Source organism: Cyrtonyx montezumae, unplaced genomic scaffold, assembly GCF_038088225.1.
Source record: "Cyrtonyx montezumae isolate F1298 unplaced genomic scaffold, pur_monq_1.0 scaffold_48, whole genome shotgun sequence".
Classification (NCBI taxonomy): domain Eukaryota; kingdom Metazoa; phylum Chordata; class Aves; order Galliformes; family Odontophoridae; genus Cyrtonyx; species Cyrtonyx montezumae.
The window spans coordinates 1,375,363-1,580,918 of NW_027072054.1; the positions used below are offsets into that span (position 1 = coordinate 1,375,363).

At 55.8% G+C, this 205,556-nt stretch overlaps 19 protein-coding genes across 32 annotated transcripts; 10 read left to right on the forward strand and 9 right to left on the reverse strand.

The window, feature by feature from the left end:
* Positions 1–2,358: 2,358 nt before the first annotated feature.
* On the forward strand, positions 2,359–17,705 carry MEIOC (meiosis specific with coiled-coil domain). The gene is made up of 8 exons (XM_065747698.1): positions 2,359–2,364; positions 4,132–4,245; positions 5,744–5,901; positions 6,016–6,120; positions 7,547–9,335; positions 10,556–10,690; positions 14,208–14,388; positions 17,554–17,705. Exons 1-8 carry the CDS (start codon positions 2,359–2,361, stop codon positions 17,703–17,705), a joined length of 2,640 nt encoding a protein of 879 aa, XP_065603770.1.
* Positions 17,706–19,937: 2,232 nt separating this feature from the next.
* On the reverse strand, positions 19,938–27,422 carry CCDC43 (coiled-coil domain containing 43). The gene is made up of 5 exons (XM_065747627.1): positions 27,240–27,422; positions 23,528–23,615; positions 22,254–22,389; positions 21,877–21,935; positions 19,938–21,213 (listed from the first exon to the last, which is right to left on the reverse strand). The coding sequence occupies exons 1-5, from the start codon at positions 27,420–27,422 to the stop codon at positions 21,026–21,028; spliced, it is 654 nt and encodes a 217-aa protein (XP_065603699.1). The 3' UTR covers positions 19,938–21,025.
* Positions 27,423–27,532: 110 nt separating this feature from the next.
* On the forward strand, positions 27,533–37,211 carry DBF4B (DBF4B-CDC7 kinase regulatory subunit). Its single transcript, XM_065747699.1, has 12 exons — positions 27,533–27,571; positions 27,629–27,802; positions 30,601–30,792; positions 31,546–31,596; positions 32,161–32,230; positions 32,999–33,063; positions 33,391–33,427; positions 34,642–34,684; positions 35,204–35,320; positions 35,516–35,636; positions 36,258–36,367; positions 36,530–37,211. Exons 1-12 carry the CDS (start codon positions 27,533–27,535, stop codon positions 37,080–37,082), a joined length of 1,572 nt encoding a protein of 523 aa, XP_065603771.1. The 3' UTR covers positions 37,083–37,211.
* A 972-nt stretch (positions 37,212–38,183) lies between these two features.
* On the forward strand, positions 38,184–47,646 carry ADAM11 (ADAM metallopeptidase domain 11). The gene is made up of 26 exons (XM_065747607.1): positions 38,184–38,247; positions 39,526–39,701; positions 39,901–39,977; positions 40,119–40,182; positions 41,332–41,417; positions 41,501–41,567; positions 41,651–41,699; positions 41,780–41,850; positions 42,104–42,178; positions 42,239–42,310; positions 42,699–42,856; positions 42,926–43,010; positions 43,113–43,203; positions 43,281–43,332; positions 43,751–43,850; positions 44,057–44,128; positions 44,200–44,292; positions 44,365–44,445; positions 44,918–44,968; positions 45,633–45,696; positions 45,764–45,863; positions 45,931–46,050; positions 46,575–46,743; positions 46,823–46,937; positions 47,029–47,119; positions 47,601–47,646. The coding sequence occupies exons 1-26, from the start codon at positions 38,184–38,186 to the stop codon at positions 47,644–47,646; spliced, it is 2,289 nt and encodes a 762-aa protein (XP_065603679.1).
* An 8,365-nt stretch (positions 47,647–56,011) lies between these two features.
* GJC1 (gap junction protein gamma 1) lies at positions 56,012–67,477 on the reverse strand. 4 transcript variants are annotated; one of them, XM_065747648.1, is made up of 4 exons: positions 67,189–67,477; positions 59,361–59,474; positions 57,973–58,047; positions 56,012–57,847 (listed from the first exon to the last, which is right to left on the reverse strand). In XM_065747648.1, exon 4 carries the CDS (start codon positions 57,826–57,828, stop codon positions 56,644–56,646), a length of 1,185 nt encoding a protein of 394 aa, XP_065603720.1. In that variant the 5' UTR covers positions 57,829–57,847; positions 57,973–58,047; positions 59,361–59,474; positions 67,189–67,477; the 3' UTR covers positions 56,012–56,643. The 4 variants fall into 4 exon arrangements, with proteins under 4 accessions (XP_065603720.1, XP_065603717.1, XP_065603718.1 ...); XM_065747645.1 differs by lacking the exon at positions 67,189–67,477 and adding an exon at positions 66,833–66,946; XM_065747646.1 differs by lacking the exon at positions 67,189–67,477 and adding an exon at positions 64,911–64,923.
* Positions 67,478–69,787: 2,310 nt separating this feature from the next.
* On the reverse strand, positions 69,788–85,184 carry EFTUD2 (elongation factor Tu GTP binding domain containing 2). 2 transcript variants are annotated; one of them, XM_065747730.1, is made up of 28 exons: positions 85,127–85,184; positions 84,655–84,760; positions 84,256–84,421; positions 84,030–84,108; positions 82,783–82,858; positions 82,448–82,513; positions 82,200–82,235; positions 81,183–81,273; positions 80,808–80,890; positions 80,208–80,374; positions 79,573–79,697; positions 77,795–77,858; positions 77,339–77,429; positions 76,828–76,963; positions 76,413–76,540; positions 75,714–75,907; positions 75,252–75,363; positions 74,902–75,042; positions 74,594–74,695; positions 74,284–74,366; positions 73,215–73,301; positions 72,822–72,948; positions 72,336–72,423; positions 72,036–72,154; positions 71,476–71,570; positions 71,087–71,240; positions 70,441–70,548; positions 69,788–70,342 (listed from the first exon to the last, which is right to left on the reverse strand). In XM_065747730.1, exons 2-28 carry the CDS (start codon positions 84,757–84,759, stop codon positions 70,247–70,249), a joined length of 2,919 nt encoding a protein of 972 aa, XP_065603802.1. In that variant the 5' UTR covers position 84,760; positions 85,127–85,184; the 3' UTR covers positions 69,788–70,246. The 2 variants fall into 2 exon arrangements, with proteins under 2 accessions (XP_065603802.1, XP_065603803.1); XM_065747731.1 differs by having other exon boundaries at positions 85,151–85,169.
* Positions 85,185–85,612: 428 nt separating this feature from the next.
* Positions 85,613–89,383, forward strand: CCDC103 (coiled-coil domain containing 103). Its single transcript, XM_065747658.1, has 3 exons — positions 85,613–85,804; positions 87,020–87,152; positions 88,902–89,383. Exons 1-3 carry the CDS (start codon positions 85,662–85,664, stop codon positions 89,349–89,351), a joined length of 726 nt encoding a protein of 241 aa, XP_065603730.1. The 5' UTR covers positions 85,613–85,661; the 3' UTR covers positions 89,352–89,383.
* Positions 89,384–90,566: 1,183 nt separating this feature from the next.
* FAM187A (family with sequence similarity 187 member A) lies at positions 90,567–91,802 on the forward strand. The gene has a single exon (XM_065747618.1). The coding sequence runs from the start codon at positions 90,567–90,569 to the stop codon at positions 91,800–91,802; it is 1,236 nt and encodes a 411-aa protein (XP_065603690.1).
* A 903-nt stretch (positions 91,803–92,705) lies between these two features.
* On the reverse strand, positions 92,706–97,042 carry GFAP (glial fibrillary acidic protein). Its single transcript, XM_065747712.1, has 9 exons — positions 96,621–97,042; positions 95,913–95,973; positions 95,709–95,804; positions 95,478–95,639; positions 95,236–95,361; positions 94,902–95,122; positions 94,717–94,760; positions 93,959–94,044; positions 92,706–93,800 (listed from the first exon to the last, which is right to left on the reverse strand). Exons 1-9 carry the CDS (start codon positions 97,040–97,042, stop codon positions 93,759–93,761), a joined length of 1,260 nt encoding a protein of 419 aa, XP_065603784.1. The 3' UTR covers positions 92,706–93,758.
* Positions 97,043–98,375: 1,333 nt separating this feature from the next.
* KIF18B (kinesin family member 18B) lies at positions 98,376–105,281 on the reverse strand. Its single transcript, XM_065747711.1, has 15 exons — positions 104,940–105,281; positions 103,768–103,925; positions 103,243–103,347; positions 102,950–103,060; positions 102,072–102,269; positions 101,820–101,996; positions 101,409–101,483; positions 101,171–101,259; positions 100,897–101,011; positions 100,588–100,703; positions 100,284–100,477; positions 99,383–99,884; positions 99,191–99,277; positions 98,985–99,070; positions 98,376–98,729 (listed from the first exon to the last, which is right to left on the reverse strand). The coding sequence occupies exons 1-15, from the start codon at positions 105,253–105,255 to the stop codon at positions 98,626–98,628; spliced, it is 2,433 nt and encodes an 810-aa protein (XP_065603783.1). The 5' UTR covers positions 105,256–105,281; the 3' UTR covers positions 98,376–98,625.
* A 1,168-nt stretch (positions 105,282–106,449) lies between these two features.
* On the reverse strand, positions 106,450–111,117 carry C1QL1 (complement C1q like 1). The gene is made up of 2 exons (XM_065747631.1): positions 110,273–111,117; positions 106,450–106,908 (listed from the first exon to the last, which is right to left on the reverse strand). Exons 1-2 carry the CDS (start codon positions 110,828–110,830, stop codon positions 106,729–106,731), a joined length of 738 nt encoding a protein of 245 aa, XP_065603703.1. The 5' UTR covers positions 110,831–111,117; the 3' UTR covers positions 106,450–106,728.
* A 5,203-nt stretch (positions 111,118–116,320) lies between these two features.
* On the reverse strand, positions 116,321–124,812 carry DCAKD (dephospho-CoA kinase domain containing). Of its 4 annotated transcripts, none has more exons than XM_065747719.1 (5): positions 124,798–124,812; positions 120,634–120,751; positions 118,982–119,185; positions 117,411–117,498; positions 116,321–117,342 (listed from the first exon to the last, which is right to left on the reverse strand). In XM_065747719.1, exons 2-5 carry the CDS (start codon positions 120,743–120,745, stop codon positions 117,057–117,059), a joined length of 690 nt encoding a protein of 229 aa, XP_065603791.1. In that variant the 5' UTR covers positions 120,746–120,751; positions 124,798–124,812; the 3' UTR covers positions 116,321–117,056. The 4 variants fall into 4 exon arrangements, with proteins under 4 accessions (XP_065603791.1, XP_065603790.1, XP_065603789.1 ...); XM_065747718.1 differs by lacking the exon at positions 124,798–124,812 and adding an exon at positions 123,318–123,348; XM_065747717.1 differs by lacking the exon at positions 124,798–124,812 and adding an exon at positions 122,761–122,836.
* On the forward strand, positions 123,580–134,103 carry NMT1 (N-myristoyltransferase 1). Its single transcript, XM_065747716.1, has 12 exons — positions 123,580–123,738; positions 126,912–127,023; positions 127,526–127,670; positions 128,536–128,654; positions 128,841–128,932; positions 129,350–129,466; positions 129,890–130,060; positions 130,429–130,537; positions 131,129–131,299; positions 131,852–132,019; positions 132,162–132,299; positions 133,046–134,103. The coding sequence occupies exons 1-12, from the start codon at positions 123,611–123,613 to the stop codon at positions 133,064–133,066; spliced, it is 1,491 nt and encodes a 496-aa protein (XP_065603788.1). The 5' UTR covers positions 123,580–123,610; the 3' UTR covers positions 133,067–134,103.
* Positions 134,104–134,249: 146 nt separating this feature from the next.
* PLCD3 (phospholipase C delta 3) lies at positions 134,250–142,187 on the reverse strand. 2 transcript variants are annotated; one of them, XM_065747713.1, is made up of 15 exons: positions 142,110–142,187; positions 140,178–140,336; positions 139,229–139,457; positions 138,817–138,946; positions 138,161–138,386; positions 137,408–137,609; positions 137,120–137,261; positions 136,887–137,039; positions 136,694–136,819; positions 136,289–136,448; positions 135,800–135,916; positions 135,577–135,728; positions 135,297–135,432; positions 134,682–134,831; positions 134,250–134,610 (listed from the first exon to the last, which is right to left on the reverse strand). In XM_065747713.1, exons 1-15 carry the CDS (start codon positions 142,171–142,173, stop codon positions 134,522–134,524), a joined length of 2,235 nt encoding a protein of 744 aa, XP_065603785.1. In that variant the 5' UTR covers positions 142,174–142,187; the 3' UTR covers positions 134,250–134,521. The 2 variants fall into 2 exon arrangements, with proteins under 2 accessions (XP_065603785.1, XP_065603786.1); XM_065747714.1 differs by having other exon boundaries at positions 136,661–136,819.
* Positions 142,188–143,238: 1,051 nt separating this feature from the next.
* On the forward strand, positions 143,239–148,179 carry ACBD4 (acyl-CoA binding domain containing 4). Of its 3 annotated transcripts, XM_065747653.1 has the most exons (10): positions 143,239–143,340; positions 143,420–143,540; positions 143,631–143,715; positions 143,792–143,912; positions 145,003–145,107; positions 145,841–145,947; positions 146,194–146,335; positions 147,063–147,241; positions 147,486–147,527; positions 147,831–148,179. In XM_065747653.1, the coding sequence occupies exons 1-10, from the start codon at positions 143,271–143,273 to the stop codon at positions 147,939–147,941; spliced, it is 1,083 nt and encodes a 360-aa protein (XP_065603725.1). In that variant the 5' UTR covers positions 143,239–143,270; the 3' UTR covers positions 147,942–148,179. The 3 variants fall into 3 exon arrangements, with proteins under 3 accessions (XP_065603725.1, XP_065603727.1, XP_065603726.1); XM_065747654.1 differs by lacking the exon at positions 143,239–143,340 and having other exon boundaries at positions 143,467–143,540; positions 143,614–143,715; XM_065747655.1 differs by lacking the exons at positions 145,841–145,947; positions 146,194–146,335.
* Positions 148,180–149,181: 1,002 nt separating this feature from the next.
* Positions 149,182–150,419, forward strand: HEXIM1 (HEXIM P-TEFb complex subunit 1). The gene has a single exon (XM_065747612.1). The coding sequence runs from the start codon at positions 149,341–149,343 to the stop codon at positions 150,190–150,192; it is 852 nt and encodes a 283-aa protein (XP_065603684.1). The 5' UTR covers positions 149,182–149,340; the 3' UTR covers positions 150,193–150,419.
* A 5,938-nt stretch (positions 150,420–156,357) lies between these two features.
* Positions 156,358–160,526, forward strand: LOC136055741 (myosin light chain kinase, smooth muscle-like). 2 transcript variants are annotated; one of them, XM_065747610.1, is made up of 11 exons: positions 156,358–156,406; positions 157,207–157,348; positions 157,772–157,898; positions 158,026–158,113; positions 158,225–158,428; positions 158,540–158,757; positions 158,913–159,036; positions 159,113–159,265; positions 159,492–159,612; positions 159,715–159,805; positions 160,149–160,526. In XM_065747610.1, the coding sequence occupies exons 3-11, from the start codon at positions 157,883–157,885 to the stop codon at positions 160,277–160,279; spliced, it is 1,146 nt and encodes a 381-aa protein (XP_065603682.1). In that variant the 5' UTR covers positions 156,358–156,406; positions 157,207–157,348; positions 157,772–157,882; the 3' UTR covers positions 160,280–160,526. The 2 variants fall into 2 exon arrangements, with proteins under 2 accessions (XP_065603682.1, XP_065603683.1); XM_065747611.1 differs by having other exon boundaries at positions 156,368–156,406; positions 157,248–157,348.
* A 5,804-nt stretch (positions 160,527–166,330) lies between these two features.
* On the forward strand, positions 166,331–183,754 carry FMNL1 (formin like 1). The gene is made up of 26 exons (XM_065747726.1): positions 166,331–166,580; positions 173,492–173,575; positions 173,869–173,952; positions 174,044–174,117; positions 174,711–174,794; positions 175,012–175,152; positions 176,619–176,727; positions 176,999–177,075; positions 177,165–177,258; positions 177,592–177,666; positions 178,034–178,144; positions 178,259–178,408; positions 178,504–178,605; positions 178,707–178,926; positions 179,165–179,479; positions 179,572–179,693; positions 180,226–180,428; positions 180,530–180,764; positions 180,863–180,931; positions 181,035–181,115; positions 181,572–181,701; positions 181,796–181,959; positions 182,092–182,193; positions 182,432–182,530; positions 182,744–182,867; positions 183,515–183,754. The coding sequence occupies exons 1-26, from the start codon at positions 166,413–166,415 to the stop codon at positions 183,616–183,618; spliced, it is 3,321 nt and encodes a 1,106-aa protein (XP_065603798.1). The 5' UTR covers positions 166,331–166,412; the 3' UTR covers positions 183,619–183,754.
* Positions 183,755–186,044: 2,290 nt separating this feature from the next.
* MAP3K14 (mitogen-activated protein kinase kinase kinase 14) lies at positions 186,045–198,712 on the reverse strand. 3 transcript variants are annotated; one of them, XM_065747708.1, is made up of 16 exons: positions 198,694–198,712; positions 195,510–195,780; positions 194,966–195,035; positions 193,874–194,084; positions 193,147–193,755; positions 192,605–192,742; positions 192,000–192,129; positions 191,265–191,396; positions 190,803–190,907; positions 190,026–190,189; positions 189,524–189,674; positions 188,687–189,031; positions 188,341–188,447; positions 187,494–187,638; positions 186,875–186,975; positions 186,045–186,548 (listed from the first exon to the last, which is right to left on the reverse strand). In XM_065747708.1, the coding sequence occupies exons 2-16, from the start codon at positions 195,760–195,762 to the stop codon at positions 186,384–186,386; spliced, it is 2,826 nt and encodes a 941-aa protein (XP_065603780.1). In that variant the 5' UTR covers positions 195,763–195,780; positions 198,694–198,712; the 3' UTR covers positions 186,045–186,383. The 3 variants fall into 3 exon arrangements, with proteins under 3 accessions (XP_065603780.1, XP_065603782.1, XP_065603781.1); XM_065747710.1 differs by lacking the exon at positions 198,694–198,712 and adding an exon at positions 198,418–198,551; XM_065747709.1 differs by lacking the exon at positions 198,694–198,712 and adding an exon at positions 198,284–198,354.
* Positions 198,713–205,556: the final 6,844 nt, after the last annotated feature.

A 205,556-nucleotide genomic window follows, 5' to 3' on the forward strand; every position in this document is an offset into this window, starting at 1 on the left:
CATGCTCTTGTGCTCAAGAAAGCAAAGGGAACCGTGGAGTGCACTGCATAGAGCGCGGCCAGCAGGATGAGAGGTGATCCTCCCCCTTTGCTCTGCACTGGAGAGGCCATACCTGGAGTACTGCATTCTGGGCTCCTCAGTTCAAAACAGAAAGGAGACTTCTAGAAAAGAGTCCAGCAGAGGGCCACAAAGACAATAAGGGGCCTGGAGCATCTCCAGTAAGAGGAAAGGCTGAGAGACCTGGGACTGTTCTAGTCTTAGAGAAGGCTGAGAGGAGATCTCATCACTGTTCATAAAAATCAAAAGTGTGGGAGCCAAGTTGATGAGGACAGACTCTTCTCGGTGGCACACAGCAACAGAACAGGGGGCAACAGGAAGAAAATGGAACACACTAACGTAAGAAAGAAATTCTTTACTCAGAGAGGGCGACAGCACTGGAACAGTGAAACACTATGGAGTATCCTCCTCTAGAGATAATCAAGACATGACTGGATGCCCTCCTGTGTGACCCACCGTAGGCAACTTGCTTCAGCACAGGGCGTGGACTCAATGATCTCTATAGGTCCCTTCCAACGCCTGCAATTCTGCAGTTCTCTTCAGATTGAGAACCCAAGAGAAGCATGCAACACCTGGTCCTGTGCCCCAGCAACATGCTGTCTCCCTGCTTAACAGGGCCTCATAGAGCTCTAGACAGGATACCAGAAATCTGTAACAATTCAGTCTTCAAAGGATAGACCCCTTGATGCTCCAGACAGGTGAGAATAGATACCTTAGTGCAGACACCACAGGGAAGCATCAATGAGCATCTGAGAATCACAGTCACAGAACAGCCTGGGTTGGAAAGGACCTTAAGGATCATGAATCCCCAAACCTCTGCCAAAGGCAGGGCCACCAACCTCCCCATTTCATACCAGACCAGGTCACCCAGGGCCCCATCCAATCTGGCCTTGAACACCTGCAGGGACAGGGAATTAACAACCTCTCTGGGCAGCCTGTTCCCACCCCTTACTGCTCTCAGAGTAAAGAACTTCCCCCTGACATCCAAGCTAAAACATCCCTCCTTCAACTTAAAAACATTTCCCCTCGTCCTGCTGTTCTTTCTGCCCTTTCAAAGAGCTGACAAAGTGATGTTTACAGGCTCCTTTAGGTACTGAAAGGCTGCAACAAAATCACCCCTCAGCCTTCTTTTCCCCAGGCTGAACAAGCCCAGAAAAGCAGAGAACAACATTACATTTAACGCGCACAGATAGGTGGGAACTTTGTGGCGTTGCATGACTGACCCTTGATGCCGGGAAATCCGACAAAGTAACTTGACACACCAATGAAATATGTCAAGCAGGTATTCCCTTTATTACAATGCTGGGTGCATGGGGACCTCTCCACCAAACATGCACACCAAAGAGAGAAACAAATGCATATTTAAAGGTATAGCACATGCATATTCATCACATTCCAAACTCTGGTTATCAAGGGAATTAAACCTAAGGGTCGATTTTGCTGTAAATTTTCAAACCTTGAAGGGAGAGAGCTTCTCATTACTCCTGAAGAGAGACATCTGTTTGGTTATCTTGTCGGGACAATAGGATGTCCATCCTGCTTTCTTATCGACAAGCTTATTAGTTCGATTTATGCCCATCCAACTCATCTGGCTCAACAGATAAACCAAGAGGGAGTAGCACCTTTGTACCGTAGAGAAGCTGTTCTCATGATTCACCCTACTTTAACCATATGTAACGAGGGTGCTTTAGCTCTGCTTTGCAGAGATCCCCACGCACACAGCACTGCACTAACCTGGCGTGGCTTTCTAAACTACCGTTTACCCCACAGCCAGCACAGCTCAGCACGGCCCCCTTGCTCCCTGTGAGGAGCTGCGGCTGCCTCAGCTCCGGGCCCAACTCACCGTGGGGCCTCAGCACTCCTCACGGCCCTCAGCCCTTCGGAAGGCACCGAGGGGTTCGACGGCGCGGCGTTATCTCCGGGCGAAAAACGGCGATACACTCGCTGATTGGCCGCCCGATAGCTGATGGGGCGGGCCGAATGCCAGCGTGAATTTTCATTGGCTATATCTTTACGAGCCAAGACCAATAGAAATAAAGTGCCGTTACCCTGGGATTAGTGACCGTGCCTCTTGAGCCGCGTGGAAAAGAAAGGTGGTCATGTGGCGCGGGGAGGTGTGAGGCGTACGCCTGCTTCTCATTGGTCGGTTCTCTGAGGAGCCGGCCAATCCCGTCGTGCGCGCGGGGTGAGGCGGGCGGTTGCCCCACTCTGAGGTAAAGTCGCCTCAGAACCGTTGGGGTGGTGCGGAAGGGAGGCGGGAGTCTGCGGTAATCGCCGTGATAGCCGTGGTCTGCGGGCGGCATGGAGGTGAGGGGCTGCGCACCCTGCTGGGGAGCGGCTGAGGTGCGCGGTGGAGAGGTTGGGCTGTGGAGAGGTTGGGCTGTGAAAACGTTGGTCTGTGAAAACGTTGGTGTCAGAGCGTCATGAAGCGGTTGAGGCTGCCGGTCGCTGAGTGCAGCTGGGCCCTGTGCTCTGCCCTCGCGCGGTGCCTTCCCTCGGCTGCAGGGTGCTGGCGGTGCGAGGAGTGGGTCTGTGTGAGGCTGAGCTCAAAAGCATCAGGAGAGTGTCTCCCGAACTAATATTTGGGAAAATGGGCTTTGTATGTGGAGGGACTGTGTCACCAGTGCGCTGAGGTTCGTTGTGCTGATATGTCTGCTCGTCTTTGAGATCAAAAGATTAATTGCACAACAAGTGGTGTGTTCTTTACTAAACAGAGGAGAAAATGTGGCATAATTAGCAAAAGAAACAGCTATTTTTCACCTTAGATTTCTGTGTGCTCTTGTAATGTGTGTCTGAAGAAACCAGTGTAACTGTTGTGTAACCTAAAGGGAAGGTTGTGCTGTAGGCCCCGTTTTCCTCTTGTGGAGCTATGGATGAACGACTGTTAGAGAGCAGTGCTTGTTCAGTGTGATTTCAGAAAGTTAGTGCTGCGAAAGTTGATCTCTTTGTGAATTTAATAAGGATTTTGAATGAGAAGAGTGATGAAGGCAGTGAAGGGTTTAGTTGAACGAGGACAATGAGGAGCTGAGGGAGCTGGGCTGTTTGGTCTGAAGAATAGGAGGCTGAGTCTGTTGCTCTCTACTGAGAGGCTGCAGCTGCAGTGTGGTGGGTGTCAGCCTCTTGAGTTGAATCATAGAATAGAATTATAGGATTATTTGAGTTGGAAGGGGGCACTTAGAGGCTGTCTGGTCCAACTCTCCAGCAGTGAGCAGAGACACACAGAGCCCTGTCTAGCCTGACCATGGGTGTCTCCAGGGACAAGGTGTCCACTGCTTCTCTGGACAACCTGTGCCACCACCATTATCATAAAAAACCTTTTTCCAATCTAAACTTCCCCTCTTTTAGTTTGGAACCATTTCCCCTTTTCCTGTCACAGCAGACCCTGCTAAAGAGTGTGTCCCCTGCTTTCCTATAGCCCCCATGGAGCATTCTCTTCTCCAGGCTGCACAACCCCAGATCCCTGCCTGTCCCCATCCCTTGGTCTGGATGGGGTGGGATACACTGGGACGGTGCCTGGAGACATTTAGCTTGGGTGTTAGGTTAGGTTGAGCGTTAAGAAGGATTTCTTCATGGAGTGGGTGGTCCTGCACTGAAGGGGCTGCCCAGGGAGGTGGTGGAGACCCCCAGCCCTGGTGCTGTGTGGGATGTGGTGCAGTGATTGGGTTGGTGGGTCAGGTGGGTGGTTAGACTCAGTGAAGCTGAAAATTCTTTCCTCCTTAAGTGACTGTAGGTGCTACAGTTATGTTTTAAGTATTACACAAATAACTTCACTGCTTTATTTCTCAGCTGTGTTTTTTTTAGCTAGTTGGTTTTACTTCAATTCTGTTATGTGCCGCAACATTTTGAAACAGGGAAGAAAAAACTAAGTTCTTGCTTTGTTTTCATTGCCTTTTCCCACTGGGCAACTGTTTCTGAATACGTCCAGGTTGACAGTGAGGAGAAGGGTGTTTCTTAGGGGGAGGAATCCATAGGTAAGTTAGCGTTAAATAAGTTACTCTTGGTATCAGATCTACAATTCTCAGGTCTATGTATAATTATGTCCTTCTACCACTTCTTCCACATCATCTTTTGCAGCCTAAAGTTGTGCACAGAGGAGGTGGCTGCTGCTGGAGCAGTGCAGAAGCTGGTGGTGGGCTGGTGGACGCGTTCAGCAGCATAATAGCAGACGCTGGCTACTATGAACTACAGGTTCAGTTGGTTATAAATGAAATTTGTATATCTTTGTAAGTGTTTGTAACCAAAATGGTCAAAGATATTTCTAATATTGTTGCTTACGATGGATAGCATAAGTTGCATATTTGATTTATAAGTGTAATGTTCATCAGAAAAAACAGAAACAGTGAAGGCTGTTCACCTGTTGTGTATTTCACCCTTTTGTCTCACTTCTCTTGTAATCTTTTGCCCAATACCATCCGCTGCGTTGCGGCTGATTTTGAAGTTTTCTCTGTCACTGCTTTCCTCAAAATTTCCAGAGAACTAACCCATGAGAGAGATTTTGATTTGAGGAGTGCTGCAGAATAACACAGATTCTTTCCAATCTTTCCCTCTCTTTGTTCATTTTGTGCTTTCTCTCAGTCCAGTGACTGTGAATGTCATTGCAGCAAAGGGCTGACGGTAGCGGAAAGAAGGAAGGAGTAGATGAGTCCAGTTTGAGATTCTCATATTTAGATGAGGAAGAGTGACAGAAGACAGATGTTTGTGTAGAAAGCTGACAAATAGGCGAGAGGTAGCATGAGCAAACATGGGGGGAGGAGAAATTAATACTTTAGCTGTTGATGTGCTAAATTTAGCTGAATGCATCATGAAAGAGTTAACTGTTGGCATCCTGAAACATGGAATTAATTAGGGCCAGCAGAGGGAAATGGGTTTAGAGTAAAGGGAGGTGTGTAGGTTAAGTGTAGTCATTGAAGTTGTATGTACTGAGCTGACTTGGGAAAAGAGTAAGGTGAAGAACATAATGGTTGGAGGTGCCTATGGGAAGAGTAAGAACAGTGAAAAATCTGGGAAAATAAAATGACATAGCAGCAAAATCAAGAGGTTGTGAATGAGAGTTGAGTTTAAAAATAAGAAACAAGCAAGAAAAAAACAAAAGAGAAAGGGAGGGGATTCGAATTTAGAAGTATTTAAAGAAAAACTCAGTGTGGAGTGCTACATATTGGGGAGATGTAGGAATACGTGGTGATTAGGAAGATGGTGTTTCACTGTGTTTTGTTCCTTTGTTAGTATAAACTTTTTTTATAAAAGTGAGAAAGAAATCATTATTTTTAGGAAAACTGGAGGAGCTTTGGTCTCCCAGCAGTGTTTTTGGGGCACAGCACAGAGGTAGAGCCCAAATGTTCCTGTAAAGCAGCCTGTTATGCAGGAGCTTCTGACAGTAGTAAACACTGTGATAGTAAAACACATTACATCTTTTTCACTTTGTATTTCATAGTCCTAGCTTTTTGGAGAGGTAAAGGTCTCAAATGAAAATCCTTTCCCAGAGCCTTCAGGAATAGACCCTGGAGACAGTAGTCAACAGGAAAAGTTCCCTGTGCCACTGTGGTTTGCTTGTTTCTCATGTGCTGCTTACTCCACGGGTAAAGTCATTTATAACCTTGCAGAATGATGAAATGACAATTTAATTTAGTAACTACAATTTATATTATTTCATATTAATATCAATGTTTTTATTGTGTGTAAAATGCAGAATGAAGAAAACATAGACACGCCTCAGACCTACAGTTCTTCCCTTTCAACACCAGGATATTCTGCACCTGTGGACACCTCCTTTTTGTATACACTGTGGTCTGTGTGTGGAGATGACAATAAGCAACCTGCTCCTTCTCAGATTTATATGAAGTCCAGGTAGTCAGTTTTGACCGAAGGATTGTTTTTGTTTAAGTATTAGGTGACTTTTTTCATTTGTTTAACTTAATGAACTGTTTTAAATGAAGTAACTAATATGCAATTTGTTTTCAGAATTCAAACTGACAGGAATGATTATGGCAGTGAGGCAGATTTATATGAGCTTGTGTCTAACATCTTGGAAGAACAAGATAAATCGCAGCCATTTTGTGCTGTGGGGTGAGTATGTTGTCATGCAAACACTACTGGTATTCTTATTACTGACAAAAACTGCCCTCACTTAACTCGGTATTCTCTCATTCATCTTCATATCTCCTGCTAGCAAGCCCTTCTCCTCTGCAGTTTCCTTTCCTCCCTTTTAATCTGATAATGTTTTACTTGTGACAGTACCGTGGTAGCTTTTGGCTTACTGGTATTTACAGAACTTTTTTATTAGAAGTTTTAAAATAAATCTCTAAGCAGGCTGGAAGGGCTGTATTCAAAGAATCTCCTTCAAAATAGGCCTTGGCCTAACTTCTTAAGATCATGATTAGGTTCAGACTTCAGGTTTCTTTCTTAATTTTAATTCACAGAGAGAATACACAGAAATAGTGGAAAGAGAGGAAATAGTGTTCTTCTGCACTCTTTTGAATTGGCAGGAGAGGGTTCTATGAAGAATGAGTATTCCCTGATGTTTGTGCTACCTAAGCAGTATTTGCAGATCAAAATGTTGGATTTATTATGCCTATATTCTAGTGCTCAAATAAACCATTAGATAATCGTATTTAGTGGACACAGAGTGACTCAGAACCAGCATCCCCAGGGCAGCTCACTGCCTTTTGCCTGAATCTGAGTATTAGGGTTCTCAGAGATAAGAAAGGGAGCCCAGTTCTTGTGGTTCACTAGCCAGGCACTGCTCGCCTTTTGTCTACCCCAGACAGTTCTGTTTCTGTATGTGTGCTGGCTAACGTGGCCAAAGTGAAGCAAGGCTCTAAAGAGAGTCAATTCTGATCAGAAGATGTACTTATTAATTCCTTTGCTTTAGATAGTTTAGATTTGACAGTGCTGAAAACAGAAATACAAAATGGATTCCAGCTACAGCTACTTTCTCACTTGGTCTGTGTATGTATTGACTGTTATATTGTTAATCCATGCTAACTAGTGGAAGGAAGGGACATGCCCATTTTTAGTGAGTTGATTTAAATGCAGAAAGCAGTGTAAGCCAGTGTAAAATGTGGGTGATTCTGAAGCAATAAGCAATGTGATGCATAGAAGTGTTTTGTGTAGATAATTTGGACATGGCTTTGAAGGGTTATAGAGAGTTTAAAATGCGATGGTCTGAACCTGCTTCTCTGTCATAAATGTGGAGATGATGGTAAATCCTTTGATAGGACTTACTGAACACCATTTGGTGCATATTCATCACTTGCAGCTTTAAGGCATTATATGTATATCAGTTGGTTTAGGCAAACCAGAATCAGCTTTCTCATAAAGTTATGGGAACATGTGACAATAGTAGTAATGTTTAGAGTAAGAGATCCCTTTCTCAGTGATGAGAAAAGGTTGAGGGTGAGCTGGATTTTAAAACCTCTCCCAATTTGGGAATGGAAGAAGAGCACTGCAGACAGAATCTAACTGTGTATTTCTTGCTGTTTTTTTTTTCAAGGAGTTGCTCTTCCAACTTCAAGTCGACGTGGCCTGTGAATGCTACAAGAATCACAGACCACCACGGACTGCTGTCAGAAACTAAAAGACCAGCTGCTGCAGCTGTCTCCCAGCAGAGTTTTTATAGTAGTGAATTAATATCTGCTGCTGAAAGACAGTACTTGCAAAGTAGTAATCTTGCACCACAGCAAAAAGTAGAGGAATGTTATCATGGATTTCCTGCTATGGACCTTGAAGAGCATTTTTTGTGCACTCCTAGGAATGATCATGCCAACTGTTGCAACATGCAGGCTTATGAGAGCATTAAGACAACACCCATGTATCAGAACTATCCATACTTTAAAAACACCTTTATACCTCAAGCTGGTTATTTAGAAGTAATCAAAGACTCAGGAGCTGATGCTTACTCCTACACAAGAAAAGGAGCAGATGCACAGTTTTACCAAAAGCAGGCAGAAACACACTCAGAGTTTCACAGATATAATGAAAGTGCTGATTGCAGAAGATATGCTGAATATTCTTATTTTACCAAAGCAAAGCCTACCAAGAGCATCAATTGTAGCTTCCAAGAAAGTAAAAAATTAGTAAGTGAAATGATTGAGGCATCATCTCTTAATTTAGAACCCTGTAGTAAATTATTTCAATTCAAATCAAGTGCTCAGAGAAAAATAGATACAATTCCAGATCAGCAAAACTTGACATTTACCAAGGCTGCAGGACTCGTATCAGAAAAGCAATTTGCTAATGAGCCTCTATTCTGCAGTGATCTGGGGCAAAAATTTGAACATGGACTGAATTATCTTACAGCCTGTGCAGGGAATAGTGACTGTGCAAATGGTGTGGAGAAGCTGCAGTTGTCCAGGTCTGATCTTCAGAATCCTGAATACTGTGAACCACTCCCATTGTTACCAAACTCAGCAAACTCATCAGCTGGTGCTAATGTAATGCAGCCTTGGGTGAACTTTCAAGCTAAATCCACTGTCCCGCCTCAGATTCCAAGTGTGGTGAAACTGAAAAATCATTTATCTACTTCAGCAAAAAGTTCCAGTCATCCTAATGATTTTTTACAGTTACCATCTTCAAATGTCCCTTTAAATAGTAATCTATCTCTCAAGAACTGTCAAGATCATTCTTCATTTTTTTCAAGTCTTGATTTTTGTCATAATGCTTCAGAACAAGCTCAGTTGGCTGCTCTTGTGGAAGCACTAGCTAACTCTGGAGAAGAAAATCTCCAGACTTATTTAAGTGATGAGAATTTAAAGCAGCCAGATAGAGGCTGCTTTGCTCAGCAGTTTGGGATCGTTGAGAATATGAACAAACCCTGTTTTCAGTTGAAGCCACAGAATGGACATTATGATCTAGGAGTACAAAAACACACTGAGTTGTTGCAGAACACATACCAAGATTCGGAGGAGTCTCAGGGTCAGCTCCATCTCAGGCAGGGAAATGGAAGCAGCAATGCTGTCAATCACACGGCTCATGCACAGGCATCAAGCTTTGCTAACAATTGTGTGATGGGTGACTGGAAGCATAACCATCAGCCTGGTGCAAGTGCGGGCTCCTCAAGATCAGCTCATCCGCTTGGCCATCTGGTCCCTCGGATGGAGGGACTGTTCTCCAGTGATTACTTCAATGGCTTCTGTCCTTATGTTAATGATACAGTGTGTGATGTACCAGCGCTGAGATCTGAAAAGCAAGTTAAAATGCATAGTGGGTCTGCCAGGGAGCTCCATGCTAGAATTGAAGAGTGTTATGAACAGTGCAGAGCTTTGGAGAAAGAAAGAAAAGAGGTAAAATAGTATATATAAATATGCCATGTCACAGATCTGATTGATCTCACCTTTGAGCGTGAGAGAACATGGGTAATTCTCACTAGTATGAGTTGAAATAATGGGACTTGAGAGAGAAGAGTGTGCTTCCCCATGTGTTTGAGACTGAAAACAGAAGTTTTGTAGGCTAATAGCCTGATTTGGAGCATACTAAATGTTGAATGTTGTGCTTACACCAAAATTCAGTGATGTTTTCAGCCTCTGTATTGGGGCCTGGGTATGTTGTGTGGCTGAAAATAATAATTACATTGCAGCACAAGAACCAATGCATTTGGAAACTTGCAAAACAAATCCATTAATCATATTTCAAATGAGGACTAAACTTGAGTCCCTAAATGCTTAAATATTTAAAATTCCCTCTTTTCTTAGTTCTTTCAGTGGGTTCCTCTTCTCACCTCCTATTTAGCTGAAGTTTAAAGCCAAATACATATTAGAAGAGGCTCTTTTTTTTTTTCCCCAGAAACAAGCTGAGGAACTAATAGTAAAATGTAAACTGAAAAGCTTCAGACAACTGTATGAAGCAGTTTCTATGTTTAAAGCAATTTCTTTTTTTCTTAATTAGCATAAATGCCTCAGGTTTCTATTGTTAAGTGTAGAAACTGTCTTAATTTTACCAGTTTAGGAGGTATGGAGATTCAGCAATGATCTGGAACCATCATTTCATGTGAAGGAATCTTGACCAAACATTACCAGGGAATAGTGGCAGCTGGCCCTTTGCTTGTCTTCTCTGTGGAAGTGGTTATGGCAGTCCAATGGAAAGAATTTAATAGAGATGTAACATAAATTTTTGCCAGAGCATTTCCTGACAGAAGCCAGTTGTTGCTTTGGATAGAGTGGTTAGGAGGGGGGGCTGAGCTTGACTTGAGATGGGGAGATTGATGTTTGTTCTTGAATGTAAAGGGCGAAAGAGGAGGAGTTGAGATGTACGTGGGAGCTAAAGAAAATCATGTTATCTTGCAATAATTACTCTATTTGAAGTGCTTTGAGTAAGTTGGTTGTTCATTTGAAACAGGTGATTTTCATACCGAATAGTTAAACCCCAAGTAGATTAATCTGCATTATCTACTTAAAATCTAAAAGCCTAAGGGGGAAAAACTGTGTATCTGATGCTTCTTGTTCCTGTAATAAAGCATGCCTCACAACTTATATTTTGAAGGAGTTGTTCTTTTGTTTTCCTGCAGACTGAATCAGCTCTTGCTAAGAATTACCCAGGGAAAAGGATTTCCAGTAATAGAAGTGCTCCAGTTCCAAGGCTGACATTAAAGTCATCAAGGGTTGATCGCTTAATTGTGGATCAGCTACGTGAACAAGCCAGAGTGAGTTGCAAAAAGATTGTAAACATCTGTTGAATAGAGTAAGTATGTAGAGTACATCCATAGAGTACAGTAGAAGATGGGTAAGTTTGTCAGAGCAGCTTTTCACCTGATAGCTTCGTTCTTCAAGGCTATTTAGGAAATCTTTCAGCAGTCCCTGCTGGAATCTTTACAGCTCCAGGTTCACTCCAGCTCTTAGCAGGGAACCCTGAGCATCTGAAGCTCACGTTTACATATATATGTTCCAGAACAATGTGTATTCTGGTACAGAAGTATGTATGCAATGCCAGAAACCAACCATCTTGACAAAATGTTTGCTTGGGAAGGAAAACAAAATGTATTAATGTTTTTTAGGATGTTATGATACAGATTTGGATAAGAAGCTGTATTTTTTGGTAAATTTTGTGCAACTTCAGCCTGAATGTCTGCATTGTTAATTTGATTTTTAAGACAAACAGCCACAACCTGTAAGATTTGTGCCTTTTGAGCTGCGTGTGCTTCTGTGACCAAACGGTGGTGCCAGTGTGCAGTATCTTGCTGCCTTGTGAGGCAGAATCCTGCAAGGGAGACCAGAGGGAGGAGGTGAACACCAGCAGAGCGGATCTGTGCTGATGCAAATAGCAGTGGGCTTACTTCTGGGGCTGGGAGGCCAGAGCCAGGCTGCCTGAGCTTCAGAAGAGAAATTTGGGCTGAACAACTGAGGTGCTGGAGCCCATCCCTTCAGGAGGGTGAAACACAGTGGCTGCTGTTCTGAAAGATGGTGGTTCTTGCAGGAACCGATGCTGCAGCCAAAGCTCAGCTGTTCCCAGGTGCTAAGGCACGATCTTTCCTAGCAGTCTCATGCAGGTGAAGTAAGCCATGGAGCCATGCTGGCTTACTGCCTGCTGAAATCAGTCTTCTGCAAGTATCTGTTTTTATTACAAAATAATAAGTAGAGAGTCGTGAATGTAGTGAAAATGTGTCGATAGACTGAAGTGTTGGTGTACCATTTTCAAATTACTGTTTCATGAACTTCAGAAGAGCAGTGTAAGGGAATTAACTCTTTAATTTGAGGTGGCAGCATGCCTGTCCTCATCTTTAAGACTGTGCTTAAACGAGGACTTAATCTTGTCTAGCTATTTGAGGAACCAAACTTCAGAACAAAGAACCTCAACTGCCTATTAGACAGCAACTGAAAAGTAGTTTCAAGGATGCTCAAAAGCACAGTAGGCAGTTGAACCTGTATTGTAGCATCAAAAAGCTCAGTGGCAGCCAAGGAGGAAAACTAGTACAAAGGCTCAAGTGAAAGCTGAACTAGCTGGATGTGGGATTAATTCTTGGTAGTGCAGAGCGTCTAGTCAAAACCCTCTTGGTGCTCACAGACATTTTTTCATTTCTCATTTGAGACTCCCATTTACAGTTGCTCTTATTTCCAGAACAAAATGTAGCTGAAGAAAAGACAATAGCTTCCCTCACTGTGCCAGTCAGTAGCAATTAAAAACGCTTAAAACTAAGATCTACCCTGTGCAGAATCTCATCTCCTTTGTGTCTGATAAATCTCCAGCTCCTTTGTAACTGGAGAATGTCACTGCAGAATGTGCTGGGGCTGGATGTTCAGTCTCACCTGTTAAAGTTTTTGTAAGAAACAATGGACACACTTCCTTTTATGATAAACAGTCATCAAGGCTGGATGTGAAACTTCAGCCCTTATTTACTGGCATGTTCTCCCCCTGGAGGGGAAGCTGCTGGCTTTCTGCTGTTCCCACTGAGGGGTCTGAGTGAGCAAGCCCTGTTGCAGTCAAAAGGGTGGAGATGGGGAAGTGAATGTTTGAGCCTTTAGTGGCTTTCCTGGGGTTCCAGGGCAGCCCAGCTTTGATGAATCTTATGGATTTTGATTTTACGTATGTGGTGGTTCTCACAGGTTTACTGTAAAGAATGCAGGCGTTTGACTTGCTGCTGTGGGACCCATTAGATGTGGTCATGGTACCTGAAAACCAGATCTTGGAGAACCTAACTCCTTCTGTGGGTCTGGATGTCACTGTAGCACCTAAATTAATACAAAAATGGCCTTCAGTGATTATCAAATCCAACCATCAACAAATCTAAGATGAGAAATGACCGTCAGGATCATCTTACTTAATTTTACTTGTTTCCATAGTTCTGCTATGCTACTCCTTAATTTTTTTTCTTTTTCCTGGAAGCCATGCTAGTGATTTCCAAACAAAGTTAGCAGTTTTTGTTTCCTCTCCTAGTGACTGATGCGTCAGTTGTTTATGTGAAGTTCACCCTTCTCCTTTCAATTTTTTTTTAATTACTTTTTACTTTATAAATGTGGATTGTTATGTTTTGAGTTTACTGCTTGCTGCTGCTGCCACAGGAACTTGCATTATTTATTAATGCCTGCAGGTTTTGTTTGTTTCTCAGGCTTCCACAGATGTAAGAGGGGGCAGGGCTGTCCTGTCAGTGGGAGCTTGCTCTCCCTGAGTGCTCTGCCAAGCCCAGTGTCAGGGAGCAGGCTGCCCTGTCCTGCTGCTGTGTGTGCTGCTGCCAAAACAACTGTCTGGGCCAGCAAACTGCTCTGGGGATACTTGGGGCAGGTTGAGCAAATTGTCCTGGTTCACATGCTTCTGTTTCTCAGACTGATGTTTTATAAACTGAGCATTTCTCCTTTACTTGGGAAACCCTCCAGTCCTTTTGTTGTAAGGAAACATCAGGAACTTGGCTTTGTGCTGTGTTCACAGCCCCTTTGTTCATTTGCTTTTTGACTTATTAATCACCACCAGGTTTCATTATAGATCATCAAGTGTAGCCATTGTCCAGTAAACATTCCCATTTTGGATTTCATTGTTCTGTATCTGAGGACCAGGAGCCAGGTCCTCCAGAGGCCTGAGAACCATAGCTGAGGAATCACTCACCAGAGGGAAATTCTTAGTAACGTAACTGTTGTAAGATAAACAAGACAGTAAAAGTGCAGATTTTCATTTGTCTGAAGACAGTGAGGTTTTTTTGAGTGCTTGTGCTTAATGTCTATTCTGAAAGTCAGGCTGTGGGTGTGGTTACAGCAGCTTTGCCAATCTAAGCTGATCTCCCATGTTGATGGTGGCTTTGCACTGGCATGAGGAAACGATCTGGGTGAAAACTGGGCAGTCTCTGAGGGATTTGTATTCACCCACGTAATTGCAGCAGTGCTGATGGAAGGTAAGCCACAGGGATCTTGATTTAGAATGTTGTCAAGGAAACTACCTCCAGTTACAGAGTTGTCTTAAAGTTGTAGTATCCATCCTTAACAGGTAAGCTGGGTGTCCTGGTGTTGTTATTGTGCATTTTGCTATTCCATACGTACCCAGGTATTTAACAGCTTTGTTTTTGGAGAAGAAAGAATTCCAGGTAACAATTTTAACTACTTCACCTAGAACTTCATGAGCATTTCTCAAAACAAAATAATGGTTACAGTTGATCTTTTCTTCCTAATCTGCTTGTTTTTCATGTGTGTCTAGATGAGTACAGCTGGTACTCTTGTAACGAGTAAAATGTTCATTAGGTTGTGACTTTGCTGGGAAAAATGGAGCGCCTTCGCAGTTCTCCCCTACACATCAGTGTTTCTGCTGCTCTTGAAAAACATCTGGAGGTAATTCGTGCCGTGCAGACTTGTAGAAAAAATGAGATCATGAAAGCTTCCAGTCGACAGAAGCAAGGAGCTCCCAGGTGCCAAGATGACAGAGGTATTACTGTGCTGACATACTTCAATGAAGTAGCTGAAATTCTACACGTATTGCAAGTCTGTATTAAAATGTCTGAGGATTTTTATGCTATAGTTCTATTTTGTTTTAAAAGAAATTATACTCTTAAATTATTTTTCAGCTCTGAGGGAAGCAGATCATCTTTTCTAAATGATGGTTTTGATAGGATACTGTAAAACACTGAATTTTAGGGATGAGTTAAATCAGTTTTGATTGCGTTTATTCAATTAATTATGTATTGCAGGAGATGATTTCAAGTTGTTGCCTCATTTTCTCTGTCCCTTGTAATTCACCCCTGTAATCCTGTCTGTATTTCTGCATTTAACTTCTATAGTGTCTTAATGCTGAATGTGTGAAGGGAGACCCTGGATGTGTCTTTGAGTTATGAATGCATTTCTTCTTTAAGCATTTCTGTTGAAGACTGATGAAAAACAAGTAATGTTTTAGATGGATATGCAAAGATGTAATGTTAAGAATGGTTTTATTCTTAATGGTATCCAAAATGTATGGAATATTCAGCTTTATCTCTCACTAGTGCACAGGCAGCATGGCAGGTTCTTTCCTCTCTTTGTTCCCCACATGTGAGTCAGAGTAAAGCCCTGCCACCTGTGATGCTCTGCTCTATTGCTTTGTGTTGGAAGCTTTGTTACAGTTCTGACACTGCTCTGTTCATTTCCTGCCTCTCTTCCCAAAACTGAGCAAGATGGATTATTTTATGCCTTTTGTGTTTCCCATCATGCAGCACTCAATTCTCCAGATTACTTCAAAAGATACGTTCTAGCAAATTTCCTTTTCACTTCTTCAGTCATTTTTATTTCTCTTTATCTCGAAGCTCATGTGACATTTTTGGTCTTTAAGCCCATGAAAATAATTGGCATTGGCTTTAGTGCTACAGCTTAACCAGGTCAGTGAGCTCTGTGGAGCTGAGCAGACAAGAAAACAACTAGCTGTCTTTGAGACCTGTTCCCTAGCCTGGCTCCATTAGGTAGAGAAGTAAAGGAAGTGGCCTTGCACAGCGGGATCTGGTGATGGAACCAGACAGCTTGTGCTTTAGACAGCTGCCTCTCCTCTGCCATGCTGGCTGGCTGTGAGACGTGTCAGCGTGTTGCAGCAAATGATGGGACATTCAAATGTTAGAGCACTCAGCCTAGTAGCTATCTTTGCTGTGTGTTTGGGAGAGCTGTGAGGAAAATGCCTCAAACTGTGCATCTCCTCTCTTTGCCAGAGCTCTCTTGTTAGTGTGTGAGTTTTGTTCTGTGTGCAGAGGGCTCTCCTTCAGCTCTACCTTGTCCCCTTCTCCCAGCTGCCCCTCTTTTGCTTGGACACAGTTTTGCTTTGTTGGGTAGCAGGTGGATATGGGCTGCCCCATATGTGCTGTTCTGATGCACAATGTGAGTCTGAAAAGTCCTGCTGTTACATGTAAGAGTTGCAGAAGTGTACACAAAATCTGGCGGTTGCTGTAAATGATCTTGACCAGCTGATGAATGAAGTTCTGGGAGCAATCACGAGGATGAGAAAAAGGCTTTTTCCTGAGTGCCATCTAGAACAACCATCAAGCCTTTCAGTGCATCATTCAGAGCCATCTGTGCCCATACCTCTGTTGTGAGATTGCCTTAGATTCGATGCTCAAGATCTTTCAGAGGAATCTAGATGTTACAGATGATCTTTTGAGGACAGAAAAGACCTTTTTAATGTCTGTAGCTCTTGGGTACTGCATCCAAAAACTTGAAAGCAACTCTTCCTTATTCTGGTGGGATTTTCCCTTCTTGCCTGGTAGTGACCCAAATACCAACTGTATCTTTCTGCTTTGAGATGTGTTTCTGTGAGTGTCTCTTGATTCTTAGCTTTGAGACAGTTGAGGTGATACCATTTCTGTGGCATATTTCACGCAGCTTGATGTGAAAAGTGCAATATTGAACGCTCAGAAGATGGTAATTGTATCCTCCCATTCTGCATTCTGTCCTTGATTTCTCCATAATTATCCTTACAAATACTACCTTGAATTCTTTGGGTGGTTGACATTTGTGTTGAACAAATGGACTTGCTTCCTGATTCTTCACTGTTACCTATATCAGCTTTCTCTGTCACTCCTTCCAGCTGCTTAGCAGTGGTAACTGTAAGAAGAATCAGTGCTCACTGTTTCTGCAGAAGGAATGAGGCCTCAGAAAGGATTTCACAGAAATCAGCCATAGAGTGAGAGCCAGACAAACTGGTGAAGAGGGAAATGAGGGGATTAAATTAGACCTTTCAGCTCTGTCCTTCCCTGAGGTATCCTTCCCATCTCTGGGAGCAGTATGCTTTCACATAGAACAGTGAACCCAAGACTGCTGGTGGAAGGTAGATGCCAACATTGTGCAGTGAGAGGAAACTGCTGTCGTGCATACTGAGCCTGAGAGCTTGGGGAGGAAGTCTTAAGTCAGGGTCTTCCACTCTTTCTAGGCCTCCTGGAGGTGTCTGGCAGGGGAGGCACACACGTGCTTTCTGTGTGGTCCAACACACAATGTGGTGGTAACCCAGAACAAAAAAAAAAATAGTTCAACTGAAAATTCTGGTGCCTACAGGAGAATATTTATGAAGTGTTTCCTCACAGAGGCTGGAATTGAAGTCCAGTAATTATCTACACATCAAGTGATTGCTGTAAGCACTGAGCTGCTGAATCAACATACCACTGCAGTACTTCTGCACGCTTACAGAACGTGGTCTGTGTACTCTTAATAAGTGCCATCAATGAGCTGCTCCTTCACCTGTTTTGCCAAAATAATTTCTTAGGCAAAATGGGCAGAGGATCCAATCTGTAGATCTGAAGGACTCACTGTGAACATCCAGCAGTGAGCTCAGGGAGGGAGGACTGAGATGCCCGCGGAACATACCTGCACTCAGGTACCTGTGAGGCTTCAGTTGCTCCTGGCATGAAAGCTAAGTAGGAGTTTTAACAAAACAAGTACCTACATCCACACATCCACCTTGTGTTAGGGCCTAGAAACTCTGCTCTCTCAGGCTGAACTTCTACAGCTTTCTCAAAGACAAAATCAGACCGAAACGGGTCCAAAAGCAGCTGCCTTTTATCCGCAGCACAGTGGCGCGCTCCCGTGTGCCGCTCGCTGACCAACAGCGGCATAATGATGGAAGCACCTTTCTCCCTTGCAGATGTTGCGGCTCTGGCACTGGCGATTAATGAGATGAGCGCAGCGACGCACAACGTGCGCGTGAGCCTGTGGTGTGCCCTGCAGATGGTGGTGCCAAAACCTGCAGCTGGAAAGCTGGCCCCAGGGGAGGGAAAGCTGAAGGAAAGCGTTTGAAGATCTGAACAGCGGTGGCATCCTGGATCAGGTGGCAGAAACCGCTGCAGAAGTAAATGCTGCTCTGTGTATGAAGAAGTAACTGTTGATTCCAATTACTTGTGAAGGTCAAACTGCTGATACTCGTATTTAAAGCTGTGCCTGACGATAAGTTTTCTTAAAGGGCTCTCCGTTTCTATTTGAAAGCCTAACTGATGAATGTTAGCTTCCGTAATCACACTAACTAAACAGCTGACACATTGTTTAACATCTCCAGGTGAGCCTTGGTGTAAAATTCTTCTGTTAAGTTTGTTTAGTTTTAGTTTTGCTTTAGCAAATGGGTTTTAAAATAAGGAGTCTTAAAGACTGTAGTCTGCTATAGTGTCCAGACAGTATCAGACAAGATTGTGATGTAGAAGTGTTTTCTTTATCAAACCAATACCTGCAAACAGGAGGAAGAATGCTAAAAATACTCAATATTCATGTAAAATTAAATATTTAAAATATTAGTATTTATGAATTTGAGATTTTGGAACCACATTTGTGAAAGGAAATGCACCACTTTACTAAATTAAATGATGACAAAATTGCTCTTGCAATTTAGTAAATGTATTAAAACCACTTGGGCATGCCCTCAGGAAAAGAACCTGTTTTAAAGTACTTAAACAATCAAAATGTGACGTGCACGCAGTATTAACCTCTAAAAAAGCTGTGCAGCAGCTGAAATAATGAGTACTGTTTTTAATGCTTTCACTTCAGATAGAGAGCAGGCATCACAATGTTCTGAAATCTGTTTTTTTTAGAGTTACTCTTTCACAAGTTTGGTTTGTGATTTGATTGTCCTATTTTAGATATATTAGTTTTCATCTGTATTTTTGACAGCTCTTAATGCTTGGTGCTTATCTGCACATCTTATCTCAGTCTCTGTACTAAGTATAAATAATACCAACAGGTGCTGTCAATGAATATATTATGTGACTTAGGAGATGAGGGGTTTTAACACTTCCAGCATCGCGTTTATAATGTGTGAATTAAGTCTATTAGTTATCCTTGTCTGGATGCAGATATTTGAAATACAGTCTGTGTCCTTCCTACTTGTGGAAATCCTGCTCTGTGCGAGGTGTAGTCACACTGCAGAAATTGTCATTAAGGATTATGAGAGAAACACTGAAGGAGAATGCAGGAGGAAGTAACCACTTTGATCACAGCTCTGGCCAGAAGCACTGCCGGGTGAATTTTAGGGGCAGGAGGACGAAGCATGTTTCACACAAGTCACTGCATTAACATCTGTTAACTAGGACATAGTGGTGTTAAAAACAAATGGAATTTAGTCTGTCTGGTAAGAAATAAACTAGCTTTTGTTGAAGAAAATTTGTTCTGCGTTTTTCTTCACTGTCTCAGTTCCTTAAGCATTGTCCAGTAATGACAGTTGTCATTTTCAGTTGGTTGCTGAAATAAAGAGGTACAAAGCAGTGCTAACACTGATGTTACTCTCTTGATATTAATACAGGAAATGACTGTATGAAATGCAGAATTGGCAAAATGGAATCAGTACAGCAAAACCAAAGTGTATCTTTTTAGTTAAAATCTCTGCACTGCCACAGAAAGCTCGTGCTGTGATTTCAGAATCCGCAGTAGAAATCTTAGGAGCGTGCCTGGTCTCGATGCCAGGACAAGGAGAGTGGAGCAACTTTGGCTATCAGGCACTTCCTACCAGAGACCCATGGGTCTGCACTCCTGACAGTTCATCTGGCATCAGTGTTCAGCTCTCTGCATCAACAGATCAATTTATTAACCGACAGACCTGTAACAGAAGCATTAACGGGGCTGAAATGGCAGAGCCAGGGGAGGGCTTACATTCAATAGTGTTGATTCACGTGCACAACACTTCACCACACTTTGTGTTTCTGGCCCCAAAATCCTGGGGCAGCACCATTCCATTCCTGCCCTACAGGGCCAGGGGAAGAGGTGTGAATGAGAGGAACAGCAGTGGTTCAGCCCTCTGAAATACTGCTGCTGGGCAAAAGAAAGTGTGGGTGTGGGCCACGGCACGAGGGCAGGCCCTGTGGCTGTCACTGCCACCACACACACAGAGAGGAGCCCAGCTTCTTGGCCAGCCAGCTTTATTGTTCAAGTCCAAAGATAAAGCAGATACTCACACTTGCAAAAATAGTTAAATAGGATGCATTACCCCTAAATCAGACTGGTGCTGAAGGTGGGCAATAGGGGCAGTTACCACTGCCAGGCCAGGAGCTGCCTGCTGCCAGGAGCCAGCACTTGAACACAGTGGCCAGAACACAAAGCAGCACAGGGATGAGGAGCAGCAGTTCCCCCGTGCTCCTGGAAGCACCACAGGTCCTTCCTCCACACACACAGGAGTTCAGGCAACGCTGCCACGAAGGCTGGAAATGGCAGCTAATGAGCCCTTGTGGGGAGAGAGAAACCTTCAGCCCCTCCATACAGCTCCTGAGTGGGGCTGGGCCAGATGGGAGTGACTGCTCATAAAGGCCAGAGCATCCAAAGCGGTCACAGCCTGCATTAAAGCATTTGCTCTGGCAGCTACTGTAGAAATAACAGTCGATGTTCACCCACACAGAACATCACGGAGCACCATTTTCCAGCTACCAGCATCAAGTTTCAGAACAGCACGAGGGCCTGACCAATTTGCTCCTGCTCTAGCTGACTCAAATCACTGCGCATTTCCCTTATCAAGAGTCTGTGGGTGAAGCAGTCTCATAGCTGGAGCTCATATATATTTCATGTGATTTCCTTTCTCTTGCTGCAGAACAGCACTTGCCCTTGCTGAGGGCAGAGTCAAACCCTGCTCTTTCAGCCAGAATGGAAACGTAGCGTTGTTCCTGGCAGCACAAATGAATGTATTTGCAAATACATTTTTCAAGGCTAGTGTAAGTTGACATTCATCCTGTAGCAGCACGTCCTTAACTGCGTGTCACAAAGGGGCTTTGCTCTGTTCTCCAATCACAACACACTGCTGCTGCAGCCCCTGGACGCAGCCCATTCAGAAGCCCTTTTCTACCCCTTGCTTTGCTTTAAGTAGTTAGAAGTAAAACTGATCAATTTGAAACACAAACATCATCACTTCACTGTTTCTTTGGTACAACAGTGGCCACAAGAATGACTGGGACATTTGACACCACAAGCACATGGCAAAATCTGAGTTTAAGAGGTGCTTGAAATTCTTTTTTTGCTACGTAAAATAAAGGGAACGCCCCCAAAGGACCGGTCACCAGCCACGTGCCCAGAATTCTGCTGCTTTTTAAACACACCATATTTATAACTGACAGTATCCCCTTAAGAGTCCAACGAGCAAACCCAGCTAGCTATCGCTTCCGCTCTCCTTTCTGTGTCCTTTTCTTCTCCTTCTCCTTCCTCTCCTGCTTGGCTAACTTGTCCTTCTCTCGCTGCAGTTTGTCTTGCTCCTTCTTCTTCTGGAACTCATCTCGCAGCAGCTCCCGCTCCAGCTTCCTGGCGTTCAGCACATCCTCCACGTTGGTGTTTCGGAACAGCGCTGGCAGCGAGCTAAGGGCAGACAACGTGCTCTGAACACACGGCTTCCTCTTGGTGTTCTGGGGCTGTACACTGACTCTATAGGATCAGCCACGATCCACCTACAGAGCTCAGCTGCTCATTTCTCACCCGAGAGATCTGCAGGGGGAGAAATCCCGCAGCCACCAGCTCTACAAAAGGTGCTGCACAAAGAAAAGGAGTGTTTCTGACTCCCCTTTCTGCTTTCTCACCAAGCAGGTGAGGAATCTGGAAGTAAAATGAGGAAGGGAGAAAGGAAAAAGAATCTCTTGCTCCTGCTGTGATAAAACCTGCTTCCACCTGAAACCTGCCATCTGGAAAGCAGCAGGAACGTCCCCGATAACACCAACAAAAACATGGGGTCTTTGGTTCGGGCAGCCACGCCCATAGGTGCACCCCAGCAGTCTTGTTTCTATTTCACTTAGAACAATTCCTGACACGATTTACCTCTCTGGACACCACTCAGAATCAAACTGATGTTTGGGAGAATTATCTGCATTGGTAACATTATGTGGAGCTTCAGAGAGGACAGGAGAGGAAAGGAGGGAGTAAAGGAGGGAAATGACAGGATCAGTCTCAGAAAGAATGGGAGATTCACAGCACATGCTGCCACCCTCCCCCAAGTCACTGAGAATTCAAAGGATACATTTCTCTGATCCAATATTCACTGCTGGCGCAGTGGAGCCGTCCTGTTCATCGTCGCCAGTGGGAGAATTAAGGAACAGTGAACACTGCTCATGGATTTGGGCCTCTGTAGTCACAGTTGGATAAAACGCATCAGACCACAGTTCAAGCAGGCCAGGAGCAAGAAGCTAAAAACTAACACTGATGATTGAGCACAAAATAAGCAAAAAACCCAATGTTTAACTCCCACCTGCACTCAGCACTCCCTAAGCTGGGACCTTCCATGCTTTCCTCCACGGAAGCTGCTTTGTTGGGAAAAAGACAGACAAGCTTCTCCAATTCCTCCCCTAGACACTGTTTAAAATTGCCTTCCTAGCTTTTCAAACAGGAAAAGGATATTCCTCCTCATCCGTCACGTTGGCATACTGGGCCAGGAGGGCTGCTTTCCTCTGCTTCTCCTCCTGTGAGATCTCCTTTGGCTTCACGATGATCCTGGCCTGCTTCTCCATCATGCTGGTGATCGCCTGGACCTCATCTGCCAAAAAAAAAGATGTGGAGCAGCAGTCAGCACCCCAGCACTGAGGGCCCTGCTGGCAGCTGCCATGCCACGTTCACACACAGTTTTGCTTTTCTGCTCCATTTAAAAGCTGGACAATTCAGGTTTGGGGTTTCAAACATTTCACTTTTCTACCAAAAGTGAACACCCTGTTATGTGTTTTCTAGAAATTACAAGTGGGTACTGACACAGAAGCACAGAATGCCTTAGGTTGGAAAGAAATGTTAGAGATCAAGCTCCAACACTGCTGCTGTGGGACCTCAATTGGGACGTATCCTTCCGTGGAGTCACCTTTCTAACAACCGAGCTAGAAGGACATACTGCTCCCATCTTTCTGGGACAAATAAGAAAAATCCCTCATTTGCTGTGCCTCATCTACTGCGTCCAGCAGCATCTCCAGCAATTCCTGTCTCTTGGCTACAAAAAGGGGGTACTTTTTTAATGCACAGACTAGCATATCTTCCTGTCCTCAGCCAAAGGCAAAGCCAGGCCAAGGACAGACTGCTTCCATGAACTTTTAGGCAAAGACACTCAGCAGCTGTGTGCTGTCACTCTGAGATTTGGTCAAGAGAAGTGCCACATAAATGCGGGGCTCATCATAAGGGCCCAATGGGGACAACAGTTTGCAGCACAGCATCGGGCAGTGACAGCATTCTGCTTGCACCACAGCCAGCAAAAAAATGCAAAGCAAACAAAAAAGGGCTCCAGCCAAAAGGGACACTGCATCGTGACACACAGCCCTGCAGCTGGAAGATTACTGAGCCATATGCTACACTTAAAACCTGCACATCTCTCAGTGTGGGATTTCGTTGTGATCCAGAGGAGAAAAAAATAAACAAACACTTTTTTCCCTCTGCAGGGTTATAAGCCCGAAGAGCAGCACAACACTAGTGGCACAGTGGGAGCCCCAAGATAAACTACTCAGCCTCGGTTCGTACTTCAAGACAAGGCAGTACAGAAGCCACAGCAACGAGAAATAAGTCAGCTCTGTCAGCTCTGCAAACAACGAGCAGCACTGAGCTTAACTCCTAACAGAGCAAACGCACAGCTCTCATCTGTGCACAGCCCCGTGCAGTACTCATACCACACGGAAAGGTGCAGCGAGCAGTGACACTACCTTCTTTTTCCTCTTTGGCGTCGACAATCTGAGATTCAGACCACTTCTCGACTACTTCCCTGCAAACATCATTTAAGACATCTTCTTCCTAGTGGGGGGAAAAGAGACTTCTCAGTCTTAGAACAGAGCTGGTCTGCTATAAAGAAGCACAAATCAGATACAAGTACCAGCTGCCAAGGCTCAGAGCACCCACCAGCAGGCCCAGGTGATACAGCTCGCACGTGAAATCTGCCATTAAATGCACAGTGCAACTTTTGTTAACCTGGGGGCAGCAGCACAATGCGCGCCACGAGACACACCTGTTGGCTCAGCTCAGGACGAGAGGCAGCCCTGATCCCTACTCAGACAGCACAGCCTTCCTGCTTTCCTTCAGCAGCAGCACTACTAAGCGTAGGGGTCAAATTAGGCAGCAAAGCAATGATGACCCAATGAGACCTGTTCTACTGCCCATGACCTCTGCCTGCCCTGTCTGTGCCTATGGCAAGCTCTGAAGACTGCAGGTAGCTCCATACCCTCTGCCCACAAGAAAATTTCCAGTGAAGGCATGCCGTAGCTAGGCCTCAGCTGTCTGTCTTTCCCCACCTTACCCAGCTTGACACGCACTGGGCATCTCAAAGACAGCACACCAAACCCTGCACAGACCTCCCATAGCTAAGCACAAAGTAACAGCGAGGTGACAGCAGAACCAACACAGTGATACCATCACACAAAGCACCAAGAATTAAGACCAGGAGCACAGCACAGGGAAGGGGGTCCCTGGGTGAGGGGGAGACACTGTTAGGACAGACGTGTGGGATGCTCGAGCATTGGGAGAGCAGGCGATGTGCAAAACAGCAAAAGGATGAAGGGTTTGTGACTCACATCAGGGCCGCACACCACGTTAAGACAACAATTTGCCTTTAAGCAGAGTAAACCCAGAGGGCAGGATGATGCCCAGCCTGCTAAGATTGAGCATGCAAGCACAGACCTAATGATCTCCAGAGGTCCCTCGCAATCCCTGCGATTCCATTTCCACTTGGTGGATGGGCTGCCCTAAGCACTGGGAGCACGAGCCCACTGGAATCAGGTCTGGGAAAGTGGTCAGCAGCTTTATGTTCAGCCAGGAAAGACACACTCCCCACAGGCCTGGTTTCAGTATCCAGGAGGATGAAAACTGGGTAAAGAATGACAAAGGAACAGCAGTAGGCAGGAAGGAAAGTGAACTGCAAGGAATCTGAAAACGATGGCAGATACCTGTACCCATTAATGAGAATGTGAGCAGTATCAAATCATTTGTGTACCAGTGTAGCATATCAAGAGAGAAGAACACAAAAATAAGACATTCCTGTTGTTCCTGAAACATGATGCCTCAGGGAGTTCATCTTCTGAAAGGAATAAGTAAAGACCAAGATGACAGCATGCAAATGGATGTGAACGACACGACAGAAAAGAAATACAACGCAACGGTCGACATGGAAAGAAGAAAAGAGGCACCACCACAGCACGCAGAGCATTCACTGAATAACACTCCTATCTCACCACTGCCTGGATAAGGACTCTAACAGCCTAAGGGACACTCACTTTCCGTGTACAGAGCCAAAGAATAAATGCTCCAAACACTGCTGCAGATCAGGTAGCTGTGGACAGGTAACTGAATTTCCAAAAGATTGAGGAACTTTGTCATTTTAGAGGTTAGTAACACAAGAAAAAATAACTGGAAAATACACAAGGACAAAGTGATCCAGAGACTGAGACTGAAAAGCGGAACAGAAACGAAACTTGATTTGAAATGTGTAAGTTTGAATAAACTCAGAGATAATGCCTGATAGGGTCAGTGCTGAGGAACTGGGACGCGAGCACACAGGCTGCATGAAATTTCTTTTAGTGAAGATGGCAAAGGCAAACAAAAAGAAAACCTGGAATCTGTACATAGATCAAAGAGAGAAGAGTTGGAAAGAAGCGCCCCAAATTAACCACGTGAAAACTGTTTCAGAATCAGTACAGAAATAAGCACAGCAGCTACACATACAGTGAAAACGCACCAAGAAAAAGAAAGTCAGAGGGTCCAAGGGGCAAAAACCATTTTAGAAAAACTGTAGATAATCAAACTGAGTGAGAACTTGTGAGTGAAGCTCAGCCCTGCCAGAATAAAACAGATGGAAGACATGGGACTGCCAGGAACACACACTGCATGAAAGGCAGATGCATGTGAAACCTGCACAGGTGACAGCACAGACAGCACCTCAGCACTCAAGAGAAAACAGGAGATCAGAATGTAACACAGCCAATGGCAGCACCAGGATTTAGTGATTGCTCCTCCTGGTAGTCCAGGCACACTTCTTTTAGGAACAACTGCACTGCTGGTGCTGCAGAGAGGGGAAGTGATGAGAGGTAGTGAAGAGGTGCTCTGTTTTAGGAAAAATGGTTTTAAAATGGTGAGCAGCCACTTAAAGAATTACAGTTACCCACAAGAACAAAAGTCTGATTCCAGTGACCACGTCCCGTTGGGTTTTATGCTCCAGCACGGATCATTTGGAGAAAACCAGTGGCAGCAGCTGAGCAGACTGCTGCTAAGCATCAGCAAGCAGTGCCTACTCAGCACTTCATACTTCTGGATATTAATTCAGAACCAAAGAATCATTAAAGATGGAAAAGACCTTTCAGATCATCAAGCCCAACCCACCCCCACCGTGCCCATGGACTGCATCCCTCAGTGCCACACCTCCAGTTCTTGACCACCTCCAGAGGTGACTCCCCCACCCCCTGGGCAGCTGTGTCAATGCATCACCACACTTTCTGAGAATAACTTTTCCACATATCCAGTCTGAACCTCCCCTGACACATCTTGAGGCCATCTCCTCTCATCCTATCGCTGTTCTCTACAGTAGAGAGTCCACACGTCCTGAATATCTCCAGAGAAAGGGACTCCACCACCTCACTGTTACCAAGCTCCCTCACTCTGAGTAAAGAATTTCTTCCTTGTGTTAGTGTGGAAATTCCTGCGTTCCAGTTTCTGCCCACTGCCCCTTGTTCTATTGCTGCACACCACCAAAAAATAGTCCACCACCATCAACTCCTGTGCTTCAGGTATTTGGAAGCAGTGAAGAGATTCCCCTCTCAGCCTTCTTTTCTCCTTCTCCAGACTGAACAGTCTCAGTCCTTCCTCACGTAGAAGATGGCCCAGACCCCCAGTCACCTTTGGGGGTTTTCTAGGAAGATCCTTGTGGAGCTTGAACTGAGGAACCTCATCGTGTTCCTCTCAGTCCAACCCTCAGCCTGTGCAGGTCCTGCTGAATGGCAGTGCTGCCTTCTGGCGCGTCAGCCCCAGCCTCCACTTGCTGAAGGAGGACTCTATCCCTTCGTCCACAGCACTGATGAAGACACTGAACAAGATCAGGCCCAGGGCTGACCCGTGGGCTGCAGCGCTCGGTAAAGGCCTCCACGCAGACTCTGCACCTTTGATCCCAGCACTGAGCTCTGCGGCTCTGTCACTTCTCATTCCACTCCCGCCCTCACCCATCCCGCCCTCCCTGCGCTTCGTGACAGTGACGCTGCAGCACACAGCGCCTCACATCCCGCTGAGCAGGGACGCAGCTCTCCCCTCATCGACCCCACCATCGTGACGCCCCAGGGGAGCACCAGTTTGGTCGAGCACCTCCGCACCGCTCCTCCCGACGCCCCGCGGTTATTTCCCCCCTCCCGCACAGCAGCGGAACGCGGCGCAGCCCCTCACCAGGCAGGCCGCCAGCACCCCGCGCAGCGCCTCCAGTCGCTCCTCCTCGCTCTCCTCCTCCCGCAGCAGCCCCGCGATGTACGCCCCGTACACGGCGCGGTCCAAGCCCAGCGCCTCGAGCCGCGCCGCCAGCCAGGCTCCGAACCCGCGCGGCCCCGCCGCCTCCACGCAGGGCGCCGCCATCTTGCAGCGCTTCCGCCCCTTCCGGTGGCGCAGGAGCACAGAGCAACTTCCGGTGATGGGCGCGGGAAAAAAACAAAAACAAAAAAACCCCACCACTTCTCCGGTGGCGCATGCGCAAAAAAAAAGACAAGCTACGGTGGCCGGGGAGGGTGAAACTTTGTGGCTGGACGCGCGGCCCTCACGGCCACCGTAGTGACCGCCGGTAGGAGCGGGGCGGAGGGGGGGGGAAATTTAAACGGCGGCGGCGGAGCGGCGTGCGGTATCTTTCCTCCGGTATGGCGGCTCCTGCGGGGCCTCTCCGCGGGAGGACCTTCTTCCTGGACGTACCCAGCGGGTGGGCGGCGACGGAGCTGGCGGCGGTCATCCGGCACCTGGGGGGGGTGAGTGGGCCGCGGGCATTGACTGCCCGGTGCTGAGGGGCGGCACGGGGGTCCCCCTCCATGGCTGTGGGGGGACGGGACGGAGCAGACCTGGAGCGCTGCTCAGCGCGGGGGGGTCACGTTGGCGTCTGGGAGAGATTCCCGCTCGGAAGCAGCGGTGGTGCACTGGTACGGACCGCGCGGTTGCGGTGGTGGGGTCGTTGTCCCTGGACGTGGTCAGGAAACGTGGAGATGTGGCACCTGGAGGCTCTTAGGGAAGGGAGGAAGGAAGACTTGAGGAGCCGCAGACCGGTGCGTGTCAGCTCTGTGCCTGGGGAGGCCGTGGAGCAGATTGTGCTGGAAGGCGCCTTAAGGCACTTGTGAGATGAGGTGACCTGAGACAGTACAGCGTCACCGAGGGCAGACTGTGCCTCACCCATCTGGAGGCCTTCTGTGGTGGAGTGATGGCATCGGTGGACAAAGGGCACCTGATGTCACCCACCTGGACTTGTGCAAGGCCTCTGGCATGGTCCTGCACAACGTCCTTACCTCTGAGTTGGACAGAGATGGGTTTGAAGGCTGAACTATGCATTGCATAAAGAGTGGGATGGATGGCCACAGCCACAGGGCTGTTGTCAATGAATTCCTCCAAGTGGAGGAACTGAGGAGTGTCTTTCAGAGGTCCATCTGAGACCTCTTCAGCATCTTTATCAATGACAAGGACAACAGGATTGAGTGTACACTCAGCAGTTTGTAGACAACCCCAAGCTGAGTGGTGCAGCTGACACCACAGAGGGATGTGAACACACTCAAACACTGGGCACATGAGAACCCCATGAGGTTCAATAAGGCCAAGTTCAGGGTGTTGGGATGGGGCAATCCCAGATATAAGTACAGACTGGAAGAAGAGCTTGAGAGCAGCCCTACAGGGAAGGACCTGGAGGTAGTAGATGAAAAGCTGCACGTGAGCCATCAGTATGTGCTCACAAACCCAGAAGGCCAATGCTATTCTGGGCTGCATCAACAGAGGGGTGGCAGCAGGGAGAGCAGCTGACTGCTCCCCTCTGCTCTTGTGAAGTCCCAGCTGGAGCACTGTGTCCAAGTCTGAGGCCCCCATTACAGGAAGAATGTGGAGCCATGGCAGAAGGTCCAGAGGGTTGTGAAGACGATCAAAGGGCTGAAGTACCTCTGCTACAAAGAAAGGTTGAGGGAAATTCCTTTGTTTAGCTTAGAGGAGACTCCAGGGAGACCTCACTGCAACATTCCAGTACTTGAAGGGAATCGATTTTTTTTACACATCCTAATGATAGATAGGAGAAGGAGGAATGACTTTAAGCTAGATAAGCTATTGGGAAGAAATTTTTTATTCAGCAGGTGGTGAGGTGCTGGAACAGCCTGCCCAGAGAAGCCATAACTGGAAGCATTCATGGCCGGGCTGGGTGGGCCCTGGGCAGCTCATGGCAGGGGGTTGTGACTGGATGATCTTAGAGGTCCCTTTGAACCTAAGCTGCTCAATGGAGACGTCCCCTAACCCACATGGTGGGGATGGGTTGAAGTTGGACTTGGTGATCCTACTGCTTTTTTTCCAACCTTGATGAATGTATGATTTACAGTGCTGGTGACTGAACCCTTCTACAGGGACCAGGGAAGTGTGGGGGCTCCTCCATGGAGGTCTCCAGGCCCACCTGGACGTGGCCCTGCTGGTAGCAGAGGGACCCTGAGGTGCCCACAGCTGTGCTGTGGTTGAGCTGTTGCTGTCTGTTTTCTATTATTTCCTTTCTGGCACTGAAGCATCTGTTTAAGTCCATCGCTGCTTCATGGAATTGTTTGAGTTGGAAAGGATCCTTTAAGGCCATCTGTCCCACTGCCAGGGACACCCACAGCTCCATCCGTGCTCAGAGCCCCATCCAGCTTGACCTTGATCATCTCCAGAGCATCCGTCACCTCTCTGGACAACCTGTGCTGGAGCCTCACCTGCGCAATTGTAAAGAACTTCATCCTTATTTCCACTCTAAATCTCCCTTCTTTTAATTGGAAACCTTGTCCTACACATGCAGGTGTGAGATCTTTGCTCTTACAGTTTCATTTTGTAGTCGTTGCCCTAGGGTTGTGCTTTGGCTGTCTAGGTTCTTGGCCAGGCTCACTTGCGCTTTTTTCGCCCTTTTCTTCAACCATACATTCATTGTTAATGTGATGGTTTCCTCCTGCCTTCACCTGGTCATGCTGCCAGCCCTCTGAGGAATGCTCTTCACTTTGTGTCTTCCAGTCTGAGAAACACTCTCTCCCAATGGTTGGATATTTCTCTGTTCCACTTTCACAGTCATTGGAAATAACTTAATCCTTTTGACTGTCCCTCTGGCTTCTTAGCAGACATCTCCTCGTGTCTCCCCCCCCTGAAATGCAGTCCTCTTCTAGCAGAGTTCCCATTCCTCCCACCTTTGTGGAGGTGCTGTATTTGGGTGCACCATCCACCAGCAGTCATTGCCCAAACCTCTGTGCTGGGAGATTTTGGGGCACTCTTCCTCCAGCATAAGTCACTGCTGTGGGGCAGCCAGTGATGCTTCTGTGGCACTGCACTGTGTGGGGCAGCAGGATGTCCTTGTTCAGCAGCTGTGACTTCAGGCTGCACAGATTTGTATCCTCCTGTGAACTTCATACCCTATATCTGTTTCCTCTGAGCTTCTGCTGAGCCTGTTGTTAGTGCCGTAAATGAGGCCTTTTGGTTTCTAGCATCTTTCTTCATCTTCTGCCTTCTGTGCAAAGGTCTGTGTGTGTTGCTGGAGTACTTCAGAGCTGTTCTGTTTTGTCTTTTGCTACAGGTGACTGAAAGCTTCCTAAGCAAAGAAGTCAGCTATGTGGTGTCCAGCAACAAAGAAGCCAAACGAAGCAGAGCCAGTCCTCGGACTGAGAAGAGGAGCAGTGTGACCTCAGAGGATACAAAAGCCCAGAGCTCGATGTCTTCCTCCTCCAAAGAGAACCACACCAGACCTCAGAAAAAGCCACCAGACACTGTAAGAGCTATTTATATTAAGGCCACCCCAAAGGTTATCCCAAGGGATTTATAGAGTACAACCATTGTCAGAAAGTGTCTGTTGCTGCTCTGAGCAAAAATACTGGTGTGTTTTTTTTCCCCCATTGCGACCGTTCTCATTTTTACCAGTGTTCCTGGTGTCTGTGCTTCGTTGCTCCCTCATGTGCACGTCAGAGCTTTGAGCTGGCAAGCAATGGATAGCTACTGAAATGGCAGAGGAACCTGACAGATCCCTCTATTTCCCAGCAGAACAGGCGATCCATCCTAATGCAGAAGGGTGTCTAGGGAAAAAAGGAAACAAAACAAATAAAAACAGGAATGTAAGCAAAATAAATCTGCATCAGAACCATTGCAGGCTGTGGTTGTGTGCTGACAGGTGCAGGGCACAGCAGCTGGCTCCCCAGGAAGGGCTAGCAAGGACACCCTAGCCCCCGCCAGCCTCCTGGCACAGGGGGTTTTGGAGCTAAGCTGCTGCTTCCTCTTGGCTCGCTCTGAAGCTGTTCAGTAAAAGCCAAGCCTTGGCTGACTGGCTGCTGTGGATGTGAAGGATGTCTGCGGTTTGTGTTCCCTGGAAATGCAAGTCCTGCTGTCTTTGAGATGCAGCCTTGGCCAGATTCCTCAGCAGAGCAAGCATCTCTAGAAATCATTGTTGCTGGGCAGCCTGGTTGTCCTCAGCTTGCTGCTGCCTGGGAGCTGTTTGCTGGAACATAATGCTTGGCTGCTTTCTCTGCAGGCCCTGACCAGCAGAGGAAGGGAGCTGCTGCAGAAGGCCATGAAGAATCAGGTGAGCAGCACGTGGCCTGGCTCCTTGAGCTGAGTGTTCAAAGAACTGCTGATCAGTGCAGAACCAGTGCCAGGTGCTTTCAGAGCCCCTCCCTGCTGAGGGGAGCAGATTGGGGCTGGTAAAGGTATGATTCTGTCCAGTGATTCTTTGAAGCTGGTGGCTCTGCAGAATGCTGTGCAGTGCTTCTTCACAGAGCCACGCCATCCTTCCCTCATTGCTCCTACGGTCTGTCCCAGTGATCCGGTTGCTCCACGCAGGAGAATTATTAACACAGGACCATAATTAGATGAACTTTTAGCCTAGAAATAACTGAAGCCACATTGCTGGGGCAGTGGAGTCAGTCAGTGACCACTTGGGAACCTCACACAGTAGCAAGAATTAAAATCTGAGCTACGTTCTACTGTGATTTGTGGTAGGTAGAGATGAGTTTGAACCTTTCCTTCTGTGCCCACATGTTAACAACCCCTACACGTTGGCTCTTCAACTGGGCAATGAGAAAAGCCCACTGAGCTGGGTTTATTGCTGCTTATAGCTGTTCCTTGACAAAGCTCTCTGTTTGCACAGGACACCTGCAGTGGCAGCAGCATCCTCGCCAATGCTCGCTTGTGGGGAGTCCAGATTGTGCATGTGGATGGTATCCTTCTCTGTTATGCTGGAATTCAGTTTCTGGGAATCAGTAAATTGATTTTATTTTAGAGAGAGGCTGTGCAGAAAGGGTGCAGTGAATGTGGGATGGGGGACAGGAGGAGGTCTGAGGGACACATGGTATTTAGTTGCTCTTTGCACACACAGAGCGTGCTATTGTCATGTTCACTGTAGCAAATGTTCACCATAGTATGTTGTAAGATACCGACTGCTGGAAATGTTAATAGCTCAGTGCCTGAATTCATTCCAAAGAGAGACTTTTTAAAGTGAGCTGGAAGTACAGGTGGTAATAACAGCAGGACTTGGTGGGTTTTAATTCAGAGGTGCTGCTGGTTGAGGACCTGCACTGGAGGTGCTTCCTGCCTCAGTGATGGATGGGGAAGGGGTGATGGGGCAGACAGATGATGAAACTGTGCTTCTAATAATAGGTCTGGAGTAAAAGGTTCCTGAGTGTCCTGTGACAGTGACATACTGCCGTGGCTGCGCTTGTCTGGATGTGCAGCAGAGGCTGTGAGCACCCATTCCTGAGCAGTCAGCTCTGAGCTGCAGCACTGTTGCAAATCTGTTGGGGCTTTCCAATGTCCACGTGCTGAACAGTGCCTGGTAGTTTCTCACTGCTGCAGAGGCTTTAAGCCAAGGAACGAGATGGGGTTCCTTCCTCAAAGCGCCCACTCTTCCTCGGCTTGCTCTCGGGCGTATTAACTGTGTAGTAGTGATGCTGTGCCTTGCTGAGCTCCTTGACAGCCCTCCCCCACAGAAATGTTGTTGTATGCTCAGCAGATGCTGCGTGCTGTATCGGGAGCACAGAAGTGGAGTGCAGAGGTGAGTGGCCAAAATGCAGCCCAGTTGGAAGTGCTCAGACCCCTCAACACCTCTGTAGAGTCCTTCTTGCTCCTCTAGTGGAGGGGTCAATGTGAAAGTAGGGCAGAAGATGAGATCAGCAGCCTGGATTTCATTTTTAAGTACATCTAGGCAACTTGACAGCCAAAATACTGTGAGGGAGGGAGTGGGTGGGAGCAGGGGATGCAGTCTGCAGTGCAGAGGTGGTGAAGTGGTGGTGAGTGCTGTAAATCACTGCTGCTCTGGGATCAGGAATTGCTGCTCTGCCTGCATTGGCTCCCATAGTGAACTTGTTGCTCTCTCCTCCAGGCAAAATGCCCCGTGCTCGGATCAAGAGCTCACAGAGGTAGGCCTGGAAGTGGTTTCCCTGCGTGTTCACACTCAGAGCTGCTTGGAAAAGCCTCAGAATTTGAATACCTGTCTGAAACTTCAAGAGGCAAAAAATATGGTGACGGATCAAGGCAGCTTCTCTTGGACAGTTTTTGCAGCTCCTTGTCTGCCTGCGGCCTGGTGCAGCTGAGGGCGTTCTGCCTTCATTTCAGGCAGTGTTCTTAAAACCCCGTGCACAGTTTGCAGCTTAACTCCCAGCATCCCAAGGCACTTAGCAACTGTGCTGCTGGCGCTGCTCAGCCAGCAGAGTTCTGAAGTACAACACATCCTCCAGCGGAGAGCACGTTCCTCACAGCCCACTCACTTCTGTTAGGCTGAAATGTGCAGCTGAGACACCAACCTGGAGCTAATGCTTCCAGGGAGGGGGCTGGGAAATGCAGGTTCTCATCTGCAGGAGTGAGGTGTGGTGCTGGAAGCTGGTTTAGGACTTGTTAACTTTGCTCACAGGAGAGCATCGTAGAGCAGAATCCAACCTGGATTCTTCCTGTCCTGGGGGAAAGGTGGTGTTGGGGGGTTGGGGGAAGGGTATGAGAAGTTGTCAGGTAAGGCAGATTGCCTGCTGAGCTCAGAGCTCGTGGTCATGGCACACTTTGAGCTCTTCTGGGGACTTGTGGTGACAGCTTGTCAGCACTCAGCCCTCTGCCACGAGCACTTCTGCACAAACATTGATCCTGGGCGTAAATAGCGGCTTCGGTGACGTAAGGACGCGTCTGATCTGAGCTCAGGGCTGAGAGCTGAGGAGCGCAGCGCTGAGGACAGCTGGGTTCTGCCTTCAGGGACAACGAGGCTGAAACTCCTTTGCAGAGAATATGGCTGAGCTGCAGGATGATGAGGAAACAAAACCTCTCCCTTTAGGGGCATGGGAGAGCTGGTTTGAGGGCCAGGCAGGTGCTGGCAGGAATACCTTGGTGTTTGTTTCTTTAGCAGCTCTGGACTGAGATTTTCAGGCATGGTGTTCACAGGGTGAGGCGTGCTGATGAGTCCAGCTCTGTTGGGGAATGAATAAATGGGGAGGGAAGGTTGGGCTGGAGGGGCTCTGAGCCCCTAATGGGACTGTGGGTGTCCTGCTTGCTGCAGGGAGTTGGAATAGAGGACTTTATCAGGTCCTTCCAGCTCAAACCATCCCATGACTGTGAATCTGGCAATCCTAATCAGCTGTCTTTCCAGCAGAAAAACTGAAGCCCCCTTTTTTGAAGGTTGAAGACCAGAGCAGGTAAGCGAGACCTTTCCAAATATCACAACCAAACTACATGAGAACTCCTGGGGGAGGAACCTGTTACTGCTCCTCCATGGGTGGGATGGTGGATATTCTGTCCCCAGGGCAGAGTGTGCCTACTTTGAAGGCAGCTGATGCTCTCCATGGCATTCCCCAGGAGGAGACAAGTAGGGTTTAGAAAAATAATCCTTATGGTTTGTGTGATGGAGGAAAAAGGTGCTCGGTGAGACCTGGCAGGAGTTACTTCCTTGCTCAGATTCCACACGTGACCTTCTCAGGTCACTTAATCTGCTTTGAAATAGGGAAAGAGATTGAAGCACGGGAGGTCAAAGCTTGTAACTTGATTACAGCACCCAGCCCAGGGGGATCAGATCTCTGCGGTGTTTCTGACAGTGTTCAGAGCACTAATTAATTGCTCTGAAGACAACATTAAAGGTGGCTGCAGGGTCAGATACCCCTCTGACAGAGGGACAGCTCTGACTGTGCCACCACTGCTTCCTCATCTGCTTCTTCCAGGCAGTTCCGCCCCTTCCACCACCAGTTCAAGAGCTTTCCTGGCCTCAACCTCCTGGCACCCAAGGGCTCCAGCCCCTTTGAGCCTCCAAAAAGCCTCTCCAATCCCTGCAGGGCCAGGTAGGTTGTAGGCACTTTGGTGCAAGCTTTGAATCGTGATGGCTAACAGAGCTTGCAGAAGCACTTGTGCAGTGAGAGGAGCCCTGCTCTGAGCTCAACAGCTGTAGCTCTAAGGCAGTGCTGTGTCCGTGGCCCTAAATCCAGCAGCTGGGTGCATGCTGGAGGGCAGGGAAGAGCTCTGCTGTCACCTTGTAGGGCTGTGGAGGGCTGCCTGGTGCACAGCAATGGGGAGAAGAGCCTCCGGTCCACAGCAGTGCTGAAGAAGAAGAGAGGATTTTGTGAGTGCTGCCAGGAGACGTTCGAAGAGCTGCAGAAGGTAAAGGCTCTGCTGGGCCGTGGCTCATCCCAGCAGCTATGGGGGCTGCGTGTTGCTGTAGGTGATCGTGATGTGGCTGTTGTTGGTGCATTCCCTTTGGAAGGAGGGTGGGTTCGTGTGGCCTTGATGTGGGTGGATCTGCCCTGCAGGCAGAAGCCACAGAGCTGCTCAGATTTCCTGGTCTTGGGCCAGTGGTGGTTCTGGAGATCATGAGATGCTCATCCATGGGTCTTGGAGTGCCTCCAAGGTGTAACCCATATGTGGTGTGTAAGGTGAGAGGAGCTGCTCCGTGGCAGCTGGGGGGCATGGGCTGATCAGAGAGATAAGGACAGGGTTTTATCTCCTGCAGGACGCCAGCATGGCTTCTAGAGCCCAACCTGCAGTGTCAGCACGTATTTTACTGGCTGCTGGGAGGGCTGTGGGCTGCTGTTAGGTACACACACAGCTCCTCATTGTTCTGTTCCCATATACACCTGGCTGTGGGCAGCTGGGGTAACAGTGCTGCTTCCAAGCAGTGGGTCTGTCTGGTGAGTGGGCTGTGTGCCCCATGTGCCCCACGGGCTGCACACATCCCCCTTGTGAAAGGATGAGTGTCCCTGAAGGACCTTTTCCTCCTTCCAGCACCTGCAGAGCCCGCAGCACAGACGCTTTGCCCTGGATGACTCTCATTATACCTTGGTGGATCGTGTCATCGTGCAGCTCGCCAGCAGCTTCACAGAGCAGCTGCCCAGGTAACCCTGTGTGTCTGTACCATCAGGCACTGAGCCCCACCAGTTGGAAATTCCCCAGGGAAGGGTTCCCAGCCTCCTGCACTCTGGGGATAAGCTCCATCTCACCGTGGGGAGGGTGTTGCTGGGCCTTGGGAAGGAGCATTAACAGATGGTTCTTTTCAGGGCGCCGCTGTCCTGCCTGACAGATGAGCACTTAATGCCTCGAGCACAACGTGCTGCAGGAGCTGAGGTGCTGACAGAGCTGGGGGAGGAGAGGCAGCGGCGTGAGCAGGGGGCTGTGGGGCTGCTGAGCGCCGGTCCCCTCCCCAACACTGAGGAGTGCTCATCCTGCCTGCCCAGGGATGGGATCAGTGATCCCACAGAAGCAGAGGGGCTGACTGGGAGCTGCCCTTCAGGGTTTTCTGCTGGAGCCAGGGCAGTAACTGCTGCTCCATCTGAACTGCACAGACCTCTGCACGCCCCTCCTGTCTGCAGGAAGCGCCCGCTGCCATCCCCTCGGCCCACCCCGCTGGGGAAGAAGCCCCGGGTGGAGCTGGGGTACATCCCTGCTCCATGCCCTGGGCTCCCACAGACCCCTCCGTGCAGCACAGCAGCTCCCTGTGACTTTGAGATGAGTTCTGAGTCAGGCTGGGATGTGGTCCCACCATTCTCCGCACTGCTCCAGGACAGCAGGATCTGCTCTGTGGATGGGGATCTGCTCTGCCCAGTGCTGTAGCAGCACTCTGAGTTGGGCAGGGGCTGCAGGACCTGCTGTGCAGGGCACAGGGACACCTTTCCCCCAATTTCAGACTTTTTTAGGCAGCTGGACTATGACCACCTCCTGGGCCCTCGGGGCGGAGCTGAGCAGTGCCCCACACCTCCCGGGGGCGATGCATCTTCATCCAGAGCCCACTGTCAGGGGCTCTGATGGTGAGTGAGCAATATGGGCAGCATCCTGCCCCAGGCCCTGAGGGGGGGCACACAGCAGTGCTCTGAGCTCACTCCCATCACCCCACGTCACCAGGAGGGTGACACTGCAGAGTCCTCAGAGCTGTGGGGGGGGCTGTAGTGCCCCTCTCCTGTTGGGATGGTTGGGGAGGGAGGAGGGAGGCCGTGACCTCACTGCCCTCAGCATCTTCCCCCACCTGCCCTCACACCACGGTTGTGGTTGGGGTGGGTGTACGCACAGATGTGTTTAGTGGGCACTGAGCTGTTTTGTTTTTAAGTGAACTTTTAATAAAATGAAAGAATGGAGATCACTGTGAAATGTGTCAAACTGAATAGCGTGAATTTGTGGGGGGTTGAGAGGGATGGGGGTGGGGAAGGAGCTGCAGGAGATTGCAGAGTGGGGGTGCCTCCTGTCCTGGGTTAGGGGGGCAGTGGGGTTGCTCAGGTGTATGGGGTTGGGGGGAGCTAGGGTGGATGGATTGTGCAGAAGGGGACCACAGCCCCCACTGAACAGCTTTCAATATGGGTTTACGTTTGGATTTCATTGCACGGGCTCAGGACCCATCAGGTCTCCATCCCCTCTTTGTCCCGTAGGGCCCCGCACTGCTCCGGGAATCCGTCGTTAACCCCAAACCGCCCCAAAATGGTGCGTTTCCCCGCAGCATCCCCTAAAAGTGGGGCACCCCATTACCGCCGGGGGCGGCTCCGCTGCACCGCCGCATCCGCAGCCGCCGGGGGAGGGGAGGGGGGGGGGGAGGGGCGGTGCTGCGGACGGGGACGGTGCGGTGCAGCGCTGTGCGGGTGGTGGGGGCGGCCCCTCCGCACCGCTCCGCTCCGCACCGCTCCATCCCCGGCCCCGGGGGGCGGAGGGGCGGATGATGCGGGAGCGATGAGCGCGCTGCGGGGCTGGGGGTGGCTGCTGGCCGCGCTGCTGTCGCTGACCCCGAGAGCAGGTAGGTTCCCCCGGTCCCCTGCGGTCCGTCCCCGTCTCCTCTGGATTTCCAACCCCACCCCCCCTCTACCCCCCCCCGGACCCTCCGGCCCCACCGCTGCGGTGTTTGGATGCGGCGGTACCGCACCGCACCGCCCCCGTGTGTGTTCTCCGGGCGTCCCCTGGGTGTCCCCTGGGACGCAGTGCCACGATGCTGAGTGCCCCCACCCCGGGACACGGCCCCACCGCAGCCCCTCCGCGGCCCCACGGCCTCGGGACCCCCATAGGACGCGTCCTCACTGGGGTCCCTCCGCATCCCCCGGTCCCCAGGTGTCCCTTTTGTGATGCAGCATGGCCTTGGGTTCCCCCTGGGACACGTCTCCATCACAGCCCCTCCACATCCCCGTGACCTCAGGACCCCCAGGATGTGTGCACGTTTCAGCCCCTCCATGTACCCCCGGTCCCCAGGTGCCCCCTTTGGCACATAGCAGGCCTTAGGTCCCCATTGCAGCCCCTCTGTGTCCCCTGAGTCCTCATCTGTCCCTCTGTGAATGCAGTCTGGCCTTGGGTACCCCAGGACAGATCCCCATGGCAGTGTCCCAGGCCCCCATGGCCTCAGCTTCCCTCCAGGACACGTCCCCATTGTGTCCCCTCCATGGCCACCAGATCCCCAGGTTCCTGTGGCTTTTGGGTCCCCATAGAAAAGTCCACATCACATCCCCTCCACGTCCCCCCAGTCCCCAGCTGTCCCTTTGGCATGCAGCATGGCCTTGGGTCCCACAGGACATGTCCCTATTGCAGCCCCCTCACACTCCCCAGGTCCCCATGGCGTCAGGTCTACCCAGGACATGTCCCCACCACAATCCCTCTGTGTCCCCTGGGTTCCCAGGTGTCCCTTCAGAGATGCAGCGTGGCCTTGAGTCCCCCCAGAAACATCCCCACTGAAGCCCTTCCATGTCCCCATGGACTCAGGTTTCCCCTAGAAATGTCCCCATTGGGTCCCCTGCATGTCCACCAGGCCCCCCCCATCCTCAGCTGCCCCCAGATGCATCCCTATTGCTGCTTCTCCACGTCCCATCGATCCCCCCAGGATGTGTCCCCATCACAGTCCCTCTATGTCCATTGGGGCCCTATGGCCTTAACCATGGGGCACCCAACCCATGCCTATGGGGCACCCTTTCTTTAACCATGGGGCACCCAGGCCAGCTCCAGAGGACACACAGCTCTTGACCATGGAGGACCCAACCTTGGGGCACCCGACCCACGTCTCCCAGCACCAACCACCATTCCTGGCCCGCAGGTCCCGCAGGTGCCACCCCACAGTGGAGGCTGCCGTGGGCCGGCTGGCCCGAGGGACGGGCGCTGTCCGAGGTCACCCACCCCAGCAGGTTGGTGAGGCACAGCGCGGGAGGAGAGGTCCTGAAGCATCAGCTGGACACCAAGATCCGGAATGAGTCCGGAGCGGGAGGCGGCCCCGTAAGTGCCGCGTTCCCATCGCCCTAATGGGTTCCCATTAAAGCTCAGCTCCGGAGGTGCACGTGCGAGTCCACGGCTCATGCATAATGAATGCCATCACTCAGCACGGGGGAGGTGGATCCGGTGCTGGGACACGTGCCAGAGAGCCGTGCTTTGGGGGTGGCCCCACACGTCCAGTGCCGACCCCGCTCTCTTGCAGGGGGTGCACCTGGCGCGGGTCAGCTTCGTGGTGCGCGCCTTCGGGTCAGCCTTCGTCCTTGACCTGGAGCTCAACCAGTGAGTGTCCACGGGAGCCCACCGTGGGGTGACCCCTATCACGGGGTGGGACGGGTGGGAGCCCCCCTCAATGTGGATGGGGTCTCGGTGTCCCCTTGGGTTGGGACCCTCACCGTCCTCACCCCACTGCTGTCCCCGCAGCCACCTCCTCGCCTCGCACTATGTGGAGCGGCACCTCGGTGTTGGACAGAACGGCAGCAGCACGGTGAGGCCTGTGCTGTGCCATACCGTGCCATGCTGTGCCATGCTGTGCCATACCATGCCATGCTGTGCCATACCGTGCCATGCTGTGCCATGCTGTGCCATACCATGCCATGCTGTGCCATACTGTGCCATACCATGCCATACTGTGCCATGCTGTGCCATACTGTGCCATACCGTGCCATGCTGTACCATACCGTGCCATGCTGTGCCATGCTGTGCCATGCCGTGCCATGCTGTGCCATACCGTGCCATGCTGTGCCATGCTGTGCCATGCTGTGCCACACCATGCCATGCTGTGCCATACCGTGCCATGCTGTGCCATACCATGCCATGCTGTGCCATGCTGTGCCACACCATGCCATGCTGTGCCATGCTGTGCCATACCGTGCCATGCCATGCCATGCTGTGCCATACCGTGCCATGCTGTGCCATACTGTGCCATGCTGTGCCATACCATGTCATGCTGTGCCATACTGTGCCATGCTGTGCCATACCATGCCATGCTGTGCCATGCTTAGCCATGCTGTGCCATACCGTGCCATGCTGTGCCATACTGTGCCACACCATGCCATGTTGTGCCATACCGTGCCATGCTGTGCCATACCGTGCCATATTGTGCCATGCTGTGCCACACCATGCCATATTGTGCCATACCGTGCCATGCTGTGCCATACCGTGCCATATTGTGCCATGCTGTGCCACACCATGCCATATTGTGCCATACCGTGCCATGCTGTGCCATACCGCGCTGTGTTGTGCCATGCCAGGCTGTGCCATATTGTGCCATGTTGTGCTGTGTTGTGCCATGTTATGCCATGTTGTGCCATGCTGTGCCATGGAGTGCCATGTTGTTGTGCCATGCTGTGACATATTGTGCCATGCCATGCTGTGCCATGCTGTGTTGTGCCACGTTGTGCTGTACCATGCCGTGTTGTGCAGTGTTGTTGTGCCACACTGTGCCATACTGTGGCGTGTTGCACTGTGTCGTGCCATTCCATGCCATGCTGTGTTGTGTTGTGCCATACAGTGTCATGTTACCATGCCATGTTATGCCATGTTATGCCATGTTATGCCATGTTATGCCATGTTGCTGTGCCGTGTTGTGCCATGCAGCAGTGCCCCGTGGGCTCAGCTCTGTGCCGTCCCCCAGGGCGCGGGTGAGCACTGCTACTACCAGGGCCGGGTTCGCGGGTGGCCCCGCTCCTTCGCGGCGCTCTCCAGCTGCCGGGGGCTGCAGTGAGTACCGACCCCAACCCCGGGTGAGCGCTGCACCCACAGAGCTGAGCTGTGGGCAGAACATCTCGGGGTTTCCTTTGCAGCGGGGTCTTCTCGGACGGACGGGATATGTTCCTGATTGAGCCCCAGGCGGGCGCCGAGCACGGGGAGGTGAGTGCAGACCCTCCCCCTGCCTCAGTTTCCCCACTATAGGGGTTGTGGCCCTGGCGACACGGAGACTCTTCCCACTATAGGGTCTGCAGCCACACCTCATCCAGCGCACCCCGAGCTGTGCCCAGCCAGGTGAGCACCGCACTCCAACGCTGTGTCCGTGTCCCCGGTGTGCCCAGTGACCCCGCTCCCACCGTCCCCGTTCCCTGCAGGCTGCACGCTGGGTGCTGTCGGGCAATCCACCTCAGGCAGCTCGACCAGGCTGCGGCGGCGGCGGCGGCAGGTGAGCGGTGGGGACATGGGTAGGACATGGGCATGGGGCCGGGGACAAGGGTATGGGGTTGGAGACAAAGGATACGGAGCTGGGGACAGAGGAACGGGGATGGCAGTGGCCACATGGAGTTGGATATGTGGGGCTGGGAACAGGGGCACACTTTGGGGGCTCAAAGGCATGAAGTGGGGCCAGAAACCCTCAAACCTCACTGCTTGCCCCATACGTCCTCATGGGCACTGCCCACCTCCTTCCACACCCCCAGGTGCGTCGGTCACAGCACACAGTGCACAGTGAGACCAAGTACATCGAGCTGGCCGTGGTGAACGACCATCAGCTGGTAGGGACGTGGGGCAGGGGGACAGCAATGGGGCAGCTGCCCACCCCCTGCTCCCCAAAGTTCCTACAGCTCCGCAGATCTGTGGTGCTCACCAGCAACTTCGCCAAGTCCGTGGTCAACCTGGCTGACATGGTGAGCGTGGGTCCACCCATGGGGTGGGGACTGTGGGTCCACCCATGGGGCGGGGACTGCGGGTCCATCTATGGGGTGCTGAGAGTGGTGCTGTCCGTGGTGCTGCTCCCATAGCATTTTGTGCCCCATTGCACCCCATGGCCATCCCCATTGTGCACTTTGACCCATTGTGCCCCATGGCACGTTGAGCTCATTGTCATTCCCACTGTGCTCCATTGCCATCCCCACTCTGTGCTGTGCCCCACTGTACCCCATCGTACCCCACTGCCATCCATATGTTGTGGGGTACCCCACTGCCATCCGCACTGCTCACTGTGCCCTACTGCCATCCCCATGGCACGTTGTGCCCCACTGTGCCCCATAGCACCCCATGGCCACCCTATTGCAGATCTACAAGGAGCAGCTCAACACCCGCATCGTGCTGGTGGCCATGGAGACGTGGGCCGCGGGGGACCGCATCCGCATGGAGGAGGACTCAATGGGGACACTCAATGAGTTCATGCGGCACCGGCGTGAGGAGCACAGCGACGCCGTCCACCTCTTCTCGTGAGCGTGGGGCCGGGAGCCCACCCCACGGCCGCATGCCCACGTCCCCATCTGCCCCATCCCTTGTAGGGGACGCACCTTCCAGAGCAGCCGCAGTGGTACCGCCTTCGTTGGGGGTATCTGCTCAGCCGGGCGCGCTGGCGGGGTCAACGAGGTGGGTGATTTGAGTGTAGGGTGGGTGGTGGGCATGAGACCCCATGGTGACAACGTTGTCCCCATTGGGGACCCCGTAATGCCCACGCTGTCCCCACTGCAGTATGGCAGCATGGCGGCCATGGCGGTGACGCTGGCGCAGACCTTGGGGCAGAACGTGGGCATGATGTGGAACAAGCACCGCACATCGGCAGGTAGCAATGGGGACAGGGGTGGCACCCACGGGGACAATGTCCCCTCCCTGGCACCGCAGTGCTCTGCCATCCCATAGGGGACTGCCGCTGCCCCGATGTGTGGCTGGGCTGCATCATGGAGGACACGGGGTGAGCGCTGTCCCCACGTGGCACACGGCCACCCCAGGAGGTGCCACCCATGGGGTGCTCCCACAGTGGGGTGGTGGAGGGCACTGGGGGGTCACTGAGGGCACTGGGGGGGGGGGCATGTGGGCATAGAGGGGTCATTGGGAACACAGTGGGGTCAATGGGGGTACAGTGGGGCCACTGGGGCACAGCTGGACGGTGAGGGGCACAGCGGGGTCAGTGGGGCACAGTGAGGCCGTGGTGGCACAGTGGGGTTGTAGGGCACAGTGGGATCACTGGGGAACGCAGGGCTGTGGGAACACAGTGGGGTTATGGAGGGCACAGGGGGGTCACTGGGATACGGGGTGAGTGTTGCCCCCACGTGGCACAGAGCCCTCCCCCCCCCGGAGGTGCCACCCGGTGTCACTGTCCCCCCCCATAGGTATTACCTCCCACGGAAGTTCTCCCGCTGCAGCATTGATGAGTACAACCAATTCCTGCAGGACGGCGGTGGCAGCTGCCTCTTCAACAAACCCCTCAAGGTAATGGGGCATCAGTGGGGCCAACAGGCACCCGTGGGGTGTGGGGTCCCCAGGGAATCAGTGGGGAGGGGAGTCCACACGGCATCAATGGGCCAGTAGGATTCATGGGACAGGGAGTCCCCAGGGAACCAATGGGCATCAGTGGGGTGGGGAATCCCTTGGGGTCATGGTTGGGTTGGAAGGGACCCCACAGTCCTTCCCCACAGCTCCTGGACCCACCGGAGTGCGGCAATGGGTTCGTGGAGGCGGGAGAGGAGTGCGACTGTGGATCGCAGACGGTGAGCGGGGTCGGGGCCGTCGGGGGCAGCTGTGGGGCCGGGGTGGGGCTGAGCACTGTGCTGCCCCACAGGAGTGCGCCAGGAGCGGAGGGAACTGCTGCAAGAAGTGCACGCTGACACACGACGCCATGTGCAGTGACGGGCTGTGCTGTAGGGGATGCAAGGTACTATGGGGCGCGGTGTGGGGCGCTGGGAGGTCTGTGGGGTCGGGTCCTGACGTGGGATTCATACCCCAGTATGAACCGCGTGGTGTGTCCTGCCGGGAGGCGGTGAATGAGTGTGACATCCCCGAGACGTGCACCGGGGACTCGAGCCAGGTGAGAGGGGTCATCGGGGCACTGAGGGGTCAGGAGGGCACAGAGGGGCCAAGGGGGCACAGTGGGGCTGTGGGAGTCACAGCAGAGTCATGACAGGGGACAGTGGGGTCACTGGGGGCACAGTGGGGCTTTGGGAGTCACAATGGGGTCACTGGAGCACAGTGGGGTTGTAGGGGGCACAGTGGGGTCATTTAGGGGCACAATGGGGCTATGGGGGAACAGTGAGGCTATAAGGGCACAGTGGGGTCACTGGGGACACTCTGGGGTCATTTAGGCGCACAGTGGGGTGGTGGGGGCACAGTGGAGCCATAGGGTCAGTAAGTACACAGCGGGGTCATGGGGGCACAGTAGGATTGGTGGGGCACTTTGGGGTCACGGGGGCACAGTAGGGTCACAGTAGGACTATGGGGGCACAGAAGGATCACTGGTGTACAGTGGGATCCCACGTGTCCTCTCCTGCCCCCCCCCCCAGTGTCCCCCCAACCTCCACAAATTGGACGGGTACTTCTGTGATAATGATCAGGTGAGCGGCACCGGGGCACAGCACACCCATGGGATTGCGGAGCTCGTGGGTGCCATGCTCCCATGGGTGCCACCATGACCCTATAACCACTCCCACGGGTGCCACCATGACCCTATAACCACTCCCATGGGTGCCAGCGTGACCATATCACCATCCCTATTGGTAAAAACCATGACCCTATAACTCCTACCACTGGCGCCAACTATGACCCTATCACCACTCCCATGGGTGCCACCGTGACCCTATAACTTCCCAGGGGTACCAGCATGACCCTATAACCACTCCCATTGGTGCCACCGTGACCCTTTCCCCCATGGGTACCACCATGACCCTGTAACTCCTTCTGCTAGTGACAACCATGACCCTATCACCACTCCCACGTGTACCAACCACGACCCTATCACCACCATGACCCTATAACCACTCCCATTGCTGCCACCATGACCCTATCACCCATGGGTGCCACCACGACTCTCGATCTGCTCCCATGGGTACTACCATGACCCTACAACCGCTCCCATGGGTGCCACTACGACCCTATAACCACTCCCATTGCCACCACCATGACCCTTTCCCCCACGTGTGCCACCACGACCCTATAACCACGTGTGCCACCACGACCCTATAACCACGTGTGCCACCACGACCCTATCCCCACTCCCAGGGCCGCTGCTACGGTGGGCGCTGTAAAACCCGGGACCGGCAGTGCAACGCGCTCTGGGGCCGCGGTGAGTGCGCAGAGCCCAAACCCGCGTCCCCGCGTGGGGGAGCGGCGCGTGACAGCGCTCCCCGCAGGCTCTGCCGAGCGCTTCTGCTACGAGAAGCTCAACGTGGAGGGCACCGAGAGGGGCAACTGCGGGCGCGACGGCGCGGGGTGGACGCAGTGCAACAAGCAGTGAGTGGCACCGACCGCCCCGCGCCCCATCCCGCGTCACCCGGCGTCACCGTCCCGCCGCGCGCAGGGACGTGCTGTGCGGGTTCCTGCTGTGCGCCAACGTCTCGGGGCCACCGCGGCTGGGCGAGCTGAGCGGGGAGGTGGCCACCACCACCTTCTTCCACCAGAACCGCTACGTGGACTGCAGGTGGGTGTCACCGCCTCGGGGACGGGGACACGGCGTCTCTGCTGCGGGGACGCGGGCGCTGTAGGGCCCCTGGGGACATGGACACAGTGGGGTCCTCGCGTCACCCTGTGGGGATATGGACACGGGTGGGGCTTCGTGTCACCTTCTTGGTGTGTCAGTCCCTGGGGAATGGGGACAAGGACGTGGCGGGGTCCCTGCAGGACGGGGACGATGCGGTCCCTGTGCCACCCCCTGGGGACACAGACACAGTAGGTTTGGGAATAGTGGGGTCTGCGCATCACCACTTGGGGATGGGGACAGTGGGGTCCCTCTGTCACCCCGTGGGTGTGTCACCACCTTGGGGATAGGGACGTGGACCTGAGGGTCCCTACGTCACCCCACTGGATATGGGGGCACAGACACAGCACTGTCCCCTTGTCACCTCTTCGGAGATGGGGACACAGACCGGGTGGTGCCCCCATGTCACCCCACTGGATATGAGGACACGGACCTGGTGGCAGTGTCACCCCACTGTCACCACGCAGGGGCGGCCACGTGCAGCTGGCGGATGGCTCCGAGCTGAGCTACGTGGAGGACGGCACGCCGTGCGGCCCTGCCATGCTGTGCCTCGACCACAAATGCCTTCCGGTCACCGCCTTCAACTTCAGCTCCTGCCCCGGCAGCGGGGACGAGAAGATCTGTTTCGGGCACGGGGTGAGGAGCAGGAACGGGGCTGGGTGGTGTGGGGTGACAGTGTGGGGTGACAGCACGGGGTGATGCTGTCCCCTCATAGGTGTGCAGCAACGAAGGGAAGTGCATCTGTCAGCCCGAGTGGACGGGGAAGGACTGCAGCGTCTACGACCCCATCCCTGAACCCAAACCCACGGGGGAGACGGAGCGCTACAAGGGTCTGCTGGGGGCACGTGGCACTGTCCCTGGTCCCCATGGTGTCCCATGGCTGTGTCACCTCTGACGCACGTTCCTGTCCCTCTGTCCCAGGTCCCAGTGGCACCAACATCATCATCGGGTCCATCGCCGGGGCCGTACTGGTGGCTGCCATCGTCCTTGGTGGCACGGGATGGGGATTCAAGTAAGTGGGGTCATGGGGATGCTCACGCCCCTTGTCCCATCTCTCCCCTTGTCTCCGTGTCCCCTTGTCCCGTGGGGTCACTGGGATACTCATTCCCCTGGTTCCATCTGTCCCCGCTCATCGCCTGTCTCCTCCCCCCCTGGGGTCACTGGGACATTATTGCCCTGGTCCCATTTGTCCCCACTGTCCCCTTTTCCCTTGTCCCCTGGGGTCATGGAGACGTCATTCCCTTGCTCCCACTTGTCCCCCTTGACCCTGTGTCCCCATGTCCCTTGTCCCCTGGGGTCACTGAGATGCTCATTCCCCAGTCCCCTTTGTCCTTACTCCCATATCCCCTTGTCCCAAGAGGTCATGGCGATCCTCACTGCCTCAGTCCTACTTGTCCTCCTTGTCCCCTGGTCCCCAGGGGTTCAGAGGGATGCCAGGGTCACTGGGGACACTGGGGACACTGACGCTGCTGTCCTCTCCCCGCTGTCCCCAGGAACATCCGCCGCGGAAGGTACGACCCGGCGCAGCAGGGAGTGTAACCCCCCACCCCGTCGTCTCCTCGTCACCATCACCGTCCGGCGGCAGCGGTGACCCCCCCGGGCCGGAACCGCCGCCCGTCTGTCCGTGTCACTGTCTGTCCGGCTGCCCCCATGCTGTCTCCATCTCTGTGCCTATCCCAAAGAGCCCAGAGGGGCGGGGGAGGGGGCTCTTTGGGGCTCGGTGTCCCCTGTGTCCCCCCCATCCCATACCTTGTGTCACCCCCTTCTCTAAAGCGCTCCTCACTTCTGTGTTGCAGGTCTGGGGGGACCTGAGCGGGTCCACCCGAGGAGGGAGGAGAGCACGGGGGGATCCCCCCGACCCCACTGCACCGCCACGAATGTCCGGACCCCCTGGGCCCTCTGGGGTTGGGGTCACTGCACCGCCATGAATGTACCCGGGGGGGCCACACCAGGACCCCCAACCCCACATGGGCCTGGGGGGTGGGGGGTCAGGACCCCCCTCACTCCATGTCAGCATCTTCCAGCTCTGGGGGCTGCACCCCCCCGTACCAGGCCAGTATGCCCCAGTATCCCCCAGTACCCGGCCAGTTGTCCTCCTTGTGCCTCCAGAGCAGGGCCTGGGGGCCATCCCCATCCCCCTCATCTCATGTCCCCACCAGTGGGGTCCCACGCCCACGGGTGCCAGGCTCTGGGACAAGAACATCCATCATCCATCATTTCCCCCATCCCAAAACGATGCACCCCAACGGGGTCACCAACGGCATCAGGGCCACCTCATGGGTGGGGGGCAGGGTGAGCCTAGGGGAGCGTCACCCCACATCCCCTTGTTCCTTGGTCCCCTGTCCCCTGGGGCCATTGGGATGTTCATTCCCCTGGTCCCACTTGTCCCCCTTGTCTCCACGTCCCCTGGTCTCATGTCCCATGGGGTCATTAGGCTCATTCCCCCCAGTCCCACTTGTCCCCCCATCCCCACATCCTTTGGGGGGGTCTCACGGTTGCTCATTCCCCCGGCCCCCGGTCCCCATGGCACTTCGCATGTCCTACGTGTCACTCTCAGGACAAAGGGGTGGCACGCGTCACCCCTGTTCCCACAGCCCCACATCACCCCGAGGCATCCACCCCACAGCACCATGGAGCACTTAGGGCTCGTGGGGCCCAGCACAGCCCCACGGTGACACGCAGCACAGCGGGGACCCCAGAGCACAGCGGGGACCCCATGCCCGTGGTGGGGCGGCAGTGTCCCCTCCACGTCCTCATGCAGTGTCCCCTGCTATGGGGTCAGCAGTGGACAGGAGGTGTCACCGGGGCTGCGTGCGTGGGACAGAGTGACCATGAGCAGCACTGTTCCAGGACCATAGGGTGGAAGGGGCAGCAGGACGGGATGTTCCCAAATTCAGCTGTGGTCGCGTCCCCATGTGACCCGGGGACTCTGTGGCCACGGCGATGGCTGTGGGGGGCTGGGCACCACGGAGTGGTGTCTCGGGGTCCCTCGATCTGTCACCACAATGTCCCCACAGCTGCAGTGCCTGCGCGAGGACACCGCTGTCCCCATGCCCCGTGAGGTGTGGGAGCCCCGTGTCCCCATCCCAACACTCATCACCGGTTTTGGGGACGTGAACGTATATATAAATATATATATATATAAATATAAATATAACTCTTCTTTTTTCTTAATGATTTTAACGCTGTACACGGCCCAGGGATGGGGTGAGCTGAGCCCACGGCCCCGGCCCCGCTGCCCCACAGCGCACCCCACGTCCTGCTCGCGTGCCTGCTTCACCCGCACCGGGAGCCGCGCGGAGGGGTCCGCCCCGACCCTGCCACGCCTCCTGCACTGTCAGATTTATTTACAATAAAGAACTGGAAAATCAGTGGGGTTCTGCCTTTGTGTGGGGCTGGACAAGCAGCACGAGGCCGGGCAGCGCTGCAGCTCGCTCCCGGAATTTCCTCGGGCATCCAGGTCGACTCATTCGCCGGTCCCATTTGCCCCCTGGGCCCCGTGTCCCCCTTGTCCTCTGATGTCTTGTCCCATAGGGTCGCTGGGATGCTCGCTCCCCTGGTCCCACTTGCCCCCCCCATCCCCTAGTATCATTGGGATGCTCGTTGCACTGGTCCTTATTTGTTCCCTGTGTTCCCTGGTACTGTCCTATGGGGTCGATGCTTGTTCCCCTTGTCCCCCTGTCCTCATGTCCCCTGTCCCATGGGGTCACTGAGATACTCATTTCGCTGGTCCCACTTTTCCCCTCTCATCCTTGCCTCCCACTTGTCCCCTTGTCCTCTGTCCCTTGGGGCCACCACTGGGATGCTTGTTCCCCAGTGCCATTTATCTCTCTTGTCCTCTTGTCTCCTGTTCCCCTGTCCCTTGGGGTCACGTGGATGCTTATTCCCCTGATCCCATTTATCTCCCTTGTCCTACGTCCCACTTGTCCCCTGATCCCCCGTCCCACGGGAGCAGTGGGACGCCCATTTCCGACTTCCCAGCCGTACTCCCAAGCCCAGATGGAGCACCTCGGCCCGGTTCAACCCCCCCACCCCTCCGCTCTCCCCCTCCCGACGGTCTCCTCACCGCATCAGCCACGAGAGGGCTCTCTCAGACCGCTCCTCGCACCGACGGACGGCACAGGAGATGCTCCGACCACGCGGGTTTCTCGGACCCCAACCCCGGGTCCGAGGGGCCGCAGCTCTGGGGTCCTCCACCCGCTCAGCTCCCAGACACAGCGGAGGTGCAGCTCAGAGGGGCTATTTCGGGCTGGTGCCCACATGCCACAGTGCTGAGCACATCAGAAATGACGCAGGAGCACCATCAGTGAACACCGAGCCCTTCTGGGGCCTTTGGGGTCAGGAGGGCACGGAGATGGCACTGGGTTCCCAGCCCCGAGGTCCTTCCCAGTGCGACGCGTCCTCCTGTAACACAGCACAAAAAGCAGTTATTTATTTTCCATCTTCTTCCCCAAGGAGCGGCTGCTGCTCATCACAATCAGGAGGAAAAAAACCCACTCCTCATCAGCAGAGCCAACTGAACAGGACTCCTGCAGCCTCTGTGCCATTACATAACGGGGAACTGTCCGAACCTGCAGTCCCTCGGCTCCTTCGGCTGCGGGAGCTGACAGTGGACCATCTGGCTGTGATTTCTCAGCAATAATCTAATGAGGCAGACCTCGCTTTTAGGGTGCACACGAGGAAGAATGGCCCCACGGACTCCCCGGGAGCACGGGGTGCCACGTGAGCAGCAGCTTGCAGGAGCAGAGGGAGGCGATGGCTTTTCAGCTCTCATATCTGTAAGAGAGCAGAGAAGTTTGGGTCAGAGGGAGACATCAGATGGTCAGGAGCCAACGCTGCCATGTGGAGCAGAATGGGAGGATCCGTCCTGCACGGAGCTGTCCTTGGGGAATGAAGGTAAAGCAGAGAGAGAGCCAGGAGCCCCCAGACCCTCAGCTTCTGGTGAGAGACAGCTCTGCGTTGAGGACAGCACACAGGGGCTTGGGGCCTGGTCCATCATCCACGTCCCACACTGTTCCCTCTCTGAGTTGAGGAATGGGACCTGGTGTTTGGCACCTGGACATTTCAGGCAAAAACTCAGTGTGACCTCAGCCTGAAAACATCTGAGAAAAGAGAAAAAGGAGCAGGCAGGATTTGAGCAAAAGCAGCTCGCAGCTCTGCTGCCAAGGTTCTGCAACCGAGGCCCCATCTGGAAGCACAGAACACGGACAGGAGCGGCTCAGGGGGAGCAGTGAGCGCCTCCAAGCAGCCGTGGGAAGGAGCAGCTCCGCCAGCAGGCAGCGGCCGGGCCCTGACCCACTGCTGGCCTTGCTGGGAAATGGGACACGCACCCGCTGCAGGCGATGGGGCATCGCGTGTGGGAGCGCTGCTGCAGCAGCAACCGCTCAGACAAGGAGAAAGGAAGGGACACTGCCAGCCCGGGAGGGCTGGAAACGTGAGCGAAGGCTCCAGCACTCCTCCCAGCTGCACTGGGGGTGCAAACGCCCTGGGGGCAATGGGGGAAACCCAACTCCCCAAGTGTGCGACACAAGGAATTTCCCACTGCCCCTTGAGAAGCATTCCTTGACAGACGCAGCCTTGTAGGTGTTTTCCAGCTCAGAGCTCCTGTCACCCCACGGGCCAGCCTTGCACTGCTCCTTCCACGCAGCCCTCAGAACGCTCGAGTTCACATGGCTGCTGGTGAGCTTTAACCCACGTGGAGCCAAAGCAGTGCATGTGGGGAGAAGCACGGCCACTTCACAGCTCAGCATCCAGATCCAGGTTGGCACGAGATGAAGGCCAACACCCGCTGGCCCATGACACCGTGTCAGCGCTGTCAGAGGGACGCACGGCAGCTCCCAGCCCAGCCCATCACCCACACACGGGACCAGAGTGACTCCAAGCGGGGTGTTAAACCCCCATCAGCTCCCACTGAGCCACAGGAGCCGGGGATCAGAGTCCGGCAAAGGAAGGGCTCCGCTCCCTGAGCACGTCCTCCAAATTTCTCTTGAAGAATTTCAATGTGATGACAAAAGGGCAATTTGTTAAATCGGCTCTGAAGGCTCTCGAGCTCCTGAAGATCTCCTGGAACGTCTGCAGTGCCGTGGCACTCCGGGTCAGAGCTGTTTATGTAACTCTCACCCCCTCGTGCTGCCACCGGGGTCTCCTTTCAGAGCAAAGCTTTTCTCTCTCCGCATCGGGTATGAGGACGACGCGTGCAGATAGGAAACACAAAGAAGTCCCAACGTTACCGAGGATCACAACTTCTCTTATTAAAAAAAAGAAAAAAATTAATCAAACCCATCTGTTATATAACCCCACTGCAGCTCGGCAGCAAGAGCAGAGAGGAGGTGATGGGAAAGCAGTGAACCACACTCGGCCCCGCGCTGCTCGCCACGACGGCCCCGCGGCGCACGCTCTCCTTCCCCTGGGTGTGCTCCCCCAGGGGAAACACTCATGCAGCGCAGTGCGTTATAACGGATGAAGGAAACTCGATGGCATTTTGCAGCTTCTTGCAAACATCACGTTCTGGGTGAGCGCTGTGCAAAGCTGCCCCGCTCGCCCCCTGCTCCGAACCCCATTTATGGGGGGGGGCTGTCTGCATGCCTGCCCCGCGGCACTGGGACCTCCCCGAGTGGAGCACATCAGCTGAGCTGCAGCGGGTGAATGGCGTTCATGCTCTGTGCACAACATCCCTCCGAACCTCGCTCCCCGCGTTTCCTTGAATAAACTCTTTTCCTGTTTGATACGATCACATGTCTGCTCTTATTTTAGACATTTCTTACCTCCTGGACACACATCTCCCGACGCGTGCCCCCGGCACAACAGCTCTGCAGCTGCTCTGGTGGGTTCGGAGCTGCTTCTCCTCTCTGCAGCTGCACTGCAAAGTCCTCACAATTTCTCTCTGGTTTTCAGCAGAAAACGTTTCTGGCCACCGCTGCTTGATGATACTGGGAATGTGCTGAGCTTCCCTTCCACTGGCTCCAAGGCGAGAGGGCTGAAAAGAGACACTGAACGCAGAGCTCTCATTTCCACAGTGAGCAGCGGGTTTGCTCTGAGAGGCTGAATGCTGTGCATCCAGCAGATAGCATAAGCTCCCCTCTCCCAAACCTCTGTATGGACAATACCCCCAACACGTGCCAACCCCACATGCTGACCCTGCCCCAGCTCTGAGCCCAGCAAGGTTCAGAGCACAGCTGATGTCATCCAACTGACTTTTCAGCAGCTCCTCTGAAGAGCTGTGGAGACGTGAACAAGTTTGCTACCAAATATGGACCACGGCCTCTGATTCACGCTCTGCACACGAGACAAAGGGCTCAGTGCTGGGGGGTGACTCGCAGCTCAGCACAGAGGGATGGATGTCCCAACTGAGGCTCTTTGTGCAGTCGGTAGGGCACCCCACATTGCTGGCAGCAGCTCACTGACCACAGGGCCCTCAATTAGCGCTGGAGCTGATTAACGACACACTGCCTTGCTGAGCAGGCTGAAGGTTTGGCACCATCCCTCTGCCGGTCCCTGCTGATTTCCCTTACCCTCCAGGGTGGCACTCTGCAGCGCTGCCCTGAGCTGTGGCCGTGGGGCTTTGTGGCCTCGCCCTGGACAAAAGAAATGCTCAGACAAAAAGGAACTCATCAGCCAGCACACGGCTCCAAATGAGGGTGAGATGAGAGCGTGGAAGTCGGCACACTGCACGACCTGTGTGTACGCAAGGCTGAAGTACATCACTGCCCACTGCTGACATGAGAGCTCGTTCGTTGCAGGAGACGTGGGCCGTGGTTTCTCCCTACAGACCTGGAGCAGCACAGCACAGCACAGCACAGCACAGCAGGAGCACAGCTCCAACAGCTTCACCCCACAGAAAGCAAAGCGCTGCTCTCCGAGCAGAGAGCAGCCCGTACGTTGGGGCTCCTCTGACAGAGGAAATGAATGGCAAGCCCTGAGGATCCACATCCCCACAGCAAAACAACACCGCAGCACTCAGCCCACGCTCACAAAGAGATCCTTTGTGACAGCAAAACAGACGGGCATTCAGCTGCAACGTGCAAAGGGAGCGGGCAGCAGCTCCGTCTGCTCCTCGGCCGCCGAACCGCACGCTTGGCCGCACAGCGCCAGCGCTCATTCACGCGCATCCCTGCAGATTCCGGGTGGTCAGGAGGAGCCCTTTCGAGGGCTGACTCTCCAAGTTCCCTTCTGACACCGTTAGAAAGCAGCTCTTTATTAGACAGATTGAAATCCCAACCTCTGCGACACCCCTCTGTCCTCAGCACCGTAGCCGTGGCCGTCCCACTGCCGAAGAACGCCGCCTCAGCCCGGTTTTCTGCAACCCACTGCATTTAATTGTTCCAAAACCAGAGGTTAACACAGACTCAAGCTACGTTCATTTGCTTTGCTTTGCTTTGTTTTGGTTTTTGGTCCGTTGTGAGCGTTTATTTCAGGACGGCCTGCATCAAGCCACAATTTTCAAGTAATGCATTATCACTTCTTCAGAAGGAAAAAGAAAACCCAAAGCCAAAGCCTCGAAACCGACCACAGCCACAGACATCAACATCGAGGGCTTTGATGGACATCCCCTGCGAGGAACGCTCCGTCTCAGAGAAAAGCTGCTCTTATACACTACTGAAACTGCCACGGAAACGGAGGAAACAAAGTCCCGAACGCATTACACAGAGTAACAAAACATAACAAACAGACATTGCTCAGATGGGAATGCTCATCCTTGCCAAAAAGACACTGCCAGGGGCAGCAAATACCGCATTCCCCTTTTTTTTTTTTCTTTTTTCTAATTATAAATTCAAGTTGAATGCCAAAGCCACAGAATGGCACGGATCTGAGCGGCCTCCCGAGCAGAAATCACATCGTACATATACTGCTCCGTCTGAACTCGGCTCCTCGGACGTGACAGGAGGGACAGGGTCGGGGGTAAGGCATCAGTGTTTATGCTCAGAAGGGCTTTGTTAAGACCTGTACAGACAGTGCGTGTGTGCAGGGCCGGGGGGAGCAGGGCGACTGCCGGGACGCGATGCACAGAGAGCACAGTGCCCACGACTCCATCCAACCACATTACTGAGGAAACAGAAATCTGCCCCAAAAGGTACTGCAACAACTCAGTGCCCCAGGGAGCGGGGTGTTACACAACGGGAGAGCTCAGAAACATCTCCAATATGTAAATATGTGGAGTTAGGAGTCGTTTTTCATAGGGTGAAAAAACACAGTGAGGGACCAGGGGACAACAGGGGCATGGGGAACGAGCATCCCCATCACACCATGGGACAAGGGACCAGGGGACAAATGGTGCAAAGGAATGAGAATAACCATGACCTATGGGACAGGAAATGAGGGGACAGCGGGACACAGAGACAAGGAAGACAAATGGGATCAGGGGAATGAGTACCCCAACAGCCCCATGGGACAAGGAATCAGAGGACATGAAGGACAATTGGGATAAGGGGAATGAGTAACCCCACGACCTCATGGGACAGCAAATCAGGGAGAAAAAATATGTCCCCGAGACTTCATGAAACAGGGGACAAGGGGGACATAGGGCAAAGAAGACTAAATGAAACAGAGGAATGAACATCCCAGTAACCCCAGGGGACAAACAGCACCAGGGGGCAAGGGAACATGGAGACAAGGTGGACAAATGGGACCAGGAGAATGATCTCATCAGACACGGACCAGGTGACAAGGGAACATGGGGTAAGGAGAACAAACAGGACCAGGGGAACAAGGATCCCAATGACCTCGAGGAGCAAGAGATCAGAGGACATGGGGGACAAATGGGACCAGGGGGATGAGCATCCCAGTGATCCCAGGGGACAAGGGACATGGGGACCTCTGTGTGCGACAGGCTGGCGGTGGCCCCCACACAGGCAGCTATGGGACATCTGGAGCAGGGTGTTACACAACGAGAGACCTCAGAAACCTCTTAAATATGTAAATATGTGGAATTATGAATCATTTCAGGATGAAGAAATGTAGCACATGACAGCTATAGCGTGACACTCCCATCTGTAAGTAGCACATCATTTTTATGGAAGGTACAGTCGAGAGCACCATCAGCAGTCGTTTCCCAAACCTTTCCCTCTCTAAGGGAGGATAACCGGACTCCTCGGTGCTGTGTGTTCAAGGCACTTCTCAAATGCAGCATACAAAGTTCTGACATTGGAAACAAACAGAAAACGGTGACGAACCACAGTAATAAAACCAGCAGAATGCTAACAGCTACCTATGGTTTTCTCCTCGTTCGTATAAAAAGAAGGGTTACCTCGGAGATCCAGTGTACAAATACAAAAAATTGTGCATAATAAATGTACGATAATACTGTACATACAGCGTAAACCGTTCAATGAGAATGATTTAAATATACCTATTTGTCTCCTGGCTTGGAAGGCAGAAGAATTAAGTCCTACAGTATGCGTATAAACACTTTCTCAGAGCTGCAATCACTAGCCAACGGTATCCCTGAAAATAAGCAGAACCAAATATTTACTTAATGGAAGCCATTACTCAACGGGTTGCTGGTTATGAGAAAAAGACAACATATCAACTCAGCCAGCATTAAATCCAGACAGAGTTCTTCCCGTCCCCCGATTTGCTGCTGGCGCTGCTTTTGTTGGAGCCTGCTTTGGCCTTCTTCTCTCTGGAGCTGCTGCTGGGGTTGTTTTGGTTGTTGTACGCCTGGATCGCCATGTCCAGGCGCTCCTGAGCCACTTTGATTTCCCTCTGCAGGTTTTCCAGGTCGGCGGGGATGTTCTCCTCGTTGCTGCCGTACTGCTGTTCCTGAGCGATGTTGGCTTTGTTCTGCTTGTAGGCCATTTTGGCGTTGGACAGTTCGGTGTACTGCATCTGATCGGGTTTGACCGCGATGTTATAGCCAGGGGGAGCAGAGGGCGTGTTCCAGGTGAAGGGGTAGCTGTAGGGACCAGAGTCCTCCAGCTCTTTCCTCTTGTTGTTTAACGTGTCCCGGATTGTGCCAAACCCTAAATGGAGCATCTCCCACACATTCAAAAGCAAACACATACAGCTCACCCCGTACATGATCAGCAGGAAAATGGTCTTTTCGGTCGGCCTTGAAATGAAGCAATCTATCTTATGGGGGCAGGGCTTCCTGCTGCACACAAACACGGGGCTGACCTCAAAACCATACAGAAGGTACTGACCGATCAGAAAGCCGACCTCGAACGTCGCCCTCACCAGCAGCTGCAGCACGTAGATCCTCATCAGCCCGTCCTCACGGATCCGCCGCCGCCCATCGTGCTTGGCTTTGGCAGGGGGCTGCTGCTCCTTGTTCTCCCGTTCACTTTCCAGCTCTATTTCTGGGTACATCATCGGGTCTTCCTCGTGGTCATCCTCGGCCTCCTCTAGGCCACGGTGCTGTTTCCAGCGCGTCGAAAAGCTTTTGCTTCTGAACCTTCTGTCAACATCACTGTGCTCCACCATCCGGGCAATCTTATGGATTGCATAGCCCAAATACATCACGGACGGAGTGGCGACGAGAATGATCTGGAACACCCAAAACCTCACGTGAGAAAGAGGAGCAAACGCGTCGTAACAAACGTTCTCACAGCCGGGCTGCTCCGTGTTGCACACAAACTTGCTTTGCTCATCGTAATAAATGGATTCTCCTCCCACAGCAGTCAGCACAATCCGAAACACGATCAGCACCGACAGCCAGATTTTGCCAACGAAGGTGGAGTGGTTGTGGATCTCCTCTAAGAGACGGGTCAGAAAGCTCCAACTCATGGTGCTCCAATTACTTTATCTAGAAAACAGACAAAAGCCCCACAGAGTTGAGTTGACCAGGTCAAGCCTGCATGTCGCAAACCCTCACTCTGGAGAGAAAGGTTCAAATTTTACAGCCAACACAAAACTCTTCCATGGCATCACCTGCTGTCGGGAAGCTCCAGCTGCCAGGACTTGCTTGAAGATCTACGCCTCCCTTGCAGGCTTTTGGGAAGTCCCCTATCGAGAAATAAAGTAGCAGCTCTCTGCCACCGCACAAACACATCTTGCTTCCAAAGCTAATTCCATGCAGGAAAGAAAGGCATGGCTGCTCCGTACTCCTAATGTTTACACTTTGGACTGAAATCTCCTTAATACAGTGGATCAGAAGCTCAGCTCCTCAGAAATTTTATGGGCACTGCTGGCTACGCTGACACTCGGACTTGCCTTCAGTGCTGAAATCTGAGCTAGCAATCACCACCACCCACAGCCAACAGAGAGAAGCACTTCTAGTTTAATGCATACCTCAGTGCCCTGGAAAAGAGAAGGACCCTACAGAGCAATGCCAGTTGTCTTAAGACAGCAATGACAGGCAACTGCTGCTGACTTTGCTTTAGGACAGGATAACCCAACACAAACCATGAGCTGAGTAGTGCTGCCCTGCAGATCTACAATTCACAGCTATTCAAGTCATTCCATGCAATGAAGGGGTGTCCCCAGGCAGCATACTGAGATTTGAGGTGATGCCATTAATGCAGCATCAGTGCATCACCATCACAACATCAGTGCATCATCCATGCAGCCAATGCATCTCCCATGCATCATCTGTGCAATCATTTATGCAGCATCAGTGCAATCTGTGCATCATCCATGCAGCCAACACATCGCCCATGCATCATTCATGCAGCCACTGCATCCTCGGTGCAACCATCAACACCATCAATTAATTAAACGATACACGTTCACCTTTTTGGTGAAATTAAATGTTTCATTGAAAATACATCAGCACAGCACAACATGGCTGGGCTGGGCGGGTCATTTGATTCATCACTTGATGACACGACGAGAAAAAAAAAAGCATGATATAGCATTAAAAGCAGCACATATTATAGGGATTAAAGTTAACGACCTTGAAAAATGATTCCCACATTAGAACAAAGATCAGTTGCTCCTAATTAAAGCAAGTTCCACCAAGACCAGAAACAGGTCTGCACCCAGTCTGCCTCTCCACAGCAATCCAGGCCTGACAAAAGCCACATGTGGCACAGAAGCTTGCAGACTGATAAATGGAAACAGAGCACAACTGATGCAGAAAAATACACTGCTTTGGAAGCTAAGTCCACTGAAACACAATGCTTAGGCCAAGCTCAGTGCAAGGACGTATTTCAGAAAGAGAACGAGTCATTGGGTAAGAGTAGTTAGTCTGGTTTGCACTTAATAGGAAGTCATTAGGTAAGAGTAGTTACTGTGGTTCGTAGTTCATAGGAAAAGGAGTTAGAATCCCAACGGTGAGCTACAATACAACGAAAGCAATTAATGCATAAGGATCTCACCTCCTTGTTAGCAAGAGAGCACGCAGTGCCGGTGTGTGCATCCTTCACAAACTGCAGGAACGTCAGAGCGCGACCGTATCAGCCTCAAATCCATCTGAAGAAAGCAGAAGATGCCTGAAAGAGATCAGAGAGTTCCATTTGTTTCGCTGGGAGAAACAGACCGGGGGCACACGCGGAGCTGTAAGCCCCTCCTTGAACTCACTTCAGGACAATGTTCGTTTCCCATCCCGACTTCCAGCGATTATACAAATGAGCAGCATCACAGCTCACCTACAGACACTGACAGGGCAGACTTGACATTCAGATTAACCACAGCCTTCTCATGTGCAAGGCTTATCAGCTGTGCCTTAACGGCATGCGTTGATTAGGGAGCTCTCACTGCTCAGACTTGAAGCTGCTGAGCAGTTCTGCTTCACTCTGACAAGAAAACGTCATTTATTCTATATTTAGCTCCAGTCCAGAGGAAAGCTGTGGATACAAATATGGGAAAACACACCAGCAGCACCTTCTGTCTGTAAGGAAACCTATAGGCTCAGTGAAACGACCTCTCATTAACCCATTGTCCCACTGGAAACGTTCATCTCAATCTAATTAGAAAGAAAGCAGAAAGTCATAAGCAGAATTATGGCATTTCACGTGGTAGCACCCTTCAGTTTCACGAGCTAGAGAGCAGTTCTGCCTTCACACATGTGCGGCAGGACCAGATCCACAGCAGCAACCTTCACCCAGCGTCCATTGAGCGCCTCCCAGATCTGTCGTTCTGGCAATATTTAACTCAATAATCTTCCACTGTTTGAAGGGGAAGTCTATGGACACTGACACACATCTGAAAAAGGCAAAATGTCAGCAATTTCAGCTCGTTTAAGTCATGGCAGAAAGCACGTCTGGGACAGACTCTCACTCTGCGTCTGTGTCATGAGCTCATTCCCACACTCAGCACAGAAACAACTGGTACAGGGAATGCATTTACAACGCTTTTCCCCTTAAAATATACCCTTCTGTGTCACCCTAATTCAATCTGATTAATTTATTAACGATATATTTGTTTTGCTTTGTTTTTAAGCAGTGTAAACAGATGCGCGCTGATCACAAAAAAAAAAGTCCAGAATAAATGCATGGCAATTCCGGTGATAATCCAAAGTGGTTTCATGCTGCATGAAAGTCAAATTAGGCCCCCGGGCTAATTAAGATAGGATTTGAATTAGGATGAATGCATAACTGGCATTATTCATTCAAATCTCATTTACATGCACTCGATTTTTACTACTCAAGAAGGAAGAAAGCATCACCAGCAAGGCACCTCGGATGATGCAACCACAGATCCTGTGCAGGGCATAACAGCACGCCACAGGAGAGGTGGAGAAATAATAAGATTCTTGTGCTGTCAAAAAAATAAAGATGTCAAACAGGCATCTTCTGGAAAACCAAGACGCATGTACCCACCCAAGCATTCAGCTTAAAGATGAGCTGGGGCTCGCGGAGAAGAGCCGAACCCCCGATAGCCTCCGAGTGCCCTCTAGGTAATGCCAGCATGGAAAGCCAAGTGACAGTTTTAGCATCGCTCCCCCGCAGTGACACAACTCAAACAGAATTGGGAGATGTGCTGTGTTGGCCACACTGGCGTTCACTTCACCTACAGCAACGGGGAGCTCCGCGGAGCAGTACTTCCAGGGCGGTGCAGGTGAGCTGTCAGTCTGTGCCATCTGATGGGGTGTGGGTGATCCTACAGACCTGAGATAACAAGGGCCTGCAGCAGCAAGCCCCAGGTGATGCCAGCACTCTGATGATGTGAAATGTAATAATGGAGAAAACAAGCTGGTCAGCAGATTTCACAAGAAGGCAGGGTGTTATCTGACAGCCCGAGCGATGAAGCAGCTGGTCCTCGGGGCAACGAGCCTCAGCATAACCCAAACCTGGGACCACAGCCTGCCACGTGAGCTGCCCCTCTGCCTCTACACGGCTTGAAAGCAAAGACTAGCAGGGAAGGGTACGAGAAGGGCAATGCCTTCGTGCAAAAAGACCTGGACCGCAGGTCCTACAAACCTGGAGGTTCGAGGCTGAGTGTGCAACCAACACCCAACTGCCAGCAAACAGCACAGCTTTACGGCACACGAAGGTCAGTGGTGTGTCCTCAAAATGACCCTTCCTGCCAACACCAACAACAAACCCACCGGGTGAGTATGGTCTCAGTACAGACTCAAGGTTGCAAAATACTCCCAACCGAGCTCTTAGTTCCCTTTATTCTGCTCAGTGTGAATTCCATGTGGTTTCTGCACGATGCCTATAGTTGGACGTGATGATCCAAGAGGTCTTCTCCAACCTTAATGATTCTGTGATCAGAAACACTCAGCACTCATCTTCCAAATGCCAAGGAATGCTCTCCAGCAGCTGCTCCCACCTGACACCTCATGACGGGGCTACGCATGCTCCTCAGCCCAGGACACAATGAGCTACCACTCTCCAAAACTCTCCTAAAATGAGCGTGCCCAGCAAGTCCCACCAAGCAAACAGAAGCATCCATTCAATTAGTTTATTTGTAAAGATGCTTAACCCCCAGCTTTTCTTGTACCAGTGTGTGTTACCCCCAGAAACATACAGTGCTTTGCCAGTTGGCAGTTGACACTACGAATTCTATCTCCCGATTTCAGCCTACTCTGACAAAGCTGCAGGGCAGGCTCCCAAGCTCTAGCTACAAAGGCAGACATACCCCACTGCTCCATTTCTGGGGTGCAGAAGAGCAGATGCAGCCAGCAAACCCGCAGGGCTGGCTGGGACCAGGCAGGCACACACAGCCCACTGCCACCAACCCACACAGGTCGGCAGGACCCTGTCCACTTGGGTCCCCTCTGAGTACACAGAACCCAAGAGCTCCCTGGGCAAACTGTTCCAACATCTGAGCATGCTCTTATTTAAGCAGGATTTTGGTGTTTCAATCTGTGCCCGCTGGGCACTGTCCTGTCACTGGGTGCCACACAGGAGGCTGGGACTCGAGCAGCACTTTTCCCATAAGAATGAATGCAACAATATGGGAGGATGTGTTACAGGGACTGGAAAAGCACAGGAGAGCACTACAGTGATCCCTTCCACCCCGCACAGGGTGAGAGCCCAGACAGGCACGCTCAAAAAGCAGACCTGAGGATGGATGGGGAATTCCACACCGAGACCCGGGGGGTAAAGCTAAGACCAGAAGGAGAAGGCACTGAGGCAGCCAGAGGGATCTCCCCGAGTGGTGCAGGTAAGCACAGTACCCCTCTAATGAGTCCTGATCCCACTGCTGCGCTCCCCCACCGTGCTCACAGTGATGAGTGTCAAAAGAAAGTGACACGCTGGAGGCAGCTGACCCAAATATCACTCTCACGGCCATTTCAGGAAAAAAGAGAGAAGCCCAAAGAGAGCAGTGCTGTCTGCTCCTGTAAGTCAGATGGTTCTCACTGAGCTGAGCTGGAGACCATGGGTGGGTACACCTCATTCACCCAGCACTGGATTATCACAGATGGTAAAAGCACACTGACTTCTACTGATAGAACCACAAAGTAACACGAAACTTCCCTCACTCTCAGTTCCTTATTTCCAGGCTTTCAGGACTTGAAGAGGGTGGGCACATCTGCACACAGACTCGTTAAGTTGAACCTGCTTTTTGCTGGCATTGTACCCCTCTCCCAGCTGGAGCTCACAAGTGGCCCAACCATGTTCTAGTGCAGAGCAAGCCTAAATCTGCTTTCCAAAATACTCTTAGCACAGAGGATGCCAAGCAGTGCACGCTGGACCACAGCTCATCCACTCAACTAAATGGGGACTGACCACAAAACAAGGCAACGCCTAGTGTGATTTTGGGGGATTCCCTTACCAAGGCATCCCTGTACCTTCACTAACACCACTGCCTCAGACACGCCATAGGAGGCTCAAGAAACGCCCAGAAAGCCCCACCAGGAACAGGCTGACTGCTTGGGGCTGCTAAAATGGAGGGCAGTGACATATGGGAAAAACAAGGCACTTCCCTGTATCTGTATCACCACGCAAGGCACAGGTGCAGCCGCACTCCTCAGGGACTCTTCAAGACAACCCTTCCAAAGCAAACCCTGGCACAGCCCAGGTGCTCAAACTCAACCACAGGACAAATGAGACCATATGAAAAGATACAGCAGGCAACACTTCTTCCAGGAGGAGAAGTCAGCCAGGCTTCTGCATGGGGACTTCCAGCCACAACAGGCAATGCAGACTGCTTTCATTTGCTGCTGTCTCTCAAAGGCTTCTTGCTGGAAAATCACAAGGCCATACTGGGACAGGGACTGTCCCACGGGGAGAAACAACTGGGCAAGTGATAATCAACAGAGAGTGGGAGTAAAGAGTCATTTCCTGCAGAGGAGAGAGGTCACAGCACAGCCTATGTCATAGAATTCCAACTGCAGAGTACAATGGGAGCAAAAACTTCAAGAGAGCCGGGGACCAGAGATGACCACTGCCACGTGGACAGTGAGCGCATGCTTCTTCCCAAACACTTCAGAGTTCCTTAAAAATACCCCAGGAACCAGTTTCCTATGTGAAAATACCTCTCCTTTTGAAAATAGCTCAACTACTTGAAAGTCAGCTAAGGAATGTCTGCTTTAACTAAAACTGAGTCATTCGGTAACCATCTAAGAAATGTTTACTGTGAAAAGCAGACTGCTTTTTTTAGTAAAATCACAAGTAGATGCTGCATAGAAGGCAGCACACCAGCAAGGTGCACAGCTTTCAGGTGTAAGAACCTCACTGTTTTATTTTTTAACTCCATTTGAAAGCACTCTAACACAGAACCAGCCCGACGCATGCCACCTACCACCCAACTGCTGAGCCCAAGTTGTCAGACCATGCATCACCACTGGCAGCTGGACACTGAGCGAGGCCTCAGCAGCTCACCAGGAGTCAGAAACACTCTTGAAGAAGGAGGAGAAACACAAGGAATCACCATTCTGGGCTCTCTGTTGGAGCTCTGAGACCTCTGCTGGAGCTCCATGGTCTTCAGTGGAGCACAACCATCTTTGTAGGAGCTCAATTTCTGTTGGAGCTCAGCCACCTTCACTGGAGCTCAGTGATCTCCTGAATGCCACCATAAGCAAAGCCCACACAGCTTTATCCCACAAGCACCGCTCATCACCACACACACCGCGTCATCCAGAAGCACTCCGCAGCCATCCCTGGGCTTAAAACCAAAACAAAGATTGTTCTCACATCATTACTGCAGCTCAATCAGAAAGGCAAAGTGGAAACAACACTGCATCTTTCAGAAGGGATTTTGTGACTTCAGACGAAGAAGCAGTGTGCACAGCTACCTGCAAGGCAAAACCCAACCATCTGGGGAAAGCAGATCAATGGCCAAGAGGAACATGGCAAAGGAAGATCACAAAGCATCACCATCACCCACCTCTGCTGCACCACCGAGCACATTTACACTTGGAAAGAGCAGCGGAAGCTGCAGATTACCCACAACAGATGTCCTCTCTCCGTATCTCAGCAATATCTTAAACAAGGTCAAGCACATGCAATAGTAATTGTCTCCTAACGAATGCCTACCTAAAAAGGTGGAACTAATATCCGTAAGAGCTGGAAGCTGGTATCGTGCCCTTATTCAGGCGGAGAGCCGGCCGACCTCAGCGATTCTCATCTAAGAAAGCTGATCAGGACAAATGCCCCCCTCCCGTGCGAAGCCATCAGTCCCAGCTCCGCGAGTCGTAGGAGCATGTGGTCCTCACCTAAAGCCTGAGAGAAACCCCGCTCGGAACCGGGGTGACCCAGAATGCCCCCCAGAACACGCACCAGCAGGGATGTGGGGGGGAATCCAGCACAGCGATGTGGTGGGGACGGCTGCTACCAGGCTGGGGCTGTGCACACACGCGCATCTGTTCAACTTTAGGCACACAAAACATTTTTCAGCCCAATGACCCCACAGGGAAATGCCTCACACATCAGCTCATCTGACTCAAATTTTCCATCACATTTCCCCCCGTACGATTTTGCCCATAAAGACGCTATTCTTTTTTTTTCTTTTTTCCAAATATAGCTTTTTATTTATAGCCCAGGAAAACAACGCACCTCGCGTTACAGAGCCCCGTGCTCCCCCATGAAATGCCACCTTTCAGAGATGATGACCAACGTTTGGGACCAAAGCATCAACGCTGGCAGGAGGAACGGGCCCCAAGGAGTGCACTCATTGACCATCCACCAACTTTCATCTTAAACCACGGCTTTATTTAACCACAAGAGACATGAGCCTTTGACAGTCCCACACCTCCCAGGTAAGCACGGGCAAGTGGCTGAGCAAAGGGAAACACAGAGAGCAGGGAACATCCACATATTTTTCACTGGAGCCATTCTTCACTGGTCTCATCTGCCTGAATGACAGCCCCAGGCACTGCCGAAGCGCTCTGGACCCCAACCTTGCTTGGGCTGGATGGGACACAGTGCTCTTTTAGGAGAGTTTGGGTGTTTCTGGACTTAGAGAAGCCGACGGCAGTCAGCCCGTCACCAAGCCAACAAGTGTGCGTGTTACAAACCCACCACCAACTTCACCCGCCACATTCCAGGCATCACAGCTAAAGATTTCTGCCCTTGAACCCCGTCCTTGCCAGACGTAAAGCTATGTAAAATCAGAAGAGCTTTCAATACTTCACCTGAGCCACGCAATTCCCAAATTAATTATCCCTTCAAACCGCAGGAAATTCCTTACAGACGCAGCTTTCCTAAAACTAGAAGCAGCAAAGCATGCGCTCAGAACCTTTACTGAATCCTTAAACCTGGGTTTAACTCAGAGCTCCGAGCCCTCCTGGTGTCTCTTCCTCATCCCAGGTGAGCCGGAGCTCCTGGCCCAGCACCCTCACCTCTCATCTGTGTGCACTCTGCATTATCTGTGATGGTTTGGACATTTTATGCCAAGAAACAAAGTCATCCCTTTGCAAAAGGCTACAAGTGGGTACAAACCAAATCCACCTAGAGAACAAATGGAAGGTGACAATTCCCTCTCTACAAACACTCATTTGGTGCACGGTGACCCAAACACACGCATTAAATGAAACCATGAAATCGCTCAGTTCTACTTTATAACGCTGTCTGTTGCCAACAACTCAAAGCATCAACAGCAAAACTTACAATTTCAGCTCTAAAAAGTCCAAAGGCAATCGCTTCGGAAGGGGTACGGATGTAATTTAAACTGAACTGAAACTTGACAGAGCCGGTTTGAAAAGCAAAAGCGACGCTGAGGGAAGCCGGGTGACAAAGAGAGGCGGGGACCAGAGCAAATCGCGAAAGAACTGAGAATAAAAGCCTGTAAACGATGTCAGAACGTGCCAAAATGCTCCCCGTGTCCCGCCCGGCCCCATCCGTGCTATCTCAGCGGCGAAACGTCGCTCGGGGCGCTGCTTTCGGGGTGGTGGGGGGAGGGAGGCTCGGCCGCAGGGCGATGCCCCCTGAGGAAGCGCTGAGCCCGACAGCCCGCTTACCTCCAGCCCTGCGGAGCACCGGGCATGGTGAGCAGCTCCAGCCGGCCTGCGCGTCGCTGCCGAGCGGCGAGAAGGGGACGGAGCAGCCGCGCATCCGTCAGATGCAGAAAATATGTCCGGGATCAGCCCACCCACCGGCACGGCGCGGCACGGCGCGGCACGGCACGGCACGGCGCGGCACGCCCCCCAGCCCGGCTCACCGAGGGGACGGCAGCGCTGCCCCTCGCTCTCACTCAGAGCTGCACGAGCGCTCAGTGCGGCCGCAAACGCTCTTCTTTCCGCCGTCCCGTGGAATGGGAAGGCACGCTCCAATAACGCTCGCGTGACGGTTTTGAAACAGAAAGCAGCACACGTACCAAGCTCTCCGCTTCGTCCATCGCAGCAGCGCTTCGCTTCTTCCCTGGGAAAGCGAGAACGCGTTCAGTGCGTTCTTGGAAAGAAGCAGCCACGGCTGAATTCACACCGCGCCCGCGCTCAGGACAGACGGAGCGCCCAACCCGATGGCCGCTCAAGAATCCATACCCATAGCACATGCCCTAATTACATCCGTGCCCACTGTCTCCTCTTTGTAATCAATCGGATAGTGGAAAAAAAAAATAAATTAGCACTTCCCTGGGAAGCGAGGGCTGAGCGGGCAGCAAGAGCCGGGATTGATTGCTCTCCGGGCAGAAAGGGATGAAAAAAAGCCCTAAAAACGTGCAAACGTCGCTGCCGTGAAACCCTACAGCGACAGCGAAAGGCCCCACGGAGGGCGGACCGTTCCTAACGGAGCCATCGCTGCTGCCCCAGGGGTCCCGTGGCTGAATACGGAGCGCCACAAACCCCAAACCCCGCGGAGCCGGAGCCCCCGAGCACAGACGGCACACAGCTTCGCTGGGCCGCAAGCTGCCGGCACCCCACGCGTCCCGGAGCCGAGCTGATTGCCCCGGGATGCCCCCGGCCGTCCCACCGACGGCTGCCGGGACCGACGCGGCTCCGGGCGCTCACCCGATGAGGCCGTGGGGCCCTGAGCCTTCTTTAAGCGCCACATCAGCGCTGAACCCGCGGCCTTCAACGCCCGAAGGGACCGCGGAGCGACGGGGTCCGCGCGTGGGCGGCCCCACGCGCACGGAGGGGCTTGGGCCGCGGGGAGGGGCGGAACCCCCACAGCTCGCCGGGCCCAGCGGGGGCCTTGCCTCGTCCCGCCAACCCCGCACCGCCCCGCACCGCCCCCTCCTCACCACTCATGGCCGCCGCCGCCCCTCAGCGCGGCCCGGGCGGGGGGCGCGGGACGGCGCATGCGCACAGCGCCCCCCAAACCCACCCCGGCGCTCCGAGGGGCGGCCGCGCTGCGCCGCTACGGCCCCCGGGGACAGCAACGGCACGGGGACACCGGGAACAGAGAACTGGGGGCAGGGACACTGGGAACGGGATGGGGACAGCGACATGGGGACGGGGAAGAGGTCATAGGAACGGGGAACAGAGATAGGGGGATGGGGACAAGGACACGGGGATTGGGATGAGGGGACAGGGACACTGGAAAATGGGGACAGAGGCTGGGGGCAGAGATACTGAGAATGGGATGGGAACGGGGACATGAGGACAGGGACATGGGGACACGGTGGGATGGGGACAAATTAGGGAGGGGGACACTAGGAACGAGATGGGGACAGAGATTTGGAGACAGGTTGGTTGCAGGGACACTGGAAATGGGGTGGGAGTGGGGGGACAAGGACACTGGAAATGAGATGAGGAGAGGGACATTGGAACAGGGACATGGGGAAAAGGAAACAGGGCCAGAGGGACAGGGACACTGGGAACAGAGGTATGAGGACAGGATGTGGGCAGGGACACTGGGAATGGGATGGGGACATGAGGACAGGGACACAGGGAATGGGGTGACTGGGAACAGGATGGGAATTGGGACATGAGGACACAGCAAGGACAGGATGAGGACGGGAATGGGAACAAAGATATGGGGATAGGGACACTTGGAATAGGATGGGGACAAGGAAACAAGGAGACTGGGAATAGTTATGGGGACACAGCAGGGACACAATGGGGAGAGACACTGGGAATTGGCTCAAAATGGGGACAGGAACACTGGGAACAGGCTGGGGGCAGGGACAGCGGGAATGAGATGAGAACAGGGAGACGAGGACACTGAGAATGGAATGAGGCTCACCCCGTGCTTAAGCACATCAGGACCCCACTGGGGCCATGAGTGGGGCAGGGGTAGGGGGCCAACGTGGGGGCAGGGACAGGGTGTCTCCCTCAGTTGATGTTCCAACTGCAGAGGGGCCCCACTGCTACTACTGTATGCCCCATGGTCCTACTGCCCCACAGCTGAGCCCTGATGAACTCACACCATGCACAGAGCCCCACTCTCAGCTCCCCACACTGCTGTGCCTCAGTTTACCACTGCACCGCCCCATGGCCAGGCAGACAGGGAGAAATTCCAGCCCCCCCATCCCACACACGTTCCCCATTCCCATGGAACCACAGGATCCATGGAAAATTCCCACCCTGCACGTGGGGCCGCCTGCTACAGGTCAGTGTTTTCCAGCTGTTGTCCCACTGGGAGCAGCCCTTGTGAGAACTGACTGCTTCCCACGCAGCCAGCCCCATCCCACACCCACTGGGACAGGCAGAGAGATGGGGCGATGCTTGGGGGTCTGCCCAGAGGGAACAACAAAGCCCCCCAGAGAAAACACCCAGCCCTGCAGAGCACAGGGCTGGGGGCAGAGCCATGCTGGAGGGATGCGCCCCTCCTGGAGCCCCTGGAAACACAGCAGCATGACAAAGCCTAGTGAGGAAGGAAGAAAAGCTTAGTGCAGGAGAGAACAGCCCTGCATGACTTGTCCTGGCTGAGGGGGGGGACAGTGACAAAGACAGAAATCAGGGCTGGGGTTGGAGCAACCAGGGCACTCTGCTGTTCTCCCTTCTGCAAAAGGGATCAGACTGAGCTCCAGGTGGAAGTTTGTATTCAATATTTACCAGGGTTCCAAAAACACATACAAAAAAAAGGGTAAAATCCCTCTTCCTGGAGAGGCTGATAGGAATGGCCCCACCCCCAGCACTCCACCTGCCCCAGACAAAGGCAGAGCAACCTCGGGCAGAATTACCAGAAGCAGGGAGCTGGCCCAGCAGCCTTACACCCCAAGAGTCCAAACATTCTACTGAAGCTGATGTGCTGCAGCCAGGACCACACCTGTGTACATGGAGAGAGTATAGCTAAAGGGAAAACCTCCTCACTGCACACTGAGCTCTGATAACACAGAGCATCACTGCCCCAGGCTGTGCTGTGTATGGGGCAGGAGCTGAGCACATGGTACACAAGTGCGCCAAGGGGTTTCTCCAGCCAAACAACAGAGCCAGGGGTGGGGAAGGACTGGGCTCAGGGGGCTCAGCCCTTGCAGCACGGCAGAGATGTGTTCACATGGGGTAGTTGAGAACGACGTCTTGCTTGGCCAGCTCCAGCAACATGGGGTCGTCGAAGAACTTGCTGATGCTCACATCCTCACTCAGGCCCTGCAGAGTAACCCATATCTGTGTTATTCCTCTGCACGCCAGTGCCCATAAAGCCATCCCAGCAGAGAAACACCGATCCCAGTGTCCTGCAGGCATACCTTCCTGCGCCGGGTCTTGATCATGAACTCCCTGGCCAGATGTGGGGCTGGCTGAGGCTCCAGGGGACGGATGACGATGCTTTTGTCCAAGGGGTCACCAGGCACAATCTGCAACAACAAGGCCAGGGCTGAGAGCAATGCTGGGAGCTCAGGAGAGGCTGAGCTGCAATGGGAAACACACCCAGGCCCCACAGACACCCCCAGGTGTCACAAAGCTCCAACGTGGCATCTGTTCTCCAGGCAGGGAGAAAATGCACATCGCCACCTCTGACCATTCCCGTGGGAAGTTGCTAATACAGTGTGGCTAAAAGCTTTCTCTGAGAGGCAAAGCCAAAGGGTGGCATTCACAGCAGACCAACCAGTCCAAGCCCTGTGCTCCTCAAACAGCAGAGCTCAGCACACCCAAACAGCGCCTGGCAGAGCACGCCTTCTCCTCAGGCACTGAAGGACCCTCACGCTCAGCGAGGAGCATTCAGTATTCCTGCTAGGGGAAATGCTGGGTCACACAGAGCAAAGCCTCCAGCTTCTGGCACTCATCTCATAGCTGGTGCACAAAGCCTCCACCGGCACTGGAGATGTTCTGAGGATGTCTGGCACGGCCTGCTGCCTGATCTGCTGTCCCCTCCTTCCCAGCACAAGGACTCACCTGCCAGTGGTGGAAGACAGACAGTGAGAACGCCTGTCCTTGCGTGTGGGTCCTCAGATCTGTCTCGAAGCCGAAGGAATCGATGGCAGGGATGAAGGCTTTGATGGTGTACAGAGGGGAGCCCGGGATCGGGGCATCTTGCGTCACGTGGCCTCTGCCAGAAAGTCAAAAGATTCATTTTCGTACATGTCCCCTTTTATTTCTCCTCTCTGACACTCCAGAAGAACCAGGCATAAAGCTGCGTGTGGTGCTGGGCATCCCCTCCTCACATAGCTCAGGGGACAGATTTCACCCTCTCCCCTCACTTCAAGATCAGCACTTGGGATGTAAGGGTCTCTACCACCCGGATCCTTTGCACTGCTCAGGTGACAGCAGCCAGAGCAGCTCACCTGCGCCGTGCCAGCACTGTGTACACCGCAGACACGCAGTCAGCTGGGGCCTGCACCTCCACGAAGTAGTAGGGCTCCATCAGGCGAGGGGTGGCCTGGGGGCAGAAAGGGACACAGCAGCTGAGCCTACAGCACAGCCAACATGCTGCAGCACACAGGAGCAGAAACTGTCAGGCTCTGCTCGAACACAGTGCCTCAGTGCTGTGCCTTGCGTGCCCAAACAAACCCCCAACAAAGAGCTCTGCGCTTTTCTCCTTCTGCCCACGTTCATGTGTTCCTTCTCTCACACTCCCACCTTCCCCAGCAAGTCTAACACTTGCACAGCAGGAGACAGAGCGGATGCAGGCAGGTTTCCAGCCAGGCTGGAATGTGACCACTTATAAAACCTGTGTGCCAGCCTGCGAGGGCACTGCAAACATCCACGAGGCAGTTTAAACCACCATCCCTGTGGCAGATACTGCAGCACACATACAACCCGCACTCAATGGAGCCTCCAACCTCCTGGGATGGAGCCAGCACTGGACTGGCTCAGTTTTTGCCATGCCCAGCATGGTGCTCACCATCAGGAAAGCTGAGTACACCACTCTCCGTGCTGTCGGGATGATCTGTCCTCCACCCCGGTGCAAGGGCTCCTGAGCAATCACTGCATCCAGGATCTTAAACTTCACATTGCGGATCACTGAGGAAGTGAAGAAACAACAGCAAGTGACCTATGATGTAGGCTCTATGATGCTGCCAAGCACCAGCCATGCATCCCATAGACCCTGAGCACAAGAGTCCCAGAGAGAGAGCCATCAGAGAAAGCTCAGCCATCCACTTATAGATGGTAGTATTTATTCATTATTAGCATTTCTACTTACATTCATCACAGAGAGGCCCTTCCCTGGTCCCCCACTGAAATCCCTGCACAATACTGTCCTTCACAGAGCCTAGCAGAGCCTTGTCCACCTACAGACAAACAGACAGATGGGAGGAGACCAGATGTTTCTCATAAGGCAGGAACAGTCAGGCCCCAGCACTGGTTATTGCACAAGCAGCCACATCTTCCAGCACCCCCTATCACAGCTCAGAATCATCATCTTCAGAGTTTGACACCTACAGTCATAAATGAAGAATTCATATTTTGGTAATCCTTAAAGGCAGAGCAGGCACTTACCAGTTCTGACCGTGTTGGCAGTTCACTACCTATGGTATGAGCACAGTGGAAGAAGCCCAATACATCTCAGATATGACAAAGCAACAAGCACTCCAATAGCCTTAGGACCTTGCTGCAAGTCCTGGAGGGAACTGCTACCTCTGGACAGCAGAGCACACACTGAAATGTAACCCCAGTGTCTTTTTCTCACCTCTGAGGGCAGCGTATCATCTACCAGGATGTTTGGGCCAGTGGCATCTGGCCCAAAGGCCCAGATGGAACGGGCAGCCAGCAAATCCCAGTCATACTTGGTCTGGAAGAATTCACCCAGCTTCTTTCTGATAGAAGAACAGAAGAAAGTTTAGGAAATCAGTGTCTGATTTGCACTCAGAACATATTTATAAACCCATTCCACGTAAAAATGGTCTCAGCTTTTTACATGGAGCAAACTTTGCTGGAGCAGGATGCCCGTGGACTCACTGACAGCAGCAGTGCACCTGGGATCCCTGCCTGGGAGCTGCTGATACACACAGAACCCAGCACTCCCTACTTTCCCAATTATTTCCCTCTAGAAGGATTCTTGCTCTCCCCAAATTGGTCATACCTGTTCCACGTTATTTGGACCACTTCATTTTCAATGTCCTCAGCAAGTCCCTTCTCCAGAGGCTCAGCAATCATGGTGATCTTGTTCCTGAAAAGAGAGACAGTTGCAATTAGTCCGCAGAATGATGGAAATGGGAGTAATTGGCAGGACCTCAGGGACTGAGCAACACAGAGAGATGAAGCCATCCTTGTCTTTCAGCATTTCTGTTGTGCTCATAAGGACAGCCCACGCTGCTAACAACTGTTCTCCAAAGTCTGCTCATCTCTAGCAGCAGATTGCTAAGGGACAGGAGTGCCCCATCCCTCTCTGCCAGATGTCCAGAGCTCACACAGGCTGCAGAAGGAAGTGTCAGACACAAGGGATGTTGCCTTGGAGAACCTCACTCACGTGGGATTGCTGGCCCTACAGCATACTGCTCCACCTGCCCTGCACCCCAAAGATGGTCCAAAGAGCAGAACCTGTCTGTTCCCAAAAACAAGACTTAAAGCCACAGTATCAGTAAAAAAAGAAGGCAAGAAGAACCAGAAACCACAGTGGAACACAGGAAAACTATCTTCATTGTATGACAGATTTCCATGAAAATTCAGGTGTTAGAATATCCTGTGCTTTCATTCTGATTATTCAGCCTATGCTCCGTGCCAGGTTTCCCTCTCTCAAACATGCACATCTCACAATACCTTGCTGGAGCACAAAGACAAAACCAGGCAGTAAGGCACCAGAAAGGAGTATATTAATTTCAAGTTTAAGAATGGATGAGGAAAGACAGAACTTTTCTAGAGTTACTAAAGGCTCTTTGGCACCTGCTCTATGGTCCCAATACAACTCCCAGTCTCAGAAACATCAGAAAAACTGCTGAGAGGGTGTGAAATTCAGTTAAAGGGAAAAGAGGGTGTGGATCTCTCTTTATTCTCTCCGTTCTGAGAGCTCATACAGAGAATGGAAACATCCATGGGACTCAGTACATTCAGCAGATGGAAGACTGCCACTTGTCTGGGATCAGCCCTCCCAGAGAGCCCCTCCACCTGCCTCTCCCCAGTGATCTCTCCCCAGGGGTGCCCTGGGCTCTTACTTCTTATTGGGAGTCTCAGCAAAGCACTTCAGGGAGGATGTTTCCACCACTGTCTCGCAGAACGTCACGACTGGATCGGCGACCTGGAATAACAGCAACAGGTTTGTAGAGGGGTTTGTATTACTGTGGCTGCCACAGAAGCCTCTCTACAATTTGCAAGCTGCCACTGGGGCAACTGCTACAACTTCACCACACTGGTTAGGAACCAGCGTGGACAGTCACCCTGTCCACTGTGCAAGGTTTATTCTCCCATCCTTCTGAGTCTGGGGAATCCTACCCCAGCTGGGAAAACCTCCACTCATTTTCTCACCTTGATATCAATCTCAGAATACATCTTCCGCAGATCGTGCATCACACAATCCAGGTAGAGCTCCCCTGTCCCCAGGATCACATGTTCTCCAGACTCTTCCACCTATAAAACAAGAGAAGGGTTCAGCTCACAGCACTATTACTCAGAGGCCCTTGTCTTGCAGGGCCCTACATAAACATTAGGATTTATCAGCATTAAAAGAAAACCCAAAACAAACAAAACATCCCCCATTCAAACTGACTTGTTTTTAAGATCAGCCTATGAGGTATCCCACAGCCGAGGGCAGTCAACACAAACACCAGAAATACCTTTGTAGTGAGCGATGGGTAGCTCTTGTTGACTTTGCGGAGACCATCCAGCATTTTGGGGAGCTCGGAGGGGTTGACTGGCTCCACAGCAATTTTGATGACAGAAGTAGTGTTGAACTTCAAAGGACGGAAGATCTGAGCCTGAAATCAGGTTTCAAAACAAACAGCTTTGAATCATTACGTGGACACTGGGGTCTGACAGAGTGTTTGAGTTGCTCTCCTTTATTGGTGGCTCTTGTGCCCTGGCCTTTGGCAGGCAAAGTTTATTTAACCTCACCACCCAAGCTTTTAAGATACATTCCAACACTTCGAGTCCCTGCAAGGCTGAGTGACGCAGCCACATGCAGTACCTCCTCATTGCCTCGTGGCTCCGTGACAGTTGCAGTCTTCACAATGGGTTGGTCCACTCCTTCTATCAGCACCCAGTTGCCAGCAGGGACACGGTTAACCTCAATGTGATACCTAAAAGGTGGGGGAGGGAGACAGATCCATAGAATGGTTTGAGTTAGAAAGAGTTTTAAAGACCATTTATTCACACAGAGGCCAACATCTCCCACCAGATCAGGCTCAACAAGGTCCCAGCAATCTGACTTTAAACGCTTCCAGGGATGGGACACCCACCTCTCTGGGCAGTCTGTTCCAGCATTTAGCCACCCTCACATTCAAGAAGTTCTTCCTTATATCTAAAATAAACCTACACTCATCACTGCAGCCTCAGGGCCCTTACAGCACCATCCTCCTCCCTGTCCCTAGCAGCAATGACTCCAAGTGACTTCTCTCAAAAACAAACTCTTTGTCAGAGCTTTCCTTACCTCGCAACTGAGATCCAGAGGCGTCCAACAGTACAGATCTGAGAATCCTCCTCATCTTCCAAGGTGTAGTTCTCTCCCAGGACCTTCACAGGCTGCCCAGCATGGATGGTACCACTCAGCACTCTGCCAAAGGCGTGGAACTGAACGCCATCATCTGTGCTGTACATTTTTGTTGTGTGACACATCAAAGGACCCTTCCCATGAAAAAGAAAGAAACCATTTTTAATAGACAGACAAAAAACTGACACAGACCCGGTTGAACCTATAGATATAAATGGATTAAAGAGATGGAACTTAGAAATACTTCTTCTGACATGCTAATATAGTTATTTTTATCAGTAACATACAGGCCAGTTTTCTCTGAGCTTGGAGAGTGAATAAAACTTCATGGAAAAGAGAGAAAAGGCAGCAAAAGGACAGAGAATCACCCTGCAGTGCCCATGTACCCTGAAGTCCTGACCCAGACTCTTGTTCTGAGCACAGTCAAACAGTTCTCTCTCCCAAGGGCTGCCCTGACAGGCACTAAAGTTTCTCAGAGTGAAGAGATTTGTTTCAGTGTCGGATGAGAGGTTTCAGAGTGCTGGAAGTCAAATCTGTGCAGATGCTTGTCTCAGAGGCAGCTGCTCGGTCAAGGCAGCGACAGGAGGGTGTATCTGCCACATTTTGGATGCTCAGAACAAAACAAGAAAACTTTCTTACATCGGGGTCACATTCACTCATGGCCTCCCCAAGATCAGAGTCGACGCCACCAGTGTAGGTGTGTTCGATTTTCGTCTTGGCTCCCACCTTCGGGGAGGGAATGTGCTGCACACACATGTCCACAAAGCCTGGAAAAGTAATACATCGTGAGAACATGATTAAGCAGGATAGAATAAAGAAATGTTCTCCAATAAACACAACATAAATCCAAATGAAGTGCAAGCACAGCAGAGGGGAAGATGCAAGCAGTGCCTCAAGCTGTTCTTTGAGGAAACAGTTTTTATTTTATACGTGGAAAAACAAAGCTGAGAGAGGAATCTCTGCAAGCTGACACTCCGTGTCTGCATTACAGCCCTTAAACTCTGTCCACATGAGGGTAAGTTATTGAGATTGCTGTGGCAGGGAAGGGATTTACCTGTGAACTCCCCGAAGAACTTCTTGCAGACAAGTCGTAGGAGTGGACGAATGTTCAATTTCAATTCTTCTTTGGTCAGGTGGATGCCGAGTTCATCCAGAGTCCGAGGCAGTGTTGTGTCCACATCCCCCACCACCTGCAAGATGACAGGCACCACTGTAAGCTCTGCTGCAGGTGCCCAGGTGCAGCTTAAGGGCACAAATTCATTGTCAGGGATCACTCTCAGCTCCTGCCTTGCTCACACAGAGCTCACGCAGAACAGGCTGGGTGGCTCATTTTATCTCTTGGCTGATATCATAGCACATTACAAAGAGCTAAAGCAGTTCTAACTGTGCAGACACGGGGCTATAACTGCAAGAAGCAGCTGTAAGGAGATGCCCATCACTTCTATGCATACTCAAACCCATAAATGTGTGAAGAGTCTCGCAGGCACCAGGCACACCACCACCTAGTGCTCAGTCCTTGCATGCTCAGTCTGGAGCTGCAGGAAGGTGAACAAACCACCACAGACCTGAGCCAAGATCTTGTACAGGGGCTCAAGAATGAACTCCACAAAGCTGCGCTGGGAGCTGCTGGTCGGGGCCTTCTTAGTGAACTTCCGCCTGTTGGGAGACAAAAAGAGAGCAGTGAGGAGCAAGCACCCCACAAGCACCTAGCACCAACCTACACACAGACACTGCTCTTCTCAAGTTATCTTCTCCTCCCAACCTCTCTGGGAAGTGCTCATGGATTAAGGAGCCACTCCTACTCCAAACAAAGGTCAGAAGAGTTCTCAGCTCCCATTTGGGATTCAGGAGAACACGGAATGACACCAAGCAGGAGGCCTGACCCAACCTATCCCCCATCACAGGATCATAGGACATCTCAGGCTGGAAGGGACCTCAGATGGTCATCTACTCCAGTTTACAGGGGAGGAAGAGGAAAATAAACAGCAATAAAGTAACTGACATCTAAACAGGCCTCTTACGTTTTTGGGTTGAAGTAGATATCGCCCCAAAGCCGCTTTGCAAACTCCTGATAATTGATATCTCCTAAAAGGAAGAAGCAAATGACAAAAGACACTCAGTATTTCCCTCATTCTTGAGATCTGTTTTTGCCCTTTAAATCAACCCTGAGGTTTTGATGCAATGCTGGTGAGTGAACACTTGGTGCTCGTTTGAAGTAACTGATTAAATCCTGACCTGGGGAGGTTGGGCAGAGAAGCGGCCAGAAAACAGCCCTGTGAGGACCACATCAGCAGCACTGTAGGTTTGCACATTTCCCTTTCAGGAACATTTCAGCTGTCCTGATCACACACGAGGTTAGAGCTGAGAGGAATCAGACTCTGCTCTGCAGGAACCCAGTTACATCTGCTTCATTTTCCAACCGGTAACACGGTGACCTGAGCGCGTGGTGCCGAGGTGCTGGGATGGCTGACACCCCGCAGGCTTATTGCAGCACTTTCTGCACTGCTGAACACCTCCAGGTTCTTGTTTCAGCTGATGCATTAAGTGCATATCCAAGTACCCAAGTGCTGAAGGAATAGTACTTGGCTGTCACGGTGGATTTACAAATAGTAAGACAGCAGTGATAATTTACAGCGGTTTCCAAACAAGGTTTTGCTGTGGGCAGATGTGCAAGCATAAGAAATTTCAGGGTGGCTGCAGTTCTGACAGTTAAACCTCTATAACTCATGTTACTGGAAGTGTGGTGGCTGTACACAAAATCCCAAGTGACCACCGCTGAATGTTACTGACTGAAGTACCATTCAGCTCATGGATGACATCTCCCACCAACTGTGCTGCATGCTTTAGCAGCCTCCAAAAGATGGGCTCCCATCCTTCATTCTGTGATGCCCAGGGAGCCCATTTATTTCTCCAAATTGATGAAGGCATTCAACAGTCCTGAAACATCGGTCTTTGACCTCCACAGCTTCGTCCTCCCTCAGGCCAACTTCTTTGCAAGAGCTGATCTACAACATCCTTCTTTCCTACAGATCACCCCAAATTCCCCAACATAAAACTTCAAAACTTGGCTGGATCGCTGCCTAATGCAAGCAAAAGGACTGCTTTTAGGAGGGGCAGACTGCCTGGAGTGGGCACCTGGGGAACAGGAAATTAAATCAAAGGCAGAAAAAGATGGTTTCTTAAAAAAGATCGAAGGGCAAAAGAGCAAAACCTTGTGGGCTGAGCTCGTGCCTGGCTGCAGCTGAACCTCAGACTCTGGATTCTTCTGGGAAAAGGGAGGCAGAGCTTAACAGCTTCACTGCTGAGCTGTCCAGATACACACAGCACAAGGCACACTTCTTCAACTGCCAAAGAACGAGCTGTTTTTTCTGATTAAGGGTATGTATAAAACATGACATTGTGTTGAGGGACATGGTTTAGTGAGAGCTATTGGTGATGGGTGAACGGTTGCACTGGACAATCTTACAGGTCTTTTCCAACCTTGGTGATTCTGTGATTCACTTCTAACTCCAGAAATATTTATCAGGAGAAACTATTTACCTAAAAACAAATTTGAACTGTATTTTTGCCTTTTACCAGCATGGAAAGACAATAATAAATAGTCTGTAGTCTATGAGACTATAATAAAGTCACTCGGGGCTCAGATCTGCAGTAGCGCTCTGTTTTCTGAAGTTCAAGAGTGTATAAACTGACTGCATAGGTATGCAGTGAAAGCTGAAGCAGAACAGCTTAGAAAGCCTCAACAAAAAGGTTAGGGAATGAGATATTAAGGCATGCAAGGTTTCTGGATAATCCTCACCATATGTGTCTGCATAAATCTTTGCAAAAGATCCCAGCGTGAAGCAGATGCTGTACTGTGAGCTGGAGAAACACACGTTCCCCAGAAGAGGAGACAGAACGAGGTTCTCATCGGTGGAATACATGCTGAGAGGAGGCAGGTTTTGGAGACAAGGGGAAAAAAACAACATAAATCAACATTATGAACCAAGAAAGACACATCTATTTCCTGTGCCAAACAGCAGTAGGTGACAGGCAAGCAGTTCGCATTGCCTGATGTGTGGGGTACAATCCATGCTTGTGGAGTGCTGGCCATGGCCCTGCTGCTGCCCCGTTACATGTCAGGAAGATTTGGGGAAAGGAGAAAGCACACAGTGGTGGGGCTCTGGGATAGGGATGGAACTGCTCTGTGCCTCAGTTTCCCCTCCACATGTGTGGAGGTGCACACCTGTGTGGGAATGCATGTGCACACGTGGATGTGTGTGGGTGCATGTGGCTGAGCTGACACGTGCACACAGGTGTGCAACGCCCATGCGCCCACCGAGGTGGGTGTGCAATCAATGGGCTGCAAAAGCTCCTGCGTGGGGCTTCCTCTGCTGCTGCCTACTGCCTGGGGGCACCTGTCCACCCACAAACCACATCCACCCCCATCCACACCTGATCAGACCATTCACTTCATCCACAATATGCCGGAGTTTGTAGTAAGCATCTGTAGGGGGCAACTTGAGCTCCAGGATCAGGCGGTCTATTTTGTTGATGCACACAGTCACCGCCAGCCGCTCCTGCACCGCGTGCTTGATCAGCCTCTCTGTGTTCAGCATCACCTGCAGGGAAATGAGCACCCCTAGCAAAAGCCCTCCACAAAATGCTATGTAGGGCATGCCAGGCAGTGACCCTCACACACATGGCTGCAGCCTGTAGCCGCAGCATCAGTGATCTTCCTGAAATGTAAAGTAGGTGCTAACCCAAGCGAACTGTTTGAATCCTACCCCTTGGACATCTCTGATATAAATAACCTGCTCAGTTTTACATATAGTGGAGATGCAAACAAGTCAGGTCATCAGCCAAAAGGTCACACACACCACGTCAGACGTGGGAACAGGAGCAGAAGGGCTGAGTCCCCGCTTTGGCTGTTTCTCAAAATGCCCTCCAAAAACCCTTCAGCGCTGCAAACTAAGCCCATCCCCTTCATGATAAAGCAGGATCAAGGCTCTGGTGTGAGCTCAATGCTACCCCCCAGGAGAAGCTGACACTCACCCCCTCAGCTGCATCAATGAAAAGCACAACACCATCCGAAATACGAAGACCAGCTGTCACCTCGTCAGAAAAATTGACATGACCTTCAGAAGACAACCAAAAATGAAGGAGGAAGTGAGAATGAAAGAAATCTTAAACCTGAGGGCAGAGGGTCTGAAGCTGCCCCTTGGCTCTGGACACTGGCACCCAGCATGGCAGGGCACAGATGCCTTCCCCCTGAAATTTGGCCTCAGTTTCCCACAACACACTGATCTGCTCAAATCAACAGCACTGCCCAGAGGACCAAAGATAAAGAACACGTGGTCATATATCTGCTTTACACATCGAGCTGCCTTCAGCTCAGTGCACCAGGAAAGAGGATTTGCAGGATTATACCTGGAGTGTCAATGATGTTGAAGAGAAAAGATTTTCCTTTGGTGTCTGGCAGAACAATGGTCACTGGTGTGCTCTTGATCCCCACTCCCCTCTGGAACACAGGAACGCAGGATTACCAGTTAAAACAAGGAAAAGAAAAATTCCCAGATAAAAGATGAATGAGGAAGAATTCATCAGAAGGACTGAAGGAAGTAAACATCCCTCCAGTCCAACCTCCTGCACTCAGGGAGGGTGGAACAGCCTCAGATCACTGCACCGTTCAGCCCAGCTCCTCCTTCCACACTGGTACAGACTGGCAACATGCCACTTTGGGGCCACAAAACCCATGTCTGATTACAACTAAAAGAACACAAATACCAGAGACAGAAGATCTGCGTTTTTCTGTGTTTTCTCTCCTCTCCTATCACGTTATGCCTCAGCACATAAGATGCAATCATACAAAGTGTAAAGCACAGCAGCGAGACGAGGAGAAAGAAAAGCTTCCCAGGACTGCTCTGCTCATGGCAGCATTCAGTGTGTAGGACTGGATAAAATCCTCATCCATGCCCAACCACGTGGAATCAGAGCACCTAGCTACAATCTTCCACCACAGAAACCCTACCAGAAAGACATGCATTTGAAACTACAGTTATTCTCCTTGTCCACCACTGCTACAAACCCCTTCCACCTCTTTCCCCTCAAAAAACACCCCCCAAAAAAGCTTGGTGCATCTGTCATACGGCTACAGATTAATGGGCTGCCTCTGTGTTGCAATAATAATGGTACAGATTTTCAACATCACATAGATAGATAATAAAGTCATACATGGAGATGAGAGTTGCACTAAATAGAAGACAGTTGGACAAGGGACCTGGCAAAACAAGAGGAGTAGATCACTTTCTTGATAAAGAAAACAATCAGAATGTGGAAGACACACAAAGATGATGAAAGAGGAAGAATAAAGTGTCCATAAGTAATTCTGAGAAAAGCATGAGGCAGCTGGGTGAAATCACCATTTGTGCTACAAGGTTCACTTACCTCCTGCTCTGTGAACAATATATCAGTATAGCAAAGCTGCAAAGACAAAACAAGAGTCAGAATACCACGGTTTTGTACTGAACACTATGTTTGAAGTATGACACGATGGCTCTTTGCACACTGCTAGCACGGCAAGTAACGTAACTGAAATTAGGACTGCACTCTGGTTTTCCAGTCCTCCATTCTAATCACAGAACCACATTTTCCCCACACATTCCAAGGCAGGAATACACCTCAAGCTCACTTACATCCTGGTCATAGCGTTTCCTGATTTCTGGGTGCGTCTGCTCTATCAGGCAGTCAACAAAACAAGTCTGAAAAACACCAGACCAGGGGGAAAAAAGATGAGACTGTGTTCAAAGAGATAAACACCAGCACAATCCCATCCCTCCCACACAGTGCAGAGAAAAGGGGGTACAGAAATACTTCCACATGACTGAAAGAAAAGCTACAAATAACCACAGAGCAACGGGAGCAGGAGAGAACGCTGCTGCAGAGCTCAGGGGGTCAAAAGAGCAGCAGTCAAAGTAAGGAAGAGAGAGATCACTGCTGCTACCCAGCACACGTGGGATATTCACACTACCTTGCCGTGGTGAAGGTGCCCACACAGAGTCACATTCCGAATCAGCTCCGAGTTGTCCATCAGATCTGCCAGGAAACTGGAGGGATGAAGCACAAAAGACTGTTGGAGGCTTCTGCTGTGTCTAAGAAAAGTAAGCGCCGCTTTCCACCCGAGAGCCCTCTGAATCCTCTCCAAACTTTCATGCCCTGCGGAGGAAGAATCCCACTCTGCAGATGGGGAGGACAAGAGAACTGGAGTCCTGGACAGATGGCAGTGGGTGGGAGAAGACGGAGCTGGTAAAACTGCAAGAAATTAAATACTCCCAACGTCTTTCTTCTGTTCTAGACAGTATTAGAGCAGCTCAGATGAGGACATGCCTCCACTCCAATGGTGGCAGGTAGTCAACTAAACTTACAGCGGTGGATAACACGCTTTTACAAGGTAGCCACAGGGTTCCACAGACTGTTAATTCTCACTTTCAGGTCTTAATTGTGATTTTCAGGTCTAAAAACACTGATGTTTTTTTGAATCAGCAATGAGCTGAGGAGTGCTGGGATGGTCACTTCTGCAGAGATCCCAGACAAAACAGAACTGAGATTCTAAATTAGCAGCTACTCTTCAAAATAACGGGAAGCTATCAAACATGAATCAATTATTATGGATTTGCAGATAGTAAGTCCTGTCAAATAATCTCCTTCTTAAAAATACTTTAATTTTCTCTTACAAAGCAGGCTTCTTAGCATACAGCATTTTGATTAAGAGCTTAAAAAGCACAAAAAAATCAATAAGAATACAAATTAAAAGCTTGCCTATTGGTCTTAAACCAAGGCTAAATGTGAAATCAATAGCAAGCTCGCAGGTTTCTGGTTAAGTCCCACTGGGACTTCTGCGTGGACCCATCTCAACCATTTACATCAAGGAAAAACACGGGTAAGAATTAATTAATGATGGAGTGAGCAGAGGACAAAGAGATCGGAAAAAATGGTAGGAAATGCACTGTGCTGCATACAAGGAAGGCAAAACAGCTGTAAAATGTTTGGCCCTGTGCTTTCTTCCTCTTCATTTTGGTTCAAGCTCTGGGAACCAGCTGCACTCGCTTATAGTGCTGCTGTTAGAAGAAGCAAACCCAGTGCCCCCTGTAAGCTCCCGCCTCCATACAGCACAGCCCTCTGCCTCCCCACCCCGCCTGTAAGCAAGGAAAAGCAAGGAAATCGCAGCACAGATGGCCTGATCCAAAGCACACACTTCAAACTCTGCATATTACTTACTCCATCTCATAGACGGTGACCGGTAACGTCTGCTCCATCAAAGAGAACTTTTTGGTTTTCACAGGTTTAATAATCGGCTCTGAAAACAAAAGAAAGAACAATGAAACACTGTCACCAGTGACCTGAACCCACCACCTCCAAATACCAAACGGGGTCAGCTTTAAACTGACAGGTTCCTTTATCTTTTTATGGAAGGATCAAATGAGATGACTTAAGCACCACTAACCAGTGAGAGGTTGTGTGTCCTCCTCCTGCACTATGGTCTCCACTTCAGGCCCGTAGACCTCCTCGGCAGTGGGGTAGTACTTCTTGTCCTCGTGCAGCACCACCTCCATCCCAGGGTGGTCCTCGTCATGGTCCCCCATATCGTCATCATCATCATCGTCCTCAAGCTGCAACCAACACTCACACTGAGCTGCTGCCAGCACCAAAGTGCTTCATAAACCTTAACTGTGGCTTCGTGTCATACATCAGGAGTGACAAGAAACTCTGACAGCAGAAAGGGCACCTTCCATCCTTCTGAGCTTTCCATGCAATGGGAAAGCTGCCAGGCACGGGGCAGGACACGCTTAATACCTGTGTGGCTGCACTGCTCAGCACTGCCCTGCTGCAGCCACACACCCACCTCATCCAGCTCCTTGGACTCCCGGCCCAGCTCATCATCCTCATCATCAGAGTCCAGCTCCGGCCCGATGTAGTTCCCAAATTCGTCGTACAGATCAGTGTCCATGCTGGGAATGAAGGGACGGGGTCAGAGCTGGGGGCAGAACCCCTGGAACCAGAACCCAGCCTCAATCCCAGCCCCACAACCTGACCAAGATCCAGAACCAGCCCCAGAGCCCAAACCGGCCCTACATCCAGATCCTACCTTAGAGTCATGCCAAGTCCCACAGACAGAACCAATCTCAGTGTCAGCACACGCCCCACAGACAGAACCCGCCCCGGCCCCAGGCCCCAGGCCCCAGATCATAAGTCATAAGCCCTAAGCGCTAAACCCCAAGGCCCAGCCCCCGGCTCCAGTCCCGACCCTTATTCCCTGTCCCTTATTCCCTGTCCCTTATTCCCTGACCCCGTGCCCGTCCCGGCGCGGCTCTCACCCTCCTCACGCTCCGTTCCCTCACACTCTCCTCCGTTGGCGCCGCCGACAGCGCAGCGGAAGGACCCGGGCCGCCCTCGGCGCCTGTTCCGTGCGGAGCGGCGGCGCTGCTGCCGGCGCGGTTCCGTCAGGCGCGGCGCGGGCAGCCCCGCTGGGTCCTGGAGGCGCCGCGCGGCGCCGTCGCTATCGCAACGGGAGGGGCGGGCGCGGCGGAGCGGCTCGGGGCGCTGTCGCGATAGGAGTGGGGGTGCTGGGTTAGCGGTACGTGCGGGCAGGGCCGATCGCGACAGGAATGAGGGTGCGCAGCTCAACGAGGGACTTAGAGGAGGCTATCGCGACACGGGGGGTGGCATGCGCCGGCCTGGTGGGATGTCGCGACATGAGGGGTTCGTGGGAGCAGCTGTGACAGCAGCAGCGATCCTCGTTGCCATTGAAGCGCTTCAGCGGGTATCATTGTCACCACAGGAGCCGTTATCTCCTCGGCCGGTCGTGTGCCGACACTTCCTGTCGTTGCTATCGTGACAGCAGGCAGAGCAATGGAGGCGGACAGAGCCCTGGACATGGGCGCGCTGCGGGAAGAGCTGCGGGCGGCTCTGGAGGCCGACGAGAGGCACGCGAGGGAGAACAGCGCCAAGCTCCGCGCCATGCAGCAGCGCGTGGGCTCCTACGAGGAGTTCAGGTGCGCGAGGGGTCCCCGGCACAGCCCCACGCACAGAGAACTGAGCACAGAGCACAGCCCCACGCACAGAGAACTGAGCACAGAGTACTGAGCACAGAGCACAGCCCCACGCACAGAGAACTGAGCACAGAGAACTGAGCACAGAGCACAGCCCCACGCACAGAGCACAGGGCACTTAGCACAGAGTGCAGCCCCGAGCACTGGGCACGGGGCACAAGGCATAGGGCACAGAGCACAGCCCCAAGCACTGAACACAGGGCACATGGCTGAACATCGGTCAACTGATGGTCCTCAGCAGAGCTCCTCCTGCAGTGCCGTTGCAGATGTCCCTCCCCAGGTGTAGAAGCCCTTGTGTGCCCTTCTTGGATGTCCCAGTGCTCCTCTCTGCCTGCCCATGTGTTGCAGGATGGCAGCACGGCCTTGCAGTGTGCCAGCACTCCTCCTCCATCCATCAGCAGATTTGTGGTCTGGGATGCCAGGGCAGCTCCTGAGGAGTGGGCAGTGTGGGACATCCCCAACCCCTGATATCTGCAGAAAGATCTGTAGGTGGATCCAGGACTTGGCCACCCCCCATAGACTTCCAACAAGGTGCTGGTGGCCTCGTTCTGCCTGAATCTGGTCATGCTATCAGATCTGCGTAAGGGAAAAACTTGAAAATGGCATTTATGGCATTGCTTTCTCCTCTGTCCCTGTAAGAGGACTCCCTGCCGCAGTTCCATCGTTTGAGAACGAGCAAAAATCACATTCCTGCTCAGTACACAACGTCTGCAGTGCAGAGTGGTTTCAGCAGCTCAGAGTCATCTGCGGGAGAGCAGAACAGATTCTCTCCATCAGTGCAGTATCTGTGCTCACGAGGGCCAGCAGAGCCCTGAACCCCTTCAAAATCTCTCCCTCCTCATTCCTGGGAGGACTAACAAACAACAGCCACAGGCGTTCATCCCACGGTGGGAGAAGAATGACATGAGCTGCTGAGTCTGGGCTGCTGCAATTAGTCACAGACGTCTGCAATGGGATGCTGAGTGAGATTGCCTATAAGAGTGGAGGATTTCTCTGGATGTCCCAGAGCTACAAAAACTCATTGACCACAGGAAAAATGCAGGAGGAACAGGTGTCCTGCCAGTCCTTGGGACCCAGCTGCAGTGGGAGCTGTAGGGTAGAAACATCAACTCCATCACCCATGTGTTTCACCTTGTGTCCTCTTCCTGTTCCCTGCAGGGACATCGTGCTGGCGTCACACCTGAGGCCTCTAGAGAAGAAGGACAAGATGGGGAACAAGAGAAATGTGCTGTGGAACCCCTGTGTGGGCAACACGAGGGGCCAGCAAGAAAGCAAGGTGGAGATAGCCCAGGTGAGGGAGATGCTTTTCTGGGGCTTTACGTGTCCCCAAATATTACTGCAGAATTGTTTGAGTATTATTTTAAAGGACAAGAGTTATTCAGAAATATTTCAACATGTGAACAAGCCCTCAGAAATCCCAGTTCTGAACAGCAGGCTTCAGTCTCAGTCCCTACTTTGTGTCTGCATCAAGAATCAAAGACCGAATGAGCAAGGTCTCGGTTCCCTGCATCTGACAGTGGCCAGAAACAGATTCTTGGGTAAGAGTGCCCTCCGTTGACAGCGCTCCTCCTGCTGGCTGCAGTCCCGGGACTGAGAGCCAGGCTGTGCATCTGTACTGCCGTGTTTAATGGCCACAGATAACACATCTTCTGTGAACGGAGCCAGTTCTTCTTCACCCCACAGTTTAATTATGCATGATATGGAGAAGTGCTGTTTTGTTTTCAGCCTGCTGCCCGATGAGTTCATTGGATCACCCTTAGTTCTGCAGTTGGGAAACAGTGAAAAAGCATTTTCTAACCCAGACTACTTGTGGGACTGACATCTGTCCTGCTCCCATCAGTGGACTTCTTCCAAGTCCTGGTTAGCTGCATGTCTCCTGGAAAGGAAGGTGCTCTGTGCCTCCAGCTGCCCTTCTGTCCCTTCCCTCTCTGGTGCTGGGTTATCTAGATGCAGGCAACATTTGAGGCACCCACCACATTTGCAGAGATAAAAACCGATCACTTTAATCTCAGTTGCTTTCTTGTTAGCCCCCAGTATTGGCTTTGCCATTGTGGCGTTTGCTTTCAGCAGAGCACCCGTGGTGACTCCCAGTAGCCCAGTGGCACGGTGACAGCGGGGCTCTGCTGGGAGCAGCGGTGGAGTCCGTTGCTGGACCGTTCCCAGCTGGAGATGCTCTGCATGGAATTGTTGACAGCGAATTTCATTTGCCTGTTTATGATGAGATCCTTTTTGCAGCTCTTCTAAGGCAGCTTTGTCTTCTCTCGGACTGAGCAGTGATCTCCCCAGAGAAAATGCTGTTCCTAATCCCATTAGTGCTCAGGCTCTGATCTCCAGGGCTTCTCCATTTCGTGTTTAGACACTGCCTGATGCTGCTGAACCTCGTTCTCAGGATCTGTATAAAAGCCCAAACATTTTAATCCTTCTCCAGTCAGCAGTATGAATTCTGCAGTTCAATTACATATTGTATAAGCAGGATTTCTTTTTATCTGGAGATGCCACATTGAGCTGGATATCTCTTTTAGTCCAAGTGCTCTACTGCAGGTGTGTATGTTACAACACATTACAAGACAGTATGTTAGGGTGTTTATATAGGGTTATGGCATATAGGTAGGATATAGAGATCAATGCATTTTCTGGATTTTTTAAGTCCTTTATCTCTTCTCATCTGTTTGGTTGGTTTGAGAGGGACCACAGATTTCTGTGGAATTATTGCAGTCTCCAGAAGATCTCTTTCAGCCGATGGTAGATCCAGAGTGGGCAGTGTGTTTGGTTCTGGTTAAGGACTGAGTTCCTGTGTTCACGTGCATTGCATTTCATCTCTCACCCACTCCTTTATTTTCCTCTGAAGTCCTTCGGTTCCTCTTGGGCTCGATGAACCTGATATCACCTCATTTCTTTGTATGTGTTGCTGTCTCACAGGCTTTATGCAGCTCTATGTACAAGAAGCATCAGTCTCACATCCACAGACTGATAAGGGGGGAATAAAAAGCTTCGTGTGGGAACAAAACAAAAGGAATTTCAGAGTTATTTTCTCCTTCAGGAGCTGGTTCAGCTGCCCAGAACCTCTGCCGAATTTTACAGAGATTGGCGCAGATGCTTAAAAAGTGGAAAAGAAAAATATCAGCTTTTGCTTCAACTGGAGGGGAAGGCCTTGGGTAGAATCTTTCAGGCTGAGTTGGGTTTTGGCCTCCTGGGTGAGTTCCTTACCGTGCTGGCAGAGAATGTCTGCCATGAAGACAGAGATGCTGTCCTTCAGATCTTACAGAGCCTTTCTGGCACCAAACACTTTGGGATAAACCTGGATCTTCTGAGCACATCAGAGAAGGAGAGCACCAGGGATCTGTTTAGGAAGCTGCAGAGCATGAGCGGGGGCTATTGGACCCCCAGCAGCAAAGCAGAGGGGGAAGCCCACCTCACAGACACTGCACTGCAGAAGGAAGCTGAGGAAAGGAGAGTGGTGGAGCTGATGAGATGTTACCAGGTCAGCTGAAGGAGCAGCAGTGGTTCTTCCAAATAAAGGTTATCAACAGACATTGTGTTCCTTGTGATCTCTGGGTCAGTGTCCTCGCAGGACAGTTCAGTGAAAATCTCTTAGGTGAGGAGAATAAATGAGAAAAAGAACATTTAATCTGGCATGTATGGAGGAGAGACCAAAAGCCAAGCAGTCCCTCCCCTTTGTCATCTCTGTCCATTGTCACTCTGGATTTAAGAAATGCAATCCAGGCCATTTCACACTTAACCACACAGCCAGGGCTGGTGAGGGTGGGAATGCTGAGCAGGGTGGTAATTCTGGGACCGATCCAACCAACCGTTTTAAGCAGGGCTTGGTGTAAACCTCTGAGCTTCTGTCACCCCATGCTCTCGGACCATGGTTTGCCTCAATTCTACATAAATTAAAATTTAGAAGGAACTGTCAGGCAGCAGTGTAACAGAGGGACTCTCCAATGCTGTGTATTGTCGTGTCTCAATTAATTAGCCATTCTGTTTAGGCTGCAGACTTCAGAAAGGCTCTCATATGGTGCAGCTCAGCACCTGCCCACCACACTCTCCTGGAGGTCTGGTGTGGGAAGATCTCCCAAGTGTGCTGAAGAGCACAGTGTGTACTGCGCTGCTCAGATTCCCTCAAATTCAGCTCAGAATCAACTACCAAGTCCGTTCTGTTCAAAAACCCAGCTAAAGGAGCAAAAGGCAGAGTCAGCCCTGCCTGGATATAACTCACCTTCTCCCACCTTTTCTGTAGAAACTCTAGGCCCCTAATTTCAGGCTTCTCTTGGCACTTGAGCCTAGGGTTTTGTGGCATGTATCTTGGGGACACACGTGTCCCTGCAGTCCGCTGTAGGTGCCGTTCTTGTTGCCTCTTACACTTGCCAGCCTGAAGGCTAACAGAAAGCCAAGAGGTAATGTCTTAAACAAATTCGGAAGGCTCCCAAAATCAGAACAGGGGTACTGACCCAACAGGGAAGTACAGAACTCTAAACACCCGTGTGAAAGCTTAGGTTCTGGGCTACAGATGAAGCTGTCAGCAGGGAGGTTCTCCTTGGTCACTGTCTACAGAAGAGTTGGTGCAATCCTGAATGTTTACAATTGATTGAGAAAACGATTCCATTGTTCCCCCCCTCTATTTTGCTTCCATGGAAACGCTATACAGTGTTCTAGAACACCTGGAAAGGTTCTAGGCCCTGTGTCTCGGACACCTAGGACGGAGATGGAGCTGCTGAGAGCTGCCCTTCTCCTCTGCATGGCAGATGTTCTCCACTCTTTTGCAATTGAGAAAGAAGATATATTCAAGCGCATGGTGTGCCCCGCTTTCCTGATGTTTGACAATGCCGCCTACTTGGCCGACATGACCTTCGAGCTGCCCTGTAACTGCAAACCCGAGGAGGTCTCCAACGTCATCTGGTATTTCCAGAAGAACATGGGAGGCCAGGAAACCACCATCCTGACAGATTTCTCTGGCAACATGGTGGTCGACTCGGGCCACATCCACGTGGGCAGTGACGTGCTGAAGCGTTTCACCATCCGGATGTTCAGCCTCATCGTTTTCCGCGCCCAGGTGTCGGACTCGGGCCACTACCTGTGCGGCACAAAGAAAGGAGACTTCTTCTATGGCTACGACGTGGACGTGCAGCCCAGCAAGGGCATCAAGGTGGCATTCTTGGACATAGGACAGCATGTCCGGGATGATTACACAGGGAAGGCCTTCAGCCTCTTCACCACCTTCTGGGACTGGACCAAATGCGACCGCTGTGGGGTGCGAGGCGAGCAGCGTCGCATCGGGCTCTGCTATGTGCAGAGCACCCGGCTGCACCCGCGCTACCGCACTGTGCTGCACAACGTCACCTCCTGCGGCTCCAAGGCTGTTCCCCCAGGACTCCAGCGCTCCATACGCCACCGGAAGCCTGAGGTGGCAATCCGGAGCTGCATGGCCACGTGCCCGCAGGAGGACAACCCGCAGGAAGGCGTGAAGGCCATCTACAACGTCATCCACAAGCTGGGCCGGAAGCCCTGGCTGCCCCAAGTCCCCACGCAGTTCTACAAGCATCCCGTTGGGGAAGATCTGGTCATCGCCTGCCCCGGGGCCCGACCCGAGCACGCTGTGGCATGGGACAAGGGCTCTGTGCGGCTCTACCGCTCCCGCTACCTCGTGGGTGTCAGCAAGACCATGCGCATCTTCATCGACCACGGAAACCACCTGCACATCCGGCGGGTCGACTTCGACGACAAAGGCACCTACTACTGCTGGAGGGAGGGCAAGCTGGTGGCCGGCCTGCAGCTCAGGGTGATCTACGTGGCCAAGCGTCGCCGCTCACTCAGTGACCCTGAGACCATCTACATCATCAAGGCCATCGGTGTGAGCTACGTCTTCATTGTGGCCATCTTCATTGGCATCCACGTGTGCCGCTGCTGCTGGCGGGTGGTGCGGTGCCCTGTGAGGATTTAGTGTCAGCTCTTCTTACACCGTTCCCTCGTGGGAAAATTGTGAAGTTTTGACCACTACAAACTCTGCCAGTGCCTTCTTATCCTCCACTTGAGGTTGTGCAGGGGAAACTGGAAAGCCCCACTGCGGTGTGGCGGGGATTTCCCACCCCCTTGTCACTTCCTGGCCGCCCTGAAGGCTCCTGGTGGGGGTTTAAGCTCAGTGTAATCCTTTCTGAATCACTAGCTGGAGTTGTCGCAGCGTTTTCTGGCTAAGCACTATGGAGTTCTTATGCCACATCATGATTTATTAGGGCTGTTTTTCTGAGAGCCCATTGTAATCCTCCAGACTGTTCTACTCCAATTAATTCTGGCTTCCTGTACCTTTTCAAAAGTGCCAATCATATCCCCGGTGCCAACCTTGCTCCCCAAGGCCAACCACATCCCAAAGCTACCCACCAGAGCATTGCCACCACTGCCAACCTCACTGACAACGACCCTCCTGTGTCCCCAGGAGCACCAACACTTCGAAACACTCAGTGTTTGTCTGAGATCCTCAGATGGAGCAATCTCATTTTTAAGAAGTTGAGTTTAAATGTTCATATTTTGCTTCCACACCGGAGGGTGGTAGGCTGGAGCTCAGGGAGCACTGGGACACTGCTCTTAGACATTAGGTTTGGGTTATGGGTTTGGGTGGTGCTGTGCAGGGCTGGGAGTTGGGCTCTGATTTACATCCCTTGTACCTGGGGATACTCTGTGATTTGTGATGACAGAACGTGTTGGCCATGCCCTAGGGCTCATGGCTGAGCCTTGGTCCCACAGCGAGGAACCTTTGGGCACCCAAAGGGCCCCTCTGCCCTGACTGACCCCAAAAACACACTGCGCTGCAGCTTGTCCCACAGCTTGCAGTCATAACCATGACACAGCATTTGTATTAGACTTTATTTCATATCTCATGCTGCCTTGGCATTAGGGTGTTAATCCAGTAGCAACGAGGGCTGCAAAGCTTCATCCAGCTCATGGGGGACAAACTGACACCCCACACTACCACCCCATAATACTTCCTGCCCTGGGAGTGGCCCCTGTGGAATTAGGAGCAGCAAAGCATGTTCAGCACTGAGCTGGGAACATGGGGACAAGTAGGTCAAGGAGGCAGTACCCGAGTGGCAGCCTGTGGGCTCACCCTATGGGGTAAGGGGAGCGCTGCTGGGTGGGTGCTGCTGTGTTAGGTGGCAGCAGGGCAGGTTTAGCTCATGGTCAGTAGCTAAAATAAAGAGGGGGTGGGTGATATGCATTGGGAGAGCACATGGGAGACAGGGCCACAGGGTGCTGAGGCACAACAGATTTCTTTCAACCCCTACAGGTTCGCCCATGCAGAGCTGGGCTCGGGCCATGAGCCGCCCTGGTCCACTTCTTTGCCTCTGGTGATGGGGGCACCGTGGTGAAGAGCACCCAACTGGGGTCAGGACAGCCCCACAGCTCCGTCCCCTGGAAAACCCAATGAGGACTCACAACCTGCTGTGCCTATAGCTGCTCCAGCCCCACAGCTACCCCACATCCCCATGCACCCTACACAGACCCCACTTCATCATCCCTTCTCCCTGTCCCAACATCCATCTTCCTTCCTCTGTGCTTCATCCTTCTCTTCCTCCTGTGGCACCTCTTGGCTAAGCCCAACTGCTACTCAGTGACAGGAAAATGTCCCTAACCACACAGGACCACGTCCCTTCCAGCCCTCCCAGGGATGCCCAGGACATGGTGGGGACATTCAGGGTGGCCTCCTGGACCAGCAAGATGCAGGGAGCAATGCTCCTATATCTCAGCCCTGGCTGGACCAACACAGGGGTCCCTGGAGCACAGGGTGGTGGGAGAGGTGAGGGTGGGCTTCTCCCGTGGCTCTGGCTCGGCCGCAGGGCTCTCTCGCAGCATCGGATGGGATCTATGGAGCTATGGCTACAAGCATGGCTGTGGCTTGCCCACCCTATGCCACTTCCTTGTGCTCCTGCTTGGACTCCTTGATCACCTGGAGGCAGAGGGAGAGGGACCATCACCATCACCCCACTCAGGTCCATCTGAACATGTCTGGGGACACAGTCCATGTGCACGTCAAGTGTTCCCTGTTGGGGACACCTTGGGGATGGAAGAGAAGGGGTGTGGGAGGCACAGATGAAGACTTCCCACCTCTCCATCTCTCGTCTCCACTGTTTTGACCACGATGCTCCTCTTCAGATGAGCTTCTGACACAGATTTGGTGTCCAGGCTGGTCTCTAGGGGACACAGACGGGACATAGGGGTGACCCAGTACCCCCAGTATGGCCCCTCCACCTATATACCTCAAAGAGGTCCAAAAGGAAGAAGTTGGGCTGCAAAATCCTGATCTGTGGGAGAGAATGCGGTTGGCAATGAGTTGTGGTTGGGGACCGGGTTGTAACCTTGGGGATGGTGGCAGTGGGGACACAGTTGGCACTAAGGATGTGTCTGGCTTCAGTACACAACTGGCTGTGGGGTCAGTTGGCACTGGGGACATGATTGGCTTCGTCAGTGGGGTTGGCCTTGGTGACATGGGTAGCACTGATATACTGTTGACCTTGGGGACAAGGTCATCCTTGGGGGAAAGCTGGGCCCTGTATTGTGGTTGACACTGGGGATGAGGGTGGCACTGGGGTTGGTGTTGGGTACACAATGGGCACTGATCAGCCCCCATCACTAGGGGTGTCCTCAGCAACAGGGCTGGCCTTGAGGGGAACAGTTGGTGCTGGGGATGTGGCCTTGGGAATGTGATTGGCTGTAGGGATGTGACCATGGCATGCCTGTCCCCAACATCCTGAGACACTTTGGGGGACCCTTTAGGCACAGAGATCTGGCAACTGATCGATACCTTGACCTCGTAGTCCCCACCCACACCCATCCTCCCCCCATCCCAGCTGTCGTGGCCTCACCTCGGATCTGCAAGTTGGAGAAGCTCTGAACAGGGACGGTGATCCTATAGGAGCAATGGGAACGTCAGGGAGAGCACGAGGTCCCCACTGCCCCACAGGTGAGGCAGAAGGGCTGCAGGGTTCTCCTCAAACCTAGCGGGACCAAAAGGACCCGGGGATGGTTTGGGGCAGGGAGGGGCCATCACCTGCTCTCCTCGCCCTCCAGCAGCTTGCGATACGTGGCGATCTCGATGTCGAGGGCCAGCTTGACGTTGAGCAGGTCCTGGTATTCCTGCAGGTGCCGTGCCATCTCCTCCTTGAGGCTGCGGATGTCCTCCTCCAGCCGCCCCACCATGTCCTGGTAGGTGGACGTCTCCAGAGCGTAGCGCTCCTCCAGCTCCCGCAGCTGCCTCTCCAGGGACTCGTTCTGGTGACCACCATGGACCATCATATGTCCTCGATACCATCTCCTTCCATGGGCACCCGTGGTGCCACGACCCAAGGATGTGTCCCACCTTACACCCCATGGTTGGCACCTACCGAGCCCCGCAGAGCCTCCAGGTCGCAGGTGAGGGCCTGGAGCTGTCGCCGGTACTCGTTGGCCTCATGCTTGGCTGCACGTAGGGCCTCCGCGTGCCGGGCAGCTGCATCCGTCAGGTCTGCAAACTAGAAGGGACATGGGGTCAGCTCTCCTGTACCACTGCCCCATAGAGCCATGCAGCCACAAGAGAAGCCAAGCCAACCCACGGAGGAGATATATGGGGACAGGGTGCCACCTGCACCTTGGACTTGTACCACTCCTCGGTCTCCTGCATGTTGCTGGCGGCCATGGCCTCGTACTGCATGCGGATATCGCGCAGTGCAGCTGTCAGATCTGGCTTGCTGGTGTCTACCTCCACGTGCACCCGGTGCTGGGCCAGCTGCTCCTGCAGCTCCCGCAGCTCCTGTGGGGAACTGGGGTCAATGCCACTACGGGATCCACCCCTGGAGCCCCCGCACCACAGTGATGTTACCTCCTCGTGCACCTTTTGGAGGAAAGCCACCTCGTCCTGCAGGGACCCCACACGACGCTCCAGGTCAAGGCGGGCCAGGGCAGCAGCATCAACATCCTGCCACCGTGTGACACGGAGAGAGCGTCCCCAGGGTGGGCACGGGGGTCTGTGCCCCCATCCCAGCCCCATCTCAGGAGCTGATCCCCTCTCATCCCCTGCCCTCACCTGTCTGTATGCAGCCAGGGTGCTCTCGGCCTCCAGCCGCAAGGTGACCTCCTGCTGCAGCCTTCCATGGAGCAGGGACATGCTGTTACTCGTTAGCTGCCATTACTCATTAGGCACAGTCACTCATTACTCATGGTGGTCACCTAAAGCTCAACCCCATGGATGCCCTACTGCACTTAAACCATCCCAGTAGCCATTTCTTAAGTCCTGGTGGCCACCTTAGTCCCCACCACTGACCTGGTCCTCACCCTGGTCCTGGTGGCCACCTTAGTGCTGCTGGACGCCGATACCTATTCCAATAGCACCTTTGTCCCTGGGACCACTATGGTCACGGTCATCGCACTAGTCCCCATCGCCATCCTGGTCCCCATCCCAGTCGTGGTGGCTGCTCTAGTCCCCGGTACCACCTGAATCCCCATTATCATCCTGGTCCCATCACCAACCATGGTCCCGGTGGCCACCTCAGTTCCCGACATCACCTTTCTCCCCATTCCCACTCTGATCCCGGTGACGACCTCATTGCCCATCAGTGACCATTACCACTCTGGTCACCTCAATCCCCACCACCACCTCAACCCTTACACCGCTGCGGCTTCCACCCCCCCACCCCCCCACCAGTCCCCATTCCGGTCTGGGTGGCCACCTCGGTCCCCCCCACCCCCTTAATCCCCCCCACCCCCACACTCCCCTTGCAGGATTCTCCCATACTTCTCCCGCAGACTCCCCAGCTCCTCGGCCAGGCCGTCCCTCTGCACCTCGGCGCGGGCCTTGGCAGTGCCCAGCAGCTCCACGCGGCGCCGCAGCTCCCGCAGCTCCTCCTGGTAAACGTCGGCCACGCGGGACGGCTCCTGCTCCCGCGTGCGGTTCAGCTCCAGCACCAGCACCTTGTTGCGCTGCTCCAGCAGCCGCACCTTCTCGATGTAACTGGCGAAGCGGTCGTTCAGCTCCATCATCTCCACCTTCTCGTTGGTGCGCGTCTCCCGGAACTCCGAGTTGAGCACTTTGGCCAACGAGAAGTCCATGGCGCCCGAGGTGCGGAGCGGGGGGTGAGTGCTGCGGGAGCGGGGCCGCTCTGCGGGGCTCCGTGCGGGGCCGAAGCGGCGGCCGTAGGATGACGGGCGGCTCTCCATGGCGAGGGTGGGTGTGATGTGCGCCGTGCCGGGGTTTTATGGCCGTGGCGTTGGCTGGCGGCCACGGAGCACAGAGCTGGGCTTTGTGGCACCCAGGAGCACCTCCGAGTGCTGGCAGTGCCCGGAGAGCACGGGGTAAAACCCGGGGCAGAGCTGGGACGTGCTGCCCATGTGTGAGTGCAGCAGTGTGGGGCACTGCGGGTCCTGGGTGCGATGCCATAAGGCACTATGAGTGCGGTGCTGTGGGGGGCACCACGAGGTGCTCCCCAGGAGGTTTGGCAGCACAGGAAGGCTGCTAATTAAGGCCAGTTTTAATTAGACAGCCAAAGCATCCCAAGCCTGTTCCAGCCCAGTGGTGCCAGGGCTGCCTGAAAGGGCTCAGTGTGCCCAGCACAGCAATGAGACCGCTTTGTGCGGCACCGGGAAATGGGCAAAGAGTGAGGGTGATGGCAATGGGCACCACTGCCAGCCCTGATGGGGTGCAGGCACGGGGACAGCCCAGGGACACTTCAGGATCAGAGTAGGGGGGCTGTGGATGGGGAACAACATGGGGATGGGGACAGAGCCCATAGGTGGCAGCTAGGTGGCAGCCAACGGCTGGGAAAACTGGGATGGGGACAATGCTGGGTCCCAGTGGGCACCAGCCCAGAGCAAGGGGGGTGGGGAACACACACTGGGGGCCCCTAACTCCCCCTGCTCCCCATTCCCAACCCCACATCAGGCACCTGCCACAGCCACCTCAGCCCCAGGTTTGGTTTCAGAGCCACAAAACCACAGCCCATGTGTGCAGGGACAGCTCCACTGCTGCACTCAGTGCGGCCCTTTGGGATCCCCCTCCCTATCCCAAATCCACGTGGACAGGGAGGGATGGGGCAGGGGGTGCCCCCACTGCAGTCCTCCAGGATTTATTTTCTCCCTGCTCCCACGCATTGGGATCAAAGCAGAGAGCTGTCACTGCGGGGACATGGAGCCTTCCCCCCCCTTAATGAGGCAAAGGAACGCAGAAGCTTTAATTAGAAGCTTCCAGCCTGAGAGAAGAGAAAGGAGAGCAAAGTAGGGCAGAGAGCAGTGACCCTAGTCCCTATGGGGAGTGGTGCATGGGACAATGGGGCTGGAACATAGCGGGGGCTGTGGGGTGGGGGCAGACATGCAGCTTTTGGGACTTCGGTGCAAAGACATCACCTCTGCTGGTGGCCCGAAGGAGCCCTCAGCAGAAGGAGAAAAGGTTCTGGAGCCCCACAGGGACAATGGGAACCCACCCCTGGGAGCCCAGCGCTGCTCCCAGGCTGAGGGAGACGAGAAGCAGCCCAACATCTCCCCTCACTCCTTTGGGTTTAAACTGTAAGCTTTATTAAAAGCTCATGGTATTGCTTAGCATTGCCCATCTGTCAGCACTCCACACCCTGAGTGGGGCTGAGAGGGAACAGCACAATCCATCTGCTGCAGAATACATGGGGCTGCGCAGAGGGAGGGGGGGCACCAGGGCCATGTTGGGGTGGTGGTCCCTTCTACCTTCCTGGGTGTGAGAATCAGGTGGGGCAGCTTCAGTTGGAGCAGTGCTGAGGGGTCGTGGCTGTGAGACATCAGCACAGCAGCTTCGTGACCTGTGGGGTGGGGGCCCCATCACGCGCTGCCAGCAATCTGGGGCTGCTCCGACCCTTCCAGGTGAGCCCAGGGGGAGGATGCTCTGAGACAGAAACAAAAGAGAAAGGGGTGAAGGGGATGGAATAGGCAAAACCTACAAACCCACTGCCAGCCCCATCCTTACAGCCACCTCCAGAGCCCCACTGCCCCTTCCCAAGGATGTGGATAGGGGAAGGACACAGCTAAACCCAAAAGCATGCCCCACAAGCCCCAGACGTACCACCACCAGCTATGCTGCCCCAGGTCTGAACTGCAGCAGGGATGGGGCACCCTGCAGTGCTGTGCCTGTAGGACTCACCTGGGATGCTTTGGGGCTGTGCAGACTGCCGGCTGCTGCTCAACGCAACGCAGCTCTGCATCCCACCCAGTGAACAGGAAACAGTGCTGTGAAGGAGAGGGGGACATGTGGGGATGGCCATAGGAAACCCCAGGCTGTCAGTAGGCAAAAAGGGGGTCCCAGCCACACAGGGGAGCACCCACAGTAGCTCATGGCTGCTGTCTCACCTCACCACTCTCCTCTGCTTCTGCACAGATCCTTTGGATGGCTTTGGGATGGAGGAACCCTTCATGGGGAACATGGGGACGGAGGCTCTGCAGGAAGGGAGAAAGGTCAGAGAGCACAACCCTGGGTCCAAAGGGAAAAGGAGGAGCAGGTTCTTTGGGATGCTCTTTGTACCCGAGTGGTACAGCACTGACCTGGGCACAAAGGGGCCCTCCTGCTTCTTTTGGGCACAGGGAGTGCTCTCCCAGACGGGGAACTCTGGCAGGCTGAGGGCTCCCAGTGTGGTGACGTCCTCGGGGAGGCTGTAAGTCACATTGAGGTCGCACACGGTCGGGGTGCAGCAGTTCTGGGCTGCCGACATCATCAGGGGCACACGCCTTTTGGTGACAGTCAGAGGGCAGATTCTGGGGGTACGGCAGGGCAGCAGCAGGGGGGATTTGGGCTCTTTGAGGCATGGGGTGTGTGGGCTCTGCAGCGCCTCCGCTTCTCCCCCCAAGTTCGGTGGGGAGGATTCCCGCTGGCGCTTCGCCCGCACATTGGGGCTGTGTGGTGTTTCCAGTCTGGAAGTGTTGCTCATCTCCAATCTCGTCCTCTTCTTCGTTGTCCGTTTAGGGCCAGGGACCACAGCGAGCTGCTGCTGGCGGCGTAGGGCAGCCCTGGTGGTGGGGATGCTGGGCTCAGTGCTGAGAGCTGGGGCTGATGCTAAAGGAAAAGCAACACACACAGTCAGCACTGTCTGCAGTGTTCCTGTACATCCCCTCAGCATCGCCCCAGAAAGCTGTCACTTCCCAGCAGGTACCACCAAACCACATTCACATCGAACCCAGAACAGAGCCCACTGCAAATCCCCAAACCCTAAAAGGCACAGAGCAGTTCCAAGGGAAACGTGCCACGGCAGGGCTCAGCCTGTCCCAGGCTCACATTTTTCTCCTGGAAAATAGAGTTCCCTGGAAAAACAGGGTCTGCAGAGCCCACAGCCTCACTGCTGGGTTCATGTCATGGCACTGGGGGAGCAGAGGGAGAGCTACAGACTGGGCAAACATAACCATTAAATGAGACCAGAAAAGATTGGGATCAGAGCTGCTGGTTGCTCACCATCACAGCCCCACTGCGTCCTCAGGGCTGGGGGGGCCCCGCTGGTGTCTGTGGGTCGCGGGCCCACAGCTGCCTCCTGCTGCACCAGGAGCTGCAGCTCCTCGAATTCGGAGACCATGTCAGGCGTGAGGAGGTCAGCAGCTTTCAGGAGGGAGTACTGCTTCTGGGCAACGCGCAGGATGGCAGCTACGAGCCTGGGACAGAGGGGGACAGTGTCACAAATAAGTCTGGGCCAGGGCAGATCCTCTGCTTCTCTGCTGGCTCACAGGTCAGCTGAACCAGGAGGGGGCAGAGGAAGACTCACGTGTCTTTGCAGCTGCAGGACAGACACTGCGGAAGGCAGCTGGGTTTCTCCATTCCTGGATGGAGATCTGCCTGCTGGTTTGGGCTGGGTCTGCTGGGGGGCATTTCCTCAGGAACCTGGAACAATATCCCAAAGCATCACTTATTTAACCCAAATGGGAGCCAAGACTCATCCTCCAAACTCCTTTACCTGAAAGTTAAGAGGTTTTGCTAGCAATAAGGAACTCATGCTAAGCTAGCGCCCCAGGACTGAGCTACAGCCCTCTGTGCCATGAGCACATTTGACCCCCGGCCCTCCCACTCCTCTCACCTCTTTCTCTCCTCCCAGCTGAGCATCCTGCCCAGCTCCCAGCTCCTGCTGCTCCCCACCACTCTCCCCATGAGCAGTCAAGGCTGAGCAGCTCTTTGGGATGGCTTCTTCCAACCTACAGAAATGAGAGGAGAGAGAAAGAAATCCATTGAGAAGTACATCATGTTTGAGTTTTGAGATGGATCAATAAAGACATTTGGGATTCACAGCTCAGCTTCCCTTGGGGCTCACCCCAGCTCTGCCTCTACTCTCCACTGGTGCCCCACTGCCTCACCTGAGGGAAGGTAGCAGTGCTGGTCCCTGCTTTCCTGCATCCTGAGCAGCATCCTCATAGGCACGGAGCTTTGCCCGCAGATCTGCCACCTGCAGAGAAGGATCACCTGAACCCCAACTGATTTGGTCCCACACAGAGCTCAGAGCTCTCCCCACAGGCAGCACCGTCACACGGCTCACAGAGGAGCTCAGAGGTACACACACCAGGCAAAGCACAGCCAAAAGACAGAGCACCTCACCTCTGTTTTCAGCTGCTCACAGATCACAGTGTATTTACTGATATGGCAGTCGAGGCTGAGCGCATTGCTCTTCAGCTGCAGAAACAGGGATGGGAAAGAGGTCAAAGGAGCACCAGGGCTGAGCACAGATCCCTCCCAGTGCTGGAGCAGAGCCTGCAGATGGCACAAACCACACGCAGGGACCCGCTGCCCCTGCTACCAGCCCCAGCGGGATGCAGGGCTTTGGCATAAGGCTGTGCACTCAGTGTCCTCGGCTTCATTTGGCCAGAGGGGCTGGATAACAGACTGCCCAACCTGAACATGAAGGCACCCGCTGACCCACCCCACACACCAGGGTGGGCTGTGAAACCCAGCTCCTTCCCACCCACCCCCTGCAGCTCCCAAACCCACAGCAGAAGACGAGCTCCTCACCGACAGCTTGATCTCCTTGGCCCTGTTGGCGTACTTGAGCGTGTTGTAGGTGTCCTCATAGGCCAGCGAGGAGGGGCTGACGGCAGCGATCATGACAGTGCGGCAGTTGCCTCCGATGGAGTCCTTCAGCAGGCGTGTCAGCTTGCTGTCCCGATATGGGATGTGGGTTTTCTTGCTCTGCACCAAGAGATCAAGGGGCTGCTCAGCTTTTGGCACCCAGGCACTCAGCAGGGCACAACGGGACAGTATTACCTTGGCATCAGCCAACGCGTTGATGACATTGATGAGGGCCAGCAGGGAGCGGTTGATGTTTGCGCCCTCCCGCAGACGTTCTCCTCTGGTGTTGGTGACAGAAGCTCGCTCGGAGCCCGCCAGGTCGATCAGGCTCATCTTGGCAACCTGCAGGTCCTGACAGAGGCCAACAGCGTGGTCCTGCTGCTTCACGTAGATCTGCAAGGACAAAGATCGGTGAGGACACAGGCTGAGGATGGTGGAGTCCTCCCAGATATCGCCTTGCAGTGCCCAGGGAGCAACGAGGCCCAGTGCTAAGCCCAGTTCCCATGTCATCTCCCAGTCCTGCACCCTCACCAGCCCATGCCTGGCACACCAGCAGGCAGAGCTAGCAGCAGGAAGGGCACATTTCCAGCACTGCTAGCGGATGTGCAGCAGGCAGATGTCCAGCACCCAGCGATGCGCCTGGCTGGGAAGGCATCCAGACACCTGGACTTCCCCTGCACGCAGCCACCAGGTTCACACAGAAATTGCAGGCAGAGCCCTCAGTCTCCCCACGCAGCCGTGACAGCCCTGCTAATTCAGGGAAGGGCCTGGCTGGAATTGAAATCAAGTGGAAGGTTTGTGGGGGAGAGCATTGACAAAGTGAGGACAAAGAGAGCAGGGAATGTAAATCCTGGCTCTGTGCTGAGGGGGACGATGGGAAAAGATGAGCCCTGGAGATCCCAAAGGCCAAGGGTGGGGCCCTGGGCAGTCCAAGCTGGTAGGGGGCACTCAGACCATGCAGGGGTGGGGCTGGGGAGCCTTTGGGTCACTTCCAACCCAACTTGTTGCAATTCTAAGATCTTTAGGGCTCTTCCCAAGCCAACTATGCTGTGATTTTACGATCCAGCCTTCACCTGAAAGATCGCATGAGAGCGGGAGGAGGAGGCGTTGGCATCTGTGGGGTGCTGTGTCCGGTTTTTGTTGCCATTGGCCAACATCTTCAGGAGCTGCTCTGCAGATTTGGGCTGGAATTGAGCAGAGGGGCAAGTATCAGCAGGCTGGGTGCCCCTTGTAGCCCCCACAACGACACAACATTAAACAACAACTGGGATGTAAGGCATCCTGCTGTTCTGCAGCGCTCCCTTCAGCTCAGAGTCACGCTTGCTGCTAGGACAGCCCAGAGCCTGTGCCCACCCCTTACACCCACCTGGTGGAAGGAGAGCCCCTGGACCACGACTCCTTTCTCCGGATCCTCCCAGATAGCCAAAGGGCCCTTGGGTTCCAGCAGGTCGTGGATCTGCTCGTTGTACACCTGGAGCAGGGAACACATGTCCTGTGACCCCAGCATCGAGGAGCTTTGTGTATGAGGGTCACAACTGGATCAGATGAGTCCCTCCCACCCCAATACCCTGCAGGACACTGCCCAGGCATGACACAGAGCAGCCAACAGCACTCTAAATGCGGAGGACAGTTCTCGAGGGCTTTACTTGCAAGTCACTGTGCCACTGCTCCTCCTGCACAGCCCTTTCAGATTGCTATGCAGACTGCAGGCACCGCAGCAGCTCAGTGAGGCAGAGAAAATTCCCATTGCCCAGATAGGAGGGACCAGCAGCACCAGTTCCCCACCAGGATGGTGAGCCTGTATCCAGCCAGGTGCCCCAAGCACTGGGGACACACAGTGCAGTGCTACGGGGTCAGCACCAGCCCCAAAAGACACTGGGGACATGCATACCTCCTTGTAGGAGACGAGCACCTCGCAGCTCTTCTCATCCCTCCTGGCCTCAATCCTCCTGTACAGCTCCACCATGGTGAGGTACATGATGCCCGGGCTCTGCTCTGAGCCCAGCATGGTATAGGTCTTCCCCGCTCCCGTCGCACCGTAGGCAAACACTGTGAGGAGGGAGAGGGGTGTTTGAAACTGTCAGCAGCGTGACGTTCCTGCAGCAGACGCTGCAGCAGAGCGGTTCAATAGTTAATTACCCTCAGCACTGTCTGCACTATCCCCCAGTGCAATTTCTCTCTCATTTCATCTGTCAGCATCTCTAATTTAGCGGATAAAGACAGAACGAGTCCCCATGCCATCACCCATTTAGTCACTTGGAGGCCACACTCGAGCCATCCTAAAGCTGAGCACCCCCAGGTCTCCATCTCTCAGGGAAGGAGTTTCTTTCTCCAGACCTTGCAAATTCATCCACACTCCCCAACCCTTCAACACCCTCTTGGAAGCATTAACATCAGAACAGGACACTTAATCTGGAGAACCTTAGCCTTTCTCCCCATTAGCAAGGCTTTGGGAATATCTCATTCGTGGATCCGGGAGTTATTTTATACAGATAAAGACAGGAGATGCTGCCAGGTGGGCACGGTGACAGAGCCAGGAATAGCACCGCGCGGTCCCAGCGCCCAGCTCGGCGCCGTGCAGCTCGTTACGCCGCGCTGCTGACAGCCTGCAAGCAGCACGAGGATCTGCAGCACCAGGCAAGGAACACTCAGACCTGGTCTGCGTGCACTGCAGGGCTGGGAGATGTGCCAGGAGCACAGCAGCCCCCAGAGCGTCCCAGCACACATCTGTCTCACCCAACCTCTTGTTCAAGAGCCGTATTTTCCCACTGTGTTTCCACTGTGCCAGGGACACCCCACCCCTGACCACACCTGCAACCCCCTCAGCTCAATGCCAATGGCAGTTCAGCGCTGCCTGCTCCTGCTCTGCTGTTCTGTGACCCATTCCCTCTCTCATTTTCTTTTGGTTTTCTACTGGTCTTTTTTTTTCTCTCTCAAAATCAAGGCGTGAGAAGACAGCAGAGAATTCTTCCCACCCTGGGGACATCCCTTACAGCACAGAGACCACATCCCAACTCTGCTGAGCCCCCCCCCGCCAGCAGAGACAGCCCCTCCAGGCCTCACCAGAGCAGTTGTAGCCGTTGAGGACTCCATCCAACACCTCCTGCGTCGTGTGCTGGAACACCTCCTCCTGCGTGGCCCCCTCCCCAAAAACTCGATCGAAGACGAACTTGATGTCCTTGCCGCGGTGCTTGGGGCCGCGGGAGGGCAGCGCGGCGCCGGAGGGAGCGCCGGGCTCCTCGGGGTCGAAGACGAGGATGTGCTGATCCACGACGTGCAGCACGGGGTGCGCGGCCCCGTCCCGCTCGCTGGGGGTGGGCGGCCGCACGCGCACCACCACGGCCACCGTGCCGTCCTCGGGCGGAGGGCCCAACGCCATGGGGCCGGGCAGGACTCAGCCTGGGACCCACGCGCACCGGGGTGGGGGGGGGCAGGTCAGCTCCGGGACGCAGCCCACGCGGGGGACCCTGGGGTGACACCAGGCCACGACCCCCACCCGGGGCCTCCCCTTCACCCCCGGCAATGCCGACCCTCTGCTGCCCCTACAGTCCCCTCCCGCCGGCGTCGCTCCCTATAGGGCCCCACCCGCCCCCTACGGCCCTACTTCAGACCCCATAGGGCCCTACGTCGACCCCTCGGGGCTCCATACCCCCCTCCTGTGGGCCCTATGAGCTCTCTCTGCTGTCTGTGCCGACCCCCCGAGGCCCCACAGCCCCTTCGGATCCCACAGGGCCGCTCAGGGCCCCGTGCCGACCCCCCGAGGACGTACAGCCTTCGTTCGCAACGCCTACCGCCGCCCTGAGGCCTACAGCCCCCCGGTAAGCCCCGAACCGACCACGGGACCCGCACCTCGCGGGACCCGCACCGCTCAACGCCGCTTCCAGCACTCAACATTCAAATCTCCCGGCAGCCCCCTCTCGCCCTTCTGATTGGCTGCTCTCTCCGCTGTCTCCCGTTGGCTCTTCCTCGTCACGTGATCTCCCCCCTCCACGCGGGGCATCACGGGAGTTGTGGTCCCGTCCCACGCCGTGGGGCTGGGGGCAGGGCGGGGCGGGGCGGGGCCCCCTCTGAGGCCCGTGTGAGGACCCCAGCCCGTCCCCAGGGCCACCTCAGCCCAGGAGGGGACATATCCTGCCGCGAGGTCACAATCTGACATGGGGCCATGTCTTATCATGAGGGCTACGTCCTGCCATGGGGACACGTGCTGTCACTGGGCCCACGTTTTGCCACGGGGACGCATCCCAGCACGGGGACACGTCTGACCATGTGCTATCATGCAGATAGGACCTGCCAAGGGGACACATTCTGCTATAGGGACACAGCCCCCTACGGGACCATGTCCCACTATGGGGCCGTGTCTCGTCACAGCTTCCCCACACCACCCAGCCCTGTGAAGCCCAACCCCTCCGTGGGCACTGTGAGTCCTCAGGGGTCCCATCCCATCGTCACCCGGGGATGGTGCCCCGGTTCCTTGGCCGGGCTGAGTCAGGACAACGAGGCTGGAAGACGCTGTCCCCAACCCTGGGGACACCCGACGCAGGGACAAAGACAGCACACAGGGAGAGGTCACAGCTCTGCTTTACCATGGAGTCACCCGGGGCCGGGCAGCTCCCCCGGCACAACCCCAGCGTGAGGCACCCTGCACAGACCCACATCCTGTGGGCACCGAGTGGGTCACAGCCGGGAGACCGCCCCTGTGCTCCCCCTGCCCCGAATTAGCAGCAATGGGGTGAGCGGGTGATGGGGAAGAGGGCTCCAGGGCCCCACAGCCGGCCATAGGGCTGCACATGGGGATGCTGTGGGGCTGGGTGGGCATGGAGCGATGCCGTGGGGCGATGCCATGGGTCCAAGCTCAGTCCGAGTAGATGATGAAGCCCGAGAAGGTGCTGTACTTGTTGTTGTTGCCGCCGTGGGCTTTGCCCCCGTCCAGCTTGATGAAGACCTCATCGCCCGCGTCCAGGTGCAGGATGACGCTGTTGCTGGCGTAGTCGTAGTTCTGGTCCGCATCCTGCGCGATGGCGCTGGCCCGCACCTGCACAGGGGGCAGCGCATTAAAACATCCACACCTGAGGCCCCACTTCTCTGCTGTGACCCCTGAGCCGCCCACCCCATGGGGCACCCACGGGCCCCATTCCCCCCTCACTTCCTTAGAGCCAAACTGTGGGTGATGGGACTTGGATGGAAGAGATAGTGCTGGTGTGGGGACAGTGGTGCCACCATGGTGCTGCTGGGCATCACTCCAACCCACAGGCTCAAACATGGGGCTACGGCTCAGGTGTGGGGCAGGAAGGGATGCTCATGTCTGTAAAAACCCACACGTGCCCAATGGCCCCATGGCTGCCCAGGGAAGTGGCACTGCAGCTGCAGCTGATAGGGAATTATTGGGGTAATCAAATCTGAGCCGGAGCCTTGCAGCGAGATCTCAGCGTGCCGGGTGACAGTGACAAGGCGGCAGGTAAAAAATCCCATGTGAAATGCAAAGCAGCACAGGAGGGAGAAGCAGCTCTTAATTAGGACTGACAAGAATGGGCTCTCCACTGGCTCACAGGGGGCGGCCCCAAACCCACAGCTGAAGGACACAACCACGGCCCCGTGGCCACCCCTGGGGTGCTGCTACCCCAAAAGCCACTGGGGCTGAGGCAGCAGCAGCCCCAGACCCACAGGCAGCTCACGGCCGTGACAGATCCCACCCATCAGCCCCTGTTTACTCTGGAACCTACTGACGTCCCAGTGCACCGCCCGTCCCCACTGCAGCGAGTGCCATCCGTCTTCCCTCGTTAAGGAGCCGCCTCGTCACCGCGCGCCCGCCAGCCCTTGGCTAACCAGGGAAGATAAATGGCTCCGTGTCGGCAGAGGAGGCGGCGGTGCCACCGCGTTGTCCCAGCAGCCGTGTCCCCAGGACCGGAGGGGACACAGAGATGGGGCACATCTGTGCATCTGTGGCACTGCCCGTGGGAAGGGAGCTGTCCCCACATCCAAGGGATGTGGGAAGAAGTGCCAAAAATGGGGACGTGGCATCTGGGGGAGTGCTGTCACCAACCCCACTGACCCTACGGCTGGGAGCTGTCCTCAGCAGTGCCCTAGCCACTGTGACCACCACAGCTCCATGGCCATCCACTGCAGAGGGACATCACGCAGTGTCTGGGGGTACCTCATGTCTTTGGGGTCAAACACATCACCTTTGGGTGCACCCAGGCTCTCTAGGATGCAGCTCCATGGACGTGTCCTTCTGTGGGGCCACACCTGGGGGACCATCCCCCACTGTCCCCATATCCCCACAGTGGACAACACCGAGATGATCCATCTATCTTTCTCGCAAACGCAATTTTGTCTCCCGAAACAGTGACAAGCTAATACAAATAATCATAATTAATGCTAATTAACCACCAGGAGCAGCTCCCCTGGCTCTCATTAACTCGAGCAGTGCGGCCGGTGCTGCAGTGGACACTTCTCCATAGGGAAACATTGGGTCATCACCGCGGTGGTGCAACCCCACCGCCCCGACTTCACTCTGGGGCCGAATTTCTGCGACACAAACTCCAATTAGAGCAGCGATATCGCGTCGGCAATTAGCACCCGGAGCGCGGGGACGGCTCCGAGGCCGGCGCCCGACGAGGACGGCCGCGACGATGATTAAGCTGTATTGCAGCCGCACGCCCGAATGGGTTTATTTACTCTTGACAGGAGCTTTGTAGCTTCGGGAAACGCAGCTGTTAGTGCCGGCACGAGCCCACGGCGTGGGGATGGCAGAGGGATGGGTGGCGACCCCGTTTGCAGATGGGTTTTGGGATCCTAAATCACTGCGTGGGGTTATTTGGGAAGGAATAAACCCCATCCAAGTGCTGGGGGGACGCTCAGCGCAATGGGCACTGCAGGGGGTGCTCGGAGTTGTTGCCGTGGGGATAAGCACAGAGGATCCCAACCGCCCCAAATTTGGGGTTGTGAGCCAAGGGAGGGAGAACCCAACAGCTGAAATCCAAACCCAACTGCTGGGGCAAAGCTGTGGCTCAGACCATGGGGAGATGCGGATGGCAAAGGGTTGGGGCAGTGTTCCCACTCCCAGCTGGATTCTGGGCTCCTACATCCCTCTGTGAGGCTCTTGAGGAGGGAAAAGCCCCATTCAGGTGCTGGGCAATGCTTAGCACAATGGGTACTGCACGGTGATGCTCGGAGGCAGCACCGTGGGGATTAGCACTGAGCATCCCCTAATGCCTCAGATTTGGGGCTGTGAGTGAAGGGAGAGAGAACCCAACAGACAAAAGCCAAACCCAACTGCTGGGGCAGAGCTGTGGCTCAGACCATGGGGAGATGTCACCCCGCTGAGCTCAGTGCAGTGTGACATTTGCAGTGTGACAGCCATAGCTCCGGCAAAGGGATGAGCCATCACCTGGAAGCCTCAGCCATGGGGATGGTGCTCAGGGACACCGGGACAGGGGGGATCTGGGGATGGAGAGGGCTGCGGGTGCGGGGGACAGGGGCAGCCTCAGCACTGGGGCACCGGTGGCACCATGTGTCACCCGGGGGCTGTCACCGGGTGGATGGGATGTCCCATGGGCACACAGCAGCTGGGGATGGCAGTGTCTCTCCCTAATAGGATCGAGGAGCAGTGGACCTGGCTCCGTGCGGGGCTCACGCTGCCCTCAGTGTGCGTTCAGCACTGTGTAGCCCCCGCAGTGTCCCCGAGGCCACCGCAGACGCTGTCCCTGCACAGATGTCCCCAGGGCACGGCTGCCAGCACGCTCCTTGGGGACACTGCAGGGAGCACATGGACACGCCACGGCAGGGCAGGGCACATCACGGGGGCAGGAAGGGGACTGAGAAAGGACCCAGGGGGACACATCATCGACTGTGGGAGAAGGATGGAGCGTCCCAGGGGTGCACATCCCATGGACAAGAGGAGATAGGGGTCCTCGGGGGTGCACCTGGTGCACATCTCTGGCACCAGAACAAGGATGGAGCATTTCAAGGGTGCACATCCCATGGGCTGGGGAGGGGCAGAGGAACGTGGGGGCTCATCCTAAGTCTGGAAAAGGGACAGAGCAACCTGGGGGTGTACATCCCATGGGTGGGAGGAGGAGAGGGGACCTCAGGGATGCACCTCGGGTACATCGTCAGTGCTGGGAGAACTGAGCATCCTAGGGGTGCACATCCCATGGCTGGAGGAGGGATGGGGCATCCTGGGGTGCATGTTTCATGGGCAGGAGAAGGACAGGGCACCTCAGGGAGGGACCTGAAGCTCATCATTGCCACTGATGGAAGGACAGAGCATCGTGGGGGCAAACATCCCACGGGCAAGAGAAGGACAGAGCATCCTGGGGCTGTACATAATGTGCATCCCATGGGCAGGAGAAGGATAGGACCCCCCGAAGACCCTCCCAGACCCCTCCATCCCATACCTGCCCATTCTTGCAGAGGTCAGCCCACATGCTGGTGCCGTCTCCGCCGCGCATCAGGACGTGGTAGGTGAAGAAGTAGGTGCCGGGGATGACACAGGTGAACTTCCCCGAGGCGGCATCGTAGCTGTTGCCCAGGTTGGTGACCACATCGTCGAACTTGAGGATCTCATAGCCCTCGTGTGGGTTCTTCAGGCCGGCGTAGAAGGCGACGCGCGGCACGGTGCTGTAGGTGGCCGTGCTCACCGCCCCCGTCCCCCCCAAACCAGGCAGCCCGGGGGGTCCCGGTTTGCCCGCTTCTCCCCTCACCCCCGGCGGACCCGCAGCTCCCGGCGGGCCCGGTTCGCCGGGGGGTCCCGGTGGTCCCGGTTTGCCCGGTTTACCCGCTTTGCCCTGCGGCCCCTGCACCAGCGTAGAGGGCGGTGGGAGCGGGCCGCCCCCCGGTGCGGTGCCCCCGTAGGGCTCGCAGAGCATGCGGCAGGTGCCCAGCATCTCGTAGCGGCCGTCGGTGCCCGCCGAGCTCACCAGCACCGGGATGAGCACCACCAGCACCAGCACCATCACCACGCCCGCAGCGGCCGCCAGCAAAGTTTTACGGCCGAGGCTGAGCCGACGCCCCGCCGGGGCTGCTCGCTGGGCCGGAATGGTGCCGGTTTGGGGGGCGGGCAGGGCGGTGGGGTCCGGGGATCGGCGGTACCGCTCCGCTCCGATCCGCTCCGCTGAGCTCCGGTGCGCTCCGCTCCGGGCCACGCCCCCCCTCGAGGCCACGCCCACTGCCGCCGTAGACACGCCCCGTCAGACCTTAACCACGCCCGTTCCCACCTTAGACACGCCCACTTCTGACAGACCACGCCCATTTCACCCTAGACCACGCCCCCTCCGCGCGGTGCCGCCCCCAGCACCGACCGGGGAGCGCAGACCGCGGCCCTCCGTGGCCACGCCCCCACCCGCGCAGACCCCGCGGCCACGCGCGGGGCACGAGTGGCTGTGAGCAGCCGGAGGCACTGATGCTCCGCGTCCCCTCTGCGTCCCCGGTGGGACCACGGGTGGCTCAGCCCGTGGCACTGCTCCCCGGGTTTGTCACCTGGGCACCCATTGGGACCAGCCCAGAGCGGGGAGCCCCGCGACGTACGGGGACACGCGGTCACACGCGTGGGGGATGCATTTGGCACGCGGTGGACATTCAGTCACGCACCAGGGGGACACGTGTATAGAGCCAACCCTATATCCCCCCGAGTGCCCCACAGCTCCCACCCCACGGCACGCCCACGTGGACACTGTCCCCATCCCCACCGTCCCAGCTGGGACCGCTGGGCACAGGGAGCAGGGCCACACCTGCACTCAGCACAGCCCATGGGGCGGCAGTGTCACACTGCCCCTCCATGGCCACCGTCACTACCCGCCCCCGGCACGTCCCCTTCACCCCAACCCCCCCCTCCAGCCCCACGCACGCACCGCGCTGTGACCCACATGGGATGGCACTGCCGCTGGTAGCGGGGCTGAGCGCACCGTCCCCGGCGATGCCACCCCCACGCACATGGCAGTGACGGTGACAGCGGGGACGAAGCCCTGTGGCACACCCCGCAATGCGCCCGGGGCTTTGGTGGCCGCGCTCCGCCGCGTGTCACCCCGCGTTCCGCAGCCGAGGACCGGGGGCTGTGGGGCCGAGCGCCCGCTTGTCACAGCCGGCATCGCGACGCGATGGGAAGTGACAGCCGCCCGCGGCGCCGCGGCCGAATCGCAACGGGGACGCGGGGACCGGTGACACCCATCAGAGTGACACCACAGCCCTGGGACACGCAGCCGAGGCGCGGGCTTTGGGGGATGTATGAATACTTTGGGGTCGGGGTGCCGCCCCTGCGCTGTCCCCGTGTCCCCAGGAGCAGTAACCACGTGAAGGACAACTGCACTCCGCCGCTGCTTCCCCGCTTCTTTTCTCCCTCTCCCTTCCTTTTCCTTCTCTTTTCTTTTTTAATGAGCTCCTAAAAATACGCCTCGGCGAGGCCATGGGCTCCGTGAGTCACCCTCCGGCGCAGCGCTCCCACGGGTGGCACAGAGCTGTGCACGGGGACGGGGACAGGGGTGGTGTGGCCACGGAGGGGCCCCATTGGACACCCCCAGATTGAATCACGGCACTCGCCTCGTGCTGAGGAATAATGGGTCAGTGCTGTGCCCAGGCAATGTGTGCCAATGTCACCTTGTCCCCAGAGCAGGGCCACCGCTACAGATCACCTCACCACCCCAAAACAGTATGTCCCCATGGTGCAGCCACCACCCCAAAACATCACATCCCTATGGCACAGCCACCACCCCAAACCATGTCCCTACTGGCATGGCCACCACCCCCAGGCCACCATATCCCCATGGCATGGCCACCGCTCCAAACTACCTCATGCTCGTTGACATGGCCATAAACCCAAATCACTGCATCTCCAGGGCACAGCCACCACCTCAAACAACCACGTCCCATGGCACAGCCACCACCCCAAAGTGCCACGTTCCCATGGTACCAGCGCCGGGAGCATCACCCCACACGTGCAGCACCATGCAAGTGGGGACAACATCCCACAGCAGAGACCCCACGGTCATTCCTGTCCCCATCCCCTGCTCGTGGGCCACCGCAGCCCCTCAGCCAAGCAAGCAAAGCCCCATTAGCAGCTGAAGGATGGGGAAGGACAAAGCTGAGAGGCAGCATCTCCTCGTGCCGCGCGCCTGCCGCTCTCTGCAAAGGTTAAGCAAACAGCAGCTCTCACAGAATCGATGCGCAGCCGAGCCCGCGGCTGTTTGCTCTGCAGAGTGAGGCGGAGGTGGGCGGCCCGGGGGCACGGAGGGGCCGCAGTGGTGTGGGCACAATCAATGCTTGTGGGGCACGGGGATGGCACGGGGGCACGGGGCTGGCCATGGCCCTGCTGCTGGCTTGGAGCTCGTTAGGGAGGATAAGGGATTTGGGGAAGAGAGAGCATGCAGTGGTGGGGCTGTGGGATGGGGTCAGAGCTGCTCTGTGCCTCAGTTTCCCCTCCACATGTGTGGAGGTGCACACCTGTGTGGGAATGCATGTGCACACGTGGATGTGTGTGGGTGCATGTGGCTGAGCTGACACGTGCACACAGGTGTGCAACGCCCATGCGCCCACCGAGGTGGGTGTGCAATCAATGGGCTGCAAAAGCTCCTGCGTGGGGCTTCCTCTGCTGCTGCCTACTGCCTGGGGGCACCTGTCCACCCACAAACCCATCCATTATCCATCCATACAGCCAACCTCACTCCCTTCCTCCCATCCTCCCTCACTCCCTTCCTCCCATCCTCCCTCCATCCCTTCCATCCATCCATCCACACCCATTCAACCATTTATGCACACTGCCCTCTATCTCTACCTGCATCCACCCATGCACACGATTGTAACCATCTTCACAGCTATCTATCCACACATCCACCCATCCATGCATCCATGCATCAGTTTAACCCCACATCATCTGCACATCCACCCACCCACCCACCTACCTGCCCATCCACCCACCCACCCACCCACCCACCCATCCATCCATCCCCACGTCCTCCATGCACGCACACATCCATTTGTCCACGCATCCACCCTTCCTCCATCCTTCCAGCCATCCATCCATCCCTCCACGCATCCTTCCATCCCTCCACCCCTCCCCCCACCCCTGCAGACCTGCAGCACCTCCAGCACTGAGAAAGGGCACTGTGACTGCCTCATTGGGCAGCAGAGCTGATTAAACGAAGGTGTTAATGAGGAGTTTTCCAGACGAGTGATGATGTGGCACGGTGTCCGGGCGCTGTGACAACACAGAGATGGGGGAGAAAGAAACACAAGGGGAAACTGAGGCACAGTTCTAGCACAGCGTTTCCTTGTCCCTGCTAAGTGCCTTGGCCATGGCCACCATGCACCCACCACAGGCCTGGCACCCGACTGGCTCCTCGGTTGACTCAGGGGGCTATAGCTGGCTGGCTGATGGGCAAGCTGCCCAGCTGGGGGTGGGCTGACCCTCATACCCAGTGCTGGGAACTGCTCCCCATCTGATGAGGTGATCCCGGCGCAGCTTTGGGGTGAGCTGGGGGCAGTACATCCCCATAGCCCGTCCCCATTGCACGGCCGCTCATTACAGAGGCTATGGGCGCAGCAGGGCCACCACCCTCCCACCGCTTGGCAATTAAGGGCTGCCAACACCGATACTTAATTAGAGCCTGGCTGATCGAGACAGCCGGTGACTGATGGAAAATCACTGCTTGCCTGGCAGCAGGGGATGGGGACAAGGCGGGCGGACGGGACCAGCACGGGGACCGTGGGGATGCATCCCCCAGCGGGTCGGAGACCATGCAGCGACGGGGTGGCGGCCCACAGGACATGCAGGGGAGTGGCCGTGGCACTGTGAAGAAGTGACACTGCGTGACACCCCACGGGCCACGCAGTGACAGCAAGGCTGGGTGACACCCGCAGGCCACGCGCTGACGGCCACGCTGTGCGATACACTGCGGGACGGCGGTGACGTGACGCGGGGTGACACCCGTGGGCCATGCAATGACATGGCACTGTGTGACACCCCATGTGCCAGGCAGTGACAGTGACTCCGTGTGACAACCCATGGGAGCTGCAGTGACACTGCATGGCACCCTGTGGCCAGGCAGCAGCAGTGACACCCATGCACTGCGCGGTGACAGTGACACCGTGTGACACCCGCGGAACGGTGACGCCGTGGGGCTGTGCTGCAGCACTGTGCCACGCGTGCAGGACCGTGTGGTGATGGTGACACTGTGTGATGCCGCGGGGACCACATGGTGACAGTGACCGTGACACCGGTGCCATGCTGTGACACCACTCAGCCCACTCCTCCTGCCCCCAAGGGGCTCCTCCCTGAGTGTTGGGTCCCAGCCCATGCTTGGGGACAAACGGATGCCACACTGTCCCCACAGCCTGGGTGCCCCCACGGACCCACGCCGTGCAGAAGCTGGGTGGCAGCCACCAGTGTCACAAGCACGAGGGTCTCAGACAGGCCACGTGTCCCCAGAGAGATGCGCATTGCCCTTCGGGCTCCCTCCAGAGCCATCGATTGAGCTGTCGATGGCACAGAGCTGAGCCATTTGTCACCGGTGGGGACAGCCTCTGAGTGCAGGTTGCCCCCGAGAGGGTCAGGGATGCGACCATGGGGTGTGTCCCCTGCTTGTCCCCAAGGCTGAGGGACATGGCAGCCACAGAAGGGCACCTGCAGTGAGGGATAACAGTTGGGTACCCATGGGGGATACAGTGCCCAATTCCAAAGGCAAACACTGGGCTCAGCATCCTCCCCACCAGTGCCAGGTGCACAGCCAGGACACACAGTGTGACCCCACCTCATCCCCACAGCCGGGCACCGCAAGTCCCCATCCCCATGCTGTGCAGCGCTGCGCCTCTCAGCCCCCATGAAATCAGCCCTCCCTCGGCCCTACTAAACTCATTAGTGCCTGGGAAACGTCAGCGGGGCGGGAGCAGAGCACCAAATGTGATTACTGTGCTGGCCTCGCTCCCCCCGGCCTCATCGCAGCCCCATTTATCGCAGAGGCACTGAGCCGGGAGGGAGGAACGCAATCAGTGCTTATCTCTGGTTTAGCCTGTCCTGCTCCAGCCCTGATTTATGGCTTGCTGGGAGGGACTCCCAGCCCCAGCATCGCCACTGCAATTAAAGGCACATTAAATAGCAGGAGAGGGGCATGGCAGAGGGTTATTGCTTGTGCTGGGATGCTCAGACGAAGCGGCTCAGGGCTGGGACCCACACATAACACAGGACCTGGACACTCCACTGCGCTCAGTGCCCTGGAGCCCAGAGCTGAGAACAGAGCTCGGAGCCAGGGCTGAGCACGGCCCTGCAGGAACCAAGGCTGAGGAGCTCCTGGGACCCGGGCTCTGCATCAGGAACACACAAGCGTGCTCATAAGCTTTGCTTGCGCACAATGAACTTTACAGAGCGCAGCCGTGCCCCGGCATAGGAACAGCCTGGGAGAAGGCCAGGAAAAGAGCAGAGCTGCAGCCCGGAATTCTCAGAGCCACAGGGAACCGTCTGCTGGTTAGTGCTTTATTAAAACAAACGCCCAGATCCAGCACCCGCCTCGCCTGCGCTCACGCTCCCCAGTAGCAGCAAGTGCCTTTCCACAGGGCAGCCCCCAGGTCTCAGCCCCTCTGGGGAAGCATCAGACCCTCAGCATCATCCCCCTTTGGAAGGTAATGCTCATGGGGTTGTTTAGGCTGCAGTAACACAGGGCGGAGGGGCAGTGAGCAGCTGCACACTCAGCCTTTGGGAATGATGTGCTGCTGGTCCCCACACGCAGGTTTAATGTGAACGAAGGGGAAATCCCATATCTAATCCCACAGCACAGGAGGAGGGGATCAATCTGGTGACACCCAGCTGCAAGAGCCAGACCTGAGAGCCCACCTGTTATCCCCATAAAGACACTGCCATGGAAGAGGCTGAACTACTTGAATTCACCACAGGTCATAATGCCACTGTTGAGATCTCCACGGGGCTAAGAAGGGACTCGTCCCCTCCATGGGAGCTGTCCCACCCCACAGGTGGGCCCTGAGCAGAAAGTTAAAGAACAGAGATGGGAGACGGTGCTGGAAGAAAACTCACATTCACCTTGGGAAGTCTGTAGGAGAAACCTCACCCCACTGTCTGCATTCAGCTGGTAAAGCTCATTAAAACAGGTGGCCTTTCAGTGCCCTTTTCAAACCTGGAAATCCAGGCCTTTGGAAAACAACCGCAAAAAGAAAAAAAAAAATACACCTTAAAAAGGTGAATTAAGAGCTGAAATGCTGGAGGAGGAGGTACAGCAGCCCTCCAAGCACGGCCACGGCTGTTCCCACCGCCAGCCGTGCCCACAGGAAGCCCAGGGAAGCCTCCAGCCTGGCGTGCAGCCTCAGCACCTGCTGGCGCGTGCTCTCGCGGTCGCCGGAGTTGTCGATGATGTGAGTGGCCATCCTGCGCTTCTCATCCAGCGGCAGCTGCGAGGCCACGCGTGCTTCGGCCTCAGCCTGGGACAGCCCGTTCCTCCTCCTCAGGCGTGCCAGCTGGGTCTGCGGGTCACTGCAGGGCAGAGGGCAGCGCTGAGCGATGGGCGGCGTCCCAGGGCTCGCGGCTCACGAAGCACTCACCAGTAAACCAGGACGGTGTGCTTCATGAACCTGGTCAGCGTCCTGGTCTCGAAGAGCAGAGGGATGTCGAGGATCACATAGCGGTGGCCTGCAGAAACAACACCCCCCGGAGGAACAGTTACATGGATTCCCAGCAGCCTCACGCTCTGCACGTGCACTGCAGCTGCTCCAGCAAAACTCTGCAGCTCCACGAGTGCAGCTGCTCCGAGGGAGAGCAGCCCTCCTCCCTCTCAGAGAGAGGAAATGGTTTCGTTCCAAGTTTCTGCAGGGGAAAAAAAAAAAACCAAAAAACCAACCCTAACCTGGATGATCTCAGACCAAAGGTGAAGCTGCAGAAATATAATGAGGAGATGAAACAAGAAGCTCAAATGGAAGCGGCTGTGCAGCGCTGGCAGGAGCAGCAGTCACACGTCGTCGCCGGCCTCTCCAGGGGAGCAGTGCCCACAGCAGAATTTGCTCTTCTCTCTTTCAGTTGTCCGAGGCTCTGCCAGGCTGCAGTCAGTTCAGCCGATGTTTCCCGGCTCATTTTCCAGCTTAGTTTTCCTCCCTTTCAGAAAGCTTTAGCTAAGCAGTTCCACTTTTCCCAAAGAGAGCAAGGAGGTCCTTGAAGACAGCTCTGCTCTGAAGCCCACGCCCCCAACCAACCAGGCCATGGCAACAAGGTCCTGGGCAAATGCACAGCCCTCCAACAAACCACCATTTTAGCAGCATCTCTATCTGGAGACGCTTCTCACTGCCCTATGGCTTGATCAATAGAGCTTTCCTTACAAAGCAATCCTCGGAGACAGCATCCAGCTATCCCGAATCATTAAAACCTGACTAATGAGGACAAAGCAGCCTGCTGAACACACACTGCACTCTCGCCAAGGGGCAGGACAGGGTCTTCCTTCTGACTCTGCAGCCTGGGCTCAGAACTCGTGGTGCTTCAGCTCCCAGCTCTCTTGCCTGTTGTTTCCTTCACCTTCTGCTCCTTCCACCCCAAATCTTGGGGTCCCTGCACAGCCCTATTCAGCTGTCACGCAGCTCAGCTTTGATAAGCTCCACAAAACCAGACTGACTCTATTAAGACATCCTTCTGTCTACACGGAGACCTCCAAAACAGCTGGTGATCTTATCTGGTATTTGATTAGACCTAGTCTGACAGCTGTATTTGTTATATTTATCAGGGGGAAAAGCGGGACTTTGGAAAGCGCAGCTGTCAGCCCATTTCTCACCTTATCGAGACTAAAAGTGCTTTGCAGCTTTCATTGAAGCCCAGAGAGGCTGGGAGCGGGGAATAATATTTGGCCACTTCAGAAGGTATGACATTATCCAGAGAGCAATCTCCAAAGAGGCCTCACAATGCCTTTCTCAGGCCCTGCAGATGTACTTTAAACCGAAGAAGAAGAATGTGAAGGGCAGCAGTGAAAGGCAGGAAGGGCAGTGATGAATACGCCAAGCGCTGACGCTAAAGGCCACCAGTGGCAGAGCACAAAGGCTGTCACTCAGCACTGCTTCTGTCCCCTTCCCTGTCCCTTTCACCACGTTGATACGGAGAGTGGAGTGACTGAGGACAGCCAGCAGCCCCTTACCTAGCACAAAGTACTTAAGGACCTGCTTCAGCATCTCCTTCTGGATCTCGGGGTGGGTGATGGCGTTCAGCAGCCGCCGTTTCTCCGGCTGGGAGAAGATGATGTTTCCCAGCGCCTCACGATTGATCTCTCTGCTCTCCAGGAGGATCTCGGGGCCGAAGTAACGCACGATCTGCTGGTAGGCCTTCAGGTGGGGCTGCACCACTGACAACATGAAACAGCCGGAGGTCAGAGACAACTGCACAGCACAGGCAGCGTTTGCATCAGCGATCGGCCTCAAATGAGGTTTGCTCATTAAATAACAGAGCTTGAGAGCGCATCTGCCTGCCAGCACGCACCAGCAGACACCTGGCACCGGCGCTGCAGGCAGCACTCTGCAAACTCTCAGCCCAAGGTCCCTCCGAGGGCTGACACCTGGAGATCGAAGCACCTTGGGGACATTAATTCAGCGCCACGACCGCCTGGGACGTGCTGCACCACCGGCTCTGGCTGTCACGAAGGTGTTTTGCTGCTTTTAGCCTCAGCCACCAAATTCTTTGTGAGAACAAATGCAGCAAACGTCTCAGAGATCAATTCCCAGCAGGTATGTGGGGGGACTCTGACGTTAAACGGGCATCAAAATGACCAACAGAAAGGATGAAATAATAAAAACGTAATTAAGATCAAGCTGAGGCTGGCCACAGAGAGTGACAGACCAGATGTAATTTTCTCTCAGAAATCCAGGAACGTTGCCACAGGTTGTAACCGTGGGCCAACCTAATAAAAGTCTTTAAGACCAATTTCTTTCTCCATTGGAATTTCACGTTGGGGCCATTTCAGGGTGGGTGAGATCCGTACAGTAAGCACACACACATAAAAAAGGAATTGGAGAAAAACGAAGCGATTGGTAGAAAACTGACATCAAGCATCCATAGTGTTTTCCTACGGCCTCCGAGGGCTCTGAGCACCTCCAGCAAATTTCCAACACCTCCAGGGGAATTACAGTGCAATAAAATGTAAGAGCATTGCAGCTTTGAGTGGCTACAAGGTAAGTTCTTCAACAAACAGAAAAGCACTTTGAAATGATATAGCCTGCACTGCTGCTCAGCTGCAGACCCAAAGCCTGGATTTCTACGCAGCAAGGTGCAGATGTGCAGGAGCACGGACTGAACTCCCTCTGAGCTGAGATCTTTGTAGCCTCCTTTTTTTTTCTGAGCACATTAAGGCACAAATGATTTTGTGGATGGATTTCTCTGTATTAACATCCAGCACTGGAGGAATTCTTTCAGCTCAGAGATACCACCCGGTGTAACTGAGTTACAGGGTGAGGTCCTGGGGCTCAGGAGGTCAGATCAGCTCACGGGACCCACTTTAAGGAGAAATGCATTTCTTTCGCCAAGAGCTTGCTTTTAAAGCCAGGAAGCACTGACTGCATTGCACTCCTGGAGAGGGAAACTCAGGGCAAGATCTCCCATGGCATTTTTTTTTTATTAGAAATACATCTTGGTTCCAATCCCCTGAGACAGCTGCTCCACACATCCTCACGGACTGGAGAATGGGAGGGAAGCAGATCTAATGTACCCAGAGCACCCTCTGCCGTCTGCGCGTCACCGCGCATCAATCCCAGTTGTCAGGGGAACATCGGGGAGAAAGATCAGCTATGCAGAACGAACCCTCTCTGGCAATAACATCAGCATCAATCACGGCACAGCCCAGTTCCCGGAGCACGGCCACCACCGTGCTCTTCCCCGATGCGATTCCACCCGAGAGCCCGACCAGGAACATCGCGCTCTGAAACAGAAAGAGAGCTGAAAACGTGCCAGGCCGTGGCTGTTCTGTTCATCAAATATTTATACCAAACAGGCAACTTCATTCAGAGCCCAGTCATACATTTTCAGGGAATCACCGAGACATTGTTAGAGTCTTGGCACCCCTCAGAGCTGGGTGCCCACGCTGAAGGAGGAGAACAAAGCCAGGTTAAACGAGGCTTCCCAGGAGCATGGGAAGGAATTCTGGCTGTGCCTTGCCTACAGCATCCCAAATCAGAGGACACCCAACATTTCTGGCAGGGTGACACAGGATCGGTGACAACAGGAAGAATTCACCCAGCACTTCAACCCACGAGGACAGACAGTGAGCCCTGCTTGATCTCAACAGATGGGGAGCAAGAGGAGACAAGCTACCTCTGACATAATCGGGACGCAGAAAACAGAAGCCTGCAAGTAAATCGCATCACTGCATTACCTGGAAGCCGGCACTGTCAGCAGCAGCACACACCGCATGGACAGGGCGATGGATGCAAGAAATCACGGCTCCGAGCAGCGTGCTCGCGGCTGTCAGCTCGCAAAGGGGAATGAAACGCACAGCTCTGTGCTTCCTGATAGCCCTGGGGCAGGTTCGGCCCCTTGCCAAACCGGCTCAGAGAGGCTCCATCCCCTTAGTAACAACCTTCCTGGAGTCGTGGGCTGCTCTTGGCCGCCCCTCGGCCTCCTCCTGGCCAGGGAAACTCAGTTCACACTGCTGCTCCTGCCCTAAACCCTGACGACCTGTGTGATTTCTTTTTGCAAGATAAAGACACCTGTGTCACAACTCAGTCCTACAAATGGGACCCAGAGAGCGCTGGATGTGCTCAGCAGCAGCTGAAGGCAGTTCATCAGAGCAAAGAGAGAAAAGCCAGCAGCACCTGCCAGCAGCTTCACTCACTCCATGGCTGCTGTGAGCACACAGAGCCCACAGGAGCACCATGTGCATTCCCTTCCTCTTGTCAAACAGACAGGGTTAACTCCAGCAACAAGAGGGAATTCAGAGAGGGCAGTCACAACAAACATCAGTGATCTCCAAGAGGCTGATGTAAATCCTGAGCTTTGTTGCCAAGTGAGCACCTGATTCCCCACGGGGCCTTCCCCTTCAGAGTGGGTTAGGATCCAGCCCTGGATGTTCTACACCCTGTGATGTGGGCAGGGCTGGAGTGGGAAGGGGGAGAGGAAGGGGGAGAGGAAGGGGGAGAGGAAGGGGGAGAGGAAGGGGGAGAGAAAGGGGGAGAGGAAGGGGGAGAGGAAGGGGGAGAGGAAGGGGGAGAGGAAGGGGGAGAGGAAGGGGGAGAGGAAGGGGGAGAGGAAGGGGGAGAGGAAGGGGGAGAGGAAGGGGGAGAGGAAGGGGGAGAGGAAGGGGGAGAGGAAGGGGGAGAGGAAGGGGGAGAGGAAGGGGGAGAGGAAGGGGGAGAGGAAGGGGGAGAGGAAGGGGGAGAGGAAGGGGGAGAGGAAGGGGGAGAGGAAGGGGGAGAGGAAGGGGGAGAGGAAGGGGGAGAGGAAGGGGGAGAGGAAGGGGGAGAGGAAGGGGGAGAGGAAGGGGGAGAGGAAGGGGGAGAGGAAGGGGGAGAGGAAGGGGGAGAGGAAGGGGGAGAGGAAGGGGGAGAGGAAGGGGGAGAGGAAGGGGGAGAGGAAGGGGGAGAGGAAGGGGGAGAGGAAGGGGGAGAGGAAGGGGGAGAGGAAGGGGGAGAGGAAGGGGGAGAGGAAGGGGGAGAGGAAGGGGGAGAGGAAGGGGGAGAGGAAGGGGCTCAGGCCATCAGTACGCAGCTTTGTATGGAGAAACTCTTCTCCCGTGTTTAGAAGCATAAAACTCTCCTGAACATGTAAAGTTAAGTACAGCATTTTCAAGCACAGGAATCCCAAGCTGCAGCCTCAGCTGGGACCTGGTCCCAGCAGATCTATTCCTGTCCTGTGTTATGTGATCCCAATGAATCTATTTCTGTCTCTGTTATGTGGCCCCAACAAACCTCATTCTATCCCTCTGTTACAGACCTCTGTGCACAGACAGCTGCAGAATCACTGAGGGGTAAAGGAGCAGCACAAAGCACCGGGGCACAAAACGCAGCCAGAGTTTGTAAGCTCTCATGGTGCCACAGAGAGCATATCAGACCCAGGGTGTGCAGTATCAGTGTGCTGTGGGTGTAGTGTTTAATGGCAGAGGGTTTGGTTTGTGTCTCTTCCTGCAGACATTATGGGCAGGAGCCAGATGCTGCTTTTCCCCCAGAACAGAGCAGTTTGGGCTGCACCACCTAAATCAAACAAACAAGAAAGACAAAACCAGGGAAAAAAAAAGTGGAAAAATCACCGATTTTACCACACAGAACAGAGAGGCCTAGTGGTACACACCCGAGGAGCCGGGTTTGAAGGCCAAAGGGCACCAACTTCACTCCGAGCCCAGCTCCAGGGGCTCGGCAGTGGCAGAAAAATGAAATTAAAACGGGAAACAAAATAAATTAATCATGATTTCAGTGGGGAAATCTGCCGCCGCCACACCCCGAACCGCAGCCCCTCAGCCGGACTGAGCCCGGCCCGCTCCCTCACACACTCACCAGCTGCCGGCTTCACGCACCACGAAGTGTAACGCACGCCGATTGGCTGAGAGGAACACAGAGTGCCGCTCTCAGCCAATCAGTGCCGCCCGCATTGGGATCGGCCCGACACCTCGGGCAGGAAGTGGGTGGGGAGCGGCAAAGGCTGACGGGAGCTGTAGTTTCGGCCCACACCCGGCCCGACCCCCGCCTGCCCGCGCGGACTACCGCTCCCGGCATACCCCGCGGCGCGCCACCCAATCACAGCGCGCTTTGTTGTGGGGGTGCGGCAGCCGCCGAGGCCCCGTTTCAAGATGGCGGACGACAGTGAGACAGCAGTGAGGCGGCCGCCAACGAGACCTCAGCGACCGTCGGCGGAGGAGAACGACCACGAGCACTGCAGTGACTGCGAGAACGAAGCGGAGCGCGGCTCGAAGAGGGGGTGAGCGCAGGGCGGGGGCGGCCGCGGGGCCCGTTGAGGTGGGCAGCGGCCGGGAAGTGTGCGGCGCTCCGCCCCTCGCGCGCGCTGATTGGCCGGTAGATAACATCGCGCGCTGCGATTGGGCGAGCCGCTTGTCGGTCGGCGTGGGGGCGGGCCGTTTAGCTTCCATTCACTCCTGTGTGTGAGAGCGTGTGCTGAAGCTGAGCAGGGTCGGGCCCGGTCGTGGCGTGGATGGGAGCTGGGCGGGAGGCTGGGGGCGGAGACCTCGGGGATCCTTGCAGCTTTGTGCCGAATTCTGGGTGCTTTGTGTCTTTGGTGTGTACCATCCTGCTGCCTCCATCTGCTGCTGGCTCCTACAGCATCACCATGTCACCCAGTGCCACCCAATGCCACCTGCTTGTCACCCGTCAGAATAGTGTTGGGTGCACGGGGTGTGAAGTGATGACACAGTGACACAAGCTGTGGTCTCGCATCATTCACACCGAGGTTTTGTGCCTCTGCATGGTGCATCCAAGCCTTACCAGGCTCCCACCCACGTCATATGAAGGGTCTTTCTTTCCCCATCCCAGCATCTCTCAGCAGTGATCTTGTCTGTCTGGTAATAAAAGGTCATGCAAAATGTATTACAGAGGCTGATTTATAGCAGCACAGATGTGCATTTCTATTTTATTTGCCTCCTGGGTGTGGCATCATGTCTCCTTTTAATGGGTTTAGCCATGCTTGGAAAGGTTTTTCTTTTCCTCCTCTCTTACGTGATTAGGTTTGCAGGAACCAGAGCCAAGCAGAGGGCAGACATGGCATTTAATCACTATTGCTGTGCCCTCTTGGCATGATTTCCCAGTACGGCGGTTCAGAGGAATGGTGGCTGTTGAATGAGGTATGGGCAAGGATGGATTGGGTGCTGTTAAGTTAATCACAGTCATTAAGGTTGGGGGAGACCTCTAAGATACGGTCCAACCCCAACCCATCCCCACCGTGCCCACTCATAGAGCATTGAGGTTGGATAAGACCTCTTGAGATCATCCAGTCACACCTCAACCCATCCCAGTGTCCACTAACCGTGTTCCCAGGTGCCACATCCTTGCAGATGTGAGGTGATGTGAGGCATGAGGTGAGTGCTGTCCCCAGCACAGAGCACAAAGGGGAGGTGTTTGGGAGCCGTGCCTGGGGCTGTCCCTCTGCCAGTGCCCAGTTGGAGCCATCAGCTCTTGGCTCAAGGCTGTAGGAACTCAGCGCTATTACTGAGCTGTAGCAGCACTTCCTTTCCTTTTAAGGACAGGAAAGAGGAATTGAGATCCCCCGCCCTGGTTCTGTGTCAGCACTGGGAAGTGGCTCTCTGTGGTGAAGCAGAGTTTATTTTCCAACAGAGAATCACACTTTCATGTTTATTTTCATTTCCTTTGTGTGAAAGTGGCCTTTCATTGCTGTTTCTGGTTTGATGCAGAACACATCACAGTGATAATGTGTTGCTGCCCTGCACTGTGGTGTCCCTGCCATCTGCCTGTTCCCACAGCCTAATGAGATTACCTGCACCCAATTAGCCACACAGGTTTGTCAGGAGGATTTTCTAGCATCTAAATGTGGGACAGACGCAGCTCCTCATCCGTCACCTCTCTGATTACTAAGCATGGCTGTGCATTGAGGAGTTGGAATCATAGAAAGGTTTTGGTTTGACGGGACCTTAAAGCTCATGCGTTCCTGCTCCCCTCCATGGGCTGGTTGCCAGCCACCAGGTCAGGCTGCCCAGGGCTCATGCAGGGGCCTTGGGCACCTGTGGAGCCTGTCCAGGTCCCTCTGGATGGAGTCCCTTCCTTCTGTGGTGTCATCTGCACAGTGCTGCAGTGCACTCAGTGTCATCCTCTGTGTCACTGATAACAGTACTGAGGAGCACCAGTCCTAATATGGACCCCTGGGGGACAGCACTCATCACTGCCTCCACCTGCACATAGAGCCACTGAGCACAGCCCTGTGGCTGCGGCCGTGCAGCCAACCCTTCCTGCAGCCTCACCCCATCTCTGTCCAACTCAGAGATAAGGATGCGGTGCTGGACCGTGCCAGAGCCCACGCACAAGTGCAGGCATCCAACAGCAGCCACCCTCCTGTTGTGCAGAAATGCCATCACTCCATCACATGCAGCCACATGCAGCTCAGGCACTGCACAGTGACACTGCTGAGGCTTTCTCAGATCACCTCCTCATCAGTGCCTTAACATCTCTTTCAGGAATCATTTAGGTTGGAGAAGATAGCCAACCTCATCCCCACTATGCCACCAACCCATGTCCCCAAGTGCCAAAATAGTTCTGTGCCTTTCTCCACCCGCGTTATCTATCAGAGCAGCTCTTGGGCTGACGAGATAGGAAAGGAAAAAGGCTGTGAGCACATCTGGGAGAACCATGGGCTCCAGGCAGAGCTGTCTGTTCATTGACAGATGGGATGGAGTACAGCTCTGCGACTGGGGATGTTTGCGATTCTGCAGGGCAGGAGGGTTAATTTGGGGAGTTTGAGGGGATTTGGTACACTATTTGTTTTGCTAAATGGACTTTAAAATAGAAAACACCTCTAACCATTGGTATTTGCTTTGCTAAGTGGGTTTAAAATTGAAAATCCCTCCAAGCATGGCTGTGAATCCCTAGGACTCAGGCATAGCTCCCATTCGCTGCATTACATTTCCTCCGTGCTTGATGGGCTGCATTCATTCCCCAGCTGCAAATGCAAAATGCTCAGCTCTGATTTCCTCCTGCTAATGACATCTTCACTCATAAATCAGGAGGTTTTTCTCCCTTCTACCTGTTGATAAAATGATCAGAAGTTTGGACTGGAGCGATGCCGTGTGGATCCCTGGACTGAGGATCCATGCACAGAAATCTCTTGGCTTTGACTGTGAGGTTTCTCCTGGTGCAGAAGCTGCTGGAGCCTCTAACCATGGGGTTAGGGAGCCCTTGGTCCTGACCACCAACTCAGGTGACCCCAGTGCATCCAGAGGTACCTCCAAACTCAATCAGTGCATGGTCCTCATCTGGGAGATAAGGGAAGGAAGGGGACTGTGAGGCCAGGGTTTGGAACAGGGAGCTTTTATTTTCCTTAGAGTGTTTCAGAGACTGCATAAGTGTCCTAAAACAAAAACAAAAACAAACCAACCCAAAAGATGCAATGATGTTTCTTTTGTTCCCTAGTGGCTTGAGTCCAGCAAATGACAGTGGAGCCAAAAAGAAGAAAAAGAAACCAAAACGGAAGAAAGAAAAAGGAGGAGATCAGCCTGACCAGGCACAGGACCAGCCAATGAAGGTGAGCATCCCAAACCTTTCAGGGCAAGCATAGATTATCCCAGAGCTGACACTGCGTGTTGTTGTGTTCAGGCACTTGGCTGCTCGGGGGCCTTCACATTTAGAACGGTTTCCTGGCTCTGTGCATGGGAATTCCCACTGCTGCAGGGGGTGTTGCTGCAGGGTGAATGCAGCCCTTGCTGGGTATCAAAGCCAGCTCCACTGAAAGGCTCAGACTGGCGCCTCTCAGCTGCTCTTCCCGAAATCAGAGTGGGGATGGCAGGGAACGGCCTCTCTGTGCCACCGTGCCCAGCTGCCAGCACAACAAACCCATTTTCCTACTCTTGGACAACATTCCCTGGTGTTGATTTTTGCTTAATTAACATAAGAACAGCAGCAGGGGCTGTCTGCCTCTCTTGGCTTTGCCCTGGACTAGCAGCCAGAGCCTTGGGAAGGAGCCTGGAGCTGAAACACAGACCTACAAGCTTAGCATCCTCATTTTGTCCTTCTTTTTTTGCCCTCAGGTCAATTCTTTGCCCGCTGAGAGGATCCAGGAGATTCAGAAAGCTATTGAGCTCTTCTCTGTAGGTCAGGGTCCTGCCAAAACCATGGAGGAGGCCAGCAAGCGCAGCTACCAGTTCTGGGACACGCAGCCGGTGCCCAAGCTCGGTACGTGCCCTGTAGCCCCCGGGCTGTCTCAGGAAGCCCTCACAGGAGCTGGGAGCATTGTATGTAGGTTTATCTCAAGTTGTTGTAGTTGCAGATTGCCTGCACGACCTTCACGAGGCTGTTCCCAACCCCTCTTGCTGCAAACTCTGCGTTTGATTCTCTTTTCATGCTGTCAGCACCCGTCTGAGGCTTTGTTCAGTCTCAAAGGGCTGTTTGCTGGAAGTGATACCCAGCTTTGGTCCCTCTTTGTGCTTGTGCTGGGAAATCATTGTGGGATACCACAGGCACAGGGTTACCGAGGCAGCAAAGCCCGGTTTGTGTTTGCTCCTTTCACCAGAGGATCCTGACATGGCAAACATTGCTTCTGCGCCTGTAAACCCTGCTAGGTGGGAGGTACAGTGTGAAAGGGGTGGGGAAGGAGAGGCACCAAACAGCCACAGTGCTCCAAACTGCTGACAGTGCTCGGGCTGACAGTCCCGCTGTCCATCTTGGTGTTTTAAGCAGGCAGTGTTACACGAAGCTGTTTAGGGTCTGATAGCAAAAGGCTGTAGGATTTTGGGGCCAGATTTCAGGTCTCTGCTCAGAGCAGAGGGCAGTGCCGTGGGTGAGCACTTCCAGATGTGATGGGGGCAGTTCTTGCTCTGGGCTTTGCTTGCCTCCTTATTGCCTGGAAACTTTTTCAGTGCCATTTGAAGGCAATTCTTCATCAGTGGGATGAGCTTCTCTTGGCAGTCATGCCACTGTGGCTGCTTTGCCTGCCTAAAGGCTGAGGTGCAGAGAGCCCAGACAAGGTGCTATGGGGATGGTCAGACAAGGTGCCTTGGGGATGGAGATAATTTTCATAGCTCTCTGCTCTCTTTGGTAGGAGAAGTGGTGAACACCCACGGCCCCGTTGAACCAGACAAGGACAACATCCGCCAGGAGCCATACACTTTGCCCCAGGGCTTCACCTGGGATGCACTGGACCTTGGGGACAGAGGCGTGGTGAGTAGGGGCAGCTCTGTGTGCGAGTCCCCATCGCACGGTTCAGTGCTTGGATGGCTGAAGGTGATTTTGGGGTCCTTGAAGCCACGCCAGAAGTGTTCTGGGTCCTGGTTCAGGGCTGCCGGCTTCAGCAGTTGAATGGTGGTGGTTGAATAACTCGCTTGACCTGCTCGATCTCTCCTTTAGCTGAAGGAGCTGTACACACTGCTGAACGAGAACTATGTGGAAGATGATGACAACATGTTCCGCTTCGACTACTCTCCGGAGTTCCTGCTGTGGTGAGTGGCAGCACAGCTGCAGAGCAGAGGGTGTGGGATGCTGCGGGCTTAACCCCGACCATAGCACTGCAGCTGCTTCCCAGTGACCCAGAACTGCAGGATGAAGGTGACTGCCAAGTAATGCTGCTGGCAGTAGCACTTAGAGACCTGTTACAGCTGAGCTGCAGTTTCCTCGGGGCATTCATGAATTGAGGAACTCTGATTTCTTCCTGTGTCACCAGTGGCCTTGGCCAGAAGGTGCAGGAATGCCTCCCAGCGTTCCTGCGCTGCCACTCTTTGGCCACCTCTTGTCTTCCTGTCTGGGTCTCTTGGTCGCCCAGAGCAGGTTCTGGGGTGTCCCAGGGAGGCAGGAGGCAGCTGGAGGTGCATGTAGAACCTTGGGTGTGCTGTGACCACCAGCGTGTGTCTCCTCTCCAGGGCGCTGCGTCCCCCAGGCTGGCTGCCTCAGTGGCACTGTGGTGTCAGAGTGGTCTCCAGCAAGAAGCTGGTTGGGTTTATCAGTGCGATTCCTGCCACCATCCACATCTATGAAACGTAAGTGCTGCTTGGGTGAGTTTCTCACCCTGTCCCTTGGTGGCGTTTCAGGTTGATGCTCTTCAGCCATGGAGATGCTTGGCTGCTTTGAGGACAAGGTGGGGGATATTTAGGATGGGCTGCAAGGTTCTGTGCAAGGATGCTGTGTAGCTAACAGCCCTGAAGGCTGCTTACACCACGAGTAAGATCAGCATAGAACTTTCCCCTACAGAAATCCTCCAGGGCTGGTTGGAGACCATATTTCCTGGGAAAACCTTGTGTAGCAGCTTCAAGGGAAGCCCTCCAAAGCCAGACGTCGCCCCTTGGCCTTCCATGGGACTTTGACTTCTCTGTGTCTCAGGGGAGCTGGAATGAAATTGCTCAGGGCATTGGACCCTGGTCAGCACAGTTGGATCTCACACTCTGCATTGTTTCTTTCCCCAGAGAGAAGAAGATGGTGGAGATAAACTTCCTGTGCGTCCACAAAAAGCTGCGTTCGAAACGAGTGGCTCCAGTCCTGATCCGTGAGATCACGCGGCGGGTTCACCTGGAGGGGATCTTTCAGGCTGTTTACACAGCAGGAGTGGTGCTGCCAAAGCCCGTGGGGACATGCAGGTGAGCTGCATTTCTCTGAAAAGATTTAGGACCGGCGAAAAGCACTGCAGACCACCCCTTGTTGTGCTGCAGAGGATGAGGATGGCTGCGCTTATCAGTGTGCGACTCCCAGGGGCAGCACACATCAACCCCAGCCCAGGTTTCTCCTCCCTGCAGCGTCCTTCAGGGATTATCCCAGCAGCTTTGCTTAAGCTGCTCCTTTATCACAAGGCAGGAGGCTCTGCAGCACACGCTCTTGTTTTTCTCTTCGGGAGCTCCTGGCCATCCCCCTTGCAGTGTTCTCGCTTGCCCTCTCATGGCAGCGTTGAGAACCTTATGCTCCTTCCCGCTGTCCAGGAACAGTCTCCCCAGCAGATGTGTTTGTGCAGGTACTGGCACCGCTCCCTGAATCCTCGGAAACTCATCGAGGTCAAATTCTCCCACCTGAGCAGGAACATGACTATGCAACGCACCATGAAGCTTTACCGGTTGCCCGAGGTGGGTGAGCTGGGAGTCGTGCACACACAGACCTCAGCTGAGGCCGAATCCTCTGCGTGGAAAACTGGCATTGGTTTATGAAGTAAATGGCTTTATCAACCCGTTGGGTTCTATTTCATCATTGCTTATTTTACCTGGGTACCTGCATTTTAAGGGCAGATCCTCACAACCCCTGTGATCTTTCTTTTCACGGTGACTCATATCCCGTCCTCCTGGTAGAACAGGAATGCAGATATGACAGACTTCATCTGTCCAAACACAGCCTCGGCGTGACCTTGAGTTGGGTCAGTCCTTCAGTCACGCTGATGGGTTCTGTCACCGCCGTTGTCCTGCTGGGGAACTTCCCCATCTGGATAGAGGAGAAAAACAAAGCATTCAGATTGCCATCACCTGCCCTCCCCTTGTTTGTTTCCTTCTGGTGGAGGGAGCTGCTTGTTTCATTTGGAGAAGGCTGCTTTTCTATAGCTGCTGCTTTCTGAGCAGAAACTCAGGCTCACATCTCAGCTCAGAGGCACCTGGGGAGTGAAGGCAGTCCTCTGGGGACAGAGCTGCCCTATAAGTGGTGTAAATGATTTTTCTTGCTTTCTGCAGACCCCGAAGACCCCCGGCTTGCGGCCAATGGAGCACAAAGACATCCCTGCAGTGCACAAACTCCTGACGGAGTACCTGAAGCATTTCCACCTGACGCCTGTCATGAGCCGAGAGGAGGTGGAGCACTGGTTCCTACCTCAGGAGAACATCATCGACACCTTTGTGGTGGAGGTGAGGGGAGGGACAAGGCAGGGCTGTTTTCTTGGGATCCTCTTGGTGTGAGCTGCTGCAGGGTGCTGCTTCCCATGTGGGGGCTGCCCCAGCTCTCGGGGAGCCCTTAGAATCATTAAGGTTGGAAAAGACATCCAAGATCACCAACCCCCAACCCATCCCCACCATACCCACTCCTAGGACCAGTAAGGTTGGAAAAAAATCTGTGAGGTCACTGAGTCCCAGCCTATCCCCACCACACCCATAAACCACATCCCCAAGCACCACGTCTCCATGGTTTTATGGATGGGAAACTAAAAGCACATTTGTAGAGGCAGGAATGGAGTGATGCATATGGGGTCTAGGCCAAAGCCATAACTTGAAACCCATCCATACGGCATGTACAAAACTGAAAACCCCATGTGGGTTAGGGAGTTTTACCCCTCCAGGAAACAGCTGGCTGCTCTGAGAGCACAGAAGAGGACAGATCAGTGCTCCCATTCTGCAGTTCAAAGGCTCTGGGTGGGCTTTAACCCGGCCCTGACACGCTGAGGTGTCACATTTGCCTTTCAGAGTGCCCCAGGGGAGGTGACAGACTTCCTGAGCTTCTACACACTGCCCTCCACCATCATGAACCACCCAACCCACAAGAGTCTGAAAGCTGCTTACTCCTTCTACAACGTCCACACCAAAACGCCTCTCATCGACCTCATGAGCGATGCTCTCATCCTTGCCAAGTCGGTGAGCACAGCAGGGCCGGGTGGTTTGGACTCTCATCGTCCTCATTTGTTGGGGTGCAGAGGGCCAGAGAGGGGTGAGGAAGCGCACGCACAGGAGAGCTGCTCAGCACATAAGTGGATGGCTTTGTCTTTTGCTCATACAGAAAGGATTTGATGTCTTCAATGCACTGGATCTCATGGAAAACAAAACCTTCCTGGAGAAGCTGAAATTTGGGATTGGGGACGGGAACCTGCAGTATTACCTTTACAATTGGAAATGTCCCAGCATGGCACCAGAGAAGGTGAGTGGGGTCCTCCAGCACAGAGGGGGTGTGGGACGGGCTCCAGAGGCGGGGAGTTATGGCTGTGGGCTGGCAGATACACACCAGTGGGGGCAGCAGTCACTTCTCTGTGTCTCGGATGCCACCGTGCAGCACTGTGGGCTGTGTGTCAGCCTGGTGTGGTACACTGTGGTGAGACAGTACCAACAAGAGCCCCTCTGGAGGGAGCAGAACTGCTCCACCCCACAGTGCTGTGGATCAGCATCCATCCAGCTCACTGGGAGTCCTGAGTGGGATGAGAACCATACTGGGAGCAGCCCTGGAGGGCCAGGAGCCGTCGCGCCGCTCAGCACGGTGCTCCTGCAGTCTGTCCGTGTGGCATCACGACAGCTCATTAATACTTCTGGCAGTCATTAGGATCTCTGCCATCCCGAAAGCAGGAGAGCCTGCAGACAGCTCGTTAGAGGTGTGAGGTCTGACAGGTGTGGAATTAGGGATTTCTGCCACCTCCAGCTGTGATGTCCAGGTTGATCTGAGTCACACAGCGCCCACAGGGTACAAATCCACGCTCCTCAGCACAGCTTTGCTCCATCACTGAGCTCCCAGAGAGCTCTGCGGGGCTGCTCGAGCAGCTCCTCACCCGGGGAGCTGTGGGGTCTGGGGCTGGAGCCCTCCCAGCAGCAACGGGCAGGCAGGTCCACCCCTTCAGGCTGGGTTTGAGGCAGCATTCACTTGTTGCTTGCGACCCACATCTCTTTGCTCCCCAGGTCGGACTGGTGTTGCAGTAAGTGACCCTGTGAGGATGGCACGGTGTCACCGAGGAGCCTGGCCTGGCTAAAAGTGGCCCCACGTGGAAGTGAGCCAGCCCTGACCGATGTCACTGACTGCGTCCCCAGGCACTGGCAGTGCTCTCCTTTGTTTTGATTTAATTGCATCCTCCTAAAGACATGATCGAGGGAATGTAACTGCTGAAACTAGCTCATGATTGGCATATAATGGAGTTAACGGGTGAATAATAAAAGTATATATTATATATATTTTAAATCTTTCCTGTTCCAAACTGGCACGAGTGCATTCAGCTGCTGAAGGCCACTGCCTGCTCCTTGGTGCCATCCCTCACTGCTTGGGAGCACCTCGATGTTTGGTTTTAAGGGCTATTTGTGCAAGCAATGCCTTGTCCCTTCTCCCCAGCCTTGGAGACTCGAACCCTCAGTGCTCACCGGAGCGAAGACGTGGGGGACCCAGCTTGGAGCACGTCCTCATCTGCCACCCCATGCCGCCTCAGCACGCTGTGCTCGGACACTTTTCTCTCCACGCCATCCAAGTCCGGCCTGCATGCCCTACAACGTGCCATCAGCCTTCCTGGGGGCTCAGCCTCTCCCACTGCCCCAGTGCCTCCTGAACAGGCTCAGGATCAGGATCGGATTCTTCCATGGAACCGTTTTTCCCAAGAAGACATTTGTTTCCTTCGCTCCATCACTCTCGATCTCCATGCCAAAGGTTTCCAAAGCTGCACGTGCCTGTCTATGCACTCCCAGTGTCCCTGTCCCCTACTATGCAAGCAGCTCCACGTCCCCTCCTGTGCCCCACAGAGCCAAGGGTGACGGGGACATCAGCCACGAGTACAGAGCCAGGAGCACGTGGGACTTTCTGGGGCTGTGGGACAGTGGGGTGAACAAGGCTCCATCAAGCCCCCAGCACTGGGGAGAGCGTCAGAAGAGGAGCTCAGCCATCTCCTCCCTTTGTCCCCAAAGCCAACCCCTGGAGGTGCAGCAGGTGACGGGGACGTGGGGCAGGCTGTTCAATAAACCTTTATTCCACCCGATGGGCACTGGGTACAAATCTCTGACTGTCAGCAGTTCTTGAGCACCAAACCACGTGGAGGGTCAGCCCCATGGCTGGGGTGGCAGTGTCTCCTTGGGCACACTGTGGCAGGCACCATTCCTGCAGCCCAAAGGATCAGGATGGAGCTGGTGATGCTGATGTTTTCCCAACAGATGCATTGGGAACGTGGTGGCTGGGCCACCCTGTCCTGGTTGTCACCATGTCCCCATCTCTTCCTGGTCTCAGCCAGAGGGGAAAAGTGGGGTGTGAGCGCCAGCAAATGGGACACAGACAAGATCCCCTACCCCACTGGGGACCCCAGGCAGCCCTGCTGTCACCCTGGCTGGCGAGCAGTGTCCCCATCCTGACCCTTCAGGGTGTCCCCAGCCCCATGGAGAAGCACGTTGGCCATGGGAACATCACGGGCGTTTGCATTTGACGTGCACAAAGAGCGTGGCAGGGGACAGGGACGCGCCGTCCTTGGAGAGCAGGTGGATGTGGCGGTAGCCTGGGGGGGACAGAGCAGACACTGAGTTGGAGACACGGAGCTGTCCCCTCCCCCCGTAGCGGGGCACCCACCTTCCCGCATGCTGCCCAGCGGCAGCGTGAACTGCCCCACGAAGTCATTGCAGGAGATGCTGTCGTGGTCCTCCACCACGAAGCGCACCAACGCCAGCTCGGGCACCTGCAGCTGGAAGGTGAGCGTCTCCTCCCAGCGCGGGTTGAAGCCTAAGGGAGTGTGTCAGGGCCATCGGTGCCCAGGGACTGGGGTATACTGGGAGCAGGCTGAGATGTACTGGGTGGGATGAGGAGACCATAACGGGATTGGGCTGAGAAGTACTGAGTGGGATGGCAACCGTAATGGAAGCAGGTTGAGATGTACTGGGAGGAATGGGGACCACAATGGGATGAGTTGAGATGTACTGGGAGGAATGGGGACCATAATGGGAGCAGGGTGAGATGTAAAGGGAGGATTGGGGGCCACAATGGGGCACTGGGATATACTGGGGGAAAAAGTGGGACCAGGCTGGGGTATATTTGAAGAAATGGGGACCACAATGGGACCAGACTGAGATGTACTGGGTGGGATGGTGACCACAATGGGTCTGGATTGAGACATATTGGGAGGAATGGGGACCGTAACGGGACCAGGTTGACATGCACTGGGAGGAATGGGGACTGTAATGGGATCACCGTTGTTGCTCCTGTAGGCAGTTTGCTGCTTGCTGCAGTCTGCTGTCACCCCATAGATCTCCACCCTAACAAAGGGGTCCACGATGGAGCTGAGCTTCTCCCGGTTCAGCTTTGGCAGCTGCTGTGCTGTGATGACCTGGGGACAGCGGGGGGGACGGGGTGGCATCACGGGGTCGCCATGGGAAGGGACACTGGGAGAGGATGGCAGGTGGCACGTAGCTGGGTATGGGGTTGGTGTCACCCATATGGGATGCAGGTGGCAGGAGTAGGAGACCCTCACCCTGATGTGCAGCACAAGGGGACGGGGGCTGCCACTGCCGTGGGGGCTGCGCAGGAATTGGGGTTTCAGTGCATAACCACAGCCCCCATTGCCCAGGAAGCGCCCGGTGTTCAGGTCCATCTCATAGCCCGGCGTCTGGAAGTTGAGGGCCACTGCAGGGACAGAGATGGGGTCATCAGGGTGGATGTAGGGATTCAGGGGATGAATGGGGCTGGGGGCTCACCCAGCTGGCAACCAGCGTTCCACATCTCCTGGGGGTTGTAGTTGGAGGAGGTCAACCTCAGTCCCGTGGGGTAGACGCGGCTCAGCTGCCGGGCGGTGTAGTGCACAAATGCGGGGCCTGGGTGGGGCAGTTGGGTGGGGTGGAGTGCGGTGGGAATAGGGCCACTGCACCCATGGGTACCCCAGACCTCAAACACCCCAAACTTCAGACCCTCACTTTTGAGACTGGATCCCAATGAACCCCACAACCTGAACCTCATCTCATCCCCAGACATGATCCCAACACACACACCGCACCCAAACACCAAATCCCAAATGTTGACCTTTTCACCAGACCCCCATTCCCACCAGCCCTGAGCATCCCATGCCAATGCCCCCCACCCATGGGGCCACCTCAGCAACCCAGAACCACAACCCATATACTGGAAAGGCTGGAGCAGCTCCATCCTCACCCCTGTGCCTGACCCCATTGCCATCCCACTGCCCTCACCCGCCTCCTTGATGAGCTTCCGGGCCTTCCTCTCGTTGAAGGAGGATATCCCATAGGGCTGGGGGTGCTGTAGGGCCTGGGCCAGGCCGGGGAAGGGGGTGGCCTGGCAGTACACCAGCATGGCTGACAACTCCGGGGCCATGTGCGATGCATCTTTGCCCTATGGAGCCAATCCAAAGTGACAGAGACCCCAATGCAATGGACAACTGAAGGTGTTAGAAACCCCAAAGCAACGGACGGCCCGAGATGTCAGAGACCCGAAAGCGGTGGACAATCCAAGATCTTAGTCCAAAGCAATGTACAGCCTAAGATGATAGAGACCCCCAGGTGATAGAGACCCCAAAGTGATGGACAACCCAAGAAATGAAAGACTCCAAAGTAAAGGAGACCCTGGACATTGACAACCTGCAGCCTGTCCTCTTCCTCTGCCTCCTCTTCCTCCTTTTCATCCAGGATGGAGGTGACACTGCAGGGCTCATGCCGTGGGTCGGGCAGCTTCTTGCCCTTCACCAGGATCTTCCCCTTCAGCTGCTGCAGGAGGAAGGAATGAGCTCAGGGATGCTTGGGGACATGGGGACACCACAGCAGAAGGCCTTACCTCTGGGGATGGGAGGACACTGGGGTCCTGTCCTTCCAGGGGCTGTGTCAGCAGCATGTCCCCAAGGATGGTCTTCATGTGCTGTGCCATGGTGGCCTGCTGCTCCACCCCACAGTGGTTCTCCAGTGAGAGGATGACCGGATATGGTGATCGCTAGTGGACAAGGATGGGGGTGGGCAGCACTGAGCACCAGCACCCAATGCCCAACCCAGAGCTGAGGGCACCAGTCTCACCTTGAAGGCGTAATCACGGATGGCCTCAATGACATCACGGAAGAGGATGGTGGAGGTGAACTGGCCATGGCAGATGATGGGTTCCCCGTTGGGACCATCCCAGCAGTCCAGCTCCACGCAGCGACATCCCATCATCAGTGCCCTACACCGTGGGATGAGTCCCCACATCACTCCGTGCCACCCATGTCACCCAGTGAGTCCCCATGTCAGCAGGGCCACCACCACTGGATGAGTCCCTGTGTCACCCAGGACGCCCTGCCATGACCACGGCCACCTCATGGCACCCACCTGACGTAGGCTTCGGTGCTGCTGGTGCCTCCAATCTGGATGCAGGTCAGGTAGGTGTTATGGGATGAGGAAATAAAGTAGTGACACAGGGGCTGGCTCATGTCCTGGTGCACCTGGGTGTGCTCCTGGTTGAGGATGTCACCAGCAGATGATAAGAGGTACATTGTGAAGCCATCCAGTGTCATCAGGTCCTGCTGCTGGGCTGGGGGACGTAGCAGAAGTGACACTCCATGAGTTGTCCCCATACGGATGACCCCTGGCAGTGCACGCTCACCCCAGGCACTGTGGCACCCAGAGGACATGCAAGTCCCATTGGGTGTCTTCCATCCCTTCACTGCACGACCACCATGGATGTGTCATGGTGACACCCACAAGATGTGGAGGTCCTCTGTCCCCACCCCAGTGTCCCCCACTTGACAGTGCACCAAGGCACATGGAGGTCCCTTGGTGTACTTCCCACATCCTGCTGGTGACGGGGATATGGAGGTGACTGCTCCCAAACCGCTGCCCCATGGCAGTGCCACATTCACCCCTGGGATGGCAGTAGGGCACATGGAGGTCCCTTGGTGTCCATCCCAACCTTCGCTTCCATGACCAAATGGGGCAAGGCCACTGCCATGGAATTGTGAGAGGGACAAAGGGACACTCTTCCCAGTGCTGGAGAACCTCATGCCCACCTCATGGCCACCACCACGCCCCCATGGCACCCATGGGCAGCCACCCACCCTCCAGCGGGGACAGCCCCATCCCTACCCTTCTCGTTGAGCTCATGGGCACGGATGATGGCACGGGCCTGGTGCAAGGTGCCCTCCTCGCCCTGGTCCTGCAGGAAATCCCTCAGCTTCTCAGCTGCCAGCACGCAGTCCTCACCCGAATAGAGCCCAAAGAGCTCCTCCAGCTCCGGGCGCCGCAGCAGCCGCCGGCAGAAGTCCTCCAGCTCCTGGTCCTCCAACCGCCCATCACCAGAGTGGTCACATTCCTACCAGGACCACATGCCAAAGGACCCACCTGGGCTGGGATGTGTTTGCTGGTCTCAGCTACCCAGGGGCATCCAGGGAATGTGCAAGTCCCATTGGGTGTCTTCCATTCATCTCAGCCACCATGGATGTGGCAAGGTGGCACCCAAAGATGTGGAGATTCCCTGTCCCCATCCCAGTGTCCCCTATCTTGGGGCTGCATAGGCCACATTGGGGCTGTATGGGTCATGTCCTTCTGTCCTTGTCCCCATCATCCCATCCCCTGGGTTATGGGGCTGTATGGGTCACGTCACTTCTGCCATTGTCCCCAGCCTTGATTCCCTGGGTCATGGGGCTGTGTGGGTTGTGTCCCCACTGTCACTGTTCCCAGCCCTCTGTCCCCTGGATTAGTCTGGATGGTGACAGACAGGGACATCAGGTGACAGAGGGTACCTTGAAGAGCTGGTGGGCGTAGGTGCTGTCCATGTGGATGTTGGCCATGCGCAGCATGTTCTGCACCTCCTGGAAGCACATCCTGTTGTCCTTGTCTTTATCAGCACGCTGCAGCATGCCATGGATCCAGCTGTGCTGAGCTAAGGAAAGCACTGAAACTGTCCTTGAACTGTCCCTAAGCTGTCCTCAACATATCCCCAACATGTCCATAACACACCCCTAGGCCGCCCCAAGTTGTCCCCAGTATGTCTCCAACTGTCCCCAGAGTAACCCCAAGCTGCCCCCACGCTGTCCCCACAATACCCACAGGCTGTCCCTCTTATGTCCCCAAGATGTCCTGAAGATGTTCCCAAGCTGTCCTCAGACTGTCCCCACCATGTCCCCAGGACCCCTCACTGACCCCACAGGATACTGCTCGAGCCTCTCCCTCTGACTCATGTCCCGCAGCCGCCACCGCAGCGTGTGGAGCCCCCGCACCCAGCGCAGTGCCACGTCCTCATCCCGTGCCCCCAGGTCCAGGTTCTTGCGCCCACCCTCAAAGGTGATGGTGAAGCAGTGCTGCTCGGGGATGGCACGGCCGTACCGGCGCAGCCCCTCTGACTGGTGGCCCCGGCGCACGGCCGCGATGTCCACAACGGAGACTGCGGGGACACAAAAGGACGGTCCCCAGTGAGCGCCCATGGACAACAGAGCCACCACAGTGTCCCCATGGGCTGTGCTGAAGTCACAAATCCCAGGCAATGGGAGGCAACGGGATGCCCTGGGAGGCAATGGGATGCAATGGGATACCCTGGGACATAGTGGGATACCCTGGAATGCAATGGGATACACTGGGAGGCAATGAGATGCCATGGGAGGCTCTGGAAGCTACTGGGAGGTACAGGGATGCAATGGGATACACTGGGAGCAATGGGATGCTCTGGGATTCAATAGGATAGAATAGGATATTCTGGGATGCAGTGGGAGGCAAGGGATGTGATGGGATGTAATGGGATATGGTTGTGAGGCACTACGGTGCATGGGAGGCACTGGGGGGCACTGGGATATATCAGGATGTAGTGGGGTACATCGGGATGCACTGAGAGGCAATAGGATACACCGGGTGCACTGGAAAGCCATGGAATAAAATCAACTGCAGTGGGATAACATTGGGAGGCACTGGTCCGTGGCAGAGTGTGTTTTTGGATGGGGAGCACAGAGCATCACCATGTGGGTTTCCAGGTTGGGGGCCAGGTCCCGTATAGGGTCTGGGTTAGGGTTAGGTTAGGGTTAGGGTCGGCCCATCCGGCCATCCTGGGAGCCATGCCAGACCCACAGCAGTGTCCCCATCCTCAGGGCCCGGGCCCAGCGCCGGCACTCACAGCTGTGTTTGGAGGGCACGTTCCTGAAGCGCCGCGCGGACACCACGGTGAGCCCGTCCTCCTGCAGGCGGTACAGCCGCTCCCTCGCCCGCCGCGAAGTCACCTTGCGCAGCAGAGAGCCCTGCAGCATCAGCTGAAGGTCCTCATCCTCCGACAGCCCTGAGGGGGGACAGGACGGGACAGGATGATGTGGGATGGGACGGATGGGATGGGTGGGGTGGGGTAGGGTGGGTGGACTGGGGTCAGGTGGGATGGAGTTGGGATGGAGTTGGGATGGGATGGGATGGGATGGGATGGGATGGGGTGGGATGGGGTGGGATGGGGTGGGATGGGGTGGGATGGGGTGGGATGGGGTGGGATGGGGTGGGGTGGGGTGGGGTGGGGTGGGGTGGGATGGGGTGGGATGGGGTGGGATGGGGTGGAACAGACATGATGTAATGAGATGGGAAAGGACAGAACAGACATGACAGGATGGGTCTGATGGGACAGGAGAGATATGCTGAGATAGGATAGACAGAACAGGGTGACATGGGATGGGACACAGAGGATGGGATGGGACAGAAGGGATGGGATGGGGTGGGGTGGAGTGGAGTGGGACAGACACAATGAGAGAGGACAGACAGAACAGGACAGGATGACATGGAACAGGACAGAAATCATGGGATGGGATGGCACTGGTGGGACAAGGTAGGAACAGACAGGATAACATGGGATGGGATAGGTTGGGTTGGGATGGAATGGGATGGGACAAAACTGACAGGATAGGACAATGGTTTGAGATGGCATTAATGACAGCATAGGTAGAACATGATCGGCCAAGTCCAAGTAAGATGAGAAGGAAGGGGGAAGGAACAGACAGGATGAGATGTACACGACAGAATGGGATGGGGTGGGATAGGGCAAGATATATGGGATGGAATAGGATGGGATGGGACAGGATGGGACAATCCACTGCCATCAGCTCCTCTTGCACTGTGCAGCCGGGAGGGATGGGACACGGCCAAGCAGCGGACACAGCCGTGCTCACACTGCAGAGCTCGGCCAGGGCCGTGCAATGGCAGCAAAGCTGCTGCAATCCTGTGTGGGAGCACCAGGAGCAGGGCTGCCACCCACCCTCCCCAGCCCCAGCCCTGTCCCCAGGCTGGCAGTGACTGCACACCCGCTCTGCCGGGACATTTCCGTCCATTCTCCATGAAATTATTTCCTCCTTTTTATTTATTTTTTTGGAACCACTCCTTGAGAACAGCCCCGGTGGCCACGCACCGCTCCCAGGGATGGGAAATGGATGTTCCCAACCATGGGGACCCCCAACTGTGGGGAACTCCCAAACACTGGACCCCCCCCCATCCGTGGGAACCCCTGGCCACAGGGACACTCCTGACCATGGGGACCCTCAGTCATGGGGAAACTCCAGCCATGGGGACCCTCGACCATTAGACCCAAAACTATAGGGACAATGGAGAAGCTCTGTCTGTGGGAATCCCTGACCATTGGACCCCCAACCATGGGGACTGCTGGCCATAGGGACCCCCAAGCATGAGGACCCTTACCACGATGACCTCCCAGCCACTGGATCCCAACCATGGAGACCCCTTACCATGGGAAATCCCCCGAACCAGGCGGACCCCCAATTATGGGCACCCCAACAATGAGTGACCCCCCTCCCCGGATCATGGAGACCCCCAAAACCACAGAGGACTCCAACAGAGACCACCAATCATTAGACTCCCAACCATTGGGACTCCCGTGACCACGATGACCCCCAGCCATGGGGACCCCTGATCACAAGAACCCCCCGCAGCCACATGGACCCCAAAAGCAGGAACCCCGACCACGGAGTTCACTCCTGACCACGGAGATCCCCCCAACCACGTGGTCTCTCCCAGCCTTTGGGACCCCCAACCGCGGGGCCCACGGTGCGGGGACACTCACCCAACTTCTCCAAGACACCCCCGCTGCGCTCGGGGCGGGGCCGCCCCCTATGGCCGCAGATCATCGCGCGGTGCTCCCGGAGCCGCGCGGGGCCACGCGAGGGCGGAGCGGGGCGGGACCGGGAGGAGCCGGCACCGAGCGCGGGGGTTGGGTTTGCAATCTGGGGGGGAAGGGGTTGGTTGCGCAGCGAGATTTATACCGGTGGGGGTGGGGGGTATGTGAAGGCACACGCGCATGTGTGTACGCGTGCACGTTGCTGCGTGTGTGCAGCCGCGTGCACGGGTGTGCTCGCGTGTGTGTGTGTGTGTGCGCGTGTGCGTGCAGCCACACGCGTGTGCGTGCGACCCAGCCCTCCCCCCCCCATCAGTCACCCCCCCGCGTTATTCGCCGCGGGATGACGCGCGGGGAAGGAATGCGATGGCAGTGCTGCGCAGGGGGGGGAGGGGAGAGGGGATGCCGCGCTGTCCACGGTCCCTGTCCCCCCCCCCCCCCCCCCCCGCACTGCAGCTCTCCGCTGCCCCGCAGAGTTCTGCCCCGCGCAGAGCCCCAGTGCCCCCGGGATCCCGGCTCAGTGTCCCAGTGCGTTGTCCCCGTGCCCCCCACCCCGAGACGTGGGCCCCACGCACTGTCCCTCGATGCCGTCCCCATCCCCTGCCCCAATGCCTTGTCCCTATACTGACCCCATCCCCGTGCTGCCCCTTTACGTTGTCCCCCCTCCTCGCCCCCAAATGCTCTGTCCCCACGCCCTGTCCCCTCACACTGTCCTCACTCCCTGTCTCCATGTCCCGTCCCTGCACTGTGTCCCCATGTCCTATCCCCTCACACTGTCCCCACACCTCATCCCCACTCCCGTCCCCGCACTCCGTTCCCCCGCAGTGTCCCCTCCCGCCCCCCCCGCGCTGTTCCTCCCCGCAGCCGGCAGGGGGCGCCACAGCACGCGTTTCCCGCTCTCCCATTGGCTGCAGCGCGCCCCGCCTCCAGCAGGGGGCTCCCGCGCTGCGCCGCTATTGGCTCGGAGGAGGCGGGACAGCGCGGCCTGTTTCTCAAACCTCGCGCTGATTGGACGCAGCGCAGCGTTGCCGATGGAAGCCTCGCGCTGATTGGCCGCGCGCCGTGCCCCGCTCACGGATTGCCGAGCAGCGGGGCCGGCGGAGCGGGGCCATGGCGGAGCCGGGCTGCGGGGCTCAGTTCCAGGCGGCCGTGCGGGTCATCCAGGGGCTGCCCCGGAGCGGTGAGTGCGGGCCGGGAGCGGGGCCGGGAGCGGGGCCGGGGCCGCCCCGCGCTGTGCTGATGGCGTTGCGGTGCGCTAGGTTCGTACCGGCCTTCCTACGAGGAGATGCTGCGCTTCTACAGCTACTACAAGCAGGCGACGGCGGGCCGCTGCCAGGGACCCCGGCCCGGCTTCTGGGACCCCATCGGGCGGTACAAGTGGTGAGGAGCCCCCCCCTCCCCACCCCCATCCTCTCCGGTTTGGGGCTGCGGGGTCGGCTCAGCCCCCGCTCAGCACCGTCCGTCCCGCAGGGACGCGTGGCACAGCCTGGGCAGGATGAGCAAGGAGGAGGCCATGGCCGCGTACGTGGCCGAGATGAAGAAGGTGGCCCAGAAGGTAACGGGGCCGAGGGCTCGGGTCCGGGCTCTGCTTCGGTGCCGCCCCGCGCCGCAGCTCTGTCTGTCGTCCCCAGATCATCGACACGGTGTCCCCGGACGAGACGACGCAGGAGATGTTCCGCTACTTCGAGCCGCTCTACGAGGTGATCCGCGACATGCCCCGGCCCCCAGAGACCTTCTTCCGAGGGACCGGGGGTGAGTGGGGGCCGCCCTCTGTGCCACACCCACTGCCGCCGGGCTCCGCTGCCGTCCTGCGGCCCTGGGGCGTCTTCAGGCTGAGCTTTCCCTCTAAACGTGGAGGAGAGGAGCTGAACTTTGGCTTCCGAGCGCCCCGAGCCCGTGCGCAGCCCTACATGGCCGTGCTCCTCCTGGGCAGCCCCAGCACGGGCGCAGTGCCAGGCAGGGCGGCTGTGTGCCGTCCACATCACCTGATGTAAACACGTCTCAGTGTGGAGAAATGGGGACTGAGAGGGGAATTATCGGGGTAGGGAGGTGCTGATAAAAACCCTTCTGCGTGGCTGCGGCCTCGGTTAGCTGGGCAGCAGGTAGGCTTTGGCAGCAGGTATAAACTGGCAGTGCTATGCTAGTGTCAAAAGAGCTATGACAAATGGACTCTGTCTCCACTGTCCCCCCCTGCATCCACAAAGATGCCCAAAACATGTCGGTAGGGTGTTCCCGCATGGCTTGGCCTCACAGCTGCTCCCTCACAGATGAGTAACAGCCAAATGGACTCTTTTCCTCTGGGACGTGGAAGCTGGGTCTGAATTCCCCGTCCCTACCCACCTGTGGGTGTCCTGCACTAATGTCACTTAGAAATGACAATCTCATTGAAAATCTAAACCTCAGGCTGCGTGCGAGGCAGATAAACACCGGGTGCCTGAAATGTGGTTTAAAACAATGAACTCCTTAAGCTGCTATTTGTGCTAAAGGTTCTTAGACTCACCTTGGGCCTTTTGTTTTTGTTTTTGTTTTTTCGTCATTGCAGCTTTTGTTAATGATAACCCAGGAGAGTGAGGTGATGTTGGAGGCTGTGGTGGTGCCCGGGCAGCCCCAGCGAGGTGCAGGGCAGCATTGCCACATAACTGCCTGTCCAGGAGCGGGGAGCAAAGTCCTGGCTGCTGGAAATGCTGCATGGCTGCGCTTAACCCCGTGGGCTCCGACACCCTGGGGGGGGTTATGGGGCGCAGGGGTTCATCCCCATATCCATCCTGGTGCACTCAGAGGGCGGGCAGCACTGCTGGGAGATCCACAGCACTTTAACTCTGCTCCCTTTCTGTCCCTGCAGATGAGCAGGAGCAGGCGGCCGAGCGCGGCCAGGAGGAGCGAGCGAGCAGCCCGGCCCCGGAGGACGCAGTGCCCGGGGAGCAGCAGGACGGGCAGCAGGCACCAGGTTGGTCTCCCTGGTGTGGCCAACACCCGGCAGAGACCCCACGGAGGAGGCAGTGGCGATGGGGCCGGGCCTTCAGGCACGTCTGCTCCAACCCCGCCGGCGTGTCACGCAGGGCCAAGGCTTCTCGTGGGGCGGCTGCTGACCCCCAGCGTATCCCTGGTGTCACTGTGCCGCTCGTGGCTGCGTGCAGAGCTCCGGTTCTGCGGTGCTGCAGCCGAGGCACAGAGCGCAGTGCTCCCACCTGGAGCGCAAACGGTCACAGAGCGCAGATTCTGCGCTCCGCAGCGGCGGTGTGAGCAGAGGGTGCAGCAGAGGGTGCTCAGCCCCAGCGCTGCTGACACTGCGGGGCGGGCGGTGTTGCTCCACGGTTCCCCAGGTGCTGTGCTGGGGGGTTCCTGCTGGACGCAGAGCTGTGCAGGTGTCAGCCTGTGAGCGAGGCCTGGCGGTGCGGCGTGCAGGGGAGGAGTGCCGCCCCGGGATCCACAGCCACGATGAACCTGTCCCTGTGCCCCCTGTGCCCGTGTCCTTCCCATGGTGCGAGCGATGCTTTGTGGCCCTGAGCAGCAGGATGTGGCACTTCTCCTTCCTCTGAGCTTCTGCTGAGCAATTGAGGCCTCGCTTTGTGCACACAGACCTCTGCTTCCTGCTGCCCGCAGACCGCCGGCCGTGCTGAGCTTTCCCCCCACGAGCACAGCGTCCCATCACGCCGGCGCTGCCTGTGCTTCCCTTGCAGGAGCGGGGCTGGCTCCTGCTGCCAACACACACCAGGGCAGCCAGGGCACCAGCGACGCCGAGGGGGAAGTGTTCCGCGATACCACGGAGCAGATGGAGCCTGAGCAGGTAACGTCCCCGGCGCAGGACGGCGTGGACGCGGGCTGGGACGTGCCGGGTCCCGGCAGCCCTACTCCGTGCAGGCACTGCTGCACTCTGCCGTCAGCTCCTCACCGCTTTGCCGGCAGTGCGTTGAGACCTCCCACCCCGCGGGGGCTGCAGCGGTGTGGGCGGGAGGACGCGCAGCTCGGCCCGGGCCTCGTAGGGTGGCAGTGGTGCCCGGGGGTCTCAGGGTCGCTCTTTACCGTTGCGCAGGCTGGGCTGCTGCTGGCCGAGCGGGGGCTGTCCCCCAGGAGCGCCCCGGCCCGGTGTGAGGCTGGGCGGGCAGAGCGGGGTGACGGCAGACGACGGGAGGGGAGCGGCGGTGCCGACCTCGCAGCCCTGAGCTCTGACGGAGGTGGGTGCGGTGCTCGGCTCCCGCTGCTCCTCCTCTGCCTGGGACGTGTGGGGCTGAGCACTGTGACTGCCGACGGTCGGTAGCCGCGAGTCCCCGCATCCGCCGTCTTGGTGCCGTGGTTCCCAGACCGCTCAGTGCTTCCCCTCCAGGGCAGATCCCCTTTGTTGTTCCCGGGTGCGTCTGAGGGCTGTGCTGAATGCTCGGCATCGTTGGGCTCCAGCACCATGCAGTCCCGCCAGCGGCATCTGCTCGGTGCCCTCGGATACGGGTGTGCCAGGTGGGGCTTAGAGCTCTCCGTGGGGCCCTCCTGGTGTCCCTGGAGGTGCTGGTACAGCTGCCACCGCCATCCTGGTGGTCCCCAGCAGAGATGGGGTGAGGACTGGCCCGCGTGGCTGTGCCGCTCTCGCCGGCAGCGCTGAGCTCTGCAGGGCAGCACAGCTCCACACTGACGGTTTAGCAAACGTCTGGGGCTGCTTGACCTTGAGAGTTAAGTTGTAACGAGGCTGATAAAGCTGGGCAGAGGGGCCCGAGGAGCAGCCCGTGCTGCGGCCAGCACCAGCCAGGCCTATTGGGACATGGCAGGGCAAGTTTGGGGCCGAGGAGTGGAGATCGTCCATCCCACAGCACTGGGGTGGGGAGCCCGGCTGCTCCCAGCACCGCACCGTCCATGTGTCACACAGACCCCTCTGCCTCGTGTCTCAGCGTCGCTTCCCTTTGCTCCCCACAGATCTGCAGCTCGGTGGGGCAGAGCACGGTGCGGGGAGCCCCACTGAGCCCACCGCCGTGGAGCAGCAGCTGCTGCCAGAGCTGGACGCCCGCGTGGCCGGCACCGTGCGGGCCCTGCAGGACGACATGCAGCGTGTGCTGGAGCGGCTGAGCGAGCTGGAGCTGCTCACCTCCGCGCAGGTGCGTGTCAGCGCTGCCAGGGGTGGGCAGCTCGGGGTGGGACAGATGGGTGCACGCTGGGGACGGAGCACAGGTTGTGCCGTGTCCTGTCAGGGCCATCCTCACTCTGCCCCAGTGCTGAGCGGGCAGTGCAGCCCCCATGATTCCTACTGCCCCGGGTCCCGGTTGCATCGCGGGATGTGATGCGGTGGCTGGATGGGGTGCCCGGCCCTAGCTGCGTCCCAAAGCCCGTCCTGTCTTGCAGGAAACCTCTGGGGCCGATCCTGGAGAGCTGCTCGCTGTGCAGGTGAGTTGGGGGGGAGGCAGCACCGCACAGTCCCCGCCGACCCCTCCTCGCCGCCCCTCTGACCCCTGCGCAGTGCCGGAGGCGGTGACAAGAGCGGGGAGGGGTCCGTCAGTAGGAGGCGGCCGTGGGGGCAGGCGTGGGGGGCAGCTGTGAGGAGTGCGTCCCCATTGCACCGCTCCTGCCAACGGCGGGGCCGATGCGGTGGCCGCGTGTGAGACCCCAGCGGGACCGCGGCCACAGAAAGGGGCAGCAGCGCTGGGGGCGGTCGGAGCCGCCGTCCTCACAGCCCTGTGCCCCCTCCAGGCAGCGTCCCCGTGGGCCCTGCCCGCATCCCCGCACACGCTGCTCTTCCTCGTGGCCTGGCCCTTCATCACGCAGTGGCTGCTGCGCCGCTGGCGGGGCAGGAAGAGGTGACGCGTCCCCATCGCGGTCGCCCGGCGCCCCACGCAGCCGCCGCCGTTCCCGGTTCTGCTGCTCCCGCACCGCGAAGGCCGCGCCGCCATCAGCCGCGGGGACCCGGCCGCTCGGGGCCGCCGAGGAGCGCAGCCGGGCCGGGGGCACGGGGGGACCCGTGGGGGCGCGGATGGCAGCGGGGTCAGCGCTGCCACGCGGGGGCTCAGCCCCGACCCCCCCGCATTAAAGTTGCCTTTTCAGTGCGGTTCTGGCTGTGCGTGTGTGCTGCGCGGGGGGGGTGGGGGGAGACACCCCGCCGTCCCTTTGTCACCCGGCGGTGCAGTCCCCGCAAGCGCCAAACGAGGCCGGGGCGCTGCGTACCGCGCAGGGCCGGGAGCAGGCCCACCCCCGCCCCCCCCGGATCGGTTCGGTTCGGTTCGGTTCCCCTGCACGTGACACCACCGTAGCGCGATGCCATCGGTTGCGGTGGGACCCCCCGAACCCGGTGCCACTTCTTGAAGGGGGGGAGGTCGCGGCCCACGCAGCCCCTCCCGGCGGTTCTCCGCCCCCGTTGCCCACACTCCAGGAGCTCCCGCTCCCGCCCCCCCTACTCTCCCCCCAAAAAAGGGACGCGGCGCCTTTAAGATGGGACTCGCTCCGCTCGGGTTTGTTTACATCTCCCTCCGCGCGGCCTCCGTCGCATCGCACAGCACCGCTTCCGCGATCCTTCCGCCCGGATCGCCCCATTCTTTCTCCCTTCGCCCCTCGACTCTGTTTCCCCCCTCCCGCCGCTCCCGGTGTGGGATCCGTGGAACGGCCCCGGAGCGGTGACGGCCTCAGCACCGCTCCGCGTCCCTCCTCGCGGCGCGGACTCTTTCGGGCCGTTCCAGCGCAGGGCGGGGGGGGCGGAGCGCAGCTCTCATCGCGGCTCTGAAGGTCGCGGAGCCGCGCGCCTCGAGCTCCCCCTCCGCGCGTGGTACAGCCCCGGCCCACCCCCTCTCTGCTACTGGCCAAGTAGCTCGAGCGACGTTCCGGTTCGCCAATCAGCGCTCGGCTTGCCGGACGGCGAGGGGGCGTGCCTAAGCGGTACGCCCCTCCCATCGAGCACGCCGATTGGCTGTAGGGCGGGGCGCGCAGCGCGCCTGCGCCGGACGCGCGCGGCTATATAAGGCGGCGGAGCGGGCGGGGAGCGGCAGTCGGGAGGCGGCGGCGGCGGCGGGTGGTGGTGGCGGTGGTGGTGAAGGGGGGGCGGGGCGGGCGCGGAGCGGAGGGAGGAGGAGAAGAAGGAGGCGGTGGCGCGTGCCATGCGCGCGGGGGGGGCGGGCCCGGCGGCGTTAACCCCTCTGCGGCCGTGACCCCGCGGCCCGGGGGGACGGGACCGATGTAGCGGCCGTCCGCGCGGGAGCGGAGCGCGTAGACCATGGCCGACGCCGAGCGCGCCCCGGAGGCGGCGCCCGCGGACCCCGAGCCCGAGCGGGGCGAAGTGCAGACGGACGGGGAGAGCGGGAGGCTGCCTCCGCCCGAGGAGGCGGCGGAGGCGGCGGCGGCGGAGGGCGCGGGGGACCACGAGGCGCGGCCGTCGGAGGGCGGCGCGGCGCAGCCCGGGCTGAGGCCGCGGTACCGCGCGGCCGTGGGGCGCGCCCAGGAGTGGCCCGCGAAGAAGAAGCACCGCCGTCGGCCGTCGAAGAACAAGCGGCGCTGGAAGCCCTACTCGAAGCTGAGCTGGGAGGAGAAGCAGCAGTTCGACGAGCGGCAGAGCCTGCGCGCCTCGCGGCTCCGCGCAGAGATGTTCGCCAAGGGGCAGCCCGTGGCCCCCTACAACACCACGCAGTTCCTGATGGAGGACCACGACCAGGAGGAGCCCGACCTGAAAACCGGGCTGTACCCGCGGCGCTCCGCCGCCAAATCGGACGATACGAGCGAGGAGGACTTCCTGGAGGAGGCGGCCGAGGAGGACGGCGGCAGCGATGGGATGGGGGGGGACGGCAGCGAGTTCCTGCAGAGGGACTTCTCGGAGACGTACGAGCGGTACCACGTGGAGAGCCTCCAGAACATGAGCAAGCAGGAGCTGGTGAAGGAGTACCTGGAGCTGGAGAAGTGCCTCTCCCGCATGGAGGACGAGAACAACCGCCTGAGGATGGAGAGCAAGAAGCACGGCGAGGCGGCGGAGGCGGCGCGGTTGCTGGAGCTGGAGGTGGATCGGCTGCGGGCGGAGAATCTGCAGCTGCTGCGGGAGAGGGATCTGCGCGCGGCAGAGGCGGCTCCGGAGTGAGCGACCCCGCGGAGCTGCGGGACGCGGCGCTCAGCCCTCCCCCTTTGGGGGCGGGTGGGGAGGGGTCGCTGTCACAGTGAACTCACGACGATGCTTTTTTTTTTTTCTCTCCCCCTCTTCCTCCTCCTCGTGTGTGTGTGTGTGTTTAAACCAAAAAGAAGAAAAAAAAAAGAAAAAGTGTAAATTGGCCAAAACTGACTATAAAAAATTATAGAGGTCTAATAAATTTAATTACTTGTAACTGTAACAGCTTCGGTGTGATTTCTGGGGGGCGTTCGCAGCGTCGCTGTCCCGTGAGGGAATGAATGCGCTCGGAATCGTTTTCAGTGCGGAATGGGCTCCGCGCTGCTCCGCCCGCACCGACAGCTCCAGCACCGCGCGCAGCTCCGTGTGAGCGCCGGCCGCTGGGAGCCGGAGCTATCTGCTCCGCTCAAGGTTCGCTTCATTCTGTTTTCTCCCCGTTCCGTACAGAACTCGGAGGCGAAGTCACAGCAGAGCTTCCCCAGAAATGCTCCAGTGCCATGAGTGAGGCTTCAAAAGTTCTCTTCCAGCAGAGAAGAGAGAAAGTTGTGGTGTCAGCACCGCTGGGCAGTGGCCGGGGGGGGCGGGTCCCCACTGCTGTACCTGGGTGGGATGGGGGGGATGGGGACGGTGAAGGCTGAAGCAGTGCTGGGGCTGAGCCTGTGCTGTTGTGTAACCGAGGGCAGATGGGCGCTCCGGCCGCATCTCGCAGGGAGGAGGCAGCCTGCTGTACCTGCCGCGCTACGGGGGCAGGTTCATTTCGTAACAAACGTAAGCTCCGGGGAAGGGGAAGATGGCGTGGGGCTCCGGGCAGGTTTTAGCATAGGCCTGGCCAAAAAATCCGCTCGGGGCAAACGCTGCCACCATCTGTGGGAAGGAGAGCAGAGCACTGGAGCAGTGCCTGCCCGGGAGCCTCACCATCTCCTTTTCCCTTTCCTCTGCCGTGACACCACCGGGCAGCAGCAGTGCTGGGGTGGCTGCGGGGGCTCTGCTGCTGCTCTCCGCCTTGGAGCGGGGAGAGTTAATTGGGATCTCACTCGTTAGCAGCGGGGAGAGTTAATTGGGATCTCACTCATTAGGAGCCATTGCTGGGGAGAGAACCAGCAGCCCGCTGAGGCCTCCAGCTTCACCAGGAGCACCGCGGTGCTGCACGGGGGGGATTCTGCTCCTCCCGGGACAGCGGTGAGCCCGGTGACACCGACTCCCACAGCAGTGACAGCACCGTCAGCTCAGAAGAGCCACAGCCCTCAGCACCTGGGGAGAAACCCACACCAGGAAACTGTCAGGGAAATGTAGCAGCACGGGTGTTACTAAGTGATGTCGGTGAGCGCTGACCCCATGCATTCATAGTAACAACCTCAGAGTTACCTGCAAACCCTTCAACAAACAGCACTTAACACACAGGAACCTCTGCCCCTGCTCACAGCACCGCTGCTCCCTCCATACCCACCAACTCCGCTTTGATTCTACCAACTTTATGCCACCTTCTGCTTTAATGAAGGAGTCTTAACACACACTAATTGCTCCTAATCCCCACCTTAGGAGCGGTCCGACCCCAGCTCCCGTGGTCACACTGAGCAGCAGCTGCAGAACTTACACCGACCCTGGGTGGAAGAGGCGTGGACCGGGGCACCCACCCTCCTTCCAGCTGCTGTTCAGGCAGGAAGCCTCGCAGCAGCAGCAGGACAGTTCCCTGAAAACGCTGCTGCAAAAAAAGGAAGCCGTCCACCGTGAGAGCATGCCAACACTGCAACAGCCAACGTCTGCACAAAGCGCAACGCAGCTCCCACCCGCGGCACCGCCGATGGGGCAGCACTGAGCTGCTCCCAGCAGCTGCTCCCTGCCCTTGTAGGGCCCGACCGAGGCGTCGCTGCCCTCTAAACCCACTGGCCACGGTGCCACCCCCGGCGCTGAACTCGCTCCAGGGCCGTCTGTTCTTTACCTTTAAGACACAGCACTGTACTCGGCGGCTCTGGGTCTCTCAACCACAGCGCAATATAAGCAGGACTCCTTTTTAAAGGAGGATCTCAGGCACAGCCAACCCTGCGCGAGGAGCTTGCACAGTGCTCGCTGACGATGCCGTTCCGCAGCAGCCTCCCGGCCATCCCGGCCATCAGGATCAGGCCCTCCGTGGCTTCTCTTACACCCTTTTGGGGGAAAAAAGCACCAAAACGAAACATCTCTAACAACCCAGATAGGTGCAAGGCACTAACGTTAAACCATCAGCTCCTGCGTGCACTCTGAGACACTCAGCACCACAGAAGTCCAACCCCAGCCCACCCCACCGTGCCCCCTGAGCACGTCCCTCAGTGCCCCCCCCTCCCCCAGGGACAGTGACTCCACCACCCTCGGGCAGCTGTGCCACTGCCCCCCCCCCTTCCCGAGATGTTTCCCAACACCCGTCCTCCACCTCCCTGCTGCGACTCAAGGCCCTCCCTCCCGTCCTATCGCTGTTACCTGGAGGCCTGCCCCTCCCTCCTACCCCCCCAGCTCCTTTCAAGGCGCTGTACAGAGCAGTGAGATCTCCCCTGAGGGTCCTCTTCTCCACACTGCCCCATCCCCGCTCCCTCAGCCGCTCCACGCTGTGCTCACACCGCTCGCAGCTCCGTGCCCTCCTCTGCACACACACCACAGCCTCAGTGACTTTTGTGTACTGAGGGGCCCAGAACTGAACAAGGCACTCAGGTACACAGTGATAAAGCCCCAAGCCTGGAAATGCTGCAGTGTACGAAACACAGGGCTCCAGAGCGGAGGAACTAATGGAGCAACATGGGCATTTATCAGAAAACCCATTTCAAACAGGACATTTCATTTTCTTAAAGACAGACAAATCCGGCTGTGTAACTGCAAGACAACCTGACTTGTGCCTGGGAGGTCTGAAAGCAGGACCTGCACTCAGAACCCCCAAGCGGTGCTGTTTCACACCTGAACTGACTCCAAACACTGTTATTTCCCAGTCCTCACTGCCACCGCACAGTGATGTCTGCAGCCCCATGTCGGGGCTCTGCGGTGAACAGTGGGCCTGGGGGGGGCTCCACGCTGCCCCAGCGCCGGGCAGGGCCGTGGTGTTGGGGTCTGGGGGGGACGTGTGGGTCCGTGTTGGGGCCCCGCATCACTTCAGGGCCCCACACCCCGGGATGAGTGATACCGAGGGTTATGTTCTCAGAGGGTTACGTTCGGGGATCGTTTTTCAGGTGCGGTGCGTTAAAGGAGCGCTGTGTCACTGTTCGTGTTTCTAAACCAAAGCAGCACTTTCGCTACGAAAAATGCGCTGTTTCCCCCCACGCTGCGCTCCCCGGGGTCACTCAGACACCGCTGCTCTCCCAGCGCAGCCCCAGCTCTCATTTTTCCTACCACGATGTTTGCAGCCCCTCCCGTTTCCCAAGCGGGGCCCAGGACCGTGCCCGTCCGCCGCGTTTCCCTCAGCCACGGCCCTCCCCTCCCCCACACCCCCAACCCGCGGCCTTCCTGGGGCCCTGCCCGCCCCGCAGCCCCGCGCTCCTGAGGGGAACGGCCGCACCGCGCGGGCCTCCACCGCTCTCCTCGGGACTCAGCCCCGGAGGGAGCCGCTCCCCCCGCGCTCCCGGCTCGGCTTAGAGTCCCCGCGAAGTCTCCGGCCCCGCGGAGGAGGGCGGCGAGGCCTGGAGCGGACCCCCACACACACAAAATGGCGGCCGAGCCCTCACACCGCCCGCTCGTCCGCCATAGCCGCCGCCTCGTCCCGCACCCCTCCCAACCAATCAGGCGCCGCCGTACTGCGGCCGCACATCGCGGCGGAGCCAATGGGAGGGAGAGGTGTAAAGGGAGGGGAGGGGTACGCTTCCGCCGCGAGGGCTTCTGGGAGTTGTAGTCCTACAGCGTGGGCGAGGTGAGGATGTTGGAGCGCTGCGGACTTGCTGCCCCATGATGCCGCGCGGCCCTCCCGTGGCGTGGGGATTCTGCGCCTGCGCGCTGTGCGTCGCCATGGCGACGGGCGCGGGTTCCGCGGCCTGTACCGGGCCTGCCGCGCGGGAGCAGCCCCGCGCCTTGCCTGTGTCCGTTCGGGAGAGCCACTCACGTACCGAAACACGCACAAACAATCAGGGTTACGAAGACGGGGAAGGGGATGAAGCCCCGCTGTGCGTTGGGCTCTGAGCAGAGGACGGTGAAGGGAGGGCCTCATGGCGGACGCAGCTCCTACAGTGCACATTGAGCAATTGAAGCGGCAGCAAAGCTCTGCGCGGTTCCCGTTGCCATATCTCCTCCTTCAAAGCTCTCTGCTCCTCATTCCCAGTTCCCTTTTCCCAGTTCCCAGCTCTCAGTTCGCATCTCCTAGCACTGAATTCCCAGTTCTCAGCTCTGTAATCACACTCCCTAGTTCCCAGCTCAGTGTTCTGAGCTCCCAATTCTGCATTCTCAGTTCTTCCCAGTTACCAGTTCCTAGCTCCCAGTTACCACTTCCCAGTTACCAATTCATCCCAATCCCTTGCTCCCTGTTACCCACTCTGTTTCCAGTTCCCACTTCACAGTACCAAGAACAAATCCCTTGCTCCCAGCTCCCACTTCTCACATCCCAGTTCCTAGCTCCCACCTCAGAGTTCTCAGTTGTGAGCTCCCAGTTCCTAACTCCCTGTACCCAGTCCTAGCTCCCAGTTAACACTATTTCTCAGTTCCCAGATCCTGCTTGGTGTTCCCAGCCAATGTGTTCCTGTTGTGTCCCCACGTCCCCAGGTGCCTCCCATGTCACCCATTCCCCCTCTGCACCCCCAGGTCCTCTGAGTGACCCCAACATACCCCTACATCACCTCATGACCCCTGTGTGCTCTGTGTCCCCATGCATGTCCCAAGGTCACCCATGTGTCCCTGGGTCCTCCCAGGTCCCCGTGGCTACAGTGTGTCCCCAGCCCTCGTTTCCCCAGCTCTCCCATGTCTTCCCATGTGCTCTGTGACCCCCACATTGGTCACATGCCTCCCATGTTCCCTGTGCCCTCCATGCCCCTGCATCCCCCTCCATGCCATCCATATCCCCCTGTACCTCTGTGGTTCCCATGTCCCCAGTATCCTCTCTGTCTCCAGTGTCCCCCAAATGTCCCGATTCCCCTCCATGTGGCACTACTCTCCACTTCTGGGTTCTGCCCCAAGTTGGGTGGCCCCACTGTGCAGCAGTGTGGCTGTGGGGCCACAGTGACACATGGTGGCCCCCGTGGGACTTAGAGTGATGGGACACCTGAGCAGGGCACTGCACTGATGGGAACTGTGAGTGGACAGCGCTGCAGAGAAGGTGTTCTTGGACCTACAAATAAACAGGCAGCTTTTCTTTCAATCCACCTAGTGTCCAGCACAAAGGGGGACCTGAAGTGGGGTGGAGGACGTGGGGGTGTGTGGGGACAAGAGACCCAGGAGGAAGAGCTGGGATCACACACCTGACCCCAGGACCCCACAGAACTTCCCTGGTTATCTGAATCCCACAGTGGGCATTTCTGCAGCTCTTTTTGGGCTCGTCCTCTTGAAAGCTTTGGGTTATTTTGGGATTCATGCCAAACTGGTGGTGTGGGGCACCTCCAGTCCCCAGGGAATTAAGGCGTGGGGGATGGGGAGTGTGGATCAGTTTCACCAAAGAGCTTTGGCTGTTTTTTTTTTCCAGAGCACTTTGTTTTTATTTTGCTGGGATGAGCACAAGGACTACACTGACACCCAGCAGCTGTGGGTTCCGATTGTGCCTTTGGGTGCTGTGCAGACCCCATTTCCTGTGCTGTGCAGCACCTGACAGCCTCACTCTGCCTGATTTTCTCCCTTCCCATCCCCTTTTTGCAGGAGTCTAAGCCCCCAAGCCCTCCTGAAAGGGGGCAGACCCCACAGCGAGGATGCTGCAAAGACTGTGGTACACAAGCAGGGGTCTCCACCGCCCCTCACCCGGTGCAGCAGCTCTGGCCTCTCCTCCATCATCCCCTATGTGTCCTACATGTCCCTGGCACGCTGTGCTGTGTCCCAGCAGGGTCGATATTGCAGCGGGAGAGCGGTGAGGTCGTGTCACCGTCCCCAGGCCGTGGGCTGTGTGAGAGCGTGGACACGGTGGCCCTGCCACCCTGCTGGGAACATTGTCCTCATGGACTTTGAGCACTTTGGGAGTGGCTGTCGGAGTTTCATATCGCTTCTGCCCCAGCAGCACCAGTGAGAACCTGAGCAGTGCCACGACCCCATCGGGGCACCGCAGGTAATGGGGTGACATCCCCTGCGCTGCAGGGAGGCACAGGACTGCCCAACGGGGTGGGACCCTCTGCGGTACCTCGGCCCCACCCCCAGATCTGGAGGCAGCTCTATGGGAAATCACTGTGTCATTCTGATTTTAAAGCAGGGGAAACTGAGGTATGGTGTTTACAGAGCAGCTGCACAGCCTTCAAATCCCAGGCCCGGGGGGAGAGGCTGGAAAACCCCATTTTTGCTTCAAAGCAGCAGAGCTCAGAAGCAGAGAGCGGTTTTGCTGTACTCTATTTCCATTCATCCTAGCTCACCTGGGGACATCCAAGTGGTCACAGCCTGGGAGGGGTGTGGGGACAGTAGATCTGATGGGATATTGGCTGCAGGTGGAGCTGGGGGAGCAGGTGTGGCCACTAAAGGCCATTGTGGGTGGGGATGAGGTAGAGCTGCTGCAGGATTTAGGTCCTGCAAGGTTCTGGGGTGGGATATGGGTTGGTGTGAGGTGGTGGGCTTTGCTGTGTGGTGAGGTGTGAGCTCTCTGCAGAGCTCTTTAGTGGAGTTCTTCCAGCTAGGACCTGGGTCCAAAGCCCTGAGTGGTGCTCAGTGGGGTACCTGGGATTGTAGTGCTAGGGGCTGCTTTGGGGTGGCTGCTAAGCAGCTCAGTGTTGATGCTGGTGGTTGTTTCTCCCCAAGTACGGAAGTGCTCTGGGAAGGAAGGGGAGGGCTGTTCCCTGCAAGAGCGATGCTCCAGCTGTGCCTGGAGCCTGGCTGGCGCTTGGCCCTGAGATGTTCCCCATCTAGGCTGTGTGGCTGCAGGGATCCTCGATGCCAACTCCAGCATCACTCTTCCTTCCTAGCTCACTTGTGACTCCGGTGGCTCAGCAGCAACCCAGTAGGACTGGAAGGACTGAAGACCTGTGCTGGTGTCCTGGGTCAGAACGGGACTGAGCTGTGACAGGTCAGCACTGAGGGTCTGGTTTTGGGTGCCACTGTGCAGCTCCCGAGGGTGTCTGTGCTCTGGCCTCCCCACTTCTTGTGGGCAGGCTTGAGGAGGGGACTTGCCTAAGGAAACAGCTCCTCTGCCCTAGAAAAGCAGCTTTTCCTGGGGATTTCCTGGCTGCTGTAAGCTGGAGCACGTAGAAGGCTGTAGCTTCTTGCCTGAGGTAATGGGGGTCCTAGAAAGAGATTGTTCCCATTTGAAGGAAAAGAGGGTGCTGCTTTAAAATTGTTTCCTATCTCCACACCTAGCAGCTCAGTGTCTTCCTGAGGCCTGTCCTGCTAAAGGTGCAGGGCCCTGCAGGATATCACTGCGGGCACAGTGGGGTTTCATGGTGTTGTGGTGTTCTCCTCATGTGCTCAGCCTTGGTTCTTCCCCATGCAGATCCCAAGGAGCACGAAGAGAGGTACCCTCTGCCTCACCCCCCACCCCAACACTGCATTCACTGTCAGTCCTGACTGTACTGGCACTTGGACAGGGGCGAGTGGCACCGTGATGTCTAAGGCAGAAGGTATGCACTGTCCGTGGCCTGCCCAGGGAGGGGCACAGCTGCAGCACAGGGACCCCAGCACTGTGCTCACTATGTTCTGTTCAATGGTTATGGCCCTTCTGATGGGCCCCTCCATTCCTGCCAGCAGGTGAAGAGGATTTTGAATGCTGTGATGTTGTCATTAACAGCCTGGAGAAGGTTTCAGATGTGTACACAAAGCTGGAGAAGCTTGGAGAGTAAGTTGGCGTCCTACATCCCCACCAGCTCTGAGCCATGGGGTCTTCCCACGTGTGGAATTTCAGGTGGTGGTGATAGCTCCTCCATCCCTCCTGCTTGCTCCATTCCAGGGGCAAGTTTGGGACGGTGTACCGGCTGCAGGAGAAAGCCACAGGCAAGATCCGGGCTGGGAAGTTCTTCCGGACACGGACAGTCAAGGAGAAGCAGGCAGCTCAGGCTGAGGTGGAGCTGATGAACCTGCTGCACCACCCGCGCCTCGTGCAGTGCCTTGCTGCCTTCCAGAGTCTCACAGAGCTGGTGATGGTCATGGAGTAGTGAGTGTGGGGCAGCAGGGATGGTGCTGGTGTGGGTCCGTGCCACCTGGGATGGTGGCATGGAACATAGGGTGGTTTGGGAACCTGCAGACACCTTGCCTGCTCCTGCAGCGTGGCCGGTGGGGAGCTCTTTGAGCGCATTGTAGATGATGACTTTGAGCACACGGAGCCCAGCAGCACCCAGTACATGCGGCAGATCCTGGAGGGGCTGCAGTACATGCATGGCCAGGCTGTTGTCCACCTCGACCTCAAACCCGAGAACATCGTCTGCGTTAGCCCAGGCAGCCACTGGCTCAAGATCATTGACTTCGGCCTGGCACGGAAGCTGGGTGAGCAAAGGGGGACCCTGGTGACAATAGCATGCTCCAGGGAAATGTGTTCCAGTTGGGTGCAGGGGCACATACCTTCCCCAGACAGAAGCACATGTTGGGTTCAGCTGGGCTGCCCTGGGACTGCCTGCCCACAAGTTTAATCTCCTCTGCAGCTCCAGATGTTCCTGTGAGGGTGCTGCATGGAACCCCTGAGTTCATGGCTCCAGAAGTGGTCTCCTTTGAGCCTGTGGGGCTTGCCACAGACATGTGGAGTGTCGGTGTCATCTGTTATATCCTGTGAGTGGACCCCTGGACACAGCAGATGGGCAGGAATGTGCTGAGCTGTCCCTGATGTCCTTTGTCCTCTCTTCAGGCTGAGTGGGGAGTCCCCCTTCCAGGGAGACAATGACATGGAGACGCTGAGCAACATCACGGCTGCCCAGTGGGAATTTGAGGAGGAGATCTTCTCAGACATCTCCCAGCAGGCCAAGGACTTCATCAGCCAACTGCTGCAGAAGGATCCTCGGTAAGACCCAGGTGTGGGGTGACTCCCCAAAGTTAGAGCTGGATTTGGGGTGTGAGGAAGGTGAGGGGAGCAGATGCTCAAGCCCATGGATGAACAGGGGAAGGTGCAAGCCCTGCGTGCAGTGCTATCCCCAAACCCAAAGGGGCGTTAGAGCTGTGCCCAGAGCTATTCTATGGGGCTGCTCCAGGGGCATGAGGGCAGCCCCCCAATCTGTGTCCATCCCTAGCTGCCGGCTCTCCAGCCCAGGGGCTCTCCAGCATCCCTGGCTACAGCAGCCCCTGCCCAGAAGCACAAAGGCACTGCCAAAGGAGCGGATCAAGCAGTTCCTGACCCGTCGGAAGTGGCAGGTATGTGGGGCAGGCCATGTCTGGTGGACAACGGAGGATGTGAGGATTCCATGGAGCCTCAGTGTGGTTTGTTTGTTTGTTTTTTTTTTTTTTGCTCTCCAGAAAACAGGAAAAGCCCTGCTGGCCATCAACAGGCTCACACTGCTGTCCCAGAATCAGGACAGGAGAGCATCAGAGACTCAGGATGAGGAAGGTAATGGCCCTGAACTGTTCTCTCTGCTTTGCCACCCTCACTGCTTTGTGCTCCCTATCGGTTTTCTCCTCCTCTGCTCTGACTGCTCAGTATTGCTGAACACACTGGACATGTCCTCAGCGCAGTGCTTCCTTTCTGGGCCAGCTTCAGTGCCCCACAGCTGCCCCATGACCTAATGGGCCGGTTCTGATGTAGGCTTAGAGCAGGTGGCTCCTGCACTGCAGCACTAGGACCTGTACATGCCTCAGATCTCAGGGATCAGCTCCTGCTTACTATGAGTGTCACACAAGTTTCTCCAGTCACACAGCTGGCTTCTCACTGCTCTCTGTCCATCTGCCCACAGACTCATGCTGCAGTGCAGAGAAGGAACAAGCATGTGGGTCCCTGCTCTGGAGAGGTCCCAGCTCCTCAGAGCCACCAGCAGGCGAAGAGGAGGAGGATGACAGCAGTATGGAAGCTGCAAGCAAGGCCTAGAGCAGTAGAGCTGTGCTGCTTGGGTCACGGAGAGCTGGTGATGGGAAGAAGAGGCACCAGGAGCAAGCCTTCTCCAGGCCTATGGATTGTACCATGACCCTGCCAGCCCATGGTAGGTGCCCCTGTGCTGGTGTGGGGACAGGTGTACCTTGTCCCCAGCAAGGAACTGGTGCTTGTCTGTGTGGCTGCCTGGGCTGGGGCTGCAGCCTGGCTCCTCTTGCTGCATGTTTTATGAACCCAATAAAGCACTGAGCATCTCTTGCTCCCTGTACAGTTCCTTTCTCCTTAGATCACTGAGAGGGGTGGGAAAAGGGCTGCCCGAGCTGCCCCAACCCTTTGGCGGTTGGTATCAGTCTCGTCAGTCAGTGCTGCCATGGCTGCCACCCTTGCCTTCTCCAGGAGGGAGGCTGGCTCTGTGCCTGAGGCAGGGATGGCTGTGGCAACATCTCTGAAGTCCATCCAGAGGAAGCATCTTCCCTCTGAGGGAAGCACTGTGCCCTGGCTCTGACCTCATGGCACTTTTCCTTTAGCTATGTATACAAACTGAAGATCCCCCTGTGCCCTCTCTTTTCTATGCTGAACAGCCACTGTTCTCTCAGCCTTTTCTCAGAGGTGCTTCAGACCCTTTGCTGGACTCAGATTTGCAGACTTGCTGAGGTTACCCTGTGCCCCATCATCCAGATCACTAACAAAGATGCTGAGCAAGATGGGACCCAGCACTGCCTCCTGGGGTGTGCTACTAGCTCCTAACCTTCAACTAAACCTGCCACTGCTGATTGCCATCCTCTGGGCTCTGCTGTTCAGGCTGTTTTCAATCCACCTCCTATCACCCATCCAGGCCCCATAGCAGCTTGTTTATGTGCATCCTGTAGGGCAGGCGCAGTGTCAAAGGTCTGACTGAAATCTGCCAGAGCAGCAACATCCAACCTCAACAACTCTTACCAATGCACCCTAAAAACTACCTGGATTGTTTAGGTTCTGCTCTGCTTTCCCTCCAACACTTTATGGGCTCCCACGAAGGACCAGGGCCTGAGAAGGTGAGGCTTTCTGCCACCTGCCTGCAGAGGGCCTCATCTGCTTGTCCTTCCTGCTCAGGTGGCCTGGAGCAGTGCCCATCACAACAGCAGCACTGTTCAGCCTCTTTAGCCCTAAACTGTAAACTCCTGATTTGTTCCTCCTCCATACCCAGATGGAGGTCTGTGCACTTCAGCTGTAACCCCCTACACAGGAGAGGAGAGGTGACCAGACCTTGTCTTCCTATCCTGCTGTTCTGAAAGAGCCTGCATCCCTCCACTGCAATGCTCCAGCTGTGGGAGCCATCTCTCCTCACCTCCAGTATCCCAACAAGATCACAGCCCTGTGACAGCACACACATCTCTAGCTCACGTGGGGTTAAGAGAAGCATTATACTTACCAAAGAAAACTAAAACTAAATCCACTCACTCCAAACTACTGCAGCGACGTGCATCCGGGGGCTCTGAGTGGGCTCTCCCACATGACACAGATGGAAGGGAAACCAGCTTTCAGAGCTGCTGCTGAACAGGCAACAATGAATCTGCTTTCAGATAATTCACTGCTCCCTTTAGGAAGCCTGCGGTCACCGTGGCAGGAGGCTCCCGTGGCAGAATTTGTCATGCTGCAGCAGCCCCCAGAAAAGGTGAAATGAGTCCAGGTGTCTGCAGACCCTTGTTTGGAGGATTTCATGAGTCTTGGCTGCTGGACTAATAGGAAAGGATGCTGTGAACTTCCTGTTTCACTATCGTGGTGTGGACCCTCTCCATGACATGGTCTTATCAGCACACAGGCCCAGCTCATATTTTTGTGGCAAGAGCCTGTTCCTGTTAATAATATCAATTCCTAACAGCTGCTTCTGCATACATTTGCCCATGGGAAGCCAGCAAGAAAGAAATTACTGTGGTACTGCAGGGTTCAAGCATACTCAACTCAGGATTTGGCTCTCTCTTTCCCTTGTAAATAATAGGTGTACTGCAGCAAAGGGAATCCAGATCTCCCAATCCTGGAAGCTGGTGCACACACAGACCTACACTCAGAACACAGGGCAAGTCCCCCCCTCCTCCCCTCCCCCCCAGTCCTCTCTTGGTGATGCTGTAGGTCATTCCCAGCAAGATTTCCGAATATGGCTCTTCAAAGTTTGTATCAGGCAACTCCTGACAAGAGTTCATCTACTTGCTGTCTCTTTCCATAAGTGACATTTTCAGCAGCAGAAGCGAACTCAGTGCTATACAGAACCTGGTAAGACATCAGAGACAGCCACACTTTTCATTTCTAATGATGGGTTCCGGCTGAATTCACAAGTCATTCTGGTTTTGAGTTGGAGGAGAAGATCCCAGAACTGTACAATCATTCCGTATTCTGTCCGTGGTATTAGTCTTCCATTCCCAGAGAAACAGAGGCACTGAGGAACCCTTTTCTCCTCCATTACTCATCCAAGAGCTTTTCTTGATGCTCACATACATCATATCCTAATTTCCACCCATTAGTATCATCTGTTTAGTGTTTTCTTCATTACATAGACTCTGGCTGATCTGAACTCACAAACATCCCTTTGGAACCAAGCAGAATGCCTTCAAGCTGCAGATGATAAGCAAACACAAGTTACATATAATCAACCCCTCAATGAGCTATTTACCAAGTGACATTACCAAAATATTTCTCATTGGGAACTATGTTTATCTCAGTTCGTTTTTCAAACTGCCCACAGCCCTGAACATTCACATCCTGGTGTTCAGACACGAGCTTTCTCCCTGTCATCTTGCCTTTTGCTTCAGTATTTCCCGTACTTGATGCTGCAAACATTAATTTACTTACAGAAGCTGATTCATTTGCAGAAGCCGGTGTCCCCCAGTGTACATTTCCTCCCCTTCCACAGCTTCCCATGGCTTAATGCAGAACAATGAGCACTTGTCAGAGAAAGCAATAGACTAAATGAAGAGTGGAGTTATACCTGGAACTCATTACAATCACTGAGAAATTCAGCAGCACTGAAAATAGAAATCCAATCTCAGCTCTTGCAAGGAAAGGAATTAATAAGTGATCCTTCAATCGAGACAAACTCCCTCTCGTTTACCTTCGCTTCAGCCACACCACTTCAGGGCACCCTTAGCAATCACCGGATGGGTACTAGCAGTGTGCAGAGGAGCGGTGCTGCTGGAAAACCTCCATCAGTGGTTCTCTTCCTCGTTCTTGGTTCCTCTCCTCGGAGCTATGCGAGGAGCAGCCAGCTGCTTCAGGTCCCTTGAGGTTCTGGGTCTCAGTCCGAGCCAAGTGTCGAGGAATAACCCAACCTTTGGGTTGCCGAATCTAGGCGTAAGTGCTTATTCAGAGCAATAGATGTCCCTCGGGCAGCACTAGCATCAAGGAATACTCTTTCTTTGTGGAATCTGTCCCTGTAATTGTGTATTAAGTTAAGCCCGAAGCAAACGCAGCTCCATCCCTCACAGCAACCACAGACACTACGAGGAGCACCCCTCACACACACCAACATGGCGGCCCTCGGCTGACACATGGCCGCGAGCCTCGGCCCCGCCCCACGCACTCAACGGGATTGGTCAGCTCCTGAGTGACCAGACCAATGAGAAATCTCACATCAGCCTTGCACCTCCCGCCACCACTCCACTCCGCGGCTCTGAGGCCTTATTGGCTGCGGGGCCGCCAATGAGTGACCGCCACTCCCGAGGCCCCGCCCCCTCGGGCTCTGTCAGCACCCGACGCCATTTTGGCCCAGGCCACGCCATTCGACGCCACGTTTCTTCAGCTTTGCTCTCGATGGGCTCCATTTGTCCCAGCGCTCCCGGGGCAGCGCGGCCGCGGGCCGGACCCACCGCCCCCGCGATGGGGGTGGGAAGCGTCAGCTGAAGGCTTAGCGGCGGAGCTGAGCCCCGTGGTGGGCGAGGGGCCTCCCCTCAGGCCGTGCTGCCACATGGCCTCGGTCGTGAGGGGATCTGGGTGAGGCTGCACTGCGCGCTTGGGGCCGAGGGAGGGCAGCAGGCGGCCGCGATGCTCCTAGGAGCCGGCTGAGCTGCTGCGGCGTGGCTGAGGTGAGCAGGATGCCTCGTCTTCCTGGTACCACCGCTGCGGGGCTGTGCCAGGGCCCCGCGGACAGCTCGGCCCTGCGGGTGGTGGTCCCCGGGCCTGAGGTCCTACCCCGGCCCACGTGAAACACTGCTCTGTGTTAAAGGGTCACAGCCACTCCGTGATGCCGTACTGCCGTTGCTCTCTTCCCACCACCACAGCCCTCCCAGTGGGCAGGAATTGGGACCACTTGCCTCACTTCTGCCTCTCCTGGTGGTCAAAGCTCTCCGCTTTCCCCCTTGTCCCCTCCTCCTGCCCTGCCCAGGCCAGCGTGCTGCTCTGGTGGCCCTTGGCCTTGATGTGGAACATCCATCAAGGGACCATGCTTGTCCTTCGTGTGGGGCACCACGCATCCAGGATGGCCCCTCTGGTTCCTTGGGATCACAGCCTGGCCCTGTGGGTGGCCTGGGGTTTGTCCTTGGGCTCTTTTTCATACTGTGTCTCCTGCACAAGGGGACTCCTTTCTCGCCCTATACTCCAGCTGTGATTGAGGGGAGCAGATCTGTTTGAGCAGAATCTCAGGGAATTGAATGCAAAATATTTAATGAAATGATGAAATATTTAATGAAACCAAGATATTTAAACTGCAGAGTCAAGCTCTGGAATGTCAGAATGTACCGTAATGTGGGTGACCCCAATTTCTGTGTCTGTGAGCTGCCCGCAGTTTTTCTCAGGCCTTCCAAGGCACGGAGAATGGTGCTCAGTGTGAGGAGGGTGCAGCAGTGTATCAAGGTCGGGTCAGGAATCTGAGGCAGCTGCCTCCTGCCAGCCTTCCCCTGGACACGTCACACATCCCCGTGTGGGATCTGGGGTTTGCAGGGGGTGGGAATGCTTTGAGGCTGTGTGGTGAGGATAACAATCCCTGCTTTGCTGCAGAGGTTGACAGAACAGGTCTGGTTCTCTGAGGAGCACACAGACTTCTGGACTGGCAGGTGGCTTGCCCTGACACCCCGGCAGTTGACTAGGCACACCTTGCAGAACAGGAGATGCTGCGAGACCTAGGCAGACACAGAGCCAGCATTGGACCCCAGGCGGGTGAGTAGGGATGTGTGCGGGGCTGCTGGATGTTGGCACGTGGCAGGGGGTCCTGGTCTCTGTCCTTACATGGCCCTCAGCAGCTCTTTATCTCCATCTCTCTTACCCGGAATAATGTGCTCGTGTAATGGCAGCATTTCAGAACTCCATTTATTGATGCCAGTGCAGCAGGAGCCATGAGGAGATGAATTGCTCCTTGCTCTGCCAGGGCCGTCAGGAGGCAGGAGCTGCATGTTAACGGGGTGAGAACAGCTGCCTCATCCTCTGCCGAGGGCAGTGGGTAGTTCTGTGCCTGTCACGGGCAGGTGTCCCCATGCAGAGCGCCCTGTCCTTGCTGCCAGCTCCTGGAGAGGCACCTCCAGAGCCGGGATAGGGCTCTGGGCAGGGTCTCCTTCCCATCTCCGATCCACCAGCACAGCTGCCTGCCGCCCGTATCCGCCCCAGCCCCGAGGCATGCCGTGACATCCCTGCTGCTGGGGATGCTCAGAGCCCTGCCCAGAGGTGCGGTGAGTTTGCTCAGCTTCAGCTCGCCCTCCTTTGGCAGCCGGGGGGAAAAGAGGAACGGAGGAGAGCCCCCAACCCTCCCCGCCGCCCTCCGCAGCCCCGTCTGCCTCCCTTCCTTACAAAAAATATTAATAAAACGAAACCAACCCCGCCGCGCAGCCGTGGGCTTTGGGACCCTGGAGGCGGGCTGCGGCGGAGGGCGGCAGGTGCCGGGGCTGCGGCGCGGGGCTGTGGGGCACCGCGGCCGGTCGGGACCGGGGCTCAGCGGAGCCCTGCCCGCGGGGCGGGGGTGTAGGCGGGGGGAGGCGTTTGCGGCTCAATAACGCCCAGGAGAAGTTGCAAGCGGCGAAGAGAGACAGAGAAGGGGAAAAACACCCCGACACTCACCCTCCCCATCCCTCCTGCAGCTCTGCTTCCTGCCCAGCCCCGCTCACTGCAGCGTGACCGCTCCGCTCCTCGCCATCCGCGGCACCCCGGGCACCCCGGGCCCGGCGGCAGCGCCATGGGCAACGCGGCCGGGGGCATGGAGGGGGCTGCGGCCCGAGAGAACCGAGACCCCCGGGCTCCGGGCCCCGCCGCCGCCGCCGCCACCCCACCGCGGCCGCCGCCGCCCGCCCGGCTGCCCATGCCCGCCGCGGACGAGCTGGAGGAGCGCTTCAGCCGCGTCCTGGTGAGTCCTGGGGGAGCCGCAGTCCCGCACGGGCTTTTCTCTGCTTTTTTTTTTTTTTCCCCACTCTTTCCCATCCCCGCGGTGTGGGCCGTCTCCTCCCGTTGCTCGCGGGGACTGCCAGGGGGGTGCCCCGAGCTCCGTGCTGCCGGTTCGAGTGACCCTGTCCTCGGCCCCCTAGCCCCGGGGATGCTCTGCAGCTGCGAGGATGGGGCTGAGGAGCCGGGGCCCGGAGCTGGCAGCGCGTAGCCAGCGAGCAGTGCCAGCCGCGCACGCTGCAGCGAGCCGGTGCTACAGATATCAACCTGCCTCGCATACCTCCTCCCCTGCTCCTCTCTGGCACATCCCGGCGGCGCTCTCCCTCCCTCTCTCTCCATCTCAGCGCTGGGGCGAGGACTGGGCAGCTCAGCCCCGGCTCCCTGCGTGTCCTGGGGCAAACTGCCGGCTGTCCGGTGCGATGGGGCGGTGCAGCCCCACAGCTCCGTGAGCCGCTCGGGTAGGCAGAGCAGGAGCTGAGCTGAGTGCCGGGGACCAGCAACGCTGGACTGAGCTGCTGGTCGCTCCTCTCTGTCCTTGGGAGGGGAAGGATGGCCGTGACCTTCGCCGTACAGCTGTGCTGGACGCGGTCCCCGTGCCTGTGCCTTCCCCCGCACTCAGCGATGTGGCCTTTTCCTCCCTCTGCAGCTCCGGAGCGCGGAGGCGAGAGCAGCGCGGCTTTCCCTTCCCGCAAAGCCCCGCACGCCGGGGAGCTGGGGCATGCTCTGAAGGTCGTGGTACCGTGTCTCCACACTCACCAAAAAGCTCCCCGGCAAAGTCAGACCAGCAACGTACCAAGCACAGGGAAACATTTTCTGCTTTTGTATTTGCTGCTTTTATCCCCTTATCCCCTGCAGCAAGCCATGTGCTCACCTGAACCGGTGCAGGAGCAGCAGCCCGGCTCCGGCTGCAGGCACGGCTCTGTTACACAACGAGGGCCAGAGCAGCACCGGTGCTGTGACCTGAGATGCTCTGCAGCACGTGTGGCCCTGTGGCAGGCAGGACCCACCGGCCCATCCCCGCCAGCCCCAGCACAGATTATTTACAGGCTTTTCCACCGTGCAGCAATTACGGGAGGATTACTGGGGACAGGCATCTCAGCTGAAGTGTCTGCTTTGCCTGTACACGGGCTGTGACTTCTCTGCATCTGTTTTGGCTTGCTTGGTCACTGCAGAGGGATCACAGCAAAGGGCTCTGCAGGGTGGGGTCTGGGTGGTGCTCCTGGGACCCCCGGGGTGGGGCTTTGCTGTAACTCGCTGTGTGCCCACAGTGCTGTTTGTTGCTTTGGGTGCAGATGGCAGGATGAGGTTCGGATTGTGGCTGTGCCTGTAATGGCTGTGGGGTGACACGTGCGGTGCTTTCAGGAAGGGGCTGGTGGCTGGGGACCTTGAGGTGCTTCTGCTGCGATCGTGAGGCCTCAGGAAACGTTACTTTCCACTGGTGAGATGGGGCCTAGGTGTGCTCCAGGGCTCAACAGCCTAAGCTGGGAAGTAATCAAAAAAGGCAAAGTGGAGATCCAAAGTCTCTCCCAAACCTCCTGGATTCTGAGCAGAAGCTGTGGCACGGAGCTGCCGGGACAAGTGCGCTGCTTTCAGCGACATGGGAACCGGGCTTCTTGTGAAACCGGGTGTCCCAATCTCTCTTCCTCCTTTCACAGAGGTTCCCTTCCCCCTCCTTCCATCCCACTCAGGGTGAGGGGAGCAGCAGGACCCCCACAACACAAGGACCAAGGACTTCCAGCCACCTGAGCTGTATTTTTAATCACCCCCTAGAAACTCATGTTGTCAGTGGATTTGCTTCTTTACTGCTAAGGGTGTGAGATTAGCAGTGAGGTGTGAACCACTGCGCTGGCAATCTGTCTGTGCCATCACTGGGACAGTCTGAGTCCGTCACGTGGCCTTGGGGTCAGCAGTGCTCAAAGCGTTGTGAGAACACGTCAGAGCAAAACAGTTTCTGGGCAGGTATTCCAAACTGGGAGAGCTACTGGGAAAAAGCCAGACTGAAAGTCATCACAGGAGTGTGGGGCAAGCAGCGGGGTCCTGGGGGTCCCAGCTGCCACCGTGTGCTCAGAAAAGGGGAATTCAGTTTTAGTGCAGAAATTCTGGCTTGTTCCCAGCTAGGGCACTGTGACAGATGCTGCATTGGCCCTGGGATGGCAGGGCTGTTTCTTTGCCAAGCAATTTGGGATGTGCCAGTATGGCTGTGGAGTTAGGGGTTATGGGGACAGGCTGAGGACGGAGTCAGTCGCTGGCTGCTGGGCCAGGGGTGTGCAGGTGTGCGTGTTCATGACAGCGTTGTTTTTCCCCTTTAGTTAACAAGAAGCAAACAAAAAAGTTCAGGGAGGACTTAAATGAAGCTGTGAGATGAGGGCGTGGTGGAGGTGAGCCACAGCTGAGCTCCCTGAGCATCCAAAAATAGCTGGGAGGGCTCTGAGATAGGGACAGTGGTGGCCCTGCTGTGAGGTTTTACTGCTGAGCTGTGGCAGCTCAGCTGGTGACGAGAGCTTTGCTTTGGCTACTTTGGGGACCTGGAGGAGAGATCAGCCCCATCTGAAAGAGCAGAGACCTAAAAACTGTGAGCCCGCGAGGAGCTGAGTGGAAGATTCCCCCAGAGCCCTTTTTTAGCTGCTGGTAGCACCTAAAATCAGCAAGTGCTCTGCAAAATCAGGGCAGCCTGTAGGGCAGGGATGGAAAGCAGGAGACCTCAAAAACTTCACGTTGCTGAAAAGTCATAGTGTGCTGCAGGGCCCTGCGTGGCCGGGAGCCACTGGTGTGCATTTGCAGTTGTCCTGGGGAACCAGCAAACGTCACTGCTGCAGATGTTTGCAGATGTACCGCTGGACGGAGCACGGCACTGAGGCCGGTCACCATGAGCCCCAGCTGCAGCCGTGCTGTGTGCTGGGGGAGCTCACCCAGGAAAGAGAAACGATGCCCTGCTTTCTGCTGGATCCACCCCCAGCCTGGTCCCCACACGGCACAGCAGCGTGTGGGATGCAGAGCTGGCACCGGTGTGGGATGGTGCCGTGGTGTCAGGGTTACTGTGCAGCTCTGCTGATATCCCCAGCATCCCCACACGGGGATGTTTGCCCACACAGCCCAACGATGGGAAGGAAGCCTGTGCTTGTGTCTCCTAGGTGAAGCCAGAGGATGTCCCGATGTGGGGATCCCCACCCATGCTGGCGCCAGGCGGGCACTCAGTGGGGAGGCAAGTGTGGCTGACAAGTCTCGTTTCCCCACCGTGTGCTCAGAGCAGCTTCTGCTTGTGCTTAAAATAGAGCTGGGAGCAGCAGGCAGCAGGGAGGCTTTGGCCGCAGCTGCACGGTAGCAAATGCCTGTCCCTTAGCAACTCCTTAACCTCCCTTGGGGTGGGCTCTGGCCCCTGGTGGGGTGCTGCCTGCTCTTCTGCCAACTTTTCCCTCTGACACCTTGGCAGGTTTGGGACCTGGCCACGGCTGGCTCCAGGGACCCCCTCGCAGAGTGAGATGCTCCTGGAAGCACTGCCCCAGCCCTGACTGCTGTGTGTTGGGGTTTGGGAGAGCCCAGGCAGCCCCAGTACCTGGTGCTGAGCCTTGGAAAGAAACTGTGGCCTCTGTGCTCCATCATAGTACCAAGGAGAGATGCGCTTGCTGGAGTGGGGGTGGTGCTGGTGCCTGTCACTGAGAGGGACAACATAGGAAGCCCTGTGCCAGGGAGCAGGTGTGCTCCAAGCCCTACCTGGCAGGAGCATCACCTTCACAGCAACACCACAAGGGCTGGAGCATCCTGGGACTGGCACATCCCATCAGCTGCCAGCCTGCCCTCCTGTTGTTGTCAGTCTTCCCTATGGCCTTGGGGTGCTTGAGCTGGGGTGCTGTCCTGTTCCTGCTGCCCAGCATCTGGGCCTTCACACTGGGCTGGGAGCAGCTTCCCATCGCTGTTGCATGGCTCTGCATCTGCCATGTGCTGCACACACACATCTGCACGTGAGCCTCCAGCTCTCAGCCCCACATGCTGCCTCACTGCTCCCGGCCCCGTGCAGGTCGGGAAACCACAGAAGACGCCTCAGCAGCTCAGCCACGATTCCTAAGCAACGGGCGTCTCGTTTCAGTCTGGGTTTCACTCGAGCTGTCCGAGCAGCCAACCAGTGACGGCAGCACCGCGCATGTTTTGCAGAGCAAACACTTCCGTGGTGGATGCTTTTAATTTTCTCTCTGAGTGCAGAGACTGGCTCTGCTTGAAGGCTGCTCGGGGTGTGGAATAAAAAGGGAGCGCCTCACACCCAGAACCCCTCTGCCTGCCCAGCACAGCTCCTCTGCACGACCTCGTGCTGTCATTGGTACACCCAGAAGTCCTTTTCGTAATGGGAAATGATGTAGGTGCTGCTTTGCCTCCCCCTGTCTGGTTTCAGGTGCAGGGTAAAACCCTGCACAACCCTGCAGCAAGCCCTCCCCATGCTGGCTTTGGCTTTGGTGGGGGTCCCAGCCAGCCACCTCCTTCCAGGGCATCACTGAGGTGTCCCCGCAGGCACTGGGGATGTCAGGCCCCTGAGGGACTTGGTGGCATCTCTTCAGGCCACCAGGAGCACAGCAGGCAGTGGTGCTGCTTGGTGCCCGTGTCTGCTGTGGTGGACTGTGCAGCCAGGTGGAGGTGCACCCCATGGCACAGTGGGACGGGCTCAACACTGCATGCTGGGTGGGATGAGGGTGCCAGGCTGGGATGTCCCCTTGTCCCCCCTCCATCCTTATCCTCACCATCCCTATCCCCCAAGGAGGAGCACTAAGTCCTGCCATTACCACCAAGAGGTCTCCTTGTACCACTCTGCCTCACATCCCCAGAAGCACCAGGGCTCCCACCAGGAAGCGAGAACCAGTTTCTTTGTGCTCCTGGCTGATACCACGGACCACAGCAGAGTGTCCTGGGTGGGAGGCCACTTCCTTCCCCTGTACCACGTGCCTTTGTGGGGAAGGCATCCACCACCCTGTTTGTAACCCAGACAGTGCCACATCCTGCCCCTGGGCCCAGCCCTGCTTGGTGAGGAAGGGGCTGTACGCTTGCAGCAGCTTGGTGGCAGAGCCTGTGCATGGCCACCTCTGTAGGGGCATCTCTGACATCCCATTCTGCCTGCATCCTTGGGGCAGGGAACCCATGTTTGTTCCTGGCTTTTCAGGGCTCCACAGCTGGTAAAATCAGGCCCTGCTGGTTTAATGTTTAGATTGTCTTGAGAGAAGCCAGAATTAGCACTTGATGGTCTCTGTGGATACCTTCCAACTCGGGACATTGTATGTTCTTTGGAACAGCCCAGTGCAAAGCTTATAGGTGCGCTGTGGACTTGGGGTCTGCAGGGTCCCTGTCTGCTCACACAGACAGTGGAAACCATGAAGACAGGGACTGCCAGCTGAAAGAGCACTGGGGCTGTCAGTCACCCAGTGCAGGTCCTGTGCAGTAGTCTGGGATGTGTCACTGCCTTTTCTGTCCCAGGACCCATCCAGCCTCTCCGATGCAGCCCGGTGGCCTCGCAGTGAGGCTGTTTGTGGCCTCACTGCATGATTTGGTGTTGGTGCTGAGCTCACCCGCTGTGGGCAGGTGGGATGGAGCAGCTGGCTCCAGGCAGCCCAGCCACATCCAGACCACCAGTGGCTCGACAAGATGGTGTGGGGCTCCAGGCAGCTTGGTGACCATGGCCTTGGCCTCCCTGTAGGCTCCTTCCTGCCCCCATCACCCTGGTTTGGTTTGTTGCAAAAGCAGCCTGACAGGTCGTTGGTGGGAGGTGGGCACTGAGGTTTCTGTTCCTGCCTGGTGTGTTGGTACTTCTCTTTCATGGGCTCCTCTGTGGCTACCTGCATCCCTCCTGCTTGGCTCAAATTCTGGCCAAACCCTTGTGGGATTCCCCAGGGATGTGGCTGTCCCAACAGCTGCACCCACTGGTGACTGCACCTCATATCCCTGTGCTGGGGAACCCCAGAACTGGAGGTTAAGGTGTTTCAACAGAGTTGGATCTGTGCACTGTCTCCATGTGCTATCACTCGGTCTTGCCAGGCCTTGGGTTTTCCAGGTTCTCCTCCTGCTTTTTGAGGGGCTGAATCTCAGAGAAATTGCTCTTTGGGGAAATAAAATCTCAAATGTTTTAAACTTGACACACCTGCTCCATGCTGGAGGCACAGTGGGGTGCTCTCTCGAGGTCACCCCTCAGTGTCCCCACACCTCTGGGATGTGCTGGCACTCTGTGCTGCAGGAGCTGAGCCCGGGGTGTCCCAGGGCCCCCGGACGTGGTGAGGAGCAGTTTCGGTGGCTGCCTCTTGCCATTTGAGGAGCGGAAACCACGTCACATCCTGCTTGGGCAGCCGCGGTGGTGGAGAGGCTGATGGGTGGGGAGGCGGCGGGGCTGGGTTGTGCAACGCTGGCACGAAGGGATGTGGTGACTTGCAGCACCCTGCCCTCAGATCATGTCCACAAATAAACACTGATTTCACCATTCGGGCCTGCTGTGTGCCTGCAGGCAGGGCTCAGGGCCATCCATCACCCTCTGGCTGTGGGGACTCAGCCCCATCCCCAACCTGGGTACCCATTTGGGGTGGTGGTGCTGCTGGGCTGGGATCTGGGATGGCTGAGGCTGGGAGCATCGCGCCCTTGTGATGTGGAGGTGTGGCTTCAGTTTTTGCCCCAGAACCCCCTGTCCCCCAGCTCCTGTGCCTTCTGCAGTGAGGATCCCAGACACCCTTGGACAGGGACATTGCTGATGGGTCTATGTCACCAGATGGCGACACGATAACATCCTGGGGACGGCAGTGTCCCCATGGTCCCACTGACAAGCAAAGACATTGTGTGCTGAGTGAATGGGGAGTGCCATGTGCTCAGAGGGGACTCGGGTCAGCCATGCCCCTGACACCTGTCTCCCCACAGAGCTCCATGAACCTGCCCCCGGACAAGATGAAGCTGCTCAGCCAGTATGACAATGAGAAGAAGTGGGAGCTTGTCTGTGACCAGGTGAGGTCTGAGTGCTGCCTGGCACCTTGCTGGCCCTGCTCCTGGCCCTGTCCCCAAATGCCACTCACGGTTGGTGGCTGCTGGTACATGAGGCTGGAGCGGTGGATCCGAGCGCTGGCATCCATCTCCATTAGTCAGACAGCAGCTTATTAACCTGATTAAACATTTATAAGCAGCCATCTGCAGCACAGGGGGTGGGTGGCTGCTGCAATTCTGGGCAGCACTGGGAGCTGGGACATTCCCTTGTGCTTCAGGCAAGTGTCCTGGCTTCAGCCTCTCTGTGTGGTTTGTAGGAGCGTTTCCAGGTGAAAAACCCTCCGTCTGCCTACATCCAGAAGCTGAAGAGCTACTTGGACACGGGTGGTGTGAGCAGGAAGGTGAGGACTGCCTTGCATCTTGCGAGTCTGCACTTGTTCCCCTGTACTGGTCACTGGCCTAGTGACCATTTGGCTCTCCCTGTTCCCCTAGTTCAAGCGGCGAGTGCAGGAGTCGACCCAGGTACTCCGAGAGCTGGAGATTTCCTTGAGGACCAACTATATTGGGTAAGGAGCGCTGAGCAGGGGGCCTTTGAGAGAGGGACTCGCATGCTGGTGGCTTCTGGCTGTGGGAATGACAGTGTGATGTGGAGGCATGGGGTGGAGGCTGGTGGCCTCATCCTGCCTGTCTGGGAGGGCTTTCATGGGAGGATGGAGGTTCCAAGGCAGCAGCCAGCTGTGCTCTGAGAGCTGCAGAACCCAGTTCCCATTTTGTTCGTGCCAGTTTGCTGCCACCCATGGGTCCCAAATAGGACCCAGCCCCCCATGCGGGGTGCCATAGTCCCCTGTGGCATGGGGGTTTCTTGTTATTTGGGCATGGAGACCCACTGCCCAATGCTGGGCTGTTCCATAGAGGGGGTGGCAGAGCCCATGGGCTGTGTCCCTTGCAGGTCAGGAGATGGGGCTTTGTGTGGCACCCACCTGTCTTGCAGAGGTGGCACATGGTGGTGCCATGTCCCCTGCATGTCCCTTTCTGGGAACATTGGCCAGGGTGTGCCTTAGTGCCTTCCCCACCCCGGGGAGGCTCAGCCGGTGATGTGGAAGGGGAGGTGGGAGAAAGAGAAGAGTTGGCATACCCCACTAACCCTTCTTCTCCTCAGCTGGGTCCAGGAATTTCTCAACGAGGAGAACAAGGGGCTGGACGTGCTGCTGGAGTACCTCGCCTTTGCCCAGTGCTCTGTCGCGTACGTCTCTGCTGCTGCTGGCATTCCGGGTGCCCCTTTTTCCCTGATCCCCTGCCCTGATTCTTTGTCACTGGGCTGGGGTCAGCCTACCAGAGGGGCTGGGTGGGCTTGGGGGGCTCTGAACTGCCCAAGTTTACAGCCCTGGATGTCCCCACATGTCTGCTGGCATTGAGGTTTCTCCTTGCCCATCTATCTCTGTCCCCACATGGGACACTAGGTATGACATGGAGAGCACTGAGAACGGCAGCCCAGGCTCTGAAAAGGGCAAGCCCCTGGAGCAGTCACTTGAGGACCTGAGCAAAAGCAACTCCTCATCTCCCACGCACGGCATCTCCAAAGTGCGGCACCTCACTGTCAGGTAACATGTGGCACCCAGCACCGGCCCCCACTCTGCCTCGCTGCACCCTGGCCCCGCCATGCCGTGCTGATCCGACTCAGAGTGGGGCTCAGCAGGGAGATGCAGTCCTGGTCCTAGAAATGGGTTCCCATTACAGTGGGGGGGTGGGGAAGGACAAAATCATGTGTGCTTCCAGCGGTGGATAAACCCTGCTGGGAGCTCAGGCAGGAGCGTGGTTGGATCCATTCTCAGTGCTGCTCCCTGCTGCAGAATGCCCTGCCCAAATCCAGGAGTGGGGTGATCTGTGAATTAGCAAAATCAGAACTGCTTGAGATTTGGGGAAGCAAATCGCTAACTCACTGCCACACTGAATATGGGAGGGTTTAAAAACAGCAAGGGTTTGAATGTGACCAGGCCTGCACCCTCTGAGTGGGCCCTGCCAGCTGGCGGCCCTCGCTTGCTAACCCTGCAGCCCTCTTCTAACCCCGCTCTTCTCTTGCACGCTGCCGGGGGATGCGCTCACGGTAGGTGACGGGGCCGGGGTGCTGGTGTGGCAGATGCCCCACTGGGGCCATGCTGTCCCTGCTGACTTGCTGCTGGCTGTGGTGTGGGGACAGTCCTGCAGTCGTCCCCAGTAGTCAGGGCGGACTGAGGGGACACACAGCTGTGGCCACACTAGGAAGGGAAACAGCTGTCATAGTGTGGCTGGGGACGCCCTCAGGACCACAGGGCCACTCACCACCTGCCAGCACCTCCGGAGGAGCCGGTGTGTCCCCAGCCCCAGGGACAGGTCAGGAGTGATGGCTTGGATGTGGCATCTGTGGGGTGTCAGCCCTTCGTGACCTGCCATGACCCAGCCTGGTTGCAGGCTTAGGAGGGCAGCACTTTGGTGCTTGGTGCCAGCCTCTGCAAGCAGCAGCAGCTGCCCTGCTTGCCCCCGCCCACATTCCCACGGCCCCCAGCTCTGTGTCCCAGCTGTCCCGTGGGCTGCGCCGGAGCCCTGTTTCTCCCTCCTGTCCTGCAGGCTCTAACGTGCCTCCAGCTGCTGCCTCTCGAACCAGCACATCCACACCCTCCTCCACCACGTCCACCCCAGCGTCCCCTGCAGCGCCCCAGGCAGCGATGGGGACAGTTGCCCCAGGTCACCTGGCAGCTCCTATTCGCCCCGGTGAGCCTCCAAGACTGCCCATGCGTGAGGGGCACCTGGCCTTCCTGCCACCTCGGCCCCACCATGACCCACCCCCGGCGCTGAGCGTCCCTTGGGCTTGCAGATGGGGATGGCCACTGAGCCAGACACTGGGGCTCCCTCCTTTCGGGATGCAGCTGGCTTGGTCTCTGGGTTCCTGCTGCTGGCTGGTGAGCCCAGGGCCACCAAGGTCACTGCCTGACCCCTTCACCCGCCCACCCCTGCGCTGCCCTTGCCCTGCTTGTGCTGCGCCCCACAGGTACCCCCACACCCCCTGCTCAGCTGCCTTCTTGCCTGGCAGGCTCAACCCCTCGCACAGCAGGAAGGCACTGAGGAATTCCCGCATTGTCAACCAGAAGGATGATGTCCATGTCTGCATCATGTGTCTCCGTGCCATCATGAACTACCAGGTGGGGCACCCACTACCAGGGGGATCCCTGAGGGACCCCCAAAAGCTTCCGGCCCCTATGCTGCCCTCTTCAGGGCATTGGGATGGAGTGAGAAAGAGGAGTACACATCCACTCTGATGGCACAGGGACACCCAGCCTTTGCACTCATATGTCCTCACTCAGCCACCTGTACAGTGGGACGATGGCAGGGACATGTCACAGGATCCCAAGGGGTCCTTGGGCTGTGCCAGAAGATGCCTTATGACTTCATTCATAATCCTTTTCCCCCCAGTCTGGCTTCAGCCTGGTGATGAACCATCCAGCCTGTGTCAATGAGATCACCCTAAGCCTCAACAACAGGAATGCCAGGTAAGATCTATCCCCTGTCCCCTGTCCCCTCACGTACCCCACAGCCCTGATTCACGCCCTGTGTTCATGCCCTGATTCATGCCCTGCAGGACCAAGGCACTCGTGCTGGAGCTGCTTGCTGCTGTCTGCCTGGTCCGAGGCGGCCATGACATTATCCTTGCTGCCTTTGACAACTTCAAGGAGGTGAGTCTTCAGCAGGGACACAACATCCCCATGATGACACCTATGTTTCTTCCTCAGTTTCCTTTTATGCAGCAGAGCCCTGCCCCATTGGGGCACTCTTGATCCTAAAAACTCCTGTCCCTTAACTCATTTGAGGCCACTTAAACTGTGGGGCTCAATGTCCTTATGCAAGCACTTGTGTCCAGGGCCATGTCCTGGCTGGACCAGGGCACTGAGCAATACCCAGCAGGGCTGAGGTGGCCTCGCCAGTGACCGTCTGCTGCCCTGACACCCCCAGGGGGTGCCCACTCTAGCCTTGCCCTTCCCAGCCCTCAGTCCCTGCTCCCACCCCAGGTCTGCGGTGAGAAGAATCGCTTTGAGAAGCTGATGGAGTATTTCCGAAATGAGGACAGCAACATCGACTTCATGGTGAGTGTTTAACAAGGCAGGGGACCCATAGCCTGAGGACCCACAACCTTGGGTCAGCTCCCATGGTTCCCCAGGCCTCTTGGCCATATCCCCAGCCATGGGGCTGTCCCCTCTGTGCTGTGTCCCCAGAAGCATCTGGTCCCTCCCCAGGGTCCCAAGGGCTGTCAGGTGGCTGTGCCGTCCCCACTGCGTTGTGTCTCCAAGGCACCATGCCATTCTGTTCATGAGGGCAGCTGAGCCACCACGGTGTTCCCAGATCATTGTGTCCCCAAGGGCTGTGGAGCAGCTGGCTGTTTCCCAGCTCCCCAGGGCAGTGAATCCACCGTGCCATGCCCGGGGCCGTGCTGAGCCTGCTCCCATCCCACAGGTCGCCTGCATGCAGTTCATCAACATCGTGGTGCACTCAGTGCAGAACATGAACTTCCGCGTCTTCCTGCAGTACGAGTTCACCCACCTGGGGCTCGACCAGTACCTGGAGGTGGGTGGTGCCCACTTCCCCAAGCCCCTCCGCGATCCTGGCAGTGGGACGGGGGTGGGTGGATGCTGTGGTTGTCCCCGGCCGTGACGGTGCCACCGGCTGTCCCCATGGCAGACTCTGCGTCTCACCGAGAGCGACAAGCTGCAGGTGCAGATCCAAGCCTACCTGGACAACATCTTCGATGTGGGGGCCATGCTGGAGGACTCAGAGACCAAGACGGCTGGGCTGGAGCACATGGAGGAGCTGGAGGAGCGTGTCAGCCAGGTGGGACGTGGGCGCGTGGGCCGGAGCTGCTGACGCAAACCTCACTTGGGGCGGGTGGCGGCCGCGGCTGAACGACACCGCCTCATCCCCCACAGCTGACGGAGAAGCTGCAGGATGCGGAGAACGACTCCATGGCCAAGATAGCGGAGCTGGAGAAGCAGCTGAGCCAGGCGCGGCGGGAGCTGGAGGCACTGCGGGTGAGCGCCCATGGGTGCTGCGGTGCCACTGTGCGGCGGGGAGTCTCGTTCGGGGTGCGAGGGGGACACCGGTGACACGCCGGGCTTTGTCACCACCGCAGGAGCAGCTCAGCCCGCCGCGGCCGCCCAGCCCGCCGGCCCCGCAGCCGCAGGAGTGCTACCGGCTGGCACTGGAGCGGCGGCTGGCAGAGCTGGAGGAGAAGGGGTTAGTGCAGATCCTGCGTGGGCCCGATGGAGACGTCGCCATCGAAATTGTCCCCGTCGTCATAGAAACTACAGCAGCCCCCGTGGTTACCGGAGAGGCCGCCGCCACCAGCACAGGTACCACGGGTGCAGGGAAATGGCAGCTGCCTGCCGTGTCCCCGGTGTCCCCTTCATGCTTGGGACAGGTGACACAGAGGAGGGGTGGCAGTGTGTTCAGGCACAGCAAAGGAAACTGAGGTGGGGAGCGTGGGGATGCGCCCAGGGACATGGGGTCACCCCGTGGCAGTGGGATCTTGGAAGTGGGACCGTGTCCTGCTGTAGTGTCGACTCACCCACTTCTCCTTTCCCTTTGCAGATACTCCGGCTCCACCTCCATCTCCTGCCCCAGCACCCACTGCCCCAGCACCCACTGCCCCAGCACCACCCTCACCGCCACCGCCCCCACCACTGCCTGGGTCTGAGCCTGTGCCCCCCGTGCCCCCTGCCCCCCCACTGCCCACGGGTATCACACCCCCCCCAGCCCCTCCACTGCCGGGTGCCCAGGTACCCCCACCACCCCCACCGCTTCCTGGGGGCCTGGAGGGCCCCGTGCCACCCCCACCGCCACCCCCACCGCTTTGTGGGCAGCCCCACACTGGACCAGGTGCCCCCCCTGCTGCCAGCGGTTCAGGTGAGTGGGGCCTGGGATGCTGGGATGTTTCTGCAAACACTCTGAGATGGGGTCTGGCCCCCCAGTGACACTGCCCTGCTCTCACCTTGCAGTGAAGGTGAAGAAGCCGATCCAGACCAAGTTCCGCATGCCTGTCTTCAACTGGGTTGCACTGAAGCCGAGCCAGATTGATGGCACCGTCTTCACCGAGCTCAACGATGAGAAAGTGCTGCAGGTGAGGCCATGGGGGCATGGGGGGTTGGGAGCAGGGGGCTCCGCATGGCTGGTGTCCTCGCTGCAGCTGCACTGACGTAACCCCGCGTTCATCACCCGTGCACCCGCATTGCGGCCATGCTGGCTTTGAACCCACGCCCACATGGCACCCATCTGTGTCACTGCCTCACGGGGCTCAGGGGAGATGGAGGTCAGCGTGATGGAGGATAGCAACATGGGATCTGCCCTGACTTCTTCCTGTCGCCCCCTCCTCGTCTCCTCACTCCATCCTCTCACTCTGCCTGTATCTCCTTCCTCATCTTCATCCTCTGCCTTCTTTGTGCTCCCTCACTTCGTTGCTTCACCCCCTCATTATTCCACCCTTGTCCTCCTGTCCCATCCCTGTCCTGTCTCCATCCTCTCACCTCCTCCTCATCCCCTTCCTCAATCCTCTTCCCCCTCCCACTTATTCTGTGTCACAGTCCTGTGGCCCCCACCTTGTCTCGTGTCCCACCGCAGGCCCCAGCAACGCCCTCAGCCCTCTGTCCCCACAGGAGCTGGACATGAGTGACTTCGAGGAGCAGTTCAAGACCAAAGCACAGGGCCCTGGCCTGGACATCAGCGCCCTCAAGGTGAAGGCCACGCAGAAAGCCCCCAGCAAAGTCACGCTCATGGAGTCCAACAGGGCCAAGAACCTGGCCATCACGCTCCGCAAGGGCGGCCGCAGCATCCAGGACATCTGCACGGCCATCGAGACGTGAGTGTCCCCTCCTCAGTGGGACGAGGTCCGCATGGAGCGCTTGGGGTGGCGTGGGGTGGGCTGCGCTTTGGGGTGATGGGGTCGGCACCGCACTGCAGGTACGACCAGCAAGCGCTGAGCCTCGACTTCCTGGAGCTGCTGCTGCGCTTCCTGCCCACCGAGTACGAGCGGACGCTCATCGGGAAGTTTGAGCGGGAGCAGCAGCCCCCGGAGGAGCTCTCGGAGGAGGACCAGTTCATGGTGCGCTTCAGCAAGATCCCGCGCCTGGCCGAGCGCATGAACGTCATGATCTTCCTGGGCAACTTCACCGACACGGCCCAGCTGCTCATGCCGGTGCGTGGGGCTGTGGGCGGTGCTGGGGGGGCGGTGCTGGGGGGGCTGCGAGGGCGCCATCCTGCAGCGAGACTCACACACTTCCCCTCCGCCCACAGCAACTCAATGCCATCATCGCCGCCTCCATGTCCCTCAAGTCCTCCAGCAAGCTGCGCAACATCCTCGAGGTGAGGGGTGCGAAGGGGTGGCCCCAAGGGAGGACACTGGGGACATAGGGGGGCTGCTGGGGTGCGTGGGGGCCGTGGCAACCTGTCTGGGGTGTCTCTTCAGATCGTCCTGGCCTTTGGGAACTACATGAACAGCAGCAAGCGTGGGGCGGCCTACGGCTTCCGGCTGCAGAGCCTCGATGCGGTACGTTGGGTGCAGGCCCTGCACACACAGGCAGTGTCACTGCATAGGGACACCCCGTGGGAGTGGAAGGGTGCAGTGACCAGCTGAGGGTGGGGGTATGTGGGAAGAAGCTGTGAGGTGACGTGGGGAGCAGTGGTAGGGATAAAGGGCCAGGGGAGCAGCTATAGGAATGGAGAGGCACGGAGCTAGCTGTGGGGACAGAGGGATCCATTGGAGCTGGTATGGAGATGGAGGGAAGAGGGGACTAGCAGTGGGATTGGAGGGATGTGAGAACTAACCATGGGGTTTGGAGGGATGCAGAGATCAGCCAAAGGGATGGAGGGGCACAGGGAGCAGGTGTAGAGTTGGAGGGATGTGTAAGCACAGAGAGACGTGGAAACCAGCTATGGAGAAGGAGAGCTGCCCCAAGCAGGGGGCAGTGGGATGTGGGGTGGGGCTGACACTGCTCTCCCCCAGCTGCTGGAGATGAAGTCAACAGACCGTAAGCAGACACTGCTGCATTACCTGGTGCGGGTGATCACGGAGAAGTACCCTGAGCTGACCGGCTTCCACACCGAGCTGCACTTCCTTGACAAGGCGGGCACAGGTGGGCTGGGGACCATGGTGGGTGCAGCCCCCACCCAGGGACCGTCTGAGCCTGCCCTGAGCCTGGTGCTGGTTGCTGATTGTCCTCCCTGCAGTCTCCCTGGACGGCGTGTTGCAGGACGTGCGGAGCCTGCAGCAGGGCATGGAGCTCACCCGCAAGGAGTTCATGCGGCAGGACGACAGCCTCGTGCTCAAGGAGTTCCTCAAGACAAACACAGAGCTGATGGAGAAGCTGCAGGCCGACAGCAAAACTGCCAAGGTGGGTGCTGAGCCCCCAGTCCTGTGCGGGGATGCTGTGGGGCACTCTCTGCTCACACCTGTGCCCCATGGGAGATGCTGTGGCAGGGCTGCTGCCACCCCCCACCCCCTACATCTCTGTCTATTCCCACAGGAGGCCTATGAGTCGGCTGTGGAATACTTTGGGGAGAACCCCAAGACCAGTCCTCCCACTACTTTCTTCCCCATGTTCATGCGCTTCATCAGAGCCTACAAGGTAGGAGGGGATGGGGGTGGCCTGTTCTTGGGGGATGGGAAGGGATGAAGCCACGAGTGAGGCTGGGGCTCCCTGGTCACATCAACCCCAGCACCCATAGCCACACTCCAGGGCAGCTGCACATCCTAGCTCCCTGGGCTGGGCTGCTGGGGACCACCAGGGAGATATAGAAGGGGACTGCACTCCCAGCCCCACAGCAGCCCCCAGCTCGACGCACCCTCCCTGTGCTTCTCTCCAGAAAGCAGAGCAGGACATTGAGCTGTGGAAGAAACAAGAAGCTGCGGCCAAGGAGGCAGAGTCCGGCTCCCCCTGCAGCGAGGAGCAGCGCGACCTGAAGGTACGCGGTGCTGGGACGGGGCCCGCATTACTGCTCCAGCAAACCGCACGCAGCCGCAGCCGGGAGGCAGCAGCCCGATCTGAGCCCTCCCGGGGCGGCCTCGCTGCACCCGGGGCACTGTGCTGCTGGGAGAGGGCAAAGGGCTTCATCAGCTCAGCTGGGGGGAGAGGGGCAGTGCAGGGATGTGCTGCTCACTCTGCTGTCCCTCTGCAGTCGCCCTTCCAGAAAGCCAAGCGGCAGCAGATGGACATGATCGCTGAGCTGAAGAAGAAGCAGATGGTGAAGGAGCCGCTCATTTACGAAGGCAAAGACGGGGCCATTGAGGACATTATTTCAGGTGAGTGGCACGGCGTCCACGCTGCAGCCGTGCCTGGGGCTCAGGCTGCGCCAGCACACGGCCCCTGGGGGCAGGGCACGGAGCTGTGGCTCATCACGCAGTGCTGTCCTGGGCCGGGCCCCCAGCTCTGCCGTCTCAGTGGCACGGCAGGGACAGCCTCGGGGATGTGGGGGTATCAGCGAGGAGTGGAGGGCCCCCGAGCTCTGTGGGGAGCCCAGACCCACCTGCAGCACCTTCCTGTCGCACGCAGCAGGGCTGCCCTGTCTCACAGCTCTTCCTCCTCTTCTGCTCCTTCTTCCTTCCCTCCTTCCTCCTCCTCGCTGTCTCTGGATTGCTGTGCTCAGCTCTGAAAACTGTTCCTTTCACGGCCCGGACGGGCAAGCGCTCGTCCCGGCTCTTCTGCGATGTGAGCATCCACGAGGAGAGTCCCCTGTAGCGGCCGCCCGTAGGTAACGGGGCGGGGGGCGAGGGCACGGCGGATCGGCAGGGCCGGGAGCGGGGCACGCGCACCGCTTTCCTGGCTGCTCTCCTCCCCCCGCGCGCGTCCGAGCAGCGTGCTACCCAGGGGGTGCGGGGGGGCTGCATCCCGCAGGGGCGGGCGGGCCCGGCTGCGGCTCACTGCCGCTCCGCAATTCCTCCCGCTGCAGATCTGCGGAACAACCCGTACCGGCGCGCAGACAAAGGCCGCGGCAGCGCCAAGAAGCGGACGGCGGGGCAGAGCCTGCAGGCGACGGCGGACATCGCTCTGTGAGGGGGATCGGGGCCCGGGGTGGGGGGCGGTGCCCACCCACAGCTCCAGCCGCCCCCCGCCCCCCCATGGTCGGCCCCAGCGCTTGCTTCGTGACGCTGCCGAGCTCTTTTCCCAGCGGGGTGGGAGCGCTGGGAGCCCCCGCAGGGGCGGCCCTATCCCTGCCCAGAGCTGCGCTCCCGGCCCCGGGGCGGCCCCGCACACCGCTGCGGCCCTTCAGCTGCCGGCGCCTTCGACCTCGTCCCGCCGGAGAGGAGCGGGGCCGGCCGCTGGGGCCCCTCCCGTCCCCGCGGAGCCCTTCGACACCGCGTTGTCCTCTGCCGCAGAGCCGGGCGGGCGCGTCCCCTCCGGCGCGGAGCTGCTGCGAGCGGCCCACCCTGGGCACGAGCCCCACGAGCGGCACGGGTGCTGTTCTGCATTCACTTTCGACGTCTTCCTTAACACCTCCGCGCTGAGGGAGCCGGGCCCGGTGCTCCCGTGGCTTCTCGCCGGGTGGGCACCGGCCCACGGCCCCCGCTCACCCCACGCACCGCCCCCTTCGCCACCGCCGCCCGCGGGGCAGCGCGGCTCCCGCTGTAACTGCGTCGCTCCGACGGAGGGGTGGGAAACGAATGTGTAACTTATAAACGCCTCCGAAACGCAGCACATTAAGTGCTAATTTGTACACACTGTTATTTTTATACGCCGAGGCGCTGTTGGAGCAGAGCTGTAATCAAATAAAGCGGCCCCGAGGGCGGAGCGGTGCGCGGGACGGGCGCTGCGCTGGGAGCTGTGCCCCGCTCCGCTCCGCCCTCCGGGACAGCGCAGCCATGGAAATGAACACCGTCTTTTGTTTTTTCCTCTCCTTTCATCCCCGGCTTTTATTTCCTTTCTCCCGGTGAAACTTTGGTTTCCAGAAACGGCAGCTTTGTGAAGTGTCACTCGTGCAGTGCTGCCCTCGGCCCCGCGCTGCTGTGCCACAGTGGGCATTCCGAAGGAAGGATCTCTGCGACCAAAGCACCGTGTGCTGAGACAAAAGCCTTCCCTGAGTGTCAGCGCCGCAGTCTCCTGGAAGCGCCGTTTTTCCACCTGTCCCAGCAAAAGCAAAAGCAGCCACGGCAGCGGGAGAGCAGAGAGGGGAGCTCAGGATGGCAGCACGACCTTCGTGCCCCACGGATCAGCCCCCGCCTCAGCACGGTATGAAAACACCACTGCTTCGCACCAGGGACCACTACAGAACAGCACAGGCAGGAAAGGAGCAGATGGAGGTGTGGGTAATGCTGTGCAGGGACGGAAGGACACCCACGTCCTCCCCCCATCCCCCCCCTGCACCCACAGCCCCCAGAGCAGCATTAATGCTGTTGGTGAAGTGTAAAGTTGCTGGGAAACGACACACAATGTTTTAGTGGGATACCACCTCGTGGCTGCAGCTGAGGACAGCTGGGAGCCCATTTCAGACAGCGGATTAAGTGCTTCAGAACAGAAAAGTGCTATAAGAAATTATACCCACAGTGGGGACAGGTTTACTTTTTCTTGCAGTGTTCCACTCTTCCACTGCACCTCCACTGTAGGGCCATCTTAAGGACACCACTGCCACACGTGGTGGGAAAGCAAAGGCAGCATTTATAGGGCACTACTCCTCAAAGCAGAGGTGCAGAGCTGAACTTAATTTTGAGCTGCTTTAAGTGAATTTCCCTTCAATGTCCCCGCCCAGCTGCACCTCCCATACACTGCAGAGTGGGCAGAGCCCACCTGTAACCAAAGGCAGAGCAACCCCTGCCCACCCCAGTGTGGCACACGCAGATCCATTATACTACAAAAACAAAAAAACAACAAAAAAAAACCCAATCCATAAACCAGTAAAAAACATTCACCAAAGTTAAGGCACGAAGCACTCAGCTGCCGCCCCCGGCCGCGCTGTGAGCGGATGAGGAGGGGCTGAGCTGCCCCTGGAGGGGCACAGCCAGGGCCAGACCCACAGCGAATGTGGGATTAAGAGATGAGGTGGAATCTGGCAGCAGAACGCAGCCCTCCTGAGCCGAGACCCTCCGTCCCATCCCACCCAGGGGAACTGCGGGGACAGAGCGGCTGCTGGGAACGGGGTGGGGCTGCAGGACGCGGCTCTGCCCGCCCCAGCCCTGCTCCTCCAGCGGGCACAGGAGCAGCAGCAGAGGGGGAAGCACCAGCTCCTGTGGCAGGAGGAGATACGAAGATGAGAGCTGCAAATAAATCTCTTTCTGGAAACAAAGTTGTGATTCAGGAAGGAAACATCTGCGTGTAAGGTGAAACTCAGAACCCAGCGCTGTGTCTTGCCTATGCAAAAGGCTCGAGGCAGAGATGGTGCCACCCGAACCTACAGCCACGTTCCAGCCTTCCTCCAGCTCGGAGGACGTCAGCCTGCTCCCCCGAGCTCTGACACCGCACTGAAGACACTCAGCCTCCTTCCACCAGCTTCCCTTGGCGGAGCGATGGGAGCTCTCACCCAGGCTCCACGTTCTCCTGAAAAGCACAGTCGCGTTCCTCTGAAGAGCAGGAACCTCCACCTCCCATTCTCAAGCTCAATCTAACACACCCAAAACAAGCACTTCCCCCTGTTCTGGGGAACATCTACGCTTCAGGACACGTCCTGGAATGGGGCTGGAACAGCAGTGAGGCGAGAGCACCGCGCCCTGAGCCGCTATCCTACTTCAGCACCAGACTCCAGCGCGTGGTGCTCCGTGGCAGGGGTGGTCAGAAGCTTTTGCAATTCCACATTTCAGCAAGGTAAAACCTCCCGGACAGGAGCGGCCTCACGGCCTGTTCTCCAGCTGACCGTGTTTGACTCTCCACGCCCAGCTGACGCTGCAGTCTGGGGCCAGGGTGCACTGCAGCTCAATCCCCGAGTCGGGGACTTCCATGTCGTAGTGCACGGGGTGGCCTTCCTTCGTCACCAGGCTGAAGGCGGGGACCGGTATCTGCGGAGCAGAACAAACGGAGCTGAGCAGCACTGAGCCCTGCGCAGAACACAGCATCCCTTAGCAAAGCACCCCAGCCCCGGGAGCACTGCAGCACAGAGGTGCTGTTGGAGATGGAGCTCCACCACGATGCGTGCAGCTGTTGGCACTGGCTGCCATTCAGAAATTCCTTGCCCTATCAACAAGCACTGAAATCGTTTCACTAAGTGTTGTCAGCAGGGTCCGTGCACAGACTCCTGGATCACTGCTTTAAGGCATTAGGGGGCTGTAGGATAGAAGGAACTGCTTAAACAAAGGGCTGCAATAGCTGTGGCCCTGTGTCTCACCTGGCTGCTTATCCCAGTGGCAATGTCCCCCACCTTTGTCCTGTGGAAATCCCTGATGTGTAAATTTTCTCCACTTAGCAACTGGATCTGGATTTTCACTCCTGAAACGCACAAGAGAAGTCCTCAGCTCCTGCTGTGGGCACAGCAGCTTCACAGTCCCACTCCGAAGTACTGACAAAAGAGGCACAGCCTCAGAGGCGCCTCTTCCACCGAGGTCCTGGCACAAAGGATTGCTGGAGACAACAGTGACTCACAGAGCAGTGCGGGGCTTAGCCAGAAAGAGCTGAAGACATGCTGATTTGCACACTGTGCCCTCAGGACTGCTCTGCAGAAACGGATGGTTACACAGCACCTACTCTTGTGCACAGCAGCTGCGTGAGCTGTAAAGCTGAGTCAGCCTCGCTGGGTCAGAGAGCTTCTGCAGCCCTCAGTTGGCTATACTCAAGTGCCTCCCACCCGCCCGCAGGGAGCAGACTTGGTCCTGCAACAGCCCACTCCCTGATAACACAGTGCCTGAAGGGTGAGGAGGGCCCATGGACACCGCCGGGCAGTGAGAAAGCTGTACGGGCAGTGAGAAAGCTGTACGTGAGCACCGCACCAATGGCAGAGGAGGACTCACCGTTGAAGCAGCTGGGGGTGCCCGTGTGGCGGCCGCGGCTCAGCACGTTGTTCCAGCTGAAGCTCTGCCCGTCCGTCTGGCTGCTCCACGAGTGGATCCCAGAGCTCATGGTGTCCCGCAGGCTGAGAGAAGCCTTTATGGAGTTCTGCAGGAGGAAGCATGAGGCCGTCAGAGGCTCTCAAAGAAACACAGCTCCCACGGGACAGCAAGCATGGGAACAGCCCCAGGGAAAAACAACGCAGCAGTCCATCGGGCTGAGCTTTGACTTATTCAGCATTCACCCACCAGGAGGGATGACACACCGCAGCACTGTGCGGATGTAAACAGCTATTTTCAACAGTCTAACTTTTCAGCTGAAGGGTTGGATGGGAAGAAAAAGGGGTTTTCACCACACCCACAGCACAATAAAGCATCAGATAAATCTCACTTCATTAAGAGATAAATAACGCACAGGAAAAGCAGCGACTGCACTGCTTGGAAGAGCCTGTGTTATCTGAGAGTCAGGGAAGGTCAGTGTGACAACAGCAGCGTGCTGGAGAGCACCCACTGAGCACCAGGTCCAGTGTGAGGCTTTGGTGTTGAGCAAAGGGAGCAGCAGAGCACAGAGCTGCGTCCCACGGCGCGCTGCTCACAAAGCACCGCAGCACTTCGGGCTCTTTGGCTTTGGGAATGCCGACCTTAGAGGCTCAGAGTCAAATCAGCTGACTCAGGTGGTTGGTTTTTTTCTCTGGTATTCCCCACCTTGCACGCACCAGGGTTAAAGCAAACCAAGCTAATGAAGCTTGGCATTAAGCAGACTGTAGCACTGCTGATGTAGGTTAGCAGTGCTGGCCCCGCTGCTGCTCACCTTCTCACTGGCATCCGACACGAACGGGCTGTCAATGCTGAGGCATGAAAGCATTTGTTCCTGCTCCTCCAGTGAGTACGGCTGAGAAAGGCTGTTCAGAAACAGCTCTGCAAGCGGATAGGAAGAAAAGACACTTCCAGTCACTCCTTTCACTCCTTCCTGCTCCAATCCCAGGTACTACAGTTAATACCCAAAGTGCCTTCAGGACTAGAGAGCAAACACTGAGACCAGCGTCAGTGGCACACCCGACACACCATCCCTGTGGGACACAGCAGCTATGGCTGCTGCCACGGAAGCTGAGCCAGGAAGGACAGGTCGAGCTGAGCGCCCACCGTGCGCTCCGTACCTATTTCCAACTGCTGGAGCTCTTGTTCAGAAATGGTGGCTGCTCTCTCCACGTGGCTGCAGCTCTTTGAGGGGAGGGGAGTGGAGGAGAGGGGGGGAGGATCCCAGATCCTGGTGGGCTCCTTGCTCCCGTTCCAGCGGGTTCCCTCGCGCTCCTGTGCTCGCTCTGGGGCTGGTGGTGGCACTGGGCTGGCACAGCAGCCTTGGGCTGCCAGGTCTGGGCCAGGAGTGGCTGAGGCCGGGCTCACTGGGGGGGGCAGGGACGGCTGGGGGTGGTTCTCGTTGTGCAACACCAAACGCCTGGGCACTCTGTATTCACCTTTCCAGGGGCTTGTCACACCTCCCACTACAAAAACAGAAAGCACACAGCGTTGTCATATAAAGAGGCAAAGGTTTCCTGTCACTGCACAAGTTTCTGAACCGTCTCTTGCTGTGAAACGCCCAGCTTTTTCAGGAGACAAAACCAGACGATGCCCACAAGCTGTTGGTGCGCTGCAGCAGGGCTGACAGAAATTATGGGCTGTATCAGAGGGAAGGGAGGGCCATAAACATGAGTTACAGCCCAGGATGCTGTGAGCAGGCTCCATGCAGCACACACCTTCACGAGCTCCCATGGAGCACAGCGTCGTCTGCTCGATGCAGACAAGGAAAAGTGCACAGGAAATCATGACGTGTTTGGGTGAGGAACACATACAACAATCCCTTCGGGGTAATCTCAGCAGAAGCGATGCAGGGAAAAGCTCTCAACCCGAAGCACACACCAGTGCTGAGGTGCAAACAACACACTGCACAGAGGGCAGGGCGTGGGAGGGCAGCCCGAGGCGCGGCACGCCGCTACCTTCCTCCAGCGCCGCTCTGGTCTTGGTCCTCAGCTCGGAGGCGGACGCCCTCTGCACGGGCTCTTTCTCCAGACCCATTTTGATGATCTCAGCCGTGAGGGGGTTGCAGGAAGGTGGAATTTCCCTCAGAGGAGGCGGCTCTTTGGCGATCTGCACAGCAAACAGGAAGCGAAAGAGGTTACACCAGAGAGGCTTTGTTTGATTGCAAAGAAGGTTCTTCCCATCCTGAAAGCACTCCCAGCTGCAATGACAGTGTTACACGGGGCACCTGAGCAGTATTTTGCCTACAGCTGAGCAGCTGAAGGGTGCACCAGAACCACGAGCAGGACAGGAAGGGAAGAAACCTGGTCCACACGACATGCAACAGTCTGCAGGAGTAAGAAACGATCCGCTCTGCAGCACAGCTGCTGTCATCTCAGAGATGTCCCGCCAGGACCGCCGTACGGCTGCAGCGAGCTCTCACGGGCTCAGTACCTCCTCCAGGAGGTGGGAGCTGCTTACCTTCAGACACAGGGGGTGGTTGTAGTACTGTGTCCAGGGGTGGCACCCGTTCAGCATGTGCAGCATCATGCAGCAGCTGCTCCACACGTCCACCTTGGAGTCGCAGCGCTTCCCCAGGACCACCTCCGGAGCCATGTGCGTTTCCGTGCCGGGCACGTAGTTCCCTATCGATATCAAAATGAGAGCTCACTGCGTGCCGCGCAGACAGCTGTCCCACTGCAGGGAAGCTGAGGCAGCCTCCCTGGCTCTTCAGCTTAGTGAGAGAGGAGTCAGCTTCACCCCAACAGCAGCACCCAAAGCTCCACACCCCTACAAGCTTCACCCCTTGAAATTAATACTAATTAGCCCTTCCCAGGGCTCCTGGGAGTACTCTTAACTCTGTTGATGAACGCAGCATTAGGAGTCATGTCCTTTTCTTTCAGTATTCCACTACCCAGAAGTCAGGGAAGAATTCTGCCTTTGGTGGAGGTCAGGATTCTGCCCCGGCTGTTTGACGAGGTTGCAGGAGCAGCCAATTAGATGCTAAAGGTTGGATGTGGTTTCTCGCAGGGAGGAAGCACTGAATGAGGCATGAAATACACAACACCCCTCCAGACTGGAAGACAAGGATCAGCTTCCAAACCTACATTCATTTCAGCTGCCAGTACCACGCATCACAGTAGAGTCAATAAATCTAAGAGAAGTTACAGCCAGAAAATACGGCAGCTTGAAAATTATACATATATGGACGTTCAAGAGTCAGTATGGCAATTCTGTACAGCAGCAGAAACAGCTTACCTGTGACCAAGCACTTCCCCAAGCCATCGGGGTGAAGGTGAGCAGAGTGACCGAAGTCGCACAGCAGAGCCCTGCTGCCATCGTCGGACAAAAGCACGTTTTCCGCTGCCAACGAGAGGTGGTTAACTCATCAGTGCCCTTCGTGTGGCCATCACTCAGAGGGAAACAAAGTCCAAAACCCGCAGAGCTGCTTTATAATTGAATCCAAATTAAGGTCTGTTGCTCCTATGGAGTCTCACTGTACTCCACCAGAACCATCTCTGCCGGAGCTGCCACCGCACAGCAGAAAGGAAGGGGTGACAAATCCAACACGCCCAACTGCTTCGGGCTAAGTCAAGCTCCGATCCCAGAGGCAGAGCTGAAGATGTGGTTCAGTGACCCTTTGCCACTCGGTGACCCCACCCCTGAGCAGCATGCTCCTGCGAGGAAGGGAAGGCCACAATCCCACCCGCAGCACCCTACCTTTCACATCTCCGTGCAGAATGTTCTGGGCGTGAAGGTACTCCAGGCCTTCCAGGGCCTGCCCCAGGTAGCTGAGGGCTCTGTCCTCGGGCAGGCAGCCGCTCTGCTTAATCAGCTGACCCAGCGAGCCACCTGCAAGGGAAGCCAGAGCCCGTGTTAACATGGCTGGGAAGAGTTCAGCAGAATCACCACTGTGACAGGGAAAGGAGAACTGCTGGCTCTGACAGCCCTCACCTTCCACACCCGGTTCTGTTCCCTATTTGTCCCCAGAGGTCTGAGAGCGCACGGATACGGCGCCTTTCACAAAGCCTTTTGCTTTGCATCGGTTTCACAGTGCTGTTCTGCACTAAAAGCCAGCACTGCGTGCTCAGACTCGTGCTGCAGGTCACCACCAGCCTGGCTGCAGAACGGAGCCCAGGACAACCGAGGAGCACACAGGTTTGTTCATACAGCGCTCTGACATCAGGAAATGCACACAAATAAACGGCACCAAAACCAGAAAGGAGCAGCTCTGAGTTTCAGTGGGAACGTGCAGTTGGAATGGAGCGAGGCCAGGTTGGAAATGCTCCCCAGGAATGGCAGTGGCTGCTGCACACCCACAGGGACAGCAGCACCTTCCCAGCACGCCCAAAGGAAAGGCACGGGGCAGCCGGGCACACCACGCAATTAACCGATGCAGAGCTGGGGCAGAGAGGACAGCAGATCATCAGCATCACTGCCCTGCTCCTTTCTCACCCTCCATCAGCTTCATGAAGATGGTCACCCAAGGTCCCTCCTTCACGGCACCGTACAACGGCACAACTTTAGGACTCGTTACCGCCGCGCACGTCGTTAACTCCTCTGCACGGAAGTGTTCGACTTGCACCTGGAGGAACAAAGAGCCAAGGAATGGATCTGGTGACACCCAACATATTTTTTCCACGTGCTTTCACTATGTTTGTTCCTATGCAGCTGCAAGACGAAGCAGGTAAAGGAAGCCTGGACAAGCATTGCCTGCTGCCCGCCTGCACGGCACAGCCACTGGGACCGACGTAACGAGAACACGTGAAGATGGAAAAACACAAGTTCCACTTCTTTTCAGACGTAACACTTTCGTATTCAAGACAACCTTCGACCCCCCCTCCCCCCAAACACACGCACTCCTTTCAGTTTTCTGCTGCAGTCATTTGAGGAACAGCTCTGCAGAGGCGACGGAGCCACGCCAGCACGAAGCGCAAGCAAAGCACTTTAGATTCTCACTGTCACCGCTGTGACTGCACCGGCAGCCCGCAGGACGCCTTCCCCTTCCAGAACCTCACCTCCTTACATCAGATCACCCCCTCTCCCCACACGTAGATTACCTTCTTGGCAGCACACTGAAATCCCGTCTGCTTGTCCTCCACCTTGTATACTTCTCCGAAGGAGCCGATGCCCAGAGAGCCGTGGCACTTGGTCCAGTGAACTTCTTCTCGGTACTCGTAATCCACTGGCTTTAGTTTCTGGGGGATAAGAACCACAAAACAAGATGAAGCAAGCAGAGAAACTTCAGCTGCTGTCGGTAGAGTTCAAACATTGCCAGTAAATAGCACAGTAACATCACTTCTCTTTAAAAATCCACCAACAGAATTACTTGTTGCTGCCTTGAGATGAAACAAGATGGGGGGACCTAGGCCCCAAAATATTTCCCATAGACAAGCACGCAAATGTGGCAAACGAGTCACCAAGCTGAGCCAGGGCCCTATATCCTTCAGAGAACAAAGTCACATCTCTGTCTGAAAGCGTTCAACTGCATCAATACCCCCTTAAAACGCAGCCTTGTGGCAGAAGGACACAGGTTATCTCTTTTGAAGCCCAAGAGAAACTCTGCCTACCACAACGTGAATGTGTAGGACGGGAAGATCACCTCAGTAAGCAGCACGCCTTCATTCTCATCTGCCTTCTGGAACTGGTCCTTCGGGTCCAGACCACCTCCCCTCCACGTCTTGGCAAGGCTGGCCAAGTTTTGTGGCTCACCGAGGCTCACGCTGCCCTTCAAGGCGTCCACCAAGTATTCTTCCACAGAAACCTTGTCCAAGCTGCTCTTCACGGACTGGCTGACGCACTTGGGGAAGCTGTATTCCCAGTTCAGGCCACACAGGCGATGCTTGCTGTCTGGGTAATTGAGATCACCATGGAAACATGTCTCCAGAGCATTAAGTTTCATGGGATGGATAGGACTGTCCAGATGTGGGAAAGATGGGGGCATGAGGTTGTATGGAAAAGGACGGAGAGTTTCAGGCTGAGGGACGTTGTCCCTCTGGTAGTGCAGTTTCCAGACATGATTTAGGCACTGGACGGGGCTTATCAGCTTGTGCAGGTCACTTTTGAGAGGGCTCCCTGGGGAATGGAGCTTTCCCGTGGACAGAACTTTCTCGGGTTTCTCAGATGGGGGTGGGTCGTAAAGCAAGTTCTTGTTCAGTTCTGACAACCAAAAGCTGTTTCTGTAGAGAGCACCGAGGTGCGTTTCATCCTCCTAGAAAACACAACAGAACGGAGCAGCTGAGCTCAGGACAGCTGCCCTGGGGTAACCAGGAGCGCCCAGCACTTCGCAGGGGTCCCAGCAACACGACGACGAGGCCACGGGCTCTCACCTGGACGGGAATTGGAGCACAGCTCTCTTGTTCTGGAGTTCTGGGGCCCCGCCTGCCAGCAGCCACTGTTTGCATTTTCAGCTTGGACCGTTTCTTGTGACGCTTCTTCCTCGCCTTACCGCGGTGCCTCCCCCTCCAGCAGGTGGGAGCCATCCTCCCCTCCGTCGCATGGGCCACATTGTTGGGGATCTGATCGAGGCTGTCTGAGCGGCTGCTGGAAACCAGAACACATGGAGGCTCATAGCTGAGAGCGTGCTTTCCCCATCCCATCTAACAGCTACAACCAGGGGAACGAGACCGAGCAGTTCTGCTGCTGAGATGCACAGGACAGGGCACTGCAGCACAGCTCTTTGCTCACTGCTGTGCACCAACTGTAACTCCAATGCCACAGCACAGAGTGCAGAGGGCACTGTTAGGAGGAAATGTGGGGTGTCTGGGGAGCAAAGCAACGACCTTCCCTCTGCTTCAGTTGGTAGAGGACAACACCAGAGGCAGCGGGCAATGCCCAACACGTAACCCACGGTCAGATTCTGTCTGACAGCTGCCACAAAATGACCCAACCCTACAGCCCACCTCCCTGCTCCAGGGGGAGCTGGGCCTTTGTAGCACTCCAGCTTGTGCCCTCATAGGCATGGAGCGAAAAAAAGAGGCTTAAGCCCAGAAGACTCCAGAGAAGCAAGTCACAGAGACCTTCATTTTCGTCGCTTTGTTTCTCTTCGCAGCCCCGTTACTGATTATTAAGTAGAGGTTCTCCTCTCACTCCCTTTTCTTTATCCTCCCCAGAAAAGCAGCAGTTCCCCCTCCTCGTGAGCAGCCCTAACAGCACTCTATGCCTCACACACTTCCAAAGAGGCCGGAACAAGGGCTAAAAGCACCAGTGTCATTCAGTTAACAGAGGACCCAGCCCATCCCCTGGGTCCATTCAGCGATTTCAGAACGAAGCTGAGCACTCAGCTGGAGCAGCAGAAGAGCATACGGGGCCAGGAGAGTGGGTAGCACGGATGGGAGACAGCACAGAGAGCACAGAGCTGGAGTGAGCCGGGCAGGGCAGCGCAAAGCAGTGCAGGCGGTGCTGCACCCGGGGTCTCTCACCTGTAGCGTTTGCTGTGGGCAATAAAGGACCTCTCTGATAAAGTGGGGCTGAACTCCTGACTGTTCTCACCTATGTGAAAGAAAACAAGATCACTGCAACTCTTCAGCATGACAGTAACCAGTGGACTGAGAATCACCTCTCCCAATGCACTAACCCACACGGTGCCCCCACCAAGCCCCGGCCCTGCCACCGTCCTGCACGCCCACCTCCCCCTGATGCTCTGCCTGTCCCTCTCTCAACCACCTCAGCACTTTTATCATCACTATTATTGCAGAACACCCCTCAGCAGCCAGCCAGGAGCAGACACGAGGCTGCAGCCACCACAGCGAGGAGCAGCAGCCACGTACTGTTCTGTTACTCTGTGCCATTCAATAGTGCTGCCACATCATTAGGGTTTCACGAGCTGCCTAAATAGAGCCCGGGATGTGTCAGCAGCTCCACCCCACGTGGGATTACAAATAGATTTCAGCTCAGCTCTCCAGGAGCACCACCACCCCCCGCACTCCTCCTCCGCGTCGAGGAGCAGAGCTCCGTGCTGCTCACACTCTGCCTGGGCAATGATCGAGATGGACGCGCAGCCTCCTTCCCTTTCTTCTTTTGCTGTTCCTTTGGTGATGACGTCGTTGAGGATTTTCCACTGACTATGGAAGATGGCCTTCTTTGAATCCTCGACTTTGCAAACACTGCTCTGCTTCTCGCTCGCGGCCTCGTGCAGCCCCTTCGTGGTGCTGAGCTCCTGCTGCTGCTTGGCGGGCGGCGCGGGAGCTCCGTGGCACACAATCCCCATCACTGCCATTTCACAGCTTCAGAGTCCCTGATGAGGAATGGGGAAAAAAAAAGCACAGCACGTCACAACCCTTCCCAGGCAAAGCAGCTTCGTGCTCAGGAGAACCCAAAACCCACACACAGGATCCACTGACATGAATCTAAACCAAACCGAGGTCCAACACAGCGCTGAGCACGGGAGCAAAGACAAACCCACGCCCACCAGCTCCCACGGGACAGCACCCCACGCTCTGCAGCCGTCCCCAGCCCTTCTCTACAGAATTACACCAAATCTCAGTGCTGTAAAACAATCCCTCAGAGCAGCAGAAAGATGGCAGCTGGATGAGTAACCCAGGCCTGCAGTGAGCACACCAACACGCTCACAGCTATTTTTACACTGCTCTCTCCTGGTTTGCGCAGTTCTGTCCCTCCTCACCCTCCCCTCACCTTTGGGGGCTGCAGAGCAAAGCCCAGCCCACCTCCTCAGGTAACGGGGGGGAGGGGAGATGTGGACCTGCAAATCTCTGCAATGGAAAGGAGCAGCACGGGAACATCACTGCAACTGAACCCAGCACAGCGTGCACAGCACTGGGCAGCTGATGAAGCACGGGGCAGCCACGGCCACGCAGCCCCTGAGCCCACACTGCCAGCAGCTGACGGGGGTCTGCAGGGTGCTGCGGGCACTGGAGCTGTATGCACAGCACCACCCAACTGCCACCATCCATCTGCCACCATCCATCTGCCACGGCTTTAGCAGAACCAGAATCCCGCCCGACGCGACGGACGCGCAGCTCGGCACACGTGCTGGGAGTTGTGATGAAAAGAAATTGATGCAGAACTTGTAAATAATGACTGCTGCAGAACTCCTGAGACGAGCGGCCCGGGACACAACAGGCAGTGCTCGGCCCGGCTCAGCTGCAGCTCTGCCCTGCAGTGCTCCAAGACTCAACTCTTGATTTCAGTACCCTGGCTTCCTTCCTTCCTTCTGTAGATGTGTGCACGGGTTCGTTGTTCGCAAGGGGAAAAGGAGAAGTCAGGTAAGGAGGCACTGAGGAAACGTGAGCGCTGCAGCTCCGGTCCGCAGCGCGCCCTCGCAGACGGCAGGAAGAGCTCTCCAGGCAGGCTGCAGCTCTCAGCCCGTTCACCAACGGCAGTTCTCACTGCTGTGAAATAGAAAGTGCACTCACACAGAACGAAAGCCGACACGGTATCAGTTGCGCTGCGGCAGCACCAGCCCAGAGCCGACGCTTCCTCCGAGAGAGCGAGATCCGTGCGGGGCCAGGGCCACGTTCTGCTCCTTCCACCTCCTGCCCCCCAGCAGCGCCGTGCTGCCCCTTCCCACCTCAGCAGCACCCCACAAAGCACACAGGTCTCCTCTCCCAGTCCGGGTGCACGCACCACAACCGTTTCACATCGACATTTTGTTCATAAAAGAATCACCACGCCGTCTCCGTGATCCTTCCCACTTCCTTCTTGAGAAGAGCACAAGGAGCGGCGCGCTCACTGCTGCCAGCCCGCTCCCACGGGGCTCCCCAGCATCCCCAGCGAGGCCACGTCCAGCTGGAGCCAAAATTCAGGCAGCTCCGTTTCCGGCGGTGCCGGCACACGCGTTCCTGCAGCTCAGGCCCGGGGCTGCTGGGGGATGAGCTCCGTGCCCTCAGCAAGGGAGAAGTTTCGATTTGTCTCAGAAGGGACTGAAAAAAGAAAACTGCGGCACTCCACACAGCCCGTCACCTTCAATCACTCCTAGCACACGCTCTGTCGGTGACAGCGAGCAGGACTTCCTGGGGGAAGCTCCGAGGAAGGGAGGAGCAGCAGCGTGACCGCTCTCCAGGTGAGTGGAGCTCCTGGTGCTGTCACTGAGGTCTGTTACAAACACCTCCGGTTCAGGCGGCTCCGGTTAAGCCCCAGAACTGCTGCTTCTGCCAACCCCGGGACCGTGAGCCCCTGTTTGCTTCAGGCACCCGCATCAGAGCCCACTGAGACCGCTCTGCCTTTGGGGCACAGCCGCGTCCGATGGCAGAGGAGCTCCCGAATGCACAACCTGCAGCACCAGAGCACCACAACCAGCTCCGTGCCGCTGCCCGGGCCCAGTGCTGACTCTGGGTTTCCAATCCACGTTTATAGAAATGTAAACACCAAACTTTGATGGAAGCTGTTCATAGAATCACAGCGCTGGAAGGGACCTCCACACGGCACAGTGCCCCACACACCTTCAGATCCCCCAGAGGACCCCGCACCACCGGCCCGCATCTCTGCGTAACCCCCACGCACCGTCAGTCCCGGGGGACCAAACAGAAACGGGCGCACAACCACAGCCGCTCCTCATCGCCCGTCCCGAGCAGAACCGCACCGGGCGGACTTCCACCCGCGCTCCACTCATCCGCCCCGGGCACCGCAACGCGGGGAGGAACGGCCCCGGGTGCCCTCGCGTGGGACTGCACCGGAGCGCCGCGCACCGCAGCGGGAAAGCGGAGCTCCCAACGCACAGCCCGAGCCCGGAGCTCAGCCCAGCCCAGCCCAGCTCAGCTCAGCTCCGCCCGAGCGCGCACCATTTAAGAGCTCATAGCGAGCGTGAGTCACTGCGGAGGAATCCGGCGGCAGCGCCAGGCCCAGGCCGCGGCTCGGGCCGAACGGAGCGGAGCGGCACCGCGCGGAGCGGGAACGGGAGCGCGCGGGCACTCACCGCCTCCGAACGGCGCCGACCGACCGACTGCGGCCGCCGCTCCGGGGCCGCCGCATGTGCACGCGCACACAGGAAGCGCCGAGCCCGCCCGCGGCGCCGGGTACCGCCGCGCCCGGCCCGGGGCAACGAGCTCCGCCGGCCCCCGCCCCGCTCCGCCCCAGGCCCCGCGGGCACGGCCCGGCCCCGCGCGGCCCGCTGAGCCCGGGAAGCGGCGCAGTCCCCCGCCCGCCCCTCCGGCCCCGAACAGCGGAGCCGCCCCGCCCCGCCCGCACATACCGCGTCCCGCGCCGCTGCCCGCCGCTCTCTCGCACTGACAGGCGCGGGCGCCGCCGGCCCCGCCCCATCCGCCGCGCGGCCAATCGCCGCGCCCCGATCCTCCGCACCCCGCCCTTTCCCCGCCTACCGCGCCTCGCGGCCAATCGTCGCCTCCCGATCGCTCGCGCCCCGCCCGATCTGACCCGCAGCCAATCGCCGCCCAGGCCGCTCCCCGCCTCCTCCCGGTTTCCCGGAAGAGGGCGGTGCTGCCGGCGAAGCGCCACCCCGCGGCTTCATCGGCGCCGCACTGCGCGTGCGCGCGGCCACCGAAGCGGCAGTGCGCAGGCGCGGAGTGGGCGGGGCGCGGCGCGTTGGGGCGTGCATCCCCCCGTGTCCGCGCATCCCCCGTGTGCCCCCCATTCTCGCTGCAGCGCACCGCGGGGTGCACAGCAGAGACCGCCTCAGCGGTGCGGTGCTGTGCTGTCCGCTCCCGCTCGTGGGTTGTTAGGGCCGCAGCCCCGGGCCCACCCCTTCTTCGTGTTCCCGCTTCAGACGGGAGAGCCTCTGCACGGGCAGAGCTGTGCCGCCGTCTGTTTGTGTCCCTTCAGCGCTTCGGGCCGCGGGATGTGAGGAAGGAGCGTAACAATAAGCGCGCTCCCACTGCGTGTGCCTCAGCTCCGCGCTGTGCGGGGCTGCGTGGGATAACCGCGTTCACAATGAGTGCTGTGCCCCGCGGGGACGTGAGACGGATGGGGCGGCCCACGGCTCCCAGCGGATGCCCCCATAGCGCTACGGATTTGCGTTCATAGGAAAGGGAAACAAACTGTTCCGCTGCGAGGTCCGAGGCCAAGTGTGGGGCAGAAGCTGCCGCGTGGGGCTCTCAGCTGCTTCACTTTCAGTGCAACCAGTTGAAAGCCTGAAAAGTTTCACTTCCTGACTGGCACGGAGCTATAAATACCCGGTGCAGCGGGATCTGACATTTACTCCCACACAGCGTGCTTGGGAAGCTGCATCAAGCGCGGCCTTAACCCTTGAGCTGGCGTGGAGCACAGCAGTGGCACTGAGGCTGCAGTCGGCCATCGCAGCACTGCGTGGGTGAACTTTGCTTCTTTGGGCTCTTTGAGGTCAGTGGTGATGGTGTTCTTCAGGAATAGCACTGCTCAATGTGTCGTCATTGTGAACTCTTCCCTGCCCAAAGCAGAAGCAGCACTTCAGGTAGATTGCTTTCATTTCCAGCCCTGCTAACGAGTTGTGATGGTTGCTGAGCAGGTCTCTGCGGGAAGCACAGCCCCACATCTCACAGTCCGTCGCAGAACTCCGCCCCGTGGCTGTTCTGGAGCTCACATAAGCAGAAGAGACCACAGGAGCGATCCTCGTGCTGGAGACAGACGGCTGCGGTTATCTGCTCGGGGTGGGAGATGTGGAGCTGATGTAGGATGGGTCTGATGCTCATCTCACTTAATTCCTTCCAACTGAGCAGTGCGTTCATGGCTTTGAGAAATTACAAACAGCCTCGATGTGTTTCCAAAGCTTTTCATCAGCTCCTTTGAATACCAAGCAGCCCCAACGTTCGGCTCCTGCAGGGAACACGCTGCCGTATGGCTTCCTCTTATCTGCCAAAATGGGATCCAATGGTCTTTCTGCACAAGTTCTGCTTTTTGGCTCTCGTCTGTCATCAGGAAACGTGTGTCAGCATCTGAACATCTGCCCTCAGCCGCTCCGAGCTGGGCCGGGTGCACACGGAGCACGAAGCATCAGCAGCAGAGCTGCTCCCACGTGAGCCTTGCAGCCTGTCCAGTGCTGCAGGACATACTGCAAAATAAGTACGAAGTATTTGCCAGGTCACAGCGTTTCTCTGTTTGCTTTCTTTTTAGTCCCCCCTCTGAGAGTGGAACAGTAAATGAAAAAATCCAATGTTGCTTTTTTTTTAAGAAATTCAATATTTATGTATTATGCAGAGAGAAGCAGTTGCTAGATCGTCAGCACTACTTTTAATTGAATACTCCTTGCTTTAACTTGTAACTAATTAACCCAAAATGAGCAACAACTTCCACAGAAGGAGCTGGCTGGAGTTCAACTTCTTGGAGTCATTTCTCAAAAATGCATTTTGGAGTTATTCATCTAGAACTTAGCATCACAACCATGGAACAGTGTTGGTTGGGTTGAAAGGGATTTTAAGGATCACAGAACCATGCAATGATGGCATGGTTGGGTTGGAAGGGATCTTAAGGATCACAGAACCATGCAATGATGGCATGGTTGGGCTGAGGAGACCTTGAAGATCATAGAACCATGGAATGATGGCATGGTTGGGTTGAAAGGACCTCAAAGATCATAGAACCATTGAATCAGAGCACAGTTGGGTTTGAAGGGATCTCAGGGATCAGAGAACCACAAAATCATGGTAAGGTTGGATTGGAAGGGATCTTGATCTGAGTTCTGTGATCTTAAGGACCACAGAACCATGGGATCACAGCGTGGTTGGGTTGGAAGGGACCTTAAAGCTCACTGAGCTCCAACCCCCGGCCATGGGCTGAGTTGAACTACATACCCAGTACTTCTGGAGGGAAAAATGTGTTGAGTTTCCAACCTGGCTTGGCTGAAGTCTGTAACCAAGAAGCAAGTGGCCATGCTGCCCATCTCCAGCACGTAATACTGTACACTCCCAGGTGAAGAAGTCAGGAACCCAGAGGCTGTGGTGACTCTACTGATGTCTGAGCTGCGGTGTGCAGGTCAGCCCACAACAACACGTGGCACAGTCTGAAAGCGCAGCGTTACGTGGCAGCCGAGGACCCACTGGATTCCCTTCTGCTGCTGCACTTCTCAGCCGTGCTCCTCATGTTTCAGAGTGTTGGCTTCCAGCCTGCACAGTGCTGGCTGTCGTGTGCCCCATGGAGGGCTGGGCAGGGGAGGTGTGGGTCAGGCAGTGACCCATGGGGTCTGCGGGTGCCATGGCTGGAGGACACCGCGTGCCACCCCATTGTGTGCAGCGGTTTCACTCCCTGGCTACAGCTGACACCTCAGGTCTTGCCTTGGTGAACATGAGGGGAGTACTCCACATCTGAGGACTGGGAAGCACGTCTGCTCCCAAGACAGAGGTTTAATGTCCAGAGGTTTGGGAGCAGGCATTCAAATGGACGCACAGCTCTGAACACAAATGTCTGTTTCAGGCAGTCAAACTCTGACATCGCTGCTGAATGCCATAATACAGAGTTCCAACTCATGGAAATCCCAGGACGCGGTGTTGGGGTGGTGAGCTCAGCTGTTGGAGGCTGTTGTTCTGTGGTGAAACATCCCACACAATCCCATCCTTTGTCCTCCATTTGAACCTTCTGAAATCCCGAGCAGTCGATGAGCTCCCTCCTCTTACAGACACTGGGATGAGCTGAACTAAAAACTGGCTGCTGCAATGGAATGCAAAGCAATGGAAGTCAACTCAGCTCTAACCCAATGCAACACAGTGGAATTCAACACAACTCAAACCCAAAGCAAAGCACTGGAACACAACACAACTCTTACCCAATGCAACACAACAAAATGAAATGAAATGGAACCCAAAGCAGTGCAACGCCACGCAACCCTAACCCAGTGCAATGCGGTGCAATGTAACCCAGTGCAAAGAGGTGCAAAGGAACCAGAGACATCCAAAGAGAAGCAGTGGAACGCCACGCAACCCAGCGCCAAAGGAGTGTGGTGCAATTAAATGCCACATGTGCTGCTGGTATCCTTCTGCTGGATCCTGACCCACTGCTGTGGGAATTTCCCCATCTCCATTCAGCACAAACAAGGAAGGCAACTGCATATGATCCCAACCTGGGTTACCTTCTCAGATTGGAAGTACACGGACACTTCCAATATTTTGTTGTATTTCTCACGTGTGATGGGAAAAGCAACCAGGAGACAGAAAAACAAAGGTGGACAACCACAGTGCAGTGCAGTTAAAGCTCTGTGCAGTTAAAGCTCTGCAGTGCTTTAATCAGTTTTCTCTCAGCTTTCTCTCTGGGCCTCCTCCCCCACCATCTGCAGCTTCTGACCCAGCTCCTGTCCACCCAATGCCACCTCCGTGTTCTCCCCAACATCTCCCCTACCTCGTGCATTCAGTCTTACTTTGATTAATTCACTGATCCATTCCGCCCTTTATTTCCCAGGAAACCACACACAAAGATTTAAAATAAACCTCACAAATCTGAGACATCACTTCAGGTGACGATAATTAGGAAGCACCCTCATTAGGGAGAAAACAGCTGGAACAGCAGCACGACATAGAGCAGCTCCCAACGAGAAACCTTCCTACAGCAACAAGTGCTCGGGCAGAAGCAGTGAGCTCAGTCTGTGCTCCTGAAATTAATTGTGATACATTAAAAGTGTCCAAGATGAGATGTTGTGCCCTGGCTCACATTATCAGCCGTGAAGAATGAAGGGCCGCGTGAACGAGGTGGGTGAAAGGCTCACCCAGCACAGCATGTCCTCAGCAGCTGTCCTCTGTGAGCAGGGCCGGGTCTGCTGCAGCTGCTGTGTGCAACTGCTGCTGCTGTGCCCAAAGAGCCACCAGCTGTGCAGCACTGAGCCCTTTCCCACTGAGCCCTCCTCATTTCCAGGGCCTTCAGGGCTGGAGGGCCTCTGGACAACAAAACCAATGACGTCACGCTGAAGCTGCCAAGCATGTGATTTCCCAGCCCTGAAACGAAAGCAGCCTCTCTCCAGGGGAGGAAGAGATGCTGTGCAGGAGCCAGCTCCCTCTGCCCCGCTCTGCGTTGGAGCCACAGACACTGTGGGATAACGGAGCCAAGCAAGGAATCCTACCAGGACCACTTCCCCACCCCATGGGAACACCGGGGATGTGCAGACCACAGCCAGGAGCTGCATTTCCTGGAACTCCCACATTTCTCCTTCCTAACAGCTCCGCTCAGTGCCTCAGCAGCTGCCTCCATTGGAACACCAGCGGGATGCCCGCGGGTCCTGGAAGTGCTGGGCACAGTGCAGCCCTGGGCCTCACCACACGGAGCTGCAGCTCACCACGCTGATGATGAGTTAGCTGGAAGTGCCCCAGCACTGCCATGCATCTGCTGCAGGAGCCCTTATCCTGGAAACACTGCTCTGTTCTGTTCCTTCCACGTCTCATGCCACGTGGTTGCTCACCTGTTTGGTGAGAGCTGGGCACAGCCCCGCACAGGGGGCGGGGGAAGGACAGCATCTGTGTGGTGGTTTGGGTCAAAAACATGAAAAAAATCCAATGGCAGAATCATAGAACCTCAGAACCATGGATCATCCACACTGGAGAAGTCCTTCAGGATCACCAGGACCAACAGCCAGCCCGAGCTCGTGGGTGCATCACTGCACCACATCCCTCAGTGCTGCGTCCACGTGGCAGGAATACCCCCACCCCACAGGGCAGCCCACCCCACAGGGCAGCCCGCCCCGACCCTACTTTGCCCTCTCCATGCAGATATCCCTTCTGACACCCCCAGCACCCCAGGCCCTTAAACACCAGGTCCTTTCCATCCGCTCCCCCCAACACTATGGGTTTGTTGTGACCCAAGAGCCGTGCCTGGTGCTCACGTATGCCATGCAGTTGGGCTTGGCCCACTGACCCAGACTGTGCAGATCCCTCTGCCACGTCTCCATACCACCAAGAAATGGACATCTGAGCCAGGATCCTCTCTCAGGTGGCTGTGTTCAGGAGTTGTGCCGCAGAATTCAGAACTGCTCACACTTCATCGAGGACTTCAGCTCCGTGGATCAGCACTGGAGCCATCGGTGTGACACAAGACCACCTCCAATAAACTTCATTCAAACGTGACATCTGAACCTACTTCAGACTGCCAATGACAGAGCCCAACAGCACCTTACCAAGTGACTGCAGGAATTCATTTCCTACTTCCCTGAGTGCTTCCCTCTTGCTCTTCCCTGGAAGTTCATGTAGAGATATTTCTTCATCAGTGATCTGGATGAATGCTCTCAGGGCATTGAGGAGTGTTTGTGACGCGTTTCTTCAGCATTTCACTGCTGCTTAAAATGCCTGGAGAGCAACTGTGAGCTGGAACACACACCTGGGGCTGCATCGCTCTGCGGCTGTGCTGACATCCAGCTGTGCCATGCTGGCATCCAGCTGTGCCTCACATCCAGCTGTGCCACGCTGGCATCCAGCTGTGCCTCACATCCAGCTGTGCCTCACTCACATCCAGCTGAGCCACACTACATCTGCTCTCAAGTCACGTGTTTCAAGGTAGATTGAGCTGATGATCAAAGAGGCATTAGGGTTGGAGAAGACCAAGCCCCCCAAGTGCAACCCCGCACACCTGCCCTGACCTTAACCCTCTGCTCTCCCCCTTCTTCCAGCCTCCCCCACACTGCAGCACCAGGCAGTGCCGTTGCTTGTCATCCTACAGCCGCTTGCTGCCGTATTTTGGGCAGCCCGAGCTGCACTGCCTCAGCTGTGTTTTGCAGATGCTCGGGTTCAGGTCGTGGCTTTGGAAGAGGCGACACAACCCGTACCGGCCCGCCCCCGGCTCTGCCCCATCGGACGGCCCTTCTCGCAGCAGTGCCCTTTGCACTCCTGGCTGCTTTGTCAATATTTGGCCAAGTGGGTGTGTGTGTGCAAGGAGCAGGAGCAGGATCTTCGTTTGCACCTCGCTAATTAGGCACCCGCAGCAACACAGCATAAAAACACACCCAAGGGCACTCCCCTCCGAGGGTGAAAGCAAGCGGGTAAAAGTGCAGCAAAATGCCCAAAGGGGCGGAATTTGGGGTGCTCTGCTCCCCCTGGGGTGTACCCAGAGCTGTCACCCGGACCCCTGGGCTGCTGGGTCGGGAGATGATGTTAACCACGCTGCTTTGTGCCTGCAATACCCCAAACCCACCTTCCCTTCCCCAAAATGCTGCTG

Excerpts from the sequence above, each read along its gene's own strand:
- KIF18B (XM_065747711.1), bottom strand. The coding sequence starts at position 105,255 with ATGGCGTTGGGCCCTCCGCCCGAGGACGGCACGGTGGCCGTGGTGGTG. Across the intron at positions 103,061-103,242 it reads AGGGGCTCTCCTTCCACCAG|CCCAAATCTGCAGAGCAGCT; the intron begins GTGGGTGTAAGG and ends GCTCAATTCCAG. Across the intron at positions 101,260-101,408 it reads GTGAGCAGCTGAAAACAGAG|GTGGCAGATCTGCGGGCAAA; the intron begins GTGAGGTGCTCT and ends CCTTCTCTGCAG.
- FAM187A (XM_065747618.1), top strand. The coding sequence starts at position 90,567 with ATGGAGCTGCTGAGAGCTGCCCTTCTCCTCTGCATGGCAGATGTTCTC.
- DBF4B (XM_065747699.1), top strand. The coding sequence starts at position 27,533 with ATGCGCAAAAAAAAAGACAAGCTACGGTGGCCGGGGAGG. Across the intron at positions 33,428-34,641 it reads CGGATCAAGAGCTCACAGAG|AAAAACTGAAGCCCCCTTTT; the intron begins GTAGGCCTGGAA and ends TCTTTCCAGCAG. Across the intron at positions 35,637-36,257 it reads CGTTCGAAGAGCTGCAGAAG|CACCTGCAGAGCCCGCAGCA; the intron begins GTAAAGGCTCTG and ends TCCTCCTTCCAG.
- MAP3K14 (XM_065747708.1), bottom strand. The coding sequence starts at position 195,762 with ATGGCAGTGATGGGGATTGTGTGCCACGGAGCTCCCGCGCCGCCCGCC. Across the intron at positions 195,036-195,509 it reads GATCATTGCCCAGGCAGAGT|GTGAGAACAGTCAGGAGTTC; the intron begins GTGAGCAGCACG and ends TCTTTCACATAG. Across the intron at positions 192,130-192,604 it reads TTCAGTGTGCTGCCAAGAAG|GTGCAAGTCGAACACTTCCG; the intron begins GTAATCTACGTG and ends TTGTTCCTCCAG.
- ADAM11 (XM_065747607.1), top strand. The coding sequence starts at position 38,184 with ATGAGCGCGCTGCGGGGCTGGGGGTGGCTGCTGGCCGCGCTGCTGTCG. Across the intron at positions 42,179-42,238 it reads TGGTGAACGACCATCAGCTG|TTCCTACAGCTCCGCAGATC; the intron begins GTAGGGACGTGG and ends TGCTCCCCAAAG. Across the intron at positions 44,446-44,917 it reads GCACCGGGGACTCGAGCCAG|TGTCCCCCCAACCTCCACAA; the intron begins GTGAGAGGGGTC and ends CCCCCCCCCCAG.
- FMNL1 (XM_065747726.1), top strand. The coding sequence starts at position 166,413 with ATGGGCAACGCGGCCGGGGGCATGGAGGGGGCTGCGGCCCGAGAGAAC. Across the intron at positions 173,953-174,043 it reads CGGGTGGTGTGAGCAGGAAG|TTCAAGCGGCGAGTGCAGGA; the intron begins GTGAGGACTGCC and ends CTGTTCCCCTAG. Across the intron at positions 174,118-174,710 it reads TTGAGGACCAACTATATTGG|CTGGGTCCAGGAATTTCTCA; the intron begins GTAAGGAGCGCT and ends TCTTCTCCTCAG.
- ACBD4 (XM_065747653.1), top strand. The coding sequence starts at position 143,271 with ATGGCGGAGCCGGGCTGCGGGGCTCAGTTCCAGGCGGCCGTGCGGGTC. Across the intron at positions 143,341-143,419 it reads CCAGGGGCTGCCCCGGAGCG|GTTCGTACCGGCCTTCCTAC; the intron begins GTGAGTGCGGGC and ends GCGGTGCGCTAG. Across the intron at positions 147,528-147,830 it reads GAGAGCTGCTCGCTGTGCAG|GCAGCGTCCCCGTGGGCCCT; the intron begins GTGAGTTGGGGG and ends TGCCCCCTCCAG.
- GJC1 (XM_065747648.1), bottom strand. The coding sequence starts at position 57,828 with ATGAGTTGGAGCTTTCTGACCCGTCTCTTAGAGGAGATCCACAACCAC.
- HEXIM1 (XM_065747612.1), top strand. The coding sequence starts at position 149,341 with ATGGCCGACGCCGAGCGCGCCCCGGAGGCGGCGCCCGCGGACCCCGAG.
- CCDC43 (XM_065747627.1), bottom strand. The coding sequence starts at position 27,422 with ATGGCGGCGCCCTGCGTGGAGGCGGCGGGGCCGCGCGGGTTCGGAGCC. Across the intron at positions 21,936-22,253 it reads AACGTGACGGATGAGGAGGA|TGGCGACGATGAACAGGACG; the intron begins ATATCCTTTTCC and ends TAATTCTCCCAC. Across the intron at positions 21,214-21,876 it reads GAATATTGGATCAGAGAAAT|CGCTGTTCCGAAACACCAAC; the intron begins GTATCCTTTGAA and ends GCTCGCTGCCAG.
- LOC136055741 (XM_065747610.1), top strand. Across the intron at positions 158,114-158,224 it reads AAGCTGGAGAAGCTTGGAGA|GGGCAAGTTTGGGACGGTGT; the intron begins GTAAGTTGGCGT and ends GCTCCATTCCAG. Across the intron at positions 159,266-159,491 it reads CTGCTGCAGAAGGATCCTCG|CTGCCGGCTCTCCAGCCCAG; the intron begins GTAAGACCCAGG and ends GTCCATCCCTAG.
- CCDC103 (XM_065747658.1), top strand. The coding sequence starts at position 85,662 with ATGGAGGCGGACAGAGCCCTGGACATGGGCGCGCTGCGGGAAGAGCTG. Across the intron at positions 85,805-87,019 it reads GGCTCCTACGAGGAGTTCAG|GGACATCGTGCTGGCGTCAC; the intron begins GTGCGCGAGGGG and ends TGTTCCCTGCAG. Across the intron at positions 87,153-88,901 it reads GCAAGGTGGAGATAGCCCAG|GAGCTGGTTCAGCTGCCCAG; the intron begins GTGAGGGAGATG and ends TTTCTCCTTCAG.
- C1QL1 (XM_065747631.1), bottom strand. The coding sequence starts at position 110,830 with ATGGTGCTGGTGCTGGTGGTGCTCATCCCGGTGCTGGTGAGCTCGGCG. Across the intron at positions 106,909-110,272 it reads ACCTCTGCAAGAATGGGCAG|GTGCGGGCCAGCGCCATCGC; the intron begins GTATGGGATGGA and ends CCCCCTGTGCAG.
- MEIOC (XM_065747698.1), top strand. Across the intron at positions 10,691-14,207 it reads AGCTACGTGAACAAGCCAGA|GTTGTGACTTTGCTGGGAAA; the intron begins GTGAGTTGCAAA and ends AATGTTCATTAG. Across the intron at positions 14,389-17,553 it reads CAGGTGCCAAGATGACAGAG|ATGTTGCGGCTCTGGCACTG; the intron begins GTATTACTGTGC and ends TCTCCCTTGCAG.
- GFAP (XM_065747712.1), bottom strand. The coding sequence starts at position 97,042 with ATGGAGAGCCGCCCGTCATCCTACGGCCGCCGCTTCGGCCCCGCACGG. Across the intron at positions 95,362-95,477 it reads AGGAGTGGTACAAGTCCAAG|TTTGCAGACCTGACGGATGC; the intron begins GTGCAGGTGGCA and ends TGTCCCTTCTAG. Across the intron at positions 94,045-94,716 it reads CTCCAACTTGCAGATCCGAG|AGACCAGCCTGGACACCAAA; the intron begins GTGAGGCCACGA and ends TGTGTCCCCTAG.
- DCAKD (XM_065747719.1), bottom strand. The coding sequence starts at position 120,745 with ATGTTCCTGGTCGGGCTCTCGGGTGGAATCGCATCGGGGAAGAGCACG. Across the intron at positions 119,186-120,633 it reads TGATGTTATTGCCAGAGAGG|TGGTGCAGCCCCACCTGAAG; the intron begins GTTCGTTCTGCA and ends TCATGTTGTCAG. Across the intron at positions 117,499-118,981 it reads CCTTAAGTACTTTGTGCTAG|GCCACCGCTATGTGATCCTC; the intron begins GTAAGGGGCTGC and ends TTGTTTCTGCAG.
- EFTUD2 (XM_065747730.1), bottom strand. The coding sequence starts at position 84,759 with ATGGACACTGATCTGTACGACGAATTTGGGAACTACATCGGGCCGGAG. Across the intron at positions 82,859-84,029 it reads GTCACCGTCTATGAGATGGA|TTTCCTGGCAGATCTGATGG; the intron begins GTAAGTAATATG and ends TCATCCCTCCAG. Across the intron at positions 72,424-72,821 it reads ATGATACGCTGCCCTCAGAG|GTGGACAAGGCTCTGCTAGG; the intron begins GTGAGAAAAAGA and ends GTTTGTCTGTAG.
- PLCD3 (XM_065747714.1), bottom strand. The coding sequence starts at position 142,173 with ATGATCTGCGGCCATAGGGGGCGGCCCCGCCCCGAGCGCAGCGGGGGT. Across the intron at positions 136,820-136,886 it reads GTGTCCTCCCATCCCCAGAG|CAGCTGAAGGGGAAGATCCT; the intron begins GTAAGGCCTTCT and ends TTCCTCCTGCAG. Across the intron at positions 135,729-135,799 it reads GAACGCTGGTTGCCAGCTGG|TGGCCCTCAACTTCCAGACG; the intron begins GTGAGCCCCCAG and ends CTGTCCCTGCAG.
- NMT1 (XM_065747716.1), top strand. The coding sequence starts at position 123,611 with ATGGCGGACGACAGTGAGACAGCAGTGAGGCGGCCGCCAACGAGACCT. Across the intron at positions 123,739-126,911 it reads GAGCGCGGCTCGAAGAGGGG|TGGCTTGAGTCCAGCAAATG; the intron begins GTGAGCGCAGGG and ends TTTGTTCCCTAG. Across the intron at positions 131,300-131,851 it reads TCGACACCTTTGTGGTGGAG|AGTGCCCCAGGGGAGGTGAC; the intron begins GTGAGGGGAGGG and ends TTTGCCTTTCAG.